Here is a 268952-nt window from a genome sequence, read left to right as displayed (position 1 = left end):
AAAAAAAAATGCAAGTAGAGAAATAGGGACCACCTTTGGTGGGAAGGTAACAGCGCTCCGTGCACCTCTTCGACGTTTCGTCATGCCAACCACGTGGCCACAGAGACATCTTCAACAGCGTTGGCTCTTTGGGTTTGAAATGGAGATAACCTTTTTATCAGATTCCTTATTATTTGTAAATAGATGTCCCAGTTTTAATGCAACCCAAATGGATGGGTTGACAGTATTGACAGTTATATCTCTTAACGTCTCGAGATTTTTTTGTCTTCAGTCTAATTTTCAGACAAAAGCAAATCAAGGCTCATATACAGTAGGTGAAACAGGACATTGGTGCTTGATTAACAGACTACCACTATTTTACAATGGGTAGCAAAGTTCTAGCTGCTTTCTTTCTGTTTTAGGCATTGTGCTCAAAATGATGTTAACAACGTCATACTAAAACACCTGGTCTATATACTCTTGAAAGATGATGGTGGTCTTTATTCTACTGAATTAGCCCTTTTCCATGGTTGATTGGCATTCATGTTTTCCATGATCAAATCTAGAAGTCCTGAAAAATGAATTCCCTTTTTTTCCCTTGCAACGTTCACTATGCCTCTTCATTTGCTGAACCCTCAACTTTTAATTCTCTAATTCTCAACTTTAATAACTTCAACTTTAATTCTTTAATTCTGATTGGCTACACAGCCAATCTGTGTATAATAATTCTCATTCTGATTGGCTACAAATAATCTTTAATGATTTTGAAAAAAAATCTCTTAATGATTTTGAAAAAAAAAATCTCTTAATGGTTTTGAAAAAAATCTCTTAATGATTTTGAAAAAAAAATCTCTTAATGGTTTTGCAAAAATCTCTTAATGATTTTGAAAATATCGAATGAGATTTTGTGTCCTGCATGAACTTTGGTGTGAGTTATTTAGGAAACAGCTCCATTTTCTCTAGAAGATAAACAAGGAATTCTGCTTTTTTAGAAGTGTGGTTCAAAAATAGCAACAGCAACATAGCTCTTTCCACTCTTAAATTATGCTGATGGCGTAAGGAATAGTTAAAGGGAAGCCAGATATTTTGATGTTGAAAGGTAGCAAGTCTCAGTTCTGAGACAAAAAAGAACATTCCGGTCAGAGAACATGGGTTTACAGTGGGCCTTGTTCCATAACTACAAGGTAGTCGTACGACTCAGCTCTAGCCTTTAATTTGCATTTGTCTCTTCTGGACACAGGGACGTGGTGGCTCAGTGGCTAAGATGCTGAGCTTGTTGATTAGAAAGGTTGGCAGTTCGATGGTTCAAATCCCTAGCGCCGCTTAACGGAGTGAGCTCCCGTTACTTGTCCCAGCTTCTGCCAACCTAGCAGTTCGAAAGCATGTGAAAAATGCAAGTAGAAAAATAGGAACCACCTTTGGTGGGAAGGTAACATCGTTCCATGCACCTTCGGCATTTAGTCATGCCGGCCACATGACCATGGAGACGTCTTCGGACAGCGCTGGCTCTTTGGCTTTGAAATGGAGATGAGCACCGCCCCCTAGAGTCGGGGAGGGGAACCTTTACCTTTATCTTCTGGACACATTGTAGTTCTATCTGGTGAAATACAAAGATGCTTTCAGCAAATTCTTCCATTTCTTGTCTTGCACAAATGGCCAACACTGCCTTCTTTAAGACCAGTACAGATAGGTAAGATTGCTTGGTGGTCCTCAACCTATGACCACAATTGACCCATCACCATTATTTTCCTAAGTGAGAAATTTATTTTGCCCCATTTTACGACCACTTCTTGCCACATTTGTTAAGCGAATCCCTGCAGTTGTTAAAAAGTTAGCAGCATGGTTGTTAAGTGAATGGTGACTTCACTAGTCAGAAGGTTGCAAAAGAGGATCGCGTGACCCAGGGACATTCATCTGTCATAAATGTGAGCCGGTGGCCAGACATCCATAGGTAAATCAATGCCCATGAAGATGCTACATTGGTCAAAAGTCTGAAAAATGCTCGCAAGCCACTTTTTTCCGTGCAGTTGTAGATTTGAATGGTCACTAAACAAACTGTTGTAAGTTGAGGACTATCTGTATATAATAATAGAATGGGGGGGGAAACATATGCAGATTTTGATTGTCGTAACTATGTGTAGGAGGAGATAGGATGGAATCACTCTTAAGATTCTGCTGAACTAAAACGCATGAAGAACAGTTGCAGGAACAGTTGTATGGCTAGTCTATAGAAAAGAAGGACTAGGGATGGCATGATAGAAGCGTTCCAGTATTTGAGGGGCTGCCATAAAGAAGAGGGGTCCTCTTATTTTCCAAAGCACCAGGAGACAAGATAAAAAGCAATGGATAGAAATTAATCAAGGAGAGAAGCAACCTGGAATTAAAGAGAAACTTCCTAACAGTGGGGTCAATTAACCAATGGAACCGCTTGCCTCCAGAAGCTGTGGAGGTTTTTAAGAGTCTGTACAGCCATTGTCTGAAATGGTATAGCGTCTCCTGTTTGAGCAGGGGGTTGGACTAGAACAGTGTTTTTCAACCTTTTTTGTGCAAAGGCACACTTTTTTCATGAAAAAAATCACGAGGCACACCACCATTAGAAAATGTTTAAAAAATTTAACTCTGTGCCTATATTGACTATATATAAAGTGTTTTTCCCACGGCACACCTTACACTATGTCACGGCACACTAGTGTGCCGCGGCACAGTGGTTGAAAAACACTGGACTAGAAGACCTCCAAGGTCCCTTCCAGCTCTGTTCTGATTGATTGATTGATTGATTGATTGATTGAAGTTCTGTCTGCATTTGAACTCCTAACTCAGTCTAAAGGAGGGACTCTCTGTCTGCCTTTAATTCAGGCCCTATACATCCTCATTCATCTCCAGTGACATCACTATCCTGTCATTGTCTTCTCTTTGCTATCTGCTGTAGAGCAGGCTGATCTTCTTCCTGGGCTGAACTTCTTCCTTCCCAACTGGGAGTCCTGCCAAAATCACACAGAACAGCCAGGGCATATTTCTGATCCAGACAGTCTGGCCTTAAAACAAGACACCAAATCAATGAACGTCTGTCTTTTTAAGCAAGCTGTCCTTTGGCTTGTATTGGAGTCTGATGTTCCCTGATAGTGAGATGTATCTCAAAATAGACCTTCAAGAATACTAAGATTCTCTGCCTTGAGATACAGTGGGAGCCAGGGAACGATTTATTCAAGAAAGATCTTTCTTTCTCTTCTTTGCTGAGGTCCCTTTGGTTTCCATCCAGCAACTGTTTGTATCTGACTGCAATGTATTTTTAAAACAAAGCATTAATACCATGCATCTTTTCCTTCCTTCCTTCCTCCTTTCTCTTTTCTTTCTTCTTCTTTTCTTCTTCTTCTTCCTCTCTCTCTCTCCCTCCCTCCCCCTCTCTCCTTTCTTAAAATAATAATTCCTTGAATATTTTAGAATATATTTGTTCCCATCCTACTGGAAAATTACCATTTGAAGCAGAAGATGTTAGCATTCTCTGGTGAATAGATCCACTCTAGGGAAGGTGTCCCTGTCTTTGCAGGGGTATCTTTCATCTTTTCATATTGCGCTTCTGCTGATCCATTTCATACTATCCAGTTTTCTGCTTCATCAGTTCAACATCAAGAATTAGACCTATGTCCTATTAATTGATAGTGTAGGGTGGGACTGAAATGGATTTCATTCTGCTATCTTTAGCAACAGGTCTATTTGTTGTGTTCATGCTCAGGTCACCTGTCATCTGTTGGGATGACCCATCCCAAAGCAAGTTGTTCAGATGGCACCCAGTGCTGTCCTCTTGTGGTTGTGTAACGCAATGGGAACAAAACAACTGTAGCAAATTGCAATCTCTCTGCAGTGGATTGTTTTTTTTTTTTTTTTTGAATTCGCTTGTTTTCATTTGTCAACGCGCAGATAAAAAGGAACTTATCAGTAACAACGGCACTTCACATAAGCCAGTCTTTTCATGACTAAAGCCTTGATAACCAAAATACCAATTTCTATTTTCCAAAAATCAGCCTGGAATGTTAGAAAGATCTTTAACAAGCCTAAATAATATTGGAATCTGGGCAACTGCATGTAGTGTCTCACAAATGGTGATTCTACACATATTTATCGTTCACCGAAAGGATAGCAAATAAAGCATTTCGGTTAAATTCCCAGTTTAAAAAAAAAATCAAGGAGGACATGCCTGCATGAATCAATCCTATTTTAAGAACACAAGTAACATACAAAGATTGGATTCACACATCACACTAACATGTGAAGAGCCGAGGTGGCGCAGTGGTTAGAGTGCTGTACTGCAGCCACTTCAGCTGACTGTTATCTGCAGTTCGGCGGTTCTAATCTCACTGGCTCAGGGTTGACTCAGCCTTCCATCCTTCCGAGGTGGGTGAAATGAGGACCCAGACTGTGGGGGCGATATGCTGACTCTGTAAACCGCTTAGAGAGGGCTGAAAGCCCTATGAAGCGGTATATAAGTCTAACTGCTATTGCTAACTGCTATTGCTATGGGGTTCATGATTGGCGTGGCACACAAATACTGTGAAATATGCTAAGTGATTTGCTTTTGAATTAATGTGTTGTGAGAAACCCTGCCACCTGTGTCTTATTGCACAATTCACGCTTTTAATAAACCATGGTTTAGAAGAACGTCTAGTTGAACACCTATTTTGGTATCGGTCTCCAAACAAAGGCAAACATTGCTTTGGAAGTCTTTTTGATGCAAATCCATAAGCTTTTCAATGGGAAAGATGCAAAAGATGGATCTGTGCTTCCAACCATGAGCAAGTCAATAGAAGATGTGCTGAGTTTTAGAATTTGGAAAGAGCACCGGGAATCTTTTACCACAATCTAGTCCTCATAATATTGGGTCTCAGGACTCCGAGGGCCAACCCCCCCTCCCAAAAAAAGAGAATATCTGAGTTGAAGCAAAATCAAAATCTCTTTAGATGAAACCTCTGGGACTTTAAGCTTGGGTGTGATGACTGTACCAGTTAATTTTTCACACACCCTGCCTTCAATAAAGCAATCACATCTAGACTGAAAAACCCCACGGAGGGATGAAAGATGCAGAAAACTCTTCACTCCATAATTTTGCAGTGCAAGATTGGATGGCCCCCTTTTAAAACCACGTAGTATCTTTCCGCGATTCGAATTCTGTACTGACTGCCATCGTCCTTCCTGCCTGGGTCTGTATCATACTTACCTTAGCTGCATTTTAAAATACTCGTCTGACTTCTTTTCAAAAAGATATGTAGCATTGATGGTAACGTATGTAAAATAAGTTACATGTTAAGATTGAGATGTATATAGTTTCCCTTCAGTGAAGGATTGTAGCACTGTACTGAGCCTCATTTGGAAGATATTTATTTGTGTACAGTAACTGTTTGGGTAAGTGAGAGTGAAGGGATGGTTATTACAAAAGGCTTGCCATCTCTCAAACTTTCCCAACTGCATTTTGTTTGAGGGGGAAAGGAGAATGAGAAGCCTCACTCCATTCTCCTGATGGTGTAGTTGTATAACTAATATATCAGCACAATTTGACGCGCAAAACTAAAAACCTCTTTCGAGTCAAGACGACAAAAATTAGATTTCTAACTGTATTTAATTTTCTTTTATAAATAACAAAAATCCACCTTGCTTCCCCTTTCAGTCCTTTAATCTTTAGAAACAGAAAGCTGGATTGTAATACTAGCCTTTAGCTGTAAATAAAATACTTCCTCAATTAAAACCTTTGTTTTGTTTCCCTTGTCTTTTTTTGGGGGGGGGGGTTGCAGTTGAAATGGGTTCCAAATATCTGTAGCTGTAGAAAAAATAAACTTACATATGCACCTTTTTTTTTTTTTATTAAGGAGGAACTAGATGATCCGTGGATGGCAGGGTGGCAGCTGGTACATCGAGTTGTAATCAATTTCTCATCTCAAGTAGGACAACCAAGCTATCAGATTTCATTTGGGAAGGAAATAACAAAATGTACCTATGATTGAGACATATTCTGGTTCACCGACAAATGCGCGCTGACAAAACCGCGGCGAGGAAACCGCGACGTCGAAATCGCGCCCACAACAGCGTGCCAACAACAGCGCGCCGACAAAAGCGTGCGTTAAACAAACAACACGAAAACAACGTAATAACCCTAACCCTAATCCTAACCCTAACCCTTACCTTAACCCTAATTGCACTTTTGTGGGTGCGGTTTTGTTGGCGCGCTGTTGTGAGCGCGATTTCGACGTCCTGGTTTTCTCGCCATGGTTTTGTCGTGCGCGCATTTGTTGGGTCACGACATATTCTACGTCTTTGGTAGAGCTGGAATTTTTCTCGGTTTTTCCTTAAAAAATAAATAAATCTTAGCCTAAGACTATTTCAGGGCTTATGTAGCAATGTTTAGGTATTCTCTCAGAAAAAACAGGAAAATGCACTTCAAATTTTAGAAAAGCAAGCTATTGAAAGGATTTCAAGATCTTCAAAGAAATATTTAAGAGCCACTTGCAACCCTGGGGTGGGAGAACACTTCTCAACCCTGCTCCATTATCAACATTTGTGCCACACTCCAATTAGAAGTGGGAAAAGTTCGTTTCCTTCCTTTCCAGATTACAGCTGACTATAGCAAGTCCTACCAAGAGTCAGAATTTAGAAGGATAACATTTATTTTCGGATTCCAGGAACTGTGCCTTGTTTCGTCAATATGAACATTTCAGTTTATGTAATATTTTTCTATTTGAAAGCAAACTAAGTTCATTTTTTTCAAGATATGACATAATTGCTGATGTATTCTTCTGTTTATATAAATCCCAAACCAAAGTACATTGAATGCTAGATACCACGCTGAAGTATCTGGCATTCAATGCGAAGATGGTAAACATCTAAGTAATATATGCACAATAGCAAAAAAAATAAATAATCACATTTGTTCTTGAAAATTGGCTGTGTGTCTTCTTCAGAGAACTATTAAATGGCCAAGGAACTGCAACAATTTAAAGGGGGGGGGGGAAATCTGAGCAGACACTATTCCAAACCAGAATAAGGCCATCTAAGTAGCAATAGCAATAGCAATAGCAATAGCAGTTAGACTTATATACCGCTTCATAGGGCTTTCAGCCCTCTCTAAGCGGTTTACAGAGTCAGCATATCGCCCCCAACAACAATCCGGGTCCTCATTTTACCCACTTCGGAAGGATGGAAGGCTGAGTCAACCCTGAGCTGGTGAGATTTGAACAGCCGAACTGCAGAACTGCAGTCAGCTGAAGTAGCCTGCAGTGCTGCATTTAACCACTGCGCCACCTCGGCTCTAGTAGTAGAGGAGGTTAATGTGCTGAGCTGACTTCAATCAGTCAGAATAGAGCTGAAAGGGACCTTGGAGGTCCTCTAGTTCAGCTCCCTGCTCAAGCAGGAAACCTTATACCATTTCCAACTCTCTTATTAAAAGTCTCCAGTGATGAAGCACCTACAACTTCTGAAGGCAAACTATTCCACTGGTTAATTGTCCTCACTGTTAGGGAGTTTCTCCTCAGTTCTAGGTTGCTTCTCTCCTTGACTGGTTTCCATTTTGTGTCCTGCCCTCTGATACTTTGGAGAATAATTTGACCCTCTCCTCTTTGTGGCAGCCCCGTTCTTCATATGCTTTAGTCTCCAGGCCTTTAATCATTTTAGTAGCTCTTCTTTGCACTTTTTCCAAAGTCTCAATGACTTTTTTTTTTTAATAATGTGGTGACCACAACTGGATGCAGTACTCCAGGTGTGGTCCAGTGGTGGGTTTCAAAAAAATTCTGGAACCTCTTCTGTAGGTGTGGCCTGCTTTCCGGGTCCACTGGTGGAACCTCTTCTAACCGGTTCGGTAGATTTGACGAACCGGTTCTACTGAACTGGTGCGAACCGGTAGGAACCCACCTCTGGTGTGGTCTTACTAAGACTTTATAAAGTGCTACTAATATTTCATGTGATTTTGATTCTATGCTTGCTCATACTTTTTGGACTTTTATCTTCCATCATCCTCAGTTAAATATTCTAACAAAGGATTTGGAATGTATCACTTAAAACAAAAAAAAGGATATCAGATTAATCGTTCATTCTAATTTCTGCTAATAATGAAGTGGTTCTCTAAGGCACCTGAAGGCCAGACAAGGAATAATGGATGGAAACTGAACAAGGACGGATTCAACCTGGAAATAAGGAGAAATTTTTCTGTGAGAACAATCAGTCAGTGGAGCAGCTTGTTTTCAGAAGTTGTGGGAGCTTCATCACTGGAAGCTTTCAAGAAGAGACTTCACTGCCATCTGTATCTGTATTATAAAGTCTAAGTGCCTATTTCCATAGAGCTACAAAGCGATTGGGACAATCGCTTAATTTAACCTGTCTCACTCTACTTTTCTGAGCCTAACAATGAAAATAGCATGTTGAGGGGCAAAAACACCCTCATCCTAGAACTGCTTCCTGAGTTATTATTGTAATATCTAAAATAATTATAAAAAACTATAGCAGTATTCATGCGCAAATATTCTATTATAAACACTGCAGCTGGCTAGATTCTCCATATGTGTTCTGACCTACGCTTCCTGATGAAGCATAAATCACACACTTAGTCCCAAAAACCCTCTTTTATATAAACGGCTGTGAATTATGGTCATTCACAGCCCGTAATGATTCACACAGTCTGTGAAGAGTCCGACAGACGTCTGCCACAGTCTTTCAGGGTAATGCTGACAAGCATCCACCTTTATCTCCCTTGAAATACAGCCAGAGACCTAATTGCCAATTAGTTTTGCAAAGCCAAATGGAGCACAGAGTCAAACAGGACGTCTCAGAGCTTGAACTGACTAGATGAACTAATTGCTTCCTGCAAAGGCTCACATCCCATTTGCTCCTCTTTTATGTCTTATGGGTGGGGCCAATCATCTCCAAGCCTTACTCCCAAGTCACCCTTTTGGTCTTAATTGTTCTTGCCTTCTGGCAGTTCTGTGGATGTACACAGTGGGAACAGGCTCACATTGTTCATCTGCCTCACTGATGTCAGACTCCGAAAGCTCTGGAGGCAGCACATAACTATCAGATGGCCTTGGTCCCCTCTCTGCCTCCGACACAGAGCCCTTATCCGAGCCTTCCCCAGACTCCAAGTCTGTCCCATGTTTCTCCCCAACCTCCTCATTGTCTGACTCTGCCGCCAGCTCCGCAGGCCGCTGGTGGACCACAACAATATGCCGCAATTTTCTTTTCCCCTCACTTCTACAAGGGATTTACTCGCATCTTGAAAATAAATCTGCAACATTACAGTGTGACAGAACTTAGATCTATAATGGCATATCACCTATGGGAAATGAACAATTCATTTTTGTATTCATCATGATAGAAATACATAAATCAAGCAGCCACAAAATTCTGGTCCAAGATGAACCCTCTGAAGAAGAATGATGACAGAGCCTAAATTGCAGAATAATGAAGAGTTATATTTCAACGGAGATCATAAAAAGATGCAGTCTTTGCATAGTAGTCCTGTTAAGGCAGGCTGTTCATTATAGTAGAGAGGGCATTAGAAAAAGCTGAATCCGCACATGTAGTAATTATTTTCTTGGCCAGGGATGATTCATAGTTGAACAAGAAGATGCTGAAGCTCCAGTTTAGGAGTAGAGTTTCATCACTCACAGGAACAGATTTTTTTTTAAGCATGTTGGATTGCAGAACGAATGCCAAAGTTTGAAAGATAATTAAGAAGCATTATCGGAGCAGGAGTGGTGCATTCTGATATGACGACATTAGCAAATGTGCCAGAAAGACGTCATGAATTCCAGGCTTACAGCAGGGAGTGCAGCCAGTATATCGCTTTCCCAGCAAAGAAGATCCATTTTCCAAAAGTCATGTGTGAATCTATCTTGCCGAGGAACAAGGATCCTGCGTAAGACTTTGTTATGTAAAGGTTAAAGACATTTATGTCGATGTTTTTGAGCTACTCTGCAGTGCAGTCGTTTTATTAGATGTCGTGTAAAATAAGCAAATCGTAATTTTCTTCCCTGGTTGAACACGTCATCATTGTGCATGAAGAGGAAAATAAGGGAAGAAGATCCAAGTCTCGAGAAACATATAAAGTACAACTTTAAAATGAAAGACACCATATAAATCAGTGTTGGCGAACCTTTTCGTCACCGAGTGCATGCGCAGTGGGGGGCTGCTCTTGCACATGTGAAGACTAGCTGGCCAGCGCACCAGAACCTGGAAGAGCAATGGGCAACGGCTTCAGAGGTGGTATTCAGCTGTACCGGTAGCAGCAGCTGCGCGAGGCTCCACCCACCCGCCCCAACATAATGCGTGAGCACTATGCATGCGCAAAAGGCAGTGCATCAGAGGTGGGTTCCTACCAGTTCACACCTATTTGGTAGAACCGGTTTGTCAAATCTACTGAACCGGTTAGAAGAGGTTCCACCAGTGGACCCGGAAAGCAGGTCATACCTACAGAAGAGGTTCCAAAAATTTTTGAAACCCACCGCTGGTCCTTGGATAGGATTATTCTACACTATCATGCTCATATTTATAAAACTCAGTCCCTCTGTGAAAGGTAAGGATGACTACTGCGTTTGTGGTGCAATCAGGACATTGCGTGTGTTGAAGCTGTTTTAACGCAAACCAAAGATGCCTTTTAAAAAACAAGTTTACATCATATTCTTATGCATGCCAGTGCTCTGTGTGAGGTAATTTAAGGTGGTTCCGACAAGTGGCATCTTCATATCCTGTCACATGGGCAGCAAGCCACTCCCATCCAGTCACATGGGTGGCAAGCCACTCCCACAAAGGAGGCCACACCCACAGAGTAGGTTCGAACAATTTTTGAAACCCACAACTGCAGTGCATACTCACATTTGTAAACCGGTAGGGAAGGTGAGTCTCAACTTTGGATGGCTGGTGTGCCTGGGAAGAGGGCTCTGCGTGCCACTTTAGGTTCGCCATCACGGGTATAAATGAGAAAAGATGCCTAGATACATAAAAATATAGAGATGATTTTGTTCCTTCCTAAAGAGTTGGTATTTATATTAACCGTGCATGACAGAAAGGAGAAGTTGGAGGAAAGAGGACAGATGTCAAGGTATAATATTAACTTCCTTGTTCCAGTGAAACTGGCACTCTAGCATTCCAGCACTTCACATCTGCCACCACAGGCCCTGACTACATGTAGACCAAATGAAATTAAGAACACTAGTAAAATAAGTCCAGCTGTTTCAAACTCTGACTGGAGATTCATACTTTTCATGCCTCCTATATTTAAGAGCCTCTTACAAAATGAGAACTGGCATAGCTGGCAAAAGGTTAGATGGCCTATACCAGTGTTTTTCAACCACTGTGCCGCGGCACACTAGTGTGCCGTGACATAGTGTAAGGTGTGCCGTGGGAAAAACACCCGCCGGGTGTTTTTGCCTCGGGACATCTCTGTGTCCCGAAAGTTGCTTTCGGGACACAGGGATGCCTCTATTAAGTCCCTGTGGCCCCGCGTTTACTTTAAAAACGCGGGGACCGCCGGGAGGTAGCGCACGCAGGGACGTCACTGACATCCCATGCGTGCGCCCATAGCAACAATCGCGGAGGACTGGAGCAGCGAGGAGAACGCGCGCTGTCAACTTGGTAAGTGAGAATTACTTTATATATAGTCAATATAGGCACAGAGTTAAATTTTTTTAACATTTTCTAATGGTGGTGTGCCTCGTGGTTTTTTTTCATGAAAAAAGTGTGCCTTTGCACAAAAAAGGTTGAAAAACACTGGCCTATACATTTTCTTTCTGAAATATTTGTGGCTAGATGCTACCTAAGGGATTGCCCAGGGAAGGGTGTTCAACAGGGAAGGATCAAAAGTGATCTGTCATATTCATAACATGAAGTGGTATAGTCCTTACCACCTCAAATTCTTCTGTTTCAATCCTTCTGCCGGTATTCACACAAGTCATCTATATTCATTCTTTCTTGAATCCCATAAATGCTTCTGTTACTGGTATTGTCCTTAACTGGATAGTCTGCAGTGTGTGTGGGCCAGAGGTGGGTTCCTACCGGTTTGCACCAGTTTGGTAGAACCGGTTCATCAAATCTACCGAACTTGTTAGAAGAGGTTTTACCAGTGGACCCAGAAAGCAGGTCACACCTACAGAAGAGGTTCCAAATTTTTTTGAAACCCACCACTGGTGTGTGGGTGTGTTTGTGTTTCTCTTACAAATACAAGAATAGATAAATGTGCAATCAGAAGGTGCTTCCTATGGCATTTTTCGGAAACTTTTGAAACAATAATTTATTTAATGTGACCTGAAAGACCCCTTTGGGCAGAAATTCTGAAGTGGAAAGAATTGTTTTAAGCTGGACTTTTAAGGAAAAAGGAGACCCAATAGTTTGGAAGGGCCAGAAAAAAGTGGATAGGGAGAGAGAGGTGGAAAATACTTTTAGACAAAAGGGACAATTCCTGCTATTGTCCTCCGGAAACCTGCTTTGAAGAAATGAAAGCGCCACACGCCCAAAATCAAAAATACATCCCAGGCTTATAAACCCTTGGTATCAGGAAGGGCAAAACTTGCCATGAACGGAAACGGTGTGGGTGGGGAAGAGAGGGAGAAGGATGCACAGATCCAATCCATCACTGATGTAACTTCTCAGCAGTCATCGTGAAAAATATTAGTCATCTCTTTCAGACTACGATATCAAAAGGCAGACAAGCCATGACAGTTACTGTTGGAGCCAAGAGATAGAAATGGGCGCCCACCATGCACAGACAGGAAGTGTGAGATTTTGCAGCTGAGAATTCCTCAGGCCGGGGTGGGTGAGTTACTTTGACAGGAATTGTTGACCGAATACTCTCTCCCAACAAGTTTAAAAAAAAAAAAAATCAAGAGGATATTTCTGGGAGATGTGCTACACATTTTTTCCTTTGCAAATTGAAACCCAGAGTACTTTCAGGAAGCCATTGTGAAGTGCTACAAGCTGTGAAAAGTGATATAAAAACATTCTGATAAGCCATGGTGGCCTCCAGGCAGTGGTTGCGAAGTGGTTGCCAACAAATGTTCTCGCAATCCCTTTGAGAGCAACAACTTCTGATAAAGGCTGAGAGAGAGAGAGAGACAGAGAGAGATAAGAAGCCATTGGCATAGATTCTCATTAAATTGAGTGAAATACAAAGCTGGAAACTGCCTGATGCAGTCGCATTAGCCGAAGGCGACACTCACTGATATAGCTCTTCAAATTGAATTAATATAGAATGATGCCAGAAACATCTGCATATATGAGCATTCACTAATGACCAGGAGCAGCTCAGCATTATACAGGTAGAGGCATTTGACTCAGGCTATACCTGCTGGGGGAAATGGCTGTCGTGCTCAGCTACCCTGTTTCCCCGAAAATAAGATCTAACCGGAAAATGAGTCCCAGCATGATTTTTGATGATGTTCGTAATATAAGCCCTACCCCCCAAAATAAGCCCCCGTTAAGATAATCAGCCAGGTGGATGCATTTAGTATCGTATTTCCCCCAAAATAAGACCTAACCAGCCCTAATGCATCTTTTGGAGCAAAAAAATTAATAGAAGACCCAGCTTATTTTCGGGGGAAATACGGTAACTTGACCAAGGATGATTTGAAGCAATCTCAGATGCTTGCTTGCCTTTCCCAATGTCCTTCCTCAAGTATTTCAGACACACCGAATCTGAAATAACACACAAACAACAATCGGTGCTGACCCACACTCAGCAGGCCACTGAATAGGTTGCTGAATATTCAAGACAAAGCACACACTGGGTCACACACTGGCATTAGCATTTGAGCAGGAAGGCACCATGGAGAACCCTAAGGAAGGAGTAGCAAGTGTTTGGAGAGCATAACTTTATGGACTGTCCAATTCAGTCTGCATTGTATCACTTGAACATTAATCTAATCTCTTCAGGGGTGCTGAAAATCATTGTCTCATTGCTGGTGCAGGAGTCAGGTTTAATTCAAAAGAAGACAACTCATAAAGCAGAAAAGTGTTGAGCCTGGATGTTGTCCACCTTCGCAGCAAGTATAAATATACTTATAAATATATCCTTACACATATTTGCAATAACTAACCTTTTTATCCTTTATGTGCACAAATAATCAAGAGAAATGTTTTTGTAACTCTGCACAATGTTCAAGAATCCTCTTTCCCTGCTGCTTCGTAACCACAGTTGATAAAATGGGTCTTTGATGAAATGATAAAGAAAGATGGCACTGTATCTAAAGAAGCAAGGAATCAAAAACCCAGCTGGCACGGATATCCAGAGCTCTAGTGCTATCAATGGTGTATCTGATCAGGCCAGCTGCTATGAAATCTTCATTTGAAGAGTTCAGGCAATGTTAATTCAAAATGCCACCTTCTGCTGCTGTGGGGGAAAAGACTATGCTGGGGTTTTTTTTTTATAACAGCAAATAAGCGAAGGCTTCCTTCCATAATTAAAAGATCTTGGAGGCAAAGATGACAAGCTTAGCTAAAGCGTATGTAACACAGCTGCAGTGTTTACTTGCAATGAATAGGCAAGGGTTGCACAACTATTAGTTTCAGCAATGCATAACTCCCTGAGAAAGGAGTGCCACAGGAAATGTGACTCTTTAAACATCCACTGTGGGGAAGGGACAGAGATACCATCCAGCAAATGTTGGAATGACATACAAAAAAAGACTGATCGGTGATTACAGTTTCACTAAATATATTTTATAAGTTATGATTTATAAAAATTACCTTAGAGAGAGAGACGGGAAAAATTAAAAATGGGCATAAGGCTGAATAAACATGTTTACTCTTGTCTTTTAAAAAAAATGGACTGCTAATTTGATAACTAAGTGAAGAAAATTAAACAAGACTAGAGACAAAACTAGCAGGCTTTGGTTAGCGCAGGGGTCAGCAACCTTAAACACTCAAAGAGCCATTTGGACCTGTTTCCCACAGAAAAAGAAAACACCGGGAGCCACAAAACCATTCATGTGCCTGACTATTTCCTGAGTGGCCACAAAGCTAGCATACTGTATGTAGTTGAATTAAATGTTCTGTTTTCTTCTGAAACTTTTCTCTTCTTGGATTTATCCTTGGATTGGCCTCCTGGAGGTCGAAAAGCTCAATAAATAGCATGCTGGCGGGTGTCGCATATTGGCGGTTGTGGCACACATTTTGAGTATCAGGGAGCCGCAGCAGAGGGATGAAAGAGCCGCATGTGGCTCCAGAGCCGCAGGCTGTTGACCCCTGGGTTAGTGTCAAGCGCTGTTCAAGATACTAAAGGCACGAGAACTAGGAATTAACCCAAATGGCCCAATGCTGCAGATATATGGTAAAAAAAAAATAAACAATATGGAGAACCAATATAACCAACAGTGAGAAAGAAGACAAGTACTACGTCTGAAGAGTAAGCTATTAGACCAAGATGGCATTTGACTTAATGGACAGCAACGATTTTGGGTTTATCTGACAGACTACTCAGAAAGAAAGAAACTATAAGAGTGGACGTATATAAGGGATACATGCAGGAAAAACCCAGTATGGTTGTATAAATTCAACCCCTGTAAGAAAGATTTGGATTTGGATTTTATTACATTTATATGCCGCCCTTTTCCCCGAAGGGGACTCAGGGCGGCTCACAATTCAAATCAGGGAAGGGGGGGTACAAACAGGAAATAAAAAAGACGAAACATAACAATACATAATTTAAAAACACACAACAGTCATACCATTCGAGGCGGGGGGGGCAACAGCTCTTTAGCCCCAGGCCTGTCGGAACAGCCAGGTTTTAAGGGCTTTGCGGAAGGCCTGGAGGGTGGTGAGGGTTCGAATCTCCATGGGGAGCTCATTCCAGAGGGTCGGAGCAGCCACAGAGAAGGCTCTCCTCCGGGTAGTCGCCAGTCGGCATTGGCCGGCGGATGGAATTCGGAGGAGGCCTAATCTGTGGGATCTAATCGGTCTATTGGAGGTATTTGGCAGCAGGCGGTCTCTCAAGTACCCAGGTCCAATACCATGAAAGGATAGGTTAGATGCTACTTATAGTGGTAGTTGTAAAGTCTACCCTGTTTTTTGCACAGAACCCAAGAATTCTTTCACAACAAAGCAGTAAACTTCCTCAAATTTTGACTGCAACATGTTCTCAGACACCATTCTTCTAAATTGGCTCCCACTAAGAGATCATTTAGTACATCTGTCTAAGAGGAAATGGGGCATGTAAATAATTACACAGAACATTCATTGCAGCTACAACTGTATCTTTCTCCTGGATCTATATAAAATGGAATCCACACATATTCATTTATTGACTTCACCCTTAAGCAACTGCCAAACTCTGAGCAAATGAAATAGGACTGGATGAGAATACAGAACTAGGAATTCAAGTCCAGAAACGTAGCAGAGATGAGTGGGACAGTTCACAGAACTGGCTGATCCTTCTCAACTGTACTGAATCAATGAGCCAATGAAACTGACTTGGAAGCATTCAAGCTGTCACAGTGGGCTGAGTTAATCCAGCTGCAGGCCTAATACACATGTCCATATGCAAACAAAACCAGCTTGTTAATATTTTTTAGTGGAGTGTTTGAAACTTCTTTGACGTTAATACATCCATCTACAATGTGGTTTCAAATGAGAAAATGCTGGCTTCGACATAAAATCCAGGCTTTTGAGAGGTGAAAATTGCACAATTTAGACTTCGCCTTCTAGTTCTGCTGTCTTGTTTGAATTTTGGGGATGGGGATGAAGGAAGCTAGAATAATTGCAGCAAAAAGCAGAGCCATTACTGGTGCAGCTCCAAGATAACAGAACAGAGATGAGGAAAATTAACCACCCTTAGTTATGAGGGGGTCCTTGGCATTCTCTGAGCTTGCTTGGCTTTTTTTGCAGATGTTTCAAAACCCAACTAGATAACATCATCAGTGCTAGTTACTGTCACTGATGTTACCTAGTTGGGTGATGAAATGTCTGCAAGAAAACAAGCAAGCTCAGAGAGCATCAATGACCCCTAATGTCAACCTTGAGCTACAAATATTCTTTATTAGCACTCTTCGATATCTCTGAAGAAAGTCAGTAACTTCAGACAGCCTTACAAATCATAAAGAATGCTGTGAAATATAGTTCAACATCTAAAAAGCAAAGTATCCCTTGTTCCAGAGGTGGGTTCCTACTAGTTCAGACTGGTTAGGCTGAATAGGTAGTAACTTGGCAGCCTGGGTTGCTGGAACCAGCAGCAACCCAGGCCTGCCATGCCCCCGAACCGGTTCTTCTACAGCAGTGGTTCCCAAACTTGGCAACTTTAAGACTTGTGGACTTCAACTCCCAGCAGAGCTGTCTGGAGAATTCTGGGAGTTGAAGTCCACAAGTCTTAAAGTTGCCAAGCTTGGGAACCACTGTTCTACAGCACCACCATCTTGATTTTCAGTTCTGCACATGTGCAGAACAATTTTCATTGTGGGAATGTATTTTTTTTTCCTTTTTGCGCACGCACAGATATTTTTAGATGCAAATGTGCATGTGCACATTTTTTGCACGCCAAACCAGCAATAATGCCAGCAGAAACCCACCCTGCCTTGTTCTCACTATAAAATAGCATTTAGCAGAAAGTTGTCAAATGCACATCTTTCTTACCCAGAACACAAGTGTGGGGCATAGCAGCTGTAGGAGATTTTTTTTTTTTTACACATTTTGGGATTGCTAACTTGAGGAGTCCTTGTTGCTATCTGAGCTTGCTTGTTTTCTTGGAGACATTTTATTACCCAAACAAAGTAACATCATCAGTGCTCGTTTTATCAATTGCTAATTTGCTTTTTGATTATTTCACTTGTAGTCTAAAGATGTATTCTTTAGCTACAAAGTTCCACAATCTTATCCATAACCAAATGGAGAGATGTTGTAAATGACACATATATTTAAAGCATTTTTACTCTGTTGAATAGAACTTATTTTTGCTCAGGTATCATTAGAACTGCATATGAGCATTCTGCACTCTCATTGATAAATTGCTTTTGCTCCACTTGACTGAGATAGTTTTGGAGCTGACATTTTGAAGAATTGGCTCTTTAATCATCTGTTCTCCATCTTAACAAAAGAACAGTTAAAAAGCAACGTACAATATAAGCAACATTTATTTCTTTTTCTTCCTATGTAAAAGAACATACACTATTGATATTTGAAGTTCCTGTTATTTTGTTCAAGCTTTTCTTTGGATAACAGTCTCCACCTCCCATCAAAGAACAGCTACATTTGGAATAAATACATCAGGGACAGAAAACAAAACTGACGTATCAGTATATTAGCAACTGCAATGATCATTGGACCTAATTTTAGATTTGCATGTTATGATGATGGGAGAAAAGACTGGTTAGGACAAATAATTAAAATCATCATTCTAAAATTTGTTTCAAGCAGTTATACGGAAAAGGCGATCATGGCTGATTTTGAAAAGCAAAATTTGTATAAAAGATCATGACAAAATCCCAGGATGGCAAACTAGATCAAGAAGTAAGAAGAAGAAAAAAACCTAAAACACAGTAAAAAGACAGCTTAACAACATTGCCAAGAAAAGAACATCATGGATATCACCAGATGAATTCTAATCAAAGAAGACTTTACTTTTAAGTATAGAATGAAGGGGTACGATAATTCTGAGAGTACTGTCATAATACGGCTGCATTCTGAAGGAATTTAACCAAAAGCAGGATAGATGAGATAATTAAAAGGCAGCAACTGAAAGAGTAGCTGCCTCTTCTGAATATTTTAGTATGTTACAAATTCTAGCAAAATAATTTTGTAGGGATTAGGAATTATAGACAGAATATATAACATTAAAAGACCAGGAACTAAGGGGGGAAAACCTTTCAAACCAAAAGTTTGGTAAGTCATATACTGATTATCTTTCCACAGTGACCATGGTACAATTTTCAAATATCTTCATTTTTCTGCTAGAGAAAAATGTAATCACCAGGATAGATTATTTCCAGCAAAATCATGGAAATCTTTGAACAGGGAAGTGAAATGTTCCTTTTCAGCAGTAATAGAAGGCTGGGATTCATTCAGAAACCTCAGAAATATTAGCATATGATGGAATATATAAATACATGGCTGTCAATAAAATTGCTACTTTTTAAAGACCTGTATGCCACAAGAAATACTAATAGAAAGGCTTAGAAACTTAAAGGAGCTCAAATGGCTTTCTCGTTTTGTTTGAGTTGAAAATTGCCTTGAATGCATTAGTATAAAAACTGAATCTATGAGAATATTCTTTAATCAATTAATGAACTCTATTAATAAATACTTAATAAATGAACTCCAGAGTATGTAGAGGATAGGAAGGCCTGGAGGAAAGTTGTCCATGGGGTTGTGATGGGTCGGACATGACTTCGCAACTAACAACAACAATAATAACCAGATTTGAGGTGGAGTACCCACAATTGCAGAGGGACGCGATGGCTCAGTGGCTAAGACGCTAAACTTGTTGATCAGAAATATCAGTAGTTAGGCAGTTCAAATCCCTAGCGCTGCATAATGGAGTGAGCTTCCATTACTTGTCTCAGCTTCTGCCAACCTAGCAGTTCGAAAGCACGTAAAAATGCAAGTAGAAAAATAGGAACCACCTTTGGTGGGAAAGTAACAGCGTTCTGTGCGCCTTCAGCGTTTAGTTATGACGGCCACCTGACCATGGAGATGACAGCGCTGGCTGTTCATCTTTGAAACGGAGATGAGCACCGCCCCCTAGAGTTAGGAACATATGTGTGAACCTTTACCTTTACCCACAACTGCAAAAATCCTGGAGGCTGATCAATGGTACTAAATAACAACTCTTTGTTTCATATCTCTGTTGCTCATGGCCATCACGCAAGCTAATCTGATCACCCTCATTCTGACAGCAACACAGTGGATTAAATGAGGTCAAATAAAATAGCAATTATTTCCATTGTATTTCAGAGGCCTCCCATGGTTCAAATGCTGTCTCCCGAGACTTCATAAAGATGACCAAAATAACTGGTGGGTCCCCAGTTAAGGACTCACTTCTTTTGTTTATTATTCAAAATGTAATCTTGTTGCTGGATTAGCAGCTAATCTGGGCGTGTTAATTTCATGGTAGCTTCAGTTTCAGTTTTCAGATTTGGAGGAAGGAGTGTTCCAGCCAAGCCCAGGGGAATTGAAGAGGATTTTGGAAGGCATTAAGTGGGAAGCATCCCCAGGGCTGGATTCATCAACTACCCAATGCAAATTACAAAATCTGGATGCTTTTTTCTTTTTCTTTTCTTGGGACACCTAAGAACAATCACAGCATAAAACACCGCTTTATTATTTATGTAATATGCCTATGGAATGTACAGGAAGTTCTCGACAAAGAATGGTTCATTTAGTGGCCGTTCAAAGTTACGACGGCACTGAAAAAGTGAATTTATAACCATTTCCCCCATTTACAACCATTGCATCTTTTTGGTCATGTGATCATAATTCAGGTGCTTGGCAACTGGTTCATATTTATGACCGTAGCGGTGTCCAAGGGTCATGTGATATTTTTTCGACCTTTTGACAAGCAAAGCCAATGGAGAAGCTAGATTCTTAACAACCAGATTACTGACTTATCACACTGCAGTGATTAACTTAACGACTGATGCACGGGAGGTTGCAAAATGGGGCAAAACTCACGTAACAAAAATGTCTCACTTAACAAAAACGTTGTGCTCAATTTAAGTCGAGGACTACCTGTACATAATTTTTAAGTGTAAATGTATGTACGTGTATATCTATTTACAAACAGGTATGCACACACACACATACCTGTGTGCATAAATAGATATTACATATACTGTACATAGGGTTTTTTGGGGGAACCCCAGGAAGGTTGGGGTTCCCTAAGATATATATATGTGTGTGTGTGTGTATGTGTATGTATATGTATGTGTATGTGTATATGTGTGTGTGTGTGTGTGTGTATGTATATATATATGTAATATATTTAAAGTCACAACCCCTGGTATGCCCAAATATGGGAGGAAGGTCACACTTCCACACTCTGTCTTCGGCTCGTCACAAGAGACCATCCAGACAGAAACCCAATATTTTTTACTGTTGCCTTTTTGTTACATTTGTTATATTTATGCTGATAAATAAATAAAGGGAGACTAGTATAGATCTATTTCAAGCTATTTAGCTCTCATCAGCTAGCCATACCCAGGTTTGATTCCCAACATGGGTATATATATATATGAAATATACATATGAACATTTATAAATGTATATATTTATGTATTTGAATATATTGGCTCAGCCAACTTCCAAGACTCTGGGCACCAAACCGAACAGTCTGTGGGTTATCCGTTTGTGTGAAACACTTCCTGGCCTCTGACCCAGGTCTAGAATCAATGCATTTTCTGTTTGTGTCTTTTCATTGTTTTAACTATATTTTGCGTTGTGTAATAGCCACGCAGAGCCTGTGGAGAGGGCGGCCCCGTCAAATTTGAGGTGGGGGGAAATAGATAAACGTGCGGTCTACGCGCTGCCCTATACCCAATGTATTCTAATACACCCTTCAAAGGAAAGAAAAAGTCCTTTATTTTATTTCTTCTCCCGCCACCTGCTTCATTCCAGGGATTTAAAACACCTCACGGGGAGAAAACAATCCCAGCCGGTTCCCCACCCCCCCACCCCGATGCGCGCGCCCCCGCTTCAACGGGTCAGCCGAGAGAGCGCGCGCCGCTCCTCGACTGGAGGGCCACAAGCTCCGCCCCCTCGGCCGAACGCTGACGGCCTCTCCTCTTTCCCACCCGCCCTCCTTTTTTTTTTTTTTTTAGTCCCTCGCGCCGATTCCCTCCCTTTTTTTCTGTTCAGCCCGCCGCCGCCGCCGCCCCGCGTTGCATTATGGGACACAAACAAAGTGCTCGGCTCGTCGGCTCCGCGTGAAAAAAGGCGAGGGCGGGGGGAGGAGGAGGGAGGAGAGCCCGAACGCCTGGCCCCCGCGCGCGAAGCCCTCCAGCGGGCCCCGCGCCGCCACCGTCCTTCTCCTTTCCCCGCCCCCACCTCCCCGCTCAGGCCGCGAGAGCGCCTGCGTGGCGGCGCGCGGGACTCGTTCTCCTCCTTCGCGGGGGGCTCTCCTTTCCTCACCCTCCCCCCTTTCCCCCCAGCAGAAGGAGCCGCGGCGGCGGCGGCCATGGCCCTGCGGGGGCCAAGCTAAAGAGCCGGGACGGGGGGCCCAGGAAGGGAGAAGCTGGGCCTTGCGCTTGTTGACCGACCTACCCACCTACCCCCCTCGTCTCTCCCGCTCTCGGCCCGCCTGGCGCGGGGAAAGGAGGGCCTCGCCAAGAGCAGGTAATGGAGGCTGAGGGGAAAGAGGGAGGGGAGAGGGGATCCTAGGCCCCGCCCCTTGGCCCCGCCCCTTCCCGGAGCATCCCTGCCTCCCCCGTGGCGCTCTGTCCGCGCTGATGCCCGAGATGGGGGCTTCCCTTAACACCCACTCACCCCACCCCGACCTGGGATTGCTCAGGTGCGGGTTTTGCAACGTTGTTGCCATTAATTCATGCTTCATTAACTGGGGGGGGGGGTCCTATAAGAAGCCCCCAAAGCGAAGTGGGGGGTGGTTTGCAGGAAGTTTCAATGTTGAGAAAGGCCTGGATGGCCTCTGTGGGACCCCTCCCTTCCAAGGTGGAGATTAAGCTGCCAAAGTAGGTCTCCCCATCCTGGCAGGCTTTCCAATAATGCATTTTAATGTATAGTGTGATAAATCAATGGGAGTACATGATAGGAATGGTGTCCTTGATTCCAGGTCAGAAAAAATGCCCTTTAGGGCAGTGTTTTTCAACCTTGGCAACTTGAAGATGTCCGGACTTCAACTCCCAGAATTCCCCAGCCAGCGAATGCTGGCTGGGGAATTCTGGGAGTTGAAGTCCGGACATCTTCAAGTTGCCAAGGTTGAAAAACACTGCTTTAGGGTTATCTCCTGGCATTTATTTTGGGGGGATTTTTTTTTTGGTTTGGCACTCGGAATTTGTAAAACGAAGTAACAAACATGTTTTCATGTCCTTGGGAATCTCTTTGCGGTATGCTCATTTTTACAGGTTTGTTGTTTGTTGGTCACTGTACAGGTAGAAGATAGGGATGTGGTGGCTCAGTAGCTAAGACGCTGAGCTTGTCAATTAGAAAAGTCGGTGGTTCGAATCCCTAGTGTCACATAACGGAGCTCCCGTTACTTGTCCCAGCTTCTGTCAGCCTAGCAGTTTGAAAGCACGTAAATATGCAAGTAGAAAAATAGGAACCACCTTTGGTGGGAGGGTAACAGCGTTCTGTGCACTTTTGGCATTTAGTCATGCCGGCCACGTGACCACGGAGACGTCTTCGGACAGCGCTGGCTCTTCGGCTTTGAAACGGAGATGAGCCCTGCCCCTTAGAGTCGGGGACGACTAGGACATATGTGTGAGGAGAACCTTTACCTTTACAGGTAGAAGATGCCATTGGTGCCATTAAAAAAAGAGTCTGTCCTTACATGTTGTTTTGGCATAATTTGAATTCTCTCTTCCACACACCTGTGGTTTTGGTCAGCCTGTGCGTCTTGCTCAACCCTTCATTTTTGGTCATTATTTACTGGTCAAGAATGTTCATTCATTTGCTTGGTTTACTGTTCCTGACTTGTTTTCTGATGCCACATTGTGTATGTCGGTTGTTATGGGCCCCTTGGTTGATTTTTGTTATGCTGACATGAGTCACCCTTGTTTGTCCAGCATGCAAGCCTTGTTCATTTTCAGTAATGGTGGATCCTTAACCTGCTTAAATTTATGGAGCTCTTAGAAATTTTTAAGTTAAAACAAAGAGCTATCATCTTCCTCTTTCCAAAATGCCTTGTGGTTTGAAATAGGCTCTATGTTATTGCAAAATAAAAACAGTAGATACTATCTAATGCTGTGTTTGAAGATGCACTAACCAGTAAAAAGTCAAATATAATGAAATAATTACTTGTCCCTACCAAAAGGCATCTGTTTATCATTGCACTTCACTCTAGAGTTTGTCCAATAGTTCTGTTCTAATAGAATACGGTATAAATGAATGTTTATTTTCCTGCCATTGAACAAAACAAGAAAAAATATCTATTGTCTAATGGCATTTTGTTTTGTGACATTGATTCAGTATTCACAATCAGGAGTGATGGAGCATCAGCAGAGAGAGTACTGTACACATGATTGCAATAGCTTCCCTTCTGATGAAATTTACGATCGCCAGAAATCACCTTGACAGGCATTTTGTCAATAGAATACCCACTTTGGCTGATGTCAAAAACCAAAGCAGGGTCAGGCTTGATTAGTACTTCAGTGAGAGACTTTCAGGTTCAAGCATTTTCAGCGGAAGAAGAGAACCACTTCTTCATCGTTTCCAAGGAAACTACTTGGACATATCCATGCAGAATCATGCTTGGCTGTCCTTTCAACACTCTTATGGAAGTTAATTTGTGAGGGCACTCACAACAGTCTGAGTATACCCATCAGCCAAAAAAGATATTTTCCCATGTATTAAGCTAAAGCAAACAAACTCTGCCACAACTTATTGTGTAAAAATCAGGCTCATACCCATCATCAGAACATATCACTCTTTGCTTAAAATCTTGACTACAAATATTTTTACTATGGTCTCAGAATAATGATTGCTTCCTACGAAAAGACAACAGGTTAATAGTGCACTTCATTCTAGCAAAAGGGTTTGTCCAGTAGATCTGTTCTAATAGACAAGATATAAATGTGTACTCTGATTTGCATGCCTACTGAATAAAACAAGAAAAAAATTCTACTGTACTATTAGTGTTTTGTTTCGTAGGCATTGGTTAGGTATTCACAGCCAGAAAAATAAAGTGTTTAACATTGGTTGATTGAGGCTTATTTATTAGATGTGTCTTCTGCTGAATCTGTTGGATTCAGTGGCTACATTCACAGCAAAAAGGTTTTTTAAAAAAAGCCTTGTTTATGCCAATAGAGTCATGGAATTGTTAATCACATCATATTGCTCCCCTGTTTGTGATACTCCTGGATCACTTGCTACTTAATATAATATTGTCAAAAGGAGCACCCTCATTAAAACTGTTTATTTACTTTCTCTTTTTTCAAGGCCACATCAGACTTGGCCTAAAATATATGTCTTTTTTTTTTAGACAGGAGACAATTAAAGCAAACTGAGTATCATATGATTTGGCTAAAAGGGAGGGAAATTGTTTGATCTTTAAAAGTACAATCCTATGTAAGTAAAGACACATTTTAAAGTAATAAAATTAGCTGAGAAATTAGCTGAATAGGTGATTGATTCTAACTTCCAGCTGAAAGACCAAGGGCTGTATGGTTTACAAGATAGAATATGTTAGGCAGGTGAAAATTTAATTGACTTTCAGTAGATTCAGAGTTTATATCCCTGCTTTCTTTTTCTTGCCATGTGGTTTTTAAATTTACTTTCGAGCTTGCAAAATTTACTCAGTGTTAGATTTGATAAAAGTAGTAACTGTGTCAAAATTGACAATATTTGATTTAGTCTTTTATCCCTCTGTAGATTAGAATAATCTGATGAGTAAATATAGCATGGAATACTTTTGAAGAAATAGTTTTCTTTTTATGAGTGATTTAATTTATGATAATGCATCTTATGACAAAAATATTTGAGTCTCAATTCATGTTTGGTTTTCTAAATGCTTTTCTCCTTTACAACAAGAAGAATGTTACTCTTATTCCAAGAAAGAAAAGAGCTATGTTTTTGGCCTGACCTCCTCTTCATAAAGTAGATTTGACTAAAATGTAGTTACTAGACAAAATTATGTCTAATAATCATAATTATTTTAAGACTTCAATAGTGTTTCTCTTTGCGCCAAAATCCTACTGGTTTAAAAATATGTTAAGTACAGGGAAGAAGAATAAGTTAAGAAATAAATGTGCTGGACAGCATGCTGGCTAAACAGAGGAAGCTATAAACCAGGAAATCCTTACTTTAAATCTCACTTTTCCTATATTCTCCCTAGGTGGCCATACACACTCAACCTCAAAATCCTTTCTGTAGTAGAGGAACTATATTGACTGCCTTTCGAGCAGCCTTAGCCTTAAAGGCCTGTTATGAAGGTCTGCCTTTTCTGTGCATGAGTTACTCCCATCCAAGACATGAAAGGCAGTTGTTAACAGGGCCTCCTTGAGAAGTGTGAGCAGATTTTCTGGCAGCTGCCATAAAAGTACTCTATGGCTGATCATAGAGTTCTTTGAGGAGGATTGCTGAAACAGAATGTACTGTTAGCCTACTTTGTGATGGATTTATCATTAATTTGGAGCATCTTTTTAGCATTTTAATACCAACAGCAGTAAAGAAGTAAGAGTAGCCTGGGACAGTTAAGCTTCTTTCTCTCTACTCTCCTTCACACAAACACATATAATCCTTTACATATGATTGTATAACCGTTAGAGTGCATGTGGAAAACTCTTAACACCAGTTGTCCACGTTAACTTCAAAGAATTGTTATAAGGGATACAATTAGATCATGCACATGAAGTTATTTGAACACTTGAATGCATAATACAGAAATATTATTTTAAACCACTTGTATCATAGTGCAAATGAAGTTCAAAAAGCAGTTAAGTAGTTGGGTTATTCTAAAGATCTACCTTGTTCATAGTATATATTTAAAGTCATTCTAGATGTCCTTAGCAAGAATTCAAGAGATTAATTGTACTCTTTGTTCATAATGATTTAGTTAAATAGGTGGCAGTTAGATCTGCATTAAATACTTCATTTAATTGGTTTACTGCCTATTAACTAAAATCTAACTTCTAGTGAAATCCAGTGGTAGGTATTTAGTGCTCCAAAATTTTGCATAGTGACAATAAAACTGTTTTTATTTTCAGAAAAAGAAAATAAATGACACAAGAAAGCATTTCTATCCATTTCTACAGAAAGCTTTTGTCCATACATGAACAGTGCAGAAAAGTAGAAAGGCAACTGAACTCAACTGAAATAAAGAATTACCTCTGACAGATAAGCTTCTTGCCTAGGCCAGGCAATTATGACAGCAAATGGTTGTTTAATAGTGCAGCTACTGATTTCTGCTAGAATTAAACTTTTTCTGAACATTTTTATTTATAATTACGGTTTAATTTCCTGAAGTTGTAGCAAATTGCTTGTTACCGATCTTGATATTAATACACAGACTTTCTTGGTAATGTATGGCAAATTTCAGTTGTTAGATTACCTTCAAATAAAACTAACCCCAATTGACTTTTAAAACAACTTGAATATGTCACATTTAAAATTTAATTTCTGGTGGTTATCATTTGTACATTTTTTCTTTCAATTTCTTCCCCTTCCTTAGAGGCCACATACTTAAAGGTGACTAGTTTCTTTTTAAATCTACTTACACAGTAACAGCAACATGGAATTAAGAGAATTTCTGCTTTTTATAAAGTACCAGATTTCTAGGCATTCTGGCCATTATGAACAATATCTAGCAAAATTGACAGCTATTATGTTTGTTTTATCCCCATACCAGTGACTCATAAAGAGTATTCAGAAATTTACTTGTTCACAGATACTTCTAAAATGGGAAATTGGCAGTCCCATATTTAGAGCTTTATGCTAAATATAGACGTTTCCTATATACTTTGGGGTAGAGTGACCCTAGTACAGTTTGTTGTGAATGTGTGGGAATATATTGCATTTTGGCATGACCAAGAGTATCTGTTGGTTTTTTCATTGTTATTATTGTTGTTGTTGTTGTTATTGACCTGTCCAAGCTTATATTAAACAAGATAGGCAGCTTTATAAATATTTTTTTAAAAAATAATTTCAGGATATCAGCATTTTGAGAGCTAGGAAGTCTACTTCCTTCTAATCTTGAAATTAGATATAATTGTTGATAAGTTACTTATTAATGTCATCCACTAATCTTCACTGGGATAAAATATAAGGATTTCTGAATCCATAGTTTTGTGTTTACAGATTTGACTAGAAAATTCATAAAAATTATGGGCAGTTATAATTTGATTTCTCTTCAGAGAGAGAAATCAAATTTTTATTGCGGTCATAGATCTGCTAAAAAGATCATTACTGCATAGAATTGTTTATTGTTTTAATGGTAAACCATAATTTCTTGATCATAGTTTCTTGCATCAGTAATAATAAATTGGCTCAAATATAAGCTAACACAAAATAAACATAAAATCTTGTCCAAATATGTGAAGTCCTAAGTAGCTTCACAATCACCTTACCATCTCGTTAATTTGGGCTGGAATTTATTGAGATTCTAGTGCAGACAGAATACAGAAATTTTAGTGCCTGTTTCTAGATGTATGTGAAGTAAAACAGGATGATCTCGGCATTAATGAAGTAACCTTTAAAATGCAGAAATGGCTGTATGTTGGTTTGCATAGCTTTGAGATCCTTACAAAAGCATTTTCCAAGTAGCTTCAATAAATAGAAATTGTTGATTAGTACCATGTATTTTCGTAAGATAGAGCAAAGAAGAAAGATTGGCTACTGCTATAGGGAACACTTAAGTACAGAACTTAGATAAATCTGCTTAAGTAATCATTATCTTCATATATTGATCTTATCTCTTCCCCTCCCCCAGCAATAGTGGCATATCGCTTTTGAAGTTACAGCATTTTCAAAAGAGTTGAATTTGTGCTGGCCTAACAGTGTTTATCCTGAATGGCAAGCAATTTTTTTGCTTGAGATGAACTATCTAAAGACATTTAATATACGGTTCCATTCAGACAATTAATTCATTGTAAAGTTAAATCAGCGTAGAAAGGGCGAGAGCAAGTACCAAATGCTTGTCTTGTTTGAACTTGAACAAGATTCCTGAAATTCAGTTTCTTTTACCGAAGTAACTGATGTCAGTAGAAGTTGATGGATTAGCAAAAGCATACACACCTTGAATGTTTCAGCAGAACAATATTATAACAATTAAGTTTAGCCAGGCTGGGAGATGAGAGAGATGGATTGATATGGGAGAAGAATAGTTCAGGTCAGAAATTTAAAAGAGGCAACATGTTATGGTTAGAAAGTTCCTTCATGTAAAGGAACTTACTTGATATGTTCTTTTCCTGGCAATTCAATATATGTGCAAATTAGTGCAGTAATAATTGTTTGAAAAAGTATTGGATGATAGCTATACAATATTTGGCAAGTGTTAACAATAACTGTCAATTTGAAGTCAAGCACAGGGCTCCTATAATTTTGCAACATAGTAAACCATCATTAAATGGGATACTTTTAAATCAAAATGTAGCTTTGATTATAGTTTAATATGTTATTTTTTCCACTAAAATACTAATCATGTCTATAATGTTATTTCAAATACTTTGACTTAGCATAACAGGACAATCTAACGATTGTTTTTTCTTTTCTTTTCAGAGAGTTTTTATTCTTATGCTGGCCTTCTTTGTAAAACACTATCTCTACAGCATTAGTTCAGAATTATTATTCTTTTGACCCAGGTTAAAATGTTTATTTATCTGGCCTTTTAGAAGTTCGGTTTTTCTTTTTCTTTATTTTTGCCTTTTAATTTGTTTTAAGGTTGTAATTCTAGTTTATTATACTATAGGATTATTTTACTATTTTTAACATTGTTTCTGTTCTATTTTATTCTATTCTATAATTCTTTAAAATATATGTATATACCCAGACTTTAACATAGTTCTACAACTTTTTTAAAATAAACATTAGCTATTCAAAACTCAGACCAAAGAATTTATTTTGTAGATTTTTATTAGTGCATTAAAAATACAGTGTTATGCATTAGAATGGATTAGGAGGGCCACATTGGAGCTGTATTTAATGTAGAGAATCAGTATAGATAAATAATGTAATAGTTAAATTGTTGGACTTGCACTGAGAAGATTCAGATTCTAGTTCATCTAAGGAAGGTCACTGGATGATTTTGGGCGACCATTATATGATTTTTGTTTTTTGGGGGGAACAAGACAGTGCACTGTGTACACAACCTTAAGCAAAGGCAGGATATAGCAAAAATCTGCCTACAGTTGTTCTTAATTCAAGTAATTTCACTGGCTGTCATGCATTCTCAGTGGAATCTCTCTCACTAGAACATTATGAGGAAAAACAGGAGGCAGTATAGTTGTGTTATATATGTCACCTTGAGTTCCTAAATGAAAGGCAGGATTATGTAAGTAAATATGCCTGGGATTTGCCTGCTAGACTTGCTCAACTCAATGGGTATCATTTGGTATGTGCTGTGTATGTGATTATAGCCTGCCTTTTATACTTTACTGTGTACTGTTTTGAGTATCCCAACCATATCTTATTATATTTGCATATACACAGACACATTAAATCCACCTGACTTCAGTAGATTGTATACTGCGCAGACATATAACATATATAATCAACCCCCCACCCCAAGACTTATCTAGGATTGTATAACTTTAAAAACATGAGCAGCCATGCCTACACATTATCTTTCAGATAAAATCAACGTAAGAAAGTGACCTTAAATGCCCACTTTAGTATAAGGAGAAAGTTCTACTATATTTAGAAATCCATGAGTATTACTGAAAGCAGCAGTGGTATCAGATGGAGCAATTACATTCTTAACAACACTTGAAAATATTATTGACTCACCTCATGTGATTTTATTATGTCAAAAAGATTACTGCAAATACTTTTGACACTGTCTTAACATTTTGAAAGAGTTTTTCTTTCATATTTTCAATCACGTTTGACCACTTATTTAATAGGCAATGAACTCTAACAAGATTAATTATTTGTGAGTCTATGTTAGCTTGAATTCTAATCTACATGATTAAATAAGGATCTGAAGCAGTGGATTTACAAAGCCTGAGCTTCTTACAATGTGTGTTACAGTGGAAGGCAAGATTTAGCATAATACCTTTGTTTACTATAACTGTCCAGAATGTTATATATCAGTATTTAACTATTACAACTCAAGTTTCAAATAATTATATATTATATTTTTATAAACTTTCCTGCAAGCACAGTTGTACACTATTAAAGATGATTGGATCATAATGTTGTCAAAATTCCTATTGCAGCAGAATAACTAGTAATTTACCAATTATCAATAGTTATTTGATTACAGGAAATGTAAAATTTTATTTTATGTTCCTGTAAAAATCATAGCAGATGCAAACCATATTTAAAGCTAGCAATGCTGGACTAGATTTCATTACAATATTTGCACTATTTGCAGTCTCTTGAAAATTGACTTACAGTAGAAAGGTTTTACCATTGTTTAAACTAACTCCAGTTTGGCCTTGTTCAGGGACTATAGCAAGCAATGATTCTGTCATAGCATCAAAGGAAGACAGGAAAGAAGCATTCACATCTGTATTTAAGCAGATTTTTGTTAATAAGAATAATTCCTACATGCAATTCCTTTATTTTGCATTGACACAAATACATTTCAGTCTTTTATATCTTGTTTGATAAAATTGACAAACAAGCAATATATTTTCACCAAACTAGCAAACCCCAAAACATTATTTAACTGACATTCACTTAAGCACACATTAAAGGCATGTTTTAATGCCCAGAGTTTTAGCTCTTTTTTTTTTACATAATTACATGACTGAAAAATCTTTCCCCTTTTTTTCTTCTCTAGGTCCATTTTGAATATTTGTCGCAGCAAGTACACAAGTAAAATGGGCGTCAAAACATTTACCCACAGTTCCCCAGCTCACAGCCAGGAGATGCTTGGAAAGCTGAACATGTTACGTAATGATGGACATTTCTGTGATATCACCATTCGTGTCCAAGATAAAATCTTCAGAGCACACAAGGTAGTCCTGGCAGCCTGCAGTGACTTCTTCCGTTCCAAATTGGTTGGCCAAGCAGAAGATGATAGCCAGAGTGTACTTGACTTGCATCACGTGACTGTGACTGGCTTTTTGCCTCTTCTGGAATACGCCTACACCGCAACATTGTCTATTAACACTGAAAATATTATTGACGTCTTGGCTGCTGCTAGCTATATGCAAATGTTCAGTGTGGCTAGCACCTGTTCTGAGTTTATGAAGTCAAGTATTTTATGGAACACCCCCAATAGTCAGCAGGAAAAGGTGCTCGATACAGGCCAGGAAAACAGCGCAAACTGCAATTTTACATCACGGGATGGCAGTCTTTCCCCAGTTTCCTCAGAATGCAGCGTGGTAGAAAGAACCATTCCGGTCTGCAGAGAATCACGGCGGAAGCGTAAAAGCTATATCGTAATGTCCCCAGAAAGTCCACTTAAATGTAACACCCAGACAAACTCCCCACAAGTTTTGACTACTTCAGCTTCCTATGCAGAGAGTAGAAGTCATCCTGTAGACTCTTCCTTAGCTTTCCCTTGGACTTTCCCTTTTGGAATTGACCGAAGACTCCAGACAGAAAAAGTGAAACAGGTAGAAAACTCTCGGACTCTAGAAGTGCCTGGTCCATCTGAAGCGTCTAGAAGAATTTCTGATTACATGACGTGTGAGAGCACAAAAACCAGCTCACCCCTGGTGATTGAAGAAGATGTGCGTGTAAAAGTGGAAAGGTTGAGTGATGAAGAAGTACATGAGGAAGTATCTCAGCCTGTTAGTGCATCCCAAAGTTCTCTGAGTGACCAGCAGACAGTCCCTGGAAGTGAACAAGTTCAGGAGGATCTTTTGATCAGTCCGCAGTCATCTTCTATAGGTAGACTCACTTAAATCTATGTGTGTTTCATTGTTTCCTTAGAGCTTGAGTTCATTCTGAGTATACAAGTGGTTCGCAAGAAATACCAGTACCATATCTTGTCAAAGTTGTATAAAGATGACCTTTTCACTGTATGTCAAACAAAAATGATTGGTCAAATTCATGTCATCCAGAAGTGTTGAATCTCCTTTTTTGCAATTTTAAACTTTATTTGCCGTGCACAGAAATAATTGCCTTGATGTGTGATATATTAAACATTTTCCACAAACCATTTTAGATATTCTGTAGAAAACAGTTAAAAGTATTTAAACCAGACCATTCTACACTAGAAGTTATTTTGAGTCAGTGGGCCTTATTTCCTGGCGAGTTATTATACTTTGTACACCAAGGCAAGAGGAGAAGCGTTGTCCCTTCTGTTTTGAAACTTCCAAGAAGAAAACACCTAAATCAAAGAGATTCAGTTTTGTTGCTGCTTTGAGGAAGCAGGAAATAGTTGTAGTGGCAATGCCTCAGTATAATTATATTGCTGCTTTTTGCATCATGCTTTGAATAGCTGTTGTGTTAATAATGGATATTGGCCACATTCAAGTTAAATTGTTTTTTCTTTTTTTTTCTTTTTGAGTAAGCAGTTGTGAATTTTTAAATGGAAGAAAAACAAAGGTGAATGTTGTGAATTAATAAGAAAGGCAAACATTATTTTCCTGCAGCCCTTGGAAGAAAGCTAGTTTACCAGACTAATGTAAGCCAACCCATACTATTCAACACATGGAAACGGGAGTTCAGGAAATAAATTTCCAGTGACATGTGGTTAGTCATACAGATTCATTATTGGAGCAGTGTAAGGTAGATTTAATTGTGTGAAATAAGGACAAGGCCTTTTTAATGACTTGTCAAGGAAACAAATGGCTAAAATCAATTGCTAAGAGAGAAAGTGTAGTCTTTAAGTTTAAGAAAAACCCCTCCCACAGAAGCCCCTGGAAAGCTATACAAGTGTCCTAAACGCACATCAAGAATATGGACATCTTGTGGCAATGAAACTTGCATTTTGCCTTGCACACATTCCCCATTCCACCCCACAAGAATTGTTTATGTGCACGTGTTTTAATTGCTCTTCCTTTTAATCATTTGTTGTCTGGTTGTGGTATTTTACTTGCTATTATAGCTGAATGAGAAGGAGTTGAATTACATTATTGTATGATGAAGATACCTTCCAATCCTGATTCAGGTTGTCCTTTGAATGTTCCAAAGAAATCCTTTTGATCTGGAGCATAGTTTAGTAATCCATTCTTTGCTATAATTTTCATATTCATTCAATTTCTTGCTGGTTTTCTTAGGAATTACCCGTGTCATCACCAAGTCTATTTTGGAGGGCTTGGACGTGAATTTTTAGATTCTTTAAATTGCCCGGCCTGAGGCAATTTTCTTAGGGCACTAATTATGCCCAAGAAACTCTCTTTATCCTGCCTGACATTTTGCTTTAAAGGAATATTTTAATTTTAAAAAATGAAACAATAAGATTTCTAAGCAAAAGGGCTAGTCTCAGCTTCATTCTTGATTTCTACAGGTCTCTATGGTTTTGGAATGGACCTTTTAAGCAATTGTAGAAAACAAAATGATAGGTATCTGCTACCTAGTTTTGTGGGTTCGCCTGTCTGGAAAGATGACAGGTATAAAATGGAGTCATATGGGGTGTCCTGGAATGGGAGATTAGAAGGGGATGAAGGTAGCAACCTTGGCATGTAAATCAGGGCTTGGTATGTCTTCCAAGGCAGCTATTGTAGCCATTCTTAACTGGGTAGATCAGAACATCCACAGCATTTTTCAAAATATCATATGAACCTACCAGGCCAGAGATATTGAGCACCATGTCTTGTATAATGATTATTTACTTTACTGCATTTTCGTTCAGAGGAATGTTACAGTATTTTTAAGTATGATAGTTATTTCCAGAGTAGAAAAGATGAGCAGATGCAAATAGAAATCAAAGAGCAAATTTATTTTGTTTCTGATTAAAAACACCAATTTCCATCATTGCTTTGGGATTTACAATAAATCAGAAAGTGTTTGCCAAATAATTAAAACAATTTAGATAGACACTAATACACAATATTTTAATGCAGCATATTTATAAAACCAAAGCATTTTTTGATGATTTCCATTTTGTTTTATTTATAATACAAGAAATAACTTATAAATAATAAATATTTGATTTATTAAATCATTTAAGTGTTGACAGTAAGTAATCCTTCAAAATCAGCACTTGGCATCACTTTTTTTAAAAAAAAGTTGGCATAATAAGTAGAATTCTTTGTTGGGTGATTAAAAGCACAATAACCAGCTTCTTGAAGTTTTTTTTTTCTCTTGAACCTCAGTGTATTAATAAGCTATACAAAGGAGGAAATTGACTGCAGAAATCCATCTATGGAGCTCAATCATAGCTTTTTAAATGAAGTTAATTTGTTAAGCAAAAGCTTGGAACAATGTTCTCACAGTAAACAAAAACCTTCCAAAATGCTTTTTATCAACAGAAACATTTTTTGATTTGTAAATGAACAAAGATTATTTAATACACTGATATTGAATATATAGTTTATAAACACTTTATACATTAAAACTAATGTGGTATCTCAAAATAAGGAAATCAGGCATGCATTTCAAATGTATTTACCCAAATATCATTGCTTATCAAAACAGATCATCCCACTAAACATCTCAGACCTGCCATGTTTGTTATTATTTTGTTTTTAAAAAATCCATGTAGTGAGTGTACCATCGGTGTTAATTAAAAATTCAAGACATTTGGCTTTTTTATGTTATATAGGTAGTATGGTGAACAAAATCTTTCCTGATCAGTTTGGCTGGATCTGTGCAAAAAAGAATGCAGGCTTTGGCCATGCATAGGGATGCCAACTAAACTTTCTCATTTGCATGAAGATCAAAGGGAGCAATGGGGTTCCAGCTGCAAAGCTATCAATACAGAGCTGGGACAAACAACATGTTTGATTTTCATGCTCCTTTGTTCATAATAACTCATTGTATTATTCTGTCTGAAGATGCAGGAACTTAAAAGACTGCTTGAGTGTTGACAGTTTCCTAGGATATCAAATAGTTTTAGACAAGTTGCTGGTTGCATCAAAAAAAAAAAGGTTCATTGATGAAAAGGATTCCCTTGTCAGCAGTAGTTTAGACATAGTCCAGAAAATAGCTACAGTAAAAATTTAGCATCCCCAGTTTGTTTTCCCCCCACTTCTGATCCTTTTAGGAATGCTTTAACATGGGGACTGGTTTATTTCAATTTTTTGTAGGATGTTTGAGCCTTTTTTTAATTGATGCATAAAAATGTTTCAAATACTACATTTATTAGAGAAGAAAAGAGTGATTGGGCTTGCTTTGTTCTACTGCATGGATACAAAAAATTACCCATCAGCTTGTCATTCAATGCATTGGGAATTTTAGCCACCTCTAGGTTGCACTTTATCTTCATTATATTAACATCAAATAGAATGCCTTTACCAGTATCACGTCTAGCTTGTCATTTGTTTGGATGTTTAAATTTCTCCACAGCATTTAGCATCTAACCTGCATTTAGCAGGTTAGACCTGTTGACTTATATAGTCAACAGGTCCAACTCAGGTTTTATGATTTACCTCTCCATCCCCATTCTCTTGCAGTATATATATATAGCAGTAGACTTATATACCGCTTCATAGGCCTTTCAGGCCTCTCTAAGCGGTTTACAGAGAGTCAGCATATTGCCCCCAACAATCTGGGTCCTCATTTTACCCACCTCGGAAGGATGGAAGGCTGAGTCAACCCTGAGCCGGTGAGATTTGAACCGCTGACCTGCTGATCTAGCAGTAGCCTGCAGTGCTGCATTTAACCACTGCGCCACCTTGGCTCTTATAGTATATTGTGTATATTATAGTATATTGTGCTAGCATCTCATTTACACATAATTAAAGATCATATGATAAAAGACTTTATAAATACTGTTTTGAGTGCAACTGGAGATATACCCAAACCGTCCAGTCATTTTCAATTAGCTTTAACAGTACCCTTAATATTTAAAATATAATATGCAATAAGGCTTTTGATTCGTGTAGTAACATCTAAATCAGTGTTTCTCAACCTTGGCAACTTGAAGATGTCCGGACATCTTCAAGTTGCCAAGGTTGAGAAACACTGATCTAAATAAACTTCAGAAAAGCTAAGCAAAGTCAAACCTGATAATCCATGAATTGAACCACCAGAAAATTAAAGATTCAGGGCTATACTGAGGTTTAAAAAAATCTTGGAGGAGGGTATTGTTGGTAACAGAAATAAAATGGTCTTGACTCTAGTGATCAAGATTCAAGTTTGGCTCAAGGAAGCCTTTTCTTTTAAAAAAAAATCTAAGATAATCTGCTTTAACCAGCAGTAGGATCTGGCACAAGGATCCTTCCAATTGTGTGCCTTTGACAATCCTTTAAATGAAGGCGCCTGGAACTGGAACCCACAATCATGTTTTGGGGACATTTGTCTCATTATTGAACAATGGTCCTTTCTTTCCCTCATTGTTTTTTAAAGCAGTCAGGCATTGATGGAGAACAACAGCATGTTACAGTTACACAGAAGTCAGTGCCTTAAATTGATGCTAGTTTCTTTTTCGTAGTCAAACACTAAAAACATTTTTTTCCAGCCCTAATGGTTTTTCAGCGTCATACTGGAAACCTATACCCACATTATTCTGTAAATATCCAGATCACCACAGCTTTCAATTTTGAAACACATTTAAACACAAGTTACTTTAGCAATTCCAAAACAATATAAGTAGCCTAATATTGATCGTGATCGTACTGACTCAGAAATAAATTCCAATGAATTAAGTGGGACTTCTAGTTCTGTCTGTAGCCATGAGTTAATAACAAATCAGTCAAGCCCTGATTCCTTAGAAATAGTGGCAGAGCTGTCTGTCCTAGAAAACTGGATGTATTAAGATATCACACACTCAGAATCCAAAATAGTAATCTGCTTTGGAATTTGGTTTCCAGTAAATGACCTGCACAGTAAAAAGACCTCTTAGGCTGTACAGGTAGTCCAAGATCATATGATCCTCTTCTGCAACCTTCTGACAAGCAAAGTCACTGGAAACCAGATTCACATAATCAGGTTACTCACTCATCAACTGCAGCCATTAACAACTGTGGCAAGATAGGTTGTAAAATGGGGCAAAACTCACTTAACAAATGTCTCATTTAACAACAGAAATTTTGGGCTCAATTGTGGTCGTAAGTCAAGGGCTACCTGTACTATATTGAGGGAGTAATAATATCACCACCTTTAACAAATTTCCTCCATCCCCTTTTCAGCATTCCCGGTAATACAGTTTTGTAATGGCTTCAGTACAGATGAGTGGAAACACAATGCTAATGAATGATGCACATTTAACTGAGCAAATCCTCGTGTTTTCCATTAATTTTGCTTTAGACTCACACTACTTCAGTTAGGACTCTTTGCGATATACTGAAATATGAGCAACACAAATCTGGCATCAATACTGGGGAAAAGTTATGAGGAAGATTGTGAGCTTTGCAATTATTTGTTTCTACCTCTGTGCGTTGTACTGTTTAGCCTGTTATACGTCCTTCCCTGGGCATTGTTTAAACAATAAACTGGCTATTTAATCACAGTCCTGCCTCCACTTAATGTATATCTAAGCCTTCTTCCAATTGAAAAACCTCCTGAATCCAAATAGGCCAAATTGATTAAAGTTTGCTCTTTATAAATTATGCAGATTGCTTTACATCGTTATCCTATTGTGTTATAACGGAATTCTTAAATTTGGCAGCAAGATAGCTCGTGAGGAGGATGTGGGGAAAAAAAACCCCATTGCTATGGTTCCATTAAACTGTAACTTAATGCGTATGTTTTATTTAACTGCCCCCAGGTTCAATAGATGAAGGTGTCACTGAAGGATTACCAACGCTCCAAAGCACTTCTGGTGGGAATATCCATGTGGAAGACGATGACCGGTGCGTATAAATGTAATATACAAAGCATTCTACAGAACAGCCTTCTTCATTTTGTCTCTATTATGGTTCCTAGAATTTCCAGCCAGTAGAATAGTTGGCCAGGTTGCCAAGCGTGGCAATCCCATGACATAGACAGTGTCAGGCTGGAGGAAAGCGATGTATAACACCTGAACTAGATCCTTGTAGATAGATTGCTGTATTGAGTCATCTAAGATGGTGACAAAACATGACAGATCTCCTTTGAATTCAACCATCCCTGGAAAAATGCATGATTTTCTAAACAAGTGGAATTCAGAGCCAGTAGCCAGTCATGAGATCAAAGACATGAGATTCATGAACCACAAGCTCCAATGTTCACCATCCACACTGCCTGTCACCAGGCTATTTTTTTACATTCCTAAGCAGAAGGAATTTTCAAGCTGGGATACTACTTAGACATAGAGTTTCCTAGGTGACCTTGAGGCAGACACTGATTCTGACAACCTAGCTTCCAAGAGAAGAGAATACTTGTAGCTCAGGGTTGAACTGTGGGGTCCTTGATGGTCTCTGAGTTTGGTTCTTTTGTTACAGGCATTGAAGAAAACAAAGTCCAGAAAACATCAAGCATCCCACAACCTTAACTTCCTTTTCATGTACATGTTCGGTTTTTAAGCATACACCATGGTCGGCTTGCAATATAACAAACACGTAGTTGCAGAGTGGGAATTAGCAGAACAGAGTAAATCTGGACCATTATGTAGTCCACATTTTCAGTCAAGTACATTACCCACTTTTTAAAAATACAAGTGAATAATCTACCAAACAGATTGAGAGGTGGAAGAAGTTTAACATGTGAAAAGATTTGATGTGGCCAATAAGTGGTTTTTTTTTGAAAAAGCAAAATTGAAAGCATAACAATTGTTCAGCACCCAGATTGTTTAAACAGCATTATCTGGAATAGATATGACTGCATAACATTATGTGCCCACAAAAGAGTTCTGACCTTTCCAAATGTACACCAGTTTAATATCACTCAAGTATCAGCTGTTGAAATGATTATTATAACCAGCATTTTATACCAGGTTCACTGTGATGGTATTTTAATTGCAGCTCTTTTCTTTTTATACATTGGCCCATCTCTTTCCTCAAGACTTCCACTTTGTTTAAAATTACCTTCTTCAATCAGTCATTTAATATGGTTTAGTAAAGTTCATTTTTGTTGTATCTGTTCGCAACAAGGAGAAGTCACAACTTACTGATGTTGGCCTTTGTACACATTAAGTTCTTCCCAAGAACCTAAGATGTCATAGGTATCAGTGTAGTGTGTGAGTCCAAGCAGTGTGGCACTTTGCAACTAACAGATGGAAAATTTGTCAGGGCACAGATTTTCTAAATGCCATCCTAGATTGCCATCTAAATGCCATCCGTGTCTACCTCAATCTTTCAACTTCATTTTTCAGGCCTTGATACTTTGGGATCTCTGAATCTTTGTATTTGATCCTAATGTCATTATTATTGTCTTTTTGAAACACATACGTGTTGTATTTTGTATGCCTGACTTTTTTCCTCTTGATCTGCTACTAAAAGAGTTCTTATTTGCTTCTTCAGACTGGAGAATGTCCAATACCCTTACCAGCTCTACATTGCTCCTACAACCAGTAGCACAGAGAGACCTAGCCCAAATGGTCCTGACAGACCTTTTCAATGTCCAACTTGCGGTGTTCGATTCACCCGTATTCAGAACTTAAAACAGCACATGCTCATCCACTCAGGTAAGGATCTCTTTTGGTCCACTTCCCAAAGATATCGTTTGAACAGGAGCTTACAGAGGTAGTCCTCCTTTAGCAACTACCTCATTCAGTGACAGTTCACGGGTCTTAGCTTCACGGCACTGTAAAGTCACACTGTAAGCACAGTTGCACTTTCACTTAGTTACCCCATCGCTTAATGACCGGGTTGCTGGTCCCAGTTTTGGTTGCTAAATGAGGACTACTTGAATGTTTTGAAGCAATATACGGTCCCTATTACGAGAATGCAATAAAATAGAACAAAAAAAATCAGCTTTTATTTCTGGAAGCCTGAGAATTTAGACTACAAAGGAGATAGCTTCACATGAGTTTTTTTCTAGAAATAAAAACATGGTAACAACTACATCAGACATGGTTTTAACCTTTAGGTATTTCTCTTATTCTGTTGAATCCTTGAATCCTGGCTTCGTGCAATATAGGAAGGATGTTTTACATAAATATAAGATTTTCTCCTCTTTAAAAATTGTATGTTTTTAACACAGTCAAATTAATAATTGTTTCAGATAAATGTGCCAGATATCTCCCCTAAGAGGCCCCTGTATGTTCCTCAGATTCATGCTTTTTCTTTAATTTTTAATCATTGGCAAACTTTTAATGTATTTCTTGACTTTGCTTCATACCTCACTCCATTTGTGACAACTTTTACAAACCCCTGACCCCAAGTCAGAATAAAATCAACAAAACCCATTAAACCACAAATTACAACCAGTAGGCTGCACCGCTGCTGGGCTTAACATGTTTTTGTCTATTCTTGCACTGAACAGATGTGCTTTCTCATATGTAATAAGAGAACGGTGGCGTCTGAATAGTTCAAAGATTTAAATACTTGGCTTTTGGGGAAGTGGCATCCCTGAAAGTTTTGACCAAATTATCCTCTTGTTCATAGAAATTTACACCGTAAATGTAAATCTATTTACAGTGTAAATAGGTCGACTTGTTGCCATTAGAAAGGGCTGGAATAGTATTCCCGATGCTTTTCAGTGGTGAAGATTTTCTGCTTATTCTTCTCGCAGGCATTAAACCATTTCAGTGCGACCGCTGTGGGAAAAAGTTCACCCGGGCTTACTCGCTAAAGATGCATCGCCTGAAGCACGAAGGTAAACGCTGTTTCCGGTGCCAGATATGTAGTGCCACTTTCACTTCCTTCGGGGAATATAAACACCACATGCGGGTTTCCCGGCACATTATCCGCAAGCCTCGGATTTACGAGTGCAAAACATGTGGCGCCATGTTCACCAACTCTGGAAATTTAATCGTTCATCTGAGGAGTCTGAACCATGAAGCGTCAGAGCTAGCAAACTACTTCCAGAGCAGGTGAGGTGCACAAAAAAAAAAAAAAAAAGAAACTGTTAGGGTAACATACCTTTCTTTCATTTCCCCCTAAACCCTCCTTTGTACAGGTAGTCCTCGACTTAACAACCATTTCGCTTAGCGACCGAAGCTACAATAAAATTGAAAAAAGTGACTTATGGTTGGTCCGTTGCACCATCCTGGGGGGGTGGGTGGGGGGGTGGTCACATGATCACCATTTGCAACTTTCCCACTTGACTTCTGACGTGCAAAATCAATGGGGATTTAAGCCAGATTTACTTAACGGCCGTGCGATTCACTTAACAGCTGCAGTGGTTTGTGTAACAATCCTGGGGGAAAGGTTATAAAATCCGGCGTGACTCAATAAACAGCTGGCTTGCTCTTAGCCAGGGAGATTCTATTCCCAATTGTGATTGTAAGTCAAGGACTACCTGTACTATTTCACCGCAACCTGTTAGTATCCTTTTCTGTCAGGTTGCCAGGTTTATTGCCGTCCTGGGTAGAATTCAAATCTTGTCCATCGTGGCACCCTCAGGATGTGCTGGGTTCCATTTTGTGTAATCCGCAGCCAACTTGGTTAAGGCCATTTGGTCAGAGACTAAAAAGAGCCAAGTACATTTAGAGAATACCATGTTGCAATTGTGGCCCTGCCTTGTGTCAGTGTTTTGAACTATAACATTTATCTGTCAGTGTAGATACGGATTTCAAGTAATCAAACAAATAAGCTGCTTGTAGTTTGCTTTGCATTAATACCTTATTTTCCTATCTAGGTGGGGGGAAAAAATAGCTTTCCTGGCAATAATCTTCCTTTCTTGCTTTGCTTTTATCAATTGCTCTATAGTAACTGCATCCAAAAGCAATGAGGCAGCCAGAGTATGTTTTGAAAAGCCTACTTATCCTTAAATCCTACTTGATGGAGGAGAACGAAATGCAGCTAAGCTGAAATAGGTAGTCAGGCTAGTTTTAGAAAGAAAGAGCACCGCCAGCATTGACCTTTGTAGATGTTCGGTGCTTTGGAAACAGAACCTTAAAATTGCTTTATTTTACCTGGACTATGCTCAGTAGAACTGCAAAGCCAGCCAATCAGAGAAAAGTTTCCTTTGCCCGCTTTAAATTTATCAGCTTTGTGCCACCCAACCTTAAATTATATTCTTTTGTCAAGGAGGCTTTTGGTTGGTTGGTCCAGAAGCTTTAAAGTTGTTCATCCCTGTGTTTTCCCAAAAATAAGACCCTGTCTTATATTTTCTTTTGCCACCAAAAAAGATACCAGGTCTTATTTTCAGGGGGAGTCATCCACTCACCTCACTTGCATGCCTCGCCCCCTGCCTCTTTCTTGCTGTCAGGAGCTTTTTCATCCAGCTAGATCAGCAAGGTTTTCCTGAAGGCCTCTGTAGCTGATAACAGAGCTCTGGATCGATCCAAAGCTCTGTTATTGGCTGCGGAGGCCTTCAGGAAAGCCTTGCTGGAAAAAGAAATGGGTTGAGGTGCGCGAGGCCTGGCTGCAACTATCTGAAGGTAAGTAGTAGGGCACCTCCACCCTTCCCATCCCCACCCTAGCTTAATTTTTACCTGTGCGCCCTGGAGTGGGCGGGGTCTTAATTAGGGCTTGTTTTGGGGGTAGGGCTTATATTGGATGCACATGTAAAGATCAAGCTAGGACTTAACTTTGGAGGTAGGTCGTATTTTTTTGGAAAACACGGTATATACCACATAAATCTAACAAGCATCACAATGCTAGGTTGTGCTTTTGTTTAAATCAGACCATTCTCATTCCTTGGCAAAGTAGATAATCCTTCGCTTAGCTGTAACGCTGCAGTTAGCCTCAACCTGTGCCTTGCTAACCTCTTCCCAACTTTTCACCCCCTTTTCAGTGACTTCCTAGTACCAGACTACTTAAACCAAGAACATGAAGAGACTCTTGGCCAGTACGAGCTAGGAGAGCATGGATTCGAAAGCAGCTCTTCTGTTCAAATGCCGGTTATTTCGCAGGTCTCCTCGACGCAGAATTGCGAGAGCACTTTCCCACTGGGGCCTCTGGGGGGGCTGTTAGAAAAGGAAGAAGACTTGCCAGAGCAGCCAAAAACCATCTCAAGCGCCGAGGCCGGCCGAGAGGAGCTCCCAAAGGCCGGGCTCTCGTCTATCACTATCGAATAAGTCAAAAGTTTGGTTTTTGTTTTTGTTTTTTTGTCTTTTTGGAAAGTGCCTGTGTTTTGGTCTTGTACATTTTAATTTAATTTTCAGGAGGGGGGGGGCGGAGTGAATGTACCCCTTTCCATTTGATAAGCTATGCTGTTAAAAGCTCTAAACTGCAACAAATGTTACACTATTCTTCACACCTTAAAACGGTCCCTTGTACGGAAGCATTTGAAAATGCAGAGGTGGAAGAGTTGGTCAGAATAAGAGGGTTAAATTCGAAGAGCAGCCGGGCACACACCAAGTGTAAAATTAGGCCTAATAGCTTTTGGCACTGGTTTGCCACCCTAATTTCGCAGTACCTCTCACTAAGGAAAAAAGGTATTGATGGCTGTTGAAATTTGTTTTGACTACAGTATCCAGTTCAAGCAATTAAATAACTAGTGTCGTAGATATTCGATTTTTTTTGTTGTTGTTTTGTTCTTTAGTTAGAAGGAATCACTCTTATTCTTTCAGTTCTGTAGCAAGCACATTGTTAAAACCGGATGATTCGTTGGCTTTGGCAAAACGGGTGGGGTAGAGTTATGCTCTCACCTGCGCTGGCCATGCCTTTCTAGAATCTTCTCATGCAAATGGCCTTATCCAAAAACTTCATTTTCAGAAGTCGAGCCATCAAGAAATCCCGATTAACATTGAGCTAATTGGGATGCTGGGAAAGTATAATGAGAAGTGAGTTTACAAAAGTCAAAAGCGCCTTGGCGCATTAAATGTGCTCTTTTCAAGTTACGCCTGAATGTGTGTGCTATTTACTGCAATTTTATTAGCCTGCGTTGTTTTTTTTTTTAAGTAAAACGAGCCATTTATTTTCCTTTAGAGGCCGAGTTTCAAATCAGTGAGAGTTGTTTACAAAAGACCTGTTTGCAATGATAAAACGTTCCTATTCTAAATTGTTTATATACCCTTGCCAAGCTGGTTTCGTAAAAGCCATTTCTCTGACTTCAAGCACAGGTCCAGCAAACAATCACAAAATTATTATTTTCCCCTAAAAGGATTCTAAAGGCAACAAAGGGCACTTACAGGCCAGCAATTTTGGTTTTGTTGCCAGCATGTTATTGGTAAGTCTAAAAATGATACGTAATATTTTATTCCTCTCTATTTGGGTTTCTTCAAACCATCTTTATTTTTTTTAAGGATGAGATTTATGAGGGGGACATAAATAATTTGAATTTCACGTTATCAGATTAAGAATATAATAGAACACGATAAACGGGGGAAATGTTTAAATAACTGTAAAAGCACTGATATTTACACAGTGGTGAACGACATTTGTGGGAAGCTTTGAAAGTAATAGTTTCAAAGAAATTTCTTTTTTTTTTAAATTAGCAAATCCACCAAATCCAAGGAGACTATTTCTTGCACTTCTCTGCAACTTCTTAAAGGGCTTGATATACTTATTAACAAAGATTAAATTTAAAGTATTTTATGAGATAGATTTTTTCTTCCAATGAATTTTAATAAAAAAAATTAAGTCACTCTTCCAGATTGGTAAATAAAATGTTTTTAGTAAGGGATATTTTCAGGTTGGAATGTTTCAGAATATTTATTAAGTAAAATAAAACTCCTATCAGGAAAGAGGACATTGGCTACACTATACATACAGTGATTTTACTAATCTAGTAATTATTAAGCTATTTATTTTCTTCCATATATGTAGGATGAAGCTATTTAGTCACACATTTCATTGAAACAGTTGTCTTAACATCTAAATTAAAATACACAATTTTTTTGGAGAGTGGGGGGAATCACACTGACATATTAACTGAGTTCTAAGCAAAATAGATGAATGTAAAATAAATACAATAAATACTAAGAAAGTTTTGCGAATTGGTTACCTCAGATCTCAACAGAATAGGAAGCAAATCAGTTTAATATAATAGACTTTACAAAGAGTCCTGCAAGAATTGTGAGGTTATCTAACCTTGATCCACAGAGACATTTTTTGACCTACACAGTGTATTTTTACCGCCGATGAGATCAGTAATGGGGAGCAATTTGCTAGTGCAGGTTGTATATTTAGTATATGCTCAGGCACATGATGTATATTTAAAATACATTTCAAAAAAATTGAGTGCTTTTTGAAAATAACACCAAAACACCTTCCTGATATGTAAAAGGTACATTTTACCTTACAGAAAAGTAAACATTTGTGTAATTCCTGTCCTACCATGTTATGTCATAGCACACACAAAAATTCCATATCCTGATAATATTTTTCAGGATTTAAAAAAGCTCCGATCCAACTGGGGATTCGTTCACTTTTCTCTCGCCCTCAGAGTGAAACCTTTCCCCACATACGTTTTTTCCGATCTGCGGAGCTACTTGTCGTTGAACAAAGTCATTTTTTCAGGTTTTCCTCCCTTTGACTCGACATGTGAAGAAGGTAGCCAGGATGACAGGCATGCTTTAGTGAGCAGCGGTCAAAGTGAAGCATGCAACAAGGAAAGTATTCAGAGTCTAAAAGCAGAAGGGTATCAAGTCTTCAGCAATGCACACGTTTAACTTGAAAATATAAACCCTGCCCAATATGCACAGCCTATTTTAAGTAAGCAGTGTGGCAAACTGTTCCCAACTCACAGAGCACCCATGGGAGTCTTGTTTAGATCCTGAACTTTTGGATCCTGGCCAGCAGTGGCAGCAAAATTATGTTCCTCTCCTTAGCAGCAGTTTATGTCAATTTATGATGGGTGATTTCCCCCCCTTCCGTTCTGATTTGAATTTTCAAGGAGAACCTTCGCATCCCGTCAAGATATTGCTACTGTCTTCCTTGTAGAGAAAGATTCATATAACAGCTTCCAAGTGGCCCAGTAGTGAACTTAAAAAGCTCTCTATAGATTTTCATGAACTTGTCTTGATTTAAGCTTCTTTTTTGCAAGATACTAAAGAGGGGGGGGGCGGTTCTATTTGTGGACGGTGCCTGTCAGTAACAGGTAATTACTAGTAAAACAGGTTAGTATCCGTTACTTAGGCGACAACGTCTGTTAAAGTTGCTAAGATATATGCTTGACTATTCAGGTAACTGTAGTATGGTGTTCCCAGAGTCAAAACGTATGCAATTCAGGCTTTTTTGTACCAATGAATTGGGAGAAAGGCTTATATTCCCATGGAAAGGATCTGTTCCCAAGTTCAGTTTGGAAAGAGAGAGATTATTTAGTCCTTATTTTCTGACCTCCCATGAGACACAAGGAGGATAGAAAAGCATGTGCTCATGACAGACAATTCCATATTTTCTTCAAGCTGTTATAAAATATCCAGTTTTGGATTGCAGATATTCTATCACCAGCTTCTTATAACTAATTTTTTTTTAATCTCTTTCTTCAGACTGACCAATTTTATGCTCCCAGTTCTAATGCAAATGCAACAGTTCATGTCTTTAAGAATAGTTCTAGTTTTGGCACTTACCATTTGTCTGGAAAGTGTAAATGTGAATCTCTCTTTTTTTTTTAAAGTAACCAGTGCCGGTGTAGCAAAATATATAAATATATATATTATATTTTATAAAACTATAGTCCCTAGGCCCCAGGTCCCCCAAAGAGATTAAAATTGTATTTTTTTAATAATGCAAAATTTTTGAATAATGGCGTTGGCCTGTTTGTTTGCTTTTCTTTTGTGGGGAGAGGGTTACTAATTTTTTTCTCACCAGCCTAAAGGTGGCAGAGGGCTAAATCTGAATCCTGACCACATGGCAACCAGGGGTTTTTGGATAGCATTAAATGCAAACAAACTTTTTTTCCTTTCTTGCTTGCTGCTTTTCCGCAGACAACAAGGCTTACTTTTCTGATTTTAATAAAGGCGAAATGAAATATTGTTCAGTCACTGATCTCAGAGCAGGTTAAAAAAAAAAAAGAATTCCTGCTTAGGTCCTACCATACTTTGCAAGTTATCGTTTGGCTGCCAAGTAGGCAGGCTGATCAACAGAATGCAATTGGTATTGTTAAAAGATGCAATTGTTTTTTTAAGATGCAAAAATGCGCCGTTTTTAAAGTTGGCTCTTTTTCTTTATTGTATCAACATATTCCAGCTGCTTTTTCTGGAGTGTTTGGGGAAATGGATGGCACTGTTGTTTCATTTAATATATAATGCTGCATGTTGCTGGTTTATTCTAACTACAGCCCTAGAGAGTGTATTTCCTGGCCCAACATCTGCAGACCCGTCTTGTCTCTGGGCTGTTACAAAAACTAAAGGGAAGGAGATAAAGTTGTCGTTAGAAGAGTGAATCAATTCCTAAAGGGCCATTCTGGCATATAACTTTACCTACCTTCCCCTTTAACTGTGCCAGTCCTTGGTCACCAGTCACATCTCATTCAAAAAAATTTTTTCTTCCGCTGTCTGTGCTGACCGTAGCTAAGCTTTTTAGCATGTTGATTGACTTAATGGGAAGACAAATGTTTTGGGTTTTTTTTTAATGTTGAAATACACTTTACATTTTATATACTATATCTGGCTATTAGTATTTTTAAGGAACCCATAGTTCTTGGTGGCTATATATACATATATATATATATTTTTGTGACTTTTTGTAAACTAAAGTGCCGTTTCACTGTTACAATCATTTTTAGAGTTCTTGTAATCAATGTGAATATCATGGTTTTTTCAAGATTTGTTCTGAGCCTGTAGTGTTTGCTTTTGTGATTCTCTGTGTAATGTATATATTATGTATAGTTACCTTGTACTGAAATATTAGCTTGTTTGATATAAGATGAATATGTATTGGGTACCTTTTTTTGCTAGCCTGGTTGTTTAAACTTTAAAAAAAAGCCTTCAAAATTTTAAAAAAGCGATCCCATTATAAGACAAAAATTGAGCAGAAAGAAAAACTAGTTTTGAGTGTCTTTGGATAGAAACACAATGCTAAAATTTTTCATTAAAACATTAATGTTTTACGGAGTAAATACTTCTGTCCTGCAGCATTATTTCTTTGTCATGTCACAGCTGATTTTCAGTAACAAAAAGAAGTACCAAGACTTCCTATAAGGATGAAAAACTGTATGCCATAAGGCCAGCCTATCATTGTACTAAGTCAGTGTTTCTCAACCTTGGCAACTTTAAGATGTGCAAACGTCAACTCCCAGAATTCCCCAGCCAGCATGTTGTTGCCAAGGTTGAGAAACACTGAACTCCTAGCTGGGCAAGTTTTCAGGGTGAATTAGAAAGAGAAAATGCATATATAAGATAGACCTTAAAAAGCAAGTGTGTTTTCTGCTTCCTCTACAGATGGTTTGAAATCCTTCCATAGAGTTCTTGGAATCAAGGACTCTGAATTGTCAAGTTATTCAAATTAGCATATCTTTAGGGTACCAGCCCTCTTTACCTGTAACCTATAGTCACGAAGAGCCACTTTGATGTAGTGGCTGAAGCACCAGAGGTTAGAAGCACAGAGACCATTGTCAGAGTTTGTTGCAGAAAAATCAAATCCAGAAAGCACACACAGAAAACTGATTCAGCTGGATTCATTAACTTCTTTATATACATAAGAATAGATGAGTAAATGTACAATATCAATAGGTGGTTCTTCTAAAGAAACGCAAGGCAGGAGAGTTACAGGCAAACACAAGCAGTTAGCTTCATTTCAGCAGACAAGCCCAGAGAGACTGCTTGTTTACTTCTCAGAGCAGCAGAATGCTTAATTTTCTGTTTCAATTCTCTGCACACACTCAGATTTGTTTAAGCTCCCATTGACTGACTTAGTTGCTATGCCTATTCATTGGCTGACCTTGTTCCCATGTCTCTCCCAGTCATGAATATTCTAACAACCATGAGTTTTAGTTCAACTTCGGCATGAAGCTAACTGGATGACCTTGGGCCAGTCACTTTTTCTTAGCCCTGGGAAGGAAGCAATGGCAACCATTTCTTTAAAAAAAATACCTTGCTCAGAAATCTACAGGGTCGGCCAGGCAGTGGCCAGGAGTCAGCATTGATTCAAAGGAACTGGAGGGGAAAAAATCAGTTACCTGAACTTGCTTGCTTCTGAGTAAGAATACACAGAATTAAACTATGCAGCAATAGTTTTGTTCGGTCTCCTGTTTACTTTTTTTGAGTAGTCATATCTCAGAATTTATCCTAAATGGGAAATCAAGTTTGTTTTATTTTTAAATTATCAGTTGAAAGCAAAAGTCAGTTTGGTCTAGCAGTTAAGGCATCATCACCAGAAAGCAGGAAATTTGAAATTTACTCCCACTTTTAGGCATGAAAGCCGGCCGGGTGACTTGGGACCAATCACCAGGAGATGGTAAGTTCTAGTCCCACCTTTGGCATGAAAGCTGGCTTGGGTGACTTTGGGCCAGTCCCTCTCTCTCTCGGCCCAAACCATCTCACAGGTTTGTTTATTGTGGGGAGAAGAGGAGGAGAAAGGCATATTAGATAGGTTTGTTACCTTGAGTTATTCAAAACTCAAAACTATTTGAGATGAAAATCAAAAAAAGTACACATTTAGCCTTTCTAAGTGTCCTCATCGTGGCAATATTTTTAACATTAACAGAATTGGAAGGGACCTTGTAGGTCATCTAGTCCAACCCCCTTGCCTACACCATTTCTGACAGATGACAGTCCAATCTCTTCTTGAAAGCTTCCAGTGATGAAGCTCCCGCCACTTCTGAAGGCAACGATGAAGCTGTCACTACTTCTGAAGGCAACTTCTGTTCCATCGGTTGATGGTTCTCACTGCTGGGAAATTTCTCCTTATTTTTAGATTGAATCTCTCCTTGGTAACAGAATAATAGAGTTGGAAGGGACCTTGTAGTCCAAAATATAGCCCAACTCCCCCACCCAAGCAGATGCTACACCATTTTTGACGGAGGGTAACCCAGTCTCTTCTTGAAACCTTCCAGTGATGAAGCTCCCACCACTTCTGAAGGCAACTTCTCTTCCTCGGGTGGACTGCATTATCTTCAAACTGTTTATTAAATGTATTAAAACATTTATTAAATAACTGCATTATCAGACAATTGGCAAGAGGCTGACTCGCAGCGCAGGCCACTGTGCTAACTGCATGGACATCACAGCCTTGTGTGTGTGTATTGAGATTGAAGTGAAAATGATTTATCCAGGATTTCTGGTTCTCACCACTGTCAAAATGGGCGTTTTCACCCAGTCCCAAGGGCCAGCATTGAAGCATGTTGGCTCCAAGCCAATGACCCTTGGCTTCATTTAATTAGTCCAGATTTTAAACAGCCCGAATTTGGAAAGGCACTTCTGCAAACTGGTTGAGCCAGAGCCTTTTGTTGTTGCTGCTGCTTTCGTGAACTGCTCTGGACAGAGATGAGCTTGTTCTGTTCTGAGATTCCTGAGCCGCCTGTAAATCATCCCAGGGATACCTATCTCCCCCTGCACCCCCCCCCTCTCTCTCTCTCTTCCACCACCCCAAGATTTAATAACAAGTCCAGTATTCTGCGAGCCCATCGAAAGCACATGCCCTCCCCGTGCAGCCAAGATGCTTGAAAGCTTGTCAACAAGAACAATCTTCAAACTTAAGCAGCTGATTTAGACAAGCACAAAAGCACACGCCAATCCCGGACATTAAAATGCTTCTAATTCCACACAGACACACGCACACACCTTCCAATAATTTGGCAAACCGTCCCCTAAGCATCACCTTCATCTAAATGTTTGCCTTTTATAGTCTTGGAGGAGACTCTTCGTGTCTCTCGCCTCGCTTTCCCCTCCTATCCCCAGAATGCAGGAATTGATCGCTGTCCAGCTGATTCCTTCTCCTTATCTCAGCTATTCGCAGTTGAGAAGACTCGACCTGGAAAACACGCTTGTCTCCTGAGCTGGAGTCAACGTGTGTTTGTAAAAACGGCAGGATGCACCACACTCTCAGAGACACGCGTCCCTGGTTCATGATTAGTCTTGGAAAGAGAAACTTAACATGGCAAATTCAGGAAGTTAAATGCTGCCACTTGTGTATTAATGAAAGAATCGGTGTAAAAGAATCGGTTGAGCTAAAAGTTGACTTCCTGAAAGCCAAGGATCTTGTTGAGAAGTCTTTTGCTATAACAAATGTGCCAGGCCTTGCCTTCTCTTTCCATTCACTTTCCCTGTAGAATAGCCAAGAGTTGGCTAGCAAGGCCCTTTTTTGTTTAGACCAGGTATTGGGAAAGTTATTTTTAACTAGCCAATAACCCGGCATTACCCAGGGATTTATAGGGGGGGAAATGTCCGGACCAAACATAATTTCTAATGTTGGATTTTCCCCCTTACCAGAGGGAGCTCCCTTGTGGAGTACTGTGAAGCCGTTACCATGGCGACTCCACTGCCCAGTACAGTAGAAGCCATTTTACGGCAGTACAGGAGATGGCATTTAAAGGCACAACAGGCTGCATCTTAACAACACACACACCGAGGGGTGTTAGGGGTGTCTTACCCTCCACAGTATTTTTCTCCAGAGAGTAAGTCATCTGTGTACCAAGTTTGGTTGAAATTGCTCAAGGCGTTCTAGAATTATGCTGGAACACACATACACACACACACACACACAATCATTTTTTATATATATAGAAGATTATGAGTCCCTTGCAATTCTGCTTCAGTCATCGAGATCCTAATATCAACCAGTTTTGGGCTGAGCACTACAGAACACAAATCTTGCTCCTGCTCCTGCCCAACCCAGTTTAGAAAGACCAAGCACTGATGGAGAAACACACCAGGAAAAAGAAAAAGAAAAAAAAAACCTTGGATAAGATGTTTACCTCATCTGGGAAATTTGCACTCTACCCCAGGAGCTAATTTGGAGACTGTTTGCTCACCGAAGGATCACTGAAAATGGCAAGTATCCCTACATTTCTGATAAGGTGCCAAATGGAGAGCTGGCCTCTTCTTTCCAAGGCCGCTTCACCTTATGCCAAGGGTTTGAGCTGGATGAATAACTGTAATTGTTTATAAAAGCCAGCAATCATGCTAATGGGCGATGCCAAATGAGTGCAGAATTGTGAGCAGTTGCAAAGATAGGCTCATGGCTGAACATCTCCACACCGGCATGCGCACGCACAGCTTCCCGACTTGCACACATTCTCAGACTCCCTCCCTCTCTCTCTCTCTCTCTCTCTTTCTCTCATTTTCTCTGCTTCACTTTCTCTCTCTCTGTCTTTCTCTGACTCTCTTTGTCTTTCTGCCTCTTTCCCTCTCTCTTTCTCTCCCTCTCTCTTTCTCTCTGCCTCTTTCTCACACATACACATTCTCTCTGTGTGTGTCTTTCTCTGTCTCTCTTTGTCTTTCTGCCTCTTTTCCTCTCTCTTTCTCTCCCTCTCTCTTTCTCTCTGCCTCTTTCTCTCTCACACACACACACATTCTCTCTGTGTGTATCTTTCTCTGTCTCTTTCTGTCTCTATGTGTGTCTCTTTCTCACTTTCTGTCTTTCTTTGTCTTTCTCTATTTCTCTGCCTCTTTTTCTCTCTCTCTGTCTCTCCCTCCCTCCCCCCTCTCTCTCACTCTCTCTCTCAATTTATTATTGCTGTCCAAGTGGGAAAAACAGCTGGTCTGGGTTTACTCCTATACAGCAGAAGATTTAAAGGCAAAACCTGGAAAACACTTTCTGGCTGCAACTAGGCAGGAGGGAAAGTCTTTTGAACACGATGGTCCTAAATCTCCCAGCCTGATCTGCTTTGGGCCATGATAAAGACGATAAACATCAGCACAAGAGATGCTGAGCAGAGTGTTCAACCCTTCAGCCTGTTCTGGCTTTAAAAAAAACGATATGTGCAGAAGTGTTGACATGTCACAAACATACACACTGACCTCAGAGCTGTGGCCATGTCAGCCAAGGTCTAGTAGCGTTCTTATTTCATTTAGCAACTAAATTATGGTGCTACTCAAATCCCCACTTCCATGTTACTGCATCTGGCAGCTGTGCTATTCCTGTGTAGAGCCATTAGGCAGAATGGGGCATTTCCCTCAAGGAGATAACAATAGCAACAGCGCTTAGACTTATATACCGCTTCACAGTGCTTTTGCAGCCCTCTTTAAGCAGTTTTACAGAGTCAGCCTCTTGCCCCCCAACAATCTGGCTCCTCATTTTACCCACCTCGGAAGGATGGAAGGCTGAGTCAACCTGGAGTTGGTCAGAATCGAACTCCTGGCAATTGGTAGAATTAGCCTGCAACACTGTATTCTAACCACTAGGAGGGAGGGAGGGGAAAGAAGGAAGGAAGGAATAGCACTTAGACTTATATACTGCTTCATAGTGCTTTACACCCCTCTCTAAGCGGTTTTACAGAGTCAGCCTCTTGCCCCTAACAATCTGGGTCCACCTTGGAAGGATGGAAGGCTGAGTCAACCTTGAGCTGATCAGAATCGAACTGGCAATTGGTAGAATTAGCCTGCAACACTGTATTCTAACCACTGGGTGGGTGGGTGGGTAGGTGGGAGGGAGGGAAGAAGGAAGGAAGGAATAGCACTTAGACATATACTGCTTCATAGTGCTTTTCACCCCACTCTAAGTGGTTTTACAGAGTCAGCCTCTTGCCCCTAACAATCTGGGTCCACCTTGGAAGGATGGAAGGCTGAGTCAACCTTGAGCTGGTCAGAATTGAACTCCTGGCAATTGGTAGAATTAGCCTGCAACACTGTATTCTAACCACTGGGTGGGTGGGTGGGTGGGTGGGTAGGTGGGAGGGAGGGAAGAAGGAAGGAAGGAAGGAAGGAAGGAAGGAAGGAAGGAAAGAAGGAAGGAAGGAAGGAAGGAAGGAAGGAAGGAAGGAAGGAAGGAAGGAAGGAAGAGCACTTAGACTTATATATTGCTTGATAGGGCTTTACAGCCTTCTCTAAGTGCTTTTATAAAGTCAGCCTCTTGCCCCCAACAATCTGGGTCCTCATTTTACCCACCTCAGACGGATGGAAGGCAGAGTCAACCTGATGAGCCTGATGAGATTCGGTCTGTCAAATTGGAGATGCTCTGTGATGGGGAAGGACCAGGAGAAGTAACCCTTCAGGTCTCTTCACTATTTTCCCTGAACTTCAGGTATTCCGCCTTGCGTCTCTAAAAAGAAGATGCTTCTCAGCTGAAGATGCTGAGAAGGATTAAAGTAAGATTCAAGTAACAAAGAGAAGGACCAGGGATGACACGATGGCAGTCTTCCATCATTTGAGAGCCTGTCCCAACGGTGCTTTTTCAAAAGGCATCTGGACTTTTGTTTTTCCTTGAAGATGTTTCGCTTCTCCTCCCAGCTTCTTCAATTCTGAATGGTCTGGACATCTTGGATGGGAAGCAAGCCATCTTCAAGGAAAAACAATGTCCACTTGCCTTTTGAAAAAGCCCCTTTGGGACAACTATGACCTGGATGATGGAGACTCTCCATAGACATTTTGAGAGACTGTCACAAAGAAGAGGGGACAACCTAGTCTCCAAAACATCTGAAGGCAAGACAAGAAGTAATGGATGGAACATAAATCAATGAGAGATCCAACCTAGAACTAAGGAGAACTTTCCGGATGATGAGAACAATTAATCAGGGGAATGGCTTACTGCAGAAGTTGTGAGTGCTCCAACAATGGAGTCTCTAGATATTCCCAATCACCCAGGTCATGGTTGTCCCGAAAGTCCTTTTTCAGGAGGCAACTAGACTTTCTTGTTTATTCTTCTGAAGACATTTTGCTTCTCATCCAAGAAGCTCCTTCAGCTCTGACAGGATAGTGGGGAATGGAAGGACTTATATTCCTTGCAGACAGCTTTTTCATTTGCATCCTTTTAGAGGGTTGTTGAAGCCCTTGGAGGTTTCTCTGTGTCCTCAGGGTCCAACATTTGAGGTTTTTAAGAAGAGATTAGACAGTCATTTGTCTGCAATAGTATTACGTCTCCTGCTTGGGAAAGAGGGTTGAACCAGAAGATCTCCAAGGTGTATTCCAACTCTCGTTATTCTGTATTCCTTTACCTCCAGCAGCAAAATCCAAATGACTCCATCTTTTGGATTGTCACATTTGGCAACTTCCACATCTGTGGAGTGCTTGGTGCTCTCTGGGCTTGGTTGTTTCCTTGTAGACATTTCATTGTCCAACTAGGTCACATCATCAGTGTGCAGCACTGGTGGCATTACCTAGTTGGGAAATGAAATATCTGCAAGAAAACAACGCTCAGAGAGAACCAGGGACAAATCTTTTCCTCTATTGGAACTTCTACATCGAAGAACCCATCTTAATGTCAGTGAAAGCTCCTCCACTCATCCAAAGTTAAATCCCACAAATAAAATACATTGAGATGAAGGTACAGGTTCCCCTCGCACATAGTCATGCTAGTCATTCCCGACTCTAGGGGGCGGTGCTCATCTCCGTTTCAAAGCCAAAGAGCCAGTGCTGTCTGAAGACATCTCCATGGTCATATAGCCGGCATGACTAAACGCTGAAGTTGCACGGAGCAGTGTGGTGGCGCAGTGGTTAAATGCAGCACTGCAGGTTACTGCTAGATCAGCAGTTCAGCGGTTCAAATCTCACCGGCTCAGGGTTGACTCAGCCTTCCATCCTTCCGAGGTGGGTAAAATGAGGACCCAGATTGTTGGGGGCAATATGCTGACTCTCTGTAAACCGCTTAGAGAGGGCTGAAAGCCCTATGAAGCGGTATATAAGTCTACTGCTATTGTTACCTTCCCACCAAAGGTGGTTCCTACTTTTCTACTTGCATTTTTACATGCTTTCGAACTGCAGAAGCTGGGACAAGTAAAGGGAGCTCACTCTGTTACGTGGCACTAGGGATTCGAATCACTGAACTCTTGGCCTTTCTGATCGACAAGCTCGGCGTCTTAACCTGAGCCACCGTGCCCCCAAAATATATTTAAAAAGGCAAAAAGTATAGTTTATGCAGCAATGTACCTTATTCTAAGGCAAGTGTCTTTAGGTCATGGAGCCCTCTGAGCCAATATTTCTCTTTGTTGCATACTATTTCATGTTCTTTTCAGAGACTCAGCCAAGGAATCACGAGAAGTTTCCTTCTCCAGTTCCAAGTGGAGATTGGCTAAACAGTGGCTGAAAATTCTGAGATTCCGGGTTCTTAACAGAAGAACAGAGTAGGAAGGTACCTTGGAGGTCTTCTGGTCCAAACCCATAGTCAAGCAGGACACCCTATACCATGCTCGCACCGCACCATTGATGTTGCCATTGCCTTGGAGGTGGAATCCCAGATACCGAAAAATGTCCACCTTGGGTAAGACTGTTCCTAACTAAAACCAACTGTAAATTTCTGATTTAGGTCCAACATTTGGCTCATTAGGATTCCTTTCCAATGCACTATCTCCACCAGCATGCATCTTAAACAAAAAATAATGTTAGCTCTATTTTCTGTAACTTCTGGAACTTCTGTACATTTTATGGGGGTGGAGAGCGGGAAGAGGGTAATAATACAAAGAGAAATCTCAATGCAAGGCGAATGAATGAAGCGCTTACAGAAAACTGTCCTAGGTTTGTTACCTTCACCGAACACACAAACAGAGTCTGGATACCCACCCGCCCCCTTGTTATTATGTTCTCTCCCCAGTTTTGGCCCCCACCACTCCCTTCTCTCAAATTACAGGGTGGGCTGCTTTGTCTGGGATTTTTTTTTTGGGTTCTGCTTCCTTGTCAGCAGATGCTCACTGGCAGCCTGGTGCCAAAACACCCTCCCCGTGGCTATTAAAACCATCTGCTCATTCCAGATGTTCTGTCCTCTCGTGGTTTGTTGAAATCTCCAGAAAGCAGCCTCTCTCTTCTGGACAAGTTGGATGCTGATTGGAGCCCCTGCCCGAGAAAAAGAGAAACGGGGGAAGAACAAATCTGATCCACAACGCACAAGGTTGGGAAATGGCTCTAGCAAGGACTAGAGAAAAAATGAAGAGTCCAGAAGTGAAGCGAAGCTCTCCCTTCCTATCTCCCTCTGTAGCTTTGTTTCTCACAAGGATTTTGGCAGAAGCACACCAGTTTTCCCAAATCTCTTGGCTTGAGTGCAAGACTGAACAGCTGAGGTACCTAACAACTCAATCCTCAGCAAGCCACTGGATGCTAAATAGAAGAGAAGAGAAGAGATATTGGAACGTAGAATAGAATAGAATAGAATAGAATAGAATAGAATAGAATAGAATAGAATAGAATAGAATAGAATAGAATAGAATAGAATAGAATAGAATAGATATTGGAATGGAATGGAATAGATATTGGAATGTGGAATAGAATAGAATAGAATAAATAGAATAGAATAAATAGAATAGAATAAATAGAATAGAATAGAATAGATATTGGAATGTAGAATAGAATAGAATAGAATAGAAAAGATATTGGAATGTAGAATACAATAAATAGAATAGAATAGATAGAATAGAATAGAATAAATAGAATAGAATAAATAGAATAGAATAGAATAGAATAGAATAGAATAGAATAGAATAGAATAGAATAGAATAGATATTGGAATGTAAAATAGAATAGAATAGAATAGATATTGGAATGTAGAATAGAATAGAAAGAATAGAAGAGAACAGAACAGAACAGAACAGAATTCTTTATTGGCCAAGTGTGTCTTTGACAAGGAATTTGTCTTTGGTGCATATGTTCTCATTGTACATAAAAGAAAAGATGCATTTCTCAAGAATCATAAGGTCTAACACGTAATGATAGCCATAGAGTGCAAATAAGCAATCAAATCATACTAGGAAACTATATAAATTGTAAGGATACAAGCAACAAAGTTACAGTCCTGCAGTCATAAGTGAGATGGGTGTTAGGAACGATGAGAAGTTTAATATTAATAGTAATGCAGACTTAGTAAATAGTTAGGCAGTGTTGAGAGAATTATTTGTTTAGCAGAGTGATGGGTGTTAGGGAAAAAACTGTCCTTGTGTCAGGTTGCTCTGGGGCGCGGTGCTCTATAGCATCGTTGTGAGGGTAGAAGTTGAAACAATTTATGTCCAGGATGTGAGGGGTCTGTAAATAAAATAATAATAATAGAAGAACTTAAAGCAACCTCCAGAATTAAGATCCTTAATGTAAGATCCATGGTACACTATAAATCAGTGGTTGGTTTCAAATCCCATTCCAACCGGTACGGTTGGAACGGGCCCGGTGGCATCCTCATGTACACGCACAGCACACACGCACAGGTGCGCAGTGCATGCATGCGTCCTAGCGCCTCCATGATGCTCTGCGATGCTCCAGCTGCTCCGCGGAGCATTGCACAGGCACTGTATGTGCCATGTGTGTGCACGGAAGTGCAGAAGCCTTAAAACACAGGTAAGGAGCTCAGGTGGGCAGGTGGGCCCTCCGGAGCACCGTACTGGAATGGTATCCGGTGTTCCGGGCTGGCTCCGGTACACCCGTACCGGGGCGTACCACCTGCAATCCACCACTGCTATAAATCCATAAATAGGTTTCATGGAGTCCCTGAATTTGGATGGAAACAAATATGATTATGTTTTCTCGAATCTCCAACCAAAAATTAGCTTTTTTTTCACTAATGAAGGTATGCCACCAGATGATTTATCGCCTCCGATTTAAAAAAAAAGTTAAATTCCATAAATCCCACTGGTAACATAACCTAAAACAGAAAAACCAGAATATATTTGGTTTTCCAAAGGACTTTTTCCCCCGCTCCAAATGTGTAATCCATAACAATCAACCCAGTTTGCATTTCAGAGGTTCTTTTGCACCTAAATATCCATTCTGAAAATGCTAATGGATAAAACGTAATGGATATTATATTACATATTGGTTATGTTTAATGTTTGAATAACTGTATTGGAACATAAATGATTTCCTTTGTAACACGATCTGCATTTGTGTGCATTTATTTTATGCATTTAAATATATTTTTTCTACGAAGGGGCCTGTGTGCCTCACCAGACTCCCAGAGGAGATGAGGATGTAAAAAAGTTAAAAATCCCACTGCGGAGCATGGAAGTATCATTGGCAATGTTGCTTGTACTTATTCCACTGTAGGGATCCAAATCCATGGTCAGCTGCTGGATCATAGATTTGTCCTCTTATGTGATATAAGTCACATTCCCAGAAATTGCTAAATTGCTAAAAAAAAAAATCTATCTTCTAAAAATTACTCCAGATTGTCCTTTTTCATAAACTAACTCCTGTAGAAAAGAAAGCTTTACCATGTACGTTGGATGATTTGGGGAGGGAGAGGGGGGATAGAAAAAGCAAACAGAAATTTATTAAATTTGTATCAATTCCAAAAATACAGAATACGAAGTGAGAGTGGAAAACCTAAACAATTAAGGAATGAGAGATGGCTGAGAATGCAATTTTGTCTAGGAAAGTCAACGGAGAAGACAGTTCTAAAGAGCTGCAGAAGCAGAAGTCATATCTGCCTACAGCAGGGCAGCCCAGGGCTCTGGAGCCACATGTGGCTCTTTCATCTCTCTGCTGCGGCTCCCTGTTGCCAGTTGGCTCCACAGTAGATAGGGCTTTCGGCGCAGTGGTGCGTTCCGGATCCCGTTGCACACATGCATACCCACTGCCCTGCAATGCTCCAGCTGCTTGGCGGAGTATCGCGCAGGCACCGCACACTGAGTGCCCAGGTGCAAATGGCCCAGTTGGGTCAAATATAGGTAAGGAACGGGGGTGGGCAGGTGGGCCCTCCGCAACACCATTCTGGTATGGTGCCTGCTGGGAGCAGCAGGCACCAGTCCACCCATACCGGGGCGTACCGGCCAGAACCCACCACTGGCTTTCAGCTAGAACAGGTGGAGGAAAAAGGATGTCGCTCTAGGAGGAGACTCTATGGTCGGGAAACCAAACTTCCAGTCAGCTCCAGAATTGAATTGGGGAGGGGGGGATTCTGGTTAGGATCTTTGTGGCTCTTTGAGTGTTTAAGGTTGCCAACTCCTGGCCTACAGTAAAGAACTCAACTTGTTTTCACTGAGTTGAGATTGCCTTCAAGTGTCTCCACGTTTACTCCCCCCAAATCATTCAAACTAGAAAGGTTTGAGTAAAAACTGATGAATCAAGAATATGCTCTTTGACACAGCGTGGTAACTCTTGTTTTGGGTGGTCTTTGACAGGAGGAGAGAGAGTACTTAGCAAGAGAGAGAGAGAGAGGAAAGGAAGCAAGTTAATTGGTCTCTCGGCTTTTGCAGAGCTTAGAATGATCATGCTTGCAAACTGATTCCCTTTTGGCTTCGCTGGCTAGGGCTCACGGGAGGCAATCTCCCAGACATCTGGAGGTCACCGGGAGGGGGGAGGGGAAGGGAAGGTTGGAGTCCATCACCAAGCTGTCCACTGTCTCACATCCAACTTCCAGCCCAGCAGCCGTTCCCACCATCCTTCAAAATGTGATTATGAGGATCATTCAGGCTTTACACAGCTTGGTTTGGATTTGCCAGCATTCCTGTGAACAAGTGTCCAGGGACAACATTTGATCATTGGCTGCCATTTGCTGGTTTATTCTTGCTGGAAGTCAGCTGCCCAACAGCACGGGCTGACCATGAGGTGACCGGTCCCAAGGAACACACAAGGATCTCTCCTTTTTTACACCCCGAGCTCTGGACGAGCGTCCTCTGTCAAAGCCACCAAATTTAACTAGACGGGGAAAAGGCCGAGGCATTTTCAGGGTAAGCATTTAAATGTTATTTCCTGTCAGGAAAGTCTGTGAAGATTTTCAGTCATTCAGGTCATGATAGTTAGTCCCACAGATGCTTTTTCAGGAGCCACTTTTTCGCCATGAAGTTTTGGTTCTGTTTTGCAGGTGTTTTCCTGAGGTCCAAAAGGTTGGAGACTCCTGGCCCAGAGGGAACTGTGACCTCAAATCTCCCAAACTGAATGAAACTTTTTTTTTAACCAACAACACAACAACAACCACAAAGATTTGTGAGGGATCTGCAAGGCACCATGCCAAGCAAGGACAACTATGATCTGAAGCGAACCACCGTGGCTCTCTATTAGTTTACATCGTGGCACGACAAAACCGTGCTCCACTAAGCGCGCCCGATTAAACCGCGTCACTGATGTCATCAGGAGGGCGACAACAGCGACCGCGGAGAAAAAAGGGCGCTTTAAATAGCGCTTTGAAAGCAAGCCGATTCAAGTTAAGGTAAGGGTTAGGTTTAGGGTTAGGTTTAGGGTTAGGTTAAGGGTTAGGGTTAGGTTTAGGGTTAGGTTAAGGGTTAGGGTTAGGGTTAGGGTTAGGGTTAGGTTAAGGGTTAGGATTAGGTTTAGGGTTAGGTTTAGGGTTAGGTTTAGGGTTAGGTTTAGGGTTAGGTTAAGGGTTAGGTTTAGGGTTAGGGTTAGGGTTAGGTTTAGGGGGGTTAGGTTTAGGTTTAGGGGTTAATTTTAGCTTTAGCGTTTACAGTGTGCTTTTTTCGTCGCGCTGTGATGACGTCAGCTATGCGGTTTCGTCGAGCGCGCTTTAGTCGAACGCGGTTTTGTGGTGGAACCAGTTTACATGCCCAGAAAATGACCCCTCACTTAGACAGTCCAATTACAATATTGTTGAGTCTCAACAAGCAAAGGGGATTAAAATATTATTTCCCCCTTTTCTTTTCTCTCTACGCAAAGAGAGAGAAAGCTGTAATGCAAATCTCTCTCACCCTACACTCCATCAATTCAGTCTTGTTTCCCACATTTCAAACCATTACATCACAAGCACAGTAGGTTTTGGGTTTCAAGCTGAGAGGACCGCAGAGAGAGACCATCTGGCAAACCTCACCGTCAGTAACAATGGTTAGTTTTTTAGCAGGTCTCCCTGACCTTTTCAGATGTCTGGGTCTGCTTAGCGATCTTGAGACCCTGGTGCAAAATGGAGGGTGAAGTGAGTTGCTCGTCCAGCAAACAGCAGCCCTAGGGAAGAGAGGCAGTTGGGATAATGGTTTCAGATTCGGGTTAATGTCAGGGTTCCAAATAGCATCCAAAAGTAAATCAGAGTCCAAGGCAAAGCATTCCTCAAAGTTCCAATTTATTAAGAGAGCCATGTTGGCACATTTGGGAAAACCCGAATCTGAAAGCTTCCTGGTTTTCCCCACCCAGTTGAAAGGTCAAGATCTTGCCCCCCCACACCCACAAGCCCATCACATGGTCCAATCTTCCACTGCTATGCTGGCAATTCCACCCATCCAGTTCCGGACAGGTGCAGGGGTGCAGAGACAAAGGATGACCTTGGCTTTCTAAAAAGAATGTTGTTATGGCTACATAGCATCTAACTTCGTACTATCACCCCTCCCATTTTCCCACCATATAAAATGCATAGTAGTATAATAGAAAGTGTGGCAGGCCAAAGATCCAAAAGAAAAGATGGCTGCAGGCCTGACAAATGGATTATTTCCTCTCTGGTGTTCTTTCAGCTTAGTGGGGTTTTTTAAAAGACCTTTCATTATCCAAACGAGATAACATCATCAGTTTGCACTGATCAATTAGCTTCTAGCACTAGAGCTGAGGAATTCTGGGAGTTGAAGTACACAGATCTTAAAGACGCTCAGATTGGACGTCTTAGGCCCGTACATTAGCCCAACCCAGATACTTTCCAGACATGATAATTTGAGGCCATCCTAGCTGCAGATGATGGGACACGGTGGCTCAGTGGCTAAGACGCTGAGCTTGTTGATCAGAAAGGTTGGCAGTTCGGTGGTTCGAATCCCTAGCATCACATAACAGAGTGAGCTCCTGTTACTTGTCCCAGCTTCTGCCAACCTAGCAATGCAAAAGCACATAAAAATGCAAGTAGAAAAATAGGAACCACCTTTGGTGGGAAGGGAACAGCGTTCCGTGCGCCTTCGGTGTTTAGTCATGCTGGTCACATGACCACAGAGACATCTTCAGACAGCACTGGTTCTTCGGCTTTGAAACAGAGATGAGCACTGCCCCCTAAAGTCGGGAACAACTAGCACATATGTGCAAGGGGGACCTTTACCTTTTCGCTGAGGAAGTGTTAGCCCAATTCTGGGGCACTCCTTTCCCCAAGGCAAGCCATCCTTTCAGCACTCCCCTGACTTCCCTATTGTCTACACATTCCATTTTTCTGTTATTGCATGTTAGGCCTTTCCCTGAGTGTGAGCAACTGATCGCCTGCTTCCAGCTTCCAGTTAACGAAAGGGAAGGGCTGGTTTTGCTCTCCCATCTCACCCCCATCATTTTTTAAGTGTTAAAAAAAAAATTCTAGCAACTAAAATGTGAAAAATGAAACAGCCTTCCATCAGCTTCCTTAGGCACAAAGCCAGAACAATTGCCAGAGTCCGCATGGGTTTGAGAATTAATGAAAATTAATGTCTTCTGCATATTAAACCCCAAAACTATTTTCTCTCCCTCTCCCTCTCTCTTTCTTTCTTTCTCTTTCTTTCTGCCTCTCTCTTTTTCTTTCTTTCTCTTTTTTCTTTCTCTTTTTCTGTCCCTCCCTCCCTCCCTCCCTCCTTTCTTTCTTTCTTTCTTTCTTTCTTTCTTTCTTTCTTCTGGCAGGACACATGCCAACTTGGTGATTTCATCGCCAGGGCAGGCTGTGTCAAACTGGTGGGATTAAAACATACAGGAAATCAATCTTGGATTGCAGTCAAAAATAAAATAAGAGAACGCAGCAGCACAAAACCAAGAATCAATTGCAATTAAGAATGGCAGCCCTTTAGAACTCCAGGGGTTAGAAGATGGCCACCTTTCAAACAATCACATTTCCCTGTGTCTCAGGTAACACCCTTTCAGTCCCCACTTCTTCAGTGTGATACTCAAAGCAATTTAATCCTTGTTTTTCTAGACTCATTCCAGTGAACATACTTGTCTTTATTTCTCTTGGCAAGATAGTGTCTCCATGCTCAAAGCCAACAAAACATCTGATTTGTAACTTGGGTTATATATATATGCCACCTCTTTCTACTCCATAAGGACCTTGAAAATGTACAATTTTGTTCAATTCGTTCTACATGGAAAAGAAAGCACCCTTCCTTGTTTCTTTCACTACAGTACAAGGAATAATGACATTCTGGCAAAGATGTAGAGCAGGGGTCTCCAACCTTGGCAACTTTAAGACTTGTAGACGTCAACTCCCAGAATTCCTCAGCCAGCTTTGCTTTGCTGGCTGGGGAATTCTGGGAGTTAACGTCTACATTTCTAAAAGTTGCCAAGGTTGGAGACTCCTGATCTAAAGCGTCTGTTGCAGCTTTCTCCAAGTTGGTGCCTACCTCAATGTATCAGATACTACATTCCAGAATTCCCAACCAGAAAGGAAGTTAATTTCAGCACAGGTTTTGTGCACAAGGATTGATCTAAATTCTAAATTCAATTTACCTTCTCTAAAGCTATCAGTGTCTATGAAGATTCTCAGTTATCCAGGTCATGGTTGTCCTTAAAGGTGATTTTTCAAAGAGCAACTGGTCCAGAAAGTCCACTTTGCCTCTTGAAAAAGTACTTTTAGGACTATCAACTTTGCTGTCCAAATTTACCTAACACGAACCAATTCATGTAAATAGACACTCAAAAACAAGGAAATTTTTCACCCAGATAAATGACCCTTCCACATTCACCTGCTAGAATGAAAGCAGTGAGGTATCTTGGAAAATTGAGGCCCTTTTAATCAAAGAGTTTGGAAGAAGAATTTCTCCTTTTTTTCATCCTTTCTTGTAAATCACTCTCAACTATTCTGGAAGGAAAATTATAGCCATATAATAAAGAAACCAGTATAAACTAAATTGACATGGACAGTATTTTGGAACTCTTCGAAGGTCCCTGATCAGGGGTGGGTTTCTCGCCCCGTTCCAACCAGTTCAGTTGGAACGGGGCCGGCGGCGTCCTCATGCACGCGCACAGTGCACGCATGCGTACTAGCGTCTGTGCGATGCTCCAGCTGCTCCTGGAGGATCGCGCAGGCGCTGTATGTGTCCTGCGCATGCGTGGAAGCGCAGAACTCGTCAAAACCGGGTAAGAAACGCGGGCGGGAGGGTGGACCCTTCGGCGTTCCCGGAAGTTACTTACTTCCGGGTTCGCCGACCAACCGGTTCGCGGGGACCACCACGAACCGCCTGAAACCCACCCCTGTCCCTGATTCAACTTATGACATTTCCTGTTAAAAGGATCGCATATCTGATGGCTAGGAAGGACCTTGGAAACAGGTGTGTGTGTTTTTAAAATTTCCCCAAAACTTGGTGTCAAATCACAATATGGACAACTCAGATAAATTAGGCAAAGAGGCTGAGAAGGATGTTAAATCTGTTTCCTTAGAATTCTGTCACTTTAAACCAGTGTTTCTCAACCTTGGCAACTTGAAGATGTCCGGACTTCAACTCCCAGAATTCCCCAGCCAGCGAATGAATGTTGAGAAACACTGCTTTAAACCATTTTTATTTTGCAAGGCTTAAAATTTGACTTTGCCTGGGGCTATTAGCTATGTTTTATTGATAATTCCAGAAAAGAGGATTGAGGGTTGTTGTTTTGGTTTTTTTTTACATTTTTCCCCCCAGACAAAATCAGTTGGCCAATTCACGAACGTACAAACCAATCTCTTCCATGCTCTTTCATTTATGGCAATAAAAGTGTGGAATAAAACCATTCACATGAGGACATCACAAAAACTCAAGTAGAAAGCCCAAGGGCAAGTAATTCTACCAGAAACAATTAAGGGAAGGAGACAAAATAAAGCAGAACCAGGTTCTGCAAAATTAGAAGCATATGAAATGACGCACCTACTCCAACAAAAATTCGGAGCTCTTCCAAACTGCTAAAATATTGCTTTAAAACAAGTTATTTTAAATGATCACGGTACATAAGTTCAGTTCAGGCTCCATCAAAAGACGACTGGTCTGGATGGAGATTAAAAATTAATCTCACAACCACCTCGATGGTCCATGCTAAGGATCATCCATCAAGCTTTGCTGCTCTAGTTAGACTTAGAATAACTTTATTGTCACTTTGAATGTACGCTACTTGGCATACATTAAAATGAAATTTCGTTGCATAAAGCTCTCAAAGGGTCACCACCTCCAATGTAAACTGCATAAACATGACAAAATAAATAAATACAAAATTATGCATATACCCACATATATTATATGTCACAGTCTAATCCGGATGTAAACATGTACATGGCGAGACAAACAAAATCCTGCGAGTTACCAGATGGATGGCATAGGCAACAAAGCTGTTACAGAATCCGGTAGTCCTGCTAGAAATACTTCAAAACCTCCTCCCAGAGGGGAGCAACAGAAACAGACTGTGGGGTGGGTGGGGTCTCTAACAGTGCTTTGAGCTCTAAGCATATAGTGGTTATAAGCAGTATTCTGAATAATCTTCTCCGCTGTCCTCACCACTCTCTGTATGGACTTTTTATCTGAGCGTTTGTTAAAACGCTCTCAATTGTGCCTCTGTAAAAAGTGGCCAGGACAGAAGGAGACACATAGATGGGGTAGATGTGTATTTATTTAGCAGTTCCACAAACTGACAATGTGAAATTTTAAGGGATGCATCCTGCCATGAACTTATTGGACCTGGGTACTTGAGAGACCGCCTGCTGCCAATTACCTCCCACAGACCCGTTAGATCGCACAGGGTCGGCCTCCTCCGGGTTCTGTCTACCAGCTAATGCCATCTGGCTACCACCCGGGGGAGGGCCTTCTCTGTTGCAGCTCCAGCCCTTTGGAATGAACTCCCCGCGGAGATTCGGACCCTCACCCCTCTCCAGGCCTTCCGGAAAGCCGTCAAAACCTGGCTGTGCCGGCAGGCCTGGGGTTGATGAGTTCCCCTCCCCTCTCGACTTGTATGGCTGTATGACTCTTGTGTATTTTAATTACATGTATTGTGTTTGTATCCCCTTTCCCCTTTTGAGTTGTTCGCCGCCCTGAGTCCCTCCCGGAGAAGGGCGGCATACAAATAAATTAAATCTTAATCTTAATCTTATGTAATTTTGGATTGGGGAGATAACATGGCATCCTATAGGTGGTTTTGCCCGGGCCAATTTTGTCAGTTTCTCAAATCTACTGGGAGTTAGAACATATAAATCTTCTTTCTTTTAACTACTCAGAACTAAACATTACATTGAGAATATGGCATAGAGCTAAAACAACTTAGGCTCTTGCAGAATTACAAGTTGTTTCATTTTGATTCCTCTCTAACCACTGTTGGGTCTGTTTTTTGTTTTTTTTTACTGAAATTGCTAAGGAGATGTCCATTTGGAAGCACCTTTGGAAAATGCAATTACTGTTTCGATGATGTTTTAGTAGCTGCCTCCCGTTCATCCCCAAATGGTAATGCACTCAAGCTGCTGAGAGTTTTTATTATTTATTTAGTTGAAGTCATAAGGCTGTCTATCTCAAATTCATGATTCTGGGCAGCTAACAGCAGTTTAAAAATTCCATACAACAGCACAAACCATAAAGTTTAATCAGTGGAACGATGTGCCTCCAGAGGTTGTGAGTGCTTTGACACTGGAAGGACAACCATCTGTATGAAATAATGTTTGAGCATGAGGTTGGAGTAGAAGACCTCAAGGTCCCTTCCAACTCTGTCATTCTATTAAAATAATATATACATAATTGGTAGCTGAACTAAAAATAAAAAAGCAGCAAGCAAAACAGCTCTCAGGGTTCCAGTAACATGCCCAACGAAAGAAGACTCCGAGACTTGAAGTTCCTCAAAGTTCCATTTTATTAGAAATGTCATATTGGCACATCTGGGAAAACCCAAATCTGAAAGTTTCCAGGGGGAGGTTGTGTGTGTGTGTGTGTGTGTGTGTGTGTGTGTGTGTGTGTGTGTGTGTATGTATGTATGTATGTATGTATGTATGTATGTATGTTATGTGTTACATTTTCTTCTTCAAGAAACCCTAATTGGAGGCATCTAAAAATGAATCAAGGGAGCAGCACCAGAGACAGAGTTGGCACAAGTTCTCCGCTTAACTAGTACAATGTGAATTTTGACATCCACATATTTGCAGCAAATTCTTTAGTTACATCATTAAAAGCCCTGCGACATGCATCCAAAAATTTGGTGATAATAGCAGCTGCGAAGAACAGCCAAACAATACGGAGAACCAGCTGTGTTTGCTTCCCAGACGTTGGGTCAGAAGTTACAGCCATGAATTAAGAAAACGTTGCCAATAGACAACAAAAACTCAGAAGTCCTCAGTAGTCTCAAGATACTTCCAAGATTATGAAGTGGAAGGAGGAGGAGGAGGAGGAGGAGGAGGAGGAGGAGGAGGAGGAGGAGGAAGGAAGGAAGGAAGGAAGGAAGGAAGGAAGAAAGAAGGAAAGAAGGAAGGAAGGAAGGAAGGAAGGGAAGAAGAAGAAGAGGAGGAGGAGGAGGAAGAAGAAGAAGGAAGAAGAAGAAGAAGAAGAAGGAAGAAGAAGAAGAAGAAGGAAGAAGGAAGAAGAAGGAAGAAGAAGAAGGAAGAAGAAGAAGAGGAGGAGGAGGAGGAGGAGGAGGAAGAAGAAGAAGAAGAAGAAGAAGAAGAAGAAGAAGGAAGAAGGAAGAAGAAGAAGAGGAGGAGGAGGAGGAAGAAGAAGAAGAAGAAGAAGAAGAAGAAGGAAGAAGAAGAAGAAGGAAGAAGAAAGAAGAAGGAAGAAGGAAGAAGAAGAAGGAAGAAGAAGAAGAAGAAGAAGAAGAAGAAGAAGAAGAAGAAGAAGAAGAAGAAGAAGAAGAAGAAGAAGAAGAAGGAAGAGGAGGAGGAGGAGGAGGAGGAGGAGGAGGAGGAGGAGGAGGAGGAGGAGGAGACGACACAGGATATAGGACACCAGTTGGGAGGGAAGCCAATGCATATTTCAATGATTAGGAAGTGAGGGAGTTTAGCCCAAGAGTTGGTCTTAAAGTTTGTTTTGTCCAGATCAGATTCATTCACTGGTAAAGGTGAAAACTAAGGTCTCCATCAGAAGATGGTTATAGATGAAAAGGAAGCACGCATGAAGACAAACTGAATGCAAACCAGCTAATCAAGGTCTAAATGAGGTTTGACCTGACTTGACAGCATGAATCAGTGGAAGGAAATCAGTGGGCTAAGAGAAGTAAAGTTTTGCAGAGGCTCTCTTGCCATATTTAGAACTCAGAATAATAAGAGTTGGAAACAACCTTGGAGGTCTTCTAATCCAACTCCCTTCTGACGCAGGAGAGTCAATTCCATTTCAGACAAAGTGTTGTCCAATCTCTTCTTTAAAACTTCCAGTGTTGGAGCATCCACAACTTCTGGAGGCAATTTCTGTTCCACTGGTTAATTGTTCTCACTGTCAGGAAATTTCTCCTTAGTTCCAAGTTGCTTCTCTCCTTAATTAGTTTCCATCCATTGCTTCTTGCCTTGCCTTCATGTGCTTTGGAGAACAGCTTGACTCCCACTTCTTTGTGGCTGCCCCTGAGATACTGGAACACTGATATCATGTCATCTCTAGTCCTTCTTTTCATTGTACCGGACATATTCTGGTCCAATTCTTGCAATTTTTCTTCATATGTTTTAGCCTCCAGCCCCCTAATAATTTTTGTTGCTCTTCTCTGCACTCTTTCTAGAATCTCAACATCGTTTTTATACCCTGGCAACCAAAACTGTATACAGTATCCCAAGTGTTGCCTTAGAAAGGCCTTATCAAGTGGTATAACAATTCACATGAACTTGTCTCTATCCCTCGGTTAAATGGAGCCTAGGATTGTATTTATCTAACATTGTTCAACAAGAGATGCAGCATGCAGACACACATAACTCAGAGGTGGGTTCCTGCTGGTTCGGATCTGTTCAGCCAAATAGGTAGTAACTCAGCCAGACAGGCACCCAAACTGGTTCTATCCTCGGGACTGCCATCTTAATTTTTTATTCTGCACATGTGCAGGACAATTCTCATTGAAAAAAATGTACATTTTTTTGCCTTTTCTAATGTGCACATGCGCAGGCCTTTTTAGATGCAAATGCACATGCACACGGAGCACGCCCATGCAGAAGTGCAGGACTCTTGTGTACTCTTGACCCAAAACACTGCACACATCTTATCGGGATTTGTTATCCTCTTCTGCCAAGCATCGAGCTTTCAGAATAACAAGAGTTGGAAGGGACCTTAGAGGTCTTCTAGTTCAACCCCCTGCTCAGGAGACCCTATACCGGTGTTGCCGAAAGGGGAGCACACACGGGCGGGAGGGGGAGGAGCACCAGAAACCAGAAGAGCTGTTCCCTGGCATGCATGTGCGCGCTGGGAGGCTGAGCCTCCATTTTCTGGCATGCACCTGCGTGCCAGTCACCTGCTCTTCCAGGTTTCTGGCGCACATGTGCATGCAAAGACCAGCTGGGTGCGCCAGGGAGCTGCTCTTCCAGTTTCCAGCACGTCCAAGCATGAGAAGATCAGCACTGTAGCCCAGAAGAGTAAGAGGCGACAGCTGGCATGCCTGGAAAGATGGCTCTGCGTTGCCACTTCTGGCACATGTACTACATAGGTTCACACCACAGCAGGGGTGGGTTTCTCACCCCGTTCCAACCAGTTCAGTTGGAACGGGGCCAGCGGCGTCCTCGTGCACGCGCGCAGTGCACGCATGCGTACTAGTGCCTGTGCGATGCTCCAGCTGCTCCTGGAGGATCGTGCAGGCGCTGTATGCGTTCTGCGCATGCGTGGAAGCGCAGAACTCGTCAAAACCGGGTAAGAAACGCGGGCAGGCGGGTGGATCCTTCGGTGTTCCTGGAAGTTACTTACTTCCGGGTTCGCCGACCAACCGGTTCGCGGGGACTGCCGCGAACTGCCTGAAACCCACCCCTGCACCACAGCCAGAAAAGTGGCTGCCCAGACTTTTCTTAAAAGGACCTTCTTTGTAGAAAGACGTTCATGAAATGATGGGGGAGCAAGGAGAGATCATCTAATCAGCCATATCAGCCAAATCCAGCTAAGCACTGACAGATGTGACAACCACATTGCACTCCCAACTGATCATACCCCACAATAGAGTACAATTTTCAGACTAGGGTTGACTGCAGTCATGCTAGATAGCCCTTAAGAAACTGCAGTCATGCTGCATCTCTTGTTGTTTATTAATGAAAGATGGTGGGAGAAAAGCGAAGGCACGCAAAGAATGTAACAAGCTCTGGCTCAGGACATTTGCTCCAAGCCAAAAGTGATGTGATTTCACAAATATTCATCCCCTTTACTACAGGCTAGTCTCCCAGGGAAGACTGCAAATGTTGGGTCAAGATTGTAAGCCAACAATTCCTCTATTTGCTTCCCCTATTTTATTCCAACAGTGAAGGGGGCATGGCAGGCTGAGTTACTACCTACTCGGCCGAACCGGTACGAACCAGTAGGAAACCACCTCTGGTGTCCAGTGTGGCCATGGCCAGCTTGACGTCACTCATGTCAAGGACACCTGCGGTAGCCAAAGTCCTCTGCCAGAGAAAACAAGCTCCTGAACTCCGTTTCGGCTGTGACAGCCTCCTGCAACCCTCTGCCAGTGGAAACGGACCTCAAGAGTGCAGCACACAGCTCTCCAATACTCCATCTTTTCTGGCAGAGGCACCGCAGGCTAGTCCTTTGCTGTTTCCAGGGTGGCCCCATGCGCCAGATCTAAGCATCCCATGGGTCAGATCCAGCCCCTGGGCCTTGAGTTTGGCACCCCTGTTGTAGATAATCAGTCTGTGAGATTTTTTTAAATTGTTGTTATTGCTCTTAATATTTTGCAGGATGTGTGAATTCATTAGTTGAGTCCCACCCTAAATTTCAGAGCAGGTGAAGTTTGGAGCCATTTTCCACCTCATCGCTCAATCACCCTTGCACAGAAGCTGGGTTCAATCCTCATCCTTCTGTATTGATCAGGACTATGAAATTGCATTTCTTTATATTCCTGGTTCCTGCAGCTGCCTCTTATCCATCTCAAAGCATCTGCTATTTATCATTTTTATAAGCCCCCGTTATTGATCTTCTGGCTTGCGCGGAGCAAATCCTAATGTCATGGAAAATCAAGTTGGAAAAGGCTATGGGGATGGGAAAGGGCCAAGGTTGTGTGTTGTTAAAATGTGCGCCCTCCTCCCACGCCACGGATTTGTTCCTTCCTTTTGGATTTTCCTGTAGCTCATCCAAGATTAATTTAATTATACCCCAAAGCTTTTACCTTTTCCTTCGAAAGGCAGTTTCCACACACAGTCAGAATTTCCCTGTGGAACAGCCAACTCACACCAGCTCACACACTTCTAGAATGTTCTGTTTTTAAAGTATTCTATAACATGAAGATGTATGGGTGGGGTACAATTATAGCTTGTATCTCCCGTTTTTGTTTAAAAGTGATCCAGAAAAACAATACGGCATCTCAAGTGCAGGCCCCCCACTCTCCAAAAAGCAGTTAAGCTTCAATTGCTGCCAATTACCTCCATTAGACCGATTAGATCCCACAGATTAGGCCTCCTCCGAATTCCATCCGCCGGCCAATGCCGACTGGCGACTACCCGGAGGAGAGCCTTCTCTGTGGCTGCTCCGACCCTCTGGAACGAGCTCCCCGTGGAGATTCGAACCCTCACCACCCTCCAGGCCTTCCGCAAAGCCCTTAAAACCTGGCTATTCCGACAGGCCTGGGGCTAAAGAGCTGTTGCCCCCGTATCGAATGGTATGACTGTTGTGTGTTTTTAAATTATGTATTGTTATGTTTCGTCTTTTTTATTTTCTGTCTGTACCCCCCCCTTCCCTGATTTGAATTGCGAGCCGCCCTGAGTCCCCCTTGGGGAAAAGGGCGGCATATAAATGAAATCAAATCAAATCAAATCAATCCTATCTCATCCTGCCAACTTAACCTATTCGGATTAGCAAATAGCTGATTCTTCAGAGGTGACATTATGAAGCTTCCTAAATCTCCCAAAGGTGATTTTTTCAGGAGGCAACTGGGCTTTCTTATTTTTTCGTTCGAAGATGTTTTGCTTCTTATCCAAGAAGCTTCTTCAGCTCTGACTGGATAGTGGGGAATGGAAGGGTTTATATTCCTTGCAGAGAGAACTGAATATATGCCTCCTTTAAGAGAGTCCTTGAGCCCACTTGGAGGTTTATCTGTGTCTTCAGGGTCACCTGAGTGGTGCTCCTGGTTCCTGTAGTCTGCATTATTTTTTTCCTCTGGAAATCCATTCCTCCTCCTACACCATTCCAAGGGTGTCCATCCCAAATTGTACAGATAAAAATCTGTAGAGATTCTCAGTCATCCAGGTCATGGTTGTCCCAAAGAGGCTTTTTTCAGGAGGCAACTGGACATTATTGGTTTTTTTTTTCCTTTTGAAGATATTTTGCTTCTTTAGCTCAATATTCTCCAGCTCAATTCTTCAAGAGCTGAAGACGTTTCTTGGATGAGAAGTAGAATGTCCTCAAAAGAAAAAAGAAAAAGAAAAAAGTCCAGTTGCTCCTGAAAAAGCACCTTTCAGACAACCATGACCTGGAGGACTGTGAATCTCTACAGACTTCCTAACTGTCTTTCACAGTTTGCCTAAACCTAGAGTCCTTTGAAAGAAGAGCCCTCCCCGTAGCAAAATATTCCTAAGAGATGATTGGGCTCCCCTGGAACCCCTGCAGCAAAAGAAATCGCACAGCACTTGATGTTAACTCTGTTCCATTCACAAATTGATGATGCGGTTAAGATATGAGCATCGTTGAAGAAACCCTGTTATTTCCTAATCAGGTAGTCCTTGACTTACAACCAGGGATATGGGATTCAGCTGGTTCAGACCGGTTCGTGTGAATCGGATGCTAATTTTGCATCTGGTTCGCCGAACCGGTAGTTGGAAGGACTGGCTGGCCGCGCCCACCCCACCCTGCCCCTCCCAGAAGTCTCCACACAGCCCATTCATCATGCCAGGTCAGTGCAAGGCCCATGCGGTGGCTCTGGGAGGGCGACAAACGGGCCTTCCAGAAGTTCCAGAAGTTCAGAAAAACCCCTAAGCAGGGGTTTGGACTAGAAAACCTTCAAGGTCCCTTCCAACTCTGTTATTCTCTAAGTGTCTCCATTTCCACAAAACCAGAATGAGTCAAGCTCTCACAGTCCCCTTCAGGGATGTTTGATAGCATAATTTTCCCAGCTGTGATCACAAATTTGGCTAGCAATTGAGGCTTGTGTCATCTGCCAAAGCTTCACACACAGAGGACTTTTGATCATATCTTGATGTGCCTGAAGCTTCCCTTCTCCAGAGGGACAAATTCTATGCTTATGATGAAGTATTTCTCACTTCCTTACTAACAGCACATATTTTAGCCTTTTGGGTCCCGTTCCCCCCCCCCCCCCCAATCATCTTGAGCATTAACAATTATGTTCTCACCGACTTTAATCTAGAACAAACTACTCACTGGTTTCTGAGAAGACGCCTGAACAAATATCGCAACTTTCTCTGGAAATTCTCCATTGGAACTTCGGCTATTTCCCATGTCCAATGTTATCCTTAAGAGTGAGATTTGTCAGGAACTGTCTAGTCAAGGTCAAACAGAAGGAGAGGAAATTGAGACTGGTAAAGTCTGTGCCAAAAGTGCTTTTCAAGAGGCAACTGGACTTTGTTGTTTTTCTTTGAAGACCTTTCGTTTCTCATCCAAGAAGCTTCTTCAGCTCTTGAAGAATTGAGGTGAAGAATATTGAGCTGAAGAAGCTTCTTAGATGAGAAGCAAAAGGTCTTCAAAGAAAAACAAGAAAGTCCAGTTGCCTCTTGAAAAAAAGCACCCTTGGGATAACCATGAACTGGATGACGGAGAACCTCCATAGATATCTCGTAAAGTCTAGTAAGGTTAAACTTTTTTCCTTTCCTGGTTATTCCCATCTATCTTTCCTGATGCCCTCCAGATCTATTGGACCAACTGCATATCTCTTTGTCAGCATGGACAATAATCATATATTAAGTGTGTGCGTGTGTGTGTTTGTGCATGAATCCATGCATGTCTCCATGGACACTCATATATACACACCCAAGCTTCAGGAATATTCAGCAGAAAATGAGACATTTGAGAGATCTTTGGAAATCATAACTTGTGGAAAGATGTTTGTGAAAAAACAAAACAATATTTAGACAATGGCCTCTACTTGTCCAACAGATCCTTTAATCTGTCTTTCATCCCCAAGCAACTGTAGGAGATCACCAGGCTGAGCCCGAGAGAGGAGTCAAACACGTCATCAATCTTGAGTCGCTTCATGTCTGTTAGGTAAGCTCCCCGTTGGGAGAGCAAGTGTGTTCAGAGAAGCGTTGTGAGAGTTGTGTTGGAGAACACACAAACCAGCATACAGAGACACTGCAGTTTAAATAGGCTTTTACTTTCGTGGAAATAGAGGTATCAGAGTCCATCAAACAGTCCAAGTCATACACGGATAAGACAGTCAATCAACAATGTCTTTCAGTTAAGGGATAATCCAAATAACATAGTCCATAATCATACAAACAGTCTGGTACTCAAAGTTTGCTAGCAGTTGCAAAATTTACAATAGCTCATGGCACTTTCTAACAGCCAGCTTCCAAAACACTCAGATCAGATCAGCCCAGCATCTAACAAAGAGAGAGCTAACAGTCATTCTGGCTCCCTCTTATGGCCGATTGAGGAAACAGCAACCAATCACATTTTACAGTATGATTTAAAGAAACAGGTACAACATTGTTACATGATTTATATATTGCCAACCCAACTGTTAGATTATATTCCTAACAATGTCCACAAGAGATCTAAGTCCCATCCACCTTGAATCCTATTGACTGTTATCTATTGCCAATTTGCTTTGATTGTTATTAGTTCAGATTCTTCCGAAGAGCTTAAGCTTGCAATAAACCTTTATATTCATTTGAACTGCCAGGTTTTTCTTATTTCTCTGACACTTGACAGCAAAATGATGGGCATCAAGGTCCTAGTCCAACACAATCATGCTGGCTCTACGATATAAAAAAAAAGGATATCAAAATAAGAAATACGTGCTGAGAATTCAGAACTGAAATTTCTCTTGGGTTATTCTCAAACGATGAAACATTCCCTGCACAATTGCATCCCACAGAGACACTTTTGATCTGTACCAAGGGGTAAAACCCATTTTTTTTTTAGCTTTGATATTTAAAATGTATCCAGGGAGTTTATTGTGGTTGATGCTTAAGGAGGTCATGTGGCTGTTTCTATTTTTTTTTTAACGACGGGACCATTTTAATCTTTGATTTGATGAATGCTACCTTACCCAAAACCCAACCCAAAATAAAGGATGTCTTTTGCACAGTGCAGCTGCTCAGATTTATTTTGGACAGTTGATATATTATAAGACCCATTGTATGGGAGTGTATTTTTAACTCAGTATGAACAACCTATTTTCAGGGCCCATTAATTATACATGTTTATTATTACTCTAGAATTTGGGAGTTAGCCTTTAACTTGATGCCTTTGGCTCAGACACCATGGACAAAGTTGTTGGGGGGGGGGGGAGACAATATTTCAGAATCCAGGCACATCATGAACTTCAGAGGAACATGTTCACCATTTATTTATTTACAATACAATACAATACAATACAATACAATACAATACAATACAATACAATACAATACAATAGCAGAGTTGGAAGGGACCTTGCAGGTCTTCTACTCCAACTCCCTGCCTAGACAGGAAATCCTATACCATTTCAGACAAATGGCTATCCAACATCTTCTTAAAGACTTCCAGTGTTGGGGCATTCACAACTTCTGGAGACAAGTTGTTCCACTGGTTAATTGTTCTAACTGTCAGAAAATTTCTCCTTCATTCTAGGTTGCTTCTCCCCTTGATTGATTTCCACTCATTCTTTCTTGTCAAAGCCTCAGGTTCTTTGGAGAATAGGTTGAGTCCCTCTTCTTTGTGGCAACCCCTGAGATATTGGAACACTGCTATCGTGTCTCCCCTAGTCCTTCTTTTCAATGAATTAGACATACCCAATTCCTGCAACTGTTCTTCATATGTTTTAGTCTTCAGTCCCCCAATCATCTTTGTTGCTCTTCTCTGCACTCTTTTTAGAGTCTATCTATCTACCTACCTACCTACTTACCTACCTATCAACAAGTACAAGGAAACAAGTATGAAAACACATGAAAAATGGCACAAATAAATGGATATAAATAAGCAAAACATAGCCATAAACACATAAAGAGTACATATAAATGGGGACAGTAGGACAGGGATGATAGGCACGCTGGTGAGCTTATGCTTGCCTCCTTGGGGACCTCTTAAGAAATGTGTAAGGTCCACCTTAAGGTCAAAGGTGTGGGGTTAGAGGAACTAACAACAGGATCGGGTAGGGTGTTCCACACATTAACTACTCTATTGCTGAAATCATTTTTCCTGTAATCAAGATTAGAATGGATTACATTTGGTTTGTATCTATGGATAGCCCTTGTGTTCTTGCACTTGAAGTCAAAGTAGCCATTAACAGGGAGGACGTCTGGCTCGTGTTGGGTGCCATTAACAGGGAGCAGATTATCTTGTGCACTAAGCTCAGGTCAGAATGTAGACAACGTAGTTCAAGGTTATCCAAGCCTAAAATTTCAAGCCTGGTGGTAGAAGGAATTTTATGACGAGCAGAGGAGTGGAGTCCTCTTCTTGTAAAATACCTCTGGACCCTCTCTAAGGTTTTAATATCCGAAATGCAGTGTGGGTTCCAGGCAGGTGAGCAGTATTCAAGGATAGGTCTGGCAAAGGTTCTTCTTAAACCTTCTTAAAGTTTCTTAAACTAAAGCAGTACAAGTTATAATACCGTTTTACAAAGCCTTAGCAAAACCACTCTAGGAATACTCCATCCAGTTTTGGTCCCCACAATTCAAAAAAGATATCTGGAAAGAGTGCAGAGAAGAGCAACAAAAATGATTAGGGGAGTAGAGCAGTGATGGGTTGCTCTTATCTTCACTACTGGTTCACTGCTCATAGTCTATCTGTGCATGCGCCTGACATGCTCTGTGCATGCATGCACACTCCAGTGCCCCCGTGACACCCAGCTGCTCGTCGGAGGTCACACAGGTGCCGCAGGCTGTGTGCGCATGCGCAATTGGCCCAATGGCCTTAAAAACAGGTATGGAACACGGGCAGGCAGGTGGGCCAAACCAGCCGCCGTACCAGTACGGTGGCCGCTGCTCCTGACTACTACCGGTAGGGCCGTACCAAGCCGTACCGGCTGAAACCCATCACTGGACTGGAGGCTAAAACATAAGAAGAACATTTGCAGGAATTAGGTTTGTCTAGTCTAATGAAAAAAAAAGACTAGGGGGAACATGCTAGCTGTGTTCCAATATTTGAGGGGCTCCTACAAAGATGAACGAGTCGGATTATTTTCCAAAGCACCGAAACACAAAACCAGAAACAATGTTTGGAAACCATCCAGGGAGAGAAGCAACCGAGACCTAAGGAGAAACTTCCTAATGGCGAGAACAATTAACCAATGGAACGACCTGCCTTCAGAAGTTGTGTGGATGCTCCATCACTGGAGCCTTTCCAAAAGAGACTGGGCAACCCTTTGTCTAAAATGATACAGGCAGTGATGGTGAACCTTTTCGGCACCGCGTGCCCAAACAGGATTGCGTGTGCATGCACATACATGTGGATGCACCAAAGCATCGGAAACCCAAAGACCAGCTGGCTGGCATGCGCATGCCCATTTTTTGCCTGGTTTTTTTTGGATGTTTTCAGGCCATTTTCAGGCTGTTTTGTGGCCCCAAAAATGCCCCCCAAATGACCTGAAAACAGCCAGAAATGACCCAGGAAAAGGCCTGGTTTTTGCCTATTTTTCAGGCTGTTTTCTAGTGTTTTGGCAGAAAAGCAACTGGTAATGGCGTGTGTGCCCACAGAGAGAGCTCTGGGTGCAGAGGTGGGTTCCTACCAGGTCGCACCTATTCGGTAGAACCGGTTCGTCAAATCTACTGAACCGGTTAGAAGAGGTTCCACCAGTGGACCCGGAAAGCAGGCCACACCTACAGAAGAGGTTCCAAAGATTTTTGAAACCCACCACTGGTCCTTGGATATGATTATTCTACACTATCATGCTCCTATTTATAAAACTCAGGGCCTCTGTGAAAGGTAAGGATGACTACTGCATTTGTGGTGCAATCAGAACATTGCGTGTGTTGAAGTTGTTTTAACGCAAACCAAAGATGCCTTTTAAAAAACAAGTTTACGTCATATTCTTATGCATGCCAGTGCTGTGTGTGAGGTAATTTAAGGTGGTTCTGACAAGTGTCGTCGGCATCTTCATATCCGGTCACATGGGCCGCAAGCCACTCCCATCCGGTCACATGGACGGCAAGCCACTCCCACAAAGGAGGCCACACCCACAGAGTAGGTTCAAACAATTTTTGAAACCCACCACTGTCTGCGTGCCACCTCTGGCACATGTGCCCTGGGTTCGCCATCACAGATACAGAGTCTCCCTACAGGGTTGAGAAGGGAGAAAGACCTCTGAGGTCCCTTCCAACGATCATTCTATGTTCTTGAGAAAAGTATCATCCCACACACAGTCACAGAGAGAGACAGCGGGAGGGAAAGACTTCTCCAGCTCTAACATGCCGTAAGCCAAGGAGAAATGAAGTGCCACACTTCTTCTGTCTGAACATTTGGAAACAATTTTCACAGAATTCAGAGGTGGACTTGGCGCGAAGCTAAAATAGACAGGAACTTGGAATCTTGGGTTTTCTGTTTCCTCGATGAACTCAACATCCAGTTGCCTAGAATTACACCCCCTGCTTTGAAAAATGCAGAGATGAATTTCTGATGAAACAGGCCTAATCATGCCCATAAAATTTCCATCATAACGAACGTGCTGATCATTGCCACCAAATAAGAATTGCCATAAAAAAAAAATTTTCTTTAGAAAGCATCTTAATTTCTTCCGCTCCACTTGAGGTTGTGGGGTTTTTTTTGGCTTTGTTTTGTTCCGGTCTCAAAGACCACAAACCAGAAATAAAAGTTTACAGTTTTGTAGCTGTCCAGCCCCCTTATTTCTAACTATGTTTAGCATGTACTGAGTCCTGAGGGCCTAGGAAACAGATTTAATTCCATATCAGCTTGATAATAAGTGATTGGAAAGGAATGTTTGATTTCTTCTATGAAATGATTCCTAACCAAGTTGTGGGAATGGGGTCCAATGTCTAGAACAGTGAATAGTCAACCTGGTCCCTACCGCCCACTAGTGGCGTTCCAGCTTTCATGGTGGGCGGTAGGGGTTTTGTCCGATACTGAAGCACTTTCCTTTTCTTAAATTTAATTGACTTTTAAAAAAAATGTCATAGCATTATTTAAAAACATTTTCATTGGGTTTTCATAAAATCACCATTACTGTGGAAGCGGTGGGCGGTTAGAAAATTTTACTACTAACTGAGATACAAAAGTGGGCGGTAGGTATAAAAAGGTTGATTACCCTTGGTCTAGAATAACCTTGCGTCTTAGAGGAAAATCTGACACAGAATTTAATTGACAGGGTGAACCCTTTTTAGATTACAATTTAAGACGTGGATTCTTATACACATCCCAAAGTTACTTTACACAGAGTCTTAGGATTTCTTAAATTACAAGTCTTTGAAGAAGTACTATGTCTTCTTATGAATCTGAAAATCATTGTGGAATGCTGAGGTGTTAAAGCATAAGCATAAATTCTACCTGTACGACTACAAGTATGGGTAGAATTTATTGTACTATCTCATATTAGGATTCAATTCCTCAGAGTCCCATAGTGATTTTCAGGTTCTTAAGAAAACGTAATATATTCAGTTATATACAGAAAGATTTCTAGTTCATGTGGTACTTGTAAATCCCTTTTTTCCACTTCTTCAGCATCTTTCTATCTTCTACGGCAGTGGTCCCCAAACTTTTGAGCATCAGGTACTACTGTGTTTCCCTGAAAATAAGACAGGGTCTTATTTTCTTCTGACCCCCCAAAATAAGCACTTGGCCTTATTTTCGGGGAGGTCTCATTATTTTTGACGTGCAGAAGGCGGCGAGCATGGTCACCTCATGGCTGCTGCTGTGTTGCAATATTTTTTGGGAGGGCTTATTTTAGCGCATGCACTCAAAAATCTGATTGGGCTTATTATCCGGGGAGGTCTTATTTTCGGGAAAACAGGGTAGTTCCATGAAGAGAGATATTTCCATGGACCCGAAGGAGTGTGGTTTTGCATGCTGCCTGCATCCTGTGGATGGGGCTACCCTTGTTTGCATGGACTGGCGTGCCATGACCTAGGGTTCCACCACAAAACCGCGTTCAACTAAAGGGCACTCGATGAAACTGCGTAGCTGACGTCATCACAGCGCGACAACAGCGCAGAGAAAAAAGCACACTGTAAACGCTAAACCTAAAATTAACCCCTAAACCTAACCCCCCTAAACCTAATCCTAAACCTAACCCTAATCCTAAACCTAACCCTAAACCTAACCCTTAACCTAACCCTAAACCTAACCCTAATCCAAACCCTTAACCTAACGCTAAACCTAATCCTAACCCTTAACCTAACCCTAAACCTAACCCTAACCCTTAACCTAACCCTAAACCTAACCCTAACCCTTAACCTAACCCTAACCCTAACCCTTACCTTAACTTGAATCGGCTTGCTTTCAAAGCGCTATTTAAAGCGCCCTTCTTTCTCCACGCTCGCTGTTGTCGCCCTGTTGATGACGTCAGCGACGCGGTTTAATCGGGCGCGCTTTAGTCGAGCGCGGTTTTGTCGTGCCACGGTGACCTAGTACTGCTCCAGAGTGGGGGTTGAGGATCCCTATTCTATGGAGTTTTTTTTTTTACACTTCATCCTCAGATTCTACTTTGGATCATTCATATTCTATGTAAGACTCCACAGGATAAGGAATCAACTTCTAAGTAGAACTTTCATTGTGGTATTTTCCTCTGAACACAAGTATTCCTTTACCTTTGGGTACATCACTTAGGAGGGCTTGGTAGAACTTCAGGATGTCTTACCAACTTGCTATCTGTTGTGGCCCACCAGTGGCCAGCAAAGCTGGTGGCAGACTCAGACAGTGAGGAGGTTGGGGAGGAACATGGGCCAGTCCTGGAGTCTGGGGAAGGCTCTGATGAGGGCTCTGTGTCAGAGGCAGAGATGGGGCCAGGGTTGTCTCACAGTTATCAGCTGCCTTCGGAGTCAGATATTAACGGAGCAGAAGAACAGCTGGAGCCTGTTCAAAATGTGCGCAAAGCTGCCAGGAACAGGGAACAGTTAAGGAACAAGGGCCGACTGAGGAGTAAAGGCACAGGTAGACAGTGAATGGCCCCTCCTATAGGGAACAAAGAGGAGCAAAAGGGAAGTGGAGTTTGCAGGAGACAATTAGTTTGCTTAATTAGTGAAAAGATTTGTTTGTGACTCTCAGAGACTCCTTGCCAAGTATCTTCTTGTATGGCATTGCATTTGGAAGATATCGGCCTGGCAGCTCTCCAAGCCTGATAAGGTCTGTGGTTGTAAATTCACCCTTGAAAGACTGTTTGCCGGAACTTTGCTGGATGTGAACGAGAGGAATTTATATGAGCTTAATAAAAAGATTTGTTTGTGACTCTCAGAGACTTCTTGCCAAGTATCTTCTTGTATGGCATTGCATTTGGAAGATATCGGCCTGGCAGCTCTCCAAGCCTGATAAGGTCTGTGGTTGTAAATTCACCCTTGAAAGACTGTTTGCCGGAACTTTGCTGGATGTGAACGAGAGGAATTTATATGAGCTTAATAAAAAGATTTGTTTGTGACTCTCAGAGACTCCTTGCCAAGTATCTTCTTGTATGGCATTGCATTTGGAAGATATCGGCCTGGCAGCCCTCCAAGCCTGATAAGGTCTGTGGTTGTAAATACACCCTTGAAAGACTGTTTGCTGGAACTTTGCTGGATGTGAACTGGAGGAATTTACATGAGCTTAATAAAAAGGGGTTTTGTCAGGACAAGGAGTCTGCTTCGTGCTTTTGAAGCCTCTTCCTCTGATTCCAGCAGTTTTTGGTAGCAGTGAATTGTCTTCCAATCACAATGGATCTGAAAAGGTCAACCAGTGAATTGCAACCGTTCCCAGCCTGAGCTCCTTGGCATACAGAGTAGCTTTGAAGCTTGCTCTAGATTTGTCCTTCCCTTGGCTGAATGACTTATCAATTCAGTTCCATTTCTAGAGAAGGAAGGACCTTCTCCAGCCACATCCTTATTGCTCAGGGCTGCCACGGAGCATCTCAGAAGCGAAGACAACCAATGAAATCCATCCAAGCCAGCACTTTTTATAGGACTTCTCTTTCTTTGTCTTGAATGCTATTTAACGGGTAATACTTAAACGACAGCTATATGGAACAAAGCTGGACTGTTTCAGCCAAGAAGCCTTCCTACCTACTTGGCCTCTCTCAGTTCAGTTGTGTCAGAATGCTGTGTGCTTCTCAGAGACCCCAAGACCTCCTCCAAAACTTTGAAAGGACTGTAAAAAATGGTTTTGATTTTCTTCTTCACAAGAGGTGCTTGTTGGTGCACCAAGATGAAGATGAAGATGCCCATGTTGGTTGGAACGGACGGGCGCTGGAGTCCAGCATAACGAAAGGGCACCCAACACGAGCCAACTCTTGAGCTCCAGATGTTTAGCATCTGGCAGGCAGAAGGCCAAAACTATTGTGATAACTGATAAAAGAGCGACATCTAGTGGGTAGAAGGAACCGTCATTGGATTCTGTTGAAGCCTAGTGAAGAACAAAAAACCTCCACAAAAACCAGAATGTGAGCATTAGAATAGAATAGAATAGAATAGAATAGAATAGAATGGAATGGAACGGAATTGAATTCTTTATTGGCCACATGTGATTGGACACACAAGGAATTTGTCTTTGGTGAATATGCTCTCAGTGTACATAAAAAGACAAGATACATTCGTCAAGAATCATAAGGTACAACACTTAATGATCGTGGCACGACAAAACCGCGAAGCCCTTATCCGCGGAGACATAAGCGCGTTGCTAAAGCCGCGACGTCATCATCGCGTGTCATCACCGCCGCGACAACAGCGCGGCAACAGAAGGGCGCTTTAAAACGGCACCGCAGCAGAAAGCCGATTTCCATTAAGGTAAGGGTTAGGATTAGGTTTAGGGGTTTGTTTTAAGGTTTGTTTTAGGGTTTGTTTTAGGGTTTGTTTTAGGGTTAGGTTTAGGGTTAGGTTTAGGGTTAGGTTTAGGGTTAGGTTTAGGTTTAGGGTTAGGGTTAGGTTTAGGGTTAGGTTTAGGGCTAGGTTTAGGGTTAGGGTTAGGTTTAGGGTTAGGTTTAGGGTTAGGTTTAGGGTTAGGTTTAGGGTTAGGCTTAGGGTTAGGTTTAGGGTTAGGTTTAGGGTTAGGTTTAGGGTTAGGGTTAGGTTTAGGGTTAGGGTTAGGTTTAGGGTTAGGTTTAGGTTTAGGTTTAGGGTTAGGTTTAGGGTTAGGTTTAGGGTTAGGTTTAGGGTTAGGTTTAGGGTTAGGTTTAGGGTTAGGGTTAGGGTTAGGGTTAGGTTTAGGTTTAGGGTTAGGGTTAGGGTTAGGGTTAGGGTACTGAGTGCTTGGGAATGCGCGGATTATGTCATCGCGGTAGGGTCACGTTTTTTCTTAGCGCTTTGAATGGCGCGAATTAGTCTTCGCGCTTATGTCTCCGCGGATAAGGGCTTCACGGATTTGTGGTGGAACCCTTAATGATAGCCATAGGGTACAAATAAGCAATCAGGAAACAATCAACATCAATATAAATCTTAAGGATATAAGCAAAAAAGTTACAGTCATGCAGTAACTTATGACTATAAGTGGAAGGAGATGGGCGATAAGAACAATTAGAAGACTAATAGTAATAGTAATGCAGCTTTAGTGAATAGTTTGATAGTGTTGAGGGAATTATTTGTTTAGCAGAGTGATGGAGTTCTGGCAAAACTGTCCTTGTGTCTAGTTGTCTTGGTGTGCAGTGCTCTATAACGTCGTTTGAGAGTAGAAGTTGAAATAATTTATGTCCAGGATGTGAGGGGTCTGTAGATATTTTGACAGCCCTCTTTTTGGCTCGAGCAGAGAACAGGACCTCAAGGGAAGGCAGGTTGGTAGTAATTGTTTCTTCTGCCGTTTAATGACTGTATTGCTAACACTGAAAAGATTCACTAGAATGATAGGGAGTGGGAGAAGATTTAATATGGCCAATGATTACATCTATATATATATAAAAAACCAAAATTTGGTAATCCACCGCAGAGTTGCGTAGATTTCCCAACTTTCATTGGAACACTTATTGCTAAGGCTCCACCGAGAAGAAAGAAGGGATTTGAACTTGCTCAGAACTGTTTATTTATCCAGTGTCTTTCTTCATCTTCGTTCCTTTTAATCCAAGAGAAAAGGGCAACGCTCTGACGACGGCATGTTTAAAGGAAGAAAGCCATAGATAGAACTTCAAGCCATAAAAGGAAATTGAGTCACATTGTAACATGGCCCGAGCAACCTCTTGCTTCACACCCCGTGTGAAATGTTGGATTACATAACAATGACTTATTGAATAAACTATTATTGTTTGCATAACAGGCGAAGGCAAAAAACAAGCAAGCTCTGTCAAAAAAACACCCCCCCCCCCACATACAAAATATCCATCTTTTATATTCTTAGTGTCCCCAAATCCATCTTCAGAGGTTGCTTGTTTTGGTTGCTTGGTTATAAATCTTAACTGTATTCAGCAATCAAATTATTCCTTGGGGAGCTAACAAGAATAAAAAATAATTTTGGACTGGGTTTGCAGTGGGTGAACGAGACGGGGGGGGGGGGGAATCCAAAGCTCAGCTGAGGACTAACACAGGAAAGGGAATAGCAGAAAAAGAAAACAGATGGGCAAATGGATATCAGGCACTTAGAATACAGAGCAGAGCTGAAAGGGAACTTAGAGGTCTTCTAGTCCAGCCCCCTGCTGAAGGAGGGGGTGATAGCAGGGGTGTCAAACTCAAGGCTCGGGGCCCCCACTTTGGTAGAAAACCGTTTTGGTCTGAACGGATAAACCTGTTTAAATATTTTTTTCCGTCTCTCTGCCAGTATAGAAGCAAATAACTTATAGTCTGAGTTTAACAAGGAGATTGGTCTGTAATTCTTAATTTACGTGTGGTCTGCCTCTTCTTTGGGTATTAATCTACCAGCCGTCTATCAGCCAATGTCACCTGGCCACTACCCGGGGGAGGGCCTTCTCTGTGGCTGCTCCGGCCCTTTGGAACGAACTCCCCGCAGAGATTCGGACCCTCACCTCTCTCCAGGCCTTCCGAAAAGCCGTTAAAACCTGGCTGTGTCGGCAGGCTTGGGGTCGATGAGTTCCCTTCCCCTCTCGAATCGTGTGGCTGTTGGTTGTTTTTAAATGCCCTGTATTTTTGTAGTTTTTGTGTTTTTCCCTTCCCCTCCTTGAGTTTGTGCGCCGCCCTGAGTCCCGCCGGGAATAGGGCGGCATATAAATAAAATGAAACTCGAAACTCGAAACTAATGTAATGTATGCTTCTAACCAGGAGTTGGGTATTATAACACTTTGGAATATTATGAAGCCCACCCCGAAAAGCAAATGGCCTTGATGTTTCTTGACGCGCAGAAGGCTTTTGATAACGTGAACTGGTTATTCATGATACGACAAATGGAACTAATGAACTTTGGCAAGAACCTTATTCAAGCTATACAAACAGTATACTACAAACAAACAAAAGAGATAATGATAAATGGAGAAAAAGGCTCGGGGGCCATATCTGGCTCACCAGGTGCTTAATAGCAATAGCAATAGCAGCAATAGCAGTTAGACTTATATACCGCTTCATAGGGCTTTCAGCCCTCTCTAAGCGGTTTACAGAGTCAGCATATTGCCCCCAACAACAATTCTCATTTCACCCACCTCGGAAGGCTGGAAGGCTGAGTCAACCTTGAGCCGGTGAGATTTGAACCGCTGAACTGCAGATAGCAGTCAGCTGAAGTGGCCTGCAGTACTGCACCCTAACCACTGCGCCACCTCGGCTCTTAAATCTGGTCCACAGGGCCACCCTGGAAACAGTGAAGGACTGGCCCATGGTGCCTTTGCCAGAGTGGAGCTCAGGAGGGGCATGTGCATTTTGGCTGGCAGAGGATTGCAGGAGGCGTTTGCAGCCATAAATGGAGCTTGGGAGCCCATTTTCGCTGGCAGAGCGCTTGAGCCACCACAGGCGCTTATAACACAAGGAACGTCAAACTGGCAACGCCCACCCTGGCCACGCCCACACAAGCCCCCCTCCCTGAGGTCAAACACAACCCTGATGCGGCCCTCAGTGAAATTGAGTCTGATACCCCGCCATATACCATTCCAAGCAAATAGTTGTTCAGTCTCTTCTTGAAAACCTTCAGTGTTGAAGCACCCACAATTTCTGGAGGCAAGTCATTCCACTGATTACGGTATTTTTTGGAGCATAAGACACTCCTTTTTCCCTCAAAAAAGAGGGTGAAAATCTGGGTGCATCTTATACACTGAATGCAGCATTTTTTGCCTCCTGAAACTGCGCCCCCTTCACCAAAATGGCTGTGCATAGCTTTTAGAAGGCTTTCAGAGAGCTCCTGGGGGCTGGGGAGGGCAGAAATGAGCAAAAAATGGCCCATTCTTGCCCCCCCCCAGCCACCAGCAGCACTCTATAGGCTTCCTAAAGGCTATCCATGCCCTATTTTTGACAAAAAACAGGCCCTATTTTAGACAAAAAAACAGGTCACGAAAATTGGGCTGTTTTTTGCTTGTTCCCCCGCCTCCAGGAGCACTCTACAAGCCTCCTAAAGGCTATTCATGCCCTTTTAAAAAGGGGGGGCATTTTTGGGAGGTTTGCAGAGTGCAAAACCTTTTTTTTTACATTTTCCTCTTCAAAACCTTGCTGCATCTTATACTCCAGTGCGTCTTATACTCTGAAAAATAGGGTAATTGTTCTCACTGTCAGGAAAGTTCTCGGTTGCTTCTCTCTTTCATTAGTTTCTATCTGTTGTTTCTTGTCCTGCCTTCAGGTGCTTTGGAGAGTAGCTTGACCCCCTCCTTTCTGTGGTAGCCACACAAATATTGGAAGACTGCTATCATCTCACCCCTAGTCCTTCTCTTTGTTAGAACACATATTCCTGGCTAAAGACTGTGGTTTATTATCTCCCCCTTTCTGGCTTACTCTGCAAAAGAGCAGTGGGGAACGGTATTATTTGCAGAACGGTTTGCAGCAGCACAACATGTGATGATAATGCCCAGACCTGGCCTGTTTGACCAACACCCCAGCACACAGCTCTCCTTATAATCTCCTGCCTCTCCCGAGGCACAATTAATCTTTAGATTTAATACTTTAATTCCACTCTGGGCCCTGCGAGCCTCTCCCTTTCTCTCTCCCGCAGCAAGTTTGCATCGGTGCCAGCAGGCCGATCAATGAGGGAGACGGAGCTGCAGAGGGAGGGGTGTGATCTGCAGCATAAGAAGAAGAAAAAAAATCCGGATTTTCAGCTCTGTCACCAGGAGAACCAAAGCAGTATATTTCTCCCCTCCCCACCCCAGGTTTATACCTTCAATCTTATCGCATGGCTTAGCTGTTCGTGCCCAAGCAACACATTTCCCATGGTGCCTGGAAGGCCTCCTGCAACATCCTGGAAGGCATTTGACAAAGTAGACGACAATCTACTTTTACATAAGCTGGGAAAAAGTGGGATAGAGAGCTTCACCACTGGATGGATCTGCAACCGGCTGACAAATGGTACTCAACGAGTAATCCTTAATGGGTCTAAGTCTACTTGGAGAGAAATAAGCAGTGGGGTACCACAACAGAGGTGGGTTCCTACCAGTTCGCACCTATTCGGTAGAACCGGTTCGTCAAATCTATTGAACTGGTTAGAAGAGGTTCCACCAGTGGGACCGGAAAGCAGGCCACACCTACAGAAGAGGTTCCGAATTTTTTTGAAACCCACCACTGGTCCTTGGATATGATTATTCTACACTATCATGCTCATATTTATAAAACTCAGTGCCTCTGTGAAAGGCAAGGATGACTACTGCGTTTGTGGTGCAATCAGAACATTGTGTGTGTTGAAGTTGTTTTAATGCAAACCAAAGATGCCTTTTAAAAAACAAGTTTACATCATATTCTTATGCATGCCAGTGCTGTGTGTGAGGTAATTTAAGGTGGTTCTGACAAGTGTTGTCGGCATCTTCATATCCGGTCACATGGGCGGCAAGCCACTCCCATCCGGTCACATGGGCAGCAAGCCACTCCCACAAAGGAGGCCACACCCACAGAGTAGGTTCGAACAATTTTTGAAACCCACCACTGGTGCAGAAGCAAAAAACAAGATGGTAGCGCCTATGGCACCACCGGGAAAACCAGTTTGATGTAAACTTCTGTTTTTAAAAGGCATTTTTTGGTTTGCGTTAAAACAACTTCAACACACGCAATGTTCTGATTGCACCACAAACGCAGTAGTCATCCTTACCTTTCACAGAGGCACTGAGTTTTATAAATATGACCCTGATAGTGTAGAATAATCATATCCAAGGACCAGTGGTGGGTTTCAAAAATGTTTGGAACCTCTTCTGTAGGTGTGGCCTGCTTTCCGGGTCCACTGGTGGAACCTCTTCTAACCGGTTTGGTAGATTTGATGAACCGGTTCTACCGAATAGGTGCGAACTGGTAGGAACCCACCTCAGTTCTGCACATGCGCGCATGGTGCATCCATGAGCAAACTGTACAGCCCTGTGTACAACGATTGTGAGTACTCATCCAAGGGACTGAAAAGTCTAACACGAAATGGCTGTCTCCGGTCTCCATCTGAAGTCAAAACATGTCGTTCTTTCGGTCTGAGCATTGTCTGATGGAGTCACTTTAGCCTTAGCCACCACTTCCTTTCACAAAGTCATGTTTTGGGCTCCTGCTTTGCAGGTAGTAACACCTAGGCTGGGATCTAAAGCAAATCTGGACTCGGTTCTGGTTTGTATTTGGATGAAACAAAACAGCAGAAACCAAGACAAGATCTATTCATTGGTGAATCTTTTTGCAGTAAAATTCATCTTGCAACCTGAAACAAAAAGAAAAATCGGAATAGAGCTTGAAGGGACCTTGGAGGTCTTCTAGTCCAGCCCCTTGCTCAAGCAGGAGGACCTATACCATTCCAGACAGATGGCTGTCCAATCTCTTCTTTATATATATATATATATATATATATATATTCTTTTTCTTAAAAAACAAAACAACACATACAAAACAAGAGCAAGAAAAATGCTCAATGACAGCGAAATATTCAGTTATGTTTAATGCAAAACCTGTGATGTTATTCTTAATCTTAAGAATTGATGCACAAAAACTTGTAACCAAATGACTTTCAGTGTTCCAAATACCATGTAGAATCAAATCAGAATCGAAGGCAAAACTATGCTTAAAGTTCCAATTTAATAAAGCAGGCATGTTGGCATAGTGCTGTGGGATTCCAACTCAGGAAGTTACATCAGAATCCCACCCAGTTAAAAGTTCATGATCTTGTCCCCATACCCACAATCCATCATCACATGGTCCAATCTTCTCCTTCCACGCTGGCATCCATGCCCAGCTTCTTCCGGTCAGGTGTGAAAGTGTGGAGACAAAGGATGACCTTGGCTTCTAGCAAAGAATGAAAAACAATACATTCCAAAAATCCTACTCCTTCTAATCCCCCCTCCCATTGACTATACTTAAAGAAACAGCATAATGAAATAAGAGAAAGTGTGGCAGGCCAAAATTCTAAAAGGAATATAAATGCAGGCCTGACAGTGACATGCTTGATGAAATGGAGGAAAGTTTTTTTTTTCTTGTCCAGTCTCTTCTTAAAAACCTCCAGTGATGGGACACCCACAACTTCTGGAGGCAAGCCCTTCCACTAATTAATTGTCCTCACTTTTAGAAAGTTTCTTCTTAATTCCAGATTGCTTCTCTCCTTGAGTCGTCTCCATCCATTGTTTCTTGTCCTGCCTTCAAATGCTTTGGAGAATAAGTTGACCCCCTCTTCTTTGTGGCAGCCCCTCAAATACTGGAATACTGTTATTGTGTCCCCCAAATCCGTCAAGAGCCAAGGTGGCGCAGTGGTTAAATGCAGCACTGCAGGCTACTTCAGCTGACTGCAGTTCTGCAGTTCAGCTGTTCAAATCTCACCGGCTCAAGGTTGACTCAGCCTTCCATCCTTCCGAGGTGGGTGAAATGAGGACCCAGACTGGGGGGGCGATATGCTGACTCTATAAACCGCTTAGAGAGGGCTGAAAACCCTATGAAGCGGTATATAAGCCTAACTGCTATTGCTATTGCTATATTCTTTTCTCTAGACTAGCCAGACCCAGTTCCTGCAACTCTTCTTCCTATGTTGATCTCCACGTTTTTCTTCTCATTTCAAACACACCAACTGTGGCCTATTTTACACTTGAAGAATCTGTTGCTGGACAGTTCCTTTTGCTCATCTAACTTTAACCAAGAGAATGAGCATCTCTGGCTTTTCAATCTGTGTGAGGGCTCTGCCTGGCTACTTCCTGAGCCCAACGGCTCTCTTATTCTGCAGCTCAGCAGGAGGAGAGGAAGCCAAGTATAAAATGAACACATTGGACATTTCTCCACTAGCAATTTATAGCCTTGCCCGGCCAGCTTCGCAGCACCACAAAACTAGCTTTCTTTAGTGATATACTATATGCATAGCAAAAGCTGGAAGTCCGTATACATGATTAGTGTGGAAGTACTCATTAAAAAGCAAATAACCATAAATATATCCAGCCTTAGCTCCAGGCCTCTGAACAAAATTGAAACACTTGTGTTATTTATCCCAATGCTCCAAGGGCAACAACACAGCCGAGTGCATTGTGGAGTACAGGAGATATACATCTTCAGTTCTTTTGTCCACAATTTAGAAGGGATTTATATGGGCATCTTATGGTCATGCCAATCTGTTAAAAATAGGACAGATATCTAAATATCTAAAATATCTATCTAAACATGCATCCATTCATCCATCCATCAACCTACCCATCTCTCTCTCTCTCTCTCCCTCCCTCTCTCTCTCCCTCCATCCATCTAGTCTATTTACCCATCCATCCATCTAAATCCAACTATATCAATATTTATGATCTATCAGGGATGCGGTGACTCAGTGGCTAAGACGCTGAGTTTGTCGATCAGAAAGGTTGGCATTTCGGCAGTTCGAATCCCTAGCACCGCATAACGGAGTGAGCTCCTGTTACTTGTCCCAGCTTCTGCCAACCTAGCAGTTCGAAAGCACGTGAAAAATGCAAGTAGAAAAATAGCAACCACCTTTGGTGGGAAGGTAACAGCGTTCTGTGCACCTTCGGTGTTTAGTCATGTCGGTCACATGACCATGGAGATGTTTTTGGACAGTGCTGGCTCTTCGGCTTTGAAACCGAGATGAGCAACGCCCCCTAGAGTTGGGAACAAGTAGCACAGATGTGCGAGGGGGAACTTTATCTTCATGGAGGAAATATATTGGCTTCAGAAGAATTGGATTCACACACACAGCTGAAGCATCTGTTGCTCCAGACTTTATCATTCTTGTTGCTCTTCTCTACATATTTTCTAGGCTCCGAACATCGTTTTTTCTGTCCTAGTGACCAAATCTATGCAGTATTCCATGTGGCTTCACTACTATGGTGTAACGTGATATTACAAATAGTTCTTGACCTACAGTAGTTCATTTAATAACCAAATAGCAATAGCAATAGCAGTTGGACTTATATACTGCTTCATAGGGCTTTCAGCCCTCTCTAAGCGGTTTACAGAGTCAGCATATCACCCCCAACAATCCAGGTCCTCATTTTACCCACCTCGGAAGGATGGAAGGCTGAGTCAACCCTGAGCCGGTGAGATTTGAACAGCTGAACTGCAGAACTGCAGTCAGCTGAAGTAGCCTGCAGTGCTGCATTTAACCACTGCGCCACCTCGGAGTAACAGCAGTGCTGAAAAAAGTGCTCTTATGACCGTTTTTCACACTTATGACTGTTGCAGCATCCCCATGGTCACATGATCAAAATTCAGATGCTTGGCAACTGATTCATACTTCTGACGGTTGCAGTGTCCCAGAGTCACATGAACTCCCTTTTGCGACCTTCTGACAAGCAAAGTCAATGGGGAAGCCAAGATTCACTGAACAACTGTGTCACTAATTTAACGACTGCAGTGATTCACTTAAAAACTATGGCAAGGAAGGTAAAAAAAAAAGGATAAAATTCACTCGACAACTGTCTCACTTAACAGCAGGAGTTTTGGGCTCAGTTGTGGTCATAAATCGAGGACTTCCGGCATCAATTCTTGTGATCTTGACGCTACTCTTCTGTTTTGAGGTTCTCGTTTGCTTATCGGATCTAACTCAGGCCAGCTTTTCAAAAATATTTCAATCAACACAGTACATGATGAATTAAAATGAAGCATCCATTAAAAAACAAGTTTAATAACAGATTAAGAATCATCACACATTTCCACTTCATTCAGTTTTCCAATAAAAAATAAAAAATGGGGGGCAGAAATATTGGTAGGAATTATGTTTGGTACAGTTATCTCGTATTTAAGCTATTTACAGCATTTTTTTTTAAAAAAAAGATACAATCTTTATACATATACAAACACGTTAAGAAGTAAAATTGAGCTGATTAGTTTCAAATAATTTTGAAAAGCTTTCTTTTAACGTGAAATAAAACAGTTAAGTCTGCACCCGGTCCCTTTCTCTAGCTTTGTGCTTTAAAGAACACGGTGAAGAATTTCCCCGATTGTTAAATATATCCTTTTCATTCAAATATCCTAATGGGTGGGGTTGGGAAAGACCTCCTCCCATTTTTGTCCTATGTCTGTAGAACAACGTCTTCAACAACATATGTAATTTTCTCTGGTCTACAACTTTGGAGCAATAGAGGTGTAGAACAACACTACGTTTTACAGTAAAGAATCATTACTTGTCCATCCGTTGTAAAAGAAACAATTGTAAAAATAAGACAGATCACACAGTGAAATACTACAGTCTTGTCCATTGTCTTGCAGAAAAGTTTTAGTTCTATCTAGCTTTTTACTTAATAGTGTTTGTTCCCTAAATAATCTCATAGGCATCCTTTCTTTCACTCAACGGCTTAGACAGAGGCACTTAATCTACTCAAAGGAGGCTCAAATCCTGTTGATGCCACCAGCAAACACTGAAGCAAATCAGCATTTGACAGGATAGAAATCCCTAAAAAAGACTGGACTACAACTCCCAGAATGCATAACCAGCTTGGCCAACAGCTAGGAAGAAGAAGAGAAATGCTAACGGCACAATGGCTTCCAGGGAGGCTCCAGATTGGAGAACTGGCATTATCTTTAGCCATCAACCTATCAAGAACTTTAGTGGGCTCCTAAAAAGAAAGAAATTACGTAGAGTAGCATAGATTAAACAATGCTGTACAATAAGGCACATTGTGGTAATGCCAATCTGCACCAAAACGGGGCAGAAAAAGGAAACAATCCACTCATACAAACACACACAAATTCACACACACAATAATTATATTCTCTAGATCTCTCTACATCTGTCTCATTCTAATGAGGTAAACAGGTGCAGAGGGACTGGATTAAAAGTGCAGGGCCTCAGAGATCTCTGCTCCGTATCAATGTTTTTCCAAGATGGGCTTTCTCCTGGACATTGAGGGCTAGGCATTGCCATTCCCAGGCAGCTTATTTTGGTGCCCAAGGTATCGGAGGGGGACTAAGTAAGGGAAGATGGGCTACTAAAACCTCCTGGATAAGACGGGATTTGGGGAAGGCGACAAGCATGCCAGGAGGTGTGCAAATAATCTCAGAATGTCTCCCAAGAAGGTCAGGAGACCAAGTCTCAAGAACATCTGAAACATGCAGCTTTTCACAAGTGCCAAGTGGTCCCCATATTTTTTCGGAGTATAAGACACACTTTTCCCACCCTAAAAGAGGTTGAAAATTTGAGTGTGTCTTATACAACGAATGTAGCACCGCCCACCTGCTGGGCCCCACCCTTTGGCCTCTGCCTCCCAGCAATTTGCGTCCTGGCAGCAAACAGCCTGTTTCCGTTTCAGCCTGATTAGCACAAGCAGCTGATTGTCTCTTGGATCAGCCTCCCAACCATCAGCTGTTTCAGGCTGCAGAGATTGCCTATTGCCGTCTCGGCGCACCCCATTTTCAGCCTCTGCATGGCCCATTGTCCACCCATTCCGATTCCCACCACCTAGAATGGGCAGAATATGGGGCACATGGAGGCCAAAAAACGGGGAGTGCGGAGGCTGAAAACGGGATGCGGAGGCTGAAAAAGGGGCGCACAGAGGCAGCAATAGGCTATGGCAATCCCTGCAGCCTGAAACAGCGGATCGTTGGGAGGCCTGACAATCAGCTGCTGTGCTGAAACTGAAACGGGCTGTTTGCCGTTTGCTGCAAGGAGGCAAATTGCTGAAAGGCAGAGGCAGATTTTTGTTTTTCTTGTTTTCCTCCCCAAAAGCTAGGTGCATCTTATACTTCGGAGCATCTTATACTCCGAAAAATAGGGTGGGTCTTTGTCATTGACAGGATGTCTCAGGAGATGAAGTCCAACTTAGATGCAAGGCACAAGCTTTTCAAAACTCAAACAAGCAAGATATGTGAGCTCCAACAGGCTTGCTTTGAAGTTCTCCCCTCATTCCCATTTCCATCCACCATGTTCCATCTTCGATGGAAAGAATCGTGATTATTTTCACTGTTGGAAAAGTCCGGAATCAACTGGGTTTTGTTTTTTTAATATAAAAAGAAGAGGCAAGTAGATTGCAAGTCCCAAATATTTCAGCTGGACTTTTACATGCAGGCACAGAAAAGGCAAAAAGTTATTATTCCCTGATTGTCGGTTTTTATCCTTAGAGGCATTTTGGAGATTTGTAGGCAACCTAATAATAATCGACAGAACCCTTGTAGAAGTTGATTCTGCCTACAAAAATGAAGATTTTTTATCCCATGGATTCAAATGGATAGAAATAGGGGTTAAAAAAATTATTAAGGAGGGAATCTCAATTTAAATTATGCTGGCAGGTAAGATGTAAAGACAGGGAAACAAATGAGGATGGGTAAGGAAAAATTCAGAGGTGGAGGGAGGAACATCTTTGCTGTCCTCTTCCTTCCTGTTTTTCTTCCCTTTTACATCTCTGACCATCGTATTATAAAAAGGAGGCGAAGTCAGAGATGGGAAATATTCCCTTTAAAAAAAAGCAAAATCTGGTACGATGCTTCTTACATTGCAGACCAAGTATGATTTTCAGTGCTTATTTTGTCAGCAAGGCTGTATTTTACAGGCAATTCTGCACCGATATTATGAAGTTCACTCAGGGGGGAATAGGGAGGAAAAGTCATTTAATCAAAGAAACTGCTGCCTTATTTTGCTGCAAACATGCAAAATATCACTGGCGATGAGCAAAAGACAGCTTTTTTTGGGGTATCTCTCTGCTCCCCTCTAGTGGTCCCGCCAAATTTTGCAGCGATATTATAGCCTTCAAATCAATCCACATCGTACCAATCTGGAAATCGTCACAATTCCCTTTCCGTAAGGATTCCGGGGAGTTACACACCGAGACAGCAAAGATAGCAACCTTAGTCTTAATGAGGAATTTTAAGGGAACCATGATAGGACGCAGGATCATTGCAGATGGCATTGTGTCGGACACAACAAGGAAAAGAACAGGGCGCCAAGCTCAGAGACCTGGAATCTGTTTTCTAAACAGGCAGGTGAGTCTTCCTTTCTTCCCACTGCCATCTGTTTGGGGCTTGGGAAAAGAGGAGCCAGTATAATCCCATCTCAAATTGGTTCCAACCTCCCCATGCACACCTGTGCAGAAGTCGGATCTGGGCCGGAGCTCCAGGCCAGTCAAAAAAACCCTCAGTTCGCATTTAAATGAAGACACTGCGGTGATCTCGGGAGTTGCAGAAGCAAGGAAAGAAGCAGCTGGAGGGCTCTTGAGGTGAGCATGGTGCCCATGTACAATTAATCCAGGTGGGTCATTTGTGATCCAACCAACCTTCCCCACCCAGAAGACCCAGAAGAACGAGGACAAGAGGAGGGAAGGGTTGAACGTATGAGACAGGATTCCCTTCACATCATGTGGGAAAGTCTTCTTCAATGGCCAAGTTGACCGATCTGTGCAAGGGGGTCAGGTGTGCGAACAATCCCAGGGGCAGAAACCACCTACACCCCTGTTTTCTGTTTGATCCATGTTCGTAGCTTAGTGACCCTGGTGTAGACTCCTGGCCTGTCCCGGCGAGCACAACCGTCTCCCCAGCTGACTACACCAGCCAGAAACATCCGATTGTTAACTTCTATGCTGGTAAGCGGTCCTCCAGAATCTCCCTAGAAGGAAAGGAGGCAGCATTTAATCAAGGAACATAATCCCTGGTGCCCCCTTCCCTCGTTTCATACTTCAAGGACGTTTGCCAGGATTTGGGTCTCTAGCAGTGATGGCAAACCTTTAACGCACCAAGTGCCCAAACTGCGCTCCCGCGCATGCCCAAACTGAAAGGTTCACGAACGCACACATGCGCAAGCACGCACACATGCACAAGCACACACACATGCGCAAGCACACACACATGCATGAATGCGTGCATGCATGGACATGTGTGAACATGCATATGTGCGGACGTGCGCACATATGTGCAGACGTGCGCACACATGTGCAGATATACACACATGTGAAGGAGGGACCCAAAGACCAGCTTGCTGGTGGGAGGTGAAGCATCCCACAACCGGCAGCGTGGCAAGAGGTAAGATCTTTTTCTTTCGTGAGCTTCTGCTTCGTCATTTGCAGGGAGACAGAAGCTCACGAAAGAAACGCCACGGAGATCTGACCTGGGGTGATGGTGCACATGTCAGCAGAGAGGGCTCTATGTGCCACCTCTGGCATGCATGCCTTAGGTGCGCCATCACGGTTCTATAGCTTGGACTTTCTAGAACAGGACTGTCCAACCTTCGCAACCTTAAGTCTTGTGGACTTCATCATCATCACCTTCTTTTAACCACCCCATAATCCCTTGTGGGGTGGAGTCTGGGCAACTTAATGGAGCTAGCAGGTCGTTTCATGGCCAGATGCCATTCCTGTTGCCAATGAGGAGTTTTGTTCAGCAGATTTATTCTCATCATGCCCAGAGAGAGAAATATCTGCCTCTACCTAGGATCGAATTCACAGCCTCCTGATTGTGAAGCGAGAGCTCCACCTCTAGGCCACCGCACCACTCCTTTAGTCTTGGGGACTTCAACTCTCAGAATCCTCTAGCCAGTATGGCTGACTAGGGAATTTTGGGAGCTGAAGTTCACAGGTCTTAAAGTTACCAAGGTTGGACACCATTGTTCTAGAGGGAGATAAACAATAGAAGAAGAGGAGCAAAGTCAGATGGTCTGAGCACAGCCTATGTTGTATGGTCAGTGGCTGCTTCTTGCCAAGTGCCTACAAGGATGGTGAAGGAGCAGATAGATCTCCCAATGCTGCAGAACAATTATCTATCTTCTGGATGGAGTGGCTGTAGCAGCTTATTAATTGCCATTGAGCAACATCTAAAGAGCTTGCAGTTCTTCAGGACTTGAACCTCTCCAGAAGAACATCTAAAGGGCTTGAACGTCTCCAGGAGAAGATCTAAAGGGCTTGAACCTTTCCAGGAGAACATCTAAAAGGCTTGCAGTTCTTCAGGGATGGAATGTCTCCAGGAGAACATCTAAAGGGCTTGAACATCCCCAGAAGAACATCTAAAGGACTTGAACGTCCCCAGGAGAAGATCTAAAGGGCTTGAACATCTCCAGGAGAACATCTAAAGAGCTTGAACATCTCCAGGAGAACATCTAAAGGGCTTGAACATCTCCAGAAGAACATCTAAAGGACTTGAACGTCCCCAGGAGAAGATCTAAAGGGTTTGAACATCTCCAGGAGAACATCTAAAGAGCTTGAACATCTCCAGGAGAACATCTAAAGGGCTTGAACATCTCCAGGAGAACATCTAAAGGGCTTGAACATCTCCAGGAGAACATCTAAAGGGCTTGAACATCTCCAGGAGAACATCTAAAGGGCATGAACATCTCCAGAAGAAATTGCAAAGTTTCTCACCTGGCAAGCATCAATTCCTCCTGTCAGGACTCCTACGCACATCATCCGTGGAGTGAGTTGATTAACCAACAGGGACTCACACATGGTCTGATTGATCGCCCGGATTTCTGCCTTCTGCAAAATTCTGGCACCAGCACCTGCCCCCCCACCCCGAAAAAAAATCAGAAATGTTTGCATGAGATTTAGGGAAGTCACATATGACAACCAGGATGTAGTTGCAATATCCATTTGACAAGCAAAAATCAATGGGGAAAGCCAGATTCGCTTAATAACCGCATACAGACAAGGTGATAAAATTGACCAAAGTTCATTTAATGACTGCACTACATACCCATGGACATTCCAAATCCTAACTACCGTGTTTCCCTGAAAATACAACATGCCCTGATAATAAGGCCATGCCACATTTTTCTGGTGGGCAAACATATAAGCCCCCCCTGGCAAATAAGCTCCCTGGATAACCCCCTACCTACATCGGGCCAGGCAGAGCACCGCTCACCAACCTAGTGGTATCCCGAAGGTGCATGGTGGAAGGCACCTTGGAGGTCTTCTAGTCCAACCCTCTGCTTAGTCAGAAAACCCTTCACCACTTCAGACAAATGGTTGTCCAATCTCTTCTTAAAAACGTTCATTGTTGGAGCATTTACAACTTCTGGAGGCAAGTTGTTCCACTGGTTAATTGCTCTCACTGTCAGGAAATTTCTCCTTAGTTCTAGGTCGCTTCTCTCCTTGATTAGTTTCCACCCATTGCTTCTTGTGCTGCCCTCAGGTGCTTTGGAGAATAGCTTCACTCCCTTGTCTTTGGGACAGCCCCTCAAATATTGGAACAATGCTATCATGTCACCCTTCGGCCTTCTTTTCATCAAACTAGACATACCCAGTTCCTGCAACCGTTCTTCATTTAGTCTCCAATCCCCTAACAGCAATAGCACTTAGATTTATATACCACTTCATAGTGCTTTACAGCCCTCTCTAAGCGGTTTACAGAGTCAGCATATTTCCCCCAACAATCTGGGTCCTCATTTTACCCACCTTGGAAGGATGGAAGGTTGAGTCACCTTTGAGCCTTAATCATGTTTGTTGCTCTGCTCTGAGTCTCTTTCTAGAGTCTCAACATCTTTTTTTTACATCGTGGCGACCAAAACTGGACGTTTGATCCAAAACGAGCTGCAGATTGGTGCTAAGCCCTCTAATCTTTTCCCCTAGGAGATACCCATTCTTCTTACCTCCTCAACAGAGCCGAGGTGGTGCAATGGTTAAATGCAGCACTGCAGGCTACTTCAGCTGACTGCAGTTCTGCAGGTCGGCTGTTCAAATCTCACCGGCTCAGGGTTGACTCAGCCTTCCATCCTTCCGAGGTGGGTAAAATGAGGATGCGAATTGTTGTTGGGGGCGATATGCTGACTCTGTAAACCGCTTAGAGAGGGCTGAAAGCCCTATGAAGCGGTATATAAGTCTAACTGCTATTGCTATTGCTATTCCCATTCCTTGACTCACCATGTTCTTGCGTCTTTCCCCATCCAGTCACCCAGAAGGCTTTCCCTGCAGGGAAGTCGTGGGTGGCATCAGGCAAACAGATAGGAATGATTTCTTTGGAAAAAGTGACGGGGCTGGATAGCTCCATCAGAGCGATGTCATAGTCGAACGTGAAGTCATTGAAGAGCGGGTGCCTGATGATTTTCTTGATAGTCCTTTTCTGAACGAGCCTATTCGTCCTGTTGTCCAGATCCAGAAGACCCATGTAGGCAGTCCACAGGGAGGGCTCAGTATATCTGCAGACAGAGCAGTGGATCTCGGTCAGTGGTGAAATCTTTTTTCTATTTTCCCCCACCAGTTCTGTGGGTGTGGTGTGGCGGGTCATGTGACTGGGTGGGCGTGGCCAACTTTTTTTTTCACTTTTTAAAACATTTTTTTCCTGCCGGTTCGAGTGAATAGGCAGGGGGGGAAATGCGTTTAAAAGTGTGGGGGGGAAATGGTTTCGACGATCCCACGGCTCACAGCTGATCCGCACAATCCTCGGGACCATTTTTTAAACTTTTTAAAGCATTTTTTTTACTACCAGTTCTGGTGAATAGGTGGTAAAAAAACACTTTAAAAAGTGAAATAAAGAAGGTCCAACGATTGCGTGGTTCACAGCTGAATTGTGCGATCATCGGAAGCTTTTTTTAAATTTTGCTCTCGGTTCGCAGAACCGGGGACAATCGTCCCTACCAGTTCGGCCAAACCAGGCTGAACCGGGAGGATTTCACCCCTGATCTCTGTTAGCGAGGGCGAGACTAGCAAGGACATGTTTGAAGACAGGCAGCCCTTGTGTCAACATTCCAGAAGAACCCAACTCCAATTAAAAACTCCGAGACAGGCATTTTCTCAATGTTCCCTTTCATTAGAGTCGTTATAATGTCACATCTGGGAAAACCCAAACTTGAGAATTCCGGGTTTTCCCTCAGTAAGTCAAAAGTCCAAACCCATCCCCTGCACCCATTGGTCCATCACATCATCCAATCCCCATCCGTCCCCATCACTTCAACCATTCCTCCTCTTCCAAGTGCAGGAACACCATGGCCTTGACTCAAAAGAAGAATGCTATTTTGTCTAACTACATTCCCTCTACTGCATTTCCCAAGCCCAAGAATGTGGCAGCATGGAAGCTTCCGGTGTTAATATGGCATCCAAGGCTGACACCTTGACTTAGAACCACTGTTTAGTTGTCCATTTCAAGTTACAAATGTTTGTGGTCCTAAGGTGAGGACTGCTTGCGTAGAGTTTGAAAGCACATGGATGTTGGGACCATGAAAAATTCAGCAAGGGTTGGATGATTACTGCTTATCTACCTCAGTGTTTTCCACTTTCTCATACCAAAATGGGATTCATGGCATGGGATCAAGATCCTTGAAGAACCCTCCCATCCCAATTAAATTGACCCGTTCCCAACCAGTCAAGCAACGAGGATCCCATTGGTCTTTTGAGGCTCTCCAAACTTGGCAACTTTAAGACTTGTGGACTTCAACTCCCAGAATTCCCCAGCCAGCATGACTGGATCTTGGGAAGGGTCTTCTCAGCTGCTATCCCCACCCTATGGAACATCTTACCCTGTTGACCCTAAAGCTGACCTGGCTGAAGCCATCTCGGAGCCTCAGCACTGCCACACTGGAGCCAGGAGTGGGGAGGGGAGATGAGAGATATCTGGGGTTGTGTAGTCAAAATAAAATTGGGAACCAAGGACATTCTCATACCTGTCTGGAACAAGGAGGAGTAATGTCACCAGACCAGCGGACGCTGCCTTGATTGGGCCATGTAACTGATTGTATGTGGTTGAGAGGGAAAACTTTGAATTAGGTGAAAACTGTGGGAACCTTCAGTTTTCACCAGAGTCGGTTTTCACCAGATCTGTGCCAATATGATATATCCAAAAATGCTGTTCATTGAGGAATTCATCTGCCTCAGAGTTTTGCTTGCTATGGATTTATTACTTGGAACCCTGACATTACTCTCCTAAAGGTGAAACACCCTCCCCCAACGCTTCTGGTTTCTTTACTTTAAAAAAATTAAATAAAGTATTTTTTAAAAAAACAATTAATTTCTGAAGCATGATTTAAAAAAAACTCTACCAACCTGACGTAGTTCTTTTCATTAAAGCAATGGGAAGCCGTGACCAGCCACTTGTTGGATATCAAGGAAGCCCCACAGACATGGCCATCATTCTGGGTATGGAGACTGACCTGCCAGGGCCATTCGCCCGAACTGGAGTCCATTCCACCCACAATCCGGGACTGCTTGCTATATGCCCGGATGCCACAGTCTGAAAGGAACAAAATTCAGACACACACCCCAAAAAGATAGCAGTTAGCAATAGCAGTTAGACTTATATACCGCTTCATAGGGCTTCCAGCCCTCTCTAAGCGGTTTACAGAGTCAGCATATTGCCCCCACAGTCTGGGTCCTCATTTCATCCACCTGTGGTTTTTTTTCTTTTAAATTTGTGCTGATAAATAGGGGGTTGTAAAAATCTAATAGATACCTTTCACCCTGGCTTCGCTGATAACGGATAACCCTAACCCTAACCCTAACCCTAACCCTAACCCTTGTAAGCCGCCCTGAGTCCCCTCAGGGAAAAGGGCGGCCTATAAATGTTTAATAAAACCATTAAAAAAAAAACCATAAGAGTCTGTGGCCTAATGGCTAAGAAGTCTGCCTAGTATGTAATATAGCCCAGGTTCAAATCCCAGTAAGGGTATGGCTAGCTGATGAGAGCTAAATAGCTTGAAATAGATCTATACTTGTCTCCCTTTATTTATTTATCACCACAAATTAAAAAAAAAACCATATATATATATCTATCTATCTATCTATCTATCTATCTATCTATCTATCTATCTATATATATATATATATATATACACATACACACACACACACACACACATATACATATATACACACACACATACACACACACATATATACATATATAAACAAATATGCAATAATATCAATCATCTTTACAACATATACTACCTTCCATTATTGATTATACAATCATCAAATTATTTACTCATCTGTTTTGCTTTCTTATGTAGACCATATTTCACCTAACTCCACTCCTCTAACCTCAATATCTGCCATTTAAGCAATTGTAAAAATACTCCCCATGTTGTAAAATAATCTGAATCTTCTTTTCCTTTAATTTTTAGGGTTAACCTATCCATCTCTGCACGTTCCATAATTTAATACCTTAATCAATACTGAAAATTAATCGTTTAATTTTCCAAGATTGCTACATGTGTGAATTCATTCACTTCTCAGCTTATCCACTTTCTTGCTATCTTGGTATAATCAGAACTCACTGCAATTCTCTTCGTCCGATTTGTCACTACAGTCTGCCGCTCCATCACATTCGGGATTCTTCTTGCTCACACACAAATTGTTGCGGCATTTGTAGGTGTATGCTTGACAGGTAACGGTGTCCGCTTTGGATAAAGCAAAGAGAGATAAAAATTTGATGTCAGAGGAGGAGGACTGTTCTGATCCAACCTTTGCAAGTAGGAATAAGTAAATAAAATAAGTTTCACGAGTAAAACAAGCCCCCTTTTATAACAGGGTAATAACAGTTGTTTATTCGCAGGGATAAACAAAAAAATCAAACGTAATTAGTCCCAACAAACCTGGGTTTAGCCAAGGAATATGAATTGCTTGCTGTATACTAGAAACTAATGATTGTCTGTGATAACCGGACATTTCAAAACCCCTCCTATTTATTTCCCAGCCAGTGAGGAGCTGGCTATCGTCTGACTCTGCCTTTCCCTGAGAGCCGGCTTATTATTTTCCTGTTGCTCTCCTCTCCTCTCTACGCATACATGCATTTGGGATGAGCTCCATCACTTCAGGTGCTTTGGAGAATAGCTTGATTCCCTCTTTTTGTGGCAGCCCCTGAGATATTGGAAGACTGCTATCATGTGTCCCCCTTCTTTTCATCAAACTAGACACACCCAATTCCAGCTTCGTCAAACTAGACATACCCAAAGCTTCCCTGCTTACAAACCACATTTTTCACAGCTTTATCCCCACTCTAGAGCCTTTACCGGAGCCACACTCCCCCTCGTCGCTGCCGTCTTCGCAGTCTGCTTTTCCATTGCATTTCTGCTGCATTGGGATGCAATTGCCGTTACTGCACTTGAAGCTATCAGGAGGACATTCTGAGGAGGAAAAAAGAAAATGCAAGTTTCCTATGCAACGCTATCTTTCATGGTAGCTTTGCTTCAACACTGGAGCTGATTTTTGCAAGACTCCATCAAAAGGCCATCAGGCGTAAAATTGGGTTACAGATTGTAACAGAAAGTAGAGTTTGTTGTCAACCCTTTTAGTTAAGTCACACGAGGGATCTAATTGTTATGTAGATCAGTTTTATCACTATAAAGCTGTAGCGCTGAGCTAGCAACTCTGAATGGATATCATCTCCCTTTCTATTTGGGACAACTTGGAAGGGGCTTGTCTTGGATGTTTTTTCAGATTACATTTCTGCCCTGGACTCAGTCTTCTTTTATCTGACCGTTTTATTGAAAACATTCATATAGTCATCCATTTTTCAGCCAATTCTGGCAGTTCCCAATCAAAAACTAAAAGACATATAAAAATGATAAAACACAACTAGTTAAAACATAAAACATGGATAAACAAATAAGAAATAAAATAATAAAATAATTTAAAATAAAATAAAATATATAATAAATTAAAATAAAATAAAATAACATATAAAATAAAAATAAAAAATAAAAAATTAAATTAAATTAAAAAATTTAAAATAAAATAAAAATAAAAATAAAATAAAAATAAAATAAAATAAAATTAAAATAAAATTAAAATAAAAAATAAAATAAAATAAAATAAAATAAAATAAAATAATAAAATAAAATAGAATAATAAAATAGTATAATAAAATAAAATAATAAAATAAAATAAAAAATAAAATAAAATAATCAAATAAAATAAATAAATAAATGAAATGAAATATAAAACAAAATACATTATAGTTATTTCCCAGATAAGGTCAAGATGTTATTATCTGGGTTTGGAAGATGGATATAAAGATACTTCTCACCCAAGATGAGAAGTAAGTTTAAAGTCTATTTTTTACATTTTCATGGGGCCCCATGAATGGTATCCTTGGAGCGATACCATTGCCATGGCAATATCTCTTCCTTCCATCCCTCAAGGCCCTTCCATTTTCCCTCAACTCTTACCAGCTTTGAGCTTCCTAAACTGTGTAAATCCAGTTCATGTTTCAATATACTGCGCAAAACGTCAAATTACGGTTTAGTTAAGAAACCCCATCTGGACAACTAAGAGCTTTGAACACCAATTCATACTAAGAGCGGTCCAAAGTGTGAACTCCTTCTTTGTGCACTAGATTTCTCCACCTCATAGAAATGACTCACCACACTGCAGTTCGTCGCTGTTGTCCCCGCAGTCATCCACCGTGTCACAAAGCCAGTACCTTGGCTTACACCAATTATTATGGCATCGGAATTGATTCTTAGTGCAGTCTGAAGAAGAAGACCATAAGCAATGTAGTTATGGAAAGGCCACCAACAGCTTTGGACACTGTGGGTAGTACAGCCCACTGGAAAAAACTAAACAAGAATAGAATAGAATAGAATAGAATAGAATAGAATAGAATAGAATAGAATAGATATTGGAATGTAGAGTAGAGTAGAGTAGAGTAGAGTAGAGTAGAATAAAATAGATATAGGAATGTAGAATAGAATAGAATAGAATAGAATAGAATAGATATTGGAATGTAGAGTAGAGTAGAGTAGAATAGAATAGAATAGAATAGATATAGGAATGTAGAATAGAATAGAATAGATATTGGAATGTAGAGTAGAGTAGAGTAGAGTAGAATAGAATAGATATAGGAATGTAGAATAGAATAGAATAAATATTGGAATGTAGAATAGAGTAGAATAGATATTGGAATGTAGAGTAGAATAGAGTAGAATTGAATAGATATAGGAATGTAGAATAGAATAGAATAGAATAGATATAGGAATGTAGAATAGAATAGAATAGAACAAATATTGGAATGTAGAATAGAGTAGAATAGAATAGAATAGAATAGAATAGATATTGGAATGTAGAGTAGAGTAGAGTAGAATAGATATAGGAATGTAGAATAGAATAGAATAGAATAGAATAGAATAGAATAGATATTGGAATGTAGAGTAGAATAGAGTAGAATAGAATAGATATAGGAATGTAGAATAGAATAGAATAGATATAGGAATGTAGAATAGAATAGAACAAATACTGGAATGTAGAATAGAGTAGAATAGAATAGAATAGATATTGGAATGTAGAGTAGAGTAGAGTAGAATAGATATAGGAATGTAGAATAGAATAGAATAGAATAGAATAGAATAGAATAGAATAGATATTGGAATGTAGAGTAGAGTAGAATAGAATAGAATAGAATAGATATAGGAATGTAGAATAGAATAGAATAGATATTGGAATGTAGAGTAGAATAGAGTAGAATAGAATAGATATAGGAATGTAGAATAGAATAGAATAGAATAGATATAGGAATGTAGAATAGAATAGAATAGAATAGAATAGAATAGATATTGGAATGTAGAGTAGAATAGAGTAGAATAGAATAGATATAGGAATGTAGAATAGAATAGAATAGAATAGAATAGATATAGGAATGTAGAATAGAATAGAATAGAACAAATACTGGAATGTAGAATAGAGTAGAATAGAATAGAATAGATATTGGAATGTAGAGTAGAGTAGAGTAGAATAGATATAGGAATGTAGAATAGAATAGAATAGAATAGAATAGATATTGGAATGTAGAGTAGAGTAGAATAGAATAGAATAGAATAGATATAGGAATGTAGAATAGAATAGAATAGATATTGGAATGTAGAGTAGAGTAGAGTAGAATAGAATAGATATAGGAATGTAGAATAGAATAGAATAAATATTGGAATGTAGAATAGAGTAGAATAGATATTGGAATGTAGAGTAGAGTAGAGTAGAGTAGAATAGAATAGATATAGGAATGTAGAATAGAATAGAATAGAATAGATATAGGAATGTAGAATAGAATAGAATAGAATAGATATTGGAATGTAGAGTAGAGTAGAGTAGAATAGAATAGAATAGAATTCTTTATTGGATACACAAGTGTGATTGGACACACAAGGAATTTGTCTTTGGTGCAGATGCTCCAAAGCTCTAAACAAGACTTATGACCATCATCCACACCACCTAACAGAGCTAAAAAGGAGGACTTACTGCAATCTGTCTCATCGCTGGCATCTGGGCAGTCAAGCCACCCATCACAGCGCAGTTCTTTTTTGACACAACGGCCACTTTTGCAGGTGAATTGCCCTGGGCAAGCTACAAGTCAACAAAGAGGACGGGGAGAGAAAAGATATAAATACATTGATGTCTGCATAGGTGAAAGCATCAACATGTTTTGCTGCCATTCTGGATGGTATATTAGCAATTCTGCTCTTGGGGAAAGTCTTATTTTGCCATAGCGTTGAGTCTTGAAACTCCCAAGGATGACCCTTGGAGAAACTCTCTTAAAAACTGTCTCCAGAGATTATTCTGATATTAGGACAAGCATGGACATAATTTAATCTACTGTGAATTTTCAGAGGACACACCCAAAAGGAATAATTAAGGAACGTGTCAGTATATTATTTGATACTATCGGTCATTTCAGCACCAGGATTGTTCATCTAGAAATTGAATGTTCTCAATTGTCATTCTCTCCTTCTCAGTGTGATTACAGATCCTCAGAAGGATTCCAGATCCTCTTTCATTATGGAATAAATCCAATGTTTATCTGAGCCAGAACCTGGAGCTGCAAATCATGCTGAAAGGACAAGAGCCATCTCATAATTTATGGATTATTTGTCTAGTTTATCCATCTAGTAAAACTTGGAAAAAAATTCCCTAGGGTCTCCACGATAGAAGTTGGACAGAGCAGGGTGAAACTGGGATCTTATGCAAATAATGGACCTCATCGTTGAACTTTGAATTAGTTGTTGGATAGTGCCTAAATATGAGCAGAGGAAAAAGGCAGGAAACTAAGTTCTAAAATTCCGTTTACTAACTGTCATTCCAAGGTACTTATCATTGGAAGCTTCTTCTAACACTGTTCCTCGCATTCTCTAAAGCAGGGGTCTCCAAACCCTGGGATGCGGACCGGTATTGATCTGTAGCCTATTGGGAACCAGGCTACATATGTGGTGGGTGATCATGGTGAAGCTTTATTTGTGAATGCATGGGATTAGGCAACCATCCTCTTCCCCTTCCCCCACTGCCTTCATCGTTGCTGGTCCATGGACCCAAAACGGTTAGGAACCACTGCTCTGTAAGGGTCCCATACTCTATGTGCTAGTCATTCCCAACTCTAGGGGCAGTGTTCATCTCCGTTTCAAAGCCGAAGAACCAACGCTGTCCAAAGACGTCTCCGTGGTCATGTGGCCGGCATGACAAAACGCCAAAGGCCCACAGAACGCTGTTACCTTCCCACCAAAGGTGGTCCCTATTTTTCTATTTGCATTTCTACATGTTTTTGAACTGCTAGGTTGGCAGAAGCTGGGACAAGTAACGGGAGCTCACTCCGTTATGCAGCACCAGGGATTCGAACCGCCGAACTGCCAATCTTTCTCATCGACAAGCTCAGCGTCTTAGCCACTGAGCCACCATGTCCCTTCACTGCTCTGTAGGATGCTTCATATCAAGCAAGGACTTTCCTCTTTCCCATAGAGGGCTTCTCTATCTAAAACTCAACCTTTCCTGACTGAGAAGGTGACTCATCCCACCACCTCCCTCCCTGATTAATCTCACATTTGACATCTCCACTTACGATCATTGGAGTCAAAGGACAAATACTCAGCCGAGAAGCCATTGTCCACGTGTGAATTATCTGAGTGGAAACGAACTGTAATTTTGTTGGTTTTACTCATTACCACAAATCCCTTGCTGGGCTGACAATATCTAAAAACCACAAGAAAATAAAAATCAACTGGAGGCCGGCTCATTCATTAATTCATTCATAATGAGCTGCATCAATCAATACATAAGATCTCTCCATCCCCCCTCCTTCTCTCTCTCTCTCTCTCTCTCTCTCTCTCTCTCTCTCTCTCTCTCTCTCTCTCTCTCTCACACACACACACACACACACACACACACACGACAAGAGAAATATGTTTTAATCAAGCAAGGACCTTTCATTTATGATATTTCTATCCTAAAAGACGGCAAGGAAGAGCCTTGAAGACATTAAGGGGCTAAGACAGTTTTTCTCCTTGCCCATTCACAACAGATACACAAAAACTGGCAACCCAGATTTACCAATGAATAACGTCTCTTACTTGATACCGTTGATTTCCACATAATCTTTGGGGCAGGAGTTGGAGGAGTCACCAGGATCCTCCAGGTGGAATTCATTGAAGCGTATCTTTACATTTTTGTCCCCAGGCACCTGAAAATGAGATTGAAAGTTGGCAGGGGTGGGCAGAGATGGGAGGAAACAAACACTGACACCACGCCCAAGACAGGCGTCTTTTCCAATATTTTCTGAAAGAAACTACGGCAACTGTTGTCGTTGATTTAACCATTCAGTTGGATCCAACTCTTAGTGACTTTATAGGCAGGTGCTCTCCATGTTACCCCGTCAATTGCAACTTTTTTCAGTTGTTGGATGTTCATCATTGTATCAGTTTTGATGGGATCAAGCCAATGTGTTCTCTTCTATCTTCCTTCTTCTTGCTCCACTAATCATTCCTAGCCTCATTGTCTTCTCTAATGAATTTGCACACATGACATAGCCAAGGTGGCGCAGTGGTTAAATGCAGCACTGCAGGCTACTGCTAGATCAGCAGTTCAGCGGTTCAAATCTCACCGGCTCAGGGTTGACTCAGCCTTCCATCCTTCCGAGGTGGGTAAAATGAGGACCCAGATTGTTGGGGGCAATATGCTGACTCTCTGTAAACCGCTTAGAGAGGCCTGAAAGGCCTATGAAGCGGTATATAAGTCTACTGCTATTGCTATTGCTATTGCTATTGCAAAGTAAATAATACATAGTCTTGTGATTTTTGACTTCTAGTGTTGTGTCTAAGGTAAAGTAAAGGGTCCCCTCGCACATATGTGCTAGTCATTCCCAACTCTAGGGGGCGGTGCTCATCTCCGTTTCAAAGCCGAAGAGCCAGCGCTGTCCAAAGACGTCTCTGTGTCATATGGCTGTCATGACTAAATGCCGAAGGTGCATGGAACGCTGTTACCTTCCCAGAAAAGGTGGTTCCTATTTTTCTACTTGCGTTTTTACATGCTTTCGAACTGCTAGGTTGGCAGAAGCTGAGACAAAATAGTAGTGATAAAAAAGGGTTTGGTTCTCCATTGTTGAGTTGACATGATTTTTTTTGTTGTTTTCAGACTTTTAAGAATACAACCCAGAAAAGGCCTTTCAACTCTTGATTTAACACCTTGATAATTAGCCAGATCCACAGGTTAGAAAGGCTCTCCCTTAGTCCATGCTACGGGCCCCAGAAGAAAAAGATAATTAGTACACTGGAATTCTTACCTCTATATTCCACACGCAATCCAGATTTGGAGGGTAGTAGGCTGGATAGTACGGAGTGGTGAAATTCCCTGATATGCCTTTCAAAACACCGCCACAAGCTGCAATTGAGTGAGGGAGAACCGGTGTGGAGGGAGAAAACAGAATCTTATGAGCCTTACTGGTGACCAGAAAAGAGGCATTTGCGCATAATGGCCATTAATAAGATAACGTCAACTGTTAAGAGCCTGATTCAAAAGCATGGCTATAACCCAGGAGACCAATTAGGGCTACCTATACACACCTGTCCATCAGCCCGTCCAATTTCAGCCCCAGTTCTCATTAGGAAGCATTATTAGAATCTCCAGAAGTGTGGTTGGGGAGGGAGAGGGTGTTATTTATCACAACATCTCCTGTGTGAGGGAAAAATAATTGTGCCCCTGATGCATTGTTATCCTCAAGACTTTCTCCCTCTCTAGCCTGTCCATTTTTCACTCTTTATCATCTTCTTCTTTGTTCCCATTTTATTTGTTTTATTTATGTAACATTCAATTTTCATCAAACAGTGTGTGATCTGGTGAGATATATTTTAGAATAGAATAGAATAACAGAGTTGGAAGGGACCTTGGAGGTCTTCTAGTCCAGCCCTCTGCCTAGGCAGGAAACCCTATACCACTTCAGTTAAAATTGTTATCCAATCTCTTCTTAAAAACTTCCAGTGTTGGAGCATTCAGGACTTCTGGAGGCAAGTTGTTCCATTGATTAATTGTTCTGTCAGGAAATTTCTCCTTAGTTCTAAGTTGCTTCTCTCCTTCATTAGTTTCCACCCATTGCTTCTTATTCTACCCTCAGGTGCTTTAGAGAATAGCTTGACTTCCTCTTCTTTGTGGCAGCCCCTGAGATATTGGAACACTGCTATCATGTCTCCCCTAGTCCTTCTTTTCATTAAACTAGACATAACCAGTTCCTGCAACCGTTCTTCATTTGTTTTAGCCTCCAGTCCCCTAATAATCTTTATCTGAGTACAATTATGAGTACAATTATGTTTAGATAGTCATATTACACATCTTTGTTGTGATATTCATCACCATCATATTGATAATTTAGCAACATAATAATATAATAGCATTAATACTTAACATCCTCTTCTTTACAACTTTCCACTTAACCATTTCCTCTTTTTATCTTTATATTTCCTCCTTTCTAACCAGTTTCTGTTATCTAGCCATTGATAAAATATGTCCCGTATCAAAAAAAATATTCAATTTCTTCTTTATCCTTAATAGTAAGTGTTAGTCTGTCCATTTCTGCACATGCTAATATTTTCTTAATTACATTCTCCTCTGGCAGAATCTTATCATTTTTCCATTGTCGCACAAATACAATTTGTGTTGCAGTTAATATATGCAAAATCAAGCATATAGTCTTTTTATCATATTTTTCTGGTAGAATGCCCAACAAAAATATCTATGCTTTCAGATATATATGTTGTTTTATCATTTTTTCCAGCCATGTATGTATTTTTGTCCAGTATTTTTTTGCTTTTGGCCATGTCCACCACATATGGTAATATGCACCAGATAACTGATCAAACATTTAGCACTCATCTTTATCTTCTACTGGACTGAACCCTTTACTTAATTAGGAGTAAACTTTTTTTTTTTGCATGAATGGCTTAATAATGTGTACAATGGTGGGGAATGCTTGCTATTCTTTGAAGAAAGTGAGGATAAATCAGGGTCAAAAATGGCTGCTAAAATCATCCTTTTTTCTTGGGCTTCTGGCTCATATCCTTCTAGTCTCTTCTTCCCTCTCTCTTAAGGAGAAAACAGCCAGGAAAAGGAGCAATAGTAATACTGAATTTATTGTCAGGCCGCATCCTGCCAACCCATGATCTCCTGGTATTACCCCAAAATAGAAAGAATGGCATTCTTACATGTCTTTGACATCTGGAAGAAGTCTGCTTTGAATCCAGGAAATCTTCCCTTTGCATCTGTACTTAACATAACCAGGAGGACGTTTTGGGAGGAGATGAAAGTCAGGTTGTATGAAAAATCAAAGCTCCCACACAGCCTGGGAAAGAAAGAAGGAAAGAAGGAAGATAGGATGGAAGATAAGAAGGAAGGAAGATAAGAAGGAAGGAACATAAGAAAGAAGGAAGGAAGGAAGGAAGAAAGAAAGAAAGATAAGAAGGAAGGAAGGAAGGAAGGAAAGAAAAAGGATGGATGATACAAAGGAAGGAAGGAAGATAGGAAGGAAGGAAGATAAGAAGATATAAAGGAAGGAAGGAAGATAGGAAGGAAAGAAGGAAGATAGGAAGGAAGATAGGAAGATAGGAAGGAAGGAAGATAGGAAAGAAGGAAGATAAGAAGGAAAGAAAATAGGAAGGAAGGAAGAAAGATAGGAAGGAAGGAAGGAAGGAAGATAGGAAGGAAGAAAAATAGGAAGGAAAGAAAATAGGAAGGAAGGAAGGAAGATAGAAAGGAAGGAAGATAGGAAGGAAGGAAGATAGGAAGGAATGAAGATAGGAAGGAAAGAAAATAGGAAGGAAGGAAGGAAGGAAGATAGGAAGGAAAGAAAATAGGAAGGAAGGAAGTAAGATAGGAAGGAAGTAAGATAGGAAGGAAGGAAGATAGGAAGGAAGGAAGATAGGAAGGAAGGAAGGAAGGAAGATAGGAAGGAGGGAGGGAGGGAAGGAAGGAGAGGTGAAGGAGGAAGTTGGAGGAGGAGAAGAAGAACGATTAGTGACTAAGCAATGAATATTTGGCAATCTCTTTCCCCATCAGAGTAGGTATCAGTAACAGGGCAACCCAGAAGAAGCCATGAAAACTGAAGACTACCTCAGGCTCCTGCCAATTATGCCCCCAGGAGCCCATCCTTATTTCTCCCCAAGAGAGCACGTCATGCTGTAGCCAATGTACTTACTTCACCAGCGAGCGTTCTTCCACTGGGCTCAATGAGTTGTACACCTTGACAAAGTCCTTGCCTTGGTTGCATCCCTCGACGTCAAAGGTAGTGAAGGTCAGGCTAATGACTGCGTTGGCATCAGCTCTCAGCGCCCAGAAGCAGCGCATGTTGGATGGGTAAGGGCTGTTTGGGAATCCTGGCGTGGCAAAGCTTATCACTTTCCCTTCTTTGGCGTGCAACGCATAATTGCAGCTGTCTAGTCAGGTGAGAGAAACAACATCAGGAGAGAAAGTTCTCAAGATAATGGCGAAAAGGGTTTACTCTGATTCAGTAAAAAATATTCAAATGGGCAAATTAAAACTGGAGAGATCCAAAACATGTCAGAGATGGGCAACAGCACTTAGCAATAGCACTTAGATACGGCTTCACAGTGCTGTACATATCTAAGCGGTTTACAGAATCGGCCTCTTGCCCCCAACAATCTGGGTACGCATTTTCCCAATCTCAGAAGGATGGAAAGCTGAGTCAACCTTGAGCCAGTCAGAATCGAACGGCTGACAGTCAGCAGAATTAGCCTGCAATACTGCATTCTAAGTATTGTGCACCCTGAAAGGAAGGGAGGGAGGGAGGGAGAGAGGGCACTAGCCCTAGCAATAGCGCTTAGACTTATATACCGCTTCACAATACTTTACATCCCTCTCTAAGCAGTTTACAGAGTCAACATATTGCCCCCGACAATCCGGGTCTTCATTTTATTGACCTCGGATGGAAGGCCGAATCAACCTTGAACCAGTCAGGATCAAACTCCAGGAATCACCAATCTTTCAGACCTCAGGGACCACTAAATTCATAATTTTAAATCCTTTTGGACCACTAATAGAAATTAGTGACGGGATGGGGTCCTTCAGGCACTTAGCTTGGCCGCCTGTTAGCAGAGAGAAGCGCTCAGGGTCAACCCTAGGTTTGCTGTCCATTGGAGCTAGGAATCTCAAGTACGGCCAAGAATGAATGTCTTGTAGCCAGCCTGGACACTAAATTGGCCCCCTGCAATTTGTCTTTCGAGGAGCCCGGCTGAAATTTGGTGCACTGCTCACTGAAGCGCCTGGACTCCCAGGGAGGGAGGGAAAGGCTGGAGCTACTAAACAGGCAGCCAAGCTAAGTGCCTGAAGGACCCCATCCCATCAGCTAGCGGGAGTAATTGCTTCGGCGGGCCATATCTGGCCCAGGGGATTTAGTTTGAGGATCCTTGATTTAGTGCAGTGGTTCCCAAACTTGGCAACTTTAAGACTTGTGGACTTCAACTCCCAGAATTCTCTGCTGGCTGGAGAATTCTGGGAGTTGAAGTCCACAAGTCTTAAAGTTGCCAAGTTTGGGAACCACTGATTTAGTGCAATATAAAAAAATGCAAAAATGCAAAGATTTTTCTGTGGACCAACAAAATTTTCTCGCAGACCCATCGGTGGTCCACGGACCACCAGTTGGTCACCTCTGCTCCAGACTCTGGGCAACGTTAGCCTGCAATACTGCTTTCTAACCATTGCGCCAACACAGCTTTTTGAATAAACTGTGTTTCCAGGTTAAGACTGGTTTCGTTTTCCATTCATTTAAAACAGCAGTAACAACAAAAAGCTGTGTCACGTGGTTGTAGAACTAATTTTCTTTGGTCGTCCTCTTTGTTACCATTTCCTATTTATCACCTTACTGTTATCGCAACACTTTACCTTGTTAATTGAGTCACTGTCTATTTCGAATTTTTCAATACAGTCAAACCGCTTTTCAATGGTGACTATTAATGAATTTGCACCCCATCCCAAGTAGGGCAATTACTGAAGTGGTTATAACAAATAAAGAAAGCAAGGAATGTGTTCTCGAAGTGATTTTTAAGGCCTGCCTAGACAAAATTTCATGTTCCTTCCTTGGTTTGGTGAAGAACTATATATTTCTCGGAGAGATTACACTGTCATGTTTAATGAATACGGCTGTCAAATCTTGACAAGAGTTTTAGCAACAAAAGGAAGGGCGTACATATTCTCCTAAACTGTTGAGAAAATAGAGCCGTGTGTTTTGTTTGCTAAGAATTGGGCCAGAAAATGAAAAAAAAAAAAAACCTTTGTGAGATACTGTACTAACATGGCAATCTGTGAAAGAGCAGATAGCAGAAATATCTACATCCTGAGACAAGCAATTCTTCCATCTTAGATCTTTTCCCATCAGTTTTGGTTCTAGTCACAATGCTTTTGTTCACATTTTGTAACAACTTTTCAAATGTTTGTCTAAAGGTAAAGGTTCCCCTCGCACATACTGTATGTGCTAATTGTTCCCGACTCTAGGGGGCGGTGCTCGTCTCTGTTTCAAAGCCAAAGAGCCAGCGCTGTCTGAAGACGTCTCCATGGTCATGTGGCCAGCATGACTAAATGCCGAAGGCGCACGGAACCTTCTGTTACCTTCCCACCAAAGGTGATTCCTATTTTTCTACTTGCATTTTTTTTTTACGTGCTTCCAAAGTGCTAGGTTGGGAGAAGTTGGGACAAGTAACAAGAGCTCACTCTGTTACGCAGCACTAGGGATTTGAACCGCTGAACTGCCGACCTTTCTAATCTACTTATAGCAATAGCAATAGCAGTTAGACTTATACACCGCTTCATAGGGCTTTCAGCCCTCTCTAAGCGGTTTACAGAGTCAGCATATCGCCCCCAACAACAATCCGGGTCCTCATTTTACCCACCTTGGAAGGATGGAAGGCTGAGTCAACCTTGAGCCGGTGAGATTTGAACAGCCGAACTGCAGAACTGCAGTCAGCTGAAGTAGCCTGCAGTGCTGCATTTAACCACTGTGCCACCTTGGCTCAGTGGTTAAATGCAGCTACTTAGATTGTCCCTTAGCGCATCCCTTATTCTTGTCTACTCAGCAGATAGAAACTTACCAAAAATTAATGTAAATGTCTTGGAAAACATCTTTTCAGAAGCAAAGAGAAAACAAAATCATACATGCAAGATTGAAATCTTCCTGAAAGTCCCTCATTAATGTGTTTGTTTGTTTGTTTGTGTGTGTGTGTGTGTGTGTGTGTGTGTAGAGGGGGATCTCAGTCAACATCTTGCTTCTAATGTACAAACCGCGCTCTTTACTAGCATTGATGATGTTCCTTAGTTTGGGTAATGAAACATCTGCAAGAAAACTAGAGAGCACCAAGGGTTCCTCATTTCAACTCTGAGCTACGAATATTTTCCTTTATTGGTGCTTCTAAGGTGTCCAGTTTCAAAAAAAACCAAAACATTTTAAGCAATTCTTCCATCTCCTCCCATCAATGTTAGTTCTAGCCACAATGCTTTTGTTCACGATTTTGTAACAACTTTTTGAACGCTTGTCTATTCGGCAGAGATCTGTGTGTGACGAAATTTTAATGTATGCCAATTAGTGGACGTTTAAAGTGACAATAAAGTTATTCTACGTCTAAGATGGAAACTAACCAAGGAGAAAAAGTAATCTAGAACTAAGGAGAAGCTTCCTAACGGTGAAAACAATCAATCAATGGAATACCTTCCCTCTAGAAGTTGTGGGAGCGCCATCACTGGAGGCTTTCAAGAAGAGATTGGACAGCCATTTGTCTGAAATGGTAAATGTCTTTTGCTGGAGCAGGGGGTCGGACTACATGACCTCAAAGTCCCTTCCAACTCTGTTGTCCTATGTCCAACTGAGTTCAAGAGCCTTTATCCCACATAAGAGGTAATGGGATTGCAGCTTCAATATGTTTTTTTTCCCCTGCAGATAGCAATATTCCATTCTATCCCCACACAATCTCCAATTATTCAAAGATCCCATAATTTATTATTACTGTGATTAAAAACCACCACAAAATAAAAAAAACACCAAATTTTACTTACTGTCTCGGGTTGCTTTGACAATATCCTCATCAGTAGCTGCAAGTTAAAAACACAAAACTTTTATAACGTGGAAATTAACTTTACACCTTCAATGTAGAGCAATTGCAGACAACCCGAATTCACAGAAGGGAAATTCCCCCCAAACAATTGTTTTGGGGAGAATCATCCAAGATTGTTTTCTATCAACAGACACTGATGTCTTTAACAGATGATGTAAATCTAGTAAATGAGGTAGTCAAAAATATCTTGAAGCCTCAGACAAATTTATATGTTTTTTTAAATGATCCTGATTCCTTGCTTTGGGATGCCAATTGCCAAATCCCAAAGCAACTGCCTTTTCTTTCCTCATGATAGTATTGTCCCTAAAACTAAACCAAGACTAAAACATATGAAGAACAGTTGCAGGAACTGGGCCTGGCTAATCTAGTGAAGAGAAGGACCAGGGGAGACAGGATAGCAGTCTTCCAATATTTGAGGGGCTGCCACAGAGAGGAAGGGGGTCAAGCTATTTTCTAAAGCACCCAAAGGCCAGACAAGGAATAATGGATGGAAACTGACCAAGGAGAGATTCAACCTGGAAATAAGGAAAAAAATTTCTGACAGGGAGAACAATCAATTCATGGAACAGAAGTTGCCTTCAGAAGTTGTGGCAGCTTCATCACTGGAGGCTTTCAAGAGGAGACTGGACTGCTATCCGCCAGAAATGGTGTAGGGTCTCCTGCTTGGGCATGGGGTTGGTCTAGAAGGCCTCCAAGCCTGGATTGGATGACCAACAAGGTCCCTTCCAACTCTGTTAATCTGTAATCCCGCCCCCTCCAGACTGATTCTTAGAAATCTCTCTTTTAACATGAGTTTTCTGACCATTCCTCATCAGCTCAAGTCCAATTATACTCTTGCAAATAAAAAAAATATGGTTGCGTTTCAGTCCTCTGGATTGTTGAGACATTAGAAGTGGGAGTATTAGATTAGATACCACATTCTGGTAGAGAGAAGTTCCCTCAGGATGGGCTCCAGCACGATTCCAAAAACTCAGAAGACACAACTTCTGGTCCCCGTAACCGACCCAGAGTGGATCTTGCCACATTATCCTGGGACACTTATATTCACCTTCATTCAGATGAGATTTACTCTGCTGTTTTCTACTAATGTCACCTTTTAAAGGTTTCCTTTGCTTTGACACACCCCAAAGCTCAACCTTTCCCTGGTGACTAGTGCAAATACTCCACCAAGCTTGGTTATGTGGGAAGAGCAGAACAAAAGGAAAGAGAGACTTACGAAAAGCGGTGAGAGACTCAATGTGAAATTCCTTCAAACGCCCTCTTCCCGGTCCTGATAGTTTTAAATTATGGAAATTGGCCATGGCATTTTCAAGAATATCCGTCTTGTATTTAGGAACACTGAACGTGGACAAGAAGTAAGCAAGCACACTGCCCTCACTGTGTGAAGGGGAGAAAAAGACAGATAGGTTAGCACCCAGCTTAAATAATTAGGGTGGCAAAAAAAACAAGATTTCTGTAGTAGAACATTCTACTATGATCCATGCAGGGGTGAAATGCTTTGAAGTCTGCTACCAGTTTGTTTTGCGTGCGCCTGCATGCTAATTAGAAATTGTGCAGCACAGCTGATTGTCAGAGCTACCGGTTCGGGCGAACCGGTAGCATTTTTTAGTATTGGTTCGGGCGAATGGGTCCGAACCGGTAGCATTTCATCTCTGGATCAATGGCTTCAAGGTCTAAAACAGTATTTTTTTTTCCAGACTTGGCAATGTTAAGATAACAAACATACCTAATATGCTTTCCCCACAATGGCAACTCTGTTAGGTGGATTGGGCTGATTAGTCCAAAGTCACCCAGTTGGCTTTCATGGCTAAGACAGGACTAGAAGTCACAGTCTCCTAGTGAACAGCCCAAACTCACCCAGCTGGGGCTTTCATGCCTAAGACAAAACTAGAACTCACAGTCTCCTAGTGATTGGCCCAAATTCACTCAGCCATCTTTCGAGCTTAAGGCGGGACTAGAACTCACAGTCTCCTAGTGATTGGCCCAAATTCACTCAGCCATCTTTCATGCTTAAGGAGAGACTAGAACTCACAGTTTCTTGGTGATTGGCCCAAAGTCGCCCAGTCTCCTTTCATATCTAAACAGGGACTAGAACTCATAGTTTCCTGGTTTCTAGATTGATATCATTTATTTATTTAATTGATTTATAGGCCGCCCAATCCCGGAGGACTCATAACCATTAGACCAAACTGCTCTGAATTTTCAGGGGGTACGAACCTGAATGCTAGTATCTCCGAGTCATTGTGGAATGGACCAACATCCAAATTCTTTTTATAGATGTCCAAGAGCTACAGATAAAAAAAATGGCTGCATTAAGAACAAGTATATGATATGTACATACAAGTATATACGCTGCTATTTAATTCAGCTTTAAAATCAGCCTGTTCCTGCTCATTTTTTTCACACCCTGAACTATTATTTGTCAAGGTATTACTTATTCGTCTGTTGGGAGTTCTAGCTTCTTTGCTTTATTACAGGATGTCCAATCCCTTTGTTAGCAGTTTTTGTCTTAGCTAGGATTTACTGAACAAACTATGGGATTGGACTACAGTTATTCAGAACACTAAAGTGGCTTATAAATTGGGATGACTGGATCCATGTCAACATGCTAAGCCCAAATCCAATAAACCACATTATATGATTTGTGTCATGTAGGAACCCTACCAGATAACTAAGAGCCAAGGTGGCGCAGTGGTTAAATGCAGCACTGCAGGCTACTGCTAGATCAGCAGTTCAAATCCCACCGGCTCAGGGTTGACTCAGCCTTCCATCCTTCCGAGGTGGGTAAAATGAGGACCCAGATTGTTGGGGGCAATATGCTGACTCTCTGTAAACCGCTTAGAGAGGGCTGAAAGCCCTATGAAGCGGTATATAAGTCTACTGCTATTGCTATTGCTATTGCTATTGCTATTGCTATAACTAGAATATCATCTGTTGCAGGACCTGAAGATCAAGGAAGAACTAAGCCTTAAAGTGCCGAATCAAGGCAGAACTGAACAAACATTTGAACACAGAGGTTGCTACAATGCTGGACAAGAAGATCACTAGCAAAGCTTTTCTCTGCTCAAGACCCTAGAGAACTATTCCAATATGGGTAGTCCACCATTAGAAGTTACAATAGCATTGTACAAGCAGGACTTGTGAGAGATCCTCATAGTTGTGACCATTGCAGCATCTCCACACTCATGTGACCTCAATTCAAGTCAGTGGTGGGATTCAAATAATTTAACAACTGGTTCTCTGCCCTAATGACCAGCTGGGTAGGTGTGGCACAGTGGTCATGTGACTATGTAGGCATGGCCAACTCAACGTCACTCATGTCAATGGGCGCTTCACCTTAGCTGTTACAATGTAATAAGGGTTAAGCGGAGAGGCAGTTTCTGTAAGCAGGGCAATCAAGATTAGGCTAGAAACAACACCAGAATGTTTCCTTCCTGCCTTCCTTACAGGATTAGCCCTGTAAAGTGGAAAAAAAAACAAAAGGAGATTTCTTCCAACAACCGGTTCTCCCAACTGCTTAGAAAGTTAACAACCGGTTCTCCCGGATAGGTGTGAACTGGCTGAATCCCACCACTAATTCAGGTCCTCATTAAACTGGCTTGCAATTATAACATCGCAGTGTCCCGCTGTCACATAATCACCATTTGTGACAACGTCCGTCTTCCAACAACTAAAGGCAATGGGGACGCCAGCAGGAAGTCGCAAATGGAAATCACATTGACTGTAGGATGCTGCAAGCATGCGATATTCACTTAATGGCGGCAACTGGGACTTCTGGAACTACCTTCATAGGTTGGCAGTCACATGAAGTTGCATCTTACAACCATGTCGCTTAATGACGGAGTTCCAGGACCCAATTAAGTAAGGATTACCTATAACATTGGGTAAACATCAGCTGGACGATTGTTGAGTTCAGCCTTCCTTAAGTATGCTGGGTTTATAACTCCCAGAATTCCTTGCAGCTAGGGAATTCTGGGAAGTATAACTGCAACACAGCTGGAATCAACAGGGGATGAGGAAGCTGCCGTAATCTAGCCCTTGATATTCAAGGCAGAGAATCCGTTGCTGCCGTTGCTCATACAGCTTTCAATTCTTACCATCGTCTTTGCCTTCTCTGCCAATGCAGCAAATTCAGGAGAGCTGGAATCCTCGTAGGCATCGATGAACTGTGTGCCTATCAGTTTCATGTGGCCGTTGTATGACTTCTTCACCACGGCAGCCCTGTCTAAAAAACAGCCAAGAGAGGACAGAGATCAGAACCAGCAAAAATATTGGACAGGTGTTCTGACCCAACTCCCCAAACATGAGAAACCCTCTGAAGTTAACTCATTATTAGGAGTGCCAGCAGCCCCGGCAAAAAATATTTCTCTCACCACAGGCCAACAAGTCCGGCCAGCTGGGAGATGAATAGTTATCTGCTACATCTAGTCATCTCTGCCCACTGCCTTTTATCCCCAAAGCTAGAGTAGGGCTTCGCTAGCAGCAGTGGCTCTTCCTTCCCAAGGACCGGCCCATAGATTTCCACTGCTCTCCTCTCCTCTAACTTCTGTGCATCGGGAACTGAACCCAGCTGTTCCTCCTCTTCCTCCAGACCTGGGGGCTGTTGACTCTTAATCTGAAGGCTGACAGAAGGCCCAGGCTCCCCACCCTCTCCCTGCCAGCTCCATTCCCTCTTCCCCCATGGAGTTCCCAGTTTGCCCTGATGGTGACCCTGATTCCCACGCCTTCTTCTCCTCCTCTGATTCAGCTCTGGAGAGGCCGGCAGCTGACAGGCCACAACACTCGGGCACTTTCTGCTAGCAACCCAGAATGTCTGGAATAAACAGATACCCATTAAATTATTTGGAAAGTGTCATCTTTTGATCCTTTCACCTTGTTGCTTCTTGGCTATTACAGCTGAAACCCATCTGGAAGACAACTGTAAAATCTAGCCCTTTCCTGGGTAAACTAAATAAATTCACCAGGACTAGAAACTCAGCACTTCTACTTTATTGCTGATGAAACCCACGTGGATGTAAAGCTGGTAGAATCAGTCACGGGTTATTAAGTAATGTATTAGTTGTTCTTCTACCTTAACGTGTTATAATTCGTAACCTATTTTTAGTTTTGGAGTGCAAGCTGAACCTTACACAACTTACATTTGAAGTGCCAAACCAGCATCCCAACCGTCAGAGAAACGACCGCGGAGATGGATACCACGATGACCACCACCACCCAACATTTTGGACCACGCTTCTCAAGCTTCTTGGTATTCATGGTGGGGAGGAACTCCACCCCTTCCTCAAGGCCGTTCATGTCCTAAGTACGACAGAGAGAGAGGTGATCAGGTTGCATCTTAGTACATCCAAAGTCCCAATCCCTAAGTACCCCATGGATGTTCTCTCATCCAAGTGTATTCAACTGGATCAACATCAGAATTGTTCTAACCTGGGCTTCTGAAGAGCATGAAGCCAACTCCTTGTCCCGACAAAAAACCCTTTTATTAATTTGCTGTGCATTCTGCTCATTCACATCCAGCAAAGTCTTTCAAGGGAGGATTTACAGTCACAGAACTTATCTGGCTTGGAGAGCTGACAGGCCGATATCTGTAGAACTTGGCAAGGAGTCTTGGAGAGTCATGAACCAATTAAGCGAACTAATTGTCTCCTGCAAACTCCACTCCCCTTTCGCTCCTCTTTTATTTCCTCTGGGAGGGGCCATTCATCATCCACCTGTGGCCCCCTAGAGTCAGGAATAACTAGCACATATGTGCGAGGGGAACCTTTACCTTTATGATTCAATAGGTGCTTTATTTATTCTCTCTTACTTTCCTCCTTACTTGCAATCTCTTAGTTCTAATTAGTTTTTGCTCTGTTGGATTTTGCTCGCTCCATTTTTTTTTTGCTTTAAGCTCCAGGGATTAACTGACTTGAGTTTAAATTGCTTTGCGTCACACTGCAAACCAGCTCACCATCGCCTTTGCGGCTGCAAAAAGCAAAGCAGGCAGAGAGATGGATAGACACAACATCCTTTCTTTCTCTCCACCCCACAGAATGACATGTGATCCTTCCGGACATTTATTTGAGTGTTCAAGGAAAACACCCACCCACCCACCCCGCTCCTATTACCTGGTCAAGAGACTCACACCTGCTGCTTCTCAGCCCATCCACCTGCCCTACCACCAAGAGTTTTCACTGCTTGCCAGAAACCATCTGAATTATAATATCTACCAAGCCATTCTCTCAGCAAATGTACATATGCAAAGGTTATCTCAATATTTGATTCCAACACAAGCTACAGAGGCTACAGAGAAACAGAATCGCTATTGTGAAACGGCTTCTTCTTATTGACATATACAAATGCAGGACCAAATAAAGTACTGGAAGACTTGAAGCTGCTGGAATAGCAACTGAATACCCATGGAGGAAAATATTACGTATTTCAGGTCTAAATCCAAGTTCTCCCATCAAAAATGCACAGATCTGTAGCACAGGCTGTCAAACTCAAGGGCCGGATCCAGCCCAAGGGATCCTTAGATCTGGCCCATGGTGTCACCCTGGAAACTGCAGAGGGCCCGCCCGTGATGCCTCTGCCAACGAAAACGGAGCTCGGGAGGGCTGCGAGTGGCCCTCACAAACTCCGTTTTGCAGAGAGTTGCAAGAGACCGTCGCAGCTGAAAACGGAGCTCGGGAGCCCATTTTCACTGGTAGAGTGTTTGGCCACCACAGGGGCCCTCTAACACAACTGACGTCAAGCTGGCCACACACACCCTGTCCCCCTGAGGTCAAACACAACCCTGATGTGTCCCTCAATGAAATCGAGTTTGACACCCCTGCTGTAGCCCTGTATCTGAAAATGAAAAGCACAGGCTCAGAACAACAGCTAGCCATGTTACATTCAGGTCAGGCTGTAGAATTCAAACTAGTTTCTAGTTTCTTCAACCAATTACTCACAGTGTGGGGGAGAAAAAAGCCTGCAATCCAATTTGCTTAACCACGAATCAAAAATGGAGAAATTCCTTAATCCCCTAACCCTTTTTGTCAAATCTTTTATGACCCTGGGCCGGTCTTGGTGAGCCTGACCCACCTCATGGGACTGTTGTTATTGTGGGGAAAATAGGAGGAGGGAAAGGAGGCGAGGTTTGAAATATTCACCACGTTGAGCTGTTTGTAAAAATAATAAAGGCGGGATGCAAAATAAATACATTAAAAAAAAATGTGTCGGGCTACAATTACCCTCCCCCTGTGGGTTGGGGCACTGCTTTTCTGGCGCACAGAAACTCTGAATGCACAGCTGGAGAACCTGCACACTCATTTCCAGAAACTGCAGGGACATTTGAGTATTGCTTGCACACTCACCGAGGAGTTTCAGGAACACTCTCTTCTCACTCGCCCAACCCAACACCTCTCTAGCAACTGAGAGTCAATCTGGCCAAAACAGGTTGTCTCACCTGGGCCACACCTGTGCTGCACTCTTGGCAGCAAAGAGCTCCAAGGTGATTGAATCCCCTCTATAAATCTTTCAACAACAAGGAAAAAAAGAGGCGTTTTCTTCCTTTTGTTCTCGGGCGCCAAACCCAGCTTGAGCTAACAACCTGCTTCTTCCTGTAACCTTTCAAGAATGGAAATTCAAAGGAAGTAGAAATGGCAGTCAGGGAAAGGTCGGATGGATCCCAGAAAGTACCTTCCTCTTTTCCATCTTAGGCAGGTGGATGCTACAGTAGTGGCCAAAATTGTGGAAACCTTTTGGGAAAAGTGTATTTTTGAGGTTTGATGGCTAATGACACCACTTTTGTTTTGGAGTAGTACCATAACATTATATATCAATGATAATTTAATCAAGAATGTAATGCAACAAAGCTTGTTCAATTATATGTAGTCTATGAAAAGTTATTGCCAAATACAGCCAACAATAAGACGCAGTTAATAGAAGCAATCATTCAATCTTGGTTTCACATTATAACAGCTGTAGAACTCAAAAGACTTGGTTCACTCCATGGGAAGATGTTGTAAGGCCATAATTGATGCTAAAGGTTACCCAACTAAGTATTAACTGACATGGTGATAATTTTTGTATATCTCGTTTTTTCCTACCTGTTTCACTTCTTCATAACTGCTATTCTAATAGCAAATCCTTCATAAAAGTTGTTGCATTACATTCTTGATTAAATTATCTTTCCATTGATATATAACTTCATGTACTACTCCAAACGAAAAGTGGTCTTAACAGCCGTCAAACCTCAAAAATACTGTACACTTTCCCCAAACGTTTGGCTACTACTGTACCTTACAATGAACAGAAACACACCTGGATGGGGGATAATTCTGTCTCACCAGCAACACTCAGTTGCTCTTCTTTCTCTTTGACCTGATTAATTAATTAAGGTAGATGGACGTGACTCCTTGTTAAAGCTACCTGTCAGATAAATCATCTAGTAACTGGGGAAGGGTTCAAATTGCCTACTATACAGCTAGATCGTTCCATTTATCTGTGTAAGGAGTTTGCTCACAGTTCCTTGAAATTTTCCCCCAAATACACATTTTTGTTGTTTTTTGAGCCCATTAAATTCCTCTTGCAGTTAAAAAAAACAACCTTCAAATTTCGTTCTTTGCTAGCCCATCTCAAACGTTCTACCACATATGTTTATAATGGTTCTCCAGACTCTTGGCTTTTTTTTCTTCAAACAATAGGAACTATGTTTATTTTTGTTTATTTGTTTACTTGAATCCCGCCCTTTATTACTTTTATAAATAACTCAAGGCAGTGAACACGTCCATCACATAACTTCCTACTGCCACAACAAACAACCCTGTGAGGTGGATTGGGATGAGAGATAAGGACTGGCCCAAAGTCAACCAGCCACTTTTCATGGTCAAGGCAGGACTAGAACTCTCAGCTCCTGGCAATTAGTCCAAAGTCACCCAGCTGGTTTTCACTGCTAAGACGGGACTTACAAGTATAAAAAAAATAATTTTTATATTTCTGATTTTCTTATTTCATAAATAAGATGTTTCACTGGCTTTTACATTCATTAACAAAAAAAAATCTAAAAAGATGTTAGTTTCTAGCAGCTTGAAGGGACATACATTTCCTACTTCGATCGTGGGCCTGAAATGAACCAGTTGTTTTCATCGCATGGATGCACAAAACCAGAACCAGAAGGCTGGCACTAATCTAAGACTGCATAGTTTAGTTTAGTTTAGTTAAGAGCCAAGGTGGCGCAGTGGTTAGAGTGCAGCACTGCAGGCTACTTCAGCTGACTGCAGTTCTGCAGTTCGACTGTTCAAATCTCACCGGCTAAAGGTTAACTCAGCCTTCCATCCTTCCGAGGTGGGTGAAATGAGGACCCGGATTGTTGTTGGGGGCGATATGCTGACTCTGTAAACCGCTTAGAGAGGGCTGAAAGCCCTATGAAGCGGTATATAAGTCTAACTGCTATTGCTATTGCTATAGTTTAGTTTAGTTTAGTTTATTGTCAATGTACCTTATACAATGCAATTAAATGCCATCTTCAGTGTACATTATAACTATAAAAATAAAAACACAAACACACATCCTTCATATTCTATGTAATTGAATTGAAAACCCAATATTGCGTTCATATTGCACTACACTGTGGATTCAATATACTAACTGCACTGGGATAGAAGCTGTTTTTCAGCCTATTTGTCCTTGTTTTTATTATCCTGTACCGTCAGCCAGATGGTAAAAGTTTTAAAAAAAAGAGGGGGTGCCCAGGATGAGATGGACCTTTAAGAATGTACTAAATATGAGAAACACATTTTATCCTGTTTAAACTCCTACAAGTTATAAAATATTGGAATTAATAAATCCCTGAATTATATGAACTGTATAGGCCGGGGGTCTCCAACCTGGGCAACTTTGAGACTTGTGGACTTCAACTCCCAGAATTCCTCAGCCAGCAAAGCAGTTGAAGTCCACAAGTTTTAAAGTTGCCCAGGTTGGAGACCCCTGATATAGGCCACCTATCTTACCTCAAGATAACGGTGATGAATGAAATCTAATGAAAAAAAACCTCAGCCTACATGTTTTTGACTTCCAAAAAGACTAATAAGATCGGTTTCAGTGACAGGAGGACACTTTTGCAAAGCTGTTCAGGAAACCGGTGGCTTTGTAATCATTCACCGAAGCTGACTTCCTTCTTCCAAGATAAAATCTTGCCACATTGCTGTTGTGTAACTTGCAGTCTGGTTTCATTTGATCACTTTGGGGACTATCTTCATTGGATGACTCACCGCTTGCTTGAAACGCAGTGAAAACATGTGGAAGTTAGACCATATATGGATTACTTGATCAGCAAAGCAAAACTAACTCAGGAGGTTCCACCAGGAGAGAGATTGCTCCTTTTTTCTTCCTCTTTACTCATCCCCATGTGGAGGTTTAAGTATAGCTGGGAACATTCAGAGCCAATTCAGACACCCACACATTTAAAAATACATCGCTACAACTATCCACTAATATCTAACCAGAAAGACAAGAGTATTTAGATTGTAGACAACACAGTTTGAACTCTGCTGTAACAGTATGTTGGAAGAAATATCCATCTGGTTCAGTTCCAAGTGGGGAGTTTCCAACTGGAAACTGGTTGGAAAGATGGTTTAATGGAGCAGAACCATCGAGCACATGGTTTTGGTGCAGCTGATCACATGGAGTTGAGAGAGAGGGTTTTTTATACCCGCTCTTGGGCTTTGAACATGAGCTTCCTGTTCCTGGGCAAGAACATGCATCCTATTGGCAGTAGTCAGACCCCCATGGAGCCATGTAAGTTTGTTTGTCTGAGTCACGTTTAAAAATACATCGCTACAACCATCCACCTATACCTAACCAGAAACACAAGAGTCGCTAAATTGTTAAGGTAAAGGTAAAGGTTCCCCTCGCACATATGTGCTAGTCATTCTCGACTCTAGGGAGCAGTGCTCATCTCCTTTTCAAAGTTGAAGAGCCAGCGCTGTCCGAAGATGTCTCTGTGGTGATGTGGCTGGCATGACTAAATGCCGAAGGCACACGGAACGCTGTTACCTTCCCGCCAAAGGTGGTCCCTATTTTTCTACTTGCATTTTTTACTTGCTTTTGGACTGCTAGTTTGGCAGAAGCTGGGACAAGTAACAGGAGCTCACTCCGTTACGCGGCGCTAGGGATTCGAACCGCTGAACTGCCAACCTTTCCAATCGACAAACTCAGGGTCTTAGCCACTGAGCCACTGCATCCCTGAATTTAAATTGTAGGCAGAATGTATTTATTTTGTAAATTCTAGACAGAGTTTAGAATGTGGTTTGAACTCTAATGTAACAGTAGATAAATCACAGTTTCTAATTAAGATATGAGAAATCAGATCAATGTCCAGAACTATGTTTTTCAATCTCAACAACTTTAAGCTGTTTGAACTTCGGCTCCCAGAATTTCCCAGCCTCAATGGCTGCTGGCTGGGGAATTGTGGGAGCTGAGGTCCAAGCAGCTTAAGGTGAGCTGAGGTTCACAAATACCGGGCTAGAAAATATTGGAGAAAAAAAATAATGTTGCAACACACCTTTACGAACTATGTATGGAATGAGCAATTATCTCTTAACTCGAGGATTCTGGCCACGATAATACCAACCTGTCATTTTAATAACACAAAGCTGAAATGCATGTTATCACTTGCTTCCCCACCAGGTCTTCTACGGACACCTATATCCTTAGATTTATGCAGTTGTCCATCAATGAAAAAGCATAACTAAAGAAAGTTAAACAAAAACACATGCACATCAGGGGTGGGTTGCTGCCGGTTTGCTTCGCACACGCTTTGCTTGTGCATGCACAGTTCCCGGCCAAGGTCCTCACTGAGTGACTTTGGATTCACTCAGTGGCCAGGGCAGCGTGCCGCCCCAGGGGGCTTGTGGCAGTCCCGTTCCTGTAGGAGGAGGCTGTGCACGATGCAGGGAGGCAAGATTCGACGGATCCAAATGAATTCTCTTTTAATCCTAGTAAATTGCTGGAGATCCAGAATGTGCAACCTCCACTGAGTGGATTGAGTCAGTAAACTGGGGAATACCTGGTGACCAGGGGGCGTTGCCCAAAGAGCTTATCTGACTCAATCCAATCATAAGAGGACAAGGTCAACCCATTCTGGATACTCCTCCCCTCTCACTATGGAGAATTGTTCTGCGCATGTGCAAGGACAATTTAAAACTAATAAAAACCTTTCCAGGAATGGCAGCAGAGACTGGGGAAGTAGTTCAGGGGCGTGGCCAGCCTGGGTTGCTGCCAGTTCAGGCGACTGAGGCCAAAATACCACTATTGGTTCATCCGAACCGGTAACAACCCACCTCTGATGCATATGCATCAATATAATTTCAGAATTCTCACTAGAAACTACCTTTTCGCCGACAGTCATGGAAAGGTAGAACATATTTATGGATTTAACTGAGAATAGATTCTAGAGGAAGAACACAACACCGATTACAGCTTGGGCACAAATTCTGAGATTATTTATTTTTAAGTGATGCACTTTCCCTCTTTGACTTGAAAGTGTCAACAAAACACAGTTTGCAACATCAAGCATCACTCAGCTCTCCAACAAAGATAAAACCACCATGGTCGGAAAGGTCAACCTTAGGCCACACATCTACCTCGCACTGTGCATGTTGAAATGGAGAGTAAGTTAAATAAATGAGAAGTCACCTCTGCAAACCAAGGATACACAATTAAATACTGTTACAACCAATCTATAAACCGGTGTAGGCAAATAATAATGGCAAACACGTGCAGTGAAAAATGTCCCTTTGACGAGTGTAAGGGATGTCTTAGTCGGAGAAACCTTAACAGATTCATCCACAAACTGCCGATTTGCTTCCCTCATCTTTAAAGCCCTTCATGGCTTGGGACCAAGTTAACTGAGGTACGATCTCTTGCCAGTCACATCTACCCAAAGGTTTCAAAGGTTTATTTCACTTGTATGCCGCCCTATTCCCGAAGGGACTCAGGGCGGCTAACAAACCAGGAGGGGGGGGGGGGGAATAGTACAAAACAAAAAACAAAGGACAAGCAACAAAATACAAAAACAATTTAAAAACAATCAACAGCCACACAATTCGAGCGGGGATAGGAACTCATCAGCCCCAGGCCTGCCGGAACAGCCAGGTTTTAACGGCTTTGCGGAAAGCCTGAAGGGTGGTGAGGGTCCGGATCTCCACGGGGAGCTCGTTCCAGAGGGCCGGAGCAGCCACAGAGAAGGCCCTCCTCTGAGTGGTCGCCAATCGACATTGGCCGGCAGATGGAATTTGGAGGAGGCCTAGTCTGTGGGATCTAATAGGTCTTTGGGAGGTAATTGGCAGCAGGTGGTCTCTCAAGTACCCAGGTCCAATACCATGAAGGGCTTTATAAGTTGCGACTAGTACCTTGAAGCGTATCCGGAGGCCGATAGGTAGCCAGTGCAGCTCACGGAGGATAGGTGTAATGTGGGTGTACCGGGGCGCACCCACGATCACTTGCACGGCTGCATTCTGGACAAGCTGAAGCCTCCGAATGCTCTTCAGGGGCTGCCAACCCATTAGAGCGGGAAGACAGGGAATGTTGCGGGTCCCATCCCTTAGGGAGATACACCTGGTGGGACCCAGAAGAAGGGCCTTCTCTATGGTGGCTCCCTCTCTCTGGAACATTATTTCCTTGAAGATTAGATGCCCCCCCCCCACTTGACCACTCTTCCAGAAGGCGCTGGTTCTGCCAGGAAACTGGGGAACGCAGAACAAGATGGAGCCCATTAAATGGCTCATGTGATGCGTTGTTGCCGGGGTGTGTGGTGATTATATTATTTTATTAATTTATTATATGATTATACTCTTTTATTAGTTTTATTGTTTTGTATGTGAGGGTTTTTTTGCGGGATGCAGTGGCTCAGTGGCTAGAACACTGAGCTTGTTGATCAGAAAGGTCAGAAGTTTGGCAGTTTGAATCCCTAGTGCTGCATAACAGAGTGAGCTCCCGTTACTTGTCCCAGCTTCTGCCAACCTAGAAGTTCGAAAGCATGTAAAAATGCAAGTAGAAAAATAGAACGAAGGTAACAGTGTTCCGTGCGCCTTCGGCATTTAGTCATGCCGGCCACATGACCACGGAGATGTCTTCGGACAGCACTGGCTCTTTGGCTTTGAAACGGAGATGAGCACCACCCCCTAGAGTCGGGAGAGGAACCTTTACTTTTTTATAGCAATAGCAATAGCAGTTAGACTTATATACCTCTTCATAGGGCTTTCAGCCCTCTCTAAGCGGTTTACAGAGTCAGCATATCGCCCCCACAATCTGGGTCCTCATTTTACTCACCTCGGAAGGATGGAAGGCTGAGTCCACCCTGAGCTGGTGAGATTTGAATCGCTGATTTGAAACAAACCTACCGCAGCCTCTGCTAGCTGCAGAAAACAATAATATGCCACAAAACGCAATCTTGGCCCTTCTTGTTCAATGATGCAGGTGCTTTACAGTTAGAGAAGGGAGGAAGGAGGAAGACACATAAGCAGGCAGGAGATTTCAGGTTGAATGACAGGTGAGAAGGTAGTCAGCATCAGATCTCCCGGTCTGACTCTTACTCCAACAACAGCCACAGAAGAAAATGAGCCAGAAGAAGTTCAACCAGGGCAAAAGGGAAACCAACCTTAGGAGAAAACCAGTTTCAGGTCTAATCCATTCGTCATGAAGAAGTGACGTTTGATGTACGTCATCAACCACTCGGGGCATCCAAGCATGAGTACTGCGATGAGCTCATCCCAATGGCATGTACTCATCGCAGAAACGTGAAACGCCTCCCTCAGTAGAAATTCCCAGAGTAACTGATAGAAAAGGAGGAGGCAACCACAATTAAAATTAGGGTCCAACCATGCAGGAAGAGGGAAAAGAGAAGCTGTCACAAGCCTGTAGCAGGAAGACTTCTGAAGACCAACCAACTGATCACATTGTACATTTCCAAAGTTAACAGTGTCAACTTGAGAGACCGCCTGCTGCCAATTACCTCCCACAGACCCATTAGATCTCACAGGGTTGGCCTCCTCCGGGTGCCATCTACAAGCCAATGCCACCTGGCTATTATCCGGGGGAGGGCCTTCTCTGTGGCAGCTCCGGCCCTCTGGAATGAACTCCCCGTAGGGATTCGGACCCTCACCTCTCTCCAGGCCTTCCGAAAAGCCATCAAAACCTGGCTTTGCCAGCAGGCCTGGGGGTGATGAGTTCCCTCCCCTCTCGACATGTATGGTTGTGCGATTGTTGTCGACTTTTATTATTTGTATTTTGTCTTTTATGTTCCCCCTTATCTCCTTTGAATTGTTCGCCGCCCTGAGTCCTCCCGGAGAAGGGCGGCATACAAATAATAAAATACAAATACAAATACAAATACAGTCATCCCCATCTTCAAAAAGGGTGACCCCAGCCTAGTTGAAAATTACAGAACAATTTATTTATGTTGCGACACCTGCAAAGTCATGGAATCCATCATAAACCAATCCATTACCCTCCACTTAGAGACAAGCAATCTCCTTTCTAACAAACCATTTGGTTTCAGGAAAAGTTTGTCCTGTAATCTGCAACTTCTACACTGCCAAAACATATGGACTACACAATTCGACCAGGATAAAGCAATAGATGCAATTTACATAGACTTCTGCAAAGCCTTGGATTCAGTGGTACATGACAAACTACTTCTAAAACTAAAATCTGATGGCATTTCCGGATCCCTGCACAAGTGGACAGCTGTGTTCCTGTCAAACAGGCAACAAGTGGTCAAATCCTGCACCTGTTAACAGAGGTGTTCCCCAAGGCAGTGCATTAGGACCAACAATCTTTATACTGTGCATAAATGACCTTCGCGATCATTTCATAAGCAACTGTATTCTCTTCGCTGATGACGTAGAAATGTTCAACACCACCGACAATGCAAAGAGACCTTGAATACATGTCAGAATGGTCAAACAACTGGCAACTCCAAATCTCAACAACAAATGCTCCGTCTTACACATTGGCAAAATCACAACACCCACAGAAAAAGACATCAGCACCCAAAGGTCTAACTCACAATTCAAATCTCAAAGGTCACATCACAGACTTTTATCATTTCCTTGCAGCCTTTCCCTTGCTGCAAATCTTGAAAAGTAATTACCTGCCATAAAAAAAAATGATTGTTGGAAGATGATGCTGGTTAATCTTTACCAGGGCTGACCAAGAAACAGGCCAAATATGAGAAAGAGTGATTCAAACCAGGAAGTCTTATTTCTGTCATGAATTCCCTTGTTAAGTTTCGGTTGTAACTGTAGCTAAGTCAATGATAGCTTATCTAGTAACGGTGGAGGTTTCGTTGACAATAAGCCTTGGACAGGTGGAAGAGGGTCTCAAATCCTCATTTTGATTTTGCCTCATTTTAAATAACACTGGTTATTTTATTAAAAGGTAAGGTAAAGGTTCTCCTCACACATATGTGTGCGGAGTCCTACAGGATTGGGCGGCATACAAATTTATTAAATTGCCTAAAATTTTGGATCTGGAAGATCTGGATTCAAAACTTTGTTACACTCATGGCATCTATGGTCCAACTGCTCAGCCTTCCATCTTTTCAAGGGCAGTAAAATGAAGATTGTTAGGGGGCGATATCACTGACTCTGTACAAGTAGTTCTCGATTTACAATCGTTAATTTAGTGGCCAATCAAAGTTTTGCAACTTTCGATCACATTTTGCAACCTTTTGACAAGCAAAATCAATGGAGAAGCCAGACACACCTAACAGCCGTATTTCTAACTTAACCACTGCAGTGATTCACTTAGCAACTGTGGTAAGAAAGGTCATAAAACGGGAGAAAACTCACTCAACAAATGTTTCACTTAACAAAGAGAAATTTTGGGCTCAATAGTGTTCGTAAGTCGAGGACTACCTGCAAACCGTTAGGGAGAGAGCTGTAAAGCACTATGAAGCGGTATATAAGTCTAAGTCAGCGGTTCTCAACCTGTGGGTCGGGACCTCGTTGGCGGGGTCGAACGACCCTTTCACAGGGGTTGCCTAAGACCATCGGAAAACACGTATTTTTGAAAAAAATATGGAAAACAAAAAACAATTTTATGGTTGGGGGTCACCACAACATGAGGAAGTGTATTAAAGGGTCTCAGCATTGGGAAGGTTGAGAACCACTGGTCTAAGTGCTATTGTAAGGAGCCGAGGTGGCACAGTGGTTAGGGTGCAGTACTGCAAGCCACTTCAGCTGACTGTTATCTGCAGTTTGGCTGTTCAAATCCCACCAGGCTCAAGGTTAACTCAGCCTTCCATCCTTCCGAGGTGGGTGAAATGAGGACCCAGACTGTGGGGGCGATATGCTGACTCTGTAAACCGCTTAGAGAGGGCTGAAAGCCCTATGAAGCAGTATATAAGTCTAACTGCTATTGCCATTGCTATTGCTCTCTCAATCTAATCTTGGGTTTTGCAATGTCCGCAACTTTAAGTTGCATGGACTTCCACTCCCAGAATTTTACCCAGCATTCCCCAGATAGACAGACAGAATTCTGGGAGTGGAAGTCCATGCAACTTAAAGTTCCTGAAGTTGTGAAACACTGGTCTAATTTCTAGGAGATTGATGGAGAATTTGAATGGAGAAAACCTCCTCTCATGATCTCTGTTTGGGGCTGCAGAGAACTGCTCTTCAGCCACCACTAAAGGACTGTAGTCTCCTCTTCCAGGAAACAGGAAGACACAACATAGAGAAAAACCCAGTGCAAGAACTCACCATATTTTCAGTAAAGACCATGCTGGTTAGCTCCCTCAGTGCCCAACTCCTCTCTTCTCTTCCTGGTTAGTATTTTGATGTTGTAAGATTAGAATTAGAATTAGAATAACAGAGTTGGATGGGACCTTGGAGGTCTTCTAGTCCAACTTCCTGCTCAGGCAAGAAACCCTATACCATTTCAGAAAAATGATTGTCCAATCTCTTCTTTAAAACTTCCAATTTTGGAGTATCCACAACTTCTGGAGGCAAGTCATTTCACTGATTATTTGTTCTAAATGTCAGGAAAATTCTCCTTAGTTCTAGGTTGCTTCTCTCCTTGATTAGTTTCCACCCATTGCTTCTCCTGCCTTCTGGTGCTTTGGAGGATAGCTTGACTTCCTCTTCTTTGTGGCAGCCCCTGAGATATTGGAAGACTGCTATCATGTCTCCCTTAGTCCTTCTTTTCATTAAACGAGACATACCCAGTTCCAGCAACCGTTCTTCATATCTTTTAGCCTCCAGCCCCCTAAAACATATAAAGAATAGTTGCTGGAAACAAGGTCCTGCTAATCCAAATGCTTCATTCTAGATGTTCTTTACTGCCCCAATCTTCCCTACTTTTAAGTTGGAATCTTTTCCTCAATAAGAACCCTTTTTTCATTAAAAGAAAAAGGGGGAATCATATATCTGGCGAAGGGATACTGGATTGCAGCCAGGGGTGATTTTGCTTAGGAGGCAAAATACAAAATCCTATCAATAAATATGAAGACACGTTCTTGAGAAGACATCATACAAGTTGAAAAACACATTTGCAATTTGCAAGTGGCAGAGTTCCTTTGACAAAGTACAAGCGGATGTTTTCTAACCCAGTTCTTGTCTAGTGATAGTTTATTGTGGTGTATTCTGATTTCTGAAAGCGATAAGAGACCCTTAATCTTAAACTTTCAGATTAAAGTCCTTACCACAATTTTTTTTTCATACTTCCATGGATAGTTTGACAGTTTCGGTCAGAAAGCTTTAGTATTAAGGATTCTAAATGGAAATTGGCAAAAAATAAAATAAAAAATCAAATGGCCAAGGCATCTCTACCAAAGTAGAAAAGCTAAATATGGCTAAAATATCGGCATATCTTAAAGATCATTCAAATGAGAGATATAAACGAGACTGGAAAAAATGGATTGACTATATACAAAACAAATACGGGACTAAGAAATTCCAGATAGTATACGCTTAAGATCAGGAATGAGTTAAACTGTTCAAAGTTAGTGTAACAGGAAGAAGCTAAGATCAATGTAGAGATGTTATTAACCTCTTTTTTTAACTTTTTTTTTGTCTCAATATATTTTAGACTGTGTTTGTTAAAAATCTATACCGTGTACGGGCTCTGGGAAGTCGGGGGGGGGAGGGAGGTGGGGTGTTAGGGGGGAGGGTAGGGGAGGCGGGGATATATACCATGTGTTAGATATCAATGTAATGCGATTTCACATGTATACTGTTTCTCTTTAATTTCTCTGTAAAAATAGGACAAGCTGAATACATTGACATATAGTAGAAATACACCAAGGGGAGGAGGAGTGGGGTAGAAGAAAGAGGGGTAGAGAGGGCGGGAGAGAGGATGGGAGGGAGGGTGAGAAGGAAGGGAGGGAGTGGACCGGGAGACAGGAGTGGTAGAGGGGGAGGGGAAGTAGGGTAGAGGGGAATGATGGAGGGAAGATAGTAAGTTGGAGGGGGGCGGAAGAAAGAGGTATATGGAGAGTGGAAGAGGTATATTGGGTTTCTAGTTGAGTTTGAGTTTCATTTTATTTATATTTCTGGGGGTATTGTTGACAAGAGGAATTGCTGTGATTATTGTTTAATGTTGTATGGCCCCGGTTATGTACAGTATATATGTGACCGTATGAAAATGAAAAATGGAAAATAAAAACATTTTAATGGGGGGGGGGAAACAAAGTAGAAATTAGTTAGACACTGCTATGAATTAATCCTTTTCATCTTTTGTAAAAGAAGAGAAATTTCCCAAGACTTTTTTTCCCATCTCTGCTCATCATCATAAGGAGTGTTCTGAGTTGGCTTGGTTTTTCAACATAAGTCAAGCCCCCCTCTCAGATCCAGTTACGTGAACTGTAAACCTTTCCCCCAAAATAGTCAATTTAAAAACATTCATTCTAACCAGAGTAAATCAAGTTAATGGTTTCCTGGCTTTAGCAACATCTCAAACATATCCATGTAAACATGCATCCTATAAATCAGGCTGCAGAGATATACAAGCTAATTCCCTCATTGCTCTTGTCAAGATAGACTAAACAAATGATTAAAGAGGTCAGGAATGAAAGAGAAACAAAGGAAAGGATCTGTTTAAAGGGAAAGATTTTATATCCTTTTAAGAAGAGAACGAAGATCAGTACTACACATGGTTCTTAGGTCTGAGCACATACAACACAGGACTAACATCTGACAAAACACGCATAGGTGCAAATCACTTCGATTAAATTTACTAGTGCAAGCTTCCTTTAGTATTCTCTTGCTGTTTATTTGGATGGCAATAGCAATAGCAGTTAAACTTATATACCGCTTCGTAGGGCTTTCCACCCTCTCTAAGCGGTTTACAGAGTCAGCATATTGCCCCCAACAACAATCCGGGTCCTCATTTTACCCACCTTGGAAGGATGGAAGGCTGAGTCAACCTTGAGCCGGTGAGATTTGAACAGCCGAACTGCAGAACTGCAGTCAGCTGAAGTAGCCTGCAGTGCTGCACTCTAACCACTGCGCCACCTCGGCAACAGTGGTGGGTTGCTCATCCCATTCCAACTGGTACGGTTGGAACGGGGCCGGGGGCGTCCTCATGCATGTGCGCAGTTCACGCATGTGTCTTAGCACCTGCACAATGCTCCAGCTGCTCGCGGAGAATTGCGCAGGCGCTGTATGTGCCATGCGCCTGCGTGGAAGCGCAGAAGCCATCAAAGACTGGTAAGGAGCACGGGCGGGCGGGTGGGGCCTTCAGCGTTCCCGGAAGTTACTTACTTCCGGGTTCACTAACCAACCGGTCCGCGGGGACCGCCGCGAACCTGTTGAAACCCATCTCTGGATGGCAAACAAAAGTTGTTGGTAGCAATCTCATAATTATGAGAGGGAAAGGTCTTTCTTGTATTGGTGGAAAGGAAGGGAGGAAGGGAGGAAGGAAGGAAAAAGAGAAGGAGAGTGAGAGAAAGGGAGAGAGGAGGGAGGGAGAGAGGAAGAGAAAGGAGGGGATGGAAGGGGAAGGAAGGAGAGGGAGAAGAAGGAGGGAAAGGAGTGGGAGGAAGGGAGGGAGGGAGGGAGGGAGGAAGGAAATAGCATTTGAACTAATGTCCATAGGAACTTGTTATCATAAGAAAAAGGACTATATATAATGACTATACAGACTCTATACAAGGACTATGTATAACGGTATAGATTAGAGACTACCTTTTATGCAAAAATAACATTTTAGGGAAAAAAAGTTCTTGCTTTCCCTGTTACTTACAGAATCAAAGTAACCTCTTTAAAAATAAAATAAAAAACCTGCCATTATCATTTCATGGCATTTCTTGATCTGCCATTATTTCATGGCAGCCATGTAGAGAAATGGTTAGAAACTAGAGGAGTTGGGATAACTTTCCACAGGATTTCCAGCCTGCATAGACAACGGCTAATTCATCACGAATCCACAAGATCAGATAGGAACAACAATCTAATCTAAGAGTTCCGAGATGGCTTTTTGTATCTCAGCAGGTGATAATACCTGACAAACTCTACTGGGCTTGGAAACAAAACAGGGTTCAAACCAGTTAGTCCTAGCCTGACACAACAATAGGAAGACTCAGCAGCCTATCTCTCAGGAGAAGACAACAGTAAACCATTTACAGTAGCGGCCAAAATTGTGGAAACCTTTTGTGGGGGAAAGTGTATTTTTGAGATTTGACGGCTAATAACACCACTTTTTTTAGAGTAGTACCATAACATTTTATATCAATGGAAAGATAATTTAATCAAGAATGTAATGTGAAGTATAAATACTATCAACATAGATTGGAGTTTGCTCAGAAGCGGAAATACACCAATGAGAGGAAGAGTGGGAAACAGAGGGGAGATGGGAAGAGAGGGATAGGAGAGAGGGTGAGGGGGGAGGATGAGGATAGGGAGGAGTGGAATGTAGGGAGAGGAGAGGGAGAGGAGAAGGGGAAGTAGAGTGGGAAGGGATGATGGAGGGAAGATAAAAAGTAGGAGAGAGGTAGAAGAGGGAGGTGTATGGAGAGCAGAAGAGCTAATAATGAGTTTTTATTTTTGGGGGGGGTGTTGATGACAAGAGGAACTGATGCGATCATTATTTGTTGCTATATGATACTGGTTATGTATAGTATACATGTGATTGTATGTTGTGAAAATGGAAATTAAAAAATATGTTTTTTTTTAAAAAAAGAATATAATGCAATACCTTTTATGAAGGATTTGCTATTAGAATAGCAGTTATGAAGAAGAAAAGCGAAACACATAGAAAAAAAACAAGATATACAAAAATTATCACCATGGAAAAAATGAGGTGTACAAAAATTATATCACCATGTCAGTTAATACCTAGTTGGGTATCCTTTAGCATGAATTACGGCCTTGCAAGGTCTTCCCATGGAGTGAACCAAGCCTTTTAGTTCTGCAACTCTTGTCGTGTGAACCCAAGATTGAATGATTGCTTCTATTAACTGAGTTTTATTGCTTGGTCACTTCCGACCTATAACTTTTCATAGAATACAGATAATTGAACAAACTTCATTGCATTACATTCTTGATTAAATTATCTTTCCATTGATATAACATATAATTTTATGGTACTACTCAAAAAAAAAGTGTGTTATTAGCCATCAAACCTCAAAGATACACTCCCCCCTCCCCCAAAAAAAGGCTTCCACAATTTTGGCCACTACTGTATGTATGCTGCCAAGCAAACTTCCTTGTTCCCCAGAGATAGGTTCTTCCCAACAGATGAAATTAAGAAGGTATGAAGAAAATTTGGGTCAACAAGAACAGCTAGAGAACATTGCAAACTAGATCCAGCTCTTCCTGTCTTTAAGCCCTGGGGTTGAAGCCCACCAATTGAGAGGTTTGTTTTGCATGCTACATCTCCCGGCCACTTTTTAACGAGCTGTTAAAAATTGTGAAATGCGATTCGTGGTAATTAAGGGAAACCTACATTTTTCTTGTAAAGGAAGTCTTGGCTAGCCTCACCCACCGAGGAACAAATGTTCAACTTCCACTCTACTACTCCAACTGGAAAATCTGCTTTCAATGAACAAGGAACCTTCTTAACAAAAGGCAAACGGTTCATTTTTTGAGCAACACTAAAGAGGGAAGAAGAAAAAAAATCCACATCTTGGGATCAACATTCAGCGCACTTCTCAGATCAGGTCTATCTGTAGCATCTTGAACTCAGCTCCTGGTATCTTCACTGTGCATCCATGTTGTTTTCTTGTAACAAGGAAATGACTTGTCGTTGTGTCTTCTAGGATGTTCTATCATCTTCTCCGCTTAGCCTACAGCCTGGAGATTTTAGGGTAACCTCCCATTCAGACATGAACCTAACTAGATCCTGTTATGTCTCTGATCCCAGCCAAGTTACTAATTACTAAGAATTTTAGGAGGAGATTTTTTCAGGATGGGGAAAAAGAAGGTAAGTTTTCCATTTGATCATGGAAGATTGAAGCATTATTTATTTGCATGCATTGGTGAGAAGAACTCACTACCATAAGATTAAATCTAGTCTTGTTACTAAACACACAGATGGTTAAATTTAAGAGCCGAGGTGGCGCAGTGGTTAGAGTGCAATACTACAGGCCACTTCACCTGACTGCTAACTGCAGTTCGGTGGTTCAAATCTCACCGGCTCAGGGTTGACTCAGCCTTCCATCCTTCCGAGGTGGATAAAATGAGGACCCAGACTGTGGGGGCGATATGCTGACTCTGATTCCCCTCGCACATATGTGCTAGTTGTTTCTGACTCTAGGGGTCAGTGCTCATCTCCATTTCAGAACTGAAGAGCTAGTGCTGTCTGAAGACATCTCCATGGTCATGTGGTTGGCATGACTAAATGCCAAAGGCACATAGAATGCTGTTACTTTCCCACCAAAGGTGGTCCCTATTTTTCTACTTGCATTTTTACATGCTTTCAAACTGCTAGGTTGGCAGAAGCTGGGACAGGTAATGGGAGCTCACTCCGTTACGCAGCGCTAGGGATTCCAACTGCCGAACTGCCGACTTTTTGATTGACAAGCTCAGCGTCGTAGCCACTGAGCCACCACATCCCCTGGAGACTAGTATAGATCTATCTAAATTGATTGAAATAGATCTATACTAGCCTCCCTTTATTTCTTTGTTTGTAAAAACATAAATTTAACACAAAATTAGTTTGTCGTGAAAGCGACTGCCTGCAAGGGCTCCTGGATTGGGGCTGAAAGGGGGAAACGGAGGCAGTATGCTCCATCCCATTTTTGGGTCCAGCCCTGATAGACTGGTCCCAGTGGAGAAAAACACAGAGATGGTTGCTGTTTTTTTCCCATCCCAAGCAACTCTAACTAAGAACTTCTCTCAAACTCTCAATGTTTTACAATTCATTTTCATATCAACAGTTGGTCAGGTTATTAATAATCTGTCTCACATGTAAAATGCATCTGTATTACCTCTACCCTTATCCTAATTTAAATCCTCTATCCATGGAACTGCTCGGTGCACCAGGTGAAGTGAGCCGTAGATCACGAAAGCTTTTTAATACAATGTAATAGCCAGTCAGTCCTAGAGGAGATCAACCCTGACTGCTCTTTAGAAGGCCAGATCCTGAAGATGAAACTCAAAGACTTTGGCCACCTAATGAGAATGATGGACTCCCTGGAGAAGAGCCTCATGCTGGGAAACATTGAGGTCAAAAGAAGAAGGGGACGGCAGAGAATGAGGTGGCTGGATGGAGTCACTAAAGCAGTAGGCTTAAATGTGAGCTTAAATGGACTCCAGAGGATGGTAGAGGACAGGAAGGCCTGGAGGAACGTGGTCCATGGGGTCGCGATGGGCCAGACACGACTTCGCAGCTAACAACAACAATTAGTCTGAAATGGTGCTGCAAGAGTTCTTCAGATTTTTGGCCTTCAACCAAAGGAAACTCCTAATGTTTGAATATAAATCTTGCTTTATTTCCTAAGCATTTAGTTTCATCTTATCTTCCTGCTAGGGTACATTACTGAATGTTGATCATATGACTAAGAGAAACCAAGTAAGAAAGACATTTAACTTCTCAGTCCAACCCAGAATCTTGAGGTCTTCTCCTGGTTTCTCATTCAAGTACTAATCTGATCCAATCAAAACAGATCCTTAAAATTATTTATGGCAGCCTTCCTGCCAGATAGATAAGACCTCAACTCCTATAATGTTCAGTCAATAGATCAGAGAAGAATGAACAGCAACATCACCAAAGATGCTGAAAAAAGGATCCAAATTGCATCTCAAATCCTTTGTAATATCACCAACTTCATTTACATGGATACTTAATCTGCCCCATCCCAGAGAGTCAACACAATCCATAAATTAGTTAATTTACCCTAAGATAACGGTTCCCCTCGCACATATGTGCTAGTCGCTCCCAATTCTAGGGGGTGGTGCTCATCTCTGTTTCAAAGCCAAAGAGCCAGCGCTGTCCGAAGACGTCTCCGTGGTCATGTAGCCAGCATGACTAAATGCTGAAGGTGCACAGAACGCTGTTACCTTCCCACCAAAAGTGGTTCCTATTTTTCTACCTGAATTTTAGGTGCTTTCGAACTGCTAGGTTGGCAGAAGCTGGGACAAGTAACGGGAGCTCACTCCGTTACGCGGCGCTAGGGATTCGAACTGCCAAACTGCTGACCTTTCTGATCAACAAGCTCAGCATTTTAGCCACTGAGCCACCGAGTCCCTTTAATTTACCCTACCCTTAGCCAATCAAAAGGAGGCTTTTTAAAAGGAAAATGTCTTACATCACTCCCAGCAGAAGACACATGAACTTATATTTTGGCAAATCTCTAAGAAGAGGAAACTCAAAGCTGAAGTTTGTCCACCCCAGTCCATAGGATTATCTCTGTTCTGAAATGGGGACAACAGTCCTAAAATCTTTCTCCACTGAGGGTGTTAAAAGAGGAATAAGGTGGCAGCCTAGTAGAAATTTTGCATTTACAGAAAAAAAAAAAAAAAGATTCTGCGTTCCCCTAACAGGACGTCTAAATGATCTGTAGCCAATCTCCACCTCTTCAAAGTCAAACCAATCCCACCTTTAAATGAAACAACTCTGGAAATATCCAAGAAGCAGACTTCCTTCGCCCTGCTCATACAGCAACACAACTCTAACTTCCAAAACAAATTTCAGAGCTCAGAATTATTTTCAGTTTCAGGATGACTTTTTTTGTGTGTCTTCTGCTGCAGCTGCAACTACGACTTTAACCACCAATCATCGGCATCATCATTGCTCAATTTCTGAGTATTTTAGGTCACCATCAATACTTTCACTGGAAAACCTTGAGAAACGCGACGGTAGCACAGTTCCCACCCTTCTGAGTTCTGCTTCAGCAAATGTAGGCCATCCCTCTGCCTCCAGAAATCTTATCATTCGTATATACCACAGTCAATTCGATTTTCCTACCTTTCTTTTCAAAGAATCTGCTGTCAATCCATCAGATGGCCCAGGCCTCAAACTAGCCCGAATGAGTATTGGATTTATTAGCCAAGAGTCTTTTGCATTATTCTTAAATGGATTTAGTTCGCCATATATTATTTTTTTAAATCTTTGTGTGTTATAAATTTTATTTTTTGTGTGTATGTCTGTGTGTCTATGTACCTGCGTGTGAATGTGTAAGCACACGCACAGAGAGAGAGACAAATAAAATTTATAAAGGGATAAGTAACTTGTGTTACTTAGCCCTTTATAAATTTCATTTTGTGTGTGTATGTGTTTGTGTGCGTACACATACACACCACAGGTACACAGATACACAGAAAGACAAATAAAATGTATAAAGGGATAAGTAACACGCACACAAAGATAAAAAAAATAATATATGACCAACTAAATTCATTTAAGGATAATACAAAAAAACCCTTATATATTATTAGTTTTTTTAAAAACTTGGTTTATTTTATCTCTCTTTTTAGCTCTTAACATGACAGACAGTCTCGACCGAGCCTCAAATTTCTGTTGCTAACCGAGACAGTTGTGAAGCGAGTCTTGCCCCAATTTTATGGCCTTTCTTGCCACGGTTGTTAAGCGAATCACTGCAGATTTCCCCCTTAGTAAACGTGGCTGTTCGGTGAACCTGGCTTCCCGGTTGATTTTGCTGGTCAGAAAGTGATCACGTCACCCCAAGAGACTGCAACTGCCAGTGAGCCAACCCTCTGGATTTTGATCCTGGGGGAGCCACACCCGTCGAAAGTGTGAAAAAACACTTTTTTTCAGTCCTGGGATCCCTTTGAATGGTCGCTAAATGAGCTGTCGTAAGTCTAGGGCTACCGGTTATTAGCTGTTTTTTCCTCTGCTGATCTTGGATCAGAGATCCCAGAGATCTGGTCTCCTGTGCTTTCGAGTTCCCCACCTTTCTCCACCAAGAGGCCCTGTTTCACCTTTGCACACCTTCCTGCTCTAGATGACCAGCTGAACACACCTGTGCAGCTCAGCTCAGCCCCCGGATCGCATTTCTTTTCTTTTCTTTTCCTCTTTCCTTCCTCCCAGCCTCCTTTCTCTTCCACCCAAAGCCTAAATCTCTCTGGAATGAAGCCTCTCCAAGCGCCAGAGGGAGACCAAGCCTGAGCGAGACCCCCCTGAGAGTCCCCCTCCCATGCTCCGATCCCCCTCGAGAGACACCCCCCCTTTCGGAGCCCAACAAAGAGGCGGCAGGGAAAACAAAAGAGACGAAAAACTTGGGTAGGATCCATTCCATCACTATTCCGGCATCGCCGCCTTCGCTTTCCAAACTCTTCACCAGATCGCTCCGCGGTTGAACAACAAAAAATTAATAATCCTTTCAAAAATCCAGATATCCTTTTTTTTGTTGTTGTTTCAAAGCCACCCTTCGCCTCCTCCCCGTGAAAAGGGAAGCCGCAACCAGAAAGTAAAGCGCTCACCTCGGTCTTGCTGCTGTATTTCAGGCCGGAGACCTTCGTTTTGGCCCCCGAAGGTGGGCGATAGATATTCATCTTTCCTTCGCGTTAAGAGAGGGGAGCCTTCATGTATCGATTAATCGCTTTGGCGTGGGGGGGGGTTGAGTGGGGAGGGGGATGTTGGGGGGGGGGCGAGCGATGATGCGGGAAGAGAGAGTCAAGAATTCCCCAAAAGAAAAGGAAAAAAGAAAAGGAAAAAAAAGTCGAACTGCCGACGACGGGAGCAAAGTTCTCTCCAACTTTTGTCTCGCTTCCAAACGCAACTTTCGGTCTGCCTTACAAAGCCAAGGGGGAAAACCCAGACGGGGGCTGATCCAGGCACATCCGGTGCTCGCCCTGGGGGAGTTTTCTTCTCTTCTTTCTCTCTTTTCTTTTTCTCCTTCTTTTCTCCTCCTCTCTCTCTCTCGCCCGCTTGAAGTGGGTCGTGCGCGGGCGCGCTCGCTCTGCTTCCCTTTCGCCTTCCTGGATCGCCCTTTTGCGCGCACAGGTGACCCGCGGCGGGGCGGAGCTCCTGCTCCGCTTGAGCGCCCGGGATATTTACCTGGCGGCGCCCCGCCCGCTTCTCCTGCTGGCAGGTGAGGGCCGGGAAAGAAATAGGCAATCAGAATAGAGCTTGGAAGGGGCCTTGGAGGTCTTCTAGTCCGACCTCCCTTGGAATGGAGAAGAGCCATCCATTTCTAGTATGGATACTGATGTATTTGAAATGGCAACGGTTTGCAGGGAGCAAGGCTTGTGTGTGTCTATCTGGGAGTGAGCACTTGTTGGGCTCATACACTGAAATAAACTACCATGGGGTTGGGTTGTGCCTTGGTCAACTCTTGACTAGTAAATATGGATTATTTTGTTTGTCTGTCAAACATGTACAAGATAACAAATATAGGCATGAACATAAACATGAATCAAGGAAGTAAATACAAATAAATGGGGACAGTAAGACAGCCGGTAGGCACGCTGGTGCACTTATGCATGCCCCCTTTTCTGGACCCCTTAGGAATGGGGTGAGGTCCACGGTAGACAGTTTGAGGTTAAAGTTTTGGGGGTTTGAGGATGTATCAACAGAGCCGGGTAGAGCATTCCAGGCGTTGACCACTCTGTTGCTGAAGTTGTATTTTCTGCAATTGAGTTGCAAGCAGTTTACCTTGAGTTTGTATCTATTGTTTTCCCAGGTATTATTGTGGTTGAAGCTGAAGAAGTCGTTGACAGGTAAGATGTCATAGCAGACAATTTTGTGTACTACGCTTAGGTCAGACCGTTTCTATTGTGAGCAGAGAGGAGTGGAGGACTCTTCTCGTGAAATACCTCTGGACCCGTTCAATTGTATTAATGCCCGATATACAGCGTGGGTTCCAGGCAGACGAGCTGTATTGGAGGATTGGTCTGGCAAAGGTTTTGTATGCCCTAGTTAGTCGTACAGTGTTACCGGAGAAGAAGCTTCGCTTTATGCCTGGGCACATTGTGGGAATCTAGCCAAGTGTAGTTTACTTAGTAAATTGGTGAGTGAGATCTCTGTTATTATTGGAGTAGGCTAATGCAATGTGCTTCCAAAGGGAACTGATAGGAAAATACATGACTGGAGAAAACATAGGTGGTTTTAAGCACTGGCCAGTCTTAGTAGAGCAAACATTTGCAACCTTGAACTTTGATTCCGAGAGGGAATATTTTGAATGGGCAGGAAAACCGGTGCTCTTTCTGAAATGAACGGTTTCCAGAATTGAAGGTATCCATTCAACCTTGTGTGTGTGTTTGCGTGTGTGTGTGTTTTGAGAATTTGAGTTGTAATCCTAGCATTTCTGTGAGGGGCAGCCAACTCTGCTGTGGCCCTCTTGAGCAAAGACTCTTAGGATTAAAAGTCCAGAGCCATGAAGTAAAATAGCCAGTAATGAAAAAAATATCCAGATAGGCAATGCTGAAAAATTTCTGCGAAATCACAAAGATGCCCGGAAAACAAACTAAGATAGGTAGTTAGGTAGGTATAAAGACAGACAGACAATTTCACATTGCTGAAATTCACTGCAGATTTAGTTTAAAAAGTACCTAGACTATGGGGAGAAATAGCCCGTGAATGAATGAAGTACCTGAATGAACGGCAAGATATATTAAATATATGAGGAATAACCTCAGCATCAAGAGGCAGAATTAATGGAAAAGTTAGTTACAGCAGAGGATTGTGTTTCCTATTTACAGGATCACTGACTGGTGTATTTACTGCAAGCTGTTTAGTACATCTGTCAGAATGTCTTACACTGTCTTTAGATCATCCCAAGTATTCATTACACAAGAACATGTTGCTACCTGGAGGGTTTGAAATCCAGTGAGAAAAATATCCAGCCAAGAAGGAAATGCTGGTTGATGAGCAATAGCAGTAGACTTATATACCGCTTCATAGGCCTTTTCAGGCCTCTCTAAGCGGTTTACAGAGAGTCAGCATATTGCCCCCAACAATCTGGGTCCTCATTTTACCCACCTCGGAAGGATGGAAGGCTGAGTCAACCCTGAGCCAGTGAGATTTGAACCGCTGACCTGCTGATCTAGCAGTAGCCTGCAGTGCTGCATTTAACCACTGCACCACCTTGGCTCTTATTGTGTTTCCAGAAGAGCGAGCCCAGTCAACCAGACAAAAAAACAGTGGCCTACAAAAACTTGAAAAGGAGAAACTAAGTTGACCCTCATGGCTATCGGGGCAGAACTTGAATTAATGTGAATTAGAACATTGCTGGAAGGGGCCTCAGAGATCTTCTAGTCCAGCCCACTGCTCAAGCAGGAGATCCTATACCTCTTCTGCATCTCAAGCAAGAAAAATCCCAACTTCTGCAAATTGGTTTACCTTTTGTGGACCTTAAGATACCCTGATGTTCTATATAGGTGTTCTGACCTAGGCTTCCCGATACAGTAAAAAGCACGTGCTTAGTCCCAAAAACCCTCTTTTTATTTCAAAGGCTGTGAATTATGTTCATTCACAGCCCATAATGAGTCCCAAATAGTTGTAAAGAGTCCTACAGTAGGCTGCCAAAGTCCTTCGGGATAAGGCTGATAAGCACCCACCTTTATCTTCCTTGAAACGCTGCCAAAGACTTAACTGGCAATTAGCTTGGCAAAGCCTCACGGAGCAAAAAGTCAAAATGGAGCTTCAGAAGGTAAACTGACCAGCATGAGCCAAGTTGCTTCCTGCAAAGACTCACGTGTCTTTGCTCCTCCTTTATGTCCTACGAGAGGGGCCAATCACCTCCAAGGCTTACTTCTGAGTCATCCCTTCTGTCTTAACTGTTCCTGCTTTCTGGCATCTGCGCATGCGCACACTGGAGACAAGGGGAGCCTATTCCTCTGCCTCGCTGCTGTCTGACTCTGGAAGCTCCAGAGGCAGCACAGATGGCCCTGGCCCTCTCTCTGCCTCCAACGCAGAGCCCTGGTCCGAGCCTTTCCCAGACTTCAGGATTGGCCCATGTTCCTCCCCAACCTCCCCACTGTCTGATTCTGCTGCCAGCTCTGCAGGTCACTGGCAGACCACAACAATAGGATGTATGCAGACAGCGGAATTAGATGGTCTGTTAAAGGAGGATAAATGTCGGCTCGCCCTTCATTCCAAAGTCTGTGCATTCTTCCAGCGTTTATGAGGGATCTTTATGCTTTGAAAATTCTTTTAAAGAAGTGCTTTGGCTCCTGTGTGAACGCAGCACCTGTCAGTTGCCCGTTAAACAATGCATACACATCTTTTCATACTTCAGGGCAAGGATGCTTTTAAGAGCTGCCTCAAGCAAATTATGTTAATGATTGATTCCCGAAAACAATGGCATCTTTTTTTCCCCCTTCCTGGGTCTTGCAGACATGTGATTGAAGCTAAGCAGGCTCACCAGAACTGCTCTGGGCTCCTATAAGATCCAAAATACTTATTTCTGAATTATGTACATTTTACTATATTGTTTGAATAAACATACAGAAAATGGCAGGTGTCTGCCAAATTCTACAATTCTCATTACTAGTTTTCAAATAAAGTGCCATGTATCGTTCGTTATGTTTTCCTAACTGTTTTGATTTTTGCACCCCAAAGTAGATGCTAGATTTGAATTCCCACTTTCTGGTAATAAAGTACAATGAACTTGATTAACATCTGATTTTAATGTCAGATGACATCGTAATAGCTAGCAACTCTGACTTAAAAAAAAAAATCCAAGGCCATGCAAAACTGTGGACATGGTATGCATGTGGTTCATAGACGTGGCATTTTTCTTTTAGGAAAAATACAGACAAAATAAGATATTCCTTTGCTGCACTCTGTATCACTTTTGAAAAGTGATAGCTGACAATAGAACAAAACAGTTCAGGTAATATAGCTGAGCTCATGCCAAGAGTTCGTTCATAACGTTTTGTAATCTTTATTCAAAAAGCAATAAAAATCAACAGTTAGGCTCAATCTCCACTAAAGTGAGCAAGTTAAGTGGTCACCAAGCTCTGCGGTGAGGTTGGCTTCACCTGTGATTTCGAGAAGTGATTTTTCCCTGTCCCATTAAGGCCACCAACATTTTTTCAAAATGGGGTTAAGAGAGAACAAAAGAATTTAACTCTTGGCTTTGTTCACAACTAGCTCATCTTCTTAATGAGATTTTCTTGTGCAATCTGCTGCGGGCGAGAGAAACATTTGCACACAGAAAGAAGGACCATCCCACCCAAAGTGGTCTCAGATCTCAAAACAACAATCATAAACGTACACAGAACAGACAAAAACATTGGGAACAAACAATAAAAATCCGGATTGCAGAAAGTCCAATCCAGTGTCCGCTACTTCCAACACTCCCTTTCTTCTTCTTGTCTTATTTGGAATCCCTTGTGGAAACATACACTCCCACCATCACAAGCCAAGAGACTCCCCATCACTCAAAACTCAATGTGGACATCACTAGCACGCTACGCTAGCTGGGCTTGTATTGGAGGGTCTGCCTATTCAGAACCCAAGGGACCACCGGAGATGCTTCTAGTTACATTGGGAACCAACCTGCAACTCGCCAAGTCCGACCTGAGCAAGACGTGGCTCGGGTGAAAATGGCGCGAGAGAACTAGAGATTTAGTTGTAATTCTGCTGACACTTTCACGGCTGATCCTGGGTCTGTTTTGGAGATGGGGCTGCTGTGACAACTACAGTGGACACTGCTTTTGTAGCGCCGGAGACTGTTCCCGACTGGAGATGGGAAGCTGGGACAGTCTGAATCCGCACCTGTACAGAACGGGACAATGAGATTAGAAATCTCCCCCACACTGCAGAAAATATCAATACTAGCAAATAGCACTTAGCACTTATATACCACTTTACAGTGCTTTACAGCCCTCGCTAAGCGGTTTACAGAGTCAGCCTCTTTTCCCCCAACAATTTGGGTCCTCATTTTACCCACCTTGGAAGGATGGAAGGCTGAGTCAACCTTGAGTCTGGTGAGATTCGAACTGCCAAATTACAGGCAGCAGAAGTAGCCTGCAGTACTGCATTCTAACCACTACGCCACTATGGCTCATGGTGCTAGGGGGAAAGTCTGTCGTTTAAACCAAATTTCTAAGCTTGCCTCACCCGTGCCCCTCAAATCCTCAACCTCTGACCGAATCACTCTCTAAGTGCACAAATAAATAAATCACACCCAAAAACTAATTGCAACCGTCAAGGCGATGGTGATATTTCAAAGCCAAGCCGTGTAGACACTGAATGGGGCTCCTTACCTGGGCGGCCTGTCCTTGTTGCTGCAGCTGTTGCAACTGCTGGGCAGTCAGGAAGCTCACGGGTTTGTTCCCAGCAATCAGTTTGGTTCCAGCTGGCATAGTGGTAAGGATGATATTCCGCCCCAACCCGCTAATGCTGTGGAAAGCAAGCCATCCAGAAGTCAGGGGGAGATTGGAAGCATTAAGGGACAGACTCGTTTGCACGAGGCTGGGCTTTTTGCATTAGTTACTGCAGCCTCCAGGTTCCCAACAGTTTACAAGAACGCCAGCAAGGATTCAATGTCACAGGGATGTCTCCCAAAGCCTTACCTAGTGAAAGCTGGTTTTTTTAAAATATCAAACTAGTATCATCTCTAGCAGGGAAGGAATTGATGTTCACCTGCTTTAGGAAGAAACATAATTTCCCCTCTAGTAGTGCCTCTACTTTAAAGTCTGTGCTTCCAGGATCTCAGTTGAATTCTGCACATTTCACTATGAGGCGATTTGGTATGGGGCAGTGATGGCTAAGCTTTTTGTCGTGGCGTGCTGAAAGCATGCATGTGCATGCTCACACCTGTAATGCAAGGCACGTGCAACACCTCCCGTTAGCCCCGGCCCCCTGCACATGCACGCACGACACCCCCCCCTTTCGGTGGCCCGTTTTGGGCCTAGCAGGCCTCCCTGAAGCCTCCTGGAACCAAAAATAGATTGCAGGGGAGGGGGGAGGCACTGCCCCCGTCCCGTGCTCCCCCCTGCACCCTGTACATGTGCACATGATCCCCCCCACCCTCCAAGCATGTGCACGCATCTCCCGCATGCGTCCTGCCCCCCACAGCAGAGACCTGAAAATCAAGTGGCTGGCAGGAGCTGCACACTCATGCATGATGGAACCGAGTTGGGGCGACAGGTCGTCTGCCCTCAGAGAGGGCTCCGCATGCCACCTGTGGCACACGTGCCATAGGTTCACCATGACGGGTATAGGGGTTAAGCATCCAGGCTAAAAACCAGGAAACTCAGGCATGAAAGCTGGCTGGGTGACCTTGGGCCTACAGCTCAAGTGGCAGCTGGTGAATCAATTCCTGCCACAGACAACAGATCAACCTTTAGCTGATCCCGAAACATGAACCTTGCATCATCTGTGGGAAAAATGCTAGGGGGGAAAAAAGAATAATTCTGCACATCTCATTGCAAAGGGAACGGTTTTATGGGGAGACACGGTTGCCATAGAGCTGAAGGGATGGACAGGAAATCCTCCTCCTGCTTTAAAAAACTGGTGAAAAAACAACAAATACAGTCGTTAATTTTTCAATCTGAAAATGTTACGTTCTGCGGAGCTGAGGATTACATTGCAATAGCTACAGAAGCAGGTTAGGATTTGAACAATTTAGGGGAGGGGGGGGAATGGTGATAGCCAAATAAAGAAAGACACTATGCAACATTCACTATCATTCAGGTGTTTTTTTTAAAAAGCACCAAACTGAACACTAGTTAACCTCTTCTGCAGGCTGAGATTTTGTTTTATGTTTTCAGCGGCTAAAAGAATTAGGGCCTTTTAGAACTTTCAATCCTCTTGTTGGCTTTCCGGCGGCCTAATTACAGCCCTAAGGAATTCATTACGGAACGATTCCCGATTCCTCCTGCATTACTCACTTGGCCCCGAGGTTGCCTTTGATGATGGGCGCAGTCACAACATTCTTGCCCTTCACAGGCTGGCTGATGACCGAGAGGGGCACGGTGATTCGGGTAGGCAGTTTCCCCTGGGCAAATAAATAATATGCAGAAATCATTTGTTAGCCTTTCTTCTGCCCCATAGATATCCAAATGTCCAGAGAGAGTCTCAGTCATTTAGGTCACGGTGGTCACAAAGATGGTTTTTCGAGAACCAACTGGACTTTCTCTTTGAAGATGTTTCGCTTCTCATCCGAGAAGCTTCTTCGGCTCTTCAGAAGCTTCTTGGATGAGAAGCGAAACGTCATTACCAACATAAATTTGATAATGGCAGCTAGATTAGTGATGGCTAAATATTGGGGATGAAATTGGGATATTCAAAGAAATGAGTGGCATAATGAAATTTGGAGTATGGCAACAAAAAAATGATATATTAACAACAGGAATTAAATTTTAAAAAAGGGTGATCAAAGCAAATAATTATAATGAAATATGGGGGGATATTTTATAAACTCAGTGTGGGTGGAAGGCAAAGGGAATAAACCTACTCAAGAATATATGTTGTTTTAGAGGGGGATAAGGGCACAATTAGAATATATTGTATATCTTTTAGTTGTTATAGACGATAAGGGAGGGGGGAAAGAGTCTCCAGGGGGTGGGGGTGCATTGTAATATTTGTTTTTTTTCCTTTTCCTTTCCTTTTTTGTACTTAGATGTATATGTACTATGTTTGTATTATTTGTATTTTTAAAAATGTAAAAAAAAAAAACCACCAAAACATTGCAATAGATATACCATATTTTTCGAAGTATAAGACGCAACAGAGTATAAGACGCACCAAGGTTTTTAAGAGGCAAATAAAAAAAAAGTTTTTGCACTTTGCAAATCTCCCCAAAACAGCCTGATTTTCATGAAAACAGGCCGGTTTTTTTCTCCCCCAAAAAGGCATGAATAGCCTTTAGGGAGCTTGCAGAGTGCTCCTGGGGGGATGAGGGGGGCAAAAACAAGCCAAAAAAGGCCCATTTTTCGTGAAAATGGGCCTGCTTTTCATAAAAATAGGGCATGGATAGCCTTTAGGAAACCCATAGTGCTCCTGGGGGCTGGGGGTAAAATTGAGCAAAAAATGGGCCGTTTTTTGCTCATTTCTGCCCTCCCCAGTCCCCAGGAGCTCCCTGAAAGCCTTCTACAGGCTCTGCATGGCCATTTTGGTGAAGGGGGGGGGGGAGGCAAAAAATGATGTATTCAGTGTATAAGATGCACCCAGCCTCTTTTTTTGAGGGGAAAAAGGTGCGTCTTATACTCTGAAAAATACGGTAATCCTTGCACACAGCACTTGTAAACAATTCTTAATGACGGAAGAAACCAGAATAGCAACAAAGCAAATTATCTCCAATGCCGAGACTTTCCCCGTCTCAGGGGCTCCCTGGAAAATCAACGTTACTTACTGGCTGGGAGGTGGAAACCACTGTGGTGCTGACAGGAACCTGTCGCACAGTGGAGGTTCCTGGTCCTATGGATATGGGTGTTCCCGCCGCTGACACCACGGCGACGGCCTTGGAGACAGAAGCCGTCATGGTGGGCAGGGAAACCGTAGAGGTATGGCCGGTCCCAGGGATGCTGACGGAAGAAGAAGAGGCCATATGCTTGGCATGAGTGGCTACTGTAATTGTCTGGCCAGGTTTGGGTGGCATCACTCCCATGCCCTGTACAATCCTTATGGTGGCCGCTGGCTTGGCTTCAGAGGACGCTATTGTGGTTATGGCCTTGCCCTTGTGGTCCGCCACGGACATGCCCAAAGCAGGCATCAGTCGGAAAGCAGAACCAGCAGACTCCACCGTTTTCAACTCTGGCGTCACTTTGACCACTGTTGGTCCAGCAGGACCAGGTGAAGCTGAGGTGTTGGGTGTGCTGGTCTTGGCCGGAGAGTCCGAGGATTGGATGGGGCTTGACGTCACGCGCAGAGTGGCGCAGATGCCCTTCCCTGCAGGGTTGCTTCCAGCGGCGGCGGCTGTGCTGAAGAGGTCTTGAGTGAGTTTGACAGTAGTGACTTGAGACTTGGCCAAGGTGGCCATCATGTCCGGAGTGATGCGGAGGACTGTCTGCCCCTTGGCATCTGTGGTGATGGAGGACGGAGGAAGACGCAGGACATCCTTGCCTTGAATACGGAAGTTGGATGTGGTAAGTGGGAGGCTGCTCCCAGTCTGGCTCTTCATGCCTAGCTGTCCGGTAATAGCCACCTGCAAAGCAAAACAGGCATCGATCTGTTTTAAAAAACACTGGTGGGAGTGTGTGTAGCCATGCTGGTTATATTGTGTGCCAACTAAACAGGGCTGATAGGCCAAAAGTGATATGGAAAGTGCCTTTCAGTTATTAAAACCTTGAGCTCTTTAAAAACCAGGCAAATTAATGGGCAATGGGACCACCCCTCCAAGGCTGAGTAGCAGGGGTGAAATGCTACCGGTTCGGACCGGTTCACCTGAACCGGTAGTAAAAAAAATGTTACCAGTTGGGGTGAACCGGTATTTCCAAAGATCAACTGTGACGTGTGATTTGACTTGTATGGCTGTATGACTCTTGTGTATTTTAATTACGTGTATTGTGTTTGTATCCACGTTCCCCTTTTGAGTTGTTCGCCGCCCTGAGTCCCTCCCGGAGAAGGGCGGCATACAAATAAACTAAATCTTAAATCTTTATATTAGCTAGAATCGTCGGATTTCCCGCTTTCTAGCTAATCTAAATTGTGTAGCACAGCGGATTCCCTCCCCCCACCCGCTATTCCACTTATCTTTACAGGTGCTCTCGGTAGCAGGCTCCACCCACCCACCCGAACATCATCACATCCACTTTTTTACGCTCTGCGCATGCGCGGAAGGTCATAGACATGCGCAGAGGTGGCCGCTCACATTTGCGAACCAGTAGCGAAGGTAAGTTAATTTCACCTCTGCCGAGTAGCCTCCTGGGATCTATTTCCTAGTTTATAACACAGCTGCCGGAAGCCTGAATTTCCTCTTCCATTCTACCACCTCCTTTCTTTTGAGCCATGACTGGTGAGAATGACATGGAGTTATGCGCTTTTATTGGAATAAATTTAAGAGTGTAATAAATCAGGAGCGGCTGGTGAATTTCCTGGGGGGTAACATAGTCAGCAGTACGTTACCTGCGGCAATTCCTTAGCAGAGTGAGATCCTCACCTGTTTAATGATATTTTGGCCAGCAACGTTCTGGAGGACAGTGGTGGATGAGGAAGAAGATGATAAAGAGGCAGAGGAAGACAACGGAGTGGTGGAAGGGTTGGCCACTGCACTGTTCGGAGAACTATTTGCTGGCTTGGGGACAGGTGTAGGTGTTGCAATCCCTGTTCCAGTGACATTGGCTGCTCCAGTTACAGCAACCGTTGTCCTCTGGACTTGGACTGGGCTGGTCTGAGCTTTCACTGGAACAGTCATGACAGCCTGAGGGGGAGAGAAGTCATTATCATAACAATTGCATAGCACCTAAATGCCTTTCTGTTTTGGATTGCTCCACGTGAGGAAAACGTTCAAGGTAGCTCTTACCCCAAATCACTTTTTGAAATACAGAAATATGGACATTCTTGTGAGGACTCCTTTCTAATCCAATATACACTTGGACTGTAGGAAAGCATTTGCTTTCACGGGGAGCCTGAAACTCCCAGAGAGCATGTCTGTTCTGACCTAGGCTTCCCTCAAAAGGACGCAGCAGAGTCCTGATCTCGACAAAACCCCTTTTATTAAACGAATGTGAGTTCCTCTCCTTCACATTCAGCAAAGGCCTGGCAAAAAGTCTTTCAAAGGAATATTTATGACTACAGACCTTATCTATCTTGGAAAGCTGCCATGTCAATATTTTCCAAATAAGGTTCTGTGCAAGGAAAGACTGGGCACAGAGTCTCTGAGATTTAGAGATAAATCTTCACACTCCTGAAATGAATCTAACAACCAAACAAACAAATTGCTTCCTGCAAAAGCCCCCTCCCCTTTCGCTCCTCTTTTATTTCTTATGGGAGAGGACAATCACCTTCCACCTGTAACTTTACTCCCAAGTCGACCCTGATTTCTGAGGGTTTTTTTCTTCTGGCGGCGCTGCGCATGCACACATTGGGAACAGGCTCCAGCTGTTCCTCTGCTTCACTGCTGTTTGGCTCTGTAGGCACCCTATCACTGCCAGATGGCCTTGGCCCCATCTCTGCCTCTGATAGAGAGCCCTCGTCCGAGCCTTCCCCAGACTCCAGGACTGGCCCATGCTCCTCCCCAACCTTCTCACTGTCTGACTCTGCTGCCAGGACATGAGTATCAACAGAAAGCAGAGGCCATATTGGTCAGAATGGCTTCAGAACAGCACAGAGTGTGGTGGCAGCCATTTGAACCGCATGTGCACAACGGTGTAGAAAGCAAAGGGAAGACTACTACATTATCTATTTCCCAGGAAAATCATGGCAACGGTGGCAAAACCTAACAATGGCCCCGAATAAGGGCACCCCTTAAATGGGGCAGAATCTCCTGGTCTGCTAGAAGCATGATAAACCTAAAACTACAATTTGGAATGTGGAATCTGAGCAGCTTATATGAATCTGGGAAAACACACAACATTAATCAAGAAATGTCCAAATACAATAGGATCACAAACATCTGATGACAGATCTGGCACAAGAAGAAAATGCACTTGGAACAATTCTCCTGTTCCGTGACTTACTTGAGGAAACAAGTAGCACATCTAAGAGATGACTGGAGTCCATGACTCACTTCCTTCATTTTTTTCCCCCAGTTCAGCTAACGTAACTGAATTCAGACAGATCGACCCACATACACCCAGTTTTCTTTTTTTAGCAACACAAATGATGCAGCACAGACAACACAAACTGCTCACATTCTGTTAAGGAAGTTGTTCCTCATCGCTGTTCTTCTGCTTTGGGGAATCTATTGGCTGGTAACGACATTTAAATTGTTCAGAGGCTGAAGATCTGTCTCCCATCTTCCCACATGTATGATTCTAGACCAGTATTTCTGAACCTTAGCAACTTTTAAAATGTGTGGATTTCAATTCCCAGAATTCTCCAGCCAGTCTTATTGGCTGGCTGGGGAAGTCTAAGAATTGAAGGGTGGTGGTTGTTGTTAGTTTCGAACCCGAGTCCGACCCATCGCGACCCCGTGGACAATGCTCTCCAGGACTTCCTGTCCTCTACCATCCTCTGGAATCCATTTAAGCTCACGCTGACTGCTTCAGTGACTCCATCCAGCCACCTCATTCTCTGTCATCCCCTTCTTCTTTTGCCCTCCATCTTTCCCAGCATGAGGCTCTTCTCCAGGGAGTCCTTCCTTCCCATTAGGTGGCCAAAGTACTTGAGTTTCTTCTTCAGGATCTGGCCTTCTAAAGAGCAGTCAGGGTTGATCTCCTCTAGCACTGATCGATTGGATCACCTTGCAGTCCAAGGGACTCGCAGGAGTCTTCTCCAGTACCAGAGTTCAAAGGCCTCCATTCTTTGGCGCTCAGACTTTATTATGGTCTAACTTGCACAGCCAGCCATTGCAACTGGGAAAACCAACAATTGAAGGGTACACATCTTAAAATTGCCAGGGTTGAGAATCACTGGCCTGGATGTTCAAAAACCCCAAGGTTTAAGAATGAGTTCCATTTCTCTACCAAAGGGAGTGGAAAGAGAAGTCTATCCATGAAAAACATTTTAAAAAGGTTAAAATGAAATGGGATTTTTTCCAACAAAAGTTAAGGACTCTTCTCTCTCCAGACAATTTGCTAATCCCGAGCAAAAGCATTTTGCTTTTCTCAGCATGAAAATCCAGCAAAGATGTCGTGAAAATGGAAGTCTCTTTGGTGTCATTTAACTTTTTACACAGGAAGCACCTAGACTTGTTCCACTTTTTCTGCAGGCACTAGTAAAGGGGTAGTAATTTATTTAGATACCTTAGTCCTCATGCATTGAATTATACTGTGTACAACTGCTATTCAACGATGTAAAATTAGAGGTGGATTACGTTCAGTAGTGATGGAGAGATCACCTGGAAGGAAGATTACTAACACCTGTGCTCATTTCACGCCGGTTACTCACCTGAGAGAATACTTTGCTTTGCACAGAAGTGGAAGGAACCCGGATCTGAGGGACGGATGCTAGTGATGGCTGCTGTTGTGCTACCACCTGGGCCGGCTGAGACAAAGGGGGAAGGCTAGTCTGAGCTGCAACTACTCGGACTTGAGGAAGGCCTGAGGAAGTGGTGTGGCTAGCCGCCCGTGGGGTTGATAGCTGAGATCCAGGCTGAGCCTGAGGGCTCTGTGTGGTCGAGAGCAACGTCCCAAGCTGGGGCATGGTGGGAGAAGATACCAAAAGGATGCTATGCAACAATGAAAAAACAAAACATCCTCATGAGTATACCCCCCAAAAAAAGAGAGCAAGAAAGAAAGAGAAGGGGGGGGGGGAGAACGTTTCTTCTAGAGCAGAGTTCCAGCTGGATCAAGTGCTCAAAACACAGTGAGACACCACAGGCCCTTCTTTTCTCAACCCTCCCCACCAAAAAACAATAGTTCAAACAACAGCTTATCATTTGAAATGCTACTTCAAAGACATTTCCTCAAATTGCTTGGAAAGCCTGCCGATATTTCTACATTCTTCAAACAAACCAGACCACCACCATGTTTTCAAAACAGTCCCTATTCTTACGTCACCTGCTATGCTCTGGAGCGGGGGTGTCAAACTGGATTTCTTCGAGGGGCGGATCAGTATTGTAGTTCTCTGTGGGCCGGGGTGGGGGGGAGAGATGGAACAGACGCCTCTTGCAGCACCCTGCCAGCCAAAACAGAGCACGGGGCGGCCCCCCTTTTCGGCCTGAATGGCCTCCTGCACCACTTTACTGGCCAAAACGGGGCATGGAGGCCCTCTGAGCCTCATTGTTGCCCTCCATGGCCTCCTGCAGCACTCTGCTGGCCAAAAATGGGCCTGTGGGGCTCTCGTGCAGCCTGTTTTCAGCCTCCTCGGCCTCCAGCATCACTTTGTTAGCCAAAAACTGGCCACGTGGAGGCCTTGTGCCATTTTTGGCCAGCAGAGTGCTGCAGGAGGCTAGGGAGGCTGAAAATGGGCCACCGGGGAGAAGAGGGGGGGCACACAGTCTGTTTAAGCCAGCAGAGGCACCGCAAGTCAGTCCTTTTGATATTTCCAGGCTGGCCCCGTGGGCCTTGAGTTTGACACCCCTGCTCTGGAGGACTCACTTGTAGAAGATTGTAACCAAGAAACCTGGCATCGTTGGTTATATTTTCCCTCCTTTTACCAGCTAGCGTGCTCTCTAATCCCTACCCCTGCCTTATCCTTATTCTGCCTGGAGATATTTCTAACCCGCTCCGACGTCTTATTAAGGTGTACAAGAGAATTACCTCTGGCTGGATTTTGCTGGCTCTGTTGCAACGCAAGACAAACTCTTGCTAACCACAGAGACGGGAGGGGGTGAAATAGGCATTGCTGGCAAAGGGAGTGCAGCGGGCGTCACTGGAGTTACTGGGGTTGGCGGCATGCTGGAATCGCTAACGCTCAGCTGGCTGAGCTCAGAGATGCCGGTGGTCACCCCTTTCGAAGAACTCTCCTTGGTGCTGGATTTCTACAATGTCAAGAAAGGAGCTTATTTTCTTGGAACACACAAACACACATCACACACCCCCCACACACACTCTCTGCATTCATCTCTGACAATCTGGACAAGTTCACATAATGAAAGAAGAACACCAGATCTTCTCAAAACAGTCTGCATTTCAAGGACACAGCAAATTTAAAACCCCGTTTTAACCCCGGACAATTTTAGAAGGAATTGAGAAGACCAAGAAAGCTGCGGCTGATCATTATGGGCAGAGCTCCACTAGATGAGCAGACTCAAGTCTTTATGAGCTGCCTCTGTGCAGGTATGAGAGGAAGAACAAAAACCAAGCAGTGAAAACTTGCAGTGAAAAGGCAACAATTCCTGAAAGGAATCGCAGCTTTCTGTCCTCAGCCTATTATCATATACAGAAGGTTTTTCATTGGCTGTTTTGCACATCATATTCAACTGCAACTTACCACTTTAAGAGAAGTAAGAGAGAAGTAAGATATAATCATCCTGTTTATGTCCCTACCAATCCATACACTTGAATGAACAATTTATGGCTTCCATTTTTATTGTCCACCCTTTGTCCTAAGAGCAACTCAAAAAGTCTCGCTTTTACTTTTGTTTAAATGCAACTACTTGTAACCAGGAACTGAGATTGATGCTACCCTGTTTCTCAAAAAATAAGCCCTCCCCGAAAATATTGCAACACAGCACTCGATCTGAGGGAGCCTCTCGCTTCATGGGGGAGATCGCCTTTCTCCCTCTGCTGCTCCGATGCTTCCCCTCTCCACTGGTCCTCGCACCTCAAAAAGACCTTCCTTGCTACAGCCACGCTCGTGCAAAAGGCCAGGCGAACCGAGCAGAGGATCTGTCGGCAGCTCGCACCGGCGTGATGCCAAACCGGAAGTCTTCAGCTCAAAAATTATAAGACCTCCCCCAAAATAAGGCCAAGCGCTTATTTCAGGGGTCAAAAGAAAATAAGTGTGTCTTATTTTCAGGGAAACACAGCAACGATGATGAGATGTTTTTCTATGACTTTATCTATGTGTTAAATCAAGTCTGGGAGGGAATGCGGACTCTTTGGAATTCTCTTCTCCTGCAGACTCGTCTTCCCAAAATTAGAATTGGTCCAGCACATTTGAGAATACAAACTACTTGTTTGTAGCCGGAATTAGGATATGGCCAAAGATACATCTACCCCAGTGTTTCTCAACCTTGGCAACTTGAAGATGTCTGGACTTCAACTCCCAGAATTCCCCAGCCAGCGGATGCTGGCTGGGGAATTCTGGGAGTTGAAGTCCGGACATCTTCAAGTTGCCAAGGTTGAGAAACACTGCTCTACCCAAGCCTTCAAGGTAGGGCAATAAGATTTTCGGAAATCTTTGCTCCGAAGACACAACTTACTGTCTTTGTAGGCGGCTTTGGCTTCTGCTGAAGAGCCTTCTTGGCCTTTGCTGCAGCTGCCTGGGCCTGATGAATCCGCTCTGGAAGGAAAGAATCAGCAGCAGTTCTCAAACAGATGCCAAGAGAGAGAGAGAGAGACATGCACACCTAGGCAGCCCTTTCCTTCAAAAATACACATGTGATTCCAAGACTTCCCTCTCACGGTTGACATAATTTGCCAGCCTAGAACAGGTGAGTCATACATGAAAATTGCTAAGGTTCTAAAGACACTTTCTTGCTATCCATTGAAATCATGTTCCTATAGGCGGCTTCTGTGTCTTTCACTTTAAATTTTGAATATGAGCAAGCGATGGCTATTCAAATATAACAAGAGGAAAATTGTGGGTATCCTCTCAGCAATGGCAACATTTATAGTAAACAGGGGCAAAACATGTTGGGAAGGAAGGGAGAGGAAAGAAGGAAGGGGAGAGGAAGGAAGGAAGGAAGGAAGGAAGGAAGGAAGGAAGGAAGGAAGGAAGGAAGGAAGGAAGGAAGGAAGGAAGGAAGGAATCCAGTTTTACACACTGTTTATACAGTATATGGGGTACCCTATATATAAATGGTTTATACATGATTTATATATGGGGTTCATGAATTGACTATACAGACTGTATACTGACATCCAAATGGTCCATCTGAGGAACCAAAGACTTTTTCTAGGGTAAAGAGCTGCAGCCAGATTTTCCCCTCTTTTATTTCTATAATGCAACGAGTGTGTTCCAAAAGAAGATGGATGTTTGCATCAAACTGACAGCATTACAATGAACTACAGTTAGTTCCCTCCAGCCAATACCTACCAAACTCCTCTTCGCTCCTGTCTCGGTGTAGATATATCCATAGTTTGCGACCAATATCGTATTTTACACAGGGGTCTTTCTCATAGTGCAACCGATCTAAAGCACCACTCACCACAGTGTTAACCTAAGAAAAGGAGTCACCATGGAATTAAGGGGTGAAAAAGACTTTTTGTTAATGTAGAAACCGGCTATCAGTGACTTATGGAAGTGCAGAAAAGAATGTTTTTGAGGGGTGAGAAATATGCCACACAAGTAGGAACTGGATACCCAAACCATTCGAAACTAAGAGGTAAGATGGATTAAAAAAAAAATCACACATAAAACTCTCTGGATATTCAGATCTGCAGAAAACACCCCTTGTTAATATCTACAATTTTTTTTAATTGATGCTTCAATTCTAAGAAAAACCAATTGCAGTAGTGTCCCTGCTTCTCTGAGGTACAATATTCAAAAGTTTATAAAAGCACATTTTTGCAACTCCATTAGCTAATCTGCAGCTCTACTCACATTCTACTAAACTACAGCCTTTACAAATGGTTGCAATGTGTTGCTATTTTCAGTTGGAACACACACACACACACACACATACAAACACAAACACACACACATTTATGGGGATTCTGAGATGCCAGTATGGTGGCTTGAACACGTATGGCTTACCTGAGCACTGGTGACATCAGGAGCAAGGAACTGTGAGTCCTTCAGAAGCTCGCAAATTTCAGCACGAGTTCCCTCTCCATTTGGAAGACGGGCAGCTGCATCCCGAACTGAGAAAGCAAGAGAAGGCCAAGCGCAATCAGGGTCCCGATAGAATCCAGGACTGAAGTGGTAACTCTCAAGCTATTCTTGTGCCATTTATTTGAAGGCCTCCCCACTTCAGCCCCACTTGGGACTTAGTTTTTCTCCTTTCCCCTAAAGGGATTTTGCAGGTGGCCCCTCCTGTTATGCAGACAATCCAGATTCCAAAAATAACCCTGTAACTGTTAGGATCAGTTATGATCTCAACTTATTGCTTCCTTCTCTACTTCTGCTTCTCTGTTCCTTCAAATGCATAAATATATGACCTGTTTCCTATATAAAAGACTGAAATCTTCCTATTTTGGGGCTGAGAAGGAATTTCCCGCTCTCAAGCCGCTTAAGGTTACACACTAATGTGACGCAAGAGGATGAATCTCTTTATGTCCTTCTTCTGCTGTCTGTTATTTAGGAGCCAGTGAATCTTGACGGGCAAAATTATTCCTGGTTTATGCTTTCTACAACATAGAGCAAGGTTTGATGCCTGAAACTTTCAGTCTCCAAAAGCTACTGTGTTTTTCGGAGTATAAGAGTCACGTTTCCCCCCTAAAAGAGGCTGAAATTTTGGGTACGTCTTAAACTCCAAATATAGACCCGCCCACCTGCCGGCCCCCACCCTTTGGTCTCCGTGCATCCTCTTCCTGGCTGCAGGATTATCACAGACAATGGCTTGCATTTCTGGGCTCCGTGCCTTGCATTTTCAGTCTCAAAATGCTCCGTTTGAGACCCATGCAAGGCTGCTGGGATCGCCAGAGCACATCGCTGCCGATTGCTGCCTCTGAACGTCGCATTTTTGGGCGGTGATTGGAGCGTTTGGAGGCTGAAAACGTGAGGTGCAGAGGCCAAAACAGCTGCTGCCTTCTCTTATCTCTTCCTCACTTCACCTGCTTTACTAATTGCAGCTCCCTGCGCCGATCACACGTGGTTTAGAACCTGCCCGTTACATCCATAGGTTGTAAAGGCATCACCTGCACGACTGGCCCAATTTTACAACTTTTCCATCAGTTGTTAAGCAAACCTTTTTATTTTTATGGGACAGTTTTGCTGATAATTAGAAGTAAAAACCAGTTTTCAGCAAAAATGTTGTAAAATGTGGTCTTGTGATTATAGGAGGCTGCAAATGGCCGAAAAGTGTGAACTGGTTGTCAAGCACCCAAATGCGTTCATTTGATCAGGGGGAGTGGATCAAAATTTCTGAACTGGGTCCGAAGTATCCCTAGAGAGGTCCATCGTATCTGTGAATAGTCACTAAGCGTCCGGTTATATGTTGAGGACTACCTGTAGGCTATATCTCTATGAAGTAGTACTACATATCTGGCTTTCCTCTGGAACTTTCTGAAAGCTATGAGACTACTCTACTCTATGTTCCTCTCGCTATCTTCTCTCTTTCCATGCTGATTTGCTGATTTCAAAAATCAACTTGGAATCATAATGTATTTTTTTTATTCCATCTTTCAACAGGTAATTTTCAAGATGGCTTTACAATATAGCTAAAACCAAATTCAATTCTATCCTGCTGTGTTATCACTCATTTCCTCCTACTGCAAAATTCATTCGGTCTCTATAGAACCTCTTCCCTCCCCCCCACCCTCGCACGCGCACGCGCGCACACACACACACACACACACACAAAACTTACCAAGAGACAATATGGTGACGTATGCAGGTCTATCTGATCGCAATAGCGAATGTTCCCGGGGTTTGTTTAGAGAAGTTTCCTTATCAAAAACTCCTTTCACGGGGCCCACCACCGACTCAAAGCCGTGCATACAGAAGGTAAAAGCTTTGTGAGGTTGGCTGTATCGATACCGTTCCTGCAGAGGTAAAAGCATGAAGGACACCCAAGTAAGAGATTCACAAGAGACGAAGACAGCAGAGCAATGTGGATAGATAAATAAATAAGAGTGTGTGTGTGTGTCTGTCCGCGTGCGCACGCATTCAAAATGTTGATCTCATTAATCGGAGGAAAATTGAAAATTGAGGCAAAGCAATAGTGTTCTTAAACTGGGGTTAATTGGGGCATATTCTGGAGATTGCTTGTCTGTGACTCAAAGATTGTTTTGGACTGTTGGTACCAAGATGCTTGTTCAAAGCCACCGGTTTTATCGTAGGGATAATGATGTTATTGGAGACTGGGGAAAGGGCTGAAAGCACTTAAGACCCATTGCGATGGTACTTGCCAACCGTAGCTTTTTCCATACATGTCTGAGGATGAATCCTTGCTAACCTTACCTGTTCTTGGAAAACACGTTTTTCTTCTCCAGTGCTAGGTCGGACTATGTAGTCTGTCCTTCTGAAACAGACAACAGTGTGAGACTCAGTGATCAGAATGACTGCAGGTAGCCCTCAACTTGTGACCGTCAGTTGACCCCAGAATCACAGTTGTAAGTTGTGCAGGTTGTGAAGCAGGTCACCACACTCAATTTCACAACCTTGTTTGTGGCAGTCATTAAGTTAATCACTGTGGTTATTAAGTGAATGCTGTGATCATAACGAAATCCATTGTCCGCAATGGGCGTTTTTTGCAGGAAACTGGAAGTAAATGCCAAAAAAATAATTATAAATCATAGTCACATGACCACAAGACTCTGCAATCGGCCATAAATGTGGAACAGTTGCTGAGTGCCCAAAATGCAATTACATGACTATTGGGGGGGGGAGGGGGGAAGGCACTGGAAGTTTGTATCTGGATCATAACTAGATCTTAACTTCAAATGATCCCTTATTGACTGGTCACAAGTTGAGGACTAGCTGTACAGAGAAGCTCAGAACCAGTGACAGCAATTAATAATAATGAGAAAGGATAAGATTTTTTTTGTTTGCCAGCTATGCTACATTGTTAAAACTAATATGAATCAAAAAAATTCATGAAAGTCAGAGAAACTAATTGGAAATATATGTGAGCCAATTTTCGGAAAAACAGAAACCAATTTTGAGCATTATGAATACAGGAATGCCTATCATTTTTAAGCACCTGGTAAGAGGGAAACATTCATTTGGACACTTGACGGATTAATAAATGCAAAGGATATAATTCTAAATTATTCTTAGTTTACTGGACATCTGTGTCCTGTGTATGCTGGGGTTGTGAATTAACATAATTTTAGAAAATCATTAATCAAGAAACAGAAAAGATAATCACTAATAATATTGTTCTAGTTCTTTGAATTGTTTAAAAAAAAATTTTTACTTTTGCCCGCAAAATGTACCCATGAACTACTCATTAATAACAGTACAACTGAGCCCAAAAATTATGTTGCTAAGTGAAACATTTGTTGTTAGCTTTGTCCCGTTTTATGACATTTCTTGCCACAGTTGTTAAGTGACTCATTGTAGTCTTTAGGTTAGTAACACAGCTGTTAAGTGAATCTGGCTTCCCCACTAACTTTGCTTGTCAGAAGGTTGCAAAAAATGATCACATGACCCCGGGACACTGCAACCGCCATAAATAGGAACCAATTGAATTTTAACCACGTGACCATGAGGATGCCGCAACAGTTGTGCGAAAAATGGTTACAAGTCACATTTTTCAGTGGTTTTGTAACTTTGAATGGTCAGTAAATGAACTGTTGTAAGCCAAGGACTACCTATGTTTAATGTTGACTACCAAGACTGATTTTAAGGCTTAGGCAAAGTTCCCTTTTTTTAAAAGACTTGTGAAATCCATAAATACTCACACTCGTGGAACTGGTGTGGTAGCATCTGAGCTATCTTCGTTGTCCTGAAAAAAAGAGAAAGGAAGACTATGAGACCCGATGGATAAATCAGCCGGACTTGTGCCAGTTGAAATAAATATTGGTCGCACCTTGAAGAAAACTTGGTCTTTAGTCTCCAACCAAAGTTGGAAGAGAGCTGCTAGCTCCTTCTCGTGATCCTGGGAAGAGCCTAGAGAAGAGAAGAAGCCACACAGATTATCATCTATCACTAATCCCTTACACTACAACAGCTACACTGTAGATGCTGGGATACCCCACCCTCCATCACCTGATTCTCCTGCTATCAAGAATGGAAAAGTGGGGAAATAATATGTATTTCTGCCACAAAAGAAATTAGGAAAGATATGGGGTGTTAGGGGGGAGGGGGGATATATAGTATGTGTTAGATTTTATAGTAACGCGATTGCATTTGTATACTGTTGCTCTTTAATTTTAGTGTAAAAATAGGGCAAGCTGAATATATTAATAGATAGTAGAAATACACCGAAGGGAGGAGTAGAGGGCTAGAAGAAAGAGGGGTAGAGAGGGTGGTAGAGAGGACGGGAGGGAGGGTGAGAAGGAAGGGAGGGAGTGTACTGGGAGAGAGGAGTGGTAGAGGGGGAGGGGAAGTAGGGTAGAGGGGAATGATGGAGGGAAGAACGAAAGTTGGAGGGGGGCGAAAGAAAGGGTGTATGGAGGGTCGAAGTGGTACATTGGATTTGTATTTTGGGGGGTATTGTTGACAAGAGGAATGGCTGTGTTTATTGTTTAATGTTATATGGCCCCGGTTATGCACAGTATATATGTGACTGTACGAAATGAAAATGGAAAATAAAAACACATTTAAATAAGAAATTAGGAAAGATAAAAGTAAAGGTAAAGATTCCCCTCGAACATATGTGCTAGTCGTTCCCGACTCTAGGGGGCGGTGCTCATCTCTGTTTCAAAACCAATGAGCCAGGGATGTCTGAAGATGTCTCTATGGTTGGCAGGACTGAATGATGAAGGTGCACGGAACACTGTTTACCTTCCCACCAAAGGTGGTTCCTATTTTTTTACTTGCATTTTTACATACTTTCGAACTGCTAGGTTGGCAGAAGCTGGGACAAGTAATGGGAGCTCACTCCGTTATGGGGCGCTAGGGATTCGAACTGCTGAACTGCCGACCTTTCTGACCGACAAACTCAGCAAACTCTTAGCCACTGAGCTACCGCGTCCCAACAAAGATAAAAGTAAATGTATACAAATCTATCTGGATGACAAGATTTTATAAAGAGTGGAGAAGGAAGCTTAGCTACTTTACCTATAAGTTTCCAATGCTGAGTTTTTTCCTTGAATTCCACAAAAGGAGAAAAACTGGAAGAAGCATCTGTAACAAAAACATTTTACTAGGCTTAGGCACGACTGTAATGTATTTTTAAATCATTTCAGACTGTAGCACTGGATTAATGGTCAATCTATCAAAAATGTGAAGTTTGATCATTGTTCATGAGTGTCCTTCTATAAACTGTCAGGCATGCCCTATCCAAAAACTTTCTAATTAAATCTATGGATTTCTATCTTAGTTTGAACTGTAGCTGGATGCATCACTACACTCGGGAAATCTGTATTTTCCATTACAAGGCAATCCACAAGAAAAATGATATTTAAAGCCTGGCAAGAAAATAATAGTACAACACAAACTTGGAAACATATAACACAACTCTTCCAGGCATAAGATTTTTTTTTTAATTTGTGAAAGATTTCTTTTAATACGGTATCTAAAGCCACACTGATTTGACAACATGAAACACCCAGATTGAAAAATATTGTTCTCTATTTTTTATAATGTGGAATAAAGTTTTTGAACACATTTCTTCAAGATCAAAAGGTTGTTTTAGCTGAGTGAATCTGAGAAAAAGGTTAAGTATGATATCAGCAAGGTGTTTATTCTGACAGCTGCTACTCTTTGACATTAAGTGGCTTGCATAAAACAAAATCAAACAACAAGCACAGATTAGATATAAGCAAATCCCAGCCAAAGTACATAAGCATCACTTGTTTAACACTTGTTCAGTTAGCTTAAATTGTTGGTGAGCACCAAGTAACTGCTCACTTTCAGCTTTAATAGAATCAGTTGTTTTGGATGATCACCAAAAAAATAAGGTGTCTCACCTCGGCTGACTCCAGTGAGATATTGCAAGGCAGGTAAAACCAGTTCTGACCAGTTGGGGGCAAAGGAGAACCAGCTGTTTAATGTGCTGGCAGGGGAAGACTGCCAGTCCATGACTTTATCTTCCAGCTGAAGGAAACAAGATGACAGGTAGAATTTATACCGCTTACAAAAACTGTGAATGGCCTGACATTCAATGTGAAGCTCAGAGTCATACATGGCTAACTCAACTGCCAAAAAATAAAATCAGAGAGACCTTTACCTCAATGCAGGAATATTTATTACTAGCTGAATACCCATGATCCACTACGAAACTATGTGATCGGGCTTGATAAATCGACAGTTTGAAAATTAATGAGTAGTTACAATACGTGGCACGACAAAACCGCGCTCGACTAAAGCGCGCCCGATTAAACCGTGTCGCTGACGTCATCAACAGGGCGACAACAGCGAGCGTGGAGAAAGAAGGACGCTTTGAAAGCAAGCCGATTCAACTTAAGGTAAGGGTTAGGTTTAGGGTTAGGTTTAGGGTTAGGTTAAGGGTTAGGGTTAGGGTTAGGTTAAGGGTTAGGATTAGGTTTAGGGTTAGGTTAAGGGTTAAGTTTAGGGTTAGGTTTAGGGTTAGGTTAAGGGTTAGATTTAGGGTTAGGTTTAGGATTAGGTTTAGGGGTTAATTTTAGGTTTAGCGTTTACAGCGTGCTTCTGTCTCCGCGCTGTTGTCGCCCTGTGATGACATCAGCTACGTGGTTTCGTCGAGCACGCTTTAGTCGAACGCCGTTTTGTGGTGGAACCGTTACAATAGGCCTCTCCCCTCCCCTTCTCTCCCTCAGGCTTGCCTCACAGAAGCCTCCCCTATCCTATCCCTTTCTCTCCCTCAGCCTTACCCCTCAGAAACCCCTCCTATCTTATCACCTTCTCTCCCTCAGGCTCCTCTTCACGTTCAGCCAACAGGCTGGATGAAACACTCACTGGCCACAACCACATCCACGTTTTCAGGTTGGGAGGGGGAGTAGGATGTCTAACTCCTTAGCATGTTAATAATAATATAAGAAATACTAACGGTCTGATGGTCATTCCGAAAAATCCTTTCTAAGCAAGCACCTAAGAAGCCAAGAGGAACATACATGCCACATTTCAAGCCTGCAGGGTATACGGTTCTGGAGATTTTGTGATGAAGCATGAGTGGTTTTTTCACTTTTATATATATAGATGCAATTTTTGATAATGCTCGACTCCAATTGGGAAAGTGGAAACCACAAGGCTGAAAACTGTTCATGGGTGAGGAAAAGAGGAAAGGCGACCAACACAAAATGAATCCACTGAATTTGGAAGGCTGGTCTTACGTAGAGAATTCTAGCCTGAATAATTCCGATTCTAGAAAGGCACCTGGAGAAGTGAAAACAAACTCTTACCACTGAGAGACAAGCAGGGCCCTCTAACAACAGGATCTCGAGAAGCAGAGCAAAGAAGCTGGAGGAGATTTCATTCACTCCAAGACAAGGCTTGATGTCTTCAAGAGGCCTTGGAAAGAAGATAGGTTTATTTTAACTTAATTAAACAAGTACCACGGCAATCGCACTCAGTTATATAATTCTGTGTTCAAATTTTCACATATATTAATCCCAGATACCCAAATATGAGGTAAGGTATCTCGATAATGTAATCTGGGAGAACTTTTAAACCTAAGAGGTTATCTAATACATTTGTGACTGACTATCCAATTATTTGACTATCGTTCCCTTACTTATCCCAAACTTATCCCCAACATGCTTAGGTGCTTTTTCAGTCTCAATTTATAGCTTTCAAACAAGAGAAATGTGTTATGCTTCCTCACCTGAAGTCAATGTACATATATATTTACAAATAATACTCTCCTGTTATTGGACTTGATGTTGCAATGGGTGTTGAAAGCTGACCTAACCTGTACCTGTGCCTTACCGTAAATCATACCTATATTTATCTGACAAGGTTGCAACCTAAAACAGATTAACTGATGTATGCATACTGAGTTTGAAACTTTGCTAGCAAGAGCAAAATATTTTCCATGTTGACTAATCTCTATGTGGCTAGAACCGGCTTCATTACAACTATTAATGTATATTTGCATTCTGGGGAATTACATGTACGATTGCCATTCCCTTTGGAAGTGACTTACTCTTCTTTAACAGATGGGAGGGATGGGGGATCCCACAGGGGAGGAATGGGGGAGGGGTTTTGAGAAACAGGAGGGATCCCTTCAGAGTTGCCAAGAGCTTCAGAGAAATCTTCAGCCTCGGATTTAATCACTTTTAGCTTCTTTTTCTTTTTCTCCTCTTTTTCCTTCACTTTCTTTTTGAGGACTGCAAGGTCAAACAAGGCTTTTTTTTAAAAAAAACAAGAGAGAGAAAAAGATGTGCTTAGTTACAAAACAGTTTTTAAAAACAATGTAACCCAAACACCATCACTCTGCTAAACAAATAATCCCTCAACACTGTCAAACTATTTACTAAGTCTGCATTACTATTACTATTAATCTTCTCATCGTTCCTATCACCCATCTCCTCCCACTTATGACTGCATGACTGTAACTTTATTGCTTGTATCCTTACGATTTATATTGATATTGTTTCCTGATTGCTTTTTTGTACCTTATGACTATCATTAAGTGTTGTACCGCATGATTCTTGACAAATGTATATTTTCTTTTATGTACACTGAGAGCATATGCACCAAAGACAAATTCCTTGTATGTCCAATCAACTTTGGCCAATAAAGAATTCAATTCTATTCTATGTACAATTTAGAAACCTAAAGTATTACTACTATGCACCAAGTATTAAAAATCCCTTTAATCATGTGACTTTACACTTGGATGTTTATCAGGAAGCAGATTCTAAGTACAGTGGCACTTATCCCAAAATGAACATGCAAATAGATGCAGCTCTAATTGTGTGCAGCAGTGGTGGCTGTATATACATCTGCATGGTTACAAATGTATTGGGCATTCTGCCTTTTCACTTGAAGACATGTAGCCTTGAATTCTCATGGGTCTTTTTGGAGCAGTGCAAAAAGCGTTGCTTGACTCACTGAGAAGGCAGACGTTTGCTGCCTCTGATTCACTGACCTGCCAAAGATCCCTTCCTGCCAGCATTCACACGTGTCATGATGTCAGTCAGGGTCAGGTCTCCTGTCATCAGATCAGGGTGATTCTATGCGGAAGAAAAGAGGAGAGCAAACAAAAATCAGGTTTACCGCAAAAAGAAACCAGCAAGAAGCAGCCCCCCGGCAGCCTTTGATGGGATGAGACAAACACCTAACTCAGGTAAGGGCCATACAAAGACCTAGGATCAAAAATCACAGATCTGAGTTTTGGTGCTCAAACCAAATTTAGGTGGGAACATGTGGGAATAAAACACATTCAACCTGTTAAGATGTTTGAGTATATACCCTGTTTCCCCCAAAGATTAGTCCTCCCCAGATAATAAGTCAATTCGGGCTTTTGAACGCATGCGCTAAAATAAGCCCACCAAAATATTTAAATGCATGCGCAGCCTGGGGGGAAATGGCAGGAACCAGCCCACATGCACCTGCCATCTACGCGGAACGGCCTCACAGAGGTCACTCCCGCAAACCCTAGCCCCTCCTCTTAGTAGCGGCTGCAAAAAGAGCGGCAGGCACAAGTACACTAGGGCCTGAAACAGAGACAGAACTTCCACCCGTCTCTGGATCAGCTGATTCACAGGCTGCGGGCTGAGGTTAAGGGGCCTCCTACACCTCAAAAATAATAAGACTTCCCTGAAAATAAGGCCAAGCGCTTATTTGGGGGGGGGGGTTCAAAAGAAAATAATAGGTTTGAGGTTTATTTTATTTATATGCCGCCCTATTCCCTGAGGGACTCAGGGCGGCTCACAAACCCAAGGGGGAGGGGAGGTAAACACAAAGAAACTACAACAGAAAAGGTACAGGGGAATTTAAAAGACAACCAACAGTCACATTGGCCCTTCATGGTATTGGACCTGGGTACTTGAGAGACCGCCTGCTGCCAATTACCTCCAATAGACCGATCAGATCCCACAGATTAGGCCTCCTCCGAATTCCATCTGCCGGCCAATGCCGACTGGCGACTACCCGGAGGAGGGCCTTCTCTGTGGCTGCTCCGACCCTCTGGAACGAACTCCCCGTGGGGATTCGAACCCTCACCACCCTCCAGGCCTTCCGCAAAGCCCTTAAAACCTGGCTGTTCTGACAGGCCTGGGGCTAAAGAGTTTTTGCCCCCCTTCTCGAATGGTATGGTTGTTGTGTTTTTAAATTTTGTATTGTTATGTCTCGTCTTTTTTATCCCCCTGTCTGTACCCCCTTCCTTGATTGAATTGTGAGCCGCCCTGAGTCCCCTTCGGGGAAAAGGGCGGCATATAAATGTAATAAATCAATCAATCAAATCAATCACACGATTCGAGAGGGGAAGGGAACTCATCAACCCCAGGCCTGCCGACACAGCCAGGTTTTAACAGCTTTTCAGAAAGCCTTGAGAGAGGTGAGGGTCCGAATCTCTGCGGGGAGCTCGTTCCAAAGGGCCGGAGCAGCCACAGAGAAGGTTGTCCCCCGGGTGGTAGCCAGATGACATTGGCCAGTAGATGGAACCCGGAGGAGGCCTAATCTGTGGGATCTGATGGGCCTTTGGGAGGTAATTGGCAGCAGGCGGTCTCTCAAGTACCCAGGTCACAGATACCCTGTCTTATCTTCGGGAAAACATGGCATTAGCACGAGAGAAAGGAAGTCAAAGGCCTATTAGTGTCCTTGGTTACTTTAAATGGTGCTAATAACTAAATATTAAAGAGCAGCCATCTCACTGCCTTTTAACTTACTGGTTGGCGCTTGCGCTTTTCATGGTGTTTCTTCAGCATCATCTTCAAGCTATTCTCACCGAAATCCAATTTATCTGGTGGCAAACAAACCCAATATTATTAAAAAGATATGAACATATTTACATAAATTTATTCCACAATGAATATAATGTATATAGCCTATCCCATTAAAGATATAATTATTTAGATTATTCTTTTATACATCTATCTTCTTCAACTCTTCTTCAAAAACCATGGCTCATAATTATTGCCTACATATATCTATTAAAATTGTCCAGTGTCCCTCACAGAGTAAGAAAAGATGCTTTTGCAAAAGAGCTTTAAAAAAGAAAAAGAAAAACTAGAAAAACTAGTTTTCCCAATTAAAAATGAGTATCTTGCACAATTTTACTACGGAGAAAATTTTCAAGATGGTTTTAAGAATACAACACCTGCTGTTTTCATGTCTTGGGTTGATAAAGTGGGTATCACTCTGAGAGGAAGAGCAGGACTTGAACAGTGGGCTGGAGAGGTTGGAATCCAGGAACTCAAATCTGAAATACAGAACAGTCAGGTTTCTGGAGGGATGCTGGGTGCACAACTGTTTTTTTTTAACCAATAAACACAATCAGTTATCTAAGTAACTTGACAGTTTTACTTCTTTGATCAGAAAAGTTAGAACCATACAAATACCTTTACAAGACTACAAAGAAATAAGAAATGTTATGTTAAATCTAGTTCTAATTCTAATGCTAAGGAAACAATGTTATTTTAGTGAGTTGATTGCAACAATAGAAAAAGTAAGTCTTCAAAATAAATAATATTCTATAACAGTAACTTCGGTCTAAAAACATCGAGAGAAATAGATTTGGGCTTATTTCCTAAGCTGAATAGGAAATTTAAGTGGACATTACTGAAGAGTAACAACCCATTCAGAACCCTGATCAAAAAGCACGTTCTGCTTTAAAACACATGAAAAACACTACAAGTAGACAATTTCAGCATACACTCTTGACAATTAACTACCTTAGCCCTGAATATGTCAAACGTTGCTGACGGCTCTAGTACTGCTGACTGAGGAATTCTGGGAGTTGAAGTCCCCCCCCCCCATCTTAAAGCTGTCACAGCTGAGAAATATTGTCTTATCCTCTATCTGAGGTTAGCAATAGCAATAGCAGTTACACTTATATACCGCTTCATAGGGCTTTCAGCCCTCTCTAAGCGTTTTACAGAGTCAGCATATCGCCCCCACAGTCTGGGTCCTCATTTCACCCACCTCGGAAGGATGGAAGGCTGAGTCAACCCTGAGCCGGTGAGATTTGAACCGCCGAACTGCAGATAACAGTCAGCTGAAGTGGCCTGCAGTACTGCACCCTAACCACTTGTGCCACCTCGGCTCAATTAATCCACCTGGTGGATTAATTAAGTTTTCAATTAATCCACCAAATCCACACTAGTAGTACCTTCTTCATCAGAGGATAAGGTGGTGTCTCCACATTCCTCTTTAACTTCCCTGAGGATTTTAAGGTATCGCCGATGCGTCCGTCTATCTCGTTCTTCAGCAGCATAAGCAGCTGCTGAGTATTTTCTCTTGACAGCCAGATCCGATCCCCCCTTCTTAGCGAGTTCTAACAGATGCTGAAACAGACACCGTGAAAAAGGAAACTTCAGATTATTTATTACCGGTAAATCTGCAGTTCTAGCTTTACTGTTCTTGAGATCTAGGGTTCTACGAGGCAACAAGTGATCAAGACACAGAGCTTAAGATTTACACTACCCCACCCTCCCCAATTGTACTTTCCAATACTTACATTCCGGGAGGCAAGAATCTGTTTCAGCAATCGATAAAAATACTGCTGCTGGGAACTGAGGTAGCGCTTATACTGGGACTTGAAGCAAAGCTGTCTGTACTTCACCACTTCAGGATTGAAATGTCCATCTATAAGAAGAACATTCACGTTGTTCCTTTATTTTGTTTAATCCTACCAACCAGTGGAGAAAAGGCTGTATTACAAAGAAAACTGGCAATTTTTAAGGATCCTAAGCATACTTCAAAATTTCTGCATATGTAAAGCAAAGGGCAAAAGTGACTTGAGGTTTCTCCAGATGAGATCTCCCATTCTGTAGAAGAGCCAGATTCATCCGCACTGTTGCTGAAAAGGGCTGGGCTATTTTGGGAGGCAGTCTTGTTTTGTTGGGTTTTGAGGAAAGAGATAGGAATTCTCCCATTCTCATCGTAAAAATCACCAATAAATTCCAAGGAATGTGCCAAACATTCTGGTGCTGAAATATGGACGTTTTATCATTTTAAATATGTCAGCAATATGGCTTTAGAGATACACATGACTGCTCACTGTCAGTGTAAGCGTCAACATATGGGACTGGGTAGCTCCAAGTTTAAGTCCACAAACTTTTTCAGCCAACCTTCACAAACAGGGTGTCAAAATAGCGCTACTGACAATGTGATTAAAACACCAACTGTTTTTATGTGTGTGCCAGAGTGTTTCTGATGGAAATAAAATTCAGTGAGAGTTCTCATAAAAGCCATCTTGAACTCTTGGAATAAAGAGGAAACATTGTAATAACAAGCAGCATATATCCGGGATGGCGAAATTACGGCACGCGCACCACAGGTGGCACGTGGAGCCATTTGTCAGGGTACGCGAGGCGCTGTCCTGTCAGCAGGCCAGCACGCATGTGCACGCTGGCCAGCTGAGTTCACCCTTTTTAAAGCCATTTTTTGCCCTCCCCAGCCTCCAGAGGCTTTATATGAGCCTGGGGAGGGCGGAAAGAGCCTCCCCCACCCCCCAGGAGGCCCTCCGGAGGCTTCATGAGCTTCCCTTAAGCCTCCGGAGCGCAAAACACTGGCCCTATGGGCAAACCGGAAGTTCGATAACGGACTTCCGGTTTGCTTGGAAGGTTGTTTTAAGTGCGCCGAAGGCTTCAGGGAAGGTCCTTGAAGCCCCCAAAGGGCCTCCAGGGAGGCTGGGGAGACTTTTTTCGACCTCCCCAGGTCCCTATAAAGCCTCTAGAGCCTGGGGAGGGCAAAAAAAGGATGCAAAAAATGGGGGGGGGGAATGTCGCACCTGTAGTGCGTGCATGCGCCCTTGGGGGTGTCTTGCATTGCATTATGGGTGCAGCACGCCTGCGCACAACCCCCCTGCGCCTCCCCCACTTATGGCACGCGAGCCAATAAAGGTTCGCCATTGCTGGAATATATCATCTGGACATAGATTACCTGGAAAGCCTTGAAACATGAAGCAATATGTTCAACCTTACGCAGCAGTTCATATAAAGGTTATTTTTTCAGTTAATACCGTTACCCCAAAATAAGATCTCCCCAGATAATAAGTCCAATCGGGCTTTAGAGCGCATGCGCCAAAATAAGCCCTCCACGAAAATATTGCAAAACAGCTGCAGCCATGAGGAGATGGCTGCTGCTGTGTTGCAATATTTTCAGGGAGGGCTTATTTCAACACATGCGCTCGCCGTCTCTTGCACCTCAAAAATAATAAGACCTCCCTGAAAATAAGGTCAAGGGCTTATTTTGGGGGAGGGGGGGTTCAAAAGAAAATAAGACCTGTGTCTTATTTTTGGGGAAATACGGTAACAACTCATCATTTTGCATCTTTAATGATTCTGAAGCTAGATTTGTTCCAAAAGTGCTTTTTCAAGAGGCAACTGGACTTTCTTGTTTTTCTTTGAAGAGGTTTCGCTTCTTATCCAAGAAGCTTCTTTAGTTGAGAGCACCTCTGGGACAACCATGACTTGGATGACTGAGAAACTCCATAGACATGATGCTAGATTTATTTATCGTCTATATTTATATAGCTGTCCCATATAAGAATGGTTCATAAGCAAGTGTTATTTTAACATGCAGTATAAAACAAGACAAGTTATTAAAGCTAAGCACAAAATTGAGTTCTAAAAACATATGTTGAAATGTCACTGACCCCGGAAGAGTTTTTGAGCAATATGAAGTGGGTTTCCAAATCGGAAGTTCTCTCCATTAAATAGGGACAGGATAAGATTATTCTGGAAATCGGGATTGTTTTCCGGGAAGCGGGGCAAAAACTTTTTTAAATGTTCTCGCTGTGAATCCACCAACACATCCTTCCAGGTTGAAAGACTGACAACTTCAAAAAAGATCTCAGGCTGCAGAAAATATAACACATGGAATAAAAGATAAGAAAAGCTTTTTTCCCCCTCATTTCTTTTTTTAAAAAATATGCGGCTTATTCCCTTAGCAGCTCTGGAGAGTTTGCAAAGATACAATAAAATATTCATTAAAACATGACAAATATAAACCAAAACAGGAGTGGTAGAAGTACTGGTAAAATACATGGGAAAATGTTTCGAACTCATTCCTAAGCAGTAGCTAGGAGATCACTGCTTCAATTAGTTGATTCCACAGTATGAACCCCAAAATGGAGAAAACAAAATTGGTTCTTAATGGTCAACATTATCTGTGACAGGACGCACAAAGGAGGTGGGAAAGAGGTAAGGTAACATAGAGATTTGGTCATTAGGTTGAGCCTCTAATTTTGGCTGAGGGAAAGGTAGTAGGGTATGCAAAATCCAGATTCAAACAATTTTCCTTTCCCAGAAGAAAAGAAAGAAAAGAACCTTTGGAACCATGGTTACTAATTTTGCAAAAAAAGAAAAGAAAAAAAAGCTACCACATTACTTTTCTGAATGATCAATTCAACAGCAGTGTATTTACATTTTGGACATTATTTATAAATAAAGATTTTACATTTGTACCCTACCTGGATTTTTTAGAGGTACCAAAAGAGTCACCCAAACAGTCAAAGATTTATACTAAGGAAATAGACATTTGATCTCTTTTTTTTATTATTCAAGCAATTCTTCTTATGCCTGACCCATTTCCCTGAATTTGCAAGTGATTCTAAGAATGAAACACAACTTAGACAAGAGGAAGGAAGTGATACTCATTCAATAAATGATCCTGATCCAACTATTGGTATACAAAAAATGTTTATTTCCTAAAATTACAGAGCATGTCATGATTTACATGTCACGATGGTTAAGGCTGGCGACACAGGAAATCACGTCGGGGTCACCAAATGTAACGTTCCCGTGGTTCGCCCATGAGGCCAATGTTGAGAAAAGACAGGAGACAACCTTTCTCGGGATGGAGCGACCCAGATTGGGGGTCTGAGAGCCCCTTTTATTGCGATAGGACAAAGGCAGGAGGAGCAATAGCATGTGAGTAAAAGCAGCCTGTAAAATTTCTAATTTAATCTACTGCTCAGTCTATATATGGTCAAATCCTGGACGTCAATGGTAGGGCACATCTCAGAATGTTATGTTATGCACTATCAGGATGTTATGGCGTTCTAGGAGTTTGTTTTCTCCTGTGTGATTCAGCGTGGCTCTGCATGCCCTAGTATGAACTGGGCCATGGGGGACACACACCTACACAAGGAACTATATTACAACACTTTTCTAATTTAATATTTCTGAAGCTAACAACGATAACTGTTTGGTTCATATTTTTGCTTTGTTACTTGGTTGTCTACTCACATCTTCCAAAAGATCTTCAGGTAGGCTAATGCGTATGGATCCCAGCATGCAATCCTCCATAATTTGGGTGCCATTTCCTTCCCCAGTTGGCCCCAGTTCCAATGGATCAGTGAGCATATGATCCAGCGAGTCCATCTTTCATATACCTGTGAACCACTTGAACAAAAAAAAACAAAAAACGTATTAATTCAAAAGGGTTTTTTTGGGGGCAATTCAACCTACTAAAACAGGAATAAAGATATACTGCAAATTCCTTGCTGCAGTGCATTCATTATCCTTTTGCAAAGTTTACCCAGCATTAATTACTTTTCCTTTATTTCTTTTCTTTATTCCTTATTATTTATTCTTTATTCCAAGCTCCAGGAAGAAGACCATGCCACAGAAAAAGCTATGCTGGTTCTTTATATGGGCCAGAGAAAGAACAATTGTTGTCTCGCATCTTCCCTGCCAGACTAAAAAAAAAAAAGGAACCTAAAATTAATAGCCAAGAAAAGGACAATCAAATTAACCTGAACTTTATTTCTTTCTGGATTAAATCCTGAATAAGCAAAGCCCCTTCCAACTCTATAATTCTATTCTATAGATGTTTACTTGAATATTTTCACACAATAAGTTTGAACCGAATCACTTCTATACTAGCCTTAATTCTTTCTTCTTTCTCTTTCCTTAACTAAAGAATTGATCTTCTCTCTCTGCCTTTTCTTAATACTCCCCAATTTTGCATATCTCTCTCTCTCTCCCTCCCTCCCTCTCTCTCTCTCTAGATGAGATGCCCATTTGAGTTTCTTCGAGAGATAAGACTTTCCAAATAAACAGGATAAAAATGTGTTTAAAAAGAATGAAAAACAAACAGCGAGCAAACCTTTGGTGGTTTTCCAGTGTCTCTGTTCGCTTTCCCCATTGGTGGGGGAGAAAAACGAAAGAGGAAACAAGTACCCCAATGATGCAAGATTAAGTATATTAACATAATTATTTAAATTAGAATATATCTTCAAAGGTTAATTGTATGCAAATGTAATATATTTAATATAACCACAGTGCTTATTTTGAAACAGAAACATACAAATAATGGCTGAAAACAGATTTCTTACCTTGCAAATTTTTATTTGATATATACTAGACCCCACGAACATCAGTTAAAGAGGGAAGAAAAAGGCTCATAGCTGCCATCTGAAATAGTGCGAAGCTGGAAAAATAAAATTAGCATTCATTAGCAACTCTCTCCTCTAAAGCTTTTTCTTTCATTGACTGAATCGTGTCCGTTCAATTCTATTTCTAATGAAGATTTGATGTTCTTTTTGCAAAACTACCTATTTGTCAGAACTCATTTGATTCTGAAAAACAATATCAGCCGTATAAAAATAAGCTCTCTGTAGCTTCACTCATATTGTAAAAGAAAGTGTTCTATCAATGACCATATTTCAGTGAGAACAATTTTATGATAAGCTATCTTGCATGAGAAAAACCCCACTAAAGCCTCAAAGAAAGATTATTCTTTGTATCTTTTTTAACTATTCTTGTTTCCTTCTAATCTGTTCTTCCTCTTTCTCTGGTTTCTCCTCTTATCTTCTTCCTCTTCTTCCTATCTCTTCTTCCTTTTTTCTTTTCTTCTGCTCTTCCTTCTCACCTGCTTTTTCCTTTTTCTCTAGTTTTTCTATTATCATTTGCTTCCTCTATTTCCTTTCTCATTTTCCTTTCCTTTCCTTCTCCTCTTCCTTCTTCTCACTTGCTTCTTCCTCTTCCTCTAGTTTTTCCTCTTTCTCTATTTTCTTCCTCTTCCTCCTATCTGCTCCTTCTTCTTGCTGCTGTTCTTCCTCTTTTAATCTTCTTTTTATCCTTTTGTTGTTGTTTTTGCAACCATGCGGGTCCACCCAGCTAAAAACTCAGGGCAAGGAGAATAGAATAGAATAGAAATCTTTATTGGCCAAGTGTTGGTTGGGCACACAAGGAATTTGTCTTTGGTGCAGAAGTTCTCAGTGTACATAAAAGAAACGATAAATTCGTCAAGGATCGTAAGGTTAATGACAGTCATAGGGTACAAATAAGCAATCGGGGAACAATCAATATTGGGGGCGGGGTCTTCCTGCAGAACCTCCCCCCCCCAAATGACTTAAGTACATTATTTTTTTCTCATTTATCTCTTGAAAAATCACCTTTGGGACTTAAATACATTATTCTTCACCCACTGTTGAGGGAAAATTAGCCTCTTCTCAGAGGACCCTCCTAGCAGTGGTAATAATAATAATGATCATGATAAGATGAATAGAAATCTCAGCTGACAGTCAGGGGGATCTTTTTTGCACATGGGAAAAGCAGAGGGGGGGCGAGAACGGGTCTAACACCTTCGTGTCCCCCCCCCCCCACTTCCACACAATCCACCCCTCCCGGATCTACCCCTCCCCAAATCCCACCTCCCCCCCTGCGACCCGGGTTACCTCAGCAGCCCGACGGCGACTGCGCGGACTTCCTCCGCCTGGCCCCGCCTCCCGCATTCCGCTTCCAGGTCGCGGCGGGGAAAGGCGGCGGCGGCAGCGGCCACGCGCGGAACGGGGAGTGAGTGGAGGGGGGGGAGAGGTGAGGCGTGGACGGAAGGCGGAGTGCGCAAGCGCGCTCGAGCCCGTGAGGCTTTTCCAGTCGCAGGCGCCTGCTGTGGCGGAGTGCGCATGCGCGCTCGAGCACCGGAGGCCTCTTGTCCTCGCCGCACCGCAGTGTGCGCATGCGCGACGTGCCGAATGCCCGGACTCTCCTTTCCGCGTGAGCCGGCCTCCCCTGCGCAGGCGCGAGCTTTAAAGCTTTTTTTTTTTTTCGCGCTGCTTTGCAGAGCTTTTGGTACAGAAAGGGATGCCCGGGGGGGCACAAACTGGGCGATTGATTGACGGACGTCCAGAATTGATCCAACTTTCTGGGCGCCACCAACTCATGCCCTCTCTCTCCCTCGAGCTAATCAAACTGGCTGGCTTTGCACGATGCGTATCTTCTAAAATCAATGCTTATCCAAGACTTGCAGGTTGTGCTAGTGCAAATAGAATTAAATAGAATTAGGATAAGATAGGATAGGACAGGATAGAATAGAATAGAATAGAATAATAGTAGAGTATAACGGAGACCCTACACCATTTCTGACAAAAGGCAGTCCAGTCTCTTCTTGAAAGCCTCCAGTGATGCCACAACTTCTGAAGGCAACTTTTGTTCCATTGGATGATGGTTCTCACTGTCAGAAAATTATTCCTATTTCTAAGTTGAATCCCCTTTGATTAGTTTTCATCCATTATTCCTTGTTTGGCCTTTAGTTGCTTTGAAGGTTGGTATTAAACTAGAATGTGACTCTCATCAAGAGGGAATTGATGTGGTTGTTTTGGGTTCAGTAGTTATTACAGCACTGACGAGAGATTCCCTGTGAATTCAGAGACCTAATCCTTAGTGGGTTGACCCACCAATGTGATTTTCCCAAGACATTTACCAGGAAATCTAGATAAACCTGGCTATAGAGAGCAAAATGGACATCGGCAACAGGTTCGGAGTATATGGGTATGCTTAAAGGCCCCAACTTTTTGAGTGTGCAAAATGGAAACATGGATAATCTGAATCCGTTGGCAATGCCCGTTTTGCTCTCCAAATTCACAGGGACCCAACCCTAATCCTGAATGGATTTGCCCTCCCCCCCTCCCCGATGGCATTATCCCATTTATTTTACCAGGAAACATAGATAAGGCAGGCTGGAAGGGCGAGTGTCCTCCTAAGGAAATCCATGCACTCTGAATCCATTGGTGATAACCATTTTGCTCTCCGATTTCATGGAGATTTAACCCTAACCCTAAATGGATTTTTCCCCAATGGGATTTTCCCATGTATTTTACCAGGAAATGTAGATAAGCAGCAGTGGTGGGATTCAATTTTTACTACTGGTCCTATGAGTTTGGCTTGGTGGGCATGGCAGGGGAAGGATACTGTAAAATCCCCATTTCCTCCTGATCAGCTGGGACACGGGAGGCAGAGAATAGATGGGGGCGGGGCCAGCCACAGATGGTATTTACCGGTTCTCCGAAAGACTCAAAATTTCTGCTACCGGTTCTCCAGAACTGGTCAGAACCTACTGAATACCACATCTGATAAGCAAGAGGAGAAGGGAGGGAGTGAGGGTGGAAGGAAAGAGAAAGAAAGAAAAAGAAAGAGAAAGAAAGAGAAAAAGAGAAAGAAAGAGAAAAAGAGAAAGAAAGAAAGAAAGAAAGAAAGAAAGAAAGAGAAAGAAAGGCTAAGATTTGAAGCTGCAGCATAGCAATGTCTCCACAACGGAAAGAGGTCATACCTTATTTCCTAACACTAAAGCAAAGAGTGTCCTTGTGGGTAGCAACGGACAAGCCTAAGAAACAAGTTTTGGCTTGTTCTGCATTCACCTCCTCCTACCCAACCTTAATCAACACAATGAAAGGCATCGCACATGGTTAAACCATCACCCAGCCTTTTTATTGGTTTTGAGGAGAAAAGGAAGGATCCCTGTTTCATAAAGACAACACAATCAAAGACACAAAAGTCTCAGACCCCGTGTGCGTTCTTCATACTCCTCTGATTTCATTAGGGTTGGTTTCCTTTACCCTCCTTAGGAACAAATATTTGGGCAGTGCAGATGGTTATGTAAACAGGGGGTATCCCAACCATACCAACAATCTAATTCTTAATAATTTAACTGCTCCTGCACAGCTTCACAGTTTCACTGTCTTCTCCGTCATACAAAAGTCAGGAACGAATGGCTTGTAATCGAGTCTTGGTTCCAGGCCACGCGTTTTTATTTTATTCTCCCTTTCAACAGCTGCGTGTTCTCTTCTTTCACAGGCAACTTGGGGAGGAGAAAAATATATCATAACGCCGAAAGAAATGTAAGCAACTGAAATGTACGGGAGAGATAAGACTCTGCCAATGGTTTTGTGCTCAGCTAACTGCTGAAAATCGGTCCACAATGGGGGGAGGGGGGGAATCAATTAGGGGAGAGGTCTAGAAGAGGCTCAGTGTCCTTTTTTTTTGTTCACGGGGTCCAGGAGAACGGTGGCGCCCTGAAATGTCTTGCCCGGGTTTCATTTAGATCTGAAACTCTGCAAAGCCTCGGCTTGTAGGATAGAAGGTAGAACTTCAAGGTGTACAAATAAACTTTTGCCCAAGATGCTCTTCGCGATTTGGGATGAAGGTTTCAAACGTCCCTCGTTGCTGCAAACCGAGTTCATGCCTTTTCGATGTGCAGGTCGCCGACCCCGTTGGTGTTGCTGGTGGCCGTAATGATGTATTGTGTCGTTTGCTGCTCGCTGGCCGTTTGCGAGTCCAAAGAGTCGGCGTGGACGGGTGTCTGAGACAAATCGACTTCCACGCCACTGGAAAGAGACAGGCTTGGCTTGACTTCCAGTTCGGGCTGACTTTCAGCAATGACATAATGCGTCTAGAGGAGGGGGAAAAAGAAACCCGCATAAATTCACTCTCGTTATACAAACGTATAGGACATGGTGGCTCAGTGGCTAAGCTTGTCGATCAGAAAGTTCGGCGGTTCGAATCCCTAGCGCCGCGTAACGGAATGAGCTCCCGTTAATTGTCCCAGCTTCTGCCAACCTAGCAGTTTGAAAGCACGTAAAAAATGCAAGTAGAAAAATAGGAACCACCTTTGGTGGGAAGGGAACAGTGTTCTGTGCGCCTTCGACGTTTAGTTGTGCTGGCCAGATGACCACGGAGACATCTTTGGAGAGCGCTGGCTTTTCGGCTTTGAAACGGAGATGAGCAGCGCCCCCTAGAGTTGGGAACTGCTAGGACATATGTGCGAGGGGAATCTTTACCTTTATACATAAGCATTTCCTTTTTTTTAAAGCCTTCAATTAGTACAGGTAATCCTTGACTTACAGCCATCCATTTGGTGACAGTTCAAAGTTGAACAACAGCACTCAAAAAAGTGAGTTATGACCATTTTTCACACTTATGACCATTGCAGCATGTGATAAAAATTCAGACACTTGGCAACTGACTCGTATTTACGATGGTTGCAATGTCACAGGTTCATGTGATTCCCTTTTACGACCTTCTTTTACGAGCAAAGTCAATCTGAAAGCCATGTTATTAACTTAATAACCATATTATTAACTTAATAACTGCATTGATTCACTTAGCAACTGCGGCAAGAGAGGTGGTAAAATGGGACAAAATTCACTTAACAATTATTCTCGCTTAGCAGCAGAACTTTTGGGCTCAATTACGGTTGTAAGTCGAGGCTAACCTGTATGCCATAATAATGAAAATGCTCGTTTATCAATTATGGCTCCAAATAATTCAATAAAGCAGGCGCTTTGAAATAAATTCTTTGACCAACCCTGATTTGGAACAGAAGACACGTTTCCAATGTTTTATTTTATTTCTTAAATGTATGTGCCACTCTCAGCAATTCTGGGCAGCTTGAAAATACTCTTATGCCAATTTCCAAACCATAGGTAAAGGTTCCCCTCATGCATATGTGCTAGAGGTTCCCAACACTAGGGGGCAGTGCTCATCTCCTTATCAAAGCGGAAGAGCCAGCACTGTTCAAAGACATCTTGGTGGTCATGTGGCCAGCATGACTAAATAGCAATAGCAGTTAGACTTATATACCGCTTCATAGGGCTTTCAGCCCTCTCTAAGCGGTTTACAGAGTCAGCATATCGCCCCCACAGTCTGGGTCCTCATTTCACCCACCTCGGAAGGATGGAAGGCTGAGTCAACCTTGAGCCAGTGAGATTTGAACAGCCGAACTGCAGAACTGCAGTCAGCTGAAGTGGCCTGCAGTGCTGCACTCTAACCACTGCGCCTCCTCGGCTCAAATGCCGAAGATCCACGGAACCCTGTTACCTTCCCACTAAAGGTGGCTCCTATTTTTCTACTTGCATTTTTTACGTGCTTTCGAACTGCTAGGTTGGCAGAAGCTGAGACAAGTAACAGGAGCTCACTCTGTTATGCGGCGCTAGAGATTCAACCCCCCTGAACTGTCAACCTTTCTGATCGACAAGCTCAGCATCTTAGCCACTGAGCCACCGCATCCCTTTCTTTCCAAACTATTCATATTCAAAAGCCTTGGCATATTTAATCATCTCAGTCACGGCTTCTCTTTTGCTTACCTGGGAAACTGCTTTGACTTGTCCTGTAGTTACCGTTGTGACAGGAGGACCCACAGCTGCCTCTGCAATCACATACTGGCCCTGGGGGATAGTCATCATCTGAATCTCGGAGGCTGGAGTGGGGGAAAGATGAGAGAATCCCGTTCATGATCTCTAACAAGAGATGATTGACATGCTAAAACAGAGGTGTCCAATCTTGGCAACTTTAAAACCTGTCGACTTCAACTCCCAGAATAGAGAGTTGAATAAGGTCAGCATGTGTATTTGCGTAATTAAATGCAAAATTTCCCCATGGATCCTCCTCTTCCCCTTTTAATGACCCCATAATCCCTTGCAGGGTGGAGTCTGTGCAACTGAACGGAACTGAGCGTTTACTGGCCGGATGCCATTCATGTCACCAATGCGGAGTTTTATTCAGCAGATATATTCTCATTGTGCCGAGAGAGAAAAACATCTGCCTCTCTAGGTTCGAATTCACAACCTCCTGCTTGTGAGGCATGAGCGCCGCCTCTAGGCTACACTGTGCCACTCCGAAATTGCCCCATGGATCAGAGGAGTGAATATGCGAGGTGGGTGGGGCCCAAAGCTGGAAAAAGGAAATCTTGCCTCAAAATATCAAGGAACTTGAGAGGTTTCGTTTCTCTTCGGATGTCTTCAACAATACTTCAATCAAATCATAGCTCAGAAATTGGGAATGAGCGGTGGTGAAATTCAAACTTTTTTGTGGGCGTGGCTTGGTGGGTGTGGCGTGGCTTGGTGGGCGTGGCTTGGTGGGCATGGCAGGGGAAGGATACTGCAAAATCTCCATTCCCACCTCACTCTGGGGCCAGCCAGAACTGCTAGGTTGGCAGAAGCTGGGACAAGTAACGGGAGCTCACTCCGTTATGAGGTGCTAGGGATTCAACCCCCCTGAACTGCCGACCTTTCTGATCGACAAGATCAGCATCTTAGCCACTGAACCACTGGCATTTGCCAGTTCTCCAAACTACTTAAAACTTCCACTGCCAGTTCTCTCCAAACTACTGAAAATTTCTGCTACCGGTTCTCCAGAACCTGTTGGATTTCACCCCCGGGAATGAGGGTGTTAAGTGGTTTATACAGAGAGGCAAAAGAACGTCACTAAGCATATTTGATACGTACGATAAGTGCGGAAAGAGTTCCAGGTGTTGGGAAGGTAGGCTTGCTGGACTGAAGAACCTGCCTGTGATTGACTTTGCCCGGAGGGAGTTGTCTGTATCTGGGATGGGCTGAGCTCCTGCTGAGTTGGTTGGGAAGGACTTAAGGGCTGGCTGCCCACCTGGAGTAACAAAGGAAAAGGCATTCCAGGAACCGAAGAACTGAACTTACTTGTTACTGGTCTAAAATTCCCATCTCTCACTCGTACACACAGAGCATTTCGATCAATTACCAAGAATGGCCCAATTCACTCATTTACAGCATTTCGTTTCATGCTCTTCTGTTAAAAAGAGTGATTGGAAAATAAAACTACAAAGCCCAAAGAAAGCATTTCATTTCTAATCAAGATAACTTCAAGTGATCAAAGCCAGTGCATGGAAGAACATCCAAATAGTTGGCTAGAGTATTTCTAAAAAAGCGGTTTAGATCCTGGCTGGCGGGAGGCGCACGCACAGTGGAGCTGAGTTGGGCGATGGCTTGCATGCCCGCAGAGGGCTCCGCGTGCCACATGTGGCACCTGTGCCACAGGTTCGCCATCACGCCTACCCAGTCACATGATTGCCAGGCCACTCCCACCCAGTTACATGGCCGGCAAGCCACTCCCACAAAGCAGGCCACACCTACAGAAGAGGTTCTAAAAAAATTTGAAACCCACCACTGCGTTGCACGCATGTGCAGGGGTGGGGGCTGCACACATACACAGGGTGGCGGGGCACGTTGCATTATGGGTGTGGGCACCACGCGAGCACGATTTTGACACGCAAGGACAAAATGGTTAGACCTCACTGACCTAGGGTCAAGGTTCTGCATTTTATCGAAATGTAAAAATAACATTTTAATGTTATGGTGGCACAGTGGTTAGAATGCCGTATTGCAGGCTATTTCTGCCGACTGCCAGCAGTTCGATCCTGACCAGCTCAAGGTTGACTCAGCCATCCATCCTTCTGAGATTGGTAAAATGAGGACCCAGACAGTGCTAACTCTGTAAACTCCCCAGAGAGGGCTGTAAAGCACTAAATGTTATTGCCATTGCTATCTCCAAAATAAAAATCTGTGCGCAGGACTTTGGGCTATTCCACTGGTAGCAATAACACTTAGACTTATATACTGCTTCACGGTGCTTTACAGTCCTCTCTTAAGTGGTTTACCTTTAAGGAACCATCTTATTTGCTACCTGAAGCTGTCCATGCATCTTAGAAGAGCATGCACATATTATAAAACAACTGCATGGCCTACCTGTGAAGACGATGGGGCTGCAGAGGTTGGTTCGGTGACCTGGATATGCTGTACCTGGATAGCATGCTGGGTGTATGACTGAGGGTCATGTAGTTGGCCAACATCTACAGTGGAATGTTGGGTCTGATGAGGTGAGGTAGCCTAGGGATCAGGAGGAAACATGTTATGTCCAAGTTGACTTTAGAATTGCGGTCTCAGTGGTACAAGTCTTAAAAGTCAACCAGTACAGTTCTTTCTGCAAAAGTTCAGTTCTCTTGGGATGAATTGCCCAGAAGATCAAGAAGAAGCAGTTTTGTGCCCAACACCTGCTTTCCAGGTGTAACCCACATGACAGAGGATAAACCATCACTCAATGGCAGGGAACAGTTTTATATTCTCAAAGGCTGGGCTTCCACTTTTGGGATCTCTTCTAAGAAGCATGGCACAGCATATAGGAGAACAAACACATCTGGACAAGATTCAGCAGTCCATCTGCATGTAAAATACAAAGTCCACTCTTTTGAAGACAGCGAAGTCCACATTTTGGACAGAGAGAACCGCTGGTTTGAAAGACGATACAAAGAAGCCATCTGTGTCGAAATTAAACAGTCCTCTCTCACCAGAGGTGGAGGGATACGATATCATACCTACGGTCGGTGAGATCCCACAGATTGGGCCTCCTTCAGATGCCGTCAGACAGACAATGTCGGCTGGCGGCTCCCCGGAGGAGAGCCTTCTCTGTGGCTGCTCCGACCCTTTGGAATGAGCTACCCCCAGAGATCCGGACCTTGCCCACTCTCATGGCCTTCAGAAAAGCTGTTAAAACCTGGCTATTCCGGCAGGCCTGGGGCTGTTGACCTCATTGTTGAGGTCCAGCCCTGATCAGATGGAATGCATGTTGTGATTTTAATTCTGTCGTTTTTTAAAAAAATTATTATTTCTTTTCCTCGTTTTGTAAGCCGCCCGGAGTCCTTCGGGATTGGGCGGCCTATAAATTTTATAAATAAATAAATAAATAATCTATCTCTAGTCCTTTCAGCAAGTTCCAAAAAGGCTCCACAGCCATTTGCACCACTCAGGTGACCCTGAGGACACAGATAAACCTCTAAGTGGCCTCAACAACTCTCTAAAAGGACGCAAATGGACCAGCTGTCTGCAAGGAGTGTAAATCCTTCCATTCCCCACCATCCACCCAGAGCTGAAGAAGCTTCTCGGAAGAGAAGTGAAACGTTTTCAGAGAAAAACAAGGAAGTTCCAGTTGCCTCCTGAAAAAAAGCACCTTTGGGACAACCATCACCTGGATGTCTTCGCAGACTCTTGCTAAGGAGTTCTCAATTCACAGAACACCTTTTGTAATACGGATTGCTACTTAGAAACTGTCCCTGTTTGTGTCCTGGTTGGATTTAATCTAATCTTGCCTTGCCCCACCCAGATCCCGGTTAGACCCTTTGATGTTCTTCCTGGGAATAACTGCTATTCCTTTGTTATTTAGCTTCCTGAGATGCTCAGCGCCCTTAGCTGCCACAAGCCGGTCCTCTGCCTTCTAGGAAATCCAAACGCAACTCAAACACCACTCACCTGAGCCACTTGTACAACCTGCAACTGTATGTGTTGGGGTTGTTGCAAGCCAGCTGCGGATTGCGATACAGGAATATACTGAATGCGTGGAAAATCACCCTGCGAGGTTCGGTAGTCAGTGGTCAGAGTCTGGGACAGCTCCGTCATGGCTTGAGTCAACAGATCCGATGTCTTTACGAGAGGGAAAACGGGGAAAGGGAGATTGTTATATAGTTTAAATCAGGAGTGTCAAACTTGATTTCATTTAGGGCTGCATCAGGGTTGTGTTTGATCTTGGGGCGGGGGGAATGGCTGGGGTGGGAGTGGCCAGCTCGACATCACTGCCAGCGAAAATGGGCTCCTGTGCTCCGTTTTCGGCTGCGACAGCCTCCTGCAACCCTCTGCCAGCAAAACATAGCTCACAAGGGCTGCCTGTGGCTCTCCCTAGATCCGTTTTCTCTGGCAGAGGCACTGCGGGCCAATCCTTCACTGTTTCCAGGGCGGCACCAGATCTAAGTATCCCATGGGACGGATCCGCACCCCAGGCCTTGAGTTTGACATCCCTTGTTTAAATTGTATATATACATCCTAGCAGTGGTGGGAGTCAAAAACGTAACAACCGGTTCTCTGCACTAATGACCGGCTGAGTAGGCGGGGCTCAGTGGTCATGTGACTGGGTGGGCGTGGCCAACTCAACATCTCTCAGGTCGATGGGCGCTTTGCCTTAGCTATTACTATGTAATTGTCAGGCCTGCAGCCGGTTATTTTTGAGATCTTTGGCCTGCCACACTAATCTTCTATTCTACTATGCTGTTTCATTAGTGGGGAATTGGGAGGGGAATAATAAGGAGTAGAATGTGATGTTGTCAAAATAAAATTCCTTTCTAGAATCCAAGGTCATCCTTTGTCTCTGCACCTCTGCACCTGACCGGAACTGAATGGGTGGAACTGCCAGCAGGGCAGTAGGAGATTGGACCATAGGGTGGACTTGTGGGTGTGGGGGCAAGATCATGAACTTTCAACTGGGTGGGGAAAACCAGGAAGCTTCAGATTCGGGTTTTCCCAAATGTGCCAACATGTCTCTCTTCATAAATTGGAACTTTGAGCAATACTTTGCATTGGACTCTGATTTAATTTTGGAAGTTATTTGGAACCCTGACATTAACCTGAATAAGGTAATGAGGGTTAACCCGAGAGGCAGTTTCTGTAAGCAGGGCAATAAAGATTAGGCTAGAAACAACACCAGAATGTTTCCTTCCTGCCTTCCTTACAGAATTAGCCCTGCAAAGTGGAAAAAAACAAAAGGAGATTTCTTCCAACAACCGGTTCTCCCAACTGCTTAGAAAGTTAACAACCGGTTCTCCCGGATAGGTGCGAACTGGCTGAATCCCACCACTGCATCCTAGTATCTAAAGGTGGGGAAAAAACCCAAATCTGTTGGCCTTTTCTGGCTATTTTATTGGACACTATCTTCCAAATACTGAACATCCCTGAATTCTTACCACAACGGTCTCCCCTGAAGTGCTGTCAGCAGTTAGGACAGTGGGAGTGGCACTAATTACTGCGGTTGTGAGTGGCACGTGTATTGTGTTCGTTGGGATCTGAGGATATTCCGGGTGCTTCTTGCGAATGTGTTGCACCATCTTGGTCTGTGCAGAAGTAGAAAGAAGGAATGTTATTATCGGATGATAAGAATATCAGCTTGGATTGTGGACATCTTTCTCAGTTAGGTCAAAATATAGTCAGCAGTCCATACATGGAGATCAACCTAAATTTACTGTTTCTCTTAGTCTGGCGCGAAGTCTTCTTTTTTCTTTGTCAAAAGTTTTTTTTATATATTTTAATGATACATATAATATAATCCAAAGTATACCAGTACATCTTAACAAGCATTTTTTGAGTATTCAATATCAATTCCTTTTGCCATTAAGTCTCTTCAATTTTTATTTGCTCTTCTGCTTTCCATGCACCATATTATTGGTCTATTTCATCTTCAGCTCTCCTCCTCTTCTTCTCTTCTCCTCCCTACCTTCTTTCTTTCCTCTACCCTCTCTCTCTCTTCTCTACTTCCCCTTGCTCTCTCCCTCTCCTCTCTTTCCACACCTTCCCGCTCTCCTACTCTTTCCCTCCCTTCTATTTCCCTCTCCTGTCTCCTTTCTCTCTCTTTCCCTCTCTTTATCGTCCTTCCATTCTCTATTTTACATGGTGTATTTCCGCCTTTTAGCAAACCCCATTTAATATCAATGGCATTAATAATTGTATTCTCAAAGAAAAATTGCTAGTTTTTCTTTTAGAGGTATACCTTTATACGAATTCCATTTGTTTCCCCTCCTCCTGTAACAAGCTCGTTTTTGGGCGCAGTGCAAGACTGATTCAAATTTCCCGCTATTCTCATAATGCTGTTACATACTTTTACATCATTAAGCGCCCCTATTTTATTTTATGATTTTAACTATATATTATTAGGTGTATTTCCATCTTTTCCCTCCATTTCCCCCCCCCTCCTCTAATAGCTTTCTGAACTAATGTTTTTCTTGTTCATAACCTGGCATAATCATTTCACCTTCCATTATTAATACATATTAGCTAACCGACTATCTTTATTCACCTTAATTAGTTTACCTTTGATTCTTTTTTTGCTTGCAATCCTTTCTATACCATGCACACGTATTACATTTCAGTGTTACAGTTAAATTAAAGTTCACAATAGCACATGCTTTACAAACATTGGCATGAAGTCTTGATTTCTCAGCTCTGAACCACAAACTTGGAAAATGGTTTTAGGAAGATTGAGCTTCAAGGTGTTCAGGCACCGTCTTGCCAGGATTGAATGAGTCCATCCAGTCCGATCTACAGAGAAGCTGCTGAGAATTCCCCCTCCCGCTTTAAGACGTACTGAAGGCCAGGGCTGCTGCTCTGTGCTAGACCCTCACCCTGAAATACATTTTTCCCAAAGCCCCCTTGCATTTTGCAAGCAGGTGAAAAACTGTAACATTTCACTAAGACTTTGGCCCTAGGTGAATGTGGGTATCCACCACGGTAAATGTTTTAGAACTGTCTTTCTTGATTCCATCAATCTCCCAAGGTGGCGCAGTGGTTAAATGCAGCACTGCAGGCTACTGCTAGATCAGCAGTTCAGCGGTTCAAATCTCACCGGCTCAGGGTTGACTCAGCCTTCCATCCTTCCGAGGTGGGTAAAATGAGGACCCAGATTGTTGGGGGCAATATGCTGACTCTCTGTAAACCGCTTAGAGAGGCCTGAAAGGCCTATGAAGCGGTATATAAGTCTACTGCTATTGCTATTGCTATTGTCTGTCTTTGGATTTTCTGTGGTCTGCTGTTTGCTCTCCAGAGGACATTAGAATTGGGGGCAATTTACAAATAATGTTAGACAGACAGACAGATAGCAATAGCTTTCAGCCCTCTCTAAGCGGTTTACAGAGTCAGCATATCACCCCCACAGTCTGGGTCCTCGTTTCACCCACTTCGGAAGGATGGAAGGCTGAGTCAACCTTGAGCTGGTGAGATTAGAACCGCTGAACTGCAGATAACAGTCAGCTGAAGTGGCCTGCAGTACTGCACCCTAACCACTGCGCCACCTCGGCTCTTTAAAGATAAATCTTTAAAGCTAGTTCCAGCACTATGAGAAGTTCAGCAACCATTGCTCAGCTGCTGTCAAGGGAGCTATAAGGAAATAGTTTGGATGATAAATAACGGGAACCCTCTCAAAAGAAGCTCCTTTAATTACTAGAAAAAGTTACATAACTTTAAGGAGTAGTTGTGGAAGCAATTCTATGGAAAGTTCAAGCTCACAAGACAATCTTAGCTCTTGAAGATACTAATACTGAGAGAAGGTCAACTGCATACAGCTTGAATATGGAAATGTGAGAAGTGTAAACCATGGAAGACGATCTTTTAAAATTCAGTGAACTTAGATGGACCACTTTAAACGAGGGGATTGTATTTTCAGAAAACAAGACTATACAATGGGAAGAAATGACAGCCGTGCTTCAAAAGGGATATGGCTTATATATGCTCAGCTGCAGCCTATTTTTTTTTAAAAAAACGGAAGTGGTGAGGAGACATCCAATGAATACTCATATTACATAAGGTAAAGGTTTTCCTCGCACATATGTGCTAGTCATTCCTGACTGTAGGGGGTGCTGCTCATCTCCGTTTCAAAGCCAAAGAGCCAGTGCTGTCCAAAGACATCTCCGTGGTCATGTGGCCGGCATGACTAAACACCGAAGGCTCACGGAACGCTGTTACCTTCCCACCAAAGGTGGTTCCTATTTGTCTACTTGCATTTTTTACATGCTTTCGAACTGCTCGGTTGGCAGAAGATGGGACAAGTAACAGGAGCTCACTCAGTTGCGCAATGCTAGGGATTCGAACTGTCGAATTGCCGACCTTTCTGATCGACAAGCTCAGTGTCCTAACCACTGGACCACTGTGTCCCTCCCATATAAATATATGCAATTACTACAGGATTAAAAATAATAATAATAGCTAGGGTGAAGTAGGTACATGAAAATATCTGGGTGTTAGGCACATATCCGCAATACCTTACTGCTATACTGCTTGGAACAGTGAGGACAACAAACAGGCGGCGTGGCGATGGTTCCGGTCAGCTGGGTGTGCGTACTCAGCATTGGATCTGGCTCTCCTGGTCCTGCTGGACGCAACTTTCGGATACTGGGAGGAAGTTCTGCACCTGGGTGGTTTTTCAAAATGTGGGCCTTCCGTTTGCTGGCACTCTTATAAACCTAGAAGAGAAAGATGAATCAATGACCCTAGAACCACTTCCTTTAAAAAGGTCCCATGTTAGCCACCCAGCCAAGTGTTGTGGACCACCAGCGGCCAGCAGAGCTGGCAGAAGATTTGGACAGTGAGGAGGTTGGGGAGGAACATGGGCCAGTCCTGGAGTCTGCGGAAACCTCAGATGAGGGCTCTGTGTCAGAGGCAGAGAGGGGACCAGGGCCGTCTGACAGTTATCAGCTGTCTTCAGAGGCAGACATAAGTGAGGCAGAAGAACAGCTGGAGCCTGTTCCCAGTGTGCGCATGCACAGAGCTGCCAGACGAAGGGAACAGCTAAGGAACAAGGGTTGACTTTGGAGTAAGGCCACAGGTGGACAATGGATGACCCCTGCCAGAGGAAATAAAAGAGGAGCGAAAGGGGACGAGTGTTTGCAGGAGACAATTAGTTCATTCCCGCATTCTTGCCAAGTATTGCATCGTCTGAAAGATATCGGCCTGGCCACTCTCCAAGCCCGAAAAATGTTGGTAATTGTGAACTATCTTGAAAGACTGTGGGCCGAGACTTTGCTGGAGAGGAATTCACTGTAAATTAAATAAAAGGGGTTTATCGGGACGAGGACTTGGCTATGTGCTGCTGGGGAAGCCAAGGTCAGAACACCAACTGCAAGGAAACACTTGGATAACAATTTCTACTTCCACCAGGTGTTATGTGGCAACTAGGAAACAGATTGGCTGCTTGCTTCTTTCTATGTTTACACCGATAGATGTGTTAGGAAGCTACGAAGCAGCAAGAAAATAATGAGTTCTGGAGCTGCATTTCTTGTAATAAAACAAGGTCTCACATTTGTTCTCTGCCTGAATTAATGCGGAGGTGCGATCACGCTAGTTCTGGTTTATATCTGTAGCTATGCCACAACTGCTTTGTGAAAGAGGACACTTCATAGATATCTCTCATCAGTTCATCTTCTCTTTCTCTTGTTGTGACAGCCAGAGGTAGTATTCAGCCAGATCGTACAGGTTCACCTGAACGAGTAGTTGAAATCATGGGTGGGCCCACCTACGCGCACTGGCTGTATGCCATCCTATTTAGGCACGTTTTCAAGCCGTGCGTGCAAGCCACACACACAATTAAAGCACATGGGTGGAAGGCTGAGTGCATGCACGGACGGGGCGTGTGCACTCACACATTTGCAAACCGGCAGGGAAAGTAAGTGAATGCCACCCTTGGTGACAACCAATAATAGTTCAAAGGAAGTTAACTGCCTTGGAAGAAGTAAAGAAGTAAGAAGTCCTAATAATTTCTCTTTTTGGTTCTTCTGAGCAAATAATAAATCGATATGAAGGAAGTAAATCCCCAGATTGGTTACATTTAATTCCATGTACAGGTAGTCCTTGAGTTACGACCACAATTGAGCCCAAAATTCATGTTGCTAAGTGAAACATTTGTTAAGTGGGTTCGTCCCGTTTTACGATTTTTCTTGCCACATTTGTTAAGGGAGTCACTGCAGGCGTTAAATTAGTCACCTGGTTGTTAAGTGAATCTGGCTTCCCCGTTGACTTCGCTTGTCAGGAGGTCGCAAAAGGGGATCAAGGGACCCCCAGGCACTGCAACCATCATAAGTGTGAATCAGTTGCCAAAGAATCCGAATGTAAATCACGTAACCAGGAATGGTCATAAGTGTGGAAAACGGTCATAAGTCACCTTTTTCAGTGCCGGTGTCACTTCAAACAGTCACTAAGTGAACCGTTGTAAGTCGAGGACTAGCTGTACACAACCGAGATGGAGATGGGTTCGTTACATACCTTATCACAGTACTGACAAAAATAATCTCTGTTAGGTTTGATGATAGGCAGAGTTAGCTCTGGAACTTCTTCTATTTTCATATCCGGATGTCTTTTTGATAAATGATTCACCTAAAATAATAATTAAAAAAAGGAAAGCACTTTTAAAAAAAGGCATTAGAGCCACAAAATGGACCATGGTTTTATGTTATAACGAAAAATCCTATATTTAGTTTCTTGCAACAAGAAGGCATAGAGATCCAGGAATCCTAAAGCAAGAAGACTCGTCAATTGGAAGTTTGGTCCATCACACATTCGCAAAAATACGAATTCCCACTCAACGGTCAATATAGTATTAAGTCATTAAATCAGGGGTGTCAAACTCGATTTCATAAGAGGGCCGCAGCAGGGTTGTGTTTGACCTCAGGGGGTGCAAGGGGCGTGGCCAGGGGGTGTGGCCAGTTCAACGTCACTCACCGAGGCTCCGTTTTTGGCTGCAACGGCCTCCTGCAGCCCTCTGCCAGTGAAAATGGAGCTCTGTTTTCGCTGGCAGGGGGCTGCAGAAGGCCGTTGCGGCTGAAAACGGACCCTGGCTGGACTGCGCGCAGCTTCCTCAAGCTCCATTGTCACTGGCAGAGGGTTGCAGGAGGCCATTGTGGGCGAAAACAGAGCCCCTCCTGAGCTTCGTTTTCACTGCTGAGGCACCGTGGGCCGGGCCGTCACTGTTTTCAGGGCGGGCCCAGATCTAAGCACCCCAGATCTAAGTGACTCCGCCCCCTAGGCCATGAGTTTGACACCCCTGCATTAAATGGAGTCTACTCTGAACGCGCTCTGCAAATTCAGATGCACCATCGTTGGAAAAAAATATATCAAATTTAAGGCAAGAAATATATAAATCCACTGGAATAAATACTCACGATTTTTTAAAGCTAACAGAATAAGGGGGGAAAAAATCTCCCTTTTAAAAAGTACAAAGAAAATGCATCTCTGCCCTCTTCCTGGACCTCATGCTAACCTGCCCATTTCACATCTGTCTTATCCCCATTCAATTGTCAGCAAAACTAAAACACACATAGAACAGGGTGGACTCTGAGCATTTACCGCTAAACATATAATCTTTTATTGGTTGGGCACACCGTGGATTTTTCTGGGCCTCTGGCAATTTGTTTGTTTGATGAACAGGTTGAATTCTTGGCTGTTTTCAGCTCTTTGTGAACCTACTCACATCATGCTACAAATAATGCTTTGTTTAGAAGTCAAGTATTTCTCTTGTTTCTCAGGCATTGATTATTTTAATAAATAATATGGTGGCTGGATGGGGTATAGTATGAGGATCTCAAGATCCAAACTTCCAATCCATGGTCAGATGTCTTAGATCCTCCTCTTAAATCTAACCATTGGCACAGGGTATTTGTGAGAATACTGCAGAAGAAGCTCCAATGTTCCTAGGAAGGACGGGAGCACAAGTGCCATAAATTCATAGAAGCAATATTTATGAGAAACAGCAAAGGGTGTTTCTGTAAGAACGCAATTTTGCTTGATATTCCTATAATCCTTGCTCCAAATATGGGATGGCCAAATTAAGCATGGTTTTCCGCTGACAGCAGAGGAAAACAATGGTTCATTTTCAAGAGCCTTTTCAACTCCAAAAAGAACTTGATTCTGCATGCAGTCTCAGCCCTTGAGACTGTCCACCCTTGCTCATAATTTAAAAAAAAAAACCCTTCAAGCTCACACAAAGAATGCTTTTATAAAATGGTGTCTAATTCATAGACAGCATATGGTGGTTTGGTGGTTAAAGACATGGGTTTGAGACCCGAGTGCTGCACGACAGGATGAGCTCCCGTCACTTGCTCCAGCTCCCGCCCACCTCGCAGTTCGAAAGCATGCAAATGCAAGTAGATAAATAGGTACCACTTTGGTGGGAAAGTAATAAGCATTCCATGAGTCTTGGCATATAGTCGTGCTGGCCACGGTCCACCCTGAAGCTACCCCCGCAGAGATTCGGACCCTCACCTCTCTCCAGGCCTTCCGAAAAGCCGTTAAAACCTGGCTGTGTCAGCAGGCCTGAGGTTGATGAGCTTCCTTCCCCTCTCGACTTGTGTGGCTGTTGGCTATTTTTAATGCTTGTCTTGTATTTTTGTGTTCCCTTTCCCCCCTTGAGTTGTTCGCCGCCCTGAGTCCCGCTGGGAATAGGGCGGCATATAAATAAAACAAATCTCAATCTCTACCCTCACCGAGGCCATTTTTTAAGCTTCAGCGTTGCCACACTGGAGATGAGGAATAGAGACAGTTGGGCTTTTGTAGCCAAAACAAAATAGTTTCTCCTGTGAACCAAGGACACTCCAACAACTGGCTGGAGAGAGGAGGAGGAGAGAAGTAACCAGGCAACCGGCCAGCACCTAGATTGGACAACGTGACTTATTGTTTTGGATGAAAGGGAAACTTTCACTTTTTAAAGACGTGAAAACTGCGAGAACTCTTAGAGTCGGTTTTCACACCAGCCTGTGCCAATATGATATCTCCAAGTAAAACAGTCCTGTTGGCTACGGGTGTATTACTTGGAACGCTGACGACCACGGAAAAAGTCTTCAGACAACATTGAATCCCTCAGCTGGGCAACAAGAGACGAGCAGATGCCCCAGAGTTGGGCAGGGGAAACCTTCACCTTTAAATAAGCATTCCAGTGGAGATTCACAGGCTAGGATTGTGTGAGGAGTCTGGAATATCTTAACTAACCAGCATGCCTCGTCGTCGGAAACCCATCATGCACAAGCGACACTTGAACATAAAACTCTCATAATCCGTAGAGGCGATCCGGGGCTTGAAGGCTTTGGAGCGACTGATTCTGTCGGCTTTTTTGGCTTCTCTTTCTGGATTGTGCATTCTCTGCATGTGTTCTCGCAGTTTATCTTTTCTCTGGGGGTGGAGGATGGGGGAAGAATCAAAATAATGGGAAAGAAGAGTGAGTAGAGAGAAAAGGCAAATGCGTGGTTACATTGGAAATGTAAAAAGTTGACCTCTAAAGCAAATTAATCATGAATAAAAGCAACAAAATATATTCGTTAAAACGTCCGCTGAATTTGTTCGGATAACAGGATTTTAATCAAGCAATCCACAATGCTCACAAAAATATTAAAGAAATTGTGATCGGATTCATGACCGGAATCCTTCCAGTTGTAAAGACACTGAAGATAAATTAATGAATATTTAGATTCATGTTAAACATTGAGGAATATAAATTGAGATGATTATGACTGTAAGGGGAATGGTATAGAAAAAGATACATTTACATCTTCAAAAGATATTAAAACGTATAGCAAATGCTTCCTTTGCAAATTTCAGTTCACTGTTAAGACATCTCTAAATTATAAAAGATCGACCTATGGGTGCTTCAGATAGTCTAGAAATCCAATTTCCAGAATTCCACAGCAGGCTGTTGGTCAATGAAATTTCCCATTCCTGATCTCTCGGTAAGTATCCTAAGTGTGCAACAACACCCAACAGGTCTGGGATAGTGCCTTCCCAGTGTTGGGATTCACAAATGTGAGCGTGCGCGCTCCCTATGCTCGCGCACACCGCTTTCTGCGATAGGTGGGCGGAGCCTCCAGCAGCAGCCGCTACTGGTTCGCCCGAACCGATAAGAACCAGCAGATTACTACCACTGTGCCTTCCATTGGAGGCTTCATACTGCTGACTCACTCATCTGTAATGTATTTTAAATGTGTTTTTCCATTATGCCAAACCATTTGCTCCCAATCTGCTAATCCAAAACACGACCCACACACTTGCGTACAAGCATCAGGCAAGAAGGCGCGTATCATTTGTGCCAAATTCAGCATGAGTTAGGTATTGACTTATGGCTTATCTTCTGAAAAAGAGAGCCTTACCAGGCATGTCAACTTATTATTGCTTCCTGCATAAGAACCTGTTAAAAGGGGTGGGTAACTTTATCAACTTTAAGACCTGCGGATCAGAGGTGGTATTCAGGCAGTCCTAACTGGTTCTGGAGAACTGGTAGTGGAAATTTTGAGTAGTTCGGTGAACCGGCAAATACCACCTCTGGCTGGCTCCGCCCCCATCTATTTGCTGCCTCCCAAGTCCAAGCTGATCAGCTGGGTCTTCTTCAGGGGTGGGTTCCTGCCAGTTCTAACCTCTTCTATAGAAGAGGTTCCACAAATCTACAGTGCCATTTAGAACCGGTTCCAGCTCCCTCCACCTGCCCGTTGGCACATCATCAAGATGAAGAGCGAGAGGAGGAATTCTGGGAGTTGAAGTCCACAAGTCTTAAAGCTGTCAAGTTTGAACACCCCTGGGGTTTTTTTTCTAAAGGGTTAGGGGTGCGAGGGTCTTGTAACTTGACAGCTTTAAGACTTGCGTGCTTCAAATGCCAGAGTTTCTGAGCCAACATTTTGGTTGCTAAGCAAGAGCGTTGTTAAGTGAGTTTCACCACATTTTACAAGTTGGCCACGCCCACCCAGTCACATGGCTGGCAAGCCTCTCCCACAAAGCAGGCCACACCTACAGAAAAGGTTCTAAAACAAATTAGCAATAGCAATAGCAGTTAGACTTATATACCGCTTCATAGGGCTTTCAGCCCTCTCTAAGCAGCTTACAGAGTCAGCATATCGCCCCCACAGTCTGGGTCCTCATTTCACCCACCTTGGAAGGATGGAAGGCTGAATCAACCTTGAGCCGGTGAGATTTGAACTGCCGAACTGCAGATAGCAGTCAGCTGAAGTGGCCTGCAGTACTGCACTCTAATGCCTGTGCCACCTCGGCTGAAACCCACCACTGGTATTCTTATGTTGCTCTGCACAGGAGAACAGAGCTGGAAAGCAAGTTAGTGGGGTTGCAAGGGAGTGGAGATTTTACAATATCCTTTCCCCAGGAGTGGGGAGGGAATTGAGATTTTACAGTAACCTTGCCCTGCAGTGGGTGGAAATAGAGATTTTACAGTATCCTTGCCCTGGAGTGGGGAGGGAATGTGATTTTGCAATATTCTTCTCATGCCATGCCCCCCCCCAAGCCAAGCCATGCCCACAAGAGCCACACCATACCCACAGAACCAAGAGTAAAAAAAATTGAATCCCACCACTGCTGCGGACTTCAACTCCCAGAATTTCTGAGAACAGCATTCTGGGAGTTGAAGTCCGCAGGTCGTAAATATTTGCCACAGCTGCCCATCCCTGATCTTTGGAGGTACTACCTTAAACTGTTTGCCGCAGGTGGAGCACAAGAAGTCCTTGCGATCGGAATGCCGCAACATGTGAAGTCGCAGTTTGTCAGGCCGACAGAAAGCCTTGTCGCATTCTGTGCACTGGTAAATCTTTTCCGAATGGAAGCTGCGGACGTGCTTTTTCACCTGGTTGGGAACAGTCAACGGGAAAATCCATTTCAAAACTTATGCAGACGATTTCCCCCATGTTGAAAATGATCTCAGTAGAAAGAAAAGAAGGTGTAACTTACAAATTGAGATCTTATTGCAGGCTAGCTGGATACCCATGCTCCGCTACGAAGCTATGTGACTGGGCTTGATAAATCGACATAGCTTGAAAATTAATGAGCCTCTCCTCTCCCCTTCTCTCCCTCACTCTTGCCCCACCGAAGACTCTCCTACATTATCCCCAGCTCTCCTTCAGGATGGCCCCATTGATCCTCTCCTCTCCCCTTCTCTCCCTCAGGCTTGTCCCATAGAGGCCTCTCCTATCTTATCCTCTTCTCTCCCTCAGTCTAACTCAACACAGACCGGATGAGTCACAGGCTGGCCACGTCCACACCCAAGTGGCAGTTGGAACATTCTTTTTAGCTGGGAAGGGGGAGTAGAATGTCTAACTCCTTAGCATCAGAGTGTGTTAATAATAATATGAGAAATACTAATGATCTGATGGCCATTTTGAGAAATCCTTTCTTAACAAGCACCTAGAAGCCAGGAGGAACACACGTGCCAAATTTCAAGTTTGTAGGCTTTACAGTTCTGGAGATTTTGTGATGCTGCAGGAGTGGTATTTCTCATAGATAGATGTTTAGATAGATAGATAGATAGATAGATAGATAGATAGATAGATAGATAGATAGATAGATAGATAGATAGATAGATAGATAGATAGATAGATAGATAGATAGATATAGATAATAGATAGATATAGATAATAGATAGATAGATAGATAGATAGATAGATATAGATAATAGATAGATAGATAGAGATAGATAGATAGATAGATAGATGACAGATAGATGATAGATATAGATAGATAGATAGATAGATAGATAGATAGATAGATAGATAGATAGATAAGATAGATAGATAGATGATAGATAGATTGATGATAGATAGATAGATGATAGAGAGATAGAGATAGATAGATAGATAGATAGATAGATAGATAGATAGATAGATAGATAGATAGATGATATATAGATAGATGACAGACAGACAGACAGACACACACACACACACATTTCAATATAAAGGAACGAATTGCATGAAACAGCACCCATAAATGACGTTATTGTTCATCCTCCACCAAACTCACTTGGATAAAATCCGGAAAACGTTTTTTGCAGGTAGGACAGGTGAAGCAGCCATCGTTAATATGGACGGCCACGTGATCTTTCAGCAGGTCTAAGCGGTCAAAGGACTCGGGGCAGAAAATGCAGGAGTAAGTCTTCTGGTCCAGGTGGAACTTCATATGACTTTCCAGGGCGCTGCTATTAATGAAGCCTTTGTTGCAGATATCACAGGTCAAAGGACAATTTCCTTCCCGTCCGTGGAACCTTAAATGTTGGTCTAGCTTGTCCTTGTCACGGAACGCCTTTCCACAATGCAGGCATTTGAACGGACGGAATGACTTCCGGATGAATAAGTGCTGGAGGGCTGCGTTCTGAAATGATACGTCCAAGAATGGGAGAGGTTAACTAGCCAGGATAAAAAGGAGATTACATGGCAACAAACATCTCTAAGGCCTGTAAACCATCTATCTGTAGTGTAAAGAGAAGAGAACAGAGTCAATAGGTTTGACCAAAGATGTAACATGCCATATTGAAAAATAATTGCAAGAAGGATATAACACACGAATGAATAATTGGACACTTGGTTATTGAAAAAAAAGTAAAGACACTTTAAATCAGTGGTCACCAACTGGTGGCCTGTGGACCACTGATGGTCCGCAAGAAAATTTTGGTGGCCCCCAAAAAATTATTTGCATTTTTATGTTGCACTAAATCAGGGGTCCTCAAACTACGGCCCTTCGGCCTGATACGTGCAATGAACGTTTGTGTTGCCGCAGAGAGTCTCCCCCTTTGGGGTCTTTTTGTGCAGGTCAGAGGGGGGCAGAAATTGCAACTTGGGGTCTGCTTCAGCCTCCTAGTGGGGGGCTTTGGGTGAAGGCTGAAAGGAAGCTCCACTGGTGGCAAAGAACCAGAGGGCCTTGTTCCAGTGGGACTGCATCATGGCCTGGAACTGGCTGACCATCTCAGCCCGCTGAGCCTCCAGTTACCTGGCCTTCCACTCCCACAGTCTTCCCTCTGCTTGGAAAGCCTATGCTCATAGTCCTCAGTGAGGTGCTTCTGCTGAGCCTCCTTCTCGGCCAGATCCAACTTGAACTGAGCCAGCTGTTTTGCCAACTCTTTCTCATGGTGACTGCTTAGTTCCAACAACTGCTTCCTGTTGGGGCCCTAAGGAGCCTGGGCGGGCAGGCGAGGAGTGGCTGGGAGGGGAGAGGTGAGCAGAGGCCAATGAGGCGCCCCACGACGTGAGTTACATCAAGTTTGCCACACCCATCCAGTCACATGACCTCCTAGCCACACCCACCCAGCCAATCATTAGGCAGATCACATTAGTGGTCCGCGGGATTTAAAATTATGAATTCAGTGGTCCCTGAGGTCCGAAAAGTTGGGGAACCCTGCTTTAAATTAGGAAAGAAAAGCAGATAAGGCAACTGTTTGGAGATTTAACTTTCTTTCCCTTTACAAAAAATGACATTTCCCCTTAAATGTACAAAAATGTGCAAAACCCTGTTATTTACTCAGAACACAAAAGCAGAACAAAAGACTGCAGTATCACTTAGGGAAGTATTTACTTATTCATTTGTTCGTTTTATTAAATTTATATGCCACCCCATCCCGCTGTTGAATATTAGAAAGTAATAACGATTCTAGCATATGACCTTCAAATATTCTTCTTATGAACTTTAGTTTTGGTTTTTTTCTTTTCTTTTTCTTACACGTACATGAAACTAAAATATTCCACAAATTTCTCTCGTCTCCACCTAGATTGATTTCAGTTGGAATCATTCTATTTTAGACTTTGGGGGGGGGGGAGTCGGACAGTTTGCACAGCTGGTGTGGCAGTCTTAATTTCAAATGTCCTACATGCTTCGGTAATTAAACGGGGGAGTTTGATGTCAGCAAAGAATTTGACGGGAGCTATTTCACCACTGTTTTACAGGAAATCTGCAATTACAGGACACCAACCCAGCAGAAGATGGAAAAGGCAGCAGGGACTAAGTACACCCCTACAGAGTAGGAGAAAACCCTATAGAAAATTTGCACACACGAATTACCATTTCTCTTCCCTTATTAAACATGGCTTGTTGCCCAAACATGAAATATTAATTCCTATTCAGACTTTAAGAAATCCAGACAAGGTAGAAGGTGCAACTGTTAATTTTTTTAAAAAAACAAAACACTGACTATTAATACGGATCCCTCAACATCACACAGTGGTCAGCCTTCTTACTGGGAATGCTTTCGTTTATCCAAGTTTGCACTGCAGAAGGCAGGATGAGGAAAGGTTTAAGCTGTTGGGGGGCATTGGCTAGAGTTTGGAAATGCTTGGAGCTGTCCAGCTGTGAGAGCTTGAAAAACATCTACTAAATAGCAAGAAAGGCACAGTAGGTAGCAGCACCTTAGCTGATCTTTCCCCCACCCCCGCCCAAATAGAAAAGCTTAGCAGAGTTAGCTTCATCTCAAATTCCATGCTATTCAAAAAAATATAGCGATATAAATAGTAAATAATTTTTAGTTAACTACAATAATAACAAGGAAATGTTAATGGATAATGTTTAATGATATATATGTGTGTGTGTTGTACTAGTAAAAGCAAATTGGATATAAGCTTTAAATTGTGAGTTGGGGGGAAAAGGGGGGGGGAATGCTTAGATATCTTACTAACTGACTGTTTCAGAATATGTTATAAAGGTGTAATGTTATTGGAGGTTTATTGAAATTGCGAATGAATGCCAGTAGGTGGCTGCGCCTTTAAATAGAAATGATTTTAGATAAAAGCACGTTTAAATAATTGTATTTAAATGAGAATTGTGGTACAATGATAGTAAAATACATATATTTTTTTTATTTAAAATGTACAATTCAATTTGAATGAAGTATATGTAATGATTGTGGGAGAAACGCACAAAATATATTTGTAACCAATCGACACGCTTTCTACAAGATGTAACGAAAGATGATTCTTTTTTGTGTTTTTGTTTAATTAAAACAATAAAACTTTTCAAAAAAAAATGTAGTGGATTAGTCAAGGTCACCGTACATCTTTGCCCGTGTCTTCTAACAATGACGTACATACAGATGGTGCTGTCAACAAACCATTAATACACATCACCTCATCCAGCTGTTCAGAATGTACAAACCAAGGTTCCCAGGAAAGGCTCACCAAATATTGTGAACCTTTAGAATTCGCACTCTTTAGAAGAGAATGAGCTGGAAGGGACCTTGGAGGTCTTCTAGTCCAGCCCCCTGCTCAAGCAGGAGACCCACGATACCCGTGATGGCGAACCTATGGCACGCATGCCAGAAGTGGCACGCAGAGCCTTCTCTGCTGGCAACACACACCGTCATCCCAGATCAGATCTCCGTGGCGTTTCTTTCCCTACAAACGACGAAACAGAAGCTCACGAAATAAAAAGATCTTACCTCTTGCCGCGATTCCGGGGTTGGGATGCCCCGCCTCCCTCTGGCCAGCTGGTATTCAGGTCTATGCTGTGCACGTGTGCATTCGTGCACACACACACACCCCTTTCAGTTTGGGCATGCGGGTGCGGAGTTTGGGCTCTTGGTGTCTAAAAGGTTCACCAACACTGCCCTATTCCATTTCAGATAAGTGACTGCCTAGACCAGTGGTTCCCAAACTTGGCAACTTTAAGACTTGTGGACTTCAACTCCCAGAATTCTCCAGCTTGCATTGCTGCCAAGGCTTATCTGTGCTGGATTGCTACCACGGCTTGTCTGTGCCGGTTTGCTGCCAAGGACCTGTCTGTCTGTTAATTAAATGCCGTAAAGTATCTTTGGCTTGGAGTGCTTTGGTGTGGAACGAGGGGGATCAGAACAGTAGGGGACAAAACCTGGTTGCACTATTGCAGGGGTGGTCTTACCAGAGTATTATAAAGTGGTACTAATACTTCACGTGATCTTGATTCTATGGCTCTGTTTATACAACCCAGGATTGTGTTAGCTTTTTTGGCTGCTGCTGCTGCACACGGCTGACTCATATTCAAGCGATCATCCACTAAGACTCCAAGGTCCCTCTCCCAGTTGCAGTTTTTGAGCCAGGTCTCACATGAAATCTAATCCATTTCAACTGGTAACCAGTTTCCCCAGCACAGGAGGTTTCACCACCACCCAAAATAATTCATAAAAAAGCAGCATGAGTTGCCAAAAAGGCAAAAACCCCAATGCTGACTTTTCCCTAATTTGGCCCTCGAAAATTTTTGATTCCATGCCTAGATATAACAGTTTGGCTTATGCTGGCTGGGGAATTCTGGGAGTCGAAGTCCACGCATCTTTGAATTCCCCAAGGTAAGAGAAACACTGCCGTAGTTGAACGCGACGTAAGTGCGAGGTCAGCCAGGGGTTGAGTTCTTCACTTACCCGGATACGCTTGGCTCGCCGCATGTCATCTGCTGTCATCAGGCTTGGGGTAGCCACCACGGTCTGCTCGTGCGGCTGAAGCTGCAGGGATTGGCTTTCAGGCAGCTGATCCAAAGAGGACGATGCCTCGGGGGCCACTGGGGTCTCCTCTGGTTGATCGAGTCCGTTTAGGGTGGCTGGCCCGGCTTCATCAAACTGCCCCTTACTGGCAAAGGGCAGCAAGTCCTGAAATTATAAACCAAGGATATTGTAGGAGATGACCAGACTGAGTCTGAGGGAGGGAGAGGTCAAACACGTCATCAGCCTCAAGTCCCTTTGTGCCCGCAAGAGATCGAAGTCCCACCCGCCTCAAATTCCTTTGACTCTTCTCTACTGCCAATCTGCTCGGACCTTTAGTAGTTCAGATTCTTGCAGAGAAGTTAAGCTTGCAATAAATCTTTATGCTCATTTGGATTGCTGATGACTTGGGGAAGGGGGAAAACTTTCTCTTTCTATTAGGTGGAAACCGTGGGAACTTTCAGAGTTGGTTTTCACCAGTTGTGCCAATATGTTGTATCCAATAAAGCTGTCCTTTGAGGAATCTACCTGCCTCAGAATTCTGCTTTCTGTGGGTGCATTACTTGGAACACTCAAATTAGTTTTGTTTTTGTTTTTTAATGCCACCATAATGTAGGTGATGCAAATGGGGCTGGGCAGCTGTTCCAGCTGTTGAAGACACTTGGCTCTTTTACCAGAAATGGCATGACATGAAATTTCAAGGGACCCAAACAAGCAGTTCCTCCTTTCCGCAAAACTCAATTCACCCACTCCCTGCAAGTATACCTGGCTCTCTTCTGCACACTTCCCCCCGTTTTCGGTGGTTACTTCCAAGCGCATGAATTTTGGAGGACGGCCAGGTCGCCTTCCTGGACCAAACCTTCGCTTGCCTCGTCCACGACCTCTGCCTCTTGCTCTACAGAACATACAGATTTCTGGGTTAGAGGACAGTGACGCCCCTTGTCATTCTCTGGGAGCATCAACTTAAGAAAAGGAGCAAGGACTGCAGCTCTCCATAGTTAAGACTCCCACTTACCATCAGCCCTAGTCAGCAAGTTTAGCAATGATAAACACGGTAGTCCAGAGGTGCCCAACTCCGGGGCCCCAGCCCACTCCTGGGCTATGAGTTGTTCTGAACCGGACCGCCCAAAGAGGTGGGAGTATGTGGACGCCTGCGGTCCATTCATGTGCGCGATCTTACCTGCTACTTGCGCAAACGGAGCCATTCGTTGAAATGGAGCCGCGCACGTGTACATGCTCCCATGGAACCATCCCCACTCCCAACTTCACCCAACCGGTCAGCAAAACCAGAAAGGTTGGGGAACTCTGTCGTAGTCTAACCACATCTAGAGAACTGAAGGCTCCCTGTCTTTAGCCTACAGTTTTTAATAGCCTAAGCCAGTGATGGCTAACCTCTTTCTCCTCGCATGCCAAAATCGGCATGCATGCGCGTGCCCACACCCATAATGCAATGCGCCCCACCACTTCCTGTTTCTCTTGGACAGAAATTTCCATGGAACAGTTCAACTGGGTGAATGAGAGAACCCTGGAAATACCTGCTGAAGAAGTCCAGCTTTTCATCGTGGGAGTTGAGATGTTGCTGGAGCTGTTCGGAGCTCATGAAGCGTCGATTGCACTCATAACATGGCCAGTTTTTCTCTTGTTCTCGGAGAACTGTGTTTTCAAGATAAACCAATCAATAGTAAATATTCAGAAATACACACACACACAGGCTTTTCAGATTTTGTCAGTTAATCACCCACAATTTCAGTTTACAGGTTATATTTAATCTTCTAATTAGCTGATAACCCGGTGTTGCCCAGATATTTATTTATCCTAATCCTGTATTAAACAGAAATAGCCCTGATTTCAGCAACAATTAAATTAGTTACAAACGTTTTCCCTGTGCCCCCAGAAGCGTCAAGAAAAGTGATAATTTCCTTAATTTCTAATGTTGGATAAATAATAATATATAAATAAATTAGCACTTCTTGTGCAAAAAGCCAAGCACAATAAAAGGCATCTACTATCCAAGGAACAAATATCTTGCCGCTCTTAAAATTTTATTTAAAATGTAAGATGTCGATACCTTTCCTCTCCTCCTCCGATACATCATGGATTTTCTGATTGACAAATTCTGCATAGGAGGCAGCGTACCATACCTAAAACAGATATCAAATGGAAAGGAAATTCATAGCAGGATTTAAAAAAAAAAAAAAAAAAAGCTAAATGCCCATCCTCCGCGAATGGCAGACATGAAAGGGAGCCCAGGATCACAGGATCAATTTTGGTTCAAACCATGATTCGGCTCCAGGCTTTCTCAACTCGGTTCTTCCCTTCTGTTCACTGAGCCAAACTGATCCAACAACTTCTAGCAGAGTGTTTCTCAACCTTGGCGACTTTAAGTCCTGTGGACTTCAACTCCCAGATTCTGGGAGTTGAAGTCCATAGGACTTAAAGTTGCCAAGGTTGAGAAACACTGTTCAAGCATGTTATTATTTTATTCAGGCCCTTTTGTACTTTGATGAAGGGGGGGGGAAGGGAAATAAATTCAAATATTGCATCTTCGTAAGCATGTGTGAACTTCTACCCACGTATCAAAAGGCCTTTTATGCAGAGGTGAGCTGCTACGGGTTTGTCCAGGTTCGGGAGAACCCATAGCTAATGTTATAGTTGGTTCAGAGAACCTCCAAATCCCACCCCTGGCTGGCCCCACCCACACCATGAGTCTCCATCCTTTTTGGATGCCAGGTAAGTGCAGGACCAGCACGGAGGCTCAGGGAGGGGGGAAGGGGCCTCCCGGAAATCCCAGAAGGCCAGAAATGGGCCCGGCCTCCGGAGGGCCTCCGGAGCCGGGGGAGGCAGTTTTCGCCCTCCCGGAGGCTCGAAGAAAACCTCTGAAGCTTGGGGAGGGCAAAAACGCCCATCCACCCCACAGTGCAAGAAGCCAACTAGGCCACGCCCACCATGGCCACGCCCACCCAGCAACCGGGAAGAGAACCCGTTGCTGAATTTTTGAAGCCCACCCCTGCGTTTATGCAAGTGAATCCGTAAGATTATGATTCATAGATGGGTTTTTTTAAATCGTTATTTCCCATTCTGGCTGACTTGAGAAACTGGTATATAAACGGCTTGACTGAAAGTATACAGATCCTCTTTTACCGAGGGCCGCAACAACTCCCAGGCACACTTTTTTTTTTTTAAAGTATCACACGTATCATGGGAAACGGGAGAATGTGCTGTTTTGCTCAGGGTTGCTTTGACGGGGACTGAGTCTGGATCACAGATCCTGCTTTTCCACCTTGGAATTTGCATTCTCCGTCTGCTCTTTGAAATAGGGCAGAAGAGGCATCTCTCTCCCTCTCTCTCCCCCTCCGTCTCTCTCTCCTTCCCTCCCTCTCTCTCTCCTTCCCTCCCTCTCTCTCCCCCTCCCTCTCTCTCTCTGTCTCCTTCCCTCCCTCTCTCTCCCCTTCCCTCTCTCCCCCCTCTCCCTCTCCCCCTCCCTCGCTCTCTCCTTCCCTCTCTCTCTCTCCCTCTCCCCCTCCCCCTCTCTCTCTCCTTCCCTCTCTCTCTCTCTCTCTCCCCCTCTCATCTTCCCCCCCCCCTCTCTCTGGAACAGGGAGAGCCAGATGGTGGCACTCATCTTGTGAATGCCTCCAGGTTGTTGTTGTTTTTTGGTTTTTATTAATGTTAAGCTTACAGCTTTTTCCCCCAACTGTTCTCCCTAAATTCCATATAATTTGCTTCTAATGAAAGATAAAAATAACTCGGCGATGACGGCGATTTTTCCTGCTTGCGATACCCAGATCATCACCCACACAAGGTGGTTAGTTATTCTTATCTTAATCCCCACATTATTCCCTTTCAGGAAATGCTTTTCTTCTGAGGAGAGGCCGCCTGTCAGACCTGCAGCCATTTTTTCTTTTGGATCTTTGGCCTGCCACACTTTCTATTATTCTATTATGCCTTTTCTACTGTGGGAAAATGGGAGGGGGGGGGGTTGTACAGAGTTAGATGCTATGTAGCCAAAACAAAATTCTTTCTAGAAAGCCAAGGTCATCCTTTGTCTTTGCATCTCTGCACCTGACCGGAACTGGATGGGTGGAACTGCCAGCAGGCCAGTGGGAGATTGGGCCATGTGATGGACTTGTGGGTGTGGGGGCAAGATCTTGAACTTTCAACTGGGTGGGGAAAAACCGGGAAGCTTTCAGATTCGGGTTTTCCCAGATGTGCTAACATGGCTCTCTTAATCAATGGGAACTTTGAGCAATACTTTGCCTTGGACTCTGATTTAATTTTGGATGCTATTTGGAACCCTGACACCAAGCTATAACCTTCAGAGGTACGCTGACTGGAATGAATGATACCTTATTAACTAATTAATTAACCCAGACAAGACAGGGGCAAAAAAAAATCCTATATTTGGGGCCAGGTAGGACAAATAGCCAGCCAACAGAACTGAAAGAGGGAATTTTAATAAATATATATATATATATATTAAAAATAAATAAATAAATATATAAACCAAGCCGCATGCATTCCATCTTGGAGCTTTTATCAGGAGTGTGTGATCTGTTTAATAACTGCAGCGATTCACTTAACAACCATTGCAAAACAAAACCCATCATAAAATCAGCCTGAGTTACTTAACAACCGCTTTATTTAGTCCAAATAGAAATTCTGGACTCAATTTTGATCATTGGTTCGGAGTGTTGTGGTGGCCTAGAGGCAGAGCTCTCGCCTCACTATCAGGAGGCTGTGAGTTCGATCCTAGGTAGAGGCAGATATTTCTCTCTCTGGGCACACTGGGAATTTATCTGTTGAACAAAATTCCGTGTTGGCGACACGGAAGAGCATCTGACCATTAAAACAATCTGCTAGGTCCATTCAGTTGTCTAGACTCTACCCTGAAAAGGATTATGGAGCCCTTAAAAGATGATGGCGATGATGAGTTGTAGTCATTGGTCGAGGACTATCTGTGCTATAAAGCAGTGTTTTCCAAAGCTACCAATTTCGAAAAACACTGCTGCAAACAGAAGTTAAAAGGAAGAATCTGAGATAGCAATAGCAATAGCAGTGGACTTATATACCGCTTCATAGGGCTTTCAGCCCTCTCTAAGCGGTTTACAGAGAGTCAGCATATTGCCCCCAACAATCTGGGTCCTCATTTTACCCACCTCGGAAGGATGGAAGGCTGAGTCAACCCTGAGCCGGTGAGATTTGAACCGCTGAACTGCTGATCTAGCAGTAGCCTGCAGTGCTGCATTTAACCACTGCACCAATCAGAGATGCAGAGAAAGGAATTAGTAATGTTTTTCCAGACTTTTTTGTGGGGGGAGGGCAGGTGGGAGGGGGGGAAGAGGGGGGGAAATACCAACCAGATTTGTGTAAAAGAAGTTCTATTAAGATAGTCACCTCATACCTTGAGTTCTTGTTTAGGCTCAACATTTTTAATTGTAGTGTAGTAAATATGATGACCGTATTGGTAGGCGACTAGATTTTGCTCCAAGTGATTCTGGGCAGGGCGCACGAACATCATCCAGTTGCAAAGAGCTTCGCTGGACAACTCAAACCAAAGATCCTCCTGGAGATCCCGGTCCTTCCTGTCACCTTTGTCAAGGGACACCTTTAGCAAAAAATTTAGGTATTTTTTTTAGGTATTTTATTAAAATTTATAGGCCGCCCTTTTCCCTGAGGGGACTCAGGGCGGCTTACAACCATTAGGGAGGGGGAACAATACACAATAAACGATATGAAAACAAGATAAGTAGTAAAAACACAACATGCATTCTACATTCAACACTCGGGTGGGGCAAATTAAGGACTTATCCCCAGGCCTGTTGGGAGAGCCAGGTCTTGAGGGCTGCGCGGAAGGCCTGGACGGTGGTGAGGGTGCGAATCTCGATGGGGAGCTCGTTCCACAGGGTCGGAGCTGCAACAGAAAAGGCCCTCCTCCGTGTAGTCGCCAGTCGACATTGACTGGCGGATGGGATTCGGAGGAGGCCCAGTCTGTGCGATCTAATCGGTCGGAGGGAGGTGATCGGCAGAAGGCGGTCTCTCAAGTACCCAGATCCACTACCATGGAGTGCTTTAAAGGTGGTCATCAATACCCTGAAGCGCACCCGGAGATCGACAGGTAGCCAGTGCAGCTCGCGGAGGATGGGTGTAACGTGGGCGAACCGCGGTGCGCCCACTATCGCTCGCGCGGCTGCATTCTGGACTAACTGCAGTCGCCGGATGCACTTCAGGGGCAACCCCATGTAGAGCATATAGGATTAAAAAAGAGAAAGACGGATATGACCTCCCCAAGCAGTTCAGGATCGCATGTTCACTGTTATCTACTGTGACAAAGAATGTTTTTTCATAATGCAGTTCGAAAATTAGGAAAATTGTATTAAGTAGAGCAGAGAAACGTTGAAGGTGATGAAGAGCAGCAGATGGGAGGATATTCTTTTTAGTCTGCTAATTGATCAACACAATAAATAGCTAAGTTGTTACAAAGAACATATACATATATATATAAACAGTAATGTCTTGTCAAGCGATGTTTACAAATCAAGTAGTACGCCAGAAGGTATACAAAGAATCCCTTGAGACCAGCATGGTCTGTGGGAAGGTGTGACACAGATTCTGTTCCCGGTTTTCTCCAGAAATAAAAGCTTGCATTAAAGATGGAAAATACAAAGTCAACCCGAATTCATACGAGAAAGAGAGAGAAAAAGAGAGAAAGACAAAGACAGAGAATGAGAGAGAGAGAATGAGAGAAAGACAGAGAGAATGAGAAAGAGAGAATGAGAGAGAGAAACAGAGACAGAAACAGAATGAGAGAGAATGAGAGCGAGAGAATGAGAGACAGAGAAAAAGAGAGAACGAGAGAGAATGAGACAGAAAAAGAGAGAGAATGGAGAAAGAGAATGAGAGAGACAGATAGAGATAATGAGAGAAAAGCAGAGAGAATGAGAGAGAGAAACAGAGACAGACACAGAATGAGAGAGAATGAGAGCGAGAGAATGAGAGACAGAAAAATAGAGAACGAGAGAGAATGAGACAGAAAAAGAGAGAGAATGGAGAAAGAGAATGAGAGAGACAGATAGAGATAATGAGAGAAAAGCAGAGAGAATGAGAGAAACAGAGACAGACACAGAATGAGAGAGAATGAGAGAGAGAGAATGAGAGAGAGAAAAAGAGAGAACGAGAGAGAATGAGACAGAAAAAGAGAGAGAATGGAGAAAGAGAATGAGAGAGACAGATAGAGATAATGAGAGAAAAGCAGAGAGAATGAGAGAGAGAAAGAGAAAGAGAAAGGGAGAATGACAGAGAGAGAAAAAGAGAAAGACACAAAAAGAGAGAGAATGAGAGAAAGAGAATGAGAAAGACAGAGAGAATGAGAGAGAGAAAAAGAGAGAGAAAGAGAGAGAGAAAATGAGGGAAAGAGAGAGAAAGAATGAGAGGTGGGGAGAGAATGAGAGGGGGGAAACACATTCCCACAATCCATTTTTTATTGCTTTTGACAATTAGGAATGTTTCATTAAAATGTAATTCCTGACTCCAGAATGCAAAAGCGCTTCTGACATTATACAAATATGCATGCCTCACATCTGATTATATTTCCATGATTTATGAGCCCATGGAATTCCTTTCAGAACGGAAACCCATTTCTGGAAAGATAACACGAGGGGGAAAAGAGAAGATAAGGATTTACCTTCAGATGGATATAGCAGTCCTTCAGCTCCGATAACCTAACCAGGGGTCCTTCCACGGGACCAAACTGTGTGCGCTTCGGAATACGTCGCTTGGAGAAGACCCCTCCCAAAAACCGGTCTATGTAAAGCACCAAGGGGAGACTGGCTCTGGCTCTGGTCAGAACTGGCCGGTTCGGGATGGGGTGCAAGGGTCCATGCTTGGGACAAACCGAGGGATGTGCGTTATTGCATTCCTCGCACCCTGAAAGACACAGGTGGAAAAGACACAATGTTAGCCCACTCATCTGTTGGAAAAAATACCAGAATAACAGAGTTGGAAGGGACCTTGAAGGTCTTCTAGTCCAACCCCTTGCTCAGGCAGGAGACCCTATCCCAAGACAAATGGTTATCCAACATCTTCTTCAAAGCCTCCAGTGTTTGAGTACCCACAACTTCTAGAGCTAAGGTCATTCCATACTGATTAATTGTTCTCACTGTCAGGACATTTCTCCTTAGTTCTCACTGTCAGGACATTTCTCCTTAGTTCTAGGTTGCTCCCTCTCCTTGATTAGTTTCCACCCATTGCTTCTTGTCCTGCCCTCATGTGCTTTGGAGAAGAGGATGTGACCTCTGTTCTTTGTGGCAACCCCTTTCTAATGAACCTAGAAACTCCAAAGCCAAAGTTTGGAGGCAAGAACTTTCATGTCTTTAACTAGGTACAAGTTCCTTGTTCCAAAGGGCATCCATTATTTTCAAGAGTTCCTTGCTCCAGGACATCTCCAATTCTAACTGTGAGATGGGCGACATATACATTTGATGCCTAAATAAATAAATGGTCAGTAACTCAGAAAGGAAGGGACGCAGGGACTCAGTGGCTAAGATGCTGAGCTCATCGATCAGAAAGGTCGGCAGTTCGGCGGTTGGAATCCCTAGCGCCGCGTAACGGAGTGAGGTCCCGTTACTTGTCCCAGCTTCTGTCAACCGAGCAGTTCGAAAGCATGTAAAAAATGCAAGTAGAAAAATAGGGACCACCTTTGGTGGGAAGGTAACAGCGTTCCTTGTGCCTTTGGCATTGAATCATGCCGTCCACATGACCATAGAGACGTCTTCGGACAGCGCTGGCTCTTCGGCTTTGAAACGGAGATGAGCACCGCCCCCTAGAGTCAGGAACGACTAGCATGCATGTGCGAGGGGAACCTTTACCTTATAAATGCACCTGCCAGCTCCCCTAAATACAGCAACCTTTGATTTGAGGATAAAGATAATCAAAATGATTTGTTGGAATTTGCATGTCATCAAAGGTTTCACAACTTCTGGAAGGTTACAAGGTTTTGGTTCCACCACAAAACCGCGTTCAACTAAAGCGCGCTCGACGAAACCGCGTAGCTGATGTCATCACAGCGCGACAACAGCGCGGAGAAAAAAGCACGCTGTAAACGCTAAAGCTAAAATTAACCCCTAAACCTAACCCCCCTAAACCTAATCCTAAACCTAACCCTAACCCTTAATCTAACCCTAAACCTAACCCTAAACCTAACGCTAAACCTAATCCTAACCCTTAACCTAACCCTAAACCTAACCCTAACCCTTAACCTAACCCTAAACCTAACCCTAAACCTAACCCTAAACCTAACCCTAAACCTAACCCTTACCTTAACTTGAATCGGCTTGCTTTCAAAGCGCTATTTAAAGCACCCTTTTTTCTCCGCGGTCGCTGTTGTCGCCCTGCTGATGTCAGCGACGCGGTTTAATTGGGCGCGCTTTAGTGGAGCGCAGTTTTGTCGTGCCACGCAAGGTTTTGACTTACACAGGTCATTTGGGTCAAAGGGACGAGGTGGATCTGGGTCCCACTCCTCCATGTCTGTGTCTTCCCCTTCTTCCTCGTCTTCGTCTTCCTCGTCTTCGTCTTCCTCATCCTCGTCTTCCTCATCCTCGTCTTCCTCATCCCCCTCCTCCTCGTTTTGCTCTTTTGCTTCCATGCTACCCATCGGGTTGTGCAAAGCTTCGAGAGAGCCAGGATCATCCACAGCCTCCATAGGAGGCAACGCTTGGCTGTGAATTGGTATCGACACCTGGAAAACACAGAGGGGAAAAAAGAATAAGACACAGTCAGCTAGGAAAAACAATGCAAGATTCCCATTCTTTTCTTCGAATCCATGGATAAGAGGGAACCAGAAAACAAGAAAGAAGCATTAGAAAAATACCCCACCTAGTTTCAGCTCTTATATTTCTAAAGCCACTTGCATCACCTAACAAATGATTGTTGCAGGAATGTGGGCCTAATTTTTAACAGATCTTAACAGATCAACAGAGCTGGAAGGGGTCTTGTAGGTCATCTAGTCCAATCCTCCCACCCAAGCAGGAGACCCTATACCGTTTCTGACAAATGGCCATCCAGTCTCTTCTTGAAAGCCTTCAGGGATGAAGCTCCCACAACTTCTGAAGGCAACTTCTGTTCCATTGGTTGATTGTTCTCACTGTCGGGAAATTTGTCCTTATTTCCAGGTTGAATCTCTCCTTCATCAGTTCCCATCCATGATTCCTTGTCTGGCCTTCGGGTGCTTTGGAAAATAGCTTGATCCCCCGTCCTCTCTGTGACAGCTGCTCAAATATTGGAAGACTGATATCCTGTCTCCCCTGGTCCTTCTCTTCACTAGACTAGCCATGCCCAATTCCTGCAACCATTCATCGTATGTTTTAGTCTCCAGTCCATTTACTATGCAGGCTTGACTGGTTCATGCCATCCTTATGGACTCTAAGGCAAGGGTATCAAATTCACTTTCATTGAAGGATGCACTAGGGCTGTGGTTGACCTTGGGGGGCATGGCCCACAGGGCGGGTGTGGCCAGCTTGACACCACTCACTGGGCATGGTTGGCTTGGTGGGCGTGGCCAATTGGGTGGGCATGGCCAGCTTGACACTAATCCCCAAACTGCTGACATGTTTCCTCTTTGCTTTGGGTAAACCAGGCCAAATCGACACAGGCCAGCCCTTACATTTTCCAGGCTCGCGGGCCTTGAGTTTGACACCCCTGCTCTAACACGTCTCCTTAGACCAGGAGTATCAAACTGGATTTCTTTGAGAGCCAGCTCAGCATTGTCTTCTCCTCCGTGGTCATGTGGCTGGCATGACTAAACGCTCACGGAACGCTGTTCCCTTCCCACCAAAGGTGGTCCCTATTTTTCTACTTGCATTTTTATGTGCTTTCAAACTGCTAAGTTGGCAGGAATTGGGACAAGTAACGGGAGCTCACTCCATTACGCGGCGCTAGGAATTCGAACTACCAACTGCTGACCTTCCTGACGACAAGCTCAGCATCTTAGCCACTGAGCCACCACATCCTTGTTATACTTCCTTGTTATACATACATTTCCTTAAATAAAGAAAAGGCTGTATATATTATTTATGACTGAGAAACAAGATAGTTGGGGAATAGTGTGTGTGTATGGGTATGGGTGTGTGTGTGTGTGTGTGTGTGTGTGTGTGTTTATTAGCAAGTTCTGTCCCCAATAAATAAATAAATAAATAAATAAATAAATAAATAAAATAACTCAAAGGATGCATTTATAAATCAAGGAAACGGTTAAGAAGCCTTACCTGCTGCGTCTCTGCATCTTGCTGAACATACGTGACTTGAGACGGGTCTGTGAAAAGAGTCTTAAAAAATAAGTTAAAAAGGATTAAAATAATTGCAATATTCTTTGGTCATTGGAAGTTTATTAAAAAGAATTGCTGCTGAGGGACTGATATGGGATAAATACCAAATTGTTTGGGGGGGGGGGGGGTTTGACAACGCCAAATACCTTGGCCACTGTGGTAAATACTCTCTACGTTAATATTCTACACATTTATATGAGAATACATTTTGTTTCAGCATCTAAACCTCAGTGGAGTTCCCAAAAGCGTGAGATATCATTAAGATAAGCAGCTCTCATCTAGAGCAGGGGTCTCCAACGTTGGCAACTCCCAGAATATCCCATCCAGCCATGGAGAATTCTGGGAGTTGAAGTCCACAAGTCTTAAAAGTTGCCAAAGTCTGGAGATTCCTACCCTACAGTAAAGGGTTTCCCGGTGCACAGGAGCCAACTCGAAAACCCTAACAAGGCTGCCTTGTGTCCTACGTGAGCAGGGAAAGGGCATAGTTTGGTGGTTGAACAGCCACTTCGAATGAAAAATATTCGAGGGCTGGACTCACTTAGGAAGGACTTGCAGCAGAAATCCTGGAAAGCACAGTGTAGACATTACTACATTCAGAAAATGCTGACTTACAAACTCATCTGAATCGCATTTCAACCTAGAATGTTGGGTTAAATAAATACCATATTTTTCAGAGTATAAGATGCACTCCCCCCCCTTAAAAGAGGCCAAAAATTTGGGTGTTTCTTATACTCCGAATGTAGTTTTTTTGAAGTTTTTCTTCAGTCCTAATGAGGCGCTAGCGAGTGAAGCATCTTCCACACTTTGCCTGCTTTTCTCATTGCTTCTTTGTCCAACGATCAACTGTGCTTTAGAAGCTGTTTTTGAGCCCTAATGAGGCGCTAGCGAGTGAAGCATCTTCCACACTTTACCTGCTTTTCTCATTGCTTCTCTCTCCAACGATCAGCTGTGCTTTAGAAGCTGTTTTTCAGCCCTAATGAGGTGCTAGCGAGTGAAGCGATCTTCCGGGGTTTCCTTGCTTTTCTCATTGCTGCTCCCTCTGATGATCAGTTGTGCTTTAGAAGCTCTTTTTTATCCCCAACTAGGGGATAAAAAGTGTGCGCTCACATGTGCTCAAAACCAGCAAACATATGTGCTGAAGCTAGACTCAGGATGCTAGCTAGATGAATACCTGGTAGGCAGAATTTTTCTCCCCCGTTTTCCTCCCCAAAAACTAAGGTGCGTCTTATACTCCAGTGCATCTTATACTCAGAAAAATACGGTAATTCAATGTGTCGTTGGGTTAATTCCATAAACAATGATTAAACATGGATGTTGTGTTTTAATCAGTATTAAGTCATCCAATCCAACTAGTCGGTTTATGATAGCTAGCTTCTTCTTGTTCTCTCCATAAATCTGTATAATTAAGTGTATGACCCCCGTTGTGCATAGTACACGAAGCTTGCGTAGAGGATACACAAAAATCCAAGACAAAAGGACATTTAAAAGCCACAGTTTTAAATCAACAGATTTAAAGTTTACCAAATGTAAGCTAACACAGTTAGAAACAACCATGCTTTGGTGAACGAATGAGTTGTCCCAATTTGATGCACCACTAATGACTCGGGAAACAGCATGCTAGGAGCCTTTCTTTTGTCTGCCCAGGGCAACGACGGCTGAAATTATTTTGATTCCCGCAGTTTCACTAAAGCAAAATGGATAAGCTGCCTATTCCATAACCACTGGAGGTTTTTGTTTACAACCTCTTCGCCGTGACTTGGAGTGAGCAGGAGGAGGATTATGCACAGCTAAGAGCCCTTAGGATTCAGAAAGCTGTGTAGGTAGCTGGCCCTCGTCCTAAAATGACATTATCTCAGTGTGGGTAGCGGTCACGGAAAAGCAGCAACACAGGTTGGGGGGGGAGGGAAATTACTTGCCTGAGTGGCTTCCACGGGATGGATGTAAACTAACGTATGCTCTGAAGTATCTACAGAAGTGTAAGAGGTGCCGTCAGCTGTATAGACCACTTGCTGGGTGGGACGATCTTGGTCATCACTGTACACAATCTGCGCCACTGTTCCATTATCAGGGACAAAGTGGACCTGGAAGAATATGGGAAGGAAGAAAACACTTGTAAAACGAGAGAAGGATAAGAGATAAATGGAGGGGGAGAGACAGAGTCGGAGAGGGAGAGAGCGAGAGAGAGGAGAGGGGGAGGGAGGGAGAGAGAGGCCGGCGTAGAAACCAGTAGACTGTGAGTTCTTGTCCTGCCTCAAGCACAAAAGCCAGCTCAGTGACTTTTGGGCCCATCACCAGGAGACAGTGAATTCTAGTCCCCCCTTAGGCATGAAAGTGAGCTGGGTGACTTTTGGGCAAATCACCAGGAGACTGTGAATTCTAGTCCCACCTGAGGCATGAAAGTGAGCTGGGTGACTTTGGGCCCATCACCAGGAGACAGTGAATTCTAGTCCCCACTTAGGCATGAAAGTGAGCTGGGTGACTTTGGGCAAATCACCAGGAGACAGTGAATTCTAGTCCCACCTTAGGCATGAAAGTGAGCTGGGTGACTTTGGGCAAATCACTAGGAGACAGTGAATTCTAGTCCCACCTTAGGCATGAAAGTGAGCTGGGTGACTTTGGGCAAATCACCAGGAGGTGGTGAGTTCTAGTTCCACCTTACGTATGAAAACCGGCTGGGTGACTTTGGGCCTACCACCAGGAGAGGGTGAATTCTAGTCCTGTCTTAAACATGAAAACCGGTTGGATGATTTTTGAACCAGCCACTCTCTCTCAGATCAACTCACCACACATGGCTGTTGGGATGGGGGGTGGGGAAATGAGGAATAATATATATGTTTGCTGCCTTGGGTTACTTATAACGTAATAAAGGCAGGATAAAAATCTAATAAATAAACAATATGTAAAGGTGTGCAGGACATAGTTACAAAAGGCTATCCAAGTTAGACAGAAAAATAGGGCAAATGTAATCCAATGCTTTTGAATGAGAAAGTCCAGCCTACAGAGTTCCTTTTTTTAAAAAAAACACATAAACACATAAACAGAAACAGACACATGACTTAAAACAAGATAGGAACACGAAGTTTCATCGTATATCATACAGCAGTTCCGTATCGGTTTCTTTGCAGTTAGTGTTTTCCCTTCTATACATTTCTATCTTGCATTCATGGTCTCCTTATTCGTTATCCATTTTTATGTACAATTCTATATTTATTTATACTTAGCTATTTATAACCAAATATTGTTTATCTATATTGTGCTTTATATTCTTAGTCATTTATTCTCTTACATACAATTATAGGTATACATTCACATAGTTATTCTTTTTCTTTGCCATTCTCATACTATTGTTATTCCATTTAAAAGGTTGTAAGGTATAGTTTGGATTGCTTTGTTTACCATCCCTAGCGCCTGTTGTAACACCACCTTATTTTCCCTTTCTTTTCTCCCTCCCTTCCTTCTCTACCTCCTTCCTTCCTCCTCTCCTTCCCCTTCTTTCTTCCCTTACCTCTCCCCTACTCCTACCGTCTCTCTTCTCCTTCCTACCCTCTCTCCTTCTCTTTCTCTCCCTCCCTCCTCTCCTTCTCTTTCTCAGAGTTCCTTTTTAAGAAGCCAGAGCAGGGGAGAAATATATCCAGTCCAAAACCGAGTTAATCAGAATATTTGATGGAAGCAATTTATTTCCTCTGTAACTAGTTGTCTTGTTTTTTATTAGCTTCAAAAATGATGTATGATTCCAAAAGACAAAGGGAACTTGGCGTATTAATAGATTTGTTCTCTGTTCTGAAATGGTTAAGGTTGAAAAAGAATGGAGCAGAGAACTACACAAATTATACAAAAATTTGAAATGTTTGTAAATATTGCATATCAGTCAAAGTCATAAACATCCAGCAGCACACTGGTAGGTCTAATTTATTGAAACCGGGAGCTGGTGTATGCTTTCCTCCTGCAAAGAAAAATCCAACAACTTACACATGAGTTTTCTCCAAAAATTCTTCACTAAGAGAATGTAATGATGCAACCTGCCACAGGAGGCCATCATCAGCTGCTTCTGATATTTTCTAGCCAAGTTGAAAAGTTAGCATGATTCTATTGCGGTAATCAAAGCCCTTTCCTAGGGAAATCTGCACATTACAAAATTTCACAGCATCAAGGGAAGCTTTGAATCAGTTGTTGAACTATGAAAAAAATCTGGGATGCACATCGAATGAAAATCCATCTCCCACCCCTCTAAAAAATAATAATCAATTTATGGTGGACATGAGATATGATTCATACTTTAATATAGAAAATTCTGAAAACGGAAAGAAAAATGAAACTAGAACTTTTCCTTTTGGGCTAATGGAACAAAAACTGGAGAGAAAAAATTGGAACTTTGTTACTATACATCAGGGGTGTCAACCTCAAGGCCCGCGGGCTGGATCCGGCCCATAGTGTGCCTAAATCTGGTCCACATATTTTAAATAGATTTTTAAAATTGTTTTTATTGAGTTATAAAGTATTATAAAATCATCTATCTTTCTTTCTTTCTTTCTTTCCTTTCTTTCTTCTGTATGTATGTCAATCAATTTAAAATCGTGACCCGTCAAAACCGCGCTCGACTAAGCCGCGCCCGATTAAACCGCGTCGCTGACGTCATCAGCAGGGCGACAACAGCAAGCGCAGAGAAAGAAGGGCGCTTTAAATAGCGCTTTGAAAGCAAGCCGATTCAACTTAAGGTAAGGGTTAGGTTTAGGGTTAGCTTTAGGGTTAGGTTAAGGCAGTGTTTTTCAACCACTGTGCCGCGGCACACTAGTGTGCCGTGACATAGTGTAAGGTGTGCCGTGGGAAAAACACTTTATATATAGTCAATATAGGCACAGAGTTAAATTTTTTTTAACATTTTCTAATGGTGGTGTGCCTCGTGATTTTTTTCATGAAAAAAGTGTGCCTTTGCACAAAAAAGGTTGAAAAACACTGGGTTAAGGGTTAGGTTAAGGGTTAGGGTTAGGTTAAGGGTTAGGTTTAGGGTTAGGTTTAGGGTTAGGTTAAGGGTTAGGTTTAGGGTTAGGTTTAGGATTAGGTTTAGGGGGGTTAGGTTTAGGTTTAGGGGTTAATTTTAGATTTAGCGTTTACAGCGTGCTTCTGTCTCCGCGCTGTTGTCGCCCTGTTGATGACGTCAGCTATGCGGTTTCGTCGAGCGCGGTTTAGTCGAATGCGGTTTTGTGGTGGAACCATTTAAAATATGTGTTAAAACTTGTTCAGAAAAACCCAATTCATAGACTCACGCAGGTTAAGAAGGAATGGAATTCTGTAATCACTTTTGGTCACCTGAGTAGTGTTCTGGTCTTGCTCAACTGATTCAGACCAGACTTGAGCAGTTTCTGCTTTCAAATCCAGGTCATCTTGGCCATGGGACTCCATTCTGAGGTAGTTAATGGTGCAACAAAGCTTGTCTGAAGAGATTCATACGTCTGTTGTACCTTGAGTCAATGCGGTATAATCTGCAACAGAGCAATAATGACAGAAAATGGTGAGAGTACAGTGCATTTAGCATTCAACACAAAGCTGTGATGCTTCCCTACTACCATGTATGTATAAGGAAGAATCTCCCCAGGATCCAGATTAGCAGAGTTGGAAGGGATATCTAGCCCAACCCCCCACCCAAGCAGACCCTACACCATTTTTGACAGATGGCAATCCAGTCTCTTCTTGAAAGCCTCCAGTGATGAAGCTCCCACAAAGGCAGCTTATGTTCCATTGGTTGATTGTTCTCACTGTTAGAAAATTTCTCCTTATTTCCAGGTTGAATCTCTCCTTGGTCATTTTCCATCCATTATTCCTTGTCTGGCCTTTGGGTGTTTTGGAAAATAGCTTGACCCCCTCCTCTCTGTGGCAGACCCTCAAATATTTGGAAGACTGCTATCCTGTCTCCCCTGGTCCTTCTCTTCACTAGACTAGCCATGCCCAGTTCCTGCAACCGTTCATCATATGTTTTAGCCTTCAGGCCTTTAATCATCTTAATTGCTCTTCTCTGCACTTTTTCTAGAGTTTCAACATCTTTTTTATAGTGTGGTGACCAAAACTGGATGCAGTGCTCTAGATGTGGTCTTACTAAGGCTTTATAGAGTGGCATTAGTACCTCCCTTGATCTTGATTATATCCTTCTGTTAATGCAACTTAGGATTGCATTGGTTTTTTTGACTGTCGCCGAACACTATTGGCTCCAATTGTTGGATCTACTGTTGGATCCAATCTGGTTTGGTCACCAAAACCAGATGTATAGCCTTGTGAACTTTCGGACTTGTGCTGGAGCCCATCCTCAGGGAACTTCATTCTAGCAGTGTTAGAGAGAGGTTCCCTCAGGATGGGCTCCAAAAACTCAGAAGGCTAAACCTCTGGTCCTGGTGACTGACCCAGATTGGGTCCTTCAACATTATCCTGGGACACGTACATTTGCCTTCATTTGTGGAGAAATCTCTGGTCACGTGCATAGACACAAATACAAATCAAGCTTCTTGAAATAATACAGAACAGGTCAAACTCTTTTTTTTAAATAGATACTATTAAGATCAATAGAACAGTGTTTCTCAACCTTGGCAACTTGAAGATGTCTGGACTTCAACTCCCAGAATTCCCCAGCCAGCGAATGCTGGCTGGGGAATTCTGGGAGTTGAAGTCCAGACATCTTCAAGTTGCCAAGGTTGAGAAACACTGCAATAGAAGGCCATAGCTGAGCTCATTCCTTCTGCTGGAAACTTATTTTGCTAATTTAAGATTTGAAACCTAAATCAATATTGACCAGATTCGAACGTCACGCTAAGTAATAATGTCTGCCTGATACTGTAATGGTTTACAATATTACTTTGTGTGAATATGGGCTATGATGAATTGAACCCATACAACATACACATGTATAATCGCTTTCAACAGATATTTGTTCCTTATAGGTAGTCAGCCAATCAATCAGAGTAAGGATGGAAGGGACCTTGGAGGTCTTCTAGTCTAACTCCCTGATCAAGCAGGACACCCTGTACCATTTCAGACAAGTAGCTGTTAGTCCCTTCTTGGAAATCTCCAATGATGAAGCACCCACAACTTCTGAAAGGAAGCCGTTCCATTGATTAATTGTTCTCCTTGTTAGGAAATCTCTCCTTATTTCCATGTTGGTTCTCTCCTTGATTAATTTATTTATTAGACTTATATACTGCTTCATAGGGCTTTCAGCCCTCTCTAAGAGGTTTACAGAGTCAGCATATCGCCCCCACAGTCTGGGTCCTCATTTCACCCACCTCGGAAGGATGGAAGGCTGAGTCGACCTTGAGCCGGTGAGATTTGAACCACTGAACTGCAGATCACAGTCAGCTGAAGTGGCCTGCAGTACTGCACCCTAACCACTGCGCCACCTCGGCTCATAGTTTCCACCCATTGTTCCTTGTCTTGCCTTCCGGGGCTTTGGAAAATAAATTGACCCCCCTCTTCATTGTGGCAGCACCTCAAATATTGGAACACTGCTATCATGTCACCACTGGTCCTTCTGTTCTCTAGACTAGACATATCCAGTTCCTGCAACCGTCTTCCCGTGTTTTAATCTCCAGGCTTTTAATTATCTTAGTTGCCCTTATCTGTACTTTTCCCAAATTCTCAACATCTTTTTTGTAATGCGGTGACTAAAACTGGAAGCAGTTTTCCAGGCGTGGTCTTACTAAGGTTTTATAGAGCGTTACTAATATTTCACATGATTTTGGTTCCTTGCCTCTGTTTATACAACCAAGGATCAGGGAAGGACGTTATAGGTTTTCACGAGAAATAGCAAGACACAAGAGCAGAGGATCAGAGGTTTTGCAAATGGATGCTCTCCAAAACACTGTTGTTCATTATGCCACTTGGTCCCTCAAAAACAGCGGCGTTATGAAGCCAAATCGGTGCAGATTTTGGAGAGGAAAAACGTCGATGAGGATCAGGACACATTAGCAATAAAACTGTTTCGTAAGGTGCTGAAACATCAATGTTTCATTAAACTACGGCATTTGCTGTGGTTTCTATTAAAAAAAAAAATTCAGAATATATCTGCTCCCTCCCGAGACGGCAGAAACAGGAATGCAGTATCTTTTCAAGACCGTTCGGGCTCCTTTCCCCTTTCATAATCCTCGAGTGCGTCTGACAGCTACCATCGGCAAAAACGTAGCGTACCTGCAGCAGTATGCTAGTGTCAGTTGGTGTTATGTCAGAAGAAGCGCATGGGAGCTGCAGTGTGAGCGGCGTGCGAGGCCATTAGTCAGTCCCTCGGATCTCTGCAGGATCCTGAAGACAGCTCGAGGTAGCCGTGGGGGTGTGAGGAGAGCAAGACAGCTTGGAAATATACTAGGCCATTAAGAAGGGCTGAAAAGGCAAGCGGGCTGGCGGATATAAAAGCCGCTGTGGAAAGGAAAGCAACTCACACCTGACAGGTAGGCAGTATAAACAACCCTCTCCAACACCAAGGAAAGCGCACTCTCTTTCCCTTGTGTGGAGAAGCGTCTGTTCCAAACTGAATGCCGTGATGCCCTTGAAGCTTTATCTAGCATTGTTTAGAGCAGGGGTCTCCAACCTTGGCAACTTTAAGACTTGTGGACTTCAACTCCCAGAGTTCCTCAGCCAGCTTGGAGGAATTCTGGGAGTTGAAGTCTACAAGTCTTAAAGTTGCCAAGGTTGGAGACCCCTAGTTTAGAGGAATCCTCCCTACAAGGAGCTCAGGCTGGCATCTGGACCTAACAACATGATGAGGTTGAATAGCAATAGCAATAGCAGTTAGACTTATATACCGCTTCATAGGGCTTTCAGCCCTCTCTAAGCGGTTTACAGAGTCAGCATATCGCCCCCACAGTCTGGGTCCTCATTTCACCCACCTCGGAAGGATGGAAGGCTGAGTCAACCTTGAGCCGGTGAGATTAGAACCGCTGAACTGCAGATCACAGTCAGCTGAAGTGGCCAATATCCTATTGTATTAAGTAATAATTACATCAATAATAATAATAATAATTACTAACACTGGAAGTCTTTAAGAAGATGTTGGATAGTCATTTGTCTGAAACGGTATAGGGTTTCCTGCCTAGGCAGGGGGTTGGACTAGAAGACCAAGGTCCCTTCCAACTCTGCTACTGTATTGTATTGTAGCACATTTGGGATAGGATAAGCAACAGAAGACTGGATTGATCAGTTTTCCAAAAAATACTATGATCTGGAATATCTCCACTTGCCCCATTAAGTAGAACCATTTCTTTTTCTTAATAGGTTTACAATATTCAAAGCACCAGCTCCATGGGTAGCTGGCAACCACATCACGGGATAGTTGGGCGTCCGTTGAATTGCAGGGTGCCAAAGAGCAGGGAGAAAGATTACGGCTCCCCATAGCAAAAGGCTATTTTAAAGTTCTTTTGTTGTGCTGAGGGCAGAATATTTTCTCTCCCTGGGAGCCAGATGCAACCACAGCATATTTTATTATCGGCTGATTTTCCTAGGTGGAATTACATTGTGGGTTATCGTTCGGCCTTTCAGGGGAGAGTGGTTAATTGGCTTTAGAGGCGGCTCTACAAATGGGTTACAATAGGTACATCCCACGTTTTATTTAGTTATTGTGTTATGTGTGGGAGAGCCTTCGGCAAGAGAATGTCTCATAGCAGCAGAAGGGCTGAAAACTCTGCTGGTGTTTTATAACCTCACCGCCTGCCGGATGCCGCTTCTCTGCATTCTCATCCATTCATTAAGGTTTATATCGGTTCAAGGAACTGAACCGCCGCTTAAGGCTGCTGTCAGCCCTGAAGCTGGCCTGACTGAGGCCATGAGGTGACTGAGGCCATGTTGAGACTTCAGCGCCGACACCCTGGCGAAGAGGGACAGGGAGGAGGGAATCGAGACAGTTGGGGTGTTGTAGTCAAAGCAAAATACTTTCTCTTGGGAACCAAGGTCATTTCTGCATGTGCTCGGAAGGAGGGGACTGGAGTCACCTAGCAACTGGACAGTATCCTGATCGGACCATGTGATTGATTGTTTTGAGAAAGTGAAGAACTTTTACTTTTAATTAGGTGAAAACCACAGGAATATTCAGTTAGTTTTCACCAGCCTGTGTCAATATACTATCCAATAAACTTATTCTTTGAGGAAACTATCAGCTTCAGAGTTTTGTTTGCTATGGGTATGTTACTTGGAACCTTGCAGCTGCATGTAATGCAGGATGTCCTCGACTTACAACAGGTTCATTTAGCGACTGTTCAAAGTTACAATGGCCCTGCAGAAAGTGAGTTATGACCATTTTTCACACTTACCACCATTGTAGCATCCCGTCATGCGATTTCCATTCAGATGCTTGGCAACTCACATTTATGACAGTAGGAGTGCCACCTTTTGCGACCTTCGGACAAGCCAAGTCAACGGGGAAACCGGATTCACTTAACAACCATGTTACCGATTTAACGACTGCAGTGGTTCACTTAACAGCCATGGTAAGAAAAGTCGTAAAATGGGGCAAACTCACTTAAATTCCTCGCTTAACAACATACACTTTGGGCTCAAGGACTACCTGTAGTCGGTACAGTTGGTCCTCAACTTACAACCGCAACTGAGCCCAAAATCTCTGTCACTAAGCGAGGCTAAGTGAGTCACGCCCAATTTTGGGACTTCTTTAGCCACGATTGTTAAGCAAATTACTGCTAAACGAATCATGTAGCCATTAGGCAAATCTGACTTCCCCATGTGCAACTTGTCAGAAGCCACTTTGGAAGATTGCAAATAGCGATCACATGACCCCAGGATGCTCCAACTGTTGTAAATACACACTAAATTTTGATCACAGGACCACGGGGATGCTGTGACGGTCATAAGTGCCAAAAATGGTTGTAAACCACTTTTTTAAAGCTCCATTGTCTCTTTGACAGGTCACAAATTGTGTGGTTGTTAAGGACCATCTACATATGGCCACAGGCTTTGCAATGTAATTAACCATACACAAAGAGGAAGAAAAGAGTGCCATAATAAAGCAGGGTGGCAGGTAGATAACTAGTAGAAACATACATTTTTTTGCCTGTAGAAATGCATATGATCCATCGATAGGAGAGATGAACCTCATGCATGTGTGTGTGTGTTTAAAATATGCTGCTATGCAAAATGCTTGGGTTGCCCTCTCACTAAATCCCCGTCCTCGTGGTGCACGCTAGGTTTGTGCAAATGCTGGTATTTGTAATCTGCAGAGAGCCCCGGAGGAACGAAACGAGTGCAGGAAAAAGGAGATGTGCTAAAACATTACGGCCTTTGGCTTCAACATGACTGCAGAACGGCTCAAAACGCAGGCACAGAGAGCAACCTCTGGATGAGTCTGGAAACATTAGGAAATGCAGCGATGAGGCAGCTCCCTCCCAGAGGCTTTCTATTTTAAATTTAGCTGTTATATTCAGCGTTCTCACAAGGTGCCTCTGATCACGATGGTGGTGGGTTTTTTTAAGCTCAGCACTAAAATAGTGCAAAATCATTTGGGAGGGGCGGTTCCAAAATATTTGCACGGACCTACTGAATACTACCCGGTTTCCCCTCAAAATAAGGCCTATCCTGAATATAAGCCCTAGCATGTTTTTACACCTGTGCCTAATATAAGCCCTACCACCAAAATAAGCCGAACTTAATTCCTGCGTAGCTGGCCACTCAAGAAGTCGTCCGGGGGCCACATGGAATCCTGCTGGACGGGGATGCTGGAGCTGCCACCGCAAGGCAAGGCAGGTGTCGGGGCATGGGTGGCCTGCTTGTATGGACCCTGAGGTAAGCCGGTGAGGGGCATGTGGGGGAGAGCTCCATCCCCACACCTTGTGACAGTAGCATTGGTGCACTGTGTGACCTACTGCCCCACTGCAAGCAAGCAGAAGTGGGTCTCCCATACATGGGGAAAAACAAGACACCCCTGAAAATAAGCCCTATTGCTTATTTCAGAGCACAAAAAATAAGATTGGGTCTTAATTTTCGGGAAACACAGTATGTCAACCATGAAGCTGACCAGGCCGAAGTCATTATGTGACAGCTTAAGCGTTGCCACACTGGAGCTGAGGGATAGGGAGTCGGGGATTTGAGATAGCTGGGATCTTGTAGCCAAAACAAAATAATTTCTCTTGAGAACCAAGGACAGCGACATAGACTGGGTTTTAATTTTCGGGAAACACAGTATGTCAACCATGAAGCTGACCGGGCCGAAGTCATTATGTGACAGCTTAAGCGTTGCCACACTGGAGCTGAGGGATAGGGAGTCGGGGATTTGAGATAGCTGGGATCTTGTAGCCAAAACAAAGTAATTTCTCTTGAGAACCAAGGGCAAGCCACTCTGGTCGGAGGAATGCAGAGCGATGTCACCCGGCAACCGGACAGCGCTGTGATTGGACCACGTGACTGATTGTTTTGAGAAAGTGACAAATGTTTACTTTTAATTCAATAAAAACCGCAGGAACCTTCAGAGTCGGTTTTCACCAGATCTGTGCCAAAATGATACATATCCAATCAAGCTGTCCTTTGAGGAATTTGCCTGCCTGACCCATTTTGCTTGATATGGGATCTGTTACTTGCAATGCTTACATACTACTTGTAAAAATATGAAATCCTCAATCCCAGCTCAGCTTCTATCGGAGCACATGGCCATCCTTAATGTACATTTGGCAGCAATGCAAGTCTGGGATAGAGAAGAGGTCCAGAAAAATAGCACAAGGAGCACTGTTAACAACGGATAATGAAAGTTATGGGCAGGTTCCGTGACTTTACAGACAATACAAAAGCTGATTTTCACAATTGGCTGTCTTCTGATTCAGCGGGGACTTTGAAAGCTTTGCAAAGACACGGTCTGTTTTGTGATGTCCCTCGATAAATTTCTCATTATGTCTTTGCGTGATTAAGTAGCTCGTTCTGATGTAATGTTATGCGCAAACCAGCCATGAGGGCAGAGACGTTCAACCCTGGCACTTTTAAGACTTGTGGACTTCAGCTCCCAGAATTCCCCGGTCAGCATGGCGAGCTGTGGAATTCTGGGAGTTGAAGTCCAAAGCTTTAAAGCTGTCAAGATTGGACACCCCTGCTCTTGAGTTTTAAGAAATGGTGGCTTTAAAAATCCTGATTATTATTTCCAAAATAGGCTTATCCGTTGTGGTACAGGGGCATTTATGAATCAGAACGAATTGACTGGAAAGACACGGTTGGTTGTGTGAAAGGAACACTGCAGAGGAATGCCCTATGCCCGAGATGGCCAACCTATGTCACGCGTGCCACAGGTGGCAAAGTCCTCTCTGCGGGCACACAAGCCATTGCCCCAGTTTAGCTCGACCGCGCATACATGCCTCCCGCCAGGCCATTTTTGTTCCCAGGAGGCCGCTGGGAGGCCTAGTAGGCCCAAAACAGGGCACTGGGGGGGGGAGGTGCAGCATGCATGCACGGGGGGTGGGGGTGCAGGAGGGGTATCACATGCACAATGCATTATGGGCGCAGGCATGTGCCAGGGGTGGGTTCCTGCCAGTTCTAACTTCTTCTATTGAAGAGGTTCCACAAATCTACAGTGCCATTTAGAACCTGTTCCAGCTCCCTCCCTCCCCCCGTCCGTCCACACATCATCAAGATGAAGAGCGAGAGAAGGAATTCTGGGAGTTGAAGTCCACAAGTCTTAAAGCTGTCAAGTTTGAACACCCCTGGGTTTTTTTTTTTCTAAAGGGTTAGGGGTGCAAGGGTCTTGTAACTTGACAGCTTTAAGACTTGCGCGCTTCAAATGCCAGAGTTTCTGAGCCAACATTTTGGTTGCTAAGAGCGTTGTTAAGTGAGTTTCACCACATTTTACAAGTTGGCCACGCCCACCCAGTCACATGGCTGGCAAGCCACTCCCACAAAACAGGCCACATCTACAGAAGAGGTTCTAAAAATTTTTGAAACCCACCACTGGCGTGTGCGCTTTCACATGGGTGCATGCGCGGTTTCAGCGCACAACGACCAAAAGGTTAGCCATCACTGCCCTGTGCCATGTACTGATATGACCAACTTCCAAACTAATGCTACCTTTTCAAGTTTTAGCATCCAAAACATCACAACAAAAACACACTACAGGCAACCCTTGACTCACAACAGTTTAGTGACCCTTCCAAATTACTATGGCACTGAAAAAAAGTGGCTAATGACCATTTTTCACACTTACAAACAACCATTGCAGCATCATGTGAATTAGATTCGGGTGCTTGGCAGCTGATTCATATTTACGACGGTTTCCCTCTCTTCCGGGGTGGTGTGATCCCCTCTTGTGACCTTCTGACGAGCAAATTCAATGAGGAAGCCAGATTCCCTTAACAACCGTGTCGGTAATATTAGCAACGGCAGGGATTCACTTAACAAACGTGGCAAGGGAAGTGGGGAAACGGCAAGCAACACTCACTTAACGAATTTCCCACTTAGGAACATAAATTCCGGGCTCAGTTGTGGCCGTAGGCCGAGGACTACCTGCAATCAAATGTGGAGTCATCGTTCCGAGGTTCCGTCACAACAAACCGTGAAAAAAAGCCCACTATTTTATGTCACCAAAACAAAATAACTGGTTATAAAACAAGGTACTTGGCCATTCAAAACACACTCAAACCACTCTCGACTAAAGTGATACATGATTAGGTTATGTTCTGTTCAATTGCAGTACTTACTACGACGTTCCCAAAGCCTTAATTAGTTTCAGGCAAGTTCACGACTGTGAGAAGCTCCCCACTTCTCAGGTTATTAGAATTTCTAGAACTGGCAATAATGAAAAAGAATTTCTCTCTTAAAGAGTCAAACGCTTTCAATTACTCCGGAATTAATTTGGTTGGCGACTATCTTATTTGTACAGGATTTGCCATTAGGAAGGCAGATTTTAAATCTGCTCCTTGCCGACCTATGCACGCTTGTTCCATTCATGGAATAGGATCCGCTTGGAAGAGATGACTCTACTGTCCCACAGTTTCTGTTACGTTGGGACAAAATGTTGATTTGATTAGCTGAGAGGAGAGACACTTGATTCATCTCATCCCACAGAAAAGGTGGGTGGAACGAGCAAATGGCTTTTGTTGCTTCCATCTGTGACATATGGATTCTTTGATAAATGAATGTCTGTATGTGTGTGTGTGTATGTATGTATGTATTGTGTCACAATCCCTGGTATGCCCAAATATGGGAGGGAGCATACTGCTTCCCTTTTCTGTCTATCGGCTCACTCTGGGAGCCATCCAGGCAGAAAGCCATTTTTTTTGTTGCCGTGTTACATTTGTGTTGCAATTTTATTTCTCCCTTTTATCAGCACAATTGCAACACACACACACATATATATGCATGTATGTATATGTGTATATGTGCATGTATATATATATATATATGTATGTATGTGTGTGTATGTGTGTACATATATACAGTATATATATGTACACACATACTGTATATGTGTGTATGTATATGTGTGTGTGCGCGCGCGCGCACGTGTTTTTGTAGTTTTTCACGGGTGTAGGCATGCTGGTCTTGTTTTATTCGGGTCTTTTCCCATGTAAGAGATTGTCATGGCAACGTTTTGGCAAGGTCTCACTCGCCATCTTCAGGCTGGTGTTTTCGGCTTAAAGCGTGGTCGGAGCTGCCGTCTTTCTATAAATCTTGGTGGGGGTGGGGGTGGAGTGCTGGCATTGTTTCAGTAAGTGGATTGATTGTATGTGTGGCTGTATCATGATTGGTAGATTGGTGCCGATTGGTGCTGGCTGTGTCCCCGTTGTTGTTTTGTGTTGTAATGGCTTGGGTGGTGGGTGGGGCTCGTTTGTTTATCAGGGCTGGTTTCCAGATGTCTGACGATGCCTCCCGCCTGGGCAACTGAAAGGAGCTAACAGAGGGTTTTAATGGCCGGATGCCTTTCCTGTTGCCAATGTGGAGTTTTGTTCAGTAGATATACTCTCAGTATGCCCAGAGAGAAATATCTGCCTCTACCTAGGATTGAACTCTCAGCCTCCTGATTGTGAGGCGAGAGTTCTACCTCTAGGCCACCACACCACTTGACTGTTTAAAGTTACAATGGCACTGAAAAGTCAAGTCACAGGTATAACCATTCCCTGTGGTCACATGATCAAAATTCAGACTCTTGGCCACTGGCTCCTATTTACGACGGTTCCAGGGTCTCAGGCCATGTAATTGCCTTTTGCATCCTCCTGGCAAGCGAAGCCAAGGGGGAAAGCTAGATTCACTTAACGACCGTGATACTGATTTCATAACTTCAGTGCTTTACTTAGCAAATAGGGGCGAGAAAGTTCATAAAATGGGGAGGGGGAGGGAACAAAACTCATTTAACTCACTGAGCAACATAAATTTTGGGCTCAATGAAGGTCGTAAGTCGAGGACCATCTGTACTGTACCGCAGGCTGCAAAGAGCTGCCTTTGAAAACCTCTGGGAGCTGTAATTAGAATAAAACATAATAGCTCGTCTGCTGAGGAATACGAGGTTGTCATAGCTACGTAATTCTGTGCTAGAAGCCGTGATGGTTTTCTGAATGCAATTTAGAAAACTAACTTACAGTGTGCTGTCTGGCAAGGTATTTTCAAGACAACCTTCCCCATGTATTTGGTGTAGGTTTGCTGGCAAAATACCGAAATTCCCCACCAAAACCAAGAGACTAAGAGGGCAGGCGCTTTTGCTCAAGATGCTTGGGGGGGGGGGTCACGCAAAATTCTTTCCTCCAGCTCAGCCCCCTGCCCAGCTTTCTACGACCTTTCAGAAGCTAATAAAATATTTTCTTCCAGAGTTTTGGGGAGACAATCCAGGACTATCAACGGTATTGCTGCAGCATATTATTATTGAATCGCTGTCTGTGTTTCGGTAGTTTTAATCGTTGCACATTGCTTGCAATCTCATGCAAATTTCAGCCATGCATAAAATACAAAATAAGCCCCCCAAAAATGAAACTGCTATATAGTACTTTTCCTCTTGGGCATGGACGGTAGTATTTGGCCTAGCCATTTTAACACCAAGAAATTGTCAGATTATGGAATGGGTATATATATATATATATTTAACGTTAAGTTCCCTTGATATTTTATAGCACTCTGGGGAATAGGCAAGATTATTTATTTATTTATTTTAGGAAGTTTATATTGCTGCCTATTTGCACATGGTGACTCAATATATAAAATATAAAAAAACTCATATATAGAAAAATAGAAAAAAACTAATAATAAATACGTTTTCAAATTGGGGAAGGGAAACAATTAGGACATAGAAGCATTTGCTGATCAAACATTAACCCATAAGTTAAAAAAAATATGCAAGCAGCTTTTATTTTTCTAACTGCACTACAAATATTGATTTTTGATAAAACAGCGATGGAAAACTCATCACGTGTCTCAAGAGCAAATACATACAACTCCCAAAGTCAAGGGGAAATTGAAAGTCCTTTTTCTAAGAGGATCGAAATGAGCCTTTTAAAAAAATGATTTAGCACAGGTTTCCTTGATATTTTTTTGGAGGGGGGATTTTTAACACAGTCCAACTTGGCCATTGGGATTCACGCAGGTGGAAAGACACAAACGGCATTATTTCCCAGTGCATTTTCAATGTACAGCAACATCATTCTAGGCCAGAGGTCCACATTCAAACTGGCATCTTATTACAGGCGGTCCTCGACTTAACAAATTTATGACTCAAATTTACGTCATTCAGTGAGATGTTGGTTAAGCGCCTTTTGCCCCGTTTTATGACTTTTCTCGCCACTTTAGTTAAGTGAATCCTGCAGTTCTTAGTCACATGCTTGTTAGGCAAATCTGGTTTCCCGTTGACTTTCCTCATCAGAAAGTTGCAAAAGGGGATCACACGATACCCGCGGAATACTGCAACGGTCATAAATGCGAGTCAGTTGTTGAGGGAGGCAATATGGCAACTCTTTAAAACTGCTTAGAGAGGGCTGTGAAAGCGGTATATAAGACTTAAGTGCTATTGCTAGCTGAATGTCAATCACGTGGCTATGAGGACGCTGCAGCGGTCGCAAGTGTGAGAAACGGTCACAAGTGTGAAAAACGGTAATCAACCCCTTTTCCCAGCGTACCTTGTACTAGGCAAGCCAAGCTCAGAGCCACGCGTGCACTCAAGCCCACGGCCCCTTCTTCAAAGGAATACAGGTCTCCCACGAACCCCGGGCTTTAACCCCACGCCCCATCCTTTTTGCACGGGGAAGGAGCAGCGGCCACGGCCGACTCTTGTGCAAAAGCACCCGGCATGCTCCTCTCGCCTTTAACCCGGCCCCGCCCGGCCGTTTGCAAAGAGCCCCGTGCATCCCGGGGCTTGACCTGCCAATGCCCGCATTAGCACGTGGGAACGCAACCCGGGCGCTCGCGCGCGCGCGCGCAAACTACGATCCGGGTCAGCGAACCCAGAGGGCGCTCGGGACTCCCCCCCTCCCATCCTGTATTGCCCCCCCCGCCCCACCACTAGCCAGCCAATCAAAGGGAGGCGCCTCGAGGAGCCCCGAGAGCCCAAAACGGTCACTCCCGGCCGCCCCAACCACTTCGGTCCACGGGAGGGGGAGGGGAGAACGTGAACCGACGCGGGTTCGGACGTTGCCGAAGGGGAAGGGAAGCCGACAGCCGGCCGGAGGGCGAAGGCTGCAGGAGCGCAAGGACACGGAGTAGCCCTCGGCGAGGGAAAGGCCCACAGCGCTGGGGAGGGGGCATTAAAATGGCTTCAACAACACCCCCCCCGTCCAGTGAGGTGCCGGGGTCCGGACTATACCAAGCAGGGAGGGGGGAGGGCCAGCTGGGGCAGCTCTTTCTCCCCCCTGTCTGGGGCGGATGGGGTATCCCGATTAGGGCAGGGAGGGGGAAGCGGACTGTACCTCTCCGGCAGGGAGGGGGGGTATGGCAGCGCCCTACACCTCTTTCCCCACCCGCGGGAGCAAACGGTTTGTCCCGATCCCGGCGCCATCTTGGGTGCGACTAAAATAACAACCCCTAAAAACCCTTCATGGGGCCTTGCCGAAACCCTGAGCCAAACTCATTCTCCGGGCTGGTCCATCATTTTACCTGAAGGGGTTCGGTGACGGTTTCGTGTCCAGGCCGGTTCCTAGGGCCTCACCACAGACCATCCCCGCCCACCTGTCCTCACCTCACAATGGTAGCTGCAGAACGGGGGGGGGGAGGGGGGAAAGAAAGACCGCCCATGAGTCATTAGAATAATCTGCCTAGCAACAGCCCCCAAGGCCACGAGATGATTGGTCGACACTCAAACTTGTCTAAAGGAGAGGTTCCAAAAATATTTCCAAGCAAGCCACATTAACAGCGTTCAGCAGAGATTTTAGAAGGGGAAAAAATAGGGGGCGGAGGGAAGGCACACGCCTTGGATTTGGGCCTCCGTTGCTCGAGGACCAAATTCGACCAATCATAGCACAGCTCTCATCCCGTTGCTGCATTGCACTGGCGTCATCCACCAATCCCGAGCGTCCTCTTCTGGTAGGCTGAAAAGACGTGAAATAATATAGCGACCCCTGTCGGCAATAGGGGAGACCGTCAAGGATGCGCGCTTCGATCTGATGTCCGCCAGACGTATTGGACTACAGCTCCCACCATGCCTAGCGCGGATGCCTCCGTCGCAAAGTCTCTTTTGGGTGGGGCGACCCCGAGCTGGGCTGCAAAATTTCAGAATGCCGCTAGGTGGCTGTAAAGAGATACGGAAATCGCTCTTTGGCGTCCTCTGTTGCTCGTCCGGATTTTATTTCCATCACTGGGGGAAGAGGCTAACCCACATTGCATGCTTTTTAAACGCTCTTCCATTTCCTGCAATTATTCACTCGCAGCACCCGATATGTTCTTAGTGCTCTCTGAGCTTGGCTGCTTTCTTGCAGACGTTTCATTATCCCAACTAGGTAACATCATCGGTGCTAAATGTCTATGGAGATTCCCAGCCATCCGGTCACGGTTGTCCCAAAGGTGCTTTTTGCAAGAGGCAACTGGACTTTCTTGTTTTTTTCCTTCGAAGACGTTTCACTTCTCATCCAAGAAGCTTCTTCAGCTCTTGACTGGGTGGTGGGGAGTGGAAGGATTTATATTCCTTGAAGACAGCTGGCCATTCACATCCTTTTAGAGTGTAAAGTTCCCGTGGTTCGCCCATGAGGCCAATGTTGAGAAAAGACAGGACACAAATTTTCTCGAGATGGAGCGACCCAGATTGGGGGTCTGGTAGCCCCTTTTATTGAGATAGGACAAAGGCAGGAGGAGCAATAGCATGTGAGTAAAAACAGCCTGTAAAAGTACAATTTCTAATCTACTGCTCAGTCTATATATGGTTAAATCCTGGACGTCAATGGTAGGGCACATCTCAGAATGTTATGTTATGCACTATCAGGATGTTATGGCGTTCTAGGAGTTTGTTTTCTCCTGTGTGATTCAGCATGGCTCTGCAACTATATTACAACATTAGAGGGTCATTGAAGCACTTGGAGGTTTCTCTGTGTCCTCAGGGTCACCCGAGTGGTGCTCCTGGTTCCTTTTTTTTAATTCTTTCTTTTGCATCCCAGAGTGAAATTTCCAAAGCTGCATTTTTTTCAAGAGGCAACTGAACTTCCTGTTGTTTTTTTCTTTGAAGATGTTTCTCTTCTCATCCAAGAAGCTTCTTCAGCTCTGACTGGATGGAAGGGAATGGAAGGATTTACACTCCTTGCAGACGGCTGGTCCATTTGAATCTGTTTAGCATTGAAAGTTCCTTCTTGGTTCCAAGAAAGCTCTACACCAGTTTGCACTACTGAGATGACCCTGAGGACACAGATAAACCTCCGAGTGCTTCAAGGACCCTGTAAAAGGATGCAAATGACCAGCGGTCTGCAAGGAGTATAAATCCTTCAGTTCCCCACCATCCAGTCAGAGCTGAAGAAGCTTCTTGGATGAGAAGCGAAACGTCTTTAAAAAAAACCCCAGAAAGTCCAGTAGCCTCTTGAAAAAAAACACCTTTGGGATCATCGGTGCTAATTCAAGTTACCTGAGAGATGCCTAAGGATATTTTGCTAGGAATAAGCCCACTGCAACTACTCTGATACATCTTTATATATACAGATGTATCTATATAGGCTCGATTCCCAGTAAGGGTCTGGCTAGCTGATGAGAGCTAAATAGCTTGAAATAGATCTATACTAGTCTCCCTTTATTTATTTATCAGCACAAATATAACACACACACACACACACACACACACACACACACACACATATATATATATATAAATAAAGGGAGACTAGTATAGATCTATTTCAAGCTATTTAGCTCTCATCAGCTAGCCATACCCTTACTGGGATTTGAACCTGGGCTATATTACATACTAGGCAGACATCTTAGCCATTAGGCCACAGGCTCTTATCTGTTATCAGCGAAGCCAGGGTGAAAGGTGTCGTGATGGACTCTTGTGATGAGCTGATTGACAGATGATGGAAGCAGTTAGCTTCCTCCCATAATTGGGGCTTACCAGGGGTTGTAAAAATCTAATATATATATAAATATATATGTATGTATGTATGTATGTATGTATGTATGTATGTGTATACACACACACACACACACACACACACAACCAATTAAGATGTGAAACATAAAAGACTTCCTAACTTTTAAATCTGGATCCCGTAATTCAGAATTGTACGGTTCTTGCGGTGGTGAGAATAGCCATGCTGCTTCGTGGGCGGCTGTGCTGCTCAACCATCTTTGCCGGCTTTTGCTTTCAGGAATGCTCAAAAGGAGGAGGAGGAGGAGGAGGAGGAATAATAATTGGCCCTTGGCCAAGCCTCCCTACCAGAAGCTTCATTGCCCATTTGCAGGACCATATGGGAAGAGGTTGATCTCAGCTATAAGAAATCTTTCTTAATAAAAAATAAATAAATCCAGATTGTTTCTGTCTCTGCCTGCATAACGATGCCTGTGTTTCATAATGAGGGTAGTGCTAATTTTTTTCTGCAATTCTTATCACTGAGCTGGCTCCTGCTGGCAGTTCAATGAAAGGTCCCTAATTCCTCCCCGCACTGAGCCATTTCAGGAGAGCGGGAGGGGGGGGAGCTAAACGGCACATTTAATTTCCCCTCTCCCACCTACCCACTCCTATACAAATAGGATAGAAAGGAGGAATGATATCAGCACGCCAAAAGAGGAGGTTTATTTCAGGGTAAAAATTGTCTGCAGTAGCTCAAATAAATGCTGTAGAAGCAAAGAGAAGGGAGGGAGAGAGGAAAGAGACTGGCGCTTAGACAAGAGACAAAGGAAAGGCAGCCGGGGAAAAGCACAGGAAGGAAATCAATTCTCCAGTCTAGAAAAATAAAGTTTTAAGCAAACACCGATGTCCGGTTTGGGACTAGAGCAAGGATGTCCACCACCCTTCCAACTTTCAGACTTGTGGACTTCAACTCCTAGAATTCCACTTGTGGAGGTGAAGGCCACAGGTCTTCAAGCTGCCAAGGTTGGAAACCCTTGGTCTTGAGCAAGAACACATCCCGTTCCTGAAACCTTAACGTGCATACACCTCCCTTAAAAATCCAAACACCAAAATGAACAATGAAAACAAGACAATGAAACTTTGCGGGGGGAAATGGATTTATTGTAGTGATGTAACTGAAAGGTTCTTGCTGCCTCTGACTGTACCTTCCCCAAGGAGATCCATCTCTGAGTGTTGGAAGAAATGTCCTTCTGGGTTCGGTTCCAAGTGGAGAGAAAGACACTGGAAACACGGCGGTTGCTTGGAAGGATGGTTTTAATGGTGGTTTGAGGTCCTGGGGGAAAGGGGGATCACATGCCTTGAAGATCTTAAAGGAAAAGGGGAAAGATGCTGGGAGCGCCTGAGTTTTATACTCTCTCTTGGGCCCCGCCTTAGAGCCGAGGTGGCGCAGTGGTTAAATGCAGCACTGCAGGCTACTTCAGCTGACTGCAGTTCGGCGGTTCAAATCTCACCGGCTCAGGGTTGACTCAGCCTTCCATCCTTCTGAGGTGGGTAAAATGAGGACCTGGATTGTTGTTGGGGGCAATATGCTGACTCTGTAAACCGCTTAGAGAGGGCTGAAAGCCCTATGAAGCGGTATATAAGTCTAACTGCTATTGCTATTGCTATAGCTTGCTGTTCCTGTGTAAGAAATGTATTCTGATTGGTGGTCAGACTCCCAGGGAGCGGGGATCTTAGCTAACTTTGTAGGTTGTCAGTCTCCCAGGCTTGGTTGAGCCTTGCTGGGTGATGTAATCTTCCCAGGTGCCATGTGGTGAGATGGGTAGAGGGCTTCCCCATAAGTTGTAAGCCGCCCTGAGTCTCCTCAGGGAAAAGGGCGGCCTATAAATAAACTTATCTATCTATCTATCTATCTATCTATCTATCTATCTATCTATCTATCTATCTAATCCTATCATGTCCTGAGGGCCGTGCTGCAATTCCATTGCGGAGCGAGGCAGTTGTTAAATGGGTTTTGCCCCGTTTTACCATCGTTTTGCCACATACTAGCGTCTGCGCGATGCTCCAGCTGCTCCTGGAGGATCACGCAGGCGTTCTGCGCATGCGTGGAAAGCGCGAAATTCAAAAAAACCGGGTAAGGAGCGGGCGCGGGTGTGCGGGCTCGCGCAGGGGGGGCTTCGCCGTTCCCGGAAGTTACTTACTTCCGGGTTCGGCGACCAACCGGATCGCAGGGACCGGTGCGAACCGGTCGAAACCCAGCCCTGGTGCGGTTGTAACTTCAAACGCTCACTAAACAAATGTTTGCAAGTCGAGGGCTACAAAAATGTCAATTGGAAGGCACCGCCGATAAAGGGAGGAGAACTTGTGGCTTAGAGGTTAATACAACTGCCTAGTATGCAAGCTAGCCCAAGTGGCTAGCTGATGAGAGCTAAATAGCCTGAAATAGATCTATACTACTCTCCATTTCTTTATCAGCAAAAATCACACACACACACACACACACACACATCTTCGATGTTGAAAAACAATGGCCTATGTGGCAAAACCTCTGCCTTTCCAGTTTTTCCTTTACAAAAGAAAACAAGTCTAGCTGTTTTACTTTTAGAGAGATGGCCAGCATTCCGTGTAATAGCTCACTAAAACATGGCTTCATTAAATTCCTTTCAACACCTTACCTTTCGGAGTAGCTGCAATGATTCTGCACTCCCTTCAACCTCTTCCCTGCAAATTTCTCATTACTGTCCTAAGTTCTGTTGGTGTGAGAGTTTGCTCTCGATGTGGTAATAAAGAGCACTGTTCTGTTTCATTTAACTTGTACATAAAACGGAATTCATGTTACACTTTCTACGTTTCTGCTCAGCAAGCCTAAGTGGCTGCGTTTCCGGATCTCTTCCAGCCACATTGCGATCTCTTCTTTCACTCGAACTTGGTGCAACGGGTGAAGCCAGCAGAAGTTTAATGTCTGATGTAACCTTATCCCGCAAACCATAATGAAAACTATCCATGGCTTCGCCCACTGTATGAATCCAGAAACTGAATACTTTTCTTATGTGGAATACAATCTCCAGCTTTGATTCTCTCATGCTGCTTTCCAGCTGAATGAAAGCTTTGAAGTTTGATTGTGTGTGTGATTTACATAAAAACACAAAACCAACCATTCTTTTTCTGGAAATTGCTACGACAAAACCAAACGGATAAAACGCTGCAAGTACAATTTTTTGGGCGGTGTGGGGGGGGAGACTGTTTTCATATTGTATAGTATGAGCACTGTTGAAATCTTTCTGCGCTACCCAAACTCTAAAACTGAGCAGGCAGGTGGGTTGATGCATATTATTTGCTAGGTGGGGAAATTGATGGCGATGGCATTGGCAGAGTTTAAAGTGAAAAGAATGGTTGCATTTTGTCCCCTATAAATTCTAATGTTTCACACATTGTAACTGGCATATAAAAATAAAAGTTCATAGATTGATTAAATTTGATATCTAAGGTACTTGCGGTGTTTAAAACTTGAGGATACCTTTAATTAAGCAATTAAGGGCTCCGAACATGAAGTGTGCAATATCTATCTATCTATCTATCTATCTATCTATCTATCTATCTATCTATCTATCTATCATCTATCTCTCTATCCATCCATCCATCCATCCATCCATCCATCCATCCATCCATCCATCCATCTATCATCTATCTATTTATCTGTCGGCTCTGTGTTTGTGTTTGTGTGTGTGTGTTTGTGTATGCATGTGTGTGTGTGCGTTTCAGCATAACTCTGGATTCCCTTGAACAATTTCAACCAAACTTGTGCACAGTTGACTTACCATCTGGAAACAAATACTCTGGGGGGTAAGACACCCCTAACACCCCTCGGGGGTGGTGGTGTTCTGTTAAGATACAGCCTGTTGTGCTGTACAATGGCTTCTACCGTACTGCCTTCAAATAACTTCTCTGTACAGCGCTGTGGAGTTGCCCTGGTAACTGCTTCACAATCCACCATAAGGGGCTCCTTCTGGTAAGGGGAAAAATCCAACATTAGAAATTGCGGCCACGTTCATGGAAGGAGGGTTGGGATAAATAAATATCCAGGCAGCGCTGGGTTATCAGCTAGTGTTTTTTTTTTAAAAAAAATCCTGAATATAGTATGAAATTTGCACTGAGAAATATCCATTCAAAGTTGCATACTAGCTTTGGAGATATGTATGCCTGTCAGGAGAAAGGATCATTTTCCTTTCCTAGGAGGAGATAAGCAGAATTATTTACTAGCATCCAATAAATTCTTCTTCAGTGTGTATCAGCAGCTAAATGTGTCAAGCCGAATGGTGCTCCCTTCCTTGATTAGTGAAAGAAAACTGAACAGAAATCAAGCATCTAAAGAAAAATACTTCGCAAACCCTTTTGATATGCAAATTAAATTCTCTTTTTAAATTTGTCTTACATGCCGTCCAATCACAGTCTCTGGCTTACCAGGATCCAGGCCTTGCATTTAAATGATTGGAAAACGTTTCTCGCAACTAATGCGGTCTTTGGTTCTACAAATTCTTCATTTAATAACTGCTCACTGGGGCTGTTAATGTACTGTGCGTAATTGTGATTTGGGTGAAGGAAGTTCTGGAGGATGAGCTTTAAAACTGTACCATTCATCACTTGTTTGTCATTTTCTTATTGTTTCTGTCTGGTTATCTTCCCCTTGAAGGAGCATCCATTTAATTCTCTCTGCTTTGGGAAAAAAAAATACCCAAAGACACGTCTCATTTACCAGGTTTTAAGGGACGCTGATGCAATTTGTTTTTAATTGCTCTCCTTCCCTCTTATTTATCTGTTTATTTCTACTCTGTGTCCATATTGCTGCTCTTAACACAAGGTATTTTAGCAGAGTAACAAAAGTTGGAAGGGACATTGGGGTTTAACCCCATTTCAGACAAACAGGTTGTCCAAATCTCTTCTTAAACATCTCCAGTGATGAAGCACCAGTGATGGATTTCAAATTTTTTTTTAGAACCTCTTCTGTAGGTGTGGCTTACTTTGTGGGAGTGGCTTGGTGGACATGTGACTGGGTGGGCATGGCCAACTTGTAAAATGTGGTGAAACTCACTTAACAAAGTTCTTGCTTAGAGACCAAAATGTTGGCTCAGAACAGAGGTGGGTTCCTACCAGTTCGCACCTATTCGGTAGAACCGGTTTGTCAAATCTACCGAACTGGTTAGAAGAGGTTCCACCAGTGGACCCGGAAAGCAGGCCACACCTACAGAAGAGGTTCCAAAAATTTTTGAAACCCACCACTGGTCCTTGGATATGATTATTCTACACTATCATGCTCATATTTATAAATGCCTCTGTGAAAGGTAAGGATGACTACTGCGTTTGTGGTGCAATCAGAACATTGTGTGTGTTGAAGTTGTTTTAACACAAACCAAAGATGCCTTTTAAAAAACAAGTTTACATCATATTCTTATGCATGCCAGTGCTGTGTGGGAGGTAATTTAAGGTGGTTCTGACAAGTGTCGTCGGCATCTTCATATCCGGTCACATGGGTGGCAAGACACTCCCACAAAGGAGGCCACACCCACAGAGTAGGTTCAAACAATTTTTGAAACCCACCACTGGCTCAGAAACTCTGGCATTTGAAGCACGCAAGTCTTAAAGCTGTCAAGTTACAAGACCCTTGCACCACTAACCCTTTTGAAAAAAAACCAGGGGTGTTCAAACTTGACAGCTTTAAGACTTGTGGACTTCAACTCCCAGAATTCCTCCTCTCGCTCTTCATCTTGATGCTGTATGGATGGGCAGAGCGAGGGAGCTGGAATCGGTTCTAAACGGCACTGTAGATTTGTGGAACCTCTTCTATAGAAAAGGTTAGAACCGGCAGGAACCCACCCCTGTGAAGCACCCATAACTTCTGGAGGCAAGTTGTTCCATTGATTGATTGTTCTTATTATCCTTTCAAATAATTTTTTCTGCAGACTACCAAAACGTCTCGTGGACCACCGGTTGGTGACCGCTGGTCCAGCCCACATTTTTCTATCTTATCACATAGTAGGACTTTTGAAACAGAAAAAGCATCATCTCAGTTCAGATCAATGCACACTACAGCACTCATCTCTTTTGTATTTTCCATGGCTACACTTTTTGGGCTGACTTAAGCATATTCAGTTCAAGGTGGAAAGGAGTCATTTTTTAGGATGATAATCCTAGACCAGAACTGAGGCAGCTGCCCCGTGTATGGTGAGACTTTCACCATTCAGAATTGTCTCGTCTGTTACCTAACTCCAGCCATGACTGTTACCCATGGAAATAATACCCAATTCAGAAGCCGCACTGCTTGGAATGCCTTCCTCCCTTCTTTGAAGAAGGGGAACCCGCTGTTCCATCAGGTTAGAGACGGGGATGTGAAACCAGGAACTCATTACAGGTAGTTCCTCATTTTACGACCACCGGTTCTCCAAACTACTCCAGATTTCTGCTACCGGTTCTCCAGGACCTGTAAGAACTTGCCGAATTTCGCCTCTGGGAGGAAGGGTTACTGTTTTATTATTAATTATTATTTTTATTTCTTCCACACTGTTTGTGTATTTTCTGTAAGTTGCCGTGAGCGAGTAGGCAGCTAAATACATTTTTAAAATAGACAAACAGCTTTCAAAAGCACCCATCAAGCCAAACGTTTGATAATAATTCCTCCGTTAGAAGAGCTGATTGTAAACCTTCCACGGCAGAGTTAGTAAGCTCGCTAGTCTCTTGTGATGCTCTCTGCAGTGGGAAGTTCATTTGGACGATAGCTCAACCTTCCTTCTTTTTTTTCCCCCTCCCCAAAGAACATTAGGACAAGGGCCATAAAAGCAAATGAAGCTTTTCTCCTAGATCAGCCTCAAATTTTCATTCAAGTACTTATCTTTCCTCTTGGCAAGGAATATTAATTATATTAGCATTATCAATCAGAAAACATCATTAAGGCAGTTACGGCTGAATGTCTGGTTTAATAGTCCTCAGCTAATTCACTCAAAAGTCTTACCTTGCTTAAACCAAAGTATTTCTGAAGATAGATAGATAGATAGATAGATAGATAGATAGATAGATAGATAGATAGATAGATATAGATATAGATATAGATATAGATATAGATATAGATATAGATATAGATATAGATATAGATATAGATATAGATATAGATATATTGGTTAATACATATTCAGTGGTTAATACATCTGCCTAAGATGCAATACAGCACAGGTTCGAATCCCAGTAAGGGTATGGCTAGCTGATGAGAGGTAAATAGTTTGAAATAGATCTATACTAGTCTCCCTTTATTTATTTTTCAGCACAAATACAACACATGTGTGTCTGTGTGTGTGTGTTGCATTTGTGCTGATAAATAAATAAAGGGAGACTAGTATAGATCTATTTCAAGCTATTTAGCTCTCATCAGCTAGCCAGACCCTTGCTGGGATTTGAACCTGGGCTGTAATACATATTAGGCAGTTGTATTAGCCATTAAGCCACAGGCTCTCCTCCTTTATCAGCTATACAATACATGCATGTAGTATATACATACTACATACATGTATATAGCATTGGCAAAATGAACTAGATGAAAGAGTAATTTTTATTCTATATGTTTATAAATGACAGAGAGAGAGAGGGAGGGAGGGAGGGAGGGAGAGAGAGGGGGGGGGACCTCCCCAAAAATATTTAACCGCATGCACAGCCGGTCCATTTCCTCTGATTGCTTGCCATGCAAACAATAAGAGGTGAAGAGGCGAGACCGGAGGAGGGGAAAGTGAGCAGGGAACATGCCCCATGTACCCCACACACCCTTACCTAATGGCCACTCCCGCAACCCTAGTCACCACGCCCCTTCTGCCACGCTAATGGCCACAGCAAAATGTGTGGCAGGCCCAGGGATGCGCAACACAGCAGCAGCCAGGAGGTGACCACGCTCGCCGTCTCCTGCACCTCAAAAATAATAAGACCTCCCTGAAAATAAGGCCAAGCATTTATTTGGGGGGGGGGTCAAAAGAAAATAAGACGCACACACACAAACATGCATACACACACACACACACACACACACACACACACACACACACACAGGGGTGAAATGCTCTGAAGTCTGCTACCTGTTTGCTTTGCATGCACGCCGTTTGCCCGTACCGGTAGTAAAAAAATACTACCACTTTGGGCAAATCGGTAGTTCCAATGATCAGCAATCAGCAATCAGCTGTGCCGCGCAATTTATCATGCGGCACAGCTGATTGTCACCCAGCTGATCATCAGAACTACTAGTTTGCCCAAACCAGTAGCATTTTTTACTACTGGTTCGGGTGAACCAGTGGCATTTTTTTACTACTGGTTTGGGTGAACTGGTAGCATTTTTTTACTATTGGTTCGGATGAACCAGTATCATTCTTTTACTACTGGTTCGGGTGAACAAGTATCATTTTTTAACTACCGGTTCGGGTGAACCTGTAGCATTTTTTTACTACTAGTTCGCCCAAACCTGTCGCATTTTTTACTACTAGTTCAGCCGGTAGCATTTTTTTTAACTACTGGTTCGGGTGAACCGGTAGCAATTTTTTACTTCTGGCTTGAGTGAACCAGTAGCATTTTTAAACTACCGGTTCGGGTGAATCGGTAGCATTTTTTTTACTACTAGTTTACTCAAACCTGTAGCATTTTTTACTACTAGTTCACCTGAACCAGTAGCATTTTTTTTACTACCGGTTCGGGTGAACCAGTAGCATTTTTTACTACCGGTTCAGGTGAACCGGTAGCATTATTTTACTACTGGTTCGGATGAACCGGTAGCATTCTTTTACTACTGGTTCAGGTGAACCGGTCTGAACCGGTAACATTTCACCCCTGCATACACATACATTTATATCTTTTAGAAAGCATATTTTTCTTCCCGTTCATTTTTCCTATGCTCTATGCATGTATGTAGTATAGATGGTGGTGCAGCTATTTGCACCTGACCTTTTGCGGGGAGAAAAACACTCCAGGAACGTGGGCAGAGCTGGAAACCATTCACACCCGTTGCTTCCTATTCCGCAGACAATACAGGCGAATATTTTGACTTCTAGCTCTCAAACAGGGTTGCAAGGTGGGTGGATTGATTAATCGGTTCGGTTAGCTAATTAAAAACCTTCTCAGCAGCTAAATATTTTGACTTCTGGTTCAGAAGCCAGGTTGCAAGGCGGGGCAGTGGGTGGGGGGGAGTAGATTGATTAATCAGCATGGTGAGTGAATGAAAATGTGAGTGAATCAACAATGCGTTCAAAAGCTCAAAGGAATCATTGTGCCCATTCCTGTATAACTGTGACGCCATGCTCCTTGAAATCTCCGTAGACGTTGGTCCTGGAAGATGATGGACAAGTTTCAACAGGAGGCTTCAAGCCTTCGTTCGTATTGCACACCCCACTTACCGTATGTTCAGATTTGAGCCGAGGTGGCACAGTGGTTAGGGTGCAGTACTGCAGGCCACTTCAGCTGACTGTTATCTGCAGTTCAGCGGTTCTAATCTCACTGACTCAAGGTTGACTCAGCCTTCCATCCTTCCGAGGTGGGTGAAATGAGGACCCAGACTGTGGGGGCAATATGCTGACTCTGTAAACTGCTTAGAGAGGGCTGAAAGCCCTATGAAGCGGTATATGTCTAACTGCTATTGCTGTAGCTATAGATTCAAATGAAGAGAGTCAGAAGGTACCTTGCAGGCCAGTGGTGGGTTTCAAAAATTGTTCGAACCTACTCTGTGGGTGTGGCCTCCTTTGTGGGAGTGGCTTGCCGCCCATGTGACCAGATGGGAGTGGCTTGCCACCCATGTGACCGGATATGAAGGTGCCGACGACACTTGTCAGAACCACCTTAAATTACCTCCCACACAGCACTGGCATGCATAAGAATATGATGTAAACTTGTTTTTTAAAAGGCATCTTTGGTTTGTGTTAAAACAACTTCAACACATGCAATGTTCTGATTGCACCACAAACGCAGTAGTCATCCTTACCTTTCACAGAGGCACTGAGTTTTATAAATATGAGCATGGTAGTGTAGAATAATCATATCCAAGGACCAGTGGTGGGTTTCAAAAAATTTTGGAACCTCTTCTGTAGGTGTGTCCTGCTTTCCGGGTCCACTGGTGGAACCTCTTCTAACCGGTTCGGTAGATTTGACTAACCGGTTCTACCGAATAGGTGCGAATTGGTAGGAACCCACCTCTGTTGCAGGCCCTCTAGTCCAACCCCCCACACACACAAACAGGAGACCCTACACCATTTCTGACAGATGGCAGCCCAGTCTCTTCTTGAAAACTTCCAGGGATGAAGTATTACACAAATGGATACCAATGGAATGACCCACTCCACAAACACTCAATCAAGCTGTCAAGGATTGGGTTTTTTTCCCCCCTTTTTCAATATCTGACCTCCTAAACAGCCAACCTTGATTTAAGAAGGCTTTCTTGCACCTTCAAAGCAGAGTTGCGTGAGATGTAGACGTGCCCCAGAAAGCCAAGGAGAGATGTCCTTCGGAATAGCTTAAGGGGGCTTTACAAATCCCAGCTTTAGGTCTCACTAGGGGGTTTTCATTTATTATTATATTCAGATTACAGTACTTTACCGCTCGGCTGTTCTGTGTATTTAGTCAAGCCTGCTTTTTAAAAAAAATGCTTTTTTTAAAAATCAGAAGGCTGCTGTAGACAGGAGTGGAATTCCTGCCGTGCCAAGGAGAGAAGGGAACCAAATCAGAATTAAGAAAATCGTCCTGACGTTTTCTCGTGGTTGGGAGTTCTTTGAAGTTACAGAACAGGGTAACTTTACGGGAAAAAGCAGATCTCGGCTGCTTGTCATCTCACTCGGCAAAGTGGGTTCTCCCCAAAGGTTTCCGTCTCGGGAGTGTGATGTGCCGAACACATTCGACAGTTTGATCTCAGTGGGGCTTCCTTTCCATCAGATCTGCGCAGAACATCACTCCGCATAAATCTCTAATTAGGTGCACAGATGAATCTCCCCATGGATAAATACAAGCGCACATGATCAGCATAAAGTACCACGCGGTGCCTTATTTTACACCCAGCTACCACAGAGGTGTATTTTTAAAACCCGCGATCTAAATGCTGTCGTTTTAATCTTTATTTTCAGCCACGATGACAAGCACTTCTCGGCTGCAATTCAGCAGAAGCCAAGAGATTGCAGGATAAGTCCAGGCAGCAAGCTGAATGTATCAAAAACTACCGAAAGCCTCATTAGAAAAACCTTTGGGGTTATATTTTGGTGAAATTCATATTGAATCAGCATAACCACAAACACTTGGAGAGATGGCAAACATTTCTAAATAGGAAGATAAGGAGTGGTTGGCCTTGTTCTGACCGAGGCTTCCCAAGAGCATGAAATAAACTCCTTGTCCCGACAAAAAACCACATTTTTATTAATTTACTGTGAATTCTGCTCATTCACAGCCAGCAAAGTTTTTCAAAGGAGGATTTACAGTCACAGACCTTATCTGGCTTGGAGAGCTGCCAGGCCGATCTCTGCAAAACTTGGCAAGGAGTCTCGGAGAGTCACGAACCAATCAAGCGAACTCCTGCAAATTGTCTCCTGTAAACTCTACTCCTCTTTTATTTCCTCTGGGAGGGGCCATTCACTTGTGCCCTTACTCCCGAGTCCACTCCTGTTCCTTAATTGTTCCATTCTCTTGACAGCTCTGCCTATGGGCACACTGGGAACAGGCTCCAGCTGTTCTTCTGCCTCACTGATGTCTGACTCTGAAGGCAGCTAATAACTGGCATATGGCTCTGGCCCCTTCCTGCCTCCGACACAGAGCCCTCATCCGAGCCTTCCCCAGACTCCAGGACTGGCCCATGTTCCTCCCCAAGCTCCTCATTGTCTGAATCTGCCGCCAGCTCCGCTGGCCACTGGTGGGCCACAACAGGCCTAATACACATTCATAAAAAAAAAATGTTTTGAGAGTGAATCTTGCCCAAGTCCCCAAAACACCCACTCTTCAACTGGTGCGAAAATCGGTTTGCCTGCCATTAATAATCTTTTGCTTGAAGTAGGAGGATTACCAACTATTACTTCTTTCGTAAATTTATACGTCATTTATCTCACTGTCAAGTGACTCTGGGTGGCTTACTGCATCATAAAAATGGGAATACAGGTAGTTCTCGACTTACAACAGTTCATTAAGTGACCGTTCAAAGTTACAACGGCAGTGAAAAAAGTGACTTGTGATCCTTTTTCACACGCATGACACGCATTGCATTATCCCCATGGTCATGTGATTTATGTTGGGGGCGGGCTTGACAACTGACTCACTTTTATGACAGATGGAGTGTCCTGGGCAGTGGTGAAATTCAATTTTTTTTACTATCGTTTCTGTGGGTGTGGCTTGTTGGGCGTGGCAGGGGAAGGATATTTCAAAATCTCCATTCCCTCCCCACGCCTGGGGCCAGCCAGAGGTGGCATTTGCCAGTTCTCCAAACTACTCAAAATTTCCACTACCGATTCTCTAAACTACTCAAAATTTCTGCTACCGGTTCTCTGAACTACTCAAAATTTCCGCTACCGGTTCTCTGAACTACCGAAAATTTCCGCTACCAATTCTCCAAACTACTCAAAATTTCCACTACCGATTCTCCAAACTACTCAAAATTTCCATTACCGATTCTTCGAACTACTCAAAATTTCTGCTACTGATTCTCTGAACTACTCAAAATTTCTTCTACCGGTTCTCCAAACTACTCAAAATTTCTGCTACCGGTTCTCTGAACTACTCAAAATTTCCATTACCAATTCTCCGAACTACTCAAAATTTCTACTACCGATTCTCCAAACTACCCAAAATTTCCACTACCGATTCTCCGAACTACTCAAAATTTCCGCTACCGGTTCTCTGAAGTACTCAAAATTTCTATTACCGATTCTCCAAACTACTTAAAATTTCCACTACCGATTCTCTGAACTACTCAAAATTTCTGCTACCGGTTCTCTGAACTACTCAAAATTTCTGCTACCGGTTCTCCAGAACCTGTCAGAACCTGCTGGATTTCACCTGTGATTCCGGGGTCAGTGATCCCCCTTGGTGACCTTTTGACAAAGGAAAGTCAGTGGGGAAGCCAGATTCACTGACCGTGTTACTAACTGAACTACTGCCATGATTCATTTAACAACGGTGGCAAGAAAGGTCTTGAAATGGGGCACTTAACAAATGTCTCACTTAGCAACAGAAATGTTGGACTCAGTTGTGGTCGTAAGTTGAAGACTACCTGTGCGCAAACTTTCTGTCTTTCTTTTCAGGGTTATCACTTTCTCTTACGACCTTGGAGTACTCCTGATTTTCCATTGCAGTTCAAGAACTATTATCATAGTAAACCTTCGTCTGCCGGCAGCATTCAGAAACCATTGACAAGTGTTAAACTTACACCTCCTAGAAAAGTTTACTCTTTGTAACAAAAGGTACCAACCCAGTTGCATCCAAAATTAGTGTTTTTAAAATGTATATATGTCATGCTACATAACCTATAAGCTAAGATTTGTAAAACACTTCTATGAACAAGAGTGGTGTGGTTTGCACTTCGTTCTAAGCCACAATGTATGAATTCACACCTCATGCTAAATTAAGAAAGTGAATAAACAGCCTATAAAAAGTATACTATTTGTGAAGGAGGCCAGGGGCTAGGAAGCTAGGCTCCGTTAAATTAAATATAGAAGTATGCCACGACTGGGCCACATATCATTCTAAACTACAGTTTGTTTAATTATTGTTTATGGAATAATTAGCTGAATTCAAGCTATTTTGGTTTAGTGTTATGGTTAGGTCACTGTAGCTTGATAAAAAAATCCTGGTGGAAAGTAGAAACTAGCTAATCCAATCAATAATATAGAGCAGTGTTTCTCAACCTTGGCAACTTGAAGATGTCCGGACTTCAACTCCCAGAATTCCCCAGCCAGCATTCGCTGGCTGGGGAATTCTGGGAGTTGAAGTCCGGACATCTTCAAGTTGCCAAGGTTGAGAAACACTGATATAGAGAGTGGCCCTTGATTTACGAATTTTTAAGAATTTTGCTCCATTTTACGACTTTTCCCTTCACGGTTGAAAAATGAATCATTGCAGTTGTTAAACTACTGATATTGGGAGAAGCGACCTGGGATTGAGAGATGCAACCTGGAAGAGCCGAGGTGGTGCAGTGGTTAGGGTGCTAGTACTGCAGGCCACTTTAGCTGACTGTGATCTGCAGTTCAGCGGTTCAAATCTCACCGTCTCAAGGTCGACTCAGCCTTCCATCTTTCCAAGGTGGGTGAAATGAGGACCCGGACTGTGGGGGCAAGTTGCTGACTCAATTTGTTAAAAAAAATTGTAAACCTCTTAGAGACGGCTGAAAGCCCTATGAAGCGGTATATAAGTCTAATAAATAAATAAATAAATAAATAAATAAATAAATAAATAAATAAATAAATAAATAAATAAATAAGAAACTTTCTGAGAGTGAGGACAATTAACCAGTGGAACAGCTTGCCTCCAGAAATCATGGGTGCTCCATCACTGGAGGTTTTTAAGAAGAGACTGGACAGTCACTTGTCTGAAATGGTACAGGTTCTCCTGCTTGAGCAGGGGGCTTGACTAGAAGACCTCCAAGGTCCCTTCCAGCTTCTATTCTATTCTATTCTATTCTATTCTATTCTATTCTATTCTACTCTACTCTACTCTACTCTACTCTACTCTACTCTAGACTAGACTAGACTAGACTAGACTAGACTAGACTAGACTAGACTAGACTAGAACAGATAAGAATAGAACAGAAATTAAATGTGCTAACAGCAGCTAGAATTGTATTTGCTAAAAATTGGAGAAATGAGGAAATACCAATGCAGGAGGAAGTTATTTATAAAATAATGGAATGTGCTGAAATGACATTTGAAATTAGAGAAGATAAAAACAATTTTATGGGATATGGGATTTATTTTATTCGTGATTAGAGAAAAAAATATGAAAATGAAAGCTATCATAGAATGTTGTAAGTGTAAGAATATTGAATGATATAGAATATAACATAAAAATATGTTATTACTGAAGATATTTGAGATGATGTATTGAACTGCTAAAGTGTAAATGATCCCAACACTTAATATACTGTGCCTTGTGGAAAATGAAGAGTAATGGTAATAGTCAAATATATGAGGTATGATAATAGTAATGTGTTCTGACCTCCATCCGGTGATTAATGCTGACACAGGCTTAGTAGTTTGCCGCACTTACAATCCTGTTGGCTGAAAGCCCAACACAACTCACTGGCAAAACGATGGCAGCAACCCAGACTCCCACAGACAAGAGATACAATACAAACAAGAGCTTCTCCAGCTTGTTATGAACGGTTGTGTCCTGCAAAAGGGCTCCTCCCAAAGTCTCTTCTTATATACTCTCTTGGGAGGAGCTAAGCCACAACCACCTGTGCCTGATTATCTCTTATGAGTCTGTCTCCGTAACTGCTGCCTCCATTTCTCCGCCCTTCATTGCCGGGTATCAGGGACAAACTCCCTTTGATCTTCCCCACTGCTCCATTCCTCAGGCGCCTCCTGGTGGCCAACCAGCCTCCCTGGTCCCTGCTCGGAGTCTGAACCCTGCCCAGGGTCCTCCATGTCCTCCATAGCCAACCCATAGGCTATCGGACTCCATCGGCAGCTCCAATGGCTCCTGCTGGGCCACAACAGTAATGTATATAAATATATTTGATTTGATAATATGTGATGTTATATGAATTGTTAGTGATGACTATGGAAGGGATGCACAGAAGCCTTGTAACCAACTGACGCACTGTTTGTAACAAAAGATGGCTTTATGTTGTTTGTTTCATTTGTTTGTGTTTGTCTAAAAATTAAAGTAAAAAAAACTTTTTTTTAAAAAAGGATAGAACAGAATTAGTGAAAGTTTTTAAGTGAATCTCAAGAAACTGCCGTGGCCCGACAAAACCGCGCTCGACTAAAGGGCGCCCGATTAAACCGCGTCGCTGACGTCATCAGCAGGGCAACAACAGCGAGCGCGGAGAAAGAAGGGCGTTTTAAATAGCGCTTTGAAAGCAAGCCGATTCAAGTTAAGGTAAGGGTTAGGTTTAGGGTTAGGTTAAGGGTTAGGTTTAGGGTTAGGTTAAGGGTTAGGTTTAGGGTTAGGTTAAGGGTTAGGTTTAGGGTTAGGGTTAGGGTTAGGGTTAGGGTTAGGGTTAGGGTTAGGGTTAGGTTTAGGGTTAGGTTAAGGGTTAGGGTTAGGTTAAGGGTTAGGTTTAGGGTTAGGGTTAGGGTTAGGGTTAGGGTTAGGGTTAGGGTTAGGTTTAGGGTTAGGTTAAGGGTTAGGGTTAGGTTTAGGGTTAGGTTAAGGGTTAGGGTTAGGTTTAGCGTTAGGTTAAGGGTTAGGTTTAGGGTTAGGTTTAGGGTTAGGTTAAGGGTTAGGTTTAGGGTTAGGTTAAGGGTTAGGTTTAGGGTTAGGTTTAGGATTAGGTTTAGGGGGGGTTAGGTTTAGGTTTAAGGGTTAATTTTAGGTTTAGCGTTTACAGCGTGCTTTTTTCTCCGCGCTGTTGTCGCGCTGTGATGACGTCAGCTACGCGGTTTCGTCGAGCGCCCTTTAGTCTAACGCGGTTTTGTGGTGGAACCAGAAACTGCAACCGTCATCCATATGATTCAGCTGTCAAAGGTTTGAATTTCAAGCAAGTGATCATGGGGAGGCTGTGATGGTTGTAAGGGTGAAAACGGTCATAACTCACATTTTTCAGTGCGGTTGTAACTTTGAGTGGTCACTAAACAAACTGTGGCAAGTCCAAGGCTACCTGCATCAGGGCACATGTAGGGTTCTGGCGGGCCGAATCTATTCCGTACGGTTTGCCCGATCGAAACCAATCTTTCGTAAACGGCACCCAAAGAATACTTTGCAAACAGCCGTATAAAATATTTGCTACTCAGCAACTAAAAGGGTGAATCATTCAATGGCACAGCAGATGTGGAAGTCATTACGTTTTGAAAGCGTTTTTTAATAGATTGTTATGAAACCTGATCTTTGCAAGACATTAGGGCCTTAAGAGGATCTCTGCAGCCAGATGTTACGGAGCTCAACTAGATAATGTAAAATGAATGGAATCCTCTTTGAAAAGTAAGGTATACAGGACATGGTTAACTTTGTTGGAATGGGACTGTCAGCGAATATCCAGCATGGGCTTTGACTTCGAGGCATGCTTGCTATTGGCTGCCATAGTAACAGGGGTGGGGGTGGGGGCTGGCATTTGGGTTGGGGAAGGGAGGTGGTGAGTTGAAGTCCCATGTCAAGCAAAAAGGAGGTTTGCTTTCAAGAATTACTGAGCAGCTAAGTGGAGTTGTTTACACCCTGTCAAGGCCAATCATCCTAGGACTCCAGATAGGTGAAATATCTGAAGATGAGCTTCACACGACATCTTACTGGATATTGATTGGACATTCAGCAATAGCAATAGCAATAGCTGTTAGACTTATATACCGCTTCATAGGGCTTTCAGCCCTCTCTAAGTGGTTTACAGAGTCAGCATATTGCCCCCAACAACAATCCGGGTCCTCATTTTACCCACCTCGGAAGGATGGAAGGCTGAGTCAACCTTGAGCCGGTGAGATTAGAACCGCTGAACTGCAGATAACAGTCAGCTGAAGTGGCCTGCAGTACTGCACCCTAACTACTGCGCCACCTCAGCAAGGGACCCTGATGGGGGGAGAGATTGGGGGAAACTATCAATCTGTCATTTTCGCATTAAAAGTAGACTCGGTAAAAATACTCCTCTACATCAATGGAGTTGCGGGGGGGGGGGGGGTTCTTTCTTGGGTTTTGAACAGAGACATGGACAATTCTTGTGGCCAACTCATTGTGGCCAACTCACCACGGCAAACCTGCTGTGGGACAACTCAATTGCAGGACAATTTAACAATTCAACGTATTTAAATTATTTAAATTCAAACTGACGCATTTAAAATAAGTAGCAATTATTTTAATTTTTGCCATTCACATTTCGTTTTGTCCTGTTATTCTATTCTACCATTTCTTTGATATTAGTATTAAGTCTTGTCCCATATTGAATTGTCCCCCCAGCGAGTTGGCCATGGCGAATTGTCATAGACCCACCTTAACCTTGTATATCAAAAACCCGGAACATTCCCTCAGCAGCAGGAGGGAATTTCTGAGCTTTGCATAGTCCTGGCTAGTCAGGAGAAGAAAGAGCTAAGAAGATCTTAAGAAGATAAGAAGGGATTGATGGATGAGACTCACTCATGCCCCATCTTACTTGGCGTTCTGCTCTCACGATAATCAGGAAGGTCCCTATAAACTCAACACGTTCCCACATTCATTTCCCAACAACTACTATTTCGGGGAATCTCTTTGCAGAGGAAGATGGTTTATGAGAAACAGAGAGGGTCAAATTGTCCCAGCCTTAGTTTGCATAAATTGTGGTTTACTGAAATGTAGCAAGCTGGTCTGGGGATCTCTAACCTTCATGCCTAGTAATTATTGATGGTCCCTTCCTTGTTTGTATGTTTCCATCCTCTCTAGATGCTGTTCCCATTCTGCAGAGTTGCAGTTTCAAGATATCTAGGACAGAGTTTCCCCGACCTCAACAACTTCAAGTTGTGTGGACTCCAACTCCCACGTGCTGATTGGGAGAATTCTGGGAGCTGGAGTCCATACCTCTTAAAAGTTGCTGAGGTTGAGAAACATTGATCTAAGATTGTCCTGGTGGACAATCATTTAAGTGTGGTGCAGCTGTCAAAACCCACAACACAGTTCTAGGCTGCCTTAACAGAGGAATAGAATCAAGATCACGTCAAGGGTTAATGCCACTTTGTAATGCTATGGTAAGGCCACCCTTGGAATAATGCATTTAGTTTTGGTCGTCACGATGTAAAAAAGATGTGGAGACTCTAGAAAGAGTGCAGAGAAGAGCAACAAAGAGGATTAGTGGACTGGAGGCTAAAACAGATGAAGAACGGTTGCAGGAACTGGGTAGGTCTAGTTTAATGAAAAGAAGGACCAGGGGAGACATGATAACAGTCTTCCAATATCTCAGGGGTTGCCACAAAGAAGAGGGAGTCAAGCTATTCTCCAAAGCACCTGAAGGCAGGACAAGAAACAATGGGTGGAAACTAATCAAAGAGAGAAGCAACTTAGAACTAAGGAGAAATTTCCTGATAGTTAGAACAATTAATCAGTGGAACAACTTGCCTCCAGAAGTTGTGAATACTCCAACCATCACCTCCCATGATATGGTTCTTCAACAATTAGCTGTGCTTAGAAGGCCTCTTTGTTAGCGTTCCCAGCTACAAAAGACTTCATAGAAATAAATAAAACCACAGCTCTTTTAAACACAATACGTCGCCCACATAAGTACGTGGGTGTGTTGTGGTTTTCTTTGAGAAAGCTGAAATGATTCATGACACCTCACCTATCTGAGGAACTTTCCCATAACCGGAGGGCAAGAAAGCTGGGTGTGTGTGTGTCTGTGTGTGTGTGTTTGTCTGTGCGTCTTCCTGGGAAAACTCCCCATGCCCCATGCCTTCAGGCAAAAAACCCCCGTCATCTGCAGCTGCTTCTGCATTTTGGAGATGCACATCCATCATGCTATTTCTTGTCAAGGGAGTGGCTTTAGGCACCGCACAGAAAAGGAGAAAAAATCGTAAGCCTCCCCAAAAATTTAATTTGTAGCAGGAATGATTGTGTCTCTGCATACTTTTTTAATCTTTACAAAACCTCCTTGCTTCAACCACCTGGTCCATCAATTCAGCCATTGGCTTTTCTTCTTAAAAAAAAATCTTTTTGGTTTTGAGGATCTCTTCAATTCCATCTTGCCACAAATTCATCAATCTTTTTGTGTTCATCCATCCAATATATGTTCATAAAAAAACAAAAGTTGTTCCTCTTTTACAGATCCTTCTTTCCTTCCTTCCTTCCTTCCTTCCTTCCTTCCTTCCTTCCTTCCTTCCTCCTTCCTTCTTTCTTTCTTTACTTCTTTCATTCCTTCCCTCTCGCCCTCTTTCTTTCTTTCTTTCTTTCTTTCTTTCTTTCTTTCTTTCTTTCTTTCTTTCCTCCCTTCCTTCCTGCATTCTTTCCTTCCTCAATATACATGAGAAATATTGTTTTATTTCTCATTCTCTGCTTGCATATTCCAGGATATTTCTACCAATCACAATCTCCAGTAATGGAGCACCCACAGCTCCAAGAAAAATTCTTTCCTTCCTTCCTTCCTTCCTTCCTTCCTTCCTTCCTTCCTTCCTTCCTTCCTTCCTTCCTTCCTTCCTCCCTCCCTCCCTCCCTCCCTCCCTCCCTTCCGCCCTCCCTCCCTCCCTTTTGGCATTCATACTTTCTCTCCCTGACAGAGAGAGATAATCCGTGATAGGAATAAAATCAATTTCTCTATTTGAGCTTTGCCTTTAACTTTTTCTGCTAGTACCTGATGTAAGTTTGGGTTTCTACAAAGAGATCCATTTGGTGCCCTGGGTGAGACTCTGCCAGTTAACCTATACATGGAATGATTCCAATTTTCAGAGTTTATATCCACTGAAACTTAAACTGTTCTTGATAATCCTTGGTTGGGCAATTCAACTTATGTGTTTCTATAGTGTATATTTCAGTCAGTTATGCAAACTTAGCCTCTACTCTCTGACTCATATTTTCTCAGCCTTTTCTTCCCCATTTTATGGACAGACTTTATTTATACAACACCTTCTTTGTACATGGGTGTATGAATCTATGCACCAAACTGGGATCCACTGGTGATCTCTAGGTGATCTGCAGCAGGACTGCGTGGGTTGGTTTCCCAGGTATCAAAGTGGCGTTGTTCACACATTATGCTGTGACTTAGTTTGCTGTCTATACTACAGTTGGTTAGATTTATATGGTTTACCAACATGTCAATGAAGATTATAGTCATCCAAGTAGGCTGGATGACTTGTTGGCTCACAATATTTCAATGTTTTTCCAAGTAGCTTCATGGGGCCCTCCTAACCACCTCGCTCAAATTGAAGAAGTTACTGTTTTGACCTTGGCTTCCCCAGCAGCACGAAGCTGAATCCTTTTATTTAATTCACAGTCAATTCCTCTCCAGCAAAGTCTTTCTTCTCCCACAGTCTTTCAAGATAGTTCACAATTACCAACCTCTACCAGGCTTGGAGAATGTCGTGGGCTGATATCTTTCAGATGCCGCAATACTTGGCAAGGATGTAGGAATGAACTAATTGTCTCCTGCAAACTCCATTCCCCTTTTGCTCCATTTTTATTTCCTCTGGGAGGGGCCATTCACTGACCACCTGTGGCCTTACTCCCAAGTCGACCCTTGTTCCTTAGCTGTTCCCTTCGTCTGGCAACTCTGCACATGTGCACACTAGGAACAGGCTCCAGCTGTTTGTCTGCCTCATTGATGTCTGACTCCGAAGGCAGCTGAGAACTGTCAGATGGCCCTGGTCCCTCCTCTACCTCCAACACAGAGCCCTCATCAGAGCCTTCCCCAGACTCCAGGACTGGCCCAGGTTTCCTCCCCAACCTCCTCACTGTCCGAATCTGCTGCCAGCTCCACTGGCCACTGGCAGGCCACAACAGCTACAGTACTTGGATAAGCAATAAAAAGTTTCAAACAAAACAGAAAAGAAGTCCAGTTGGCACAACTCAACTTCCAACTTTTTCAACTGCAGAAGATTCACGAAATACTGGAAGCCGTCAACAACATTTTGCCTTCATACGTTCTGTGAATTCACCAACGGTTCCCTGAAGATTATAGTCTTGAAATGAAGAAATTGAGTGGAAGAGATTGGACTATCCCATCTCTACTCTGTTCTTCTGACACAGAAAAGAAATTTTTGGTTTTAGCGTCTTCCATTTTACCTTCCTATTTTTTGGGCTTAAACCCCAGCGGAAATTCTAACTGTAGGAAGTTAGCACTCACCCCTCTCCTAGAAAAATGAAATATTGCAGGAAATGTTAAAAAGGCAGAATATTATATTTCACCTGGATGAGATGTGGAGAAACATGTTTTTAGGCAGGGGAGAGACTCACTCAATAGCCCCCACCATCCTCAATAGACCACAGTAGATGTCCGCACTTAAGAGATAAAGAGATAGCTAGGTCTATTCATAGGCAAATGCCCTCATCCAAGATCCAACAAAGGTAGGATTAGCCCCCTAGCCATCTCACCACATGGCACCTGGGAAGATTACATCACCCAGCAAGGCTCAACCAAGCCTGGGACTCAGGACAGCCTACAGAGTTGCCCCTGCATGGCCCCATGGGAGTCCGACAACCAATCAGAATACAAGCTCAAATTAAAAAACCCAGAGAGGGCATAAAACTCAGGCACTTTCAGCATCTCTTCCCTTTTTTTCTTCTTCACCCAACATCTTCAAGGCATGTGGTCCTGTCCACCATTAAAACCATCTTTCCAAACAACCACCATGTTTCCAGTGTCTTTCTCCCCACTTCAGGGGTGGGTTCCTGCCAGTTCTAAGCTCTTCTATAGAAGAGGTTCCACAAATCTACTGTGCCATTTAGAACCGGTTCCAGCTCCCTCCCCCCGCCCGTCCGCACATCATCAAGATGAAGAGCGAGAGGAGGAATTCTGGGAGTTGAAGTCCACAAGTCTTAAAGCTGTCAAGTTTTAACACCCCTGGGGTTTTTTTTCTAAAGGGTTAGGGGTGCAAGGGTCTTGTAACATGACAGCTTTAAGACTTGCATGCTTCAATGCCAGAGTTCCTGAGCCAATATGACTGGAGGAGGAATTCTGGGAGTTGAAGTCCACAAGTCTTAAAGCTGTCACGTTTGAACACCCCTGGGTTTTTTTTTTCTAAAGGGTTAGGGGTGCAAGGGTCTTCTAACTTGACAGCTTTAAGACTTGTGTGTTTCAAATGCCAGAGTTTCTGAGCCAACATTTTGGTTGCTAAGCAAGAGCGTTGTTAAGTGAATTTCACCACATTTTACAAGGTGGCCATGCCCACCCAGTCACATGGCTGGCAAGCCACTCCCACCTGGTCACATGGCCTGAAAGCCACTCCCAGCCAGTCACATTGCCAGCAAGCCACTCCCACAATGCAGGCCACGCCTACAGAAGAGGTTCTTAAAAAATTTGAAACCCACCACTGCCCCCCTTGGAAGTGAACCCAGAAGGTGCCATGTGGTAAGATGAGTAGGGGGCTAATCCTGCCTTTGTTGTATCTTGGGTGAGGGCATTTGCCTATGAATAGACCTAGCTATCTCTTTATCTCTTAAGTGCAGGCATCTGGGCTATTAAGAGTGAGTCTGCTTCCTGCTTAAAAACATGCTTCTCCATTTCTCATCCAGGGAAATATAATATCCTGCCTTTTTTATATTTCCTAAAATATTTCATTTTTTCTAGGAGAGGGGTGGGTGCTTACTTCCTACACCGGTTAAGTGTTATTTCCACACTGCATACCTTATGCCCCTCTTCGAAGGCCCAGACGCTGGGAGCTTTGCAATGGAAAGCCAGCCCTGGAAAATATGAAACAACACACCTCTGCGCACAATCCACGCACCCTCGTTTCCATCTCCTGGGGTTTTGAATAAAAAAAAAACTCCCGGACTTCCAGTTTTGCTGGTAGCTGGAAATAAGAATGCAGTGGCTGGGCTGTGGGCTGAAAACCATCTGCTCACTGAAACAAAACCATTATAATCCATCAGTCTAATAGAGAACGTAAGCCACGGTTAGACTTTTTTTTAAAAAAAATAATATTAATTAAAATACCTGTGTCTGGCATTGCTAGCTTGAAAGCCAGATGGATGGCACATTACGGAGCGGTGGAGAAGCAATAAAATGGAAAGGAAGCAGACGAAGGGATGCCTCCACTGAAGACATTCGCCTTCCCATCTTCTCCCTCCCTGCTTCGCTCAGTTACTGCCGTGAAAGATGGAATAGAATAACAGAGTTGGAAAGGACCTTTTCACCTTGAAGGCCTTCTAGTCCAACCCCTATAGGGCCCCCGTTTTTGCCCTCCTGGAGGCTCGAGGAAAACCTCTGGAGCAGTGGTAGGATTCAAATAATTTAACAACTGGTTCCCTGCCCTAATGACCATGGCTTGGTGGTCATGTGACTGGGTCAACTCAACATCACTCAGGTTGATGGGCGCTTCGCCTTAGCTGTTACAATGTCATAAGGATTAACCGGAGAGGCAGTTTCTGTAAACAGGGCAATAAAGATGAGGCTAGAAACAACACCAGAATGTTTCCTTCCTGCCTTCCTTACAGGATTAGCCCCGTAAAGTGGGGGGGAAACACAAAATAAGATTTCTTCCAACAACCGGTTCTCTGAACTGCTTAGAAAGTTAACAATTGGTTCTCCTGAATAGGTTCATACTGGCTGAATCCCAGCACTGCTCTGGAGCCTAGGGAGGGTGAAAACGCCCCCCACCCCCCCCGGTGGGGCAGGAGGCTGAGTAGGCGCCGCCCCACCATGGCCACACCCACCCAGCAACAGGGCAGAGAACCAGTTGCTTAAATTTTTCAGTCCCACTCCTAGTCTAGGTGACGTTGGGCCAATCACCCGGAGTACGTGAATTCTAGTGCCGCCTTAAAGCCATTCAGTCTCAACCTAGGAAGAAACAAGCAAGGGCAAACCGCTTCTAAAATCTTGCCAAGAAAACTGCAGGGACTTGTCCAAATATTCTCCAGCTGTCAACATTGTCTCAAAGGCATTGGAAAAAAAAATCCCTTAAATCAGGGGTGCCCAAACGTAGCAACTTTAAGACTTGTGCGCTTCAACTCCCAGAATTCCGGCTGGAGAATTCTGGGAGTTGAAGTGCACAAGTCTTAAAGTTGCCAAGTTTTGGTACCCCTGCCTTAGACATAAAGCTAGAACACACCAGCAGTGATCTTCTTCATCAATCACATTCCGCCATGGCGATCTAAGAGTGCATAACAAAAGGGATCTGCTAAGGCACGGTTTCATAAAAGTGCATTCAATAAACCAGAATACTTAGGCTATATACAGCTAGTCTGCAACTTACGACAATTCATTTAGTGACCGTTCAAAGTCACTGAAAAAAAGGGACCAATGACCGTTTCTCACACTTACGACCGTTTCTCGCACTTATGACCATTGCAGCATCCCTGTGGTCCAGAGGTGGGTTCCTACCGATTCGGCCCGGTTCAGTCGAACCGGTTGTAACATGCCGGCCTGGATCATAGAAACAGCAGTGGTCCAGGCTGGCCATGCCCCTGAACCGGTTCCCTGGTCGCTGTCACCATTTTTTTTTTTAGTTCTGTACACGTGCAGAACGATTTCTATTGAACTGCACATCCAGCACAGGCGCAAAGCATGGGCACACAAGCAACCCGGCAGTAACGCCGGCTGAAACCCACCCCTGCTGTGGTCCCATTGTTAAAATTCGGATGCTTGTCAACCGATTCATATTTATGACGGTGGCAATGTTCCAGGATCATGCCATCACCCTCTGACAAGCAAAGTCAATGGGGAAGCCAGACTCACTCAACCACTGTGGCAGGGAAGGTCATAAAACGGGGCAAAATTCGCTTCGCCAACGTCTTTCAACGGAAATGTTCTGCGGTCGTAAATCGAGGCCTCCCCGTAGAGTGCTTTAAGCTCAAACAAGCGTGACCCATCAAAACCGCGGAGGACAAAATCGTGCTCAACGAAAGCGCGCGTGTGACGTCATCACAGCGCAACGAAAAAATTAAAAATTGAAATAAAATTAAAATTAAAGCAAGCCGATTCACATAAAGGTAAGGGTTAGGGTTAGGGTTAGGGTTAGGGTTAGGGTTAGGGTTAGGGTTAGGGTTAGGGTTAGGGTTAGGGTTAGGGTTAGGTTAAGGGTTAGGGTTAGGTTTAGAGCGTTAGGGTTACGTTTAGCGTTAGGTTAAGGGTTAGCGTTAGGTTTAGCGTTATGTTAACGGTTAGGTTTAGGGTTAGATTTAGGGTTAGGTTAAGGGTTAGGTTTAGGGTTAGGTTTAGGGTTAGGTTTGGGGGGGTTAGGATAAGGTTTTCCCTTTATTTTTACATTTTTCGATCACAGCGCGATGTTTTCGTCGCGCTGTGATGACGTCAAATGCGCGCTTTCGTCGAGCGCGATTTTGTCCTCCGCGGTTTTGTGGTGGAACCCAAACAAGGCGGTTATAGCTTAGTATAATGCGTATATCAAGCAAATGCTCTGTAAGTCACTCACATATAAAACGGTCCTTAACAACAACAACAAAAAAAACCCTTTAGGGAAACAGGCAACCTTTGCAAAATTTCAGCGGAAAATTCTAACCCAGCATTTCCTCGGCAGCATAAATTAACATTTTTATCTGTATCCGATGCCTGCCGTCTCCTCTGCTTAGCTTATCTCCTCCCTTCGTGATTGAAAAAAAAATAAAAATAAAAAGGTTTACGCGCCTGATATTCATTCTCCCCGTGTCCCCAGCTGCTTTGCCATTCCTGATGTCAACCTTGGCTCAGGCTACCAACTACCTAGCCCACCTGGATTATTATCAATGATATCATTTTTCCATTTCGATAGCCGGGGTGGGAACTCTAATTAAAGCACTCCTAATGCTGCGAAGGCCGGTCCGTGCTGCTTCCTTTCCACTGGGAGGTTTTTCGAGATAAGGAAAACCTATTGGGAGGGTTTTTCTCTCCGTCATTTCCCAGGTATTGACATTTGGGATGAACGTGGGCCGCAGAATGACAAAAAATAAGCTCATGCATATTTTTAGTTGCCAGGGGCTTCATGATGAGGGACGGTGCAGCACACATCCATTTCTTTACAAATGGAGTTTTCCTTTCCAGATGCCTGCAAGGAATACCTGCCCTATTGCGAGGAACTTTTATGGTAACCAAACTGCGGAACCAGTAGAAATTGTGCATTCGGAGGGAGGAGAGCCGAGTGCACTATTTTCAGAAGTCCATCTCCCCCCGACTCCCATCTCTGCAGTAAAGAGGCAGAGCACGAGAAAGTCTAACAGATTAAC

At 43.0% G+C, this 268952-nt stretch overlaps 4 protein-coding genes across 5 annotated transcripts; 1 reads left to right on the top strand and 3 right to left on the bottom strand.

Annotated features, from left to right (window-relative positions):
* Positions 1-21874: 21874 nt before the first annotated feature.
* ZBTB44 (zinc finger and BTB domain containing 44) lies at positions 21875-48789 on the top strand. The gene is made up of 6 exons (XM_014067032.2): positions 21875-22260; positions 31541-32598; positions 38525-38609; positions 40197-40360; positions 41410-41710; positions 43579-48789. The coding sequence occupies exons 2-6, from the start codon at positions 31581-31583 to the stop codon at positions 43859-43861; spliced, it is 1851 nt and encodes a 616-aa protein (XP_013922507.1). The 5' UTR covers positions 21875-22260; positions 31541-31580; the 3' UTR covers positions 43862-48789.
* Positions 48790-94045: 45256 nt separating this feature from the next.
* ST14 (ST14 transmembrane serine protease matriptase) lies at positions 94046-146628 on the bottom strand. Its single transcript, XM_087706364.1, has 19 exons — positions 146490-146628; positions 123783-123942; positions 122742-122869; positions 120862-120932; positions 119861-120021; positions 118586-118621; positions 114723-114960; positions 113734-113870; positions 111822-111919; positions 110614-110723; positions 110106-110236; positions 108518-108622; positions 106651-106758; positions 105298-105411; positions 104563-104685; positions 103331-103517; positions 101216-101490; positions 99719-99855; positions 94046-97974 (listed from the first exon to the last, which is right to left on the bottom strand). The coding sequence occupies exons 1-19, from the start codon at positions 146559-146561 to the stop codon at positions 97813-97815; spliced, it is 2553 nt and encodes an 850-aa protein (XP_087562490.1). The 5' UTR covers positions 146562-146628; the 3' UTR covers positions 94046-97812.
* Positions 146629-150870: 4242 nt separating this feature from the next.
* NFRKB (nuclear factor related to kappaB binding protein) lies at positions 150871-183298 on the bottom strand. 2 transcript variants are annotated; one of them, XM_087706362.1, is made up of 27 exons: positions 183155-183298; positions 181811-181905; positions 180720-180875; positions 179126-179327; positions 176984-177111; positions 176636-176810; positions 175625-175726; positions 175194-175267; positions 173453-173537; positions 172505-172706; positions 171762-171870; positions 170352-170478; positions 169501-169566; positions 168308-168387; positions 168180-168223; positions 166735-166795; positions 166142-166316; positions 164368-164474; positions 163708-163831; positions 162872-162951; positions 161265-161485; positions 159952-160231; positions 157061-157321; positions 155315-156106; positions 153852-153958; positions 152223-152358; positions 150871-151731 (listed from the first exon to the last, which is right to left on the bottom strand). In XM_087706362.1, the coding sequence occupies exons 3-27, from the start codon at positions 180852-180854 to the stop codon at positions 151606-151608; spliced, it is 3999 nt and encodes a 1332-aa protein (XP_087562488.1). In that variant the 5' UTR covers positions 180855-180875; positions 181811-181905; positions 183155-183298; the 3' UTR covers positions 150871-151605. The 2 variants fall into 2 exon arrangements, with proteins under 2 accessions (XP_087562488.1, XP_087562489.1); XM_087706363.1 differs by lacking the exon at positions 183155-183298 and having other exon boundaries at positions 181811-181984.
* Positions 183299-185158: 1860 nt separating this feature from the next.
* PRDM10 (PR/SET domain 10) lies at positions 185159-239721 on the bottom strand. Its single transcript, XM_087706361.1, has 22 exons — positions 239615-239721; positions 225896-226068; positions 222505-222669; positions 220529-220588; positions 218739-219003; positions 216952-217193; positions 214672-214875; positions 211339-211411; positions 210806-210923; positions 210036-210165; positions 209214-209438; positions 204863-205210; positions 203535-203690; positions 201065-201244; positions 198347-198457; positions 196351-196551; positions 193288-193434; positions 191807-191977; positions 190250-190390; positions 188978-189134; positions 187838-187950; positions 185159-186144 (listed from the first exon to the last, which is right to left on the bottom strand). Exons 2-22 carry the CDS (start codon positions 225986-225988, stop codon positions 185932-185934), a joined length of 3513 nt encoding a protein of 1170 aa, XP_087562487.1. The 5' UTR covers positions 225989-226068; positions 239615-239721; the 3' UTR covers positions 185159-185931.
* Positions 239722-268952: the final 29231 nt, after the last annotated feature.

This window comes from Thamnophis sirtalis, unplaced genomic scaffold (genome assembly GCF_051295495.1).
Source record: "Thamnophis sirtalis isolate CommonGarterSnake01/CBP01778 unplaced genomic scaffold, rThaSir2_p1.2 scaffold_2, whole genome shotgun sequence".
Taxonomy (NCBI): Eukaryota; Metazoa; Chordata; class Lepidosauria; order Squamata; family Natricidae; genus Thamnophis; species Thamnophis sirtalis.
Note: the sequence above shows the minus strand (reverse complement) of the source record. Positions and strands in the feature narration are given on the sequence as shown.

Bases quoted from the DNA above. Each gene is read 5' to 3' on its own strand.
- PRDM10 (XM_087706361.1), bottom strand. From the start codon at position 225,988: ATGGAGTCCCATGGCCAAGATGACCTGGATTTGAAAGCAGAAACTGCT. The intron at 209,439-210,035 runs GTATACTTGCAG...TTATAATTTCAG, and splicing joins AGTGTGCAGAAGAGAGCCAG to GACTTGCTGCCCTTTGCCAG. The intron at 190,391-191,806 runs GTGAGTGGTGTT...CCTGATCCCTAG, and splicing joins AGGTTGTACAAGTGGCTCAG to GCTACCTCACCTCATCAGAC.
- NFRKB (XM_087706362.1), bottom strand. From the start codon at position 180,854: ATGGACTCGCTGGATCATATGCTCACTGATCCATTGGAACTGGGGCCA. The intron at 160,232-161,264 runs GTAATTCTCTTG...ATTGTTGCATAG, and splicing joins CCAGCAAAATCCAGCCAGAG to CATCCTTTTGGTATCTTCTC. The intron at 152,359-153,851 runs GTGAGTAATGCA...TGCTTTCCACAG, and splicing joins AAAGGCAACCTCGGGGCCAA to CATTAGCGGGTTGGGGCGGA.
- ST14 (XM_087706364.1), bottom strand. From the start codon at position 146,561: ATGAATATCTATCGCCCACCTTCGGGGGCCAAAACGAAGGTCTCCGGC. The intron at 123,943-146,489 runs GTGAGCGCTTTA...TGTCGTACTTAG, and splicing joins AATACAGCAGCAAGACCGAG to GACATGAACGGCCTTGAGGA. The intron at 118,622-119,860 runs GTAAGTCTCTCT...TTTAACTTGCAG, and splicing joins TGAGTCTCTCACCGCTTTTC to CTACTGATGAGGATATTGTC.
- ZBTB44 (XM_014067032.2), top strand. From the start codon at position 31,581: ATGGGCGTCAAAACATTTACCCACAGTTCCCCAGCTCACAGCCAGGAG. The intron at 32,599-38,524 runs GTAGACTCACTT...AACTGCCCCCAG, and splicing joins TCCGCAGTCATCTTCTATAG to GTTCAATAGATGAAGGTGTC. The intron at 41,711-43,578 runs GTGAGGTGCACA...CCCCCTTTTCAG, and splicing joins GCAAACTACTTCCAGAGCAG to TGACTTCCTAGTACCAGACT.